General features: G+C 41.6%; 6 protein-coding genes and 2 long non-coding RNA genes across 14 annotated transcripts; 4 read left to right on the top strand and 4 right to left on the bottom strand.

Moving 5' to 3' along the window:
• Positions 1-533: 533 nt before the first annotated feature.
• Positions 534-7,258, bottom strand: sele (selectin E). 3 transcript variants are annotated; one of them, XM_038716035.1, is made up of 20 exons: positions 7,117-7,258; positions 6,883-6,961; positions 6,378-6,782; positions 6,122-6,226; positions 5,820-6,011; positions 5,490-5,681; positions 5,193-5,381; positions 4,884-5,069; positions 4,575-4,760; positions 4,101-4,292; positions 3,804-3,992; positions 3,495-3,680; positions 3,186-3,371; positions 2,877-3,062; positions 2,403-2,594; positions 2,106-2,294; positions 1,797-1,982; positions 1,471-1,647; positions 1,243-1,372; positions 534-1,144 (listed from the first exon to the last, which is right to left on the bottom strand). In XM_038716035.1, exons 1-20 carry the CDS (start codon positions 7,117-7,119, stop codon positions 1,084-1,086), a joined length of 3,411 nt encoding a protein of 1,136 aa, XP_038571963.1. In that variant the 5' UTR covers positions 7,120-7,258; the 3' UTR covers positions 534-1,083. The 3 variants fall into 3 exon arrangements, with proteins under 3 accessions (XP_038571963.1, XP_038571966.1, XP_038571964.1); XM_038716038.1 differs by having other exon boundaries at positions 4,575-4,652; positions 4,962-5,069; XM_038716036.1 differs by having other exon boundaries at positions 6,883-6,958; positions 7,117-7,151.
• Positions 7,259-9,697: 2,439 nt separating this feature from the next.
• Positions 9,698-10,713, top strand: si:dkey-51e6.1 (uncharacterized protein LOC558617 homolog). Its single transcript, XM_038716039.1, has 3 exons — positions 9,698-9,912; positions 10,223-10,347; positions 10,442-10,713. Exons 1-3 carry the CDS (start codon positions 9,771-9,773, stop codon positions 10,532-10,534), a joined length of 360 nt encoding a protein of 119 aa, XP_038571967.1. The 5' UTR covers positions 9,698-9,770; the 3' UTR covers positions 10,535-10,713.
• Positions 10,714-18,189: 7,476 nt separating this feature from the next.
• cunh1orf112 (chromosome unknown C1orf112 homolog) lies at positions 18,190-34,715 on the top strand. Its single transcript, XM_038716033.1, has 25 exons — positions 18,190-18,324; positions 18,563-18,691; positions 19,117-19,156; positions 19,259-19,347; positions 19,732-19,836; positions 20,619-20,759; positions 21,458-21,620; positions 21,756-21,840; positions 21,992-22,130; positions 22,508-22,597; positions 22,743-22,807; positions 22,925-23,073; positions 24,020-24,149; positions 26,327-26,513; positions 27,294-27,376; positions 27,564-27,615; positions 29,407-29,496; positions 29,849-30,034; positions 30,612-30,731; positions 30,823-30,918; positions 31,002-31,115; positions 33,165-33,269; positions 33,366-33,446; positions 33,529-33,669; positions 34,303-34,715. Exons 1-25 carry the CDS (start codon positions 18,289-18,291, stop codon positions 34,510-34,512), a joined length of 2,826 nt encoding a protein of 941 aa, XP_038571961.1. The 5' UTR covers positions 18,190-18,288; the 3' UTR covers positions 34,513-34,715.
• On the bottom strand, positions 34,581-42,172 carry scyl3 (SCY1-like, kinase-like 3). The gene is made up of 14 exons (XM_038716034.1): positions 41,856-42,172; positions 41,579-41,776; positions 40,911-41,096; positions 40,543-40,656; positions 40,333-40,389; positions 40,147-40,249; positions 39,947-40,058; positions 39,791-39,868; positions 39,422-39,561; positions 39,095-39,285; positions 38,582-38,753; positions 36,981-37,151; positions 36,065-36,858; positions 34,581-35,514 (listed from the first exon to the last, which is right to left on the bottom strand). Exons 2-14 carry the CDS (start codon positions 41,741-41,743, stop codon positions 35,452-35,454), a joined length of 2,346 nt encoding a protein of 781 aa, XP_038571962.1. The 5' UTR covers positions 41,744-41,776; positions 41,856-42,172; the 3' UTR covers positions 34,581-35,451.
• Positions 42,173-43,590: 1,418 nt separating this feature from the next.
• On the top strand, positions 43,591-52,696 carry lpxn (leupaxin). Its single transcript, XM_038716032.1, has 9 exons — positions 43,591-43,740; positions 44,769-44,854; positions 45,059-45,129; positions 45,556-45,652; positions 47,499-47,756; positions 47,860-48,033; positions 48,538-48,619; positions 48,740-48,888; positions 51,295-52,696. The coding sequence occupies exons 1-9, from the start codon at positions 43,644-43,646 to the stop codon at positions 51,559-51,561; spliced, it is 1,281 nt and encodes a 426-aa protein (XP_038571960.1). The 5' UTR covers positions 43,591-43,643; the 3' UTR covers positions 51,562-52,696.
• A 1,739-nt stretch (positions 52,697-54,435) lies between these two features.
• Positions 54,436-72,058, bottom strand: LOC119900788. The gene is made up of 2 exons (XR_005444104.1): positions 71,219-72,058; positions 54,436-55,858 (listed from the first exon to the last, which is right to left on the bottom strand). It is a non-coding gene; the product is annotated as an uncharacterized LOC119900788 (long non-coding RNA).
• On the top strand, positions 69,863-137,501 carry trabd2b (TraB domain containing 2B). 2 transcript variants are annotated; one of them, XM_038716029.1, is made up of 8 exons: positions 69,867-70,107; positions 70,223-70,341; positions 73,065-73,634; positions 110,085-110,231; positions 115,026-115,200; positions 133,584-133,680; positions 135,936-136,196; positions 136,619-137,501. In XM_038716029.1, the coding sequence occupies exons 2-8, from the start codon at positions 70,228-70,230 to the stop codon at positions 136,848-136,850; spliced, it is 1,596 nt and encodes a 531-aa protein (XP_038571957.1). In that variant the 5' UTR covers positions 69,867-70,107; positions 70,223-70,227; the 3' UTR covers positions 136,851-137,501. The 2 variants fall into 2 exon arrangements, with proteins under 2 accessions (XP_038571958.1, XP_038571957.1); XM_038716030.1 differs by lacking the exons at positions 135,936-136,196; positions 136,619-137,501 and adding an exon at positions 134,078-135,927 and having other exon boundaries at positions 69,863-70,341.
• On the bottom strand, positions 78,637-204,135 carry LOC119900787. 4 transcript variants are annotated; one of them, XR_005444101.1, is made up of 5 exons: positions 203,608-203,665; positions 182,197-182,317; positions 161,822-161,943; positions 92,937-93,068; positions 78,637-79,183 (listed from the first exon to the last, which is right to left on the bottom strand). It is a non-coding gene; the product is annotated as an uncharacterized LOC119900787 (long non-coding RNA). The 4 variants fall into 4 exon arrangements; XR_005444102.1 differs by lacking the exon at positions 182,197-182,317 and having other exon boundaries at positions 78,638-79,186; positions 203,608-204,135; XR_005444100.1 differs by lacking the exon at positions 182,197-182,317 and having other exon boundaries at positions 78,639-79,183; positions 203,608-204,135.
• Between the last annotated feature and the right edge of the window lie 12,818 nt (positions 204,136-216,953).

Here is a 216,953-nt window from a genome sequence, read left to right as displayed (position 1 = left end):
GACAGTTTTTACATGCTGCTTCTCTGCATCCTGATATCTTGTGAAATCAAGTTTTTAACTGCAACAGATTACAGAGACAGGGTGCCCATGCTGTCGCCTTCAGTCTGATGTAAAACCACATTTATTTCTGGTTACGCAGAAGTGCTGACATAGAATTTGGGGAAACAATGGTGATGATCTGTAAAACAGATTACCCCAGCAATACAGCCGTTTCCTCCTTTGTATACCTCTCACTGTTATTCAGCTATTCATCTCTGTCTTGACTATTGCAAGGAAGGTTGCAGAAACACCTAAGAGGTCTATATTGTACTTGGAAAATGGTTCTTCCTCCTAAAAAAACACAACAATGTCCTGCAGTGCCAGCATAAATGTCCCTGCTCAAAGTGTGGGAATAGGCTAGTGTTGTGTGTTGATGCCTGAACCTTTGTGGTAAAACATAAGTGTACTATCATGACTGACAATTTTTTTTTATTGTTTTAATAGTAGCTATAGGCCATAATAAAGGAGATGCATAAAAAATGTTCAAAAGCAAATGGTGGTTTGAAATTTTATTGTGAATAAAAATCAACACTGCTTTAAACATACAGAAATATGAATGAACATTGCCAATGCAATAAGCACCTTTTGAATAAATAGTACATAAATACTGAAATACATACATTGAAATTCTTCACAGTTCTGAAATGACTTGGCAATCCACTCACAATGTTATGTAACATTTAGAATAACATGAATAGAGCCACCTTTCCAGCATGTCCAGTAAGCTGTTGAACAATGTGTTCAATATAAAACTCCCCTTGGGAGGAAATAAATATCAGAGCAACGTTACAGAACAAATCATGAAATCCAGTCATGAAATTCAACAAAACATAATACAACCATCAAATGCAAAGGTCTAAAAAAACACATTTCCTTTCACCATTGATAGCTCTGACAGACTGGTTTTGGATATATTTCTGTTACCAAGTTGTATATCAATGTAAATTATTAATATTGTTTATGCTATGAAGGGTAATTCACATGCAGTTATGTTAAAGACATATACAGTTGCCCGTCGTTGCCTCGGAAGAATATGATGGTGTTTTATATGAGGCTGTCAATGCTGTTTTTGTAGACCTGTGGAGGGACCTCAATGTCAGAGTTGCTGTAAGAAAAGACAAAAGAAGAAGATGAGCACTGCAATTCAACAATTCGTCTTTTAAGAAAAATGTACAATTTAAGAGTGATGAATGCTCATCGAACCTGCTCAGCTCAAACTTGGTGGCTTTCTGCTTCAGTCGTTTCAGGATCCACATAGCCACAGACAGACCAGATAAGACAGTGCCCCCTGTTGCCACGCTAGAAGCAATGGCAATGACTGGAGATGGGGGAGCTGTGGAAACATTATCAAATGTGAATGATCAAAAATGCATTTTAACATTGTATTGTATTAGATTTCCTCTAACAGTTGATCTTTTTTGTTTGTTTTACCTTGGCAGGTGGGTTTCTCTCCAGTCCAATTGCCATGACGATCACAGGTCAGCAGGTCATGTCCATCAATTGAGTAATCTTGATTGCATGTGAAGGAGCACTGTGAGTTGTACACTGGCTCATTGCTTGAGCAGTTAACATGACCGTTTTCAGGAGCCTCAAGCAACGGGCATCTCACTGATGTGGCAGAAGACACCAAGAATTTACTTTAACCATCACATAGTGATAAAGGAGATAATTTTAGCGATGTAACACTTCCGCTGCCTCAAAACCTTTGAGCATGCAAATAAAGTGCAGGCAAAATGGGTAATTGTGTATAGGCCTACCTGTGCAGGTTGGTGGGGTGGAGGTCCACTGTCCGTCCTTAGAACAGAGAATAGTGTGCACTCCCACCAGGTGGTAGCCTGGGGCACAGCTGAAGCTGCAGGTGGAGTCTGGCCGCAGGTCATTCAAACGTTGGCTGCAGTTGGTGATCAGGTGATCTTCTCCCTCTGGGTTCTGGCAAGTGATGGCTAACAAGGGAAAACAAGTGTAATATATGTAAAACATATATAAAATGTGTGTAAAGGCACGGTATAAGAAGGCTCCTCTTATTGTACAAAGGTGGTTGGATTTGACTTAAAGTGCACCCTCACCTTCACAGTGAGGCATCTTCTCACTCCACTCAGCTGCTGACGTGCATGTCACCTTGCTCGGTCCCACCAGGTGGTAGCCTGGGGCACAGCTGAAGCTGCAGGTGCTTCCGTAGCTGAAACTCATATCTGCATCATCTCCACAGCTGACAATGCCATTCCCTAGCTTCTGGAGAGCAGGGCACTGAACAGCTGCAAACACGGGGAGGTACAGAAGAGGTCAACAGCAGCCTTTTAATAACAGGCCAGAATACAAAATAGCAGTAAAGTAATGGTGAAAACATAAAAATATGTGCGTACCAACACAATCCGGCTGAGACGAATTCCAATTTCTTGACGCTTCACATTGCAGAGTGTTAGACGGGGAACCTTTGAGAACATAGCCTTCATCACAGGTGAACACACAGGTGGACTGGTAGCTGGAGGGGCCCAGAGGATCGGAGCAGTTCATGGATCCTCTGGTTGGAGGAGTCAGCTCCTGACACCGAACCACTGTGGACGACAGGACCATCAAGAACACATTACAGCGGGCTCCACCATGGTGATGATAAAATGTTGTTGCTCTGAATGCGATCACTTGAAATCAAAGTTGTATTGGTCAATATCACATCACTTCATTTATGTACTTACATTCACATGCAGGAGGCTGCTCTGACCATCATCACATAGTGATAAAGGAGATCTAATTTTAGCGATGTAATACTTCTGCTGCCTCAAAACCTTTGAGCATGCAAATAAAGTGCAGGCAAAATGGGTAAGTGTGTATAGGCCTACCTGTGCAGGTTGGTGGGGTGGAGGTCCACTGTCCGTCCTTAGAACAGAGAATAGTGTGCACTCCCACCAGGTGGTAGCCTGGGGCACAGCTGAAGCTGCAGGTGGAGTCTGGCCGCAGGTCATTCAAACGTTGGCTGCAGTTGGTGATCAGGTGATCTTCTCCCTCTGGGTTCTGGCAAGTGATGGCTAACAAGGGAAAACAAGTGTAATATATGAAAAACATATATAAAATGTGTGTAAAGGCACGGTATAAGAAGGCTCCTCTTATTGTACAAAGGTGGTTGGATTTGACTTAAAGTGCACCCTCACCTTCACAGTGAGGCATCTTCTCACTCCACTCAGCTGCTGACGTGCATGTCACCCTGCTTGGTCCCACCAGGTGGTAGCCTGGGGCACAGCTGAAGCTGCAGGTGGAGTCTGGCCGCAGGTCATTCAAACGTTGGCTGCAGCTGGTGATCAGGTGATCTTCTCCCTCTGGGTTCTGGCAAGTGATGGCTAACAAGGGAAAACAAGTGTAATATATGTAAAACATATATAAAATGTGTGTAAAGGCACGGTATAAGAAGGCTCCTCTTATTGTACAAAGGTGGTTGGATTTGACTTAAAGTGCACCCTCACCTTCACAGTGAGGCATCTTCTCACTCCACTCAGCTGCTGACGTGCATGTCACCCTGCTTGGTCCCACCAGGTGGTAGCCTGGGGCACAGCTGAAGCTGCAGGTGGAGTCTGGCCGCAGGTCATTCAAACGTTGGCTGCAGTTGGTGATCAGGTGATCTTCTCCCTCTGGGTTCTGGCAAGTGATGGCTAACAAGGGAAAACAAGTGTAATATATGTAAAACATATATAAAATGTGTGTAAAGGCACGGTATAAGAAGGCTCCTCTTATTGTACAAAGGTGGTTGGATTTGACTTAAAGTGCACCCTCACCTTCACAGTGAGGCATCTTCTCACTCCACTCAGCTGCTGACGTGCATGTCACCTTGCTCGGTCCCACCAGGTGGTAGCCTGGGGCACAGCTGAAGCTGCAGGTGCTTCCGTAGCTGAAACTCATATCTGCATCATCTCCACAGCTGACAATGCCATTCCCTAGCTTCTGGAGAGCAGGGCACTGAACAGCTGCAAACACGGGGAGGTACAGAAGAGGTCAACAGCAGCCTTTTAATAACAGGCCAGAATACAAAATAGCAGTAAAGTAATGGTGAAAACATAAAAATTTGGGCGTACCAACACAATCCGGCTGAGAGGAATTCCAATTTCTTGACGCTTCACATTGCAGAGTGTTAGACGGGGAACCTTTGAGAACATAGCCTTCATCACAGGTGAACACACAGGTGGACTGGTAGCTGGAGGGGCCCAGAGGATCGGAGCAGTTCATGGATCCTCTGGTTGGAGGAGTCAGCTCCTGACACCGAACCACTGTGGACGACAGGACCATCAAGAACACATTACAGCGGGCTCCACCATGGTGATGATAAAATGTTGTTGCTCTGAATGCGATCACTTGAAATCAAAGTTGTATTGGTCAATATCACATCACTTCATTTATGTATTTACATTCACGTGCAGGAGGCTGCTCTGACCATCATCACATAGTGATAAAGGAGATCTAATTTTAGCGATGTAATACTTCTGCTGCCTCAAAACCTTTGAGCATGCAAATAAAGTGCAGGCAAAATGGGTAAGTGTGTATAGGCCTACCTGTGCAGGTTGGTGGGGTGGAGGTCCACTGTCCGTCCTTAGAACAGAGAATAGTGTGCACTCCCACCAGGTGGTAGCCTGGGGCACAGCTGAAGCTGCAGGTGGAGTCTGGCCGCAGGTCATTCAAACGTTGGCTGCAGTTGGTGATCAGGTGATCTTCTCCCTCTGGGTTCTGGCAAGTGATGGCTAACAAGGGAAAACAAGTGTAATATATGAAAAACATATCTAAAATGTGTGTAAAGGCACGGTATAAGAAGGCTCCTCTTATTGTACAAAGGTGGTTGGATTTGACTTAAAGTGCACCCTCACCTTCACAGTGAGGCATCTTCTCACTCCACTCAGCTGCTGACGTGCATGTCACCCTGCTTGGTCCCACCAGGTGGTAGCCTGGGGCACAGCTGAAGCTGCAGGTGGAGTCTGGCCGCAGGTCATTCAAACGTTGGCTGCAGTTGGTGATCAGGTGATCTTCTCCCTCTGGGTTCTGGCAAGTGATGGCTAACAAGGGAAAACAAGTGTAATATATGTAAAACATATATAAAATGTGTGTAAAGGCACGGTATAAGAAGGCTCCTCTTATTGTACAAAGGTGGTTGGATTTGACTTAAAGTGCACCCTCACCTTCACAGTGAGGCATCTTCTCACTCCACTCAGCTGCTGACGTGCATGTCACCTTGCTCGGTCCCACCAGGTGGTAGCCTGGGGCACAGCTGAAGCTGCAGGTGCTTCCGTAGCTGAAACTCATATCTGCATCATCTCCACAGCTGACAATGCCATTCCCTAGCTTCTGGAGAGCAGGGCACTGAACAGCTGCAAACACGGGGAGGTACAGAAGAGGTCAACAGCAGCCTTTTAATAACAGGCCAGAATACAAAATAGCAGTAAAGTAATGGTGAAAACATAAAAATATGTGCGTACCAACACAATCCGGCTGAGACGAATTCCAATTTCTTGACGCTTCACATTGCAGAGTGTTAGACGGGGAACCTTTGAGAACATAGCCTTCATCACAGGTGAACACACAGGTGGACTGGTAACTGGAGGGGCCCAGAGGATCAGAGCAGTTCATGGATCCTCTGGTTGGAGGAGTCAGCTCCTGACACCGAACCACTGTGGACGACAGGACCATCAAGAACACATTACAGCGGGCTCCACCATGGTGATGATAAAATGTTGTTGCTCTGAATGCGATCACTTGAAATCAAAGTTGTATTGGTCAATATCACATCACTTCATTTATGTACTTACATTCACATGCAGGAGGCTGCTCTGACCACTTTCCTGAGGCAGTACATGTCAGGGGTTTTTTCCTATTTAGCTGGTATCCTTCCTCGCAGGAATACTGGCACAAGGAGTCGTAGGAGAAGTCTTCATACTTATGAGTGCAGTTTACACTTCCCTTGTAAGGGGGGGTCACCTTCTCTTTGTTACACTTAACAACTGCCAACAAAGAAAACAAGACATAATTAAACATGAGGTCCTGGCCGTATGTGACTTCAATGTAAACTTAACGTTTAACTACAAAGTACAACATCAGTGTATTTTCTTACTTTTCTCACACTTCTCTCCGCTAAAACCTTCAAAGCAGACACACTTGTGGCTGTTGATGGTTTCTACACAGTCTCCAAAGTGGCATGAGTCGTTCCTACAGGCAGCTGGGGAAAGAAAAAGTACTTTCACATAGCTTGCAAAATTTGTTATAACTATTTCTCTGAGTTTTTCTTTAAAAAAAACTTGAACAAGGTTACAAAAACAGTGCAGCTAAAATGAGCACCTCTTGTATCCTAATCCCTAACTTTTGCTCACCTGTGTAGCACAGAGCGGTCTTCAGCTTCAAGCACCTCTCATCGTTCCATTTGCCTGACTGCTTCAGCCTTTTAATGTACATCTCCACACAATCCTCACTCATGCCCTTAGTTAGTCCGTTTTTGCCATTGTTTGGTTCGCCTCTTGCCCAGTTGGTTGCTTCTGCTGTCAGAGACTTGTTGGTCCCTACCCAGGTCCAGATGTTATTGATCTTGCGAATCCCAATCCAGTAGTAACCGACTTTCTGGGGCAGCCAGGTGTTGAGATACTTGATCTCCTCCTGGTTCTGGATAGCAACCATGTCTGTGTGGTGCTCCTGGCACCAGGCTCTAGCTTCATCCCAAGGCATGGTGGTGTTAGAGTAGAAGTAGGACCAGCACTCTACACTAGTCCACATGCACAGCACTGAGGATGGAGGACAGAGACATTTATTAGATTGTAATAAGGATTTTTTTAAAAAGTCATATCTAGAATAAAAGGTCCTGTTTGCATTCAATTTACATACTTGAACAAAGAAAGGTCAAGCGAATCCAGGAGGTAGAGGTCTTAGAAACAAGGGTGTCAAGTAATCCAAAGCAGAACTTCTGTAAAAAAAAAAAAATTTTTTTAAAAAGTAGAAAGGAAAAGATGAATTGACACCATAGAGGCATCACTGACTACAAGCACATAATAAAGGAATTTGCATTAAAGAGAACTTAATTGAAATTGAGAAGAAATGAATTGATACCTGTTCACTCACCATTTTTAGTTGTATGTGTGATAACCTACAGAAGACTCTTAGTATTTCTTTAGTCTCAGCGTATCTAAGGACGGGATGATACTGACTTTTATGTGCTGAGGGGCCTGTTTTTATACATTTCACCGGCCTGGTTCAGTTTTCCTGGAAGCTCTCATCACAATCGGGCTTTTCACTGGAATTCCCCAGCCCCCACCTCTACTGCCCCATCCCACCGGCGTACTTGGAAACTTTCCCTCTCTTTCTTGCTATGAAACAAAAAAGTCTGGTTTTTAGAGGACCTATCGTTTAATAATATTTATATCATTTTTTTATTATCACTGAAAAAAAAGTATATTTACGTAATGCATTAAGTACAGTTTTGAAGGAAGTTGTACTTTACTTGGTTATTTCCTTTTTATGCTTAACTTTATACTTCTGTTCCACTACCTTTCAGAGGGAAATATTGTACTCTTTACTTTTTACACTACAGTATATTCATCTGACTGCTATAGATACTAGTTACTTTTAAAAATTGAATGTTCATATGAAAAACATATGACAAACTTATAAAACATGATTTATTGTTTTAGATTAAAGTACTAATAAATAAAGGGGTAACGGTCGCTCCAGTTTAACCATCTACAACATTAAAATACTGTTTACATCAATGTATCACTAATAATAATTAAATACAATAAATTATACTATAACATTACAAATGAATGTGCAATTCTACTTTTACTTTTGATAATGAAGTACATTTTGCTGCTTTCACTTGGAGTATTTTAGATAGTTGTATTAGTACTTCTACTTAAGTAAAGGTTTAACCACTTGCCCAAACAAGTGCTAAATGTACTGTTAATGTAGTGTGTCTGAAAACCTGGCAAATTCACACACAGACAAAGATTGAATAGATAGCGCAACATAAGAAAGTGACAGCGCAACATAAGAAAGTGACAAATTTCCTGGGGAAGGCATGATAGCACATTAGAGGTGAAAGACAACTGAGAAGGAAACTGCCTCGGAAGCTGTGAAGTTCTGAGAGCTGATAAGGTCCGATAAGTGTCTGAGAGAGATTTAGAGTGCGAAAAGATAGTGCCGCTGCTTCCTCTTCTTTGGATTTGAACCGTTTAAATATTTTTCAGTAAATTAAAGAGCGTTATCTTTGGCTGCACTCATGATACCCTTTTGTGTCTGCAAAGCCATTTGGACCGGTCTAAGTCTAGGTTCCAAGAGTGTGTATGATGATTCATTCCAACTGATGCATATTACTAATTGTAATAAGTGTACCAACAGAAAAACCTCAGATTGGAACATGGTTTTCAAAGTTTAAAAATATTTATTGACATGTCCTGTCAAAGGATGTGCTTATCAAAAGAAAAAAAACAATGCAATGGCCACTAAAAAACACTTTACTGGCATTTGTTATGAGTGTCCAGGGATGGGAAGTGTGGGTTGCAGGAGCAGAGGCGCCTGCTAGCTGCCTGTGTTTCTAAAAATGACAGTTCATTTCCTTCCTTTCTGACACGAAGCATTGGATAGTAGCTGCTGTTGCGTGACACCTCTTAACCTCCACCCTTTCCCCTAAAATGCCTATATAAACTCCATAATTAACTCACACACAGTAGGAGGAAACTCAGTTTCAACATCCTAATCAGATGCTTATATAGATTTGTGCTCACATCACAGTGAGCTGGTTGGGGTCTCGCGATTCCTAGAAATCAAGCTATTCCAAGGGACAGGCTAAAATCTAAAGACAGGGACTTAACGGTCAGGGCCCGTACACTGGATCAGTCTACCAGAGGAGATGAGGCTTGCAGTTCATTCCTGGTTTAATCTCGCTTGTTTAGACACATTTCTATAAAAAAAAGCTTTGACTGTGTGATGTGTAAATTGTTTTATTTGTATTAGGACCCACCCCACAAATCTATTCTTGCAATTCACCATGCATTAAAAAGTGGGCATGGTCAAAGCTATTTGAATCACTTTATGTGGGTAATATTGGCACAACTATGACATTACTATTACCGCTATAGACTCATTTTTATTGCACTTTGCTTCTTCAATTACTAACTTCAGACAATATTTCAGGACAAAAAGTAACACATTTAGTCGCCATAAATCACAGAAAATAAAAACATACATTTATCGTCACTGTCTTGCTTGATAGATGATGATGATGATGATAAAGCAGTATCGTCTTTCCAAAAACTACATCCCCATCAGCTTCGACTGAGACCTCTGACCTTCCTGATAGACACGAAAGGAAAAATCCTGGCTCTGGCTGCAGGAAAATACATATCAAGTATAAATCTAAAAGAAAAAGTATCCTATTTGAAAAATAGGCTTGCCAACATTACATATTGTTGATTGATCTCTTCCCTTTGCTATGAACTGGGTTGTTTTTTAAAAGCTGCAGTGCATTGATACCAATCTACACTACAGCATGATTTCTGGGTTTTTTAGAGACAGTTCCTTGTTGATGCCATACGGGGTCACCAGCGTGCAATTGATTCTTTATCTTCCAGTAGCAGCTACAGGCTGCAAATGGCCTGTCTCTTTAAGACAGGAAATAGACGTCCGAATCTAAATAAAGGCATTTGAGAACGCACCGTGTTGTCTGTCCTCGGTAGACCTCTGATCAACCCGGTGCTTTGAGTAAACCTACAGTCGCAATGGCAGACGCTCTGGCTAAAATCCCCGACGTGGAGATTGATCCAGAGGGAACCTTTAAGTACATACTGGTCAGAGTTAAAGTGAAAGATGGCGATGTGCATAAAGACATAGTTCGAGGCACAAAAAGTGCAGAGTACCACAGTAAGTTAACGACGAGTTGCTGCAAGGGAGCGTCAAGTGCGTCAGTTCAGCTCGAGATAATGTGCAAACCAAACTACAGATGACCTGTACTGTTGCAGCAGCATGGGCAGATTTGTCCCATTTGCAAGGTTCTTTTAGTGCACCCTGCAAACTCGGAGAGATAGGCTACTGCACAGACAAGGCCGATGTTGGCCGGCAACAGCTTCAGATTAAATGTGAAACTACTAATAAATTGCTAAATTTGCTTATCTGACTGTCCTAGAATTAAACCAAACATTCTGATTGATGAAATGATTTGGATTATTTACAGATCATATATTTGAGAAGGTCAATCCAGCTATGGAGGCCTTGGGGATGGAGTGTAAATGCCTTGGAGGAGGGAAGATAGACCACAACAGCCAAGAGAAAAAACTAAGGGTGTTTGGAGAATCAACTGTAAGTTTAATTTGAGAGGCATTAAAAGCTGAATAAAATACCAAATACTCGTATTTTAAAGTGACAATGTGAATGCTTTCTCACTTATTTTCAGGCGTTTGGTAAAGCAGATCATTCTGTCTCTGTGGGGAAGCTGAAGAGTGCCTTCAGCGACTATGAGATCACCTGGTCTGATGACAAAAAATAAGAGTGTAAACCTGCATCTCATTTCAAATGTCTTCCTTTATTTATCTGATATGAAAAACTATTAAATAAAGTATTTTTTTGAATGCAGGATTCATCATGTGGTAACCTGAAATGTGAAGGTTGTGGTATAAACTCTGCAAACCTCATTTCATGTAAAAAATAAAGTGATTGTTTTATGCATTTTCTCGTGTTTAATTGACTTTGGCAGAATGGGCCAGAGAAGGCCGGGTGCCAAACGTGAAGTCCATACAGGAAGGGGTGAGCCAGTTGAAATCACTAACACATCCTGTTACTCTGAAGGGAAAGTTCCTTGTTTAAAAAAATTGAAAAAGATAAGGGGCTTTTGCATACCGTCATGGTTATACACTTTCATTTCTGAACGCAAAATAATCAAACTTCAATCAGAATCCCTCATCGCTTTGCAAACAAAAGCCAGGAAGAAAACAAATCTGAGACAAGAATAACAAAAACAAGGTTACAGACAGATAAAATAGCCCAAGCTGAGTCATATTTTATAAACAAATTTTCTCTCTTTTCTACCGCCTCTACTTTTAGCATTTAAGGTGTTCCTGTACTTTGATATGACAAATGTTTACTATCTTCTTTTTGCATCACTCAGAACTAACAATCAAAAAAAATTAAAAATAAATAAGCATTCAAAGCCCACGGGTCACCACCAACCTGTTCACGTTTCTAACAGATTTCCCCACTCAGCAACACACTCGCTTAGAAACCAACTCTGATCATTGGCAGCTCCATTTTGAGAAACGTGAAGTTAGCGAAGCCAGCGGCCATAGTTAAGTGCATCCCTGGGGCCAGAGCGAGCGACATTGAGTCTTATCTGAAACTGCTGGTTAAGGATAAAGAAATACAGTAAGATTAATACTGAGTCGGTGTGTACATATGCAAATAGAATGTCGGACACCGTAGTTTTCTCTGGACCCCTGCCAAATCTGACCAGTGATGACATGTATAGCCGTATGTTGTCATTTCGCCTCTGGTTGTTGAGGCGGTGTCCAGCAAATGATGTGGGCTTTGTAGATCATTGGCAGACTTTCTGGGAAAGACCTGATTCGGAGAGACGGCATCCATCCCACTTGAGAAAGAGCAGCTCTCATTTCTAGAAATCTGGCCAAGTTAGTGGACCAAATCCATGACAATCCAGAATTGAGACGAAAGCGGGATTAGTGAAAATTCTGAGTAGCGTATGTTAAACTTGCCTTAATGAGGGAAACTGCGTTTTCCGTTTCAGAGAGCGAGATCAGATAATCCCTAGATAAGTAACTCCGGCAACTGATGCTGTGAACATTTAGTCCTGATGGTAAGCTGTGAACCTAACCTCCTCGGGAGGTTTCTCGTCAGTTTCTCTCTCCTCCCCTCCTTCAGAGCCTGAGGCGGCTGTCTAACATACCATTTCATTTACTCATTCATTCTGTCGATATCAAAGCACATATCTTAACACATTTACATCTTTAAAAACTTTAAAATCCCGGTTAGAGAGGCTTAGTTTTTTACCCAAACATGATCTTGAACATGACCACTTTATTTCTCCGCACAACCGCGGTGAAGTTAGTTTTAAAGACGTGGTATTATGCTAATTTTCAGGTTCAAAATCTTAATTAGGGGTTGTACCAGAACAGGTTTACATGGTTTAATTTTGAAAAAACACCATATTTTTCTCATACTGCACATTGCTGCAGCTCCTCTTTTCACCCTATGTGTTGTACGCGCCGCTCTTGAGCTATAGAGTGATGCATCTTACTTGTACAAAATCTTTGTTGGGAGTTGTACTTGCGCAGTTCCCAGGTAAGGACTACTAGCCAATCAGAAGCAGAGAAGGGCGGGTCGTAAGAAATAAGTCAGTGTGATCCAAATCAAAGCCGCTTCAGACTGTGACCGTAACCTAGCAGATGGTATAAGTTACTCAAGTCCACAACTACACATCATCATTGTTCCACATCTTACCATCAGGACTAAACGTTGAACTGTTCGGTGTTCTGATGATCTATGCTGCCTTGCGGAAAAATGCTACCATAGCGCAAATCGATAGATTCGACTCTACTCTGCCCTGCTCCGTTTTCCATTGCAGATAGTACCCAGAGATAGAACGTAGCTTGTTGTCATAGCGACGCCACACACAATTGCCACGACGTAATGTTCAATGCGACACACACACCAGCGATCCACACAACTTTCTCTTTTTTAAGTTAAAACGATTCCTCAGAATGTAAAGACAGATAAGCGGTATGAAATCCTTCCAGCTGTGTTTTCCTCTGCCGTTGTTGCTGCAGCGGTCTGTGTGACGGTGGGAGCAGAGGGCTCTGTGAGCGAGCGGCTGGCCGGCCTCACATGCTCCTCCCACGAGTTGGCACAGGCTTTCCCCGCAGCCACTTGCGGAGCTCCTCAACTCCGAAAATATTCATGCACATTTTTGTTCCGCCATCACTTCTCATAAAACTGTCAATATTGGAAATCTACACAGCTGATTTCTCACCTCAAAACTTCTCAGAAGTGGATTTAGTGATGAAATTCCATATGAAAACTGTAAAATATAATACTTTGTTGCTGGCCTCTGTCTGGTGCAGCAATGATGATGCAGTGAATAGAGAATATTCTCTCTTACCAATCAGCAATCTGTGGTGTTTTCACGTTACATTTTAGTATCCCTCAGCTCGCTTGGAACCTCACGGAGGTGAGGTGATACGAAAAAAAGTACCTGGAAGCAGGTACAGGTACAACATTTCTGCAATGGAAAACCAGACAAAGGCGAGTCGAGCCAAAGGGCCTCCGCTCAGACTAGCTTGGTTTGAGGGCGTGCCTGACCCCCCGCTAGCCGCTTGGCAAGCTTTATGACGCGTTTTCATTGTGACGTCACAAGTAAAGGAAGTGAAGGGCTGGACTACAAACGAGCTGTTTTCAAGGGGTTCAGAGCAGAGCTTTCTGTGGGAGACGTGAACTCCCTTTGGGCTGGACTTTGGGCTTTTTCACTTTGCAAACCTGTTACATACACAAAAAAGAGATATAACTCGATAAAGGAGAGGGAAAAAGCCAAAAAGCATAATACCAACTCTTTAAGTTGGATATTCGACATATAACATCGACATTCACCCAGGATCCAGTGACGGCTTCTGAATGTGGACTGCAATTTAGACTTCTCCGTCAAATCAGCCCCCTACCCTAGCCTGACGTGCACCTCGTCAAAATTGTAACTACACGTCGAGGCGAAGTGGACCGTGGGCACTCATATAAATGTTCGTACACAAAGTGCTGTCCAACAGCTGTCTGTGGACGTGTTGCTACAGTGTTTAGTGTGAGTAAATACCGCACAATGCGTTTTTTTTAAATCAAATCGATTTCCGACTTGTTAACTGGAACGCAGTCAACTCGGATGTGACGTCATTCCCAGCTCCGACTTCCGAGGTAAATGGAACGCAGCAACAGTGTCTGCTGAGTAGCCTCCGGTAGCCTCGCAATCAATGCCTATCGGCCAAACCAGCGGCTGTAACACGGTGGATCAATATATTTGACCGTAAAAACCCGAGCGAAATGACTCGTTTCACTATCAGAATGTGATCCACTCGGATAACATTTGATAATGCTACACCAGCCGCACGTTTACAATTTTGCCCCCATTCACGTTGGCAGAGGGCTAAACCGGAAGTTAGCCTGCTCGCCCAGCAAAAGTCAACACAGTGGACGCTGTAGCCCTAACCCTGCCGACTGGCGTTTGGGGATGTGATTGCAGAATCACGGACACACCGACGCACCACCTAACCCAGTTAGCTCACCTCCGATAGATCGCTTTTAACCACCGTGGGTTAGCTTAGGGACCATCAATAAATTGCAATTGTTAAAACAGTGTTATGGGAAAATCATCATTTATTTCAATAGCTTCCATGTCATGTGATCCAAAGACACCAAACCAATGCCGAATTGTAGAACTAAACTGTGCAAATGAGACACACCTCCTCATATTATATTTGATTGCATATTTTATTTTTTATGAATATTTATTAATATGTTATGTAAAAAATTTTTACACACTTCTCTACCCTTCTATTTCAGTAGTTACCCACCCAAAACCCAGAGTCGCAGTCTAACACACTTCTCTGCTCCTCCATTTCAGGAGCTAGGCCTTCCTAGTGAAAACCCTATAGTGACGGTGTCTGCCCCGACCGTCGAAATGATTTAAATCAAAGGTAAACAGAAGAGGAGCTGTGCATAAAAACCTCATAAAAATTAAAACCACAAGAGCAATAGTGCAAAAGAATAGGATAATTAAATGTGGACTCTTAAACATCAGATCTCTAAAAGAAAATTAAATAATAAAACAAAGGCGGTTAGCTCCATGGTATAATACTGAAACTCGCAAATTAAAGCAAATGTCGCGGACACTTGCGAGAAATTGGCGTTCCACCATACTGGAAAATTCTCATTTAATTTGGCAAGATAGTCTTATATGAAGGCCCTCCATTATGCTAGAGCAGCGTACTACTCGTCATTAATAGAGGAAAATAGGAACAACCCCAGGTTTCTTTTCAACACTGTAGCCAGGCTGACAGAGAGCCACAGCTTTTCAGTTAAGGGGGAGCCAGTCTATGAACTGCTTTGTAGACAAATCATTTTAGTCTGGTCTAAGTGGTTTATTTACACTGGCCAATCCCATAGGTGTCATTTACACTGGGGATGCTGGGGACATGTCCCCACCACATTTCAACACAAAGTGATGCCTTTGGCTATTCCTAACATCTCAGATACTTTCATCATTGTTTGTGCTCTATCCTAAAGTAGAAATCCGAAAGCAAAAGTTCTAATCACTGTCGTCAGCAAGTGATAATGGGGTGTTTAGATCACTTCAAATGGGAAGATGGATTTCCTGTCTTGATTAAATATTAAATTTATTCCTATGAGATGAGATCAGTATTCAAAGAGTCTACGTCCTTTTCCTCTGGGTTTGTCCCACGACAGATGCAATCTTGTTGTATTACAACAGTGTACCATATTCTCCACTTTCTGTTTGTGCTTGTGACTCACCATATGCCTGGCGAGTCATAGGGATTAACATTAAAAGGAAGAGTGGCGTGTAACTCTGCAATACTCTATGAACAGAATTAGCTACAGTCAACGCACCAAAGAGAGCTCTCATCAGTGGACTTAACATAGACATTGATACTGACTGCATTCTGCCAGTTAGCCTGTGACCTTAAAAAAATGAAAAACAAAAGGTTACTTCTGTCTGGTTTCCATCCCAAATCCGGAGCCAGTTTCCTGTGAACTGATAACCTTTCCATTATCTACAAACAGGGAGGTCAGCACAGGAGGGAAGTCCTAAACTGTGTTAGACTTAACCCCCTTCTTGGAATATGTTACAGTAAGAGTTTAACGAGATTTCGCATGAAACATATGACCAAAACGTTATCAGTCTGTGTTGTCATGTAAAAGTTAAAAGGGAAAATTGGAGTTGGAGGCCTTCATTATAATGTTTATTATCCCACATAAGATAATCCTCAGAATAACCCCCCCCCCCATTTGTTCCAAATTACTCTTTTTAAATAATACTTTATGGATTGATTTTGAAGTACTTTTATTATGTTTACATAAGATTTGTCTCATTTAGAAGAGCTTTTGGGGTGATGAACTTCCCTTAGAATTAGATTACCTTCTCGCACAGAGCTGTTCCGACACTCAGAGGTTGATAGTTGCTTATAGTGATTGTAAGTGAAAAGACAGACACAGTCCACCATGACATCAAGCATCTGTGTTGAAGTGCACTTGGCCAAGATGCTGAAACACAAGATGTAGAGATGCTGCACACTGACCTCCATTGGGACAGGGCAAGTGAAGACAATTGTTTTGGGGGAAGGAATAGAAATCTGAAATACACTTTCCATCATCTTGCAATAGCCAAAGTACTGTATTCTACAGGAATTTTACCATTACCATATATATTGATATTTCCTTCCAAATGTAAGTACACTGCAAGCAGTACAGCAATACATTTTATGTGGAGAGATAAGCATCAGTGTGGAGTCTTGTTTCCTAAACAAGAAGTCAGTCCCTTCCGGCAGTGGCAGACACTAACACCTGAGACTGTCGGGAAACAAAAGTGCAACAAAAGCGTGCTGGTTTACTTCAATGCTCAAGATCTTATCAGTGAAACAATAGCCTGCCGACCAGACACTGATTTTATTAATCAGGTCACAGCCAACAGAAATTCCAGACGTCTAAAGGATAAATATCATCCTCCCCTTCCCTGACAATACAATCAAAAAGTCCTAAATGTCTCAAACATCGTCTGCCTGCCTACATGGTCTTGGTAGGTTAATTGGTAGGTTTAGTTATTAACCTACCAACTAGGTAGTTATAAATTAGAAATATATAAAAATAATATGTAGCCAACTGTATAAAGCAAGTAACATCAGGTCATAACCAGGAAATTGTGATTTCAAAATATTTGTCCTTGATATGCTTCATTTTATCACCCTGATGCACAGTTTGTCACCAGGTCACAATGGATAAGCAGCCTGGAGTGGAATTTCTCAAACAAAGATTTGTCTTGCTCAGTTTGAGAGGATAGAAACTGCTTGTGAAAGGGACAGAACCAAACCCCTTAGATGCAGGACTGTACATGTCCTAAGAACATTTACTTTCCTTAGGTGGCCATGTAAGCTTGATATGTCATTATGCAGTCATCTGATATCACTATCTGGATTTTAGCCACAATATCAGTAAGCCTATTCTTATTGCTTTTTTCCCCTTATGTAATCTTCATTAAAGCTTTATTGTTTATGTAACTTTATATGTTCATTAATTAAACAAAATTTTATTAATTATTAGTAAACTCTTCTTTAAATCCAAAACACAACAAACATTAAACAAAAAAAATGTAATTGTAGCCCCTCTAAATTTCTGAAATGTGTGGCATTTTTGAAGCCCAGAATAATATAGAATATATCACAAGTGTGCATAACATAGCTTCCATGTCATACAGTAGGTTGGATGTATTATGTTATTTCATAACGTATAGTGTTGTATGGCTATAACATCCATTTGGGTGTTTTATGGTTTGTGAAAGCTCATCACCTCACGTTTATTATAGGTCAACATTAGGAAAAATCAACTCTAAGATACATTTCTCATTGTTGATGAACGTGTCATGCTGGTGTTTAAGGCATGTTCTGACAGCAAAGTTTCATATTGTGACTCTGCCATGGAATTTTATTATTTCCATCATCATATTTCATTTAGCAGTGCCCTCCATTTTGAAAGGGATGTCTTGTTTACAGTTAATTGGTCACAACATTTAAAGTTCATTAAATGGGACACGTGTGTTGGGACAGAAAACATGTATCTTTTCACAGGAAAATAAAAAAATGTCTGAAAGACATGAATGACTCAACACCATGCATAGATGTAACGTTATAGTATTAATTTAGCACGCATTTAAGGCTTTACTTTACCTTTCATTTGATCCCGTGGGGTCATAGTGAGAGTTGTTATTTTCAGCGCATTGGAGTAATATCGTTTCGTTATTGGTTGAAAGTTTTGCTGTATAACATTTCAACCAATCACAGTGAGGGCAGATGAGCCACTTAGCTCAAAACGTCACATCCGACTCAAACAGCGGCGCGCGGTATGTTTAACGATCAGCTCTTTCCCACTTTATTGAGTTCTTCTACATTTTACTTAGTGGTTAACAAAAACATAATGGTGACGTTAAGAGAAACACACTCGTAGGAACGTTTGGGTGCTTTTATGTTTTTGACGAGAGTACACAGCGTAGTATTTATGGTAAGAAGCTATTATCCAAATGAACATTAACTAACCTAACTCACTATGCTAACGTTAAATGTTAGCAAAACATACCGTAGCAAGCACGCAAGCTAACGGTAACTTAGTTCTTGCTTGTCTAACGTTAAACAGTAAGCGAATAATCGATAACATCTTCTTTACGGATGAAAATACTGATAAAGCCGTCTTACGGGAGACTCACTCGGTGACGTTGTAAAACTTTATGTGGTTGGGACAGTTGTCCTCACCTTCCTCGGTGAATGCTGTCATCATGTCCCATACCAACACTTCTCTTCTGGACGAGGTGGTGCAGTGGAGTCAGGAAACCTGCCGCCAGAAGCTCAAGTCTGTCCTCCCAGAACTCACCATATCCTTTTTACATTCTTGTGATATGATTCATAGCTTCATATAAGGAGAGACCTGTGATATCCAGGTCTTGTAAAGTTTTGAAATACACAAAATACTGGAAAAGCATGGAAATAATGATGCAATCTTTGGTATTAATAGGTCTAATGTTACAGTTTAAAATAAATATTATCTGTTGAATTACGTTTTTGAATGAGGGGGAGGCCTATTGTTATGAATATAGAACACCAACATCTTCAGACCCTCTCAAAATGATAAAGTTATGTATTTTCTTGGTGAAGCTGGGCACAATTTTGTGTTTTCCTCGTACTAATCTATCTTCATTAAAAAAACAACTATTATTGCGATCCTGACATATTTAGACATATAGGTTAATAAAGAGAAAATTAATTTGCTGAAATGCAGTTATTCCTTGACTGTTTATACTCTTTGCATCATAAGTCTGAGAGTTGGGATGATCATATACGTAAGTACTTAACTGCACAACTGGTAGTTCTAAACTGCTTACTTTGGGCCTTGAGTTCTATTTGTGATCTCATTATGTCTTAAAAACACAACATCCCTACAGGTATACTGAAGATAATTACAGATATGTTCCTCCCTCACATTGGTTTGTCAGAGCTGGAAGATGAGTGCTTTTCCAAGATCTTACCAAAGGTAAACAACATGATCATATATGTAGTGAATACCTTCACTAGCTTCACTAAATTCAAGGACATTAAAGATCTTAAACAACATAATATTTAGTTACCTAATATAACATTGTAGATCTTAAGTTGAGTTTTCAGTGTCAATTGGCACTGTTGTCCGAAGGGGATGACATTGTTTTAAACTCTTTCTTTTGATGAGACCCTGAATCACCTTTTTAATTCAGAAAGTGTGTTTTCTATAAAGTTAGTCACACTAAATCTTTGCCTTGTGAAGGATTTGTTGATAGAACTATTGTTGTCTTGTGAGTTACTGGTTCGTTTACATCTTCCCATAAAAGTGTATGGATTTGTCTGTGTGAAGGTCCTCTCCTTATCTCACAAATGTCTGCAGGCAGTGACAATGTTTGACTGCATGATGAAAGAGATTTTCAACCAAGTTGGGGGGCTGTCCAGTCAAAACACTGAGCTGTGTTCCTCACTAAGGAACATTCTCCAGGTACTTACAATTTCGGATTTAGTTGTTACATTGCAAGGCTGTGTATTTCAAAATGGTGCAATAGTAACATACAAGTTTATGGTACTATATGATGTATATCTTCTGAGAAAAATTGAGCCTCATGCAAGAACATTTTTGTATTCTTAACTTTCTCTTATTATTTTTGTGCGCTCGAATATGTGCCACATCACATTCAGCAAATGCTCCTAACTTCAGATAACCGTAAATGACTCGCGTAAACATGACGAATGCTTTCTGTGGGTAATTGAGCACCAGTTCATGTAATTTTAATTACATTTTAATTAGATTCAAATTAGAATAATTAATGCAACAATAATATCATATAAGGCAACATGTCCTGCCCTATACGTCAGGAAGTGTTCTTTCATGAAAATGATCAACAGTGAAAAGAAGAACTTTATCAACAGTGGAATAAAGGGAATAGGGCGGGATTGGTGTGTCAGCAGAGTTTGCAGAAGCACAGCCTTTGGTAATCTAAACTGCAAATACAACCATTGTCTCTGCCAAAAAATATCAGCACATTGTCACTTTCTCCCAAGGGCCTAAGGCATCCAACAGATTACACTTACAGCTCACCTTATTATATCCAGAGACAAATTAACCTTTTAAGTAGTGCATCATTTACAAATACGGAATAAATGGCGAATGCAGCAAGTGGTTTTAAGCACAAATCTGTCCATATGAGTGATTCTTGCATGAGGCCTGTTGTTCTCACTTCACCCCTAACCAATGCTTTGACAAGATTCTGATGTTTATTTCAGGCAATGATGCAGATAGTTGATGCACTATCCACTTGTGTGCGTCATGTTGGCACATTTGAGGAAGCTCCTGATCTAGATGCTATCCGCTCCTTACCAACTTGTATCCTCAAAGTCCTCAGGAGAACTTTTCAGCACTGCAAGGTTGGTCTGTTTTGTTCACCAGCGGCTGAGTACATTTTAACACTGCGCAGAGAGAAGCGGTAATGCATATTTATGCATCTTAAATTATTAATTAGGGCAAAATCTTTTGATGGTATTTGTAACATTATGATTAATAAAATAATCATGTTATTATTACTCAGAATGAATTATAAAGCGATATAAGATTAATGCGTTATTACGTACAGGAAATGCATAAAATTAATAGTGTAAATTTAGCGAGTGATTACATGAGTTCTTGGACTAACTAAACATAAATGTTCAGAGCTAACCTTAAATGGTGCGAGTTTTGTTTATACCCTAGGGGTCATTCTTTTCAGATTTTATTTTAAACAAAAAATTAGGAAGTATCTGTGTTTATTTAAACTTTTTGAAAATTTGATTTAAAAAAATATAGTAATTCCAAAGTTAGGGTGATTTTAAAGGTACTATTTGCAGCACAAACGTACCTAGAGGGTACTGTCTTTGCGCTTCCTCCTCATTTTTCTCTTTGTTGTTATTACAGTCCTTTTATTACCAGAAGTATTATCTGAGGTGTCAACAGCTTAAGAGGACCTCTTAAACTGGAAATTGCTGTGATAAGCATCTTCTTGCTGCAGGAAACGGTGTGGGGGTGGTAGGATGAATATCTATAAAAATGAAACTGATGAGTTGACGCATACTCTTCATGTTGTCCTCAGGAGAGTGAGGTTTTTTATTGTGGCCGTCTGTCCCTGGTGGCTGACCTGCTGCAGGAACTCTTCAAGGAGGCCTACTCCCTCCAGAAGGGTCTGTTAGAGCTGCTGGACAGGATCACCCTTGACAGCACTGCCTCAGAGGAGCAGATCTCTGATATTGTAACAGGTGTGTGTGTGTGTGGATATTTCTGAGTGCATTGTTCTGTTGCCACACCCATCGTTATTAAGCCCTTCCACTGTTGTACTTGTACACCTTCATTGCAATCTTCAATTCAATGAAGTTATTTTTCATCGTCTTCAGTGATTCATGGCCTGCTGGATATCTGCTCTATTATCTCCAACCTGGACATAGCACTGCATGCAAATACATGGAAATTTCTCATCAAGTCAGTATAGCACACACTTCTATTTACACTTGTGTTTTTTATAATGTCATATCATCTGTCATACTAGAATGAATCACTTCGTTGTAAGAGTTGGATACATTTAGAAGTTCATCTGATTAGTGAGTGATTAAATGGTCATTACTCTGTTCAGACAGAGTCTGAAGTACCAGTCATTGGTGGAGGAACATCTACATCATGGCGACATCAGCAACAGCCTGTGTGACAACTTGTTGGCCTCCTTCCACCACTGTGTGGAGCTGGGTGAACAGATTAAACATGCTGGTCTGCAGGTAGGAAAGCTCTGATTGGCAATTTATTGAAAGAAATTATTTATAATGAACTTTTAAGCAGCTTTTTATAGCTTGACGAATACAGGACAACAAATTGAAAATAACATTTTAGTTTGGTAATTTAAAAGTATGAAATTATTTTTTAGCAGTTATTTTTGTTCATTAGAGAATTAATTTAAGCTCAAATACCCTGCCCTGATACCAAATAGAGTCTGCACAATGGTGGTTATTTGCTAGATAGATTTTCACTGTGTTATACCCCTTTTTATTTTTTTATTTTTTTTTAATAAGTGACACTTAAGTTTAGTAGCATACGTTAAAGGGTAGACTCAGTGTTTGTCGCGTTGTTGTGTTAATGCTCTTATGTCTTTTTAAAGGAGGCAGCACAAAGCCCAGAATACAAGCTGTTCCAGAAAATTGCAAAGATGTGTAGATTTTTTGCCAACACTTTGGTTCATTACATAAAGGTAAAAAACTTTTGGATCTTCTTGCACCCCCCTTGACTCTATAAAACATTGTGCCATCTTTGTGTCTGTTAAATTATTTTGTTCTCTACTTCAGAATACAAAGCAGCTGAACTTAACATCCCCTCATTCCTAATCCTTTGAACAGGAATTCAAATTTTTTCTGACAAAGTATTGTAGCTGCTTTCACCAACTCTACCTCCAGATCACCAGGTATGTGTGGTTTGGCTGTGGTTTTAAGAAGCAGATTCACATTACAATTTACCCTTTGAGTTGACAATTATTGAGAAGTGTGGAAACATACATTCTGATGTGCCTGATGTATTTCAGTAAGTTCCCTCCCAGCTTGTGTGCTCCAACGCTGCCCATGGCTCTGTCTGAGGAGCTGAATGCAGCTGCTCTGGTTCCCATGGATGCCCTCCTGCTCCAGCTGTTACCCTTACAACCCTTCGCTGAAGTTGTCCTGCAGCAGGACCTGCGTGAGTTTAAAGATGGTCCTCTGCTTGCTCCTTTTCCTGTATGCTGTGGCCAGGTTGATGGATGCTTTGCTTTGCTTTGCAGTCTCCCTTTGCAGTGCAAACATTGTTTTATAAACTCTTTAGTAATTACCTGTGTACCAGTTCCATACCCATTTCTAAAACAATGTATACTATTTTGGCAATGTCATACAGTAAATGATGTATTTAAGTATATTGTATATTTTAATTGTAACAGAAAATAATAGCGGTCTTGTGTTGGTGAAGCAAATTTGCTTTGAAAGAGTACTTAACAAACAGGGCAATGGTAGTTTAGGATATTCTGCCTGTTTTAGTTTTATTTACAAACTGTTGCTAGAAGTGTTGCACCCTCGACAATTCTTTTCTGTGACTAGCTTCTTCAGTTCTGTGAGACAATGTCGCTGTTAGGTGACACTGTAATATGTTTTCAGAGGCTTCAGATGAAGCACATTAACAGTAATGTTATATGGTTTACTAAACAATCAATAAAGCAACACCCAAAATAGGTCACACTTAAAAATGTAGAGATTTGCAGTCTACACTGTCAGCATTAAAAATACCAACATGCAATGTATACTTGCTCTTATTTTCCCAGTGTGAGCATACTACCTGTTACATAGTAGGAATACACCAGTCCCACAAATTCTATCTGATCTGCTGAGTTAGATCAGCAACGGCATTGAGATCAGTTCAGTATATAATGTATATTACTATACAGTGACTCTCCAGTCTTTTGCTTCCAAAACTCTGAGTCTACTGAAGACTGACAATTTGAGTGTTTAGGAAATTGTGTTGTCTTTGGAAAAATGTAGGCCGTGTGTTCTCACTCAAAAGAACGTTTCATCATGCATCATGTTTCTAGCTACTGACTGGCAATAGCATAATCAAAATACAATCCTAGAATGACCTTTGTTTTGTTTGTCTGTAGGGTTAAGTCCTGAACATGGGCTCCCTCAGTGTATTCTGCTGGTGAGCGTCCTGGGTCAGCTCACCTCCCAACCAGAGGAGGTGCTGCAGCTTTGGTACACTGGCAGCCAGTTCTCAGAAGAGATACCCAGGTAATAAACAGGGGTATAATTGTTGTCATCAACAGATTACTTTATTAACATTTATTTATTTATTTAACATTTGGTGCTTTAATACAGGGGCCAGCAATTAACTGGATGTCAGGCTGCCAACCACCATGGTTACTAAAGCAGCAGGGATTGGTTATTGATGTTGATGGATTATTGATTTTTTATTTATTTAGTTCAGTTCAGTTTTCCTATTTTACAGAGAGTAAACCCATTTCAGATCCAACATGACTGATTAAACAGTATTTTTATTCAGATTTCTTTATAGATTATTCTATAACACGGACCAGCTGTATATTAGTAAAGTGAGATGGAACAATAAAATAACCATCGTTTTACACTGCACAGCTGGAATATTGAGTGTGGGAAATAATTATGTTAAATTAAAGAAGCATCATAGATACTAGTGATTTAGGACTTTAATATTGTATATGCACTTAGTGAGACTTTGAAAAGTATGTACAGTGGGTACGGAAAGTATTCAGACCCCTTTAAATTCTTCACTCTTTGTTTCATTGCAGCCATTTTCCAAAAATCAAAAAAGTTCATTTTATTTCTCAGTAATGTACTCAGCACCCCATCTTGACAGAAAAAAACAGAAATGTAGAAATTTTTGCAAATTTATTAAAAAGAAAAACTGAAATACCACATGGTCATAAGTATTCAGACCCTTTGCGTGACACTCATATTTAACTCAGGTGCTGTCTATTTCTTCTGATCATCCTTGAGATGGTTCTACACCTTCATTTGAGTCCAGCTGTGTTTGATTATACTGATTGGACTTGATTAGGAAAGCCACACACCTGTCTATATAAGACCTTACAGCTCACAGTGCATGTCAGAGCAAATGAGAATCATGAGGTCAAAGGAGCTGCCTGAAGAGCTCAGAGACAGAATTGTGGCAAGGCACAGATCTGGCCAAGGTTACAAAAAAATTTCTGCTGCACTTAAGGTTCCTAAGAGCACAGTGGCCTCCATAATCCTCAAATGGAAGACGTTTGGGACGACCAGAACCCTTCCTAGAGCTGGCCGTCCGCCAAACTGAGCTATCGGGGGAGAAGAGCCTTGGTGAGAGAGGTAAAGAAGAACCCAAAGGTCACTGTGGCTGAGCTCCAGAGATGCAGTCGGGAGATGGGAGAAAGTTGTAGTAAGTCAACCATCACTGCAGCAATCCACCAGTCGGGGCTTTATGGCAGAGTGGCCCGACGGAAGCCTCTCCTCAGTGCAAGACACATGAAAGCCCGCATGGAGTTTGCTAAAAAACACCTGAAGGACTCCAAGATGGTGATAAATAAGATCCTCTGGTCTGATGAGACCAAGATAGAACTTTTTGGCCTTAATTCTAAGCGGTATGTGTGGAGAAAACCAGGCACTGCTCATCACCTGTCCAATACAGTCTCAACAGTGAAGCATGGTGGTGGCAGCATCATGCTGTGGGGGTGTCTTTCAGCTGCAGGGACAGGACAACTGGTTGCAATCGAGGGAAAGATGAATGCGGCCAAGTACAGGGATATCCTGGACGAAAACCTTTTCCAGAGTGCTCTGGACCTCAGACTGGGCCGAAGGTTTACCTTCCAACAAGACAATGACCCTAAGCACACCGCTAAAATAACGAAGGAGTGGCTTCACAACAACTCCGTGGCTGTTCTTGAATGGCCCAGCCAGAGCCCTGACTTAAACCCAATTGAGCATCTCTGGAGAGACCTGAAAATGGCTGTCCACCAACGTTTACCATCCAACCTGACAGAACTGGAGAGGATCTGCAAGGAGGAATGGCAGAGGATACCCAAATCCAGATGTGAAAAACTTGTTGCATCTTTCCCAAAACGACTCATGGCTGTATTAGATCAAAAGGGTGCTTCTACTAAATACTGAGCAAAGGGTCTGAATACTTATGACCATGTGGTATTTCAGTTTTTCTTTTTTAATAAATTTGCAAAAATTTCTACATTTCTGTTTTTTTCTGTCAAGATGGGGTGCTGAGTGTACATTACTGAGAAATAAAATGAACTTTTTTGATTTTTGGAAAATGGCTGCAATGAAACAAAGTGAAAAATTTAAAGGGGTCTGAATACTTTCCGTACCCACTGTAAATAGATGTATCAGTCATGTATTAAGATAATGTGTAAATATGTCTAAAAGGCCATCCCCTCTGTTTGCAGGCCTCCTCTCTACCAGGCCTTGTTTGCTAGTTTCAGACGATGCCATACTGAGCGTCATGTACCGGTGCTGTTGCCCGGGGTGATGATGAAGGGTCAGGCCCAGGCCAAGGTCACTCTGCACCAACACATCTGTGTGCAACTTTGTGCCAGTGTGGCTGCACTTCCCCCAGTGTACTTCCCCGTGCTGGTGAGGTCTACGCACCAAACCACAACACACAGTGATTGAGATAGCAAAGCAAAACAAAATCTGAAATGTTAACTTTGGTTGTTGGGTCGGAGGAGTGTAGTTTTCAATGTCTCTTATGTCTTTTATGCAGTAGTGGATAAAACCCAGCAATGTGTGCATACGTGACAGAAGCTGCTGAAACTAAATTGGCCAGAGGATTGGATTGGCAAGCCGTCTCGCAAATAATCCAGAATGTTTAATACAAACAGTTGCGGGTGTGGTGCTTGGGAACTGCGAGGGCTGACATTCACGATGAAACTTGCCAGAACGTGTCTTTATTCAATTAGACAAATACTGACCTGACCTCAAACCCATCAATAAAAGCGTGCTTGGCCATGATTTTGACTTTATCACTTTCTGAGTTACTTCACTCATGATAACTGGTGTTTTCTTGGTCAAAGGAGTTTTAAGTAGAGCCCCCCATTAGAATGATTCATTCTATATATTCAGTATAGTGATAACTTCCATTTAGCAACAAATACACATAGTGTTCACACATGTGTTGTGCATGAGACATGGATAGTCTCAAGTGGACTCAAGTGGAAGTAATTTGTTTATTTTTGAAATCTAATCACATTCTGGCTGGCTTTGTGTGTTTAGGTGCAGGATTTCCCATCATTCAGTGCAAGTTATTCTTTCACTTTCATTTTGACTTTTGTCTTAAATCTCTTGATACCCTGTTTATGTGTCCTGTATTTTTAGCAGTTCACTCTTCCCCTCTCCTGTATCTCTCTTCTTCAGGAGCGATGTTTAGTCGATGCCGTACTGCAGGCCGATAATCAGACAGCTCTACTGGCAACAGATGTGTGGTGCTTCACAGCACGGTATATATTGTTTGTTTGTGCAGCTGTGTTTTGATAGAGGCATACTTTTCTGCACTCTGTCATGCTATAGTATGTCACCAACCCCACTTTTCAGGCACCTTTAGACTGAAGTACTGTAAGCATTTTCTGCACATTTTTTAATGTTCAATATTGAATCTACTGTTGATTTGGTCTTCTCTGCTTACAGGTATGGGACAGCAGAACTTTGTCTACATCATGTCCTCCTCATTGCTCAGCTGGTGGGTATAGACCAGGAAAATACACAATACAGTTGAGAGAATATATTTCATGGCCTTTTGGCACCCATATTCAGCCCTGAATTCTAAAGATGTTCAGTACACCTTCATATTGTGGACTTTATATCTTTTGCTGATATAGTTTACACAATCTCATCCCAAATTCTGAAATTTTGTCTCTTACCATCTTTGATAGACACCACAAGCACTTTCTAAAATAACTCTAAAGCCCCTTAATCTCTCTCTCTGTAGGCTTATGGGTTAGTACGGAGTCCTTTCTGTTTTCTGTAGCACCCTAACAGGGATGACAGTTGGGAGTTGTTGGACCTTTGGGATACCTTTTCATAACCTGTTACATCATTAGGATATCAGTTTCCCTCTGTCAGTTCTTCACCTTTCTTCTACCCTGATGATTTAATTTCTCCTGAGCCTTTACACTACAGGCATGCAAACTCCTCACCTTTCGGGGAAAAAATTCCCCGTTTTGAAACCAAAATGGGTCACCTCCGTGATTTATGCAGTCAGGTCGGTTGTTAATAAGACAGCATTTACGTCTCTACAGAGTACCAAGTCCTCTCCTCTCTAGCATGAGCTTTGCAACTTTATAACTGGCTCTGCCTAACCAATCATCACTCCTAATGCCTCAACCCAACAGCCAATCAGAGGCAGATTAGGGCATTTTTCTAGTCCGCTGCACTGACAGCTAAACACGTGAGGACGGTTGTTAAGTTTAGAAATTTGACCACTGTTATTAATCAGTAATGTTAGCCAAGCTAATTGATCAGAGCAGTGGAAGCAACCTGGATGTAAAGTAGGCTAACGTCAGGCATCTATGTTATTTACACTGGGCACGCTGGGGACATGTTCCCATCACTTTTTGAAAGCGTTTGTTAAAAATGCTTTGAAAGATAGCTTGCAACATGATACGGCAAAGAACCAATGAAAGTGCTTTGGGAAAGGTTTATTTGCATTTTTAAGTAAGAATAAACAAGCTACTGATTATAAAATAACGCCAGAACATGCAGCACCAGTCAGTAACTTTAACAACTTCTTGTCACAGTTTCTATTTGGCCAAATTTTCCCGTTCTCTCCCTGTGAACATGACAAAAGAGAAGGGAAGACTACATCATGCCTGAATGTGTGCTAATTCAGCAGAGATGATATTCCATGAGAAAAGTTGAACTACAGGAGAAACATATGTGAAAGCAACACACACTGCCTGAGAGCTGAACTGCATTATATTCTGTAATACTTTTTTTTTTAAATGTCACCTGCCACCTGAATTTTGTATAAAATAAAAACATTTCAACCATAAATTGATGTAGGAAAGGCAGAACAGAAAATTCACCAGAATGCAGGAAATGAAGTGTTTTATGCTCAAAAATTTCTGGGGGAGGACCCCCCTGACCCCACAACTCATATATTTCAGCATTGATGATTTCTATAAATAGTGTTAAATTATCGTCACATCTTGTTCTCGTAACTGCAATAAAGTGCATCGCTACGTCTCGTCACACCCCTAATCTGAGCCCTTATGTCCCCACTACTTTTCAAAACAAAGTGACACCCTTGCGTGTCGGTGCCTTTCTCTTGTTGTAGTAGACAATTGCACGTTATCTATACAAACATGTAAGCTTAAAAACAGACACGTCTTACACTGTCTCTGTATGTTTCACTGCTTGCGTGTCCTTCTCACCTTATTCTTTTTATTTATTTTTTTTTACCCCTGACCAGTTTGCATGCCTGACACTGACACTCCTCACCTCCTCTATGCTTCCCCCTCTTCTCCTTCAGGTGAAAGCTTGCACTACTGAGTGTTACCAGTTGTTTCACCTGGGCCTGCTGCTCAAACGTATGGTTTTCCTCATGACGCCGAACCACCAGGTTAGAACTGAAATGAAAATTTTTATGAACTCACGGATTACTGAGTGTTACTTTACATCTACATAAACAGTTTTGTATTGAAATTCCCACAGCCACATAAGATAAATGGAGAAAACTTAAAACTGACTGGATGGAAATGAAAATTATATAGACTTTGTATTTCATGTATTTGATTTACATTTAACAGTCACAGTACTGACAAAAAAAATCTGTATATTTTGAATATCATTCTGGCTTTGGATGATGCTTGTTGATTGTGTCTGTATCATTAAAAAAACACATTGAACTATAAAAGGTTATAACCTTTATGTAAAGTGGTTTTTCATTAATCTGAAATGTTTTGTTTTTCTAGATGGAGCTGGTGACGCGTTTCCCACCCTCTGAGATGGAAAACCTTCCGTTGTGGCAACATGTCCTCCTCAGAGCTCTTTCACATGATGCCCGTCACCGTGTAGAGACGGACATCATTGGCCTTACTCAGAAAGCTCTGACCGACTGGCAGAATGGAGGGTATAAACTAGGACAAGTGAATAAAGTGGTGAGGTCTGAAAGTAATTTTAACCAGTCACTGTTTTTATTAATCTTACTGTAGAGGATGGTCTGTTTATATGTATCCCCACCTAGCATGAATAAGCAGAGGGTTACTGTCTGCTTTGTACTCAAGGGAAGACGCCATGATTGTGCAAAGACGAAACAGGCACATTCCTAAGTGAATAAGTGGAATCTAAAGTCTGCAGAGGTGCTATTTTGAGATCAGGGTAAATGGGGTGCATTACCCCATTATTTACCCTTTATTTAGCTCCTGAAGGCAACAAGGACAATGTAGTGACTGATATTGAATACATGGAGAGAAATGGTGCAGTACAAACATCAAGGGCAAGGCTGCCCCAGATTCTGTCCTTGTACACTTAAAAGGGAGTAAATAGATGACAAATGATTGCAACAAGCGATATCAAGAGTAAGATAAGCTTGCTTTTATTGTTGAAAACAGATGACAAAGATAAGATTGTTTAGTCAAATCCAGCCATGAAAACAATGCAAGGAAGCAGGACGGGGAAATATGAAAATGAAAAAATACACAAATGTAGTATTTACAAACTCCCCCCTATGTCCAGAATGTAGTGCTGTTATCCTTCCTAGCGGTGGTCCAGGGGCAACCATCTCCCGAGGAACAGTGTGGGTTGTCTGCAATGAAGATAATCACACAGCTCTGGTTACGAATGAGTCCAGACCAGGTGCGATTTAAACACACACATGCGCACACGCATCCACCCACACACAGATGTGGTGTACATGCATGACTCCCTGTCACTCGTCATACTCCAGGTGCAGACCCACCCTGTGCTCCAGTGCACTCTGCAGCGGCTCCTGTCAGTATCAGCCATTTTAGTGAAAAACCTTGAACATCAAGTCATTCTTCAGGTATGCCATTAGTTTCCATAGTTCACATAAATTAATACAATAGAGAATACACGTCAACACGTGTGTGTGTGTGTCTCTCCAAGGCTCTGTTGTGTGTGGATACTGTGGTGTCTCAGAAGTGTGAGGATCAGCTGCTGCTGGCTGCTCTGCAGTTCCTCTCCTCCCTGGGGAAGATCTTTGTCCCTCCTGACTGCCAGGTAATGAAACCAGACAACTGCAAATAATCTTCTCTTACTTAGTTCCTTGCACTCTTATATATATTCTATGGGTGCTTTGATCGATCAGTCACCAATCATAATTTGCCGATAATGGCTTTAACTAGTTTGATCGGTGGTCTCTAAGGCCAATCAATAAAGCCGATCAGACGATGCAATACTCACCATACAAATTTTCAACGGCAGCTAAAATTGTTCCACTATGCGGACTGAGCAGTTTTCAAAGCTAGCTAGCCCCAAAGTCCTTTTCACACAGGAAGCGATTGATGCGCCCAGTTAATTATTTACAATGAGAGTTGAGCAGCAATTAGATAAGTGGAGCAACAAGCAGGAGTGATCATGTGAAACTGTTGTGGTCCTGCTCATCTCACACGCCGCCCGCTACCAGAGTTTAATTGTCTTGACCCACAGCGCATCAGGCAGAGTTTCCTGATGCAAAGAGAGGCACCCCTCTATCAACTGACTGCCTCTCTCTCTCTCACCTTTTGCTATGTTTCCGCTTCCTGTCCAGATTAAAACGGCGAATCCAAAGATGTTTGTTTGAAAATGCTGCTGACCCCGTTGGCAAAAACAACACAGATACTCACATTTGGATTTCTGATTCGGTCTTATCAGTCATGCAAAGCAAAAACACAATGCTACTGACAGTTTTAGTTTCGTTATTTTTATGAAAATATTTTGTACTGTGTAAAAAGCACTTGTGCTGTACACGTCGCTGTATTTACTTTGTGACGACTCCCAGTCTGTTTTCCACCGCCACAGATTCTATGTACTCAGTAACAGTCCCAGCTTGTTGTTGGTCAATGCCAAAAAAAAACTGGTGTGGTTCTTCATCTGTATGACTTTATTCTTTTGCCAAATCTTCTGCAACTGCAGTGTAGACCATCCGCTTCATGTTTACACAGGCACGCACATGTTCAACGTACGTGAACGGCCACTAGATGTGCTTTTTCAGTCGTTTTAATATGGACTGAGATCAACTCTGATACCAACCACAACGCTGCTGTGAACGGAAAAGATCGTATTCGTTGTTTAAAATACTGTTTAAAAACCGTAGTAGTGTGGATGTAGCGTCACATTACCCCACTCCTCTCATGTCAACCCTCCTGTTTTCCCCTGGATTCTCCCGTTTAAATGTTTCCCCAGCCATATTTTTAACCTTTATAAAATCAAATAAAAAGCTCCTGGCCGTATTTAAAGTGTTTGCTACTCTCTCCTCTGGTAAAGCCGGTGGCAGTAGACTGTGCTTCTTGCACAAGGACTTAATAAATGAAAACAACCCACTGAAATAATATTAGGCTTATACTAGTGGTAAACCATACACAATTATAATGAATATAGTAACTATAAGTATATAGTTATATTATCAATATACTAACAGTATAATATGGAATTAACATTGTACTTTTATTTATTCAAATCTCAAGGACAGTTATGATTCCTCTGTGGCCCACTCTCCCCCTCTCTCTAAAGCCCACAGAACCTGCCTGAGCTTTCAGAACCAAAGCGGATATTTCAGTTTATCATTGACTCAGAATGCCAATGCTCCTTTATCTCCTACATATCTTGGCTACAGCCTTTTTTTGTCGCAGTTTTTATAGTTGCAAAGTAAATTTATTTGTTGTTTGTTTGTTTTTAGGACTAATTAAATCATTATACAGTATAGTGTTTACATGATATACATGATAAAGAAAAAGCTTCAAATGGAACGAGTGATCGGTATCGGCCAATATATCTTTCAGCAATCTGTGATTGGGCCAAAAAATCCTGATCGGAGCACCTCTAATACATTCATGACGTTAATGCTTTTGTGTTGCCAAGTATGCGGTTTGAAACATGACTTGCATCTTAATGTGTCATTATTCTTGACATTTTATAGACTAAATGAATAATTGATATCAGTAATATAATATATATTATTATATATAATAATCAGTAATAATCATTAGTTGAAACTGTAGGTAAGATATTTAAATTCTGGATTTGCTCAATTCTGAAGTTCACATTGTGGATATATTGTTTGTCCTATAGAGTCAAATTCTGCCGAGGCTCAGTAGCCTGTTTAGAGTCCTGTTGTCTGACAGATCCTGGCTGCTGCATCAGCACACCCTGGAGGCCTTTTCTCACTTTGCAGAGGTACGCAGAAACTCAATAGCTGTTCTAGATGTAATCCTAAAGAGTTCATGCCTTATCATAAATGTAACGTTTGTAATGTGTTTTTCGGTATTTAAGATTACAAACCATGAAGAGGTGATTTCCCAGAGTTTGTGTGAAGAAGATACCAAGACGAAGGTGGTGAACTATCTTAGCAAGGTAAGGGGATGCCAACATATTGCAATGAAGATCAACCTTGGATAAAACAGATGGATGTAAATAAGTCTCTGTTCTGTTGAAGACTGTGAATGCACAGGAAGATGCGGAGTCACGGCTACAGAGGCTCAAGCTGGAGATGGCAGTTATTGAGCAACATAACGAGAGGCTGGAGAACAATGAAGAAAATACTTCTAACAAAGTAGCTCCTGAAACAGATTCAGAGGTTAGTGGTTAAGTTAAATTAAACCTTTACTCACAGGCATCCTGAATATGCATGCAGTGTTACTTCACATTTATAATGCCCAAGTCACTCAGGTGGCAACTCGGTGACAGTACCTACCAGTGTACATCATATTTACCAGGCTGCTATTGATTATTTTATCATTGTTTATATTATTTTTAGTTGATAGTTGAAAACGCTAGAAAACACTTGAAGAGAGGCTGGGGGATGATATGTGATTGAAGTGCCTGGCTCAAAATTAACAAGGGACATTTTGGGTGGAAGCCCACTGGAAGTTTCCATTGCATGCATCTCTCTCGATAGATAGATAGATAGATAGATAGATAGATAGATAGATAGATATGAATGAGAGAGGTGTTTGCAATCCTGATATCTAATTTATCTAGTAGCTCAGTCCAAACTTCCCGTAGAAATAATGAGCACTGTAAAATAGTACATTTCTTTAGCAAAATAACTTTCAAAATAAACTATACATATTGGCCTGCTCTGCAAGTCAAAATATAATTTGAACAAGCAAGACCCGGAGCTGGTCTCGTCTGATGTAAAATTTGATCATTTGTGAGTGAAAATTTAATTCATGAAAAAAGATAAAGAAGTCATTATTCCTCCTCTCAGCCATGCCCAAAGAGAGCTCGGCAGGAGACCAGTGCAGAGGAGTACAGCCGCTACATGCAGACAGCTGAGAGTGCTTTGAAAGCCCTTCAGGCTCTTACTGAGGCAGATAAAGCCAACACTACTGCACCACCTCCACCTTGGCTGGAATCCAGACTACAGGAACTGCAGACCCTCATAGCCCACATCAGTACAGCCAGACACACAACTTAACTGCTCCCATTTGTTTTCCAGCTCCAGATTACTGACTTCATGTATAGAAGGTTTTTTTTTTTTTTTTTCCCCCCACCCCCTCAAGCCTGGGCCTGTGAAAGTCTGTACACTCTTTGCTGCTGCAGAAAGTTTTCTCCTCACTTTTTAAACCTGCCTACTCATTCTTTGTTTGATGTTATTGTTTATTAAACTTTGAGCACAAATCATTGTTCATTTGTTTTAATTTAGCAGTAAGTCAAGCCTCCACTAACTACCTGTTTTGATATTGATGGGTGTTTTCTGTCTGCTTGTCCAAGTAAGTAAGTAGTTGCTGCCGGCCCTAAACATTGCAATTACCTAATAATAAAAAAGGTAAATCTAATAAAACGTTTTATAAAACAGAACAGGGTCGTATTTTATACAGTAAAATCTTTACTTGACCACCAACCAAAAAGCTACTAATAAATTATGTAATTTCCATTTCACATTCATTCAGTGCAAGCCTGTAATTCAAACCTGACACATTTTGGACAAGTTGTGCGCCTTGCCAAAAAGTGCACCTTGATCTTCATGCCAGTGATGAAATTGGCACATAAAAGGAAAATTTAGAGAAGCAGATGAAACCAGGATGACATTCACCACTGATAAAGATCCTCATTCCCCTCGACGTGACTCGTATCAGTTGGCAAACAATTAAGAATGCCTTCATTTGTCCAAGTCCTGCACATTTCAAGTCTCCAGTTTAAAAGAATGTTATCTTAATGAACAGACTGATAAATGTCCAGGAACCAACATAAGACAATACAAAAAGTCTGAACAAGTCGTTATGATTCTTGATGACGCATCATGCTGTTAAATAAGAACTGGAGCAACTTTCAGCTTACAGGCGGTCTGAAATGGTGCTTCCAGAGGTGGTGCATCGTGAGGATTTGATTTTTGCAGCAGACCGATCAAACGTCATCACCAAGAATTCTCATCGTCCCAGTTCAGGTCACCTTCGTCTCCCCAACCATCGGTTTCAGTCTTGGAGAGGAAATGATATGCAAACAAAGAACAATCATCACAGATAGGTTAGTTTGTAAATGGAGAGAAAATTCTCTCATTGATGCCTCTGCAATCATTAACAAGACAATAGATTTGAAACATGGGAGCACACACTTATTTCAAACATCAGATTTTTGGCTCATAGTTTAATGCGTTGTTAATTATAATTTTATTTATTTTTGGTATATTGTACTACGCAAAATTAAGAATCTTTTTTAGATGTTTCATCCTGTGTTTGTCCTTGTGGCTCCTAAAAACCAGAAGAAAAACGTTGCAATTTCATTGTGCTTAAAGCACTGTGACAAAGGGTTGCAAGCAGACGCTGCCCCATATTGAGGGATCACATATGTGTTTAAGTGTGTTTTTGCAGTGGTTCTGGTTCTAACAATCCTTGTCTGTGTCCGTAAATCTGTATGAAAGCCTAGTACTGAGGAACACCTTAAAAGCTTGATCCAAACCAAATTCCAGGAAATCAAAGTTGGAAAACAAAAACAAAAAGGTAACCCTACACCCCACAACACACACTCACCTCAGTCAGATTGGCAGCTGCAAACTTGGCGGTGAGTGTTACAGTATCGATGGACGAGTCAACCTGCAGAGATGTGTTTTCTGGAGAGGCTGCAGACAGTCCAGCATCACCTACGCTACCCTCGTCCAGTAGCAGCAGAGCTGGAGAGGACAGTTTGATGTCCGGCACCATGTCTGCGAACAAATCCAGCTCCGGGTCTTGCTTTGCCTTTTTCTTCACCTTAATGGTGAACTCCTCCCCCAGACCTCCTATCCCACTGTTCTTTTGTAGCACTGTGGGCTTGGGGTTTAATGGGCTGTGTGAGTTCTCCAAGCCTCTCTCTTCTTGAGCCCAGCCATCGTCCCATGAGGAACTGGTCTTGCTCTGTGTGGATTGTCGCAGTGTTGATGTCAGTTTGAGGGGTTTGGAGGAACCCAGTCTTGGTGCTTCAGGAGCATGTTTTACAGGTGTAGTAGTGTCCCCTCTGGGCAGTGTGAGTATAACTGGGTCTGATAAAGGAGCCATAGGGGAGAGATCTGAGGTAGGATCAGTGTCCTCAAAGTCATCCCACGGTGCCTCTTCGATGTCGGGGTGGGAGAGGGGCACTCTGCTAGTGACTGGATGCCCTCTCTCTGAGGCCTGGATGTGGATCTGGACTGACTGTCCATCTGCGTTCTCACTCTCTTCAGGGTCGCTCCAGTCAGGCCAGTCTTCTGGTGGGCCTTCTCTTCTGTCAGCCTGCTCTGGGCTGTATGACTGCTGCTCCACCTCCTGACGAAAGCCGTTCAAAGGTAGAGACATTTGTCTACTCACATCTGAAACGTTTTTTTTTTTTTTTTTTTAAAAACAGACAGACAGTTTCAGTCACAACAATGTCAAACTGTGAATTAAAATATAGAGTAAAGAGTAAATAGAATGGGAAGGGGAGTCATCATACCTGATTTTGGTGCCAGAGGGTAACTTCTTGGAGTCTCCCTACTACCCGCCAAGCTACCCATGTGACCCAGGACCAGGCCTTCGGTCCCTGTTGGTCTGGGGAACAAATTCAAGACTTTCGAAGGCTGGGCCATCTGAGGTTGGGAGCCTCCAACTATATGGACAGGTGAAGCTAAGCAATAGAGTTAAAGTAAGATTAGTGTCCACCAAATGTTTTTTTTTGGGAACTTTATCATTAATAGTTTGCTGAGCAGCAGATCCTTTTAAGCAACGCTCGCTGTCACTGGAATTTTTACACTTGGCTGCTCAAGAGTACAACAGTAGGTAGGGGCATTGAATCTTCTAAATCCAGATTTTCTAGTTTGAACTGTCACGCTCAGAAAACCTGTTACTTGAATCTTGAGGCCAATCACAAGACATTATTTGACACAAACATGGAGACAGTATGACTATCCCAGTGCCCTGTAAAACATCACACCTTGAGCTTATCTGAAACACTGCTGCGAGGGTTCCTCCTGTCCAGTCATTTCAGTCTGACCCTCCCTGTACTGGTTACCTGATGATTTTCAAATTGAATTTAACATTTTACTCATACTATAATGCTGTATTTTTTTCATTCCTATAAGCTGGAGCTCAACATGGCCTCAGACTAGTAGGCTTCTGACTAACTGAATAGTTAATGAACTTGAAACTAAAGCACTATTTGTGCAATACACAGCTACAAAAAAAATAGTTAAAGAGATCATAATATGCTTTTTGGCTTTTCCCCCTCTCCTTTATTGAGTTATATATCTTTTTGTGCATGTAATCGGTTTGCAAAGTGAAAAAGCCCAAAGTCCACCCTAAAGGGAGTTACCATCTCCCACAGAAAACAATGCTCATGAACGCCCCCAAAACAGCTTGATAGTAGTCCAGCTTTTATTTCCATAACCCGTCTGCATCACTTTGTCACACGAGTCATAATGCTCTCCTTGCGGCTAGTGTGTCATGCCCTCAAAAACACTGGTGGACAAACACACTGAGCTGCAGCACACACAGTGACAAGACGTCCGCCCACTGCTTCCCCTACGAACTTTAGATACCTTCCAGGTAGTCAATGATCCGTGCACGGCTAAAACGTAATAAATTTGTTACAAATGAATAACGTACCACTCTGAAATGTTTTGCTCCAGCCTAGGTTGCGAACCTGACCTGAGTGACTGATCTGAAGCGCTGCGGAGGAAGCCGCTTTGTTTTGCATTATACTACCTTTCTTGTCAGGACCCGCCCTACTCTGATTGTGGTTGGCTAGTCGTCCTTAACTAGTTACTGCGCATGTGCAACCCCCAACAAAGATTGAATCCAAGTGAGATGCTTTACTCCATAGCTAAAACGGAGTGTTCAACACACAAGGAGAAATGTGGTCCTGCAGCAATGTGCAGTTTGACAAAAATATGGTGTTTTTTATTAGTTAAACCATATAAACCTATTCTGATACAGCCCCTAAATAAAATTATGAAACGTTTGCACTATACATAATTGAATCTACCTGTTTTACGCAAAACATTATTGATTCAGATCAGCTTTCATTGTTATTGTCATTAGTAGGTCAGTGTTGCTTACTTTCAGGGGTGACCTCTGTAGACTTGGTGAAGTTGGGTGTGGTGCGTTTAAAGACCTTGGTTCTCTCTCCACCAACCACCACTTGAGCCCCCAGCAAGGGCACCAACACCGCCAGACTCTGCAGCGTCACGGCAACCAGAGAATCACTGGTGTCTCTCATTCCTAACAAAACCTGACAAAACAAACAAACATATTATGTAACTAAGAGAGACTTGCTTAATGACATTTACGTCTACCTTCAAACTCTTTTACCCCCCCCCCCAAAATGTCATTTACAGATCAAACCACACACACACACACACACACACACACACACTCTGGTCCGGTTCTGGAAATTGCATGTATCATAAATCAATTTTTAGATATTGAGCCAGGGCAGCGGTTTCTTCATAAAATCTCTTCGTCTTTGCTAAGCGAATTTCCCAAAATGTTGGACTATGGCTTTAGACTTAACTCAGTGTTCATCATTAATTTCAACGGAAATAAAATACTGGCACTATGTCAACACTCCACCTGAGGTAGGATCTGGTTTTTGAGTTCATCATGGGAGAAGAACTCAGCGTAAATGTGGATGTGAGCCAGCAACACGATCCGGACGTGTTCCTCATTGACCTTGAAGAGTTTGAGAAGCTGAGGAATCACATGTTTCCGGTAAAGGGACACAGACAGCAGGCATTCTTCCCCACTAACACCACCACTGGAATCTGTCCACACAGACAAAATAAAGAAGGGGAGCATTAGCAACAGCCCCTTACAGTTTCACACCACAGTATGTTTCTTCCTTGTTGATAGGAGGGTTAAAGATCTGAGTTATTCTTAGCAGCAAGATATTCATCTTACCCCTCTTTGGCCTTAGAAGATGAGGCAGGAAGCTTTTGACAGCCATGGGTTCTGCAAAAACGAGAGAGTTGAGGAGTTTGGGGACAAGACGTACAGCGATCAGCTCTTCAGGGAGACTCTGGACCCGGTCTAGAAGAAACCTACACAAACATACACACAATGAGCATGTTAATAAAAAATAAGGTGTAGTTAAAATTATAAATTGAATTAAGAAAATGTATAACGACGCGATTTAAAATTCTGAGAGATTATATTTAAATAAAAGCATGAACATGTGGACTGCTTTGGAATACAACATATGAAACGGATATTTGCATGAGCACATTACAAATGAGCACACCGGATAGGAAAGACTACATCGTTTCTCACTTAAAGAATTCATTCTTTTCTTCTTCCGTCTTCAAGGTCAGGCTCTTTAGAAAATTCATCACTTCCAGGAAGTCATTCCTATGCATAGAAAAACTGTGTTTGAAAACAAGTCATTTATATCATGTTCCGATATCAGCAAAAGCTAACAACACCAACCTGAAAAACTCATGAGTCAATAGGGAGCTGAGTGGAGGTCGAGAAAAGGGGTCAGAGTTCAGAAGGCCTGCCTGCAGGGTCTTCTTCAGACTGTCAGACAGCTCCTGTGACACTGGACACAACACAGGCAACAGAAGGATGAACAAGTTTAAGATAATGCACCGCGGCTGTAAACATTACAAAGCCATCACTCTACTCACCATAGCCATTCAGGAGAGAGATGAGGGTCTCCATCATGATTCCAAAAGAGTAACAGTCCCGAGAGTGAGCATTTTTCTCCGGAAGCATTTTAAAGCCCTCAACCTGTCAACAACATGTTTCATGAGAACTTCTGAACAAATGGGGAAGTTCTTCCATTTTTCTGACGCAACCTTTAATCTGCTTACCAGCTCTTCTGGGGGAACGCAGGTGGCCTCTCTCAAGTTATCAATGCTTGTGAGAAACTGAGGAGTTGAAGGAGGAGATAATTGAAAATCAAAACATAAAACTGATCCCGACTCTTCAAATGTTGGGTTTTTAAAGAAATAAAACAAGAACAAAACACACACACAGAGACTGCATATTGGGAACATTCTACCTATTATCCAGTCACTAACCTCAGGTGTCGCTTCAGAGAATTTGCAGACAGTCTCCATCCCTCCCAGTTTCCAATGACCATCTTCACTGACAAATACAGATGAAATGCAGACATTGTTGTGGCTTGATTTGCCCTGGTGGTAAAGGAAGTCAGGTTATGAACTTAACTATGCCTGTTTAACACAGACAAAAGGACCGACAGACACTAAATGGCCTGTGACTACTCTGAAACATGAAACAGCACTTCAGTATTAATTATAATGATGACTTCAGGCCAACTAGTTTTCATTTATCTCATTCATTAATCTAATGCCTTAAAGAAATTGTGCATTGGGCCGCTTGCATCCAGAGAAACTCCTCCTTGCTTCTTTTTTTTGGGGGGGCTCACCCTGTCGTGCAGAAACACAAGCGCCTGCAGGAGGTCGTATATGCCTGCGCAGATTTCCTCCGGGGAGAGGCTGTCCAGTAGCAGCTCCAGGGGCTGCACGCACTCCGTCACCAGGTGGATGCCACCGTCCTGCACTGAGCAGGACAGGAAGCGCAGCAGACACGGGTGCCTTAAGGTCTTCAGGTGCTGGAGGAAGTTAAAGTATTTCATTATTTCCTATAAGGAGTGGAGGTCATGCAGCTGATGGGAAATCAATGAGTAGGGACTCATTATGCAGCCTGAGTGCCAACACTAATGAGCTATTTCAGTCACATCCAGACTGCTGTCAGTGGAAAGCATAAAGACTTACATTGGTGGCACTGGCTCTATAGAAGTGTAGAGATCTTTAACTGCATGCGAGAATAATCATTAATTTCATGGTGATTGGTGGTTGGTCTGGGCTTGCAGAATGACTGCACAGACGAGGCTGCAGTCAAATTGACCTTTTGTGGCAGATTAGAAGAGGTGATGAAGTTCTTTGTTTGCAGTGTAAATGTTCTTTTCTGACAGATGTTGCTTCACTACAGTAAAAGGTCTTATTATTATATACTTACATCTATGACACTTCACAACAACAACTAAATACTGCTGTAAGGAAGCCAGTGTGATGTGGCATCAGGACGAATTACCTTGGCAGCTTGGTTGACTTTGTCCTCATTCCCCCGCTTGTGAACGAACACGGAAGCAGGCTTTCCATCCTGGAGCATGGCCGAGTACATGGTGAGTCCGGAGGGCAGAGTCAGGAGTGGCTCCTCCAAGATGCAGCTCCGCACCGCGCTGTTCTCCGCACCCATGGCCGCGCTTGTGTCCTTTCGACCTGAATTCCCCTGTGGCAACGCGAGGCTGTCAGTCGTTAAACAAGCAAATATAAACGCTCGTCATAGAGTGAAGTTGACATACTGATACCTGTTTAACCGTAGTGGATGTCCCGATGCTCTGCGAGAAGTTAGCTAGTGTTGATAGTTAGTAGCTGGCTAACCTTGGCGCTACGTTAGCCAGCTTGTCATTGCTATGCTTGTCGGCAACACTTCCGCCTCCAAACAATCATGCTATTGACGACGTGGCGCAAAATTAAGAGCGTGATTTTACAAAAAGAAGTGTCGAAACTGTTTGTGACAAAAACACAAAGGTAAATTCCTAGTGACTTCTCCTCAATCAACGATGCTAACGTGGAGCGAAAGCTGCGCTGTAAACACGGACTCTTCCGGTAAAGGACGAAACCACAGGGCAGGGGGCAGGTCACTTTACTCTGATACAAAACTAACTAAGACCTACACACTTAGGGTTTGAAACTATACTGAAAACTATTTTAATCAGTCACGAGCTTCCCGTCATGTAAGCATGTGCTGCTGCATGAATGAGCTTTAGTTTATGTTTTATAATCTTACAAAACCACAAATACCCCTGCTCTGAAAGCTGATGGTTGCAACCAAAGTGGTGCGAGACAACGCAGGTAGAGAGGTGTCTACCATATGGCAACTATTTCAACCTAGAAATGAAATAAACTTTTAAAAGTCTGTGTCTGTGCTGCTTTGGGCTTGAGAAATAAGTCTGTAGTGCCTCTGTCTCTGTTGGGGCCACCTGTAGGCTATGACAAAGATAGGAAGCTATTTAGGAACCGTGAAGTCAGCTACACGGCAGGTGACAATTGTGGCACAGTATCAAGAAGCTCGTGTGTTGATTAAAGGGACAGTTCTTATAATTCTTCTGTATTATAATGCCGGTTGCAATACATGCTGTGGCCAAGAATCGTATCCCCACCCAATATGTGAACACCAGTGCAATATTACAAATGAAAGGACATCATCTGAAGCATGATTGTTTCTGGTTTCTTCAAGTAACAAAACTATCAGTTTCTGTCTTGATGTAGGCCTATCTGCTTTTGAAAATGGGGTTAGGTTACATGAAGCACCAGCATGGGCTGCTCTTTCTTACTAGACTTTAGATAATCTAAATGAGTTATTGTATACATATTCATATTACCTGGAAATGTTAAATCTCAACACATTGCTACATTCAATTGTTTTGTTTGGGTTGGATGTGTGTGTATTGAAGTTATCAATAAAATATTATATATAAACACTGACACAGTGACCATCTGTGCCAGGTGTGTGTGTGTGTGTGTGTGTGTGTGTGTGTGTGACAGAGTGGTGAAGAGACACTAAAAGCACTGAAATTGTATATCTTTTCTACTTTTCATCTATTTTTATACATTATATATATATATATATATATAATATTATTTATTTATTTTTATTTTATTTTTATTCTACTTTTCCACTTTCGTAAAGCACATTGAATTGCCACATAAAAGGTTGCTTTATCGGATGAGAAAATTGTCCTATTTCTTAAACTAAATTAACTATTTAACCCCCCCCATAAGATGTTACATAACATGGTTCTCACAGGACACTGCAAAGATATTATATAATATGATGCATTGGTGTAGATGAAACTACTCAACATTATATAAAGGAGTTACAGTTAACTCAACCTTCATCTACAGCAGAAAAACGCAACATAGGTTTTTTAGCAACCGGGCACAGTTGTTATCTTACCTTACACTGTTCAGAAACTGTTTATGGTTTCCTCTTTGCTAGGAAACGGCAACATCTCATACTAAACATGGATAGGTCTTGATTCAGTAACAAATGAAAACAAACCTTTGTCAGAGGAAATGACGGTTTTGACCAGATGAGAAATTGGGCTGTTACCTTAGTAACTAACCGGCTGCAAGAAACACACACTCACAATCAAGTAGTGAGAGCAGGAGACGGCATGGAAGAGCTCGGTAAGTAATAACTGTCATGTTATATGTTGCTGATTGTCCTCAGATTTATCAGTGGACAGATTGTTAGATATGGAATGATTGTTGTAATTCTAAAACATTCAGTGCAAGGTGCCATGATTTACAGTTGAAGTAGAATATAGAAGTGAAAGGAAGAGTTTACCACAGGAAAAGATGACAGGGCTTTACAGTATGGAGGCCTATTCTGTGAATTACAGTATGCCATAGACAATATAATATACTTTTAACAGCAGTTCATGGTGTAATTATTTGAATAACTCCTATTTAAAACATTATGTTGTTACTGTGTCTTTTGTTTTGCACTGTAATTTCAAGTGTGCTGTTTGTTGTTTGTAAACTACGCTGCTATTTTATGAAGTCAAAAAGAGATGTTACAATCTCAACAGAGTCAAATAAATACATAGAATCAAATAAAAGATTGGGTTTCACTCATCATCAAAACATACAATGTCTTGCAAAAATATAAGAATTTGATTTAATTTCACTCTTCTAAAAACTAAAAATAAAAAATAAATGAGGATGGTGAGAAAGACTGATCAATTGTCAAACAGTGCTAAAAGTTGAACATGGTCACAGCTATGTTGTCTACTTCCCCAAAAAGACTTTGTTCATACAAATATCTTCCCATTTTCTTAGATGCTAAGTCCAAGAATTCATTGTGTGGAGAAGAGAGTTGAATACTGTGTAATATTTGTCACCAGAGTCTTGCAACATTATTATGAGTTTCACTTCTGCAACATGTCAGCCGTCACTTCCTGAGGAAGCTGACTGATGCAACCTCAAACTGATCAGCCAGCACCTTGATCTGTAAATTGAGATGCACTGTATCTCACTTCACAATATTTCTCTAGTACCAACACATCCTCTGGTTTAACAGTAAATGCCCAGAAAATACACTCAATGTGTTTTAGTGCTCGTATTGCATGAATACTGTCTATGCATGCATGCCTGCATATGTATGCATGTTCATATGTGTGGGTAGAAGATCTATTTTGTGTCTCCTGCCACAGATTTGCTGTTGGAAGAGCTGGCCCTGAATTCAGCTGGTTCAGAAAGTGTTGATGAGAACAGGAGCAACGATCCAGCAGTTGGAGGGGTGAAGACAAAGCCATACACATATTGCAAACTTACACTGACTGTACCATGACTTTCTTAATTATCACCTACTTCAGTTGTAGTCAAACCTGAAATTTATTAAGTTAACATCTGTACCTAGAAACTTAACAAAATGTTTTTCCACAAATCATATGATCAGATTTATTTGTAATCTGACCAGTATATTTTGGTTACGTGTCCGCAGGTGCCAGGTGTGGTTTATGCTGGACTTGAAACCAAAAAAGAAAAAGGCACAGTCTGCTCAAATGTCTACAGGTGAAGCACAAGCTTGAGGATCCTGTTGACCCCTGATTCACATTATCATGTTGAGGAAACAGGAAATTGCTTGAAATTCACCGCACACTGTGTTATTAAGTATATATTTTTTGATGATATGATATAGTATGATAAAGATAATGTTTATTATCATAAAGTCTGCTGCTTTTAAAGCATCTGAATGTACACAACAATTTTACTGACTTAGGAATTTTTGACAGTGTTCACCCCAGAAATATTGCAAGTAACATCAGATCAGAAGTAGTCCTCATGTAGTTCCTAATTCCACGTTACATTACCCTGCAGTTTTCCCCCAATGTGAATTTGTACAGTAATCGTGGGGTAGTTAGTGTTTTTGGAGGTTTATTTGAAAAGTTGAGATGTCATGCTTTCTAAATTTCTAATTTGCTCCTCTTTGGGTTTTAGTGATCTGCCAGCTCCTGTGGCAGCTTCCCCGAACCCCAGCTCGCCCACTAGGGAGCTGGACTCCATCTTGCAGGATCTGATGGGTCTGGCAGAAGGGGTCAGTACAGTGTCTTTTACATCATGCTAAAGAATTGTTCACAGCACATACATACTCTATAGTTTTTTTTTTGGTAAGTGAGAACAGCGGATGTGCAGTAAACTTTCCAAACATGAGCGAAAGTAACCAGGTTTAACAACAGAGGGCAGCATTGTACTGATGTCAACACTGCACAGCCTCAAGTAGTAGAAATACAGGTGAAACTCAAAAAATCAGCATATCGTGCAAATGTTCATTTATTTGAGTAATTCAACTTAAAGGGTGAAACTAATATATTATATAGACTCATTACATGCAAAGTGAGATATTTCAAGCCTTTATTTGATATAATTTTGATGATTATTGCATATCAAAATCTCAGAAAATTAGAATATTGTGAAAAGGTTCAGTATTGTAGGCTCAAAGTGTCACACTCTAATCAGCTAATTAATCCAAAACACCTGCAAAGGGTTCCTGAGCCTTTAATTAGTCTCTCAGTCTGGTTCAGTGGAATTCACAATCATGGGGAAGACTGCTGACCTGACAGAAAACCATCATTGACACCCAAGGAGGGAAAGCCTCAAAAGGTAATTGCTAAAGAAGTTGGATGTTCTCAAAGTGCTGTATCAAGGCACATTAATAGAAAGTTAATTGGAAGGGAAAAGTGTGGGAGAAAAAATGTGCACAAGCAGCAGGGATGACGGTAGCCGGGAGAGGATTGTCAGGTAAAAGCCATTCAAATGTGTGGGGGAGCTTTACAAAGAGTGGACTGAGGTTGGAGTTACTGCATCAAGAGCCACCACACACAGACGGGTCCTGGACATGGGCTTCAAATGTTGTATTCCTCTTGTCAAGCCGCTCCTGAACAACAAACAACGTCAGAAGCATCTTACCTGGGCTAAAGAAAAAAAGAACTGATCTGTTTCTCAGTGGTCCAAAGTCCTCTTTTCTGATGAGAGCAAATTTTGCATCTCATTTGGAAACCAAGGTCCCAGAGTCTGGAGGAAGAATGGAGAGGCACAAAATCCAAGATGCTTGAAGTCCAGTGTGAAGTTTCTACAGTCTGTGTTGGGTTGGGGAGCCATGTCATCTGCTGGTGTTGGTCCACTGTGCTTTATTAAGTCCAGAGTCAGCGCAGCCGTCTACCAGGACATTTTAGAGCACTTTATGCTTCCTTCAGCAGACGAGCTTTATGGAGATGCTGACTTCATTTTCCAGCAGGACTTGGCACCTGCCCACACTGCCAAAAGTACCAAAACCTGGTTCAATGACCATGGGATTACTGTGCTTGATTGGCCAGCAAACTCTCCTGACCTGAACCCCATAGAGAATCTATGGGGCATTGCCAAGAGAAAGATGAAAGACATGAGACCGAACAATGCAGAAGAGCTGGAGGCCGCTATTGAAGCATCCTTGTCTTCCGTAACACCTCAGGAGTGCCACAGGCTGACAGCATCCATGCCATGCCGCACTGAGGCAGACATTCATGTAAAAGGGGCCCAAACCCAGTACTACGAGTACATATGCATGATTATTCTTTTCAGAGGGCTGACATTTCTGTATTTAAAATCCTTAAAAAATTAATTTCACGTAATATTCAAATTTTCTGAGATTTTGAATGTGGGGTTTTCATAAGCTGTACGCAATAATTATCAAAATTATATCAAATAAAGGCTTGAAATATCTCTCTTTGCATGTAATGAGTCTATATAATATATTAGTTTCACCTTTTCATTAGAATTACTGAAATAAATGAACTTTTGCGCAATATGCTAATTTTTCGAGTTTCACCTGTAGAAGCTTAAATGCATTTAACAAATCTATAGGTAAAAACAATACATATGTGCTTATTTGTATCATCACTCAGGATCCAGGGTCTTCAACGACCCCTCCACCACTTACACTTAAGAAGTCTGTGAAAAGGACAACAGAAGGTGGTCAACAGGAGAACATGGAGAGCAGCAGCAGCACAGCAGGTTCAGATGCAAAGGCCTCGACCACAAGTAGGAAAACAGATACTATAGATGCCCTGCTAGGAGGGCTGAGCTCTGACTTGGAGAAGATTGGCGTACACACCACGGCCAAGGGCCACTGTGCTTCTTGCAACAAATGCATTGTGGGAAAGGTACAATAAGTCACATAAACAATTAGGCAAGCATATTATATCTGAACCCACAGACAAAAAAGTTGTGGAAATTATACCACATAATTTTTTCTATATATTGTAGATGATCACAGCACTGGGTGAAGTGTGGCACCCTGAACACTTTGTGTGTGTGGCATGTAAGATGGAGCTGAGCACCACAGGCTTCTTTGAGAGAGACGGACAGCCGTACTGTGACAAAGACTACCAACAGCTCTTCTCTCCTCGTTGTGCCTATTGCAAGGGGCCCATTGTGCAGGTGAGAAAGCTAAGTCTTTGTTGTTCACCGTGTGATTGATTATTTATTATATATATATATATATATATATATAATCAATTTTTTTTTTTTTTTTTTTTAACAATTCAGAACTCCTACATACCCTTAATGCACACATTCATGATTCATACTGGATTGATATTGGTTCTGTCATATATTACAACCATGTATTTACACAATAATCTTTTGAAGATTGGATGCTGAAATACAGTAGTATGTAGTTCATTTTTCTAATCGTATCCCATATGTCATCTTAATAAATACAGCACAAAACCATATTGGGATTCTGCAGTCTGGGCTTATGCTGCAGACCAAAGTCATTTATCAGAAACTAATACAACTTCTCCCATGATTCATTTTGTGTGGTTCACAATCCTCATTTGTGTGCTTTCTGACATCTGAACATGTGAGATGAGACAGACCATACTAATCCTTCAGGGAAGTAAATGCATGATGTAATATTTCTCTGTGTGGCTGGTTTACCAGAACATCCTGACAGCTCTGGACCAGACCTGGCACCCCGAACACTTCTTCTGTACACACTGTGGAGGCCTGTTTGGACCTGAAGGTGACAGGCTTGTGCAGTAATTTTTCTTCACCAGAAACAGCAAACTTAACAAACAGTTTGAATTTTTTTTAATCTATAAATCACTCCAAATTAATCTTATGTGTCTTATACCTGTCCCAGGTTTCCTTGAAAAGGACGGGAAGCCATATTGTTGCAGGGACTTCTACCACCTCTTTGCTCCCAAGTGCTCAGGCTGTGGGGAGTCAGTGAGGGAGAACTACCTGACTGCGGCCAATGGCACCTGGCATCCAGAGTGCTTCGTCTGCGCAGTGAGCCTCTTACCTCAGACCACACACACTGCTCTGGCTCACACACAAGCCTGGGAATAAATATAAGATACCCACACATTTGCTTTATTTGCAACATTTTGACCACAAGGCTGATGAAAACCTTATGCCTGATGAATACGTTGCGGTTGAAATGATGCAAATAAATCAAGGAAACCATATTCGTCAGCGCGGGTATCTTTTACATTCTCTTCAAACCTACTTGTGTATGCAGCATCTGGTCAAAAACGGTTCAGTGTGCAGCTCTACTTCAGCTTTACTCAGCTATGAGCAATTGTTAAACATAAAATGCTAGAAGCTAAGTACAGATGCTCTGTCATAAGGTAGCAGCTTCAACTTTTCACATTTTACAGTCCCTCAAGAAAATTATTCTTGACTGAAAATATAAAGCTCATAAACTGGAACATGAAATACATAAATTACACTGCTCGTAAAACCTACCTCTCAAAATGACACAATTAAGATTGACAACATCACATAAAACACAGAATACATCCAGCTTTGACCATCTAACCTAATCATTACTGCAGTTATATCATCACCATCACAACTAGCAATTCACCATTACCACAGAACCTAAACATTGTTTTACACGGAGCTGCCATTATCAGCAAGGTCAGAATTTTTCCTGCCCTTGGGAACCTAAATCTAACTCCAGAGGGCAGGAGGCCAAACACTTCATTAAGGGGATGAAGTGGACACTCAAAAGTGACCGAGCCTTTTTAATCAACCTCCTGCTAAAAATAAATGACTAATTCATCAAATTTGGCACCTTTTGATCTTTCTGGCCACTCTCACCCTGCTGTGCTGCAGCCGGGTCTCGTCAGCAGGAGAGACATTTCCAAACCATGAAATTGTGCTACAAAATTACAAAACTCCCAAAAAGTTAAAGGGTTCCTCTGGAAGCATAGTCATTGCTCAGATTTTTTTGCAGACTGCAGTGGTATATTCAATTATTAGAGACTTTTGACTTCGATTTGATTGTAGTCTGCATGAGAATGTTCTAAAACCATCAAACCTTTCACTACATAATGTTTAAGAAACAGTTGTTACCAACACTGAGTAAAACAGACCTTTCCCACAGTGGAGATTTTTACTTGTTAAACACAGGTGTTACTAATGTCCTGTACCAAGGCCTTGGTGTTGTGCATTCTGGCACACTTAAATGGGAAGACTCATTGCTAATGTTAAGGTTTAAACCTGTGCTTTTACTGCTATGACAATTCAAAATGTCTGCCAGGAGAAATGTCTATACACAACAATTGGCAGTATCCCCCCTGTACAGAACCATTTAGTTAAGGTTCCACAGAAAGGGATAATACCCGACAAGTTGTACGTTTCATAATTGTAATCAATGACATCGAGACTACAAAGCATCTCATACAGAGGGGTGGCCTCTAATACCACAAGGTTGACGTTTCAGTTCTTTATTGAAATATCGTAACAATTATTACTTGGTTTGCTGTTTAATTTGGTGTACACATTCATCGTCCCCAGAGGATGATTTGGAATAACTCCGATCTCCTGACTTTTCATCTAGTGCCATCATCTGGCCATCATTTAAATTTGTCCAACACTTTGGTTAATGGCCAAATACCTGCAGAAGTCACAGCAATACCATCAACCTCGGATGTACTGTGAGTTTAGTGCTAAACCAACACCGTGAACATTAAACCATTAGAACATCACCATGCCTGTGAGCATGTCAGCAGGCTGATGTGAGCATTTGTCTCAAGTACTGCCTTACAGACCCGATAGCATGGCTGTAGACTTCTAATCTTGTTAATGGGTTGTTAACTGGAACACAGCTGTACCTGTTTTATCATTCTCTTCATAACATATCAAAGTTCTATGTCAGTGACTTTGCAGGTAATGTCGCTATACTTTACATTACAGTTGACCATTTTGCAGAGCATACCACAGGGTTATAGATACCTTCCATTTCTGCAGATTATCAAATTATAGACATTTGAAATTTAGGATGGAGTTAATCCATCAGTTATCATACATTATCATTGAATGGTAATACAATTATGAGCATGGTCTAATTTACATTCAAAGTTTCCCTTATTAGTAAAACAAAGAAACTCCGGCATCCAGTATTTCAGTCAGCTGCCAAACAGCAGCCACTGAATGCATGAAGCTATACATTTCACATTATCCCTTTTAATGAAAATTCATGTTCCCTTTTTGCTCATCTTATATATTTGATTTAGCAGCAAGATAGCTTGAGAATGCTTTTGCTTTTGCTGCTGATCAAATATCTAATGTAACCATGTCCTTGAACACACCATAAAGGGTTTTTTCTGTCTCTCTTTATCCTCCCTCCTCTCTTCCACCTTTTCCCATATCACTTTTTCTATGTTTCTGTTCTGTTCTTATATCCAGGACTGCCTGAAGCCCTTCACTGATGGCTGTTTCATGGAGTTGGATGGTCGACCCCTCTGCTCCATTCACTTCCACTCTCGGCAGGGCACCCTCTGTGGTGGCTGTGGTGAGCCCATCACGGGCCGCTGCATCTCTGCTCTCGATCGCAAGTTTCACCCTGAGCACTTTGTGTGTGCCTTCTGTCTGCGGCAGCTCAGCCAAGGCATTTTTAAGGAGCAGAAAGGGAAGCCATACTGCTCGTCTTGCTTTGACAAGCTCTTTGTGTGAGGCACATTGAACGTCACTTACAAATATGTGTTTGCATTGGTACAGATGAGCAATACTTCATGGGTACCTGAGGTACATTTTAAGTGATTTTGAAAATGAATATGATGGATTACAAATTAAGAGTGTGTAACATAAATTGTGACATAAATTATTAATAGACGATGTAAAAATATCAAGGGAAAAATGCTAATTTTGTAATATAATTAATAACATGGTTGTAAAACCAAAGGAAAACACCCGTTTCCCATGATAAAACTTATTACATATTTGAGCTTTGGAGGGCTCTAATAGGTGTGTTGCTGACACTTGAGCTAAATTATATGGGATTTCATATATCATGATCACATAAAATTTATAAATGGAGAAAGAAAAACACAGAGGTGCAGTTTTAATCCATGGTTTCCATTAAGCTATCCTCAGTTTGCCATAAGACTTGGCAGTCCGGAGATACTCTGGCAGTATGGAGCAGTTCATCAAGGGGCTTGTCTATGTGGCCTGATAGCTTGTATTGGCAGTGACTGGCATGGAATCGGCGTGCCAACCTGAGTTTCCTCTTACTCTGACTTACCATTTGGCCCCTGGCATGCATTGGATTCAAACAACCTCTTCATTCTCCACACAGGCTCCTTTATAAATGCCTATAGAAGATTAATGAAGGTGGTAAGGGGAACAAAGGTGGTTTCAGAAGGAGCTCACATCACTGCATCTCTTCAGCAACTCACTTTGACTGTTGAGGGATGAATCAGCCACAAAGTGTTTTAGAGTAAATTTATTTTTGGTGAAACAGGATCATGCCTGACGTACTTTTCTGTTCACTGATGGTGTGGATGATATGTCAATGTGAGATATTTACAGCACAGGGTGTAGAGGAAATGTTTTATCTACTTCAAATTTCAGCTTCTGTTATCAGTTGTGCAGATTCGTATCTACCCTTTCTCGGGTGAAAATGATTCTGTCATCTATCGTAGTAAATATTTTAACTTAAGCTATGCATGATTAATGATCACATTAACATTATCTTCATATGCATACTCCCTTTTTTGCTTGTCTTATGTGTGACTTTACAGCAAGATACACTGATACCAATGGACAGTAGGAAATTAATAATTAAAGCTAAGGTATTGGAAATCTCTAACTTGAGTAAACGTGTCTGATTGAGGAATAGTGGGTACATCAGAAAAGTAAATTAAACCACTTTATTAATATATATTTGTTAAAGACTGAACGCCACATTAATAACATTTGAAATAATAAAGGTAACCAAACTTCGTACATTTTCAAGTTCAGAATTCCAGCCAATGTCCAACTGTATCTTATCAAACATGGTCTTATCTTTAAATGAACACTGGCTACTTTTTATTGGCCCTGCAGGCAGCTTTCTTTAGCTTTTCTTCAAGCCACTTGCTGTGTGAAGTTAGTGTGTGAGTGGGAACGGAGGTGGGCATTAATCATGCTGTCATCACTTTCAGACCAGGCCTCTCTCAAAGCCTCCACCGAATAGGGGCCTTGCATCATGGAAGGAGTGTGAATGTATGTTCGGTCAAAAATCCAAAAACGTAAGTGCTAAATGATATCACAGACTTGTGCCCAGAATCATACTGAACACATACTGTAATGTTAAATATGAAATATGTTTACACTTGACAAATGAGCATTTTATGTTATACGATACACAAGGAAGTGCACTCTCCAGCATGAACCGTGCATAGAACAACATCAACTTGGCATATGACACAACTGTAAAATGTCACATGACTTGAGGAATGATTATGTTCACTCTAGTATTAAAAAGGTTTCTTTCTGCGCCATTCAGTGTCGCAACTGCATGCCATTATGAGTGGACTTGTCTAAACTGTCTTATAAGTGGCAAGACTTGTTTAATGCTTGCTTTGCTTCATCAAAGAGCTGTAAACTAGCGGTTAGCTTAAATTTAGATTTGCGGAAAACCTCAGACGCACATGTGAACACTCACCCTAGCTGTCGAGTTTATTTATATAGATACAGACAGCACCAAAGCTTTGAGTAGAAACATAGAAAACAAAAATATGATGCGGGGACAGAAATTCTGGTCTTCGCAGAAAAATTATGACTGTTATCGTATGGCTAAGTGAAACGGGAAGAAAAGGGTTCTCTGGCACGTAGTGAAAATGAGAAAACACAAAATGTGAGCGGGGGTCTTTTTTAAAAGGGTAGCAAATAAAGGGCCGTCTGTGGAAAGCAGAGCGAGTGTAACTCAAGTGACATTTACAGCAGTGAAACAGAGTACGAACGGTCTGTGAGCGCACTGGGCCATGATGGTAGCTAGACCTCAACAGGGGAGGGAAAGGGAGTGAGGCATATATTGGGACATAATGGATACTGGTGATGAGGGAAGCAGGGTGAGGAGGGCAGGGGTTGAAGAGTGTAGTTACAAGAGTTACCCCTGTGTGACACTGAAACCTAACACTTACCTCTTCTCCTGTAAAATGGCCGTGTCTGCTTGGCCACCCCTGATGGGGACAGTAGAACTGCCTGTCCAGACCTATTCAGCCCCAGTGTGGGTCACGCCCAGCTGGTGCTGCCCTATGCTGTAAACCCAGCAGTTCACATCAGCTTTGAACCCATAACTGTCAGATAGGTCTCAGGTACAGACATTAATCGGTTTGCCTGCAGACACACAACCATGGAAACACCATCTGGAGACAAATCCAGTTGCAAATCAGTTCTGACTTTATGAAATCACAGCTCTAGTAGGTGCAGTAAAACATGGATGGATTGGATTACTTTAACATCATTACATGCTCATGTATGAACTTACTCGCTGCATCTATTAGGAAAATAAGTGAATGCAGTACATCATTCTAAAATGCTCTAAGTGAAACAAATGGCACCTGGTTTGGAACCACATTATTTAATGCAGTGAATGTGTAAAAATTTTCAAATACAAATGTATAGGCACTCATCATTTTTACAGTTTTAAATGCATATGCAGTGCTGATTGCACTGGAGTCACAGAAATAAGCCACTGTTTTTGCCAAACAAAAATGAGTTGAAAACTTGAACAGTCTTGTCAGGTCATTTAACAAAGCTGTTTTTGAAGATATCCCGTGACCTTCAAAGACTCCTTTCTGCTGCCTGTATAACAATATTCCCTCAATTTACAACAAACAAGTGTTTCTAATCTGTTTCACAAGAACGATATAACATAATTCCTTGACCTAAACAAAGATGGCAACTGGATGAGTAATGCCATTCATGCATTGGGATACGAAAACCTTCAGGTTTTATTTTTCAGGAGCATTCATGCATTTTTCTAAGATGGTTACCCCCACTGCTTGCATTGTAGTCACATTAACAAGTGAATGCAGGTTCAAACAAATACTGTATACAAATACAGAATATATCATTTTAAATTAGCAGAATTAGATTTTATTTAGAAGAAGTTGCCAGCAATGGTGCCTTTCACAATGTTGACCTGTGTAGATCTTTTCGTCAAGTGGGAAATATTATTGCTATGAGTAATTCCCAATATCTTGGAATTACAACTAGGAGGCTGATGTGAACAGTTTTTCTGACTCAGCTGCCTGTAACTGTGGTCACCAAGCGGGTACAAGCACCTGTCATTTCCAGAAGCCATCTTTGTTTGTGTCATGATTCTTTGGGAATAATTAACCTCTTCAAAAACATGGTGAGTTCATTCTCATGACTGCATTTGGCTGCATTTAACAGCTGCGAGTGCTCCAATGCGGACTGGAAAATATGAGGAAAATTATTCATTTTAACTTGTTTGCTGAATGTTTTAGCTAATTCATTACATTTTGAGAAACTGTCATACCCTCTCATGAAGCTGAACAGCAGTCAGATGGCAGAAGTGAGACCAGAATATAACAACGAACAGAAAATCAAAACCTTATGCGGAGAAGTCGTCTGAACTGGAAAGAGTTGGTGTGATCATTATTGGCCAAACAAGTACATGCACATTTAAGTGCTTCACAAAGGTGAGCTGGTAAATCTACAGAGCCTGTTTAGAGGTCAACGTCTTCGGTGAAATAGTGTTTCTGTGCGAGCATTCAAATTAATGTGTTTTTAACAGCAAAGAAAAAGTGACAACTTCAACACCTCAGTAATTACTTCCACACAGAGAGAAGTTGAGCTGGAGCACAGCTCCACTTTTGCGTGTGTTTGGTTTGGCGTTCTGCTGATGCTGGGTGCAGGTATCACACCTGATTCATGACTGGCCCCTCTGTCCAAAAGGAACTTCTTGTTGTCCTTGGCCGAACACTGAGTGCTCGTTGCTATCTCACACTCACTCACAGACCTGCAGGCATATGAATATATGAAACAAACACACACACAAACCCCCCATTTCATCTTGGGTTTGGTCTACACAATCACGTGCAGAGAAATGCACAAAAACATGTTATTACAAATAGCTTAAACATACTCACACACATTCAAATACATGCACACAAATCAATTCAAATATATGCATGCTACCTATGGATTTAGTCAACAGTATCTCACACACACACACACACACACAGATGTAAAACACATAAACTCACTTAAACATATAAATGCTATTTATGAGTTTGGTCTCTCATTCCATCTCTCTCTCTCATACACACATACATGCACAGTCAAGAAAACTATGGTGTTCTTGGGTTTGGTTGACACAAAGCAAATCTGTGTAAGCATCACTGCCTTCTCTGTGTGCTGGCTGATCCTTAATCAAGTGAACTTGAGGTCTCCAGTTTTATAGGTTAAATGGAGTCTGCTCCCGAGTGGGATGCTTGGGAGGTTCTCAAGACAACTTCAAAACGCTTCATCTCCTTTTCCGCCACTGCATGTCTTTGTCTCATCTCCCTTACATCTCCTGCCAAGTCTCTCAGTTGGACCTCCATGCTCAACACGAAAAAACAAAGAGAAAGAGGGTGAGAAAGAGAGCATGGTGCATTTTATCTGGGTCCTAATAACGGCACAGACCAAACTGGCTGGGGTTATGAGAAAGATTTATAAGACAGTAAGCTCCTTCTGTATGCTAGCCTTGAGTGTCAAGAAGATGGATGGTTTCATTATGCTGCTTCATTGTGTCCATGTGTGGGTGCACAGTACAGTGTGCCAGAGCGGTACAGTCTGTAATACTTTCGGGTAAACCGTTCTTGCTATCAATGGACCTTCTTGAGAAAGTTAAACACTTCTAGTAATTGTTAGAACATGTTTTGAATGGTGAATGATTTGGCATAGTTCCTTGAGATCACAGGACACTGGTTTTGGGAAAGCTAAGGTTCAAACCAGGTTTTCACAAAGGTTAAAATTAGGTTATGGATGGGAATTTGACACTGGAGTGGAGGTTGATCAGACTTGCATCTCAGTATCTGCCCTACATTGTTTGTACAGTAGATAGTTTACAGCTAGGGCAGCAGCTCTTGGCTCAGCTTAGGTGGCAAGTCTGAGGCTTGGGCCAGGGGTCAGACACTGAGCAGAGTGGTTCTGGTACTGCAATGCGGCCAGTTGTAATATGGTTCTAATCCAAATCCACCGCCTCTGTAGCAGCCACAGCATGGATCATTATGATATTTGTTTTAAAGCGTGATGGTTAACCACAGTACGACCCTGTTGCCTGAGAGCTGAATGGCCTCGTGGGTTTAGGAGGTTTGTGGAGGGCGTGGAAGCCCCGCAAGGAGCAGATTGGGGCAGGCTGGTTGATAAATCACAGCCGCTGCAGGGGGGGGGCCTCTATTCAAACAGGCAACAGCCAACAGGCCGGCTCTGGAAAACACTGGGAAACTTTGTGTAGAACCACACACCCACAAACTGTAACATACACACACATGGGTAATTGCATCATAATGGGTTTAATAGCGCACACACACACACACATTTGACCATGGCAACTCCAATTGGGTTTTACAGTTATTTCATTAGCAGGTGTCCATTTTCCAGCACCTCAGCCCTGGCATGTTTGACAGAACATCCATTTAAATTGGACTGAGAGAATTCCGGTTCGCTCCTAAGAACACATTAGCAGCTCGCTCCAAACCTACGGGTCAGAGGAGACATTTTTCTAATCACTAATCTCCCAATACTTTCTGTGACACCCTATTCCCACTAAAACCATTAAGATGCAATCATAAGCCCTTGTCTGAGCCCAGGGCTCATCCACAGCTTTGTGATGATGGAGCTGGAGTTACTTCTTTGCATAAAAATGATTTAGTGTGCAGTAATTCAAAACCACCGCATTGCTTTCATTATAAAGATTACTTCTTCATTTTTACAATCCTGCAACTCCAGTCATTTGTGTTCCATTTAGGCAGCAGAGCCTTTTACAGAAAGTTCTCTCTGAGGATATACTGCAATCCAGAAGTTCTTAAAATGTAATATTTAATCTTAAAACCTCACTTCCTTTGAAATGGGTTTAACTGCCAGTGGACTGAATCATCTGTATTTGATCCAAATTTGGCTAAATTAGTTTTGAAAATTTCCTTTAGCCAACATTACTTCAAACATGAATGCAAAATAGAGCTGCCCCCTTAAATTATACATATTTTCTATTTCTTGAAATTTTTCAGACAAATGCAGTGATGCAATTCAATCATAAATCCTTTATTTCTGGTAGTCTCAATGAAGTTTTTGGATTTCACATTTCCTTTGTATAATTAGAAAAAGCATTCTAAAAGTATATTTTTCTATTTTTTATTTGCTTAACTTTATTTTTGATGGAAGTTAAAATATATGCTTTAACATTTTGATTACCCTCATCAACTATACTATGAAAAAAGAATACAATAGTTCACATGATTGTGTTTGACACCGCAGTGAGACAATACACCAGCTTGGCTCCCACTTGTTTACTGTATCTAAAAATGGTGCAGTCTTTTATGATAACCAACTATAGCAGATTCATGACAGGAACCTTTCATCAGTTTTTCCTTCCTTTACTACTTTGACAGCGCTACATAAGCAAAAACTCACACACTCAAGAGACAGAAACCTTTGATTGTGTGACTTTCAACGCCACATTTTCTTTCCCCTTTACACCAGAAACTCACTCTCTTCATCTATCTCTACAGCTCCTCTCTCTCTATTTATCTCCCGCTCACACACACACACCATTGTCATAGCAACCAACAAAGCCAAGGCAAACAGGAACTCTAGGATTATTCTGTCATTTTAATCGACATCTTCTTCACTTTCCTTCCCTCGAATGATGTCTGGCTTTGGAAATGTTTCCAGTAAACAGTTGAGTCTCCATCAGGGCTTACGGCGGGATTAGAGCTCAAATTACCGACTCTGTGGCTCATTTACTCTCTGAATCCACAGTCTTCCAAACAAAAGTTACATGTGGACATGTCCAGTGATATGATAATAGCATGAAATGAGAAACACATTTTAAAACTCTTTCCAGGGAAGCAGAGAGACTTTTATGTGTAACGTTTGATGTTACAACACATAGAGGATGTGAACGGCAAGAGCAGAGATGAGAAGTTAAGATGTATGGTACATTCGACTGAACGATCAGCGAGACCAAGAGAATTTGCATTTTTATGTGGTTGAATTGAGGACAGAATAATAAAACAAATGTCAAATGAATATAATTTTGGACTGTAAAGTGATTAATGATAGTGATTATAAATATTTTCCAGTGAGTGACGTACTTATTGTTAATCCAAATTCATTTTAACCATGTAAACAGTCTCTCGCTTTCAATATTATTTGTTCTTCGAACATTCGTGTGTGATCCAGATTTAGGAAATTGTTCCGTAATTATTGCTTTAATAAGTAAAAAATCATACAAAGCTTTGGAACGGAATCAGACAGTATTGGCACAAATTAGTCATGAGGTTCTAACCACTGACTCCACAACAGGAAGCTCATTTTGGTAACTGGTGTTGCAAAATATTTTGTTTTGTTTTGGGCTGTTTGCAGTGTGAGTGGTTTGCTGTAGCCTGCATCAACCAAATATTGTTATCTCCCTCTTCTGTCTGCAAAACCACATGGCTGACAACATGCCACTCACCATTTACAATCTTCTGAGACACAATCACTGTATGCTGCTAGATACCTGGCTAAGACACTGCTGGCTGCCTCCAGTTAAGACCGGCCCCCAACACAACCAAACACAATGTTTCACAAGCTCACTCAGGAGATGAGGGTGAGCATCAAGATATGTTCTGGGGATGGTGCTTTATGCTTTATTATTTAGGAGCAGTGGGATCCAGGATCTCATACCAGCAGCTTAACAGCGTCGCATTTATATGGTATAAAATGAAATGCTACCAGTTTCAGGAACAGTGTAAAAATGCTTAAGAGCCATATTAGCAGCTCTGTGAGGCTGTACTTATGCCATGTTCACATCATATGAAATAGATGGCAGAAATGGTAAACGAGAGCAAGAACACACTGTCCCCCACTACCGACTGACCCCTGACCTCTGGAAAACCCAGGGGACTGAAACGCCGACACAGAACACTGCACTGTAGAACCCTCTGTGTTCTACTAGTTGAAGGATGGAAATCCACCGACTCAATCAACACATGAGCCACAAGACCACATCAACACCTAATATTTACCTAATGATGGTGCTAGAGGACAAGTTTGGGGGTCACCAAAGTGATAAAATTCATCCTAAGGAGAATACGAATGTCCAAACCAAATTTTACCCAATAGTTGTCGACACATTTCACTCAAAACTACAAATGTGAACCTCATGGTGGCACTATGAAAAAAGTCAAAGGACCACCAAAGTCAGCATCTTTCATCCTCTGGGGACCATAAAAGTCTCTGTACCTAATGTCATAGCAATCTATACAGTGTTTGTTAAGATATTTCAGTCTGGACCAAAATAGTGAGCCAAACAACCAACTAACAGACCGACCTATAGGTTAACATTTCACATTTGCACATTAACAGTTAGCATGGCTAAAAATGTATGCATGTCTTACTGTTTACTGAACCGAGACTTACTGAACCGAGACTTGATCTTTCTGCTAAGTGTGCAAGGCCAGATGTAATCACTGCGTAATTTAGGAGGCTGAGTTGACAGAATTTCTCCAACTTACTGACTATATTAGCTTATTTGAAATTGATGTTAAAACAAAGTTGATGTTGGGAGAAACTTAGGAGAGAGATCAAAAATTCAAATGCCCCTTACAAGAACAGTAGACTCTGTATCCTGTGTACTCAAATTACTTTTTAAATACTACTCTGTCCGCTTCATTTGAGACCCTACAATATCAAAACAGAACACAGTTATCTCTGGGTATGTGCACTGTGGTGAGTGAGTGGCCGGTCCATAGGCTTGGATGAGACTTTCAATCATGGTGGCGTGCCTCGACCAGTAGACTGCACTAGGCTCAGCTCCGGCTCATAAATCAAACGACTGTCTCGCTGAGTCAGCTACAGAGTTCTGAACTCTCCAGAGTGCAATGTATGTTTTAACCCTCAACTGTCCAACCAGGCTGCGCTCACCAGGCCTCTGTATAGCCACAGTGGTCAGCACGGTCACTGCTAAAGTCTCCTTTTGTATTACCTCTCATGTCTGGTCTGAACTGTACATGTCTGTCAGCAGGTTCAGTTTGGAACACAGTAAGAGAACAGTGGTCTCATCACAAATGATGGTTCTGAAAAAGTATTCATTATGTTACACAAAAGATGTATCGAAAGTAGAGTAATATAAAAGTCACATCAATTTACTGATAACAGGTCCTTCAATTCAAATGAGGGAGAGCTTCATATATGGCAAACTAAACTAAATGACGTTGAAAGTGATGTAGTCTGAACTAGACATTAGGTGATCTCTTAACTTTGCATAAAGCACCATCATCAGGACCAAATCTTATATTGCCATTTGCCAATAGCCGCAAAACTACCAACATTCCCACCAGCTCAGTTGTACTTTGTGTTTTGCGCTACATTTACATTTAGCAAATGTTGGCATGCTAATATGCTAAACTAAGATGGTGAACATAGTAAACAATAATACCTGTCAGTGCCCAAGCCATACTGCCTGCCGGATCTGTTCTGCACATGCGCAAAAGAGGTTCTGTCACTCAAGGTTACCGCAAATCTGCATCAAAATGATCCAACTAAATCTTTCAAATCAAGATAACAAAATGTTTTGTAATTACTGGAGATGAAACTTTTTACTATGATGTAATAGGAATATTCTTTAGATATGAAAAACCTTATTCAACAGTACATTTTTAATTTCTAACAATGACAACAAGCTATCAATGTAGCAACACAAAGGAGGCTAACCCCAGCTGCTAGCACATCAGCGCAGCTGTTGGGTTAGAAGGTCGACATGCATACAATCGCTGACTTAGGTTTAGGCACACACCCCTGTGATTTGTCAGCGCCTTTTATACTAACATAGCTAGCTACCTAGCTTGCTACTAGCGCTTCCGGTCTAGACAGGGCATCTAATACACACGCACCCGGTGGTGTCTCATACTGACCCTGAAGGGTACCTTTAGCATCAAATAACGCTTTGTGAGCCTTTCTGAAAACGTTGGTATTTGATGCCCTAACAGACAACAACACACTAGTAATTGTGAACAGGCACATTTCCTTAACCTTCTTTGACTGACAGGACCACTTTTGTGCATGTGCATAAAGGGATCCGGCAGGCAGTATGGATCAGGTACCTACAATACCTGCCAAACAGGTACATCAGGATTGTCATTGTGAGCATATTAGCATACTGATATTAGCATTTAGCTCAAATACAGTCTCACAGAGCTTCTAGCGTAGCTGTTGACTTTTAGTCTTGTTGAAAATACTGGTAATTAAATGTAACCAGCACTTGTTCAAGCATCACTGCTATTGCTATATAGTACTTTACGTACAGAAGAAGTGCAAAAGCTGGTTACAGTACATATATATCTTTATATACAGCATGTGTCTACTGATACCATTTGTATGTGCATCTGTATTGCCGCTAACTAGCTTCTCTGGTGGGGCATTAAAGCTCTCAATATGCCCTCCACCTGGAACTGAACATCAGAGCTCTGTCAGATTCAGGCTGTAATTCATCTTCTACGCAGCCAGGCGGAGACTGGAGGCTGTCATCATGATGTTATTGATGGGTTGCACTTGAGCCACAAGAAACTGAACTTTGCTCTCCGTTTGGTTTGCTTAAGCACGTTTACACCGGGGAAATCCTCACATTATAAGAGAGTAATGTTGTGAGAGCCAATCTAAGACAATGTTTAATGATTATCTGCCTAATGCAGGGAAGTAGTTAATACTAAGGTAATGCATTGTCAGTGGCTAATGATATCATACACACACGGCAGCACAGTACACACGTCCTGTGGCAGACCAAACAGAGCTCCAGGCAAGACTGTAAATAAATAGACAGGAGAGGCAACGTTGGTGTATTTTCTTTTTTCAGTCTCTTACAGTAGATTACAGTATAAACCTTGACACATGTTCAGGATCAGTGGAAAATTACCTTTCTAGACCTTTCCTGGGCAGACTGTTTCTGCGTGTGTGTTTGTGTATTCAGTCATGAGGGTCATGCTGTTTAGTGTGTTTCTGTTCTGTGTGTGTGTGTGTGTTACAGTTCCTTCGGTTCAGTCATACAAGCCACACTGTTTAATGCGTGTCTCTTGACCTACTGTGCTTGTGTGTTTGTGTGTATTTTGTCATAGAAGCCGTGCTGTTTGACATGTTTCAACAGCCTGTGCATGTATGGCTGTGTTTATATCAGTGTGTGTGTGTGTGTGTGTGTGTGTGTAGCTGTATAGTGTGGTAGCGCAGCCTGATTCTTGACAGGCTGCAGGCCTGTTGACAGCTCCTCTGCTCCCTGTCAAGCACGAGAACAGCTCTATGTGTGAATGAAGAGTAGCTGTAGGAGCGATGCCCAGAGAGCAGAAAGAAGTCTGGAGTGTGTGTACATAATGTGTGTGCCTGTGTTGCTGTCTATGTGCCGACTGTGTGTTTATCAGACTCCACAGCCAGGTTATTATTACTGAGACAGATCTTGAAAGCTCCCATCTCCTCCTCCTCTGCCTTCTTTGTACAAACCATTAATTCTACACACTTGAAATATTGCCTTTAAAGCAATAAATTATGTCTGCGTTGTATCAATAAAGAGTCATCAATCAGACCTAATCATCTCCTTCTCTGGCATTCCTGTGTCTCTTTACATCAATTGCTTTCCATCACCACATTACTGTGTCTCTTCTCTTGTAATTTTCCTCTTCTCCCTCTCTCTCTCCTCCCCTACATGTCTCATATTTAGATGAATGTATATCCACACTGACACATGAACTTAAGTCTTCGGGTTTGAGAGAGCAGACCAGCCAAGTGTTACAGAACCGCGCATTGATCTTGAAAATAAACAGAGCCGAAAACCAAAGGAGATGTGGGGGGAGAAAGACACAGAGACGCACAAAAGAGCAGATGATGGAGAGGAAGCATGAAATGTCATATTGTCTTACCAAAACAACATTACATGTATAATGGAGGGAAAAAAGGGTCTTTCACATTATTCAGCCCCTCTCTCCCACAGCCTTACACTGGTTCTGACCTCACTGCTGAAGTCCAGTATTATTAATCACAGAGATCGAAGTGCTTGCAAAGGCATCATATGGTTCTCTTTGACATACCAAACAGTCAAGATGTTTGCCTTCCTCTGCCTATTTCTGTGATTTTTAACCACAGGCCTTTGCTACACTGACCCATAGGAAGCCAATATACAGGTCATGCATTTGAAGTGTTTTTATACTTCCAACAACATATTCAAGCCACATGTCCCTCCAAAACAGCCACAGATTTCAATCCAGAGACAGTGGCCATTTTTTGCTGCTTATTTGCCAAAATGCAGGCACACGCTGTGTGGTATTTTAGACACCTGGCTTCACAGATGTGGCTAAACAAAGCCTAAGACAGCCTATGACTAAGCCCACCCCCTCAAACACAGTCACATCCAACATAGGCCACAGCAGCCAGGAGACAATACCACCACAGACAAAGAAGTGCTAGACATACACCAAATAAACCTTGAATAAACGCAGGATAAACAGGTTTCACTGTCACCAAACTGAACTTTCTATATCCAAGCAGAGGCTGCACTGACTCAGCCACAGGGCCAGGCTTTGCTTTCTCTAAACTCACATTACACGAGCAAGGAAGAACACCGTGTACAAAAACAATGTGGTCAGACAGTGGTTAAAGCAATGCTTCCCCATCTCTGTTGATCGTTAAGCATGATATCTCTTTACCAAGGGGAGCTTTGATGCCATGAATTTACTATACATGTGGCATAAAAGCACCTTGGAGAATAAGATAATCTTCAAAGAACCTCATTAGAGCAGATGACCGTCTTCAAAAGAAGGTCAAGTCCAAATCCAGATTTTTGTCGACTTAAAGAAGAGCTCATCTGATCTTTCAGGCTGGAATTCATGTGTGGTTCCTGCACACCAGCGCAGACCAGAGGCTTTGATTTAATGGTATCATAACACATGCTGTTTATACTGTGCTCCCAAGTCAACGCATAAGGCCTTATTTGGCACTGGCAGCCTCTGTTGAACCCCTGCTTGGATAAACCACAAACAAGACATTGACAATGAACACCAAAAGCATTATACAGACTAACATTAGCGATATTGCATTTCCATAATATTATGATATGAATACACCTATTGTCCAGTGCTGAGATTTGCAGCAGTGTCACTATGGTTGTTGAAATGACAAGAGGGGATACATCATTGTTCCCCCATTTCTTATTCATTTACCATTCGAATAGCCAGAAGGTAGGTCTGCTGGACAGCAGCAGGGGTCTTTTCACTCTTCCACCTCCCCTGCTATGACTCTCTGGGGTAAATGGGACAGAATGACAGAGAAGACAGCATGGGGGTTCCCGATATGGATGATGCAATTACTCACAATGCCAATGATCAGCGGGACAGAACACAATACATCATGGGGTGACTTTACCAGCCAAACCTTTGATGTGAGAAAACAAATACAAGATTGGGACCTCTGTGAAGAGAGTCAGTAAGTATGTGTGTATTTGTGCTAAAAGAACAAAAATAAAACACAACGATATCAAACAAAATTGACTACAATATCAGACGCCATCTCAACGGAGCTGGTAGTAGCATGTTTGTGACTCACAAGACAGGCCTTTACCTTTAACTAGAAAGTCATCTACAGGTGGCTGACATATTAATGAAAATCTCAATATAAAGTGGTGTATATGTGAATGAGTAAGTGTGTTAGAGAGGTGTTTGGCCACCCCAAGCCTCCAGAACAATCTCAATGCTCCTTTATATAGATTCTCAAAGTCTCTGGATCCCTGCTTCCAAAAAGATATTCCCTCATTTGGTGTTTTGATGATGGTGGTGGAGAGTGCTGTCTAACATGTCGGTCCAAAATTTACCACAGGTCTTTCATTGGGTTGAGATGATGATTTTATTCCGTTTTTTCTTTGATGCAACATTTTGGGATGAACATTTGCAGTCTTGCCAAGTTAGATGAAATGGTGGATACTACTCATGTCTGGCCATTAAATACTAATACTGGAAACAGGCGGAAGTTCTGAAGTTCACTAACCAAAACGTTATGTCTTGTTTATTCAATGCATGCAAAATCTGAAGTGTAAGAATTAGCCAGAGTAGCTGTTACCCCATTTCCAGTCTTTGTGCTAATCTAAGCTAGCCATGTAAGCTGGCTGTATCCTTACAGACAGATTTGATATGTAGTATAATTTTTATCTAACTCTCTGCCAGAAAACGTATTTCTCAAAATGTTGAACTATTCCTTTCATTTATCATCTGTCGGTGTCTACAGCTCTGCAATACATATCATCTTTTATGTTCTGTTTGTAGGAACATGGCTGAGATACATACATCCATTCTTATGTCACGTGAAATTAAAATGTGTACACTTGGATACATGCACAGTAAGGAGCTCATAGGATGTCTGAATATAATGTAAGTAAAATACAAAAGAAAAGTTCAAATACAAGACCTGCTGCTGTTGGATTTGTTGTAAATGAAAGTCTTGCAGCTGCTGCTATGGAGATACATTTGTGCTCATTGGCTTGTTGTTAAAATTTCACATTCTAAAATGATAAAGTGCCCCGTTGCCCCCTCTTATCTGATTAAACTGAATTACTCTCATCACTTACTGCAAATAACTTTACCCCAAAACAATGGGTAAAATGAATAAAACATTTGAGACAGTGCTTCCAGGAAAACAACCCTGACCATGACCCCTGTCACTTTATCTCTTCCTCTCATCTTTCCCCTCCTGCTTTTGCTCATTCTGGATGATGACAATAGACAGATAGCCATCCACTGCATGTGTTGACACACCACAGGGGACGTCACTTCAGAGAATATGGAGACAACAACTTAATACAGACCTGTTGCCACTAAACACCATCTTAATCAGCGTGTACTTCTTCCACAAACATTGAGTGAAAGTCTCACACACAAACTGAACGTACGCTCAAGAGATTCAGACTTTGGCCACTTTAGTTTACTCCCACTTATCTCTACCTGTCTCAGATAGATTCATTTTGAACCCCCTTCTGACATTCTTTGACATTTTCCACCCCATAACATTACCCTCCTCATTCTCTACCACCTCTACCCCCCTTTTCCCCAGGATGTCCGGAAAGGGAAACCACAATAACATTTTACCAGAGACTCAGTCAATATTATTCCTTGACATCTTCAAAGCAGGACAGAGGATATTGGAGTCCGAGCAAGAGACGAGTGGAGATGGTGAGGGAGTGTGTGTCTATGTGTGTGTGTGTAGTCCAGCTGAGAGCAGAGACAACAGACAGAGAGAGAGAGCTCAGTGTGGCCTTCACAGTCAGTCTGACAGAGAGTCTGACAGTCTGAAGTATGGCTGCCTGAAGCTATGAGCCACTCATTCATATCCATCACACTCACATTTTCTTTGAACCACTATCTTTCTTCCCTCAGGTCAACCATCTCTCCCTGTCCTCAACTTTGTACACACTGTGTGTAATTTTAATTCTTCCTCAAACCACTAGGGGTCTCTGTGTACAAGATAAAAAAAACCGCTTGCACATACACATCCAGCCTGGGTTACGCTTCTCTGTAACAGTTCATATTTCCTTTTCATGTGGTGCAGCAGCAGTGGTAGTAGTTGTAATTGAAGTAGTACCTCTATCATTACATACTAATAGACGAAGTAAGGATGCTTAAGAAGAGACAGTGAATAAATGTTGGGGTTTTGTGGCAGGACTTCTGCACATCAGACAAACAGTCTGTATGATGGACACAAGAAAAATATGTAAAGTCAATAAAAGTGGCGGAAAGCATCAGTAATGGCAGGGTTTCAGATTGGAATGGGGTCTCTTTGACACAACCCCTCTCCTGCCTATACCTTTTCTTCTCTAACGCCTCCCCAGATGTGCGGCCTGTAAGTGAACGTTTCTGCGGTCTGCTAACAGAACATTAACTTTAAAGTCTTCTTTCGTCCCCGGCTATATGTGCACTATGCTGTAAGCGCTGGCCCCCGTCCAGGAATCTCCTGCACCCAGCCGCTCATAAGCCCTCTTCTAACCAGCCAAGAATGTGAAAAGCTCCTTCAAAGAGAAGCACTCTGCAAGGTGTGGTTAAAGCAAGTACCTGAGTCCACAGGTGGACATATTAGAGCAGATAAAACCGCTAACTGAAATCCCACACCTGTCTCAGAGCAAGAGCCACAAATAGGAGAAACCGAGTAGCAAGAATAAAAAGATTAGATTAGATCAACATCTATTGTGTTATTCCATTATTTGCTACCTTCATGAGTCTAAAAACTTCTGAGGCTGCGTTCAAGCAGCCCATTGTGCAGATATATAAGACAAAGAAATATTGACTTTTCAGCCTTTCATATTGTAAAAGCTTGATGAATGGTGCCCAATAAAATAAGTCACAGGGTCACAGGGCAGAGGGGTCACAGTTTTACAATGTGGAACTGTGTTAAATGACAAGCTGATCAAAGACGCTCAGCAGAAACGCCCAATCTGCCTCATCTGAATGGAAAATACAAGGAGCGTACGGGGACAGTCGGGCGCTAACAAAGCTGCCCAGTAACAGAAGTGAGCGCGGAGTGGTGAGAAGAGGAGTGGAAAGGAGGGGAGAACATGGCCGAGGACAAAGAGTTGCTTGTCCGAGGTCTGTCTGCCATTGCCCTGCAGGGAGGGGCCCGGTGCGACTTGTTTGAGGGGACTCCATGATAAATTTCCCACTACTTGACTCTGTCACACAGTCTGCCACTTGGACAATAACTGAGGTCATAGCAGAGTAGTGAAGCGCTGACATCGCGGCCAGCACAGAGAGGGGCCACTTTCTCTCAACACGAGCGTTTATTTCAGAACCGTCTGCTCCACATCGTGACTAATACATCTCAAGAAGAGCGCTGCACTAAAAATAAATAAAACACATCTCACAGTTATCTTTACTTGGACCTGTTTATTTGTGAGCATTAATCACGCACATAAGTTCTGAAGCTCTCTGCTGCGACAAGACCCTCAATGCACAAACGTATTGCTGCAGGGTTGTCAAACACAGAAGGACATAGATAAATGTAATCCTCCTGAAGAGGAAGCACATGACAACATATGAAATATTGTTCATTTACATCTTTGGAATGACTCTGTTGAAAAACCAAACCAAACAAAACTCTGTGTGTGCGCCACCTGATTTCCTGGCTCTGCATTTTTGGTGACACATGAGCTACAAAAACACACTTATACTGTACATTTTAGAAAAATATCACACAAATGTCACAGCACGATGGTGAGATTTATGCAAGAAAACACAAGATAGGGGTTAGACATCAGGCGTTCCGTCTGCAGAAGAAGACTGTGAGATGAAGCTGAAAGCCCTAGATAAAGAAGGTTTTTGTTTGTCTGAAAGACATCACTTTAAACATCCTGAGGTTACAAGAGTTTAACAAACAATATCACATAAAACCCTGCAGGAATGGAATATAAAATATATACCATCAAGATAAACATGTCTAGTATAAATGTATTGATTGCTTTATTAGTTTCATTAAAAAATAACTGTAAAATAAGATATGATACCTGGGAAGATCAAAAATAGTAAGCAACCATAAAAACTCACTATTGGGCGTTACTATGAAATACTGCATCATAGTGATGCCATAGGATAGGAAAATGACTAACCTGAATGAGGCAATGTCCAAACTCACACTACGGGACTTTTTTTTAGAACATTATAAAAACGTTCCCCACTCTCATTGGTTCTGTCTTGAGGACACGCAAAACATCCCTCTCTGAACCTGCGCTCTCTCCTCTTAAAAGAAGCAGGAGTGTGTGTATTTAGGGTGGGGTAGGGGGGGTACTCAAATCGTCCCACCTCCCTCTCTCCCAGTCAAGACGCTCCAAACTTTCGGAGCGCACCGCGGATATTCTCCATAGAGTTTTCAGCTCCTGCTTCGGAACTTCGCCGAGTTATAGGAGACAGAAAAAGTGTCAGACAGAAACGACTAAGCTGAGCCGCTGGAATGGCGAAGGGGCGGAATGGTCCTCCAGCCAAGCGGCACATGTGAGCCAAGAGGCCACCGGTACTTTTTTTTTAATATTTCAAAGCAGACGGAGACAGAGCAGTAAAAAGAAAGTATATAGGAGAGACATATAAAGTCTCGGAGAGCTGACTGTCAGAAGTGTCCTGTCACCTAGACACGATGGTCTGTCTGCCGGGATTCAGCTGGGTCTTCCTGAGCGCGCTCCTGCACACTGTGGCACCCTGGGGCGCACACCGACCGGACAGACCGAGGCAATGTGACGCACCAAAATCGGTGAGTCGTGTTGGGGCACTTTATCAAGTCAATGGCAACAAGATTTCTCCCGAAGCAGACGCGCATCCGAACCCGCATATGATAAGATTGTTCCCTGTCTGACAACTTTGTTATTCAGCCTATAGAAGTTAACATGGTGACACTTGTTGTCAAAACTGTTTTTTGTTGATGACTTAGTTGGAGAAATAAAAGAGAAACTTGACTTTATTATTTTATTGTAGGTTATTTATTTAATTTGGGGGTATAACTTTATGACAGGACGCCACAATCACACTCCATCTTGTAGGCAACCATTCATCAGCTCTACAGTAAGGTCAATGGTTACGGTCTTTTAAAAATTGGAATCATTTTTATTATTAACAAATAAACTTTGTGCAATGAGATGAACCAATGATTAAACAAAAAGCTGGGATGAATTTGGGAAGTTGTAGGCTAAGTGCATGATTAATATGGGCTGCCTGATAATTACCGTCTATAATATTATTAATAATAATCATAATAAAAACAATACTGCATTTTCTGTACTATTAGCATTAAATAGCATTACATTTCAGTGATTAAACATTGCGTTATTATTATCTTCACGCATGTGTAAATCCGCTAGACCTATTTCTGACCTGGCTCAAAAAATAACGAGGTTACAGAAGAGATCGGCCCTCAGAAATGAAAGCAGTTGCCAAGAGAACATTTTTACCGCTCGCCAACTTTATGGCTGTTTATGTGACAAACGCAAGTGGGGAACACCCAAGGGTGACTTCACTTTATCTGTAAAGAGTTTCCTTGACCTTTTCAGACACGCTCATGTTTCAGCGCAACACACGGCCCATTAAAACATCGGGCATATTGGTAAAATGATGAACGTGGCTTGAACTCTTACCGTGAGGAGGTGCAGCCGTGCAGAGCATCCAGCCTGTCTGTCTGCCTCCCGATGTGAATGCACCCACGACATGAAGAAAAAAAAGTTAATCAAAATCATGACTGCAGACATCACATCCAACACGCTTCCCTTCTGCAAAAAAACCCCTCAGTTTAAAATATGACACTTGGCGGTTTTGCGCGAATCTCATTAGGGAGTCGTTCAGAGATCACAGGCTTTTGTTTCATTAGTGCATTATGTCCTATATGCGGATAACGGATCTGTTGTCAGAGATCACTGAAGACTTCGTGCTCCTTCGCTTCATGTGATTTGTAATGCGTCAGTACAGTGGTCTCTGTTTTCTGTTAGGAGTAATTACCCTCATAAAACGGAGCCCTGCGCGTCAGGGCTCTCCAGAAAAAGTCCATGCAGCTTCAGCAGAGGGGATCTCGCCTCTCCTCAGAGCACGACCGCACTTTCCATGTCAAAAAGTCTTCGTTTATGAGGTAGGCCTAAAAAGCGTGCAGTTACTAGTTAACGAAAGATAAAATGCTGCACATGGAAATAAAAAAAGTTCCGCTCTTCAAGTTTCCGTGTCTCAAAAATATGCTGGAGAATGCACTAATGCATCTTATGCCGTCCAAACCTTTCCCGTTAGTCTACAGAGCGTCGGTTGCATCCTGCCAATGTGAAAATCAAGTTAGAAACCAAGAAACAAACTGTGTAAACATTTCAGTGTATCTGCGAAGAAGAAACCCTGCTCTGAAATTAAATATAGCACTTTCGATTTATTTTGTCAAGCAGGAGATTGTGCCAGAAATTACTGCACGTTCATTGCAGTTAATTGTGATGATAACAGAACATCCCGCAAGACCACTTCACTCGCCGACTGGCAGCCGATTGAAAAGTTTTATGTGACAAAGGCAGCGTTGGCAGCCTGCAATATAATTGGAACCCAGCTGAAGGAAATCTTGATTAAATTTTAGAAGTAAACATTTTCTAAGAATAACTTTATTTTACAGTAATAGGTTTCATCCCTCAAATGCTTGATTACACTGTGTCTCAGAAGCCAGAGGTTTGATATTGTTTATAGAAGCTAATTCTTTTTTTTTTTCATATTTGAATAATGCCAACATCAAAGTTATAGCACATGCACAGCACATTTGCAGAGCACTTAACAAGAAACATATTTTTAATGCAATACAGGCCTTATGCTCATTTAGTGTGGCTGTTATTATTTTATTTCCATTGTGACATTGTTTTGTATAAAGATAACCACAGTAGACAAACACTTCCTGTAATATAAACCTGGAGGACAAAAACCGTGCCATACTTAAGGCTGTCAGCACCCAGATCTCCCTGCCTGGTGTAAAAAATTTCACAAACAAAATTATCACAGTGGGGTCAGAACAGAAAGCAGGTTTCTTTCAGCTTTTGGCTTTTATGAGCTCCACTGCAGTATATTTGCACTGCAGCCTTCAAAATGCTTCCCAGGCTGAAAGAGGCTTTGGCAACTGAGGTATGCACCTCAACAATACACGGGGGTTTGTTAACAGCCCAGAAGGCCCCTCTGTAAACCCGCTGCCTGCACCAGAGCAGTGAGCCCTCGCAGCTCCACTGTGACCTGAATGGACTTCATACTTCCCCTGCAGTCATCTCAAAATGGTATTTCAATCTTTAACTTGTTGACCCGAGCCTATGAGCCAGTAAACCACAATAGAGGAAAAAAGTGTCAACTATAGTTTTCAGGCAAATTTTTATTGCTCTAACATGATGGTTCCTGTATTTTTGTTTCCTTTTGCTCTCCAAATCTTTCCCTCCCTCTCTTATTTTCTTTCCCTCCCTCCTTCCTATGCCTCTTCAACAGCAAAATGACATGAACTCTTTCCTGTGGAGAGTAAAGCGTGCTCCTCCTCACACCCCTTCTTACTTATTTGGTACCATCCACGTGCCCTACACTCGAGTATGGGACTTCATCCCCGACAGGTCCAAGCAGGCTTTCCACAACAGCCGCAATGTTTTCTTTGAGCTGGACCTGACCGACCCTCTGACCATCTCCAAGCTGACCAGCTGCCAGCTGCTCCCCCATGGGGAAAACCTGCAGACCCTGCTACCTCGAGACTTGTACCGCCGCCTCAAACGTCACCTGGACTATGTCAAACACATGATGCCTCACTGGATGACTGCTGACCAGCGTGGCCGAGGCCTGTATGCGGACTACTTGTTCAACGCCATTGCGGGAAACTGGGAGAGGAAACGGCCTGTGTGGGTGATGCTGATGGTCAACTCATTGACGGAGTGGGACGTTCGGTCAAGGGGGACGCCTGTGCTGGACCTGTTCTTGGCTCAAGAGGCTGAAAGGATGGGAAAGACGACAGGGGCAGTGGAGCGGGTGGAGGAGCAGTGTCACCCCCTCAACGGGCTAAACTTCTCTCAGGTAAGAGAGGAATGAACCCTTGTTTATTTTCTCCCTTTTGCATTTGATTCCCTGTGTGTACACAGCTGGAACAGCTGGAGAAACTGCAAGAACAAGCCAGGTCTATGAGTAGATGTAAGTTTGTGTATTCTGTATTATTCAGCTTGTAGTGAAGTAGCTCTGAAGACGAGCAGGTTGAGCTCGATAATCCACAGCCAAAGTTGAGTGTGTGCGCACAGATTTTGGGTGTTGCACCCTCTCTGAGTGAAATAGTCAGAGAATGTGGGAGAAGACATTATAAGGAGGGGGGAAAAATGTGATTAAAGCCTTTCTACTGAAGACAGCTTTATGGTTATGAATATCCCTCCACCTCACTAAACAAACACACTCAACAGCTGAATCTGCAGAGAGGGTGTCAGGCTGAGCAATGCACATGCAGAACAGATTAGAGAAGGTGAGAAGAGCGGAGAGCTCTCTCTTTCATTAATGCAGACTGTCTGTCTCTCTGCGGTATTGCAAGGCTCGCAGTGTAATCAGAGACTTGAAGATGAACGAATAACCTAATTACTCGTTGAGCAAAACATGGGGAGTATATCCACCTTTTATTTCTCATGATACAGAAATGAAGGGAACATGCATCTATTTAAAGAATTAGTTATTTGGAGGTCACCTAAGTTGGAGGCTGGAGACCATTTTTCCATGCCACTGTGGGAGGTCCCACAAAAACCTGTGATCAGCCTCGACAGCATGAGGGAGATGCTCTGTTTTAATTTATGCTCTAATACAACCTTTGGTCTACATTAAGGAGGAAAAACAACACAGTGTGTGTACCAATGCAGTACTCACAACCAAACACATGTGCTTTCCATGCACAGTGCACCACACACGAAGGCACACTGGAAACATGCAAAGCTCCATACATGCACATTGGTAGTGCGGTGCAACACAATCTGTGATGGCCTATGCACTTCCATGTGACAGGTCGGAGGGCTCTGGGGCTAATTTGAGAGGCAGTGGGCTCCCAGCCTCTCCTCTTTCATCAGCACCTCCTAACTACGCTGTCAAAGTTGCACTGCGTGCCCTGCACATGCCTGGGAGCTTTACTGCCCCTAGAAATAAGCTCAGCAAGGCACACTGTGCTTCTCAGTAAGGAAGAGGAGTGCTGTTGGGAGGCCTTTGCAATCTGTGTAGTCTGTTATGTCCTGTAGACGTGTTAATTTCTAGTTATCCATGTCTTTTTCAGCTGTAAAGTAGTGTCATTGTAACTGTCCCTACTGTACTTAATGTGGCAGGTGCGGCAGTTGCCCCTAAAAACAACACTGTTTTAAATTACATCCTAACAGGGTTGAGTAGCAGTACAGTGTCCAACTTTAGAAAGCAGTGTTTATGTTTTCTGAGAACTTCTAATCGACTTTAATAAGCAAATATGTTGTTCTTCAGAGAAAAGATTGGGCTGAATGCACCGAATTTACAGGGGATGGTAACATTTTTACTGGACCGGTGTTCAAATTCAGAGACGGGTTTTATTGCCACGGAAATTCAGTCAAAATGGGATCATGGATAACTTGAATTTCACTCCACCGGAGCACAAGCGCCGTTGGACTTCTGAGCTTCACACCCCCTCGTTTCCACATATGTATGAGAACAATTCAGAGTTGAACTAAGACTGACATGGAAACCATTATTCTCAATTATAATAATTTGTGATTTAATCTGAACACTATGGTTGATTGATTCCCTCTACGCTTGAATGTAACAAGGATGAGGTCAGAAGGATGGATAGAGAAATTGTCAAAGAGAAAATGCCTGGGTGGGAGTCAGAAGAAAGAGAAGTGAGACATAGAGAGAGACAGGCGGAGATAGAGACTGACTGGGGAATAGAAAAAAAAAGTGTAATGGCAGCGGTGAGGTTGAAAATTCGGGGAAACTGATGTGCATCGTCTCACCGCTAACGCTAATCTGAAACATGAGCAATTCTTATGGGGAGATCTGAGTTGGGAAAGGCTCCAAACCCCGAAGGCCCACATATTATTTGTTCCTAATAAAAGTAGTTGCTTACAATATCCTGTAACTTTGACTTCACCATGTGGCTCTTAGAAATGTGAACGCTAGTGACTCATCATCCGTCACGCTGTATTTTTCTCATAGGCACCTGGTCCCAGTGGTGCCAGTGCAGTGGGGCTAGCACCACGGGTAGAGGGGCGGTGTTGAGGCACTGGTCCAGGTCTACAGGTTAGCTGTTGCTGGGAGACCTGTCGTTTTTGTATGAAAAGAGGAAACAGAGCATCATCCTCTGTGGGATAGGAGGAGGTGGGGAGTTTTAATGCAGTGTTTGTCTGAGAGACGTTAAGTGTGCCAGAGCCCTCTTTACACCATTGTGATATAACAAGAGCTCTGTATGAGACCTCTCTATGGTCTCTTTAGATCACAGAGAGGTGCGGATGTCTCTGTGAGAGGCCGTACATAGGTTGTGGAAACAAAGGCGAATCGTGGTGCATGGTTCTTCTCCAGTTCTTTGGAGGCTGATGTAGGTTGACAGCTGGGCAGGCCAGCCAGTACCAAAGTCTTTGTGAATGTTTTGAGCACGGAGTGGGAACGGCTGGAGAAAGTTGGCTTTAAGTGTGCAAGCTGCACGATCACATCTCCAGGAGGCGACTGCTATACACCCACTTGCTTCAAGGGAGGTTCAATGATTTACCTTCATGACTTTTCAGGTATTATACCATCGCAAATGTAAGCACGCCATGTATATAAATCAGAAGACGCAAGGTGCTTTTGCATCTACAGTATTGAGAAAAGGCAATTATGTCAAAGTCTCAGCATCCCAGTGGTACAGTGTATTGTTGGTGCACACTACCAAGCCACTATGGCTTATATTCACCTAGGTATGTGTATGTTACTGGAGTTAAGATGTGGAACAAAAAAGCCAATGCAGCCTTTGGGAAATGTGAGGGCAGCTCTAGCCTGTGGGCCTCTCACACTCCCACCAAATAAACACCCATATTTATTTTCCCTGGGTCGCTTTGCAGCTGAGGCCACTGGCCCATGTCGGAGAGAAATTACATCATATCGGTGGCGCCTGTCTCCTGGCAGGGGTCAAGGGTCACGGCAGGAGGTGGTAGTGGAGTCACGGAGCAGCAGAGCGGTAAGGAGACTGGCAGTCTGCTGGGGTCAGTCTGGGCACTGCTGAGCAGGCAGGCAGCCCCCAAACTGATAGAGTGCCTGGACCAACCTCTGACCAGGCTGAGTTTCCATCAGCTCGGGCTATTTTGTGCTATAACTTGTGCAACTGTGTGTGTGTGAGTGAGTGAGAGTGAGAGATGGCTGACTGTCGGTACGTCCCAGTGTCATCTCAGAGCTGGAGAAGAGAGCGGGTAAGGGTTTTAAGGGACAGGGTAGGTGACAGAATCTGGTTTCTTCTCAGCAGGAGGGAGCCCTGTTTACAGCCTCAGTGACAATCTGAAATGTCTATTTCAATCAGTGAACCTCCTGTGCCATCCCTCTGCTAGAGCTGATACTGTAGCCTCACATGCTGTGGTCACTTTCAGGCCTGGAGATGTGGCTAAAACATCACAACAGTGTATTTCTTTATGGTAAAATAATATGAAATGTGATGACCAATAAATGTATGAAAATATATAATAAAAAGTGCATGGTGCTGGGATTGCAACCACTGAATTTACACTACAGTGATCATAAAGTGAAAACTTTGTCTGGGCCAGAGACATTCCCCTTAACTGCTTTGAGTCCCACACTGTCTGTGTTTCCCATAAGTCACTATTACTTTATAAAATATTCAATTTGATTTGTATTTGTGTTTGGTTTTCCAATTCAGATTGGACCTCATAAAGTATATGGCCTTAGGATACAATTCAGTGATTTGAAAATGATTTAAAAATAGTAAAACAGTAAAAGTAAAATATAGCACACATCCAGGAGGAATGTCTTTCTCCGTACAGATCCAGAGGTTTCTGGCTATGCATGGCAGTTATTTGATGAGCATTTATGGTGAGCGGTGAATATAATATTGTGAGCCCAGGGTAGTGAATGTCTACAAAGGCTGGGCAAGAGTTGCTAAGACTAACGGCAGTATTGAAATCAAAATAAGATTCTCATGCGTCGTATCAAATCATGCAGAATACTTTGCGTTGTGTTCTTTGGACCGCATTCACCTAAACAAGACATCTTTACAGGGAGGAATTAAGTAACATCCAACCTTACCCATATCCAAATATTTACATTCCGTGACGGGTGTGTAAGTTTGGGTTTGAAACGATGTGCTGGCTACAGAGGCGGACTGATGGAAAAAGCGATTATTTTCGCTGACCTCCGCACTCCTTTTGGATCTATGTTCTCTCCTTTACGCTCCCTATCTTTCTCTCTGACATGTCCCGAGGCTCTGGTTGGCCCGTTGCTAACCCATTGCTCATCGGCACACACACACACACATCAACACACACCCCGAGTGGAAAAAGAGGTGGTGGAGCAGGAGGAGGAGAAGGGGAGGAGGAGATTACCTTTAAAGTGTGCTGGAGACGTGTATCCCCTCTTTAAGTGTGACATCTGAGGGTGTTTCACATCTAAGCTATAATTACCTGCGCAAATATGTGGAAAACTGCGAGGCAACACGTATCAGGCCGATCATCTAGTCCCGTCGGCAGGGAGACGGCAGTCCCACTGTTGCACTAATGACTTAATAGGCCCCTTAATGACCAAATAGCCTGCTGCCATCCAGAAGCACTTAGACAATTATGTGCTGGCCAGAACACTGCAGGCTGACGGCGAGGTGGATGAAGGTAGAGAGGCTGGAAACGGACAGTGAGAAAACACGGGCACTGTGCACTTGATGACTGAAAAAAAATTAAAATCATTTTCCTTTTACTAGACACATTTTGTGAGGTAAAAAAGGAGAGGTAAAAGAAAAAATTGTTAAAGCTATGGTTGAGTTTAAGAGCAGGCAGCAGACAAGAGCTGACAGGAACCTGGTACGGCGCAGCTACAGGAAATGTTCCACTTAAACAAAGTGCCACAATTGTAGTGTTTTTTTTAACTGGAAAACTGGAGTCAACACAATCATGATAACTCTCACCACTAACTATTTAAGTAAAGTTGAAAGTGGCAAGACTAACAACTGAAAGTAGACGTAACACATGCAGAGAAAGTGGGAACACTGAAAATCTAGTCCAGCATCGATTTCTCTTTTCTTTATTCTGTGGAACTTTTATTTTACTAATCAAGAGTGAAATATTATCTTCACTGTAATCTCCATGCTCGGCTGCTTTGTGTCCATTCAGTGAGTCCACTGTACCTGAGAGACCTGAAGTAATGACTCCACCACATTGTCACTGAGCTGAGTGCCGCTGAGGTAGTGTGTTAAGCGTGGCAGGTCAGAGTGTTCTTCCATATTTCAGTGTGCAGTGTGCCAAATCCTTCCCTCCTCCCTTCGCCCACGTTCTCCTTTTTGGTGGAGAAAATGAGCATTGCTTTCTGCTTCAATTGAAGTGGCCTCTCATCACACGGTGGATCCATCTTCATTCTGTAGTCATCTTCCCTCCAAATGAGGACCAAAGCTGCTAAGCACACACACACACACACTTAATAATTATTTTGTCATCCTAACAGTGGAAATTGCAGTAACGTGAATGGTAGTTGAGCATGTTTTCCTCTCAAAAGACACTCACACATTGTATTTGTGTATTATTTGTGTATCTGATCATCACAACAAGAGAAACAGCAGTAAATTGTTCAGAGCTGGAGGTTATTTTCTATGGGATGGGCAGGTAGTTTCCAGGAAGGCTGAAGTTAATGTCAGGTTGTCTGGGCCAGGGGCTGATTGATCATGGACAGGAATGTGACTGACTGATTTCCTCAGAGACCCACTTGGCCCCTCTGGAATGTTGTTGTCTTTTGGGACATGGTTGTTTTATAACCTTTAACCAGGTTAACCCCGCTAAAAAAACAAGGATCACTGTATGTATCTGCGACGTGAAGTCTGTGCTGCTGAAGTTCGTGCTTTTCTGTAGATGCTATCACTCATAATTACACTCTTCCCTGATCCTGGCTTTGAGCCTTAAATGCGACACAAAAGTTTTGCATGTGGGAAGGCAGACTTTAACCTTTATCGATCTATTATTTTTATATTATGAAATGGATGAAGGAAGTCCTTCAATTGAAATGACAAAATACGCCATATGAAACTGAAAGACATGCAGATCTGACGCCCATACTGGCAGGATAACAAAATTTGTCAGCACCTTCCCATAATCACCACTGCAAAAATACATTTTTACTGTTTTCCTACTACAAGGAAGTGAATAGGGTACTCCCACCTCAAAGTCCAATATTTTGTTGACCCATCCAACTTCCCCGACTTCCTGCCTGTGCAGATTTTGTTTCTCTAGATTGTCAGTCACTATTTCCTCTTTTACTCCTGACAGACAACAGTCATAATTCCTAAGTCATTTAGAGGGTTTTGTAACTTGAATTTAAACATATGTTGCTTTCGGGCATTTGCTGAGACAACTGATGCTGTAATTTTTTTTTTGTGACGGGCTGTCTGAATAATTCTTAGTGTGCTTCCAAACATGTACTCCTTTGATGGTTTATGAGTATGTAATCATGAGTTCCTCTTCCTCAGGAGTGCAGTAACAAGATTTTTTTAGACCTTTTCGCGGGCCATTTTTGTGATTGTTGTGGCCTAAAATGGCAGCTTTTCAAAGAAATTGCTATGAAAGTTGTTATGTTTTGGGGCGTTTTTTGCTAAGCAATTGTAGGCGTAAGTGAGAACTGCAAAGGTAGATGTAGGGCTATCTCCGACTAAGGATTTACATAGTCGAATCAGAATTGTCAAGTCCTGCCTATAGTCGACTGATAGTCGAATCATGTGTTTTTGTACAGGGCAATTGCAAGCTTGGGGGGGGGGGGGGGGGGGAGACATGCACGTCGCGGTTCCTCGCGGGTCTATTTAATAACGATAAAATATTCTTTGTGTGGTTCATCAACAGTGATAAATTATCCGAAAGTCCCGTAAGGTGCGGACAACTCGGCCTAAACCTACACATGCGCAGGGTTAGGGTTACAATTTTGGATTTATTTACGCACTTTAAAAACATTTATTGAAAGTTTAAAAAAATTTGAAAGTTGTAAAACTAAACGTTGAGTACCCCCATATCGCCAAAATGGAATGATCCTTGTTTCGCTGTGAAGCTTCGACTGTGATTGACAATCGAATCAGGCTCCGCCCATCGAAGCATCGAATCTTCGACTATTTGGGGTCAGCCCTGAATTGCAAAATTGCAAGTCGCGCTGAATTTACGAGGACTTATTGAATTTGTCGCGATTGTGAAATCGTGAAATCCTGGAGGGACTGGTAACCAATGACAGAGAATTTGGTAGTAGTGAGTGCAAGTACCATGCACTGATTTCTATCCACACCGTGAGTCTTTAAGAAGCCAAATCTAAACACACAACATCCATAAACATTCTGTATATTAGTGTTAAAATAAAGAGTGAAAGAGCGGCATGGGACAAGTAACCAGACAATGTGGTGTATCAATATCACCTAGTGTGGGTGAACATGGAAAAAGATTGCGAGTACGCTATGGCATGCAACTTTCCATGCCGGACACTTGGTGGTCCGAGATGAACTCAGTGTCCCGGCCTGCCTGTGACATCAGCCACACATGATGCTGCCACACCTCTCACACACCACTGGCCAACAGTCATAAATAGGTGCCAGTAGAGAACAACTATGTGTATTTGTGTTGTGTGAGCCAGGCTTGTCAGGGATTAGGTAGCATTAGTGGAGGCCTCTGAGTGAACCTGGTTTTAATGTGACCCATGCGTATTCTCTGCCACCTCTGCCCTGTCCCCATTACACACATCCCAGTGGAGCACTTCAGCTCTGCTTACACCCTGGCCCCTGTACCTTTCACCTTTCTATACCCCCCTCTCCAAAGACCAACACTCATTTTCACTTTTACATGTTTCAGTTGATCTTTTTAGTTTTTAAGTTTTATTTATCCAGTCAAACTTGTGGGGAACATGTGCCTCATTTCTTTTTGGCAATAATGTGTGACACATTCACACAGTCGCGCCTATTCACTCATGGATCTGTCACTTTGATTCTACGACAGCATCATATACAAAGTGTAGATTTGGGTCAAATGTAGGTTGTTCATGGTTAAACCGGTCTGCCACCGTGTTGCACTACTTATGTTGAGTAAAGACTCTGCAAATGTTAAATGGGAGAGTTCAGAATGACAATTTTAAACCATGGGCTGCAATACTGTACTCCCATCAGTATTCGCAGCATCATAAAGGCTTTGACCATTAACATATTTGTCCCAAAGTAAAATTTCATAAACCTAAAGGCTCAAGGGTGGAGCAGGTGAGCAGGACTTAAATTACACTTTGTCTTTGTCAGGAAGCAGTTGATATTCCTGCATGGCCTTGAAAATGAATGATTTCATGCTTGTTCAAAAACATAGCTACCTTAACTTAGAAACATAACTCCGATGGCTGCTTTTTTTTTTGCTTCCGCTAATTTAGTGTGCATGACCGGGCCCTGAAGCTTGTCCCCAACTCCCTGACCAATGTGAAAACTGCCTGCTGGACCTCTTGATCCAAGGCTCCACTTGTCAACTTTATTAGGGAGCACATAAATCTTGTCATTCGTCCCCCCCCCCCCTCAGTTGAAAGAGGCAGACAGAGAAACCTGCAGAGAGACAGGCAGGTAAGAAGTGGAGCAGGAAGACATAGTGAGGCATAGCGCTAAAGATTACTGGGTAAATAGACAGGCAGGAGGGAAGGCCTGCAGTCAGACGGACAAGCGGCAGGAGACAGGCTCCAGTGCCATTAACAATACATCAGACACAGATGCTCTGGTACCAGCACAAACAGTTTTGCAGGGTAGATTACAGAGATAAGTGAAAGCACAAACACAGAACTTCACAGGTCAAACTGAGCTGAGTCACCCATTTGAAAAATGTTAGCGTCTGTACAAACTGTTCTCAGTCACAATCCTCTACAGTACACTGCAGTTTCCTTCCTCCCTGTTACCACACAACAGAAGGGTCGATTTCTTGACTGCATGTATGAGTCTGTCTTCATCAACCATGTGGATGCACATTTTTGTGATGCATTCACGTGTATTTATCTGCTTGGCAACACCATACCAGGATTAAAACACAAAATGTTGGGCCTGCATTTAAAAACTGCTCCCAAACTAGCAGCTGACCACCTTGATGGGCAATAGATCTCATGTTTCTGCAGCCGTGATCAAAATCCTTCATCCCCTTGGTCAATAAATCTGTTTCACGCCAGTGTGCCCTCAGTAGCTCAGGGGATTTTAGGCATTTGTGCAATCAGGCCTCTGTTTCACTTTCAACTTAAGAGTTCCCAGAACTTTCTCTGAGCCGGAGTGACTGAGGGAGCCGGTTGCCCTCATCCTTACCCTCTGTATGACCTCATCCCTCTGGCTAAAGCCCCAGTAGCACCCTCCCCAATCCCCCTCTGTACTGCTGTTGAACATGACTTTTTCAGTTCCTTGTCATGACACAGAGTCAATTAGTCTTTGCAGATTTGGTTTTAACAAGATAAGCGGTTTAGTGAAGTCATGGATGGATGGAGATTATTTCTTTACACAACAAGATAAGTTCATTATATCAAGACAGCAACGAAAATACACTAATATAATGTCCCAAAGTTTTTACAGGACTATTTGACATTCTTTCTATAGCCCTGTGTGAAATTTCTTTCCATCTGGCACATAAAAGGGATAAAAAAATAAAAAGATAAAAATTGGCTGCACTGCCACTGACGTGTGACCTGGTCAATCCTTACCACGAGAGAAAGGACAAAGAGAAAAAAAAAAAGAAAAGAAACATAAAAAGGGATTATGGGAAAGAAAAGTGGAGTAACAGGGACAGGCAGGGAGAAGCAGAATAACCCTTGTGCCACTCACACAAAATGGGAAAGAGAGGAGAGGAAAATGAATATGGTATAGTTCAATTTTTGTGGTGCTGGGAGAGAGCAAAAGCAACAATAACAGAGGAAACCTTTCACTTTATCCACTCGACAATTTCCTCTGTGCCAAAATAAAAAATACTACAATAAAGAAAAAAAAATAGAGGATGCTGCTGTGAAGTTTCTCTCTCTCCTTTTCTGTTGGTTTTGAGTTTTCCCCCCTCTTGCTCACTCACATCACGGCCAATTTCACCTGTCACTCACCAGGTCAGTGTTTCCAACACAGTTCTTCCTTTCCCAAGGCATTGAATCTCTTGGCATCCACCTTAACAGTTTAAATATAATATCAAACATATGGCAGAGCTTATGGAATGTAAATGAGATGAGAAATCAAATTTACTCAGAGTTGTAGCGGGACCGTGGTCTCTGACGGGTGCTGTTGTTTAGGGAGAGCCCAAATGATGGGCAGCGGTAATTACAGCCACAAGCTGAGTAGAGTGGGAGAGCTGGAGATGGAAGGGATGGGATAAGTGACTGGGCCAGGAGGAGAGGGAGAATGGGGGAGAGGGTCCATCGGCGAGAAATGAGGAGTAAGAGGGGGAGAAGTTAAAAAAGAGGGGCTCTCAGTGGGTGGCACTTTTCTCATTTTTCTTCCTCGTTCTCTCTTGTGGGCGTACATCATGTGACGACATGTAATTGGCCTGCGGTCACACCAGAGTTGTGCAAACAGATTAGCAGGGAAACATGTCAGCCTGAGGGGCTGCAGAGGTGAATGTGTGTGTTGTGTGAATCACAGATGTGGGATTGTGTGGGAAATGGTTTGATGGAGTAAAACCTGTATTAATGGTGAACAGGTGGGGCAGCTGACTTTGTCACAGACAAATTTGTTGTCGTGGGCACGGGGGGAACGTCTAGAGCTCAAGTCTTTCTGCACATACATATTAAATACAGACAAATTCATCCGTACACAGATTTTCAATGCTTCATTTGAATTCACTAAATTCAATTTGCACTCTTCTCATATCCATTTCCAGAGGCTCCGTGTGGTTTGAGGACACTTGAGGACACAAGTCTTAGTTTTTGCCATAAAGCCTGCCTACACTGCACACACTGAACAGAAGTTCATTGTGTGAACAGTCTGGTATTTCTAAAACTTCTCACAGCAAGTAGCTTATACACCAACTTATACTTTTTTTTACATCATAATGGAAGAAGCATTCTCATCACTGTGAGGTTGCCAGACAACCAGCAGAAGGGAAAAAAAGAGATATATTGGTAATTATTATACTGTATATAATTATTGAGCCTCAGAGATGCTGGTTGGCAGGTTTCCAGTCTTTAAGCTTTGCTCTGTTAAATGGCTGCTGGATGTAGCTGAATATTTAATATAATAGAGAGTGGTATCAAACTTCTCAGCTAACTCTTGGTAAGAAAGCTAATTAAGTAGCTAAGTATAATTCCTAATATATAGTAATATTATTCTTTCAAAGGTCCTATGGTTCCAATGAGAATTTTTAATGATCTTCAGAAAATAATAATATATAATGACACAAAAATAGCAATCCACAACTTTACTGTAAAAATGTAACTGTAATGTAAACTGTCCCATTAAGATGCAGTACAGTAGTACAGCAGTGTTCTCAGCTAAAGTTGACTCTGGGAACAGACAGATATGCGAGTTTATCTTGGCTGAAGAAAGTCGGTGTGTAAGCAGACCCAGTTATTGGTTTCTGATGCCCCTGCCAGCTCTGTGCCAGACCACCTGCCTTCGGGTAGTAACAGCATCCCATAATATACCACCCAGTGTGTATGGCAACCATATCTCTCCTGAAATACTTTTTTTAATAAATATTTGAATCAAGTAATTGTTGTTGGTTTTCTGGTACCACTGTCAAATAGTGTAGGGTATAACTAATGGGTTCATGAATGTTTAATAAATTATTAAATAATGCTTCATAGATCAGTTATAAACTATTAGTGAGCTCAATCATTGGGTTGGTTCTGTAAAATCTCTCTGACTGGTGTTAAGCTTCCTCCTAAGAGGACACTTGCTCTGGCTTTTATCTAGTTAATCAGGAAGGCTTCTCCAGTGAAGCTTTTGTAGATATAAAATCTATTATTTTTACTAGCATTTAAACCTGCAATATTGATGGATTTGAAAATGAGGAGTTTATGAACCTTGAAAGACTAAAATATGACCCAAAGTTATTGCTGGCTCGTAAGTGATTTAACTTACAAGCCTTTATTAAAGGTGCCTCATTAGAGTGTGGTAGTGTTTTTTCCAGCCTTTATCCTTATACAACAATTTAGAATTGTAGAAGGTGTACAAGTCTTTAAGTAGAGCTGTATTTATACTATAATTCCTGCTCTTGCTTTTTCTGTTACTGTTCCTGTTAATTTACATTTTTAGATTTGTATGTACAGTCTTATAATTATTATTTACAAAATAAAGTATCTGATAGTGATGACTGATGACGAAGATATAACAATTTTGAAGACTAGCCTAATTGTTGTTTGGCATTTAGAAGGTCTAGAATAGAAGCTGGTACTTAAATGTTGATTAAATATATATCTGACAAACTGAAATAACAGCTGTAGCCTTCTACAGCTTCGGCCCACGTTATTTTTCACGAGCTACTTGATCCAAATCCTGAAGGTCCTGAGTCAAAATTTTGTTGACAAGCTGACAAGCTTAAATTATTGAAAGTATAGCTGGAAGTATGCCACTCTTGAAAATTACATGAGATGAATAGCTTGAGAAAAAACATATTACTCTGTTGGAGTTGTGAGAACTACAGAAATGCTTTCAGTCATTAAGGAGAGCAACGCTGCAGCTCTAGCAGGCTAAGGTAGACAAGACAAAGTAGAGCACAGTAAAGAAAGGATTGGATTTTGATCTACTCTATTTCACCTGAACAATCCATTTAAATATGCCCAGATCAGCCCTCGCACCAATCTTTAGGAATGGCTCGGGACACCCCTAACAAATAGTTTTAGATTCAGGATGATGCACACTTTCACTGGTCATTAAGTCTGATGTCCATCAAATAAACATCAACAAATCTGCTTAAAAATCAGATAAAAAAGATGCCCCTTTTAACTCCAGAACTGCCCTGAGATTTATCATGTTTTTAAGTTCTCTTCAGTATAAAAAATTAATCCAGTGATAGTTGTCTGTACATCCATGGGTACACTGCAAACAGAAACTGCTAATAGCTAATTTGGCATACTTTTAATGGTGCCAATTTGCCAAAAATGGGATCTAATATAGACAGCAAAAAAACATGGCTCAAGGTATAGCCCACGGCTAGCAAACTGCTCTTGGCAACATTACAGATCACATTATAGAGAGCCCCATTGGAAAGCTATCAAATGATTTTTAAATTAATGATGTGTTGTCCCAAATTGTATAGTTTACAAATTACTTTTTAAGAGGGCACTTTTCCACTGGTTTTGTCTTGTGGAGTTTGGTTTTGCCATGCATGACATCTGTCCCTGTTGTTCCAGACTTTATTGTGATGGTGAGTGTTCGCCAGTGGTGAAAAGCTCCACAAAGATGTTTCCTTGCCACTGGTCTGTAACGGATGTGGCCCTCAGCCGTTATGTCACGCTGCAACTTTCCAGAATCTGATAATATGAAAAGTATGGACTGGACACAGGTGAGCCAAGCTGTGTTCTGGACCGGCATGAACAAATCCCATGTTTTTGACAGATTTTTCTGCTGTTGATTTTCTCAGGTAATAGTGTCAACGCCTCAGGCGTCTGACAGAAGCCTGACGGATAGACGGTGCAGGCATGCGTGCCATTGTTGACAGCCAAAAGCTAGATCTTTGTGAAAAGCGGAGAGCGAGTGAGTACTGGAATGGAAACACAAGTCTATTTTATCAGCTTGCCAAAATGCAAAGGGTGCATGAGAGACACAGAGAAGGAGAGAAGGAGAGACGGAGAGAGAGAGAGAGAGGCCAGGCCACCTCAAAGCCTCTGTAGTCAGCTCTAGTGACGGCCAACCCAAGCACTTGAGAGCAGTGTGAATGGCTTTTTAATGCCTGCTAACAGCCGGGGTATTTAGTGGGATGGGGGGATTGATGAAGGGATATGGTGAAGGATGGGAGGGACGGAGAAAGGATGAGTGTGACGACAGCGTTTGGATGTGAGGTCCCAGCTGACCACTACTGCAGCAAGGCCGCTCTCGCTACAGGATCTACGGCTGCCGGACTTAAGAACAGTCTGGGTTTCATGCTATTAGTGATTTTTAAAGCTGTGGTCTCTTCTCTGTCTCCAACCTCATTTATCTTGGTCGTGTCTCAGTATTTTTCTTGAGGTCTTGTTATTTTGCCTGAGACTGACACAAATGAATTCTCAATTATGTGGCAATCACAGGCATAATTGCCTTTATTGCTCTGTTATCTATAGATGAATGTCCAGCTGGCTACTGATTATACACTCACTCAAATTAGATTTATATGCTGTTGAGAAATTCTGTCCAATACAAGTATAATACAAAGTCCAATATACTACCAATAACAATCCTGACAAATTTGCACCCGATTGTGGCAATAATCAAAAGGAAGGCATTGGCTTGTCTTCGAACTGCCTTGGACTTGACTTTTGTTTTGTCTTGGCCTTGACAAAGTTGATCGTGACTTAGTGCTGATTTACATTTTCCTACAGCTGCCTCAAGACACAAAAACGTCCAGCACAATAGCTCTGCCTGAAACCTAATAAGCCTGTAAATATGTCTGGATGTTAAAGAAAGGCGTAGGAGTGAAACAAAATTACTTTCATTGTTTTGTCTTTTGACAGCTTCTGGAGGATTCAGTACATGTGATAAGACTCTAAACTGTGAACATCAGTGATTTGGAAGAGCAAATCTTTACATGAAACACTGTATGCGTTTGTCTGTTTCTCCACATTAGGCTATTTGTGTACAAATGTTGAGTCTCCCAGCAAGAAACATTTATTGCATTATAAAAAGACATGACCTCTGACCTTGACTAATAGGTTTTTGTAATAAAAAATGGCATGTTAGCTCTATAAATAGTACAGAACATAATTTGTGTGTTCTGTCACACGCTGCATGTAATGGATTCATTTTGCACTGCATTGCCAAAGAGGCAAGTTAAGCCAAATAAAAAGAATCTATTACTGCTGTTGAAGAAATCAAATTTGCGTGTCCAAAAGGTTTCAATACATAAGTACTCACTCCTTGACTATACAACAAAGAATTTTGTAAATCATTTCATTGGCCTTGGTGTCATAAAACTCAGCATATGTAATGAATATCTATGTACTGTATCAGTCCAAATAAAAAAGTCCTCAGAGAGCAAGAATCCATTTTTATCATGTTTATTTCAGAGGAGGAATACTGATGTAAGAAACTGGTCAGGTCATATATAAACCACATAAACTTCACTATCTTACTTCAGCCTGGCTGCTGTTTACACAAAACGGCCCCCGAATAAAACAAAAGCTGGAAGGCTCCCTGGAAAGCATGGGAAGGGAAGATGAGAATCATGAGGAGGGGAAAGAGAAAGGAAAAAAATACAGGAGGTGGTGAAAGAGGACATAGAAAAGCAAACCGAGAAATTAAAAAGTGCTCTTTCATTTTGATTTCATTTTTCAAAGAGAGTTAAACAAAGAGTCCTGTAGCTTCTCTTTGACTTTTTCCATCTGCAGTGTCGGACAGTATGAGGTAAACTGTAAAACTCACTCAGGAGGATTTATTTTTGTAATTTTACTTCTTCATGTATCTATAAAAGATCTATTGTCTATTTAATTATTTTTGAAGTATTGACTTTCTATACTTGTGTATGGTAGGGAGGACTCACTCTGGGCATTGATATAAACCATCCCCAAAGCCTGGCAAGAAAATTAGCTCTAATTTATCATGAAAAGTTTGCTAGGAATACACCACATCAAGTAATTCATTATGCATAAATAGAACTCTTAGATTTACTGAAAAAAGCAGAACCTATATGCAAGACAAACATTTCTGTCCTCATCCCTTCCCTATAAAAGCTGAACCCCCAATTCCAACAAACTGTTGAACCCTGTGGCACCAAATGTAGCATTTAAGCTGCTCCTCCTCACACCTCACCTACTCCCACACCCCAACCACACTACTCTGGGACAGACGGATTATTTGTCAAAAACATCAGCAGGTTCTATGAGGAGGGGGGGAAAGAATTCAGAAAGTTTGAAGTCTGGTTTAAGTCTGCAAGATGTTCCAGGAATTCCATCCGTCTTCACTTGGGCTAACCTGGGATGGACTGCAGAGAATGGAGGATTTTCTGGTTGGGAGGGCGCCAAAGTTTAGAGAAATTTTCAGGCATGTCTGTTGAAATGGTGGGCATTCCCCTCCACTTCAAGCAATTTTCTCACTCTTCAAAAAAAAAAATGCTTATCTTGGATTGGTTGCAGTCGTCAGCGCACAAATGATTATGGATGAAATCATTTTGAAGGATGTCTGGTTTGGGCTCAGCTTTTCTGGGGCAGCCCTGCCCACCCAGGAGGACCTGCTGGATCTGGCTCTTGTAAAAAGCAACTCTGTTCCACTTTCTCTCCCAGAGAAACACAAATAAATTCCTTTTAATCAGCCATGGGTTCTTCGGGGGCTCATTTGGAAGGAATGTAATTGAAACTTAAGGTAAAGTTATTCATAAGGTAAATGTGCTTTGGTAAGCTTGATTTCTCTCTCCCGCAGCTGGCCTTTGATATACCCGAGGGTGATTCTCGCAGCAGTATGACGAAGACACAATTATTTGAGGCGGCATGGAAGTGGGCTTTGAAACTGTTTAGGAATACTCTGTGAATTGTAAAACCTATGCAGCACAGGAGATATTTCAACAAATGATTAAATTCAAACTCTCCGATATCATGAGAGGGCCTTGGCTCTCACTTCCTGTCTGTCTTCTCTTCTTGTTCGCTGCTTTCTGGAATGTTGAGGGGAAAAGGTCCTGAGTTCAGCTCCTCTGAAAGGGGATCCAAACCGCGTGCTAACGAGAATGCCAAGCCTAACAGGGACTGACAGCTCATCGCACTGAGAACTGGCTGTGTGTATATACTGTATATGTGTGTGTGAGGGTTGGGGGTTGGTGTCGGAGCGTGCCAAATATCTGTGTGCATTTATTATGAGAAGGCAAACATCCCTGGTGAAGCTTAATAACTCACTTCTTTTTTCACACGCATGCATGCAGGAATGCACCCACATAAACACACGTGATGATGAGCGTTAAATTGCACACAAACATGCACAATCACACAAACACACAATCCACGTGCATCAATCAGTCTGCAATAATAATCTAGAGGGTGTGCGTCTCCCCCCATCTGCACCTAACTCGTTCATGGCCGTAACCACCAGCTTTCTCCGCTGTGTCTATCAGAGCCCAGATGAAAAGCAGATGGGTCAGAGGATAGTGAGAGAGATGGAAAGAAAGACACGAAGAGGAATAACATGGGTGTAAAGTCAGATGAAGGATAAGGGGCCAGAGTTAGACAGGAGAGACGGGAAAGTGCTCAAGAGAAATTGCCCAGGGAGAAAGAGAGGGAGGAGGCAAAGAGGTCACATAGGACAGAGAGAGAGAGCTAAAGGGAAAGTGAGAGAGACAGACAGAGAGCAAGAGGGAGATAAAGGCAGCCGAGGGGTCAGGCCGGGAGCGAGGGAACAGTCAGCCATTTTCAGATGAAAGGAATCCAACCAATCCCCTCAATGATAAACATGTGTCTGTGTCACCCATCCCAGGACTCTCTGCTCTGTGTGTGCATGTGTGTGTCTTAGTGTGTGTGTGTCTGCTTGTTCACTGTCACAGACACTCTTGACTCCCGACACTGACAATGCCGATGATTATATACACCTACACACACACGTCTTCCACCATTTTGGCAACAGCAGGGGAAACAACTGGCACGGGCCATCACACCCTCAACACAACATTATAGCCACATAACTAAGCAACGCATATCCTCTTCCTCTCTACTCCTCTTTTCTCCTTCAGTCCTGTCTTCACCTGTCGCCTAACTTGCTGCTCACTTACAACCCAAGGAAGTAGACAAAATAACTTCCTTGCCTCGTGAAATAGGAGACAGAAGTAACAAAATTTTGCAGCTTGAAGGACACTGCTTATACGATAAAAGCCTTCTTATTTGGACTTGGCGCTACCAAGATGGTTTGCAGTTGGTCCATTTTTTACAAGGCATCTGTGGCCTAGATGTATATACAATTACCACGTAACTACAACATCCATGTTTGGAATCTGAATAGGTTGCTTTGTTGCATGTCATCCCCATTTTCTTTCCCCACATTTCCTGTCTATCACTTTACATTATACTGCATTTCCAGTCCTATATTCTGTGACTCCTGTATGGCAGCTTTGCATGATTCAAAAGTTCAAAAAAATCATTTTCTATCTTACTGATTCTTCGTGTGGGCTTCATTTCAGCCTCTGTCTGAAACAAGCTGTACATACGCCTGTCTCTTTAAGTCGTCCCCCCAAAGCCCACTGTCTTCTGATTGGCTAAGACCTGAAGCATGTTACCAGACCGACTGCATAGCTGTGCGGAACAAATGACCATTTATAGAATACCGGCTCTGTGTAGCTCCATGTGTCATCAAACGGAGCCTTAGTAGAAAAAGCTGTTCAGAACAGGAGAAAATCTGAGGTTTTCGCTCACAGGGATTTCTTTTAAATACTTTAAGCTCATTACTTGAAGATTTGGCCATGTTTAACATCATCCAACATTGTAACATTGTAGATAAGTCATAGATTAATAGCATAATAGGTTTCTTTTAAATAAATATGCAGGGTTTTTTGGCAAATGTTAAACTTGTAGAGTATCTTTCTAGTATTCCACTCAAAGCACATTCTCTCCATTCACACACACACACACACACACACACAAACACAAACACACACACACCAATGGCACAGCCAGTAAATGGATGTGTAGATAGTAGACAGATTATTTTGCCTCTTTGGAGTTGTCTTACTTGGCCCACACTGCTTTAGAAACTCACAACATCACAACAACAGAACAGTTTGGATTTCTAGACTTCCTTAATAGAACAATTGCAACAGGTATTCAACCTAACATGACTCACTTTCGAATGAGTGTTTGATGTTGATATCAAGAAACTTTTAGTTTTACACTACATTATTTTGTCTCACTTATGGACTTTCCCTTCCATTTCCTCTACTCCTCTCCTCACCAGTCTTCTTCACTTCCCTCCCCTCCACTCCTCATCTGATTCAGGGATCTTTGCAGTAAAAGTTGAGGTCCCCTCACTGCACCCTCTCACCCCCAGAGACGGACGGTGGTTGAGAGAAGGCCTCTGTGGCTCTCTGTTGACTCACCCACCTTCTTGGAGTGTTGCCATGGCCACTGCCAGCCTGGCCTGAAATGAACCAGGTGGGGGTGTTGATGGGGGTGGGGGTACAGACACAGAAAGCAGGGGCTCAGCGAGAACTGGAAATGAGGAGAGATGGTGACCTGAGGTAAAGGGAAGAAAGAAGAGAAACAGGGAGAGGGAGAGTTTTGTTTTGGCGGGGTAAACATTCTCAAGCTTGTTCCTGTTGTTCATAATTAACGTCAGTTTGTTTCTGTTGGCTTTTTAGAAATCTTTTATGTGTTTGTATGTGTATGCATGCCAGTATGTGTGTGTGTCTGATTGTGTGTTACTTCCTTCATGGTATTTTCACAACAATGGCTGTGGTGGACAGGGTATTTATTTGTGAGAGCTGCAGAGTACAATCGTTCTTTTCCATTCTTGTGTTGTAACCATGAACTGTATAAGGCATCTGTCAGCAAGCTCCTCTGTGTGTGTGTGTGTGTGTGTGTGTGTGTGTGGAGCCATTGAAACCACGGCTACTCACCCGTAACCACACACTGACGATTGGGTCACTGGCACACACTCATGCATGCAGGAGAACACATAAATGCTCACTGTCACTCACACACACACACACACACACGGGGACTGTGGCACTGCTTGATGTGGCTCCAGTCGACGTTGACAGATATTGTTTTCAGTGACCCTCAAGTCGATAACATCATATCTCTGTGTGTCTGTTTGTTTATGACATGTAATATTTTATGTAACACACAGGAGCCTCAGCCTTGACTTTATCACTTAATTACTGTCAAAGAAGACGTGTAGCTGGTACTAAACCATCAATGATCTAGTAAAATCCCAGTGTTAATTAAGATAGGCTTTGGCCCTGCAGGGAGTGTGGTGAGATGGAAAAGTGAGAGCTTGATGTGGAAAAAAAAAAAAAGCCCACCAGTTATTCACATATAAATAGCCAAGGGCTTAGTGAAGCAATTTTTGTTTTCAGCCATGCACAAAGCTTAGGTTCAGACCAAAAGTTTGGTGAATCACTGGTCTATTTATTAGCTCAGAACATAGAAGGCATAACGTCTCTGTGTAATAACAACTAAATAAAAAGCTCTGGAAACTCACAGCAGCTTCGATATGAAACAGTTTCCTCTGTGGTGAGACTTTGGCCTATTAAGCTGAGGTGTTTGTTGTGTGTGTATGCACACATGTGGATGGGAGACTGTGTGAATGTGTTTGTGTGTCTGTGGCTCCAGGGCCAGTTCAGGCAGATAATTGGCTTGAACTGGCAGTGATCACAAGAGGGATAACACTAAGGTTAGGCCAGGGTTACAAAGAAGTTGTGGATGCGTTTCAGTGTGTGTGTGCATATGGAGGCTGTGTGTTATAGATGCACATGTTCAGTAACTTCCATCCAAACAGCTGTTCAGTGTAAAATTGGCTTTTGAACTGCACCTTCAGTTCTTAATCAATGTTTTCCTACAACACAAACCAAGCTTGAGTTTTCTGACTCAGTCCACATGTTGAGTAAACTTGTAAGCTTGCACTCTTGGTTTAACTGTAAAGTTAAAGTAAAAGTGAACTTTTTCCCATCAAAATAAGTAAACTTAGACTCTCAAATTTGCACTGTTGACAAACAGCAAGCCATCTTGACAGTGCTTACCTCTGAGGAGACAGAGAGGTGGAGGGTCCAAAATGGAGAAAGCTTATTCACTGGGTTGCACCATTTACATTGATTAAACCTCCTGTGTCGAAGTATAGGCTAAACTCTTCCACCAAAGAGGAATGGTTAGCAGACAGTTATTAGACAGGAGTCAATGGTACTGTAGTGGCAACTTTAACCATGTTTTCTAAATGCCTCTAACAGGTATAAATATGTCTTTTGAATGAACTGTGTAAACCTATCGTCCTATTAACAACAGAAGTTAACAGGTGAATGAGTTTGCTAACTAACTGCTGACTGTTAACAAGCTCCTTAGCTCACTGAGCTTTATTTTCCGTTCTAACTTTATATGTACCAAAATACTGTATAAGGGTGAACAAAATTCCAGGGGGACTAAACAAATAGACAGACTCTCCAGGACCTATTGTGATGGACTAACGCTAGCCTGTGTGGCTAGTGTTAGCAGTCGGTACAGCAGATCACCAATTATATTGCTGTTCAACTTTCTGGTGTGACCAGGCATTCAGACTGAGGTCAAACATAATTATAAAAGAAACACATAAAAGTGTTTTTTTAAAGTTAAAAACTATTTATAAACAAATTTAAAAAAAGATCTTTTAAACCAAAAGTCTCTAAATAAACCTTCTATCACAGAAATCTTCTAAAGGTTCTATTCTTTGCCTTCCAGTAAAGACAAACTGCATAAATTGTAATTTTGTTTATCCAGTAGGCTACTCCTCTCGTCTGCTTTGGCATCCCCCTCTATCCGTGTGGCCTGTTTGATGATTTGCGGCCCATTTAAAGCCACAATCCTGTGATCTGTGGGTCGGGTTGACCACAAACCCTCAGCATGGCTGACCAAGTCTGCCCATGAGCCGCTGTGGGCTGCCCAAACACACACCCACCAACACACACACTGTCTCACATACAAGACATACCTAGACAGATGTATGTGCCCACATACATACGCCACCAACTCACACCAACTGTATGCACACACATACACATGCACACACTCCCAAACACTGAATTATGGGTCTTTCCCGCAGGCTGATCCCCTATGTCAGAAGCCTGTGCTGAGTTGTGGTCCAAACCCAATGTTTTCCTTAATAGAGGGTATGGGTGCTAAAACTATTAGAAGCAGCAATCATAGTCTTAATCATATTGGATTTCTTCATACCAAGCACTTTCCCTGGGAGGCTACAGCACTGAAAGCTCTGGGTGGTTGGAGGTTGGATGAATATGGAAGTGTACGGGAATGTCTGTGCCTCACAAGCAAGAAAGAAAGGGCATATGTGTTTTCTTTTTAATGGCAAATTTCATTCCAAAGGAAATATGATGTAGTCCCCAGAGGAGAAAACAAGACAAGACAGATACACATTAACACATACATACATGCATGTATGTATAGTTATACTAGTAGTATAAATCTGCGTTGATGTATATGCACACTTTTGAGTATAGTAGATGGTGGCGTTTAGCAAACTGCCGTTCAGTTATGGGGTTTCAGACAGTGAGATGCCTCAGGTCAGACTTAAAGCACGCAGTATCAGGACTTAACAGAGTCCTGATAACAATGACAGAGGTAAAGGAACAGCCAAGAATGTGACACAGCAAAATAAAACTGTTAATACAAGATTACAAGTTTAATTTATTTGTCACTTTACAATACAGAGTTATGTCACAGCTAATGTCACTGATTCATGAAGGAATAAATTCATGTGTGCATCAGACACAAAATTGAATTACCCGTTGGCGCTTTGCTAGAATTATCCCATTAACGCACACACACACACACACACACTGCGCATGCAGCAGCCAAGCAAACAAAAAGCAAGCAGAGAATGAACTCAATCACTTTCGCCCAGATCTCTCTCCGTCCACTACCATCCTCGGACTTTCTCGACTTCTTTCTCCCTCCCACTCTCCCACACACACACATGCTTACACAGACACGAATGAATCAAGGTTGTAAATAAATTAGGGAGATTGTAAAAACATTCTCTAAGCCTTGGCGTAGGCTCAAATCAACAGAGCTGAGTGCCTGAACTGCAGATTTATGAAATAATGAGAGTCCTACGAGGGCAGTTAAATGCCTCGTCTCTGATGCGACAGCCAGCACCGCTCCTACTCAAGGCCAGCTAGAGGAAGAGCTACTAATCTATGGCCAGCGTTACTGTGACTCCTCCACCACATGCCGTCAAAACTCTGCCTTCCACCTCCATACCACTGGCAGCATAGAGGAGTTATTTCCCATATCCACATATCTCCCACTTGGTGTTCCTGTCTGTTTGTTTGTCTGTTTTTCGGTCTCTATGTTGGCTTTGCTGCCTCTTTTTATGCCCTCACTCTCACACTCTCTGTGCACACACAGACACACAACTACTGTTTTCCTCCGTCTCTATTTTTTTCTGTCTCTCACACACAAACACAAGCGAGCACTTATGCACTTCCAAAATTGATTAGTTGCTCTGATGATGCAGGCAGACTCATGCTTGGGCGGATTGTAAACATGATTGATTCCTTCTCGGTTAAATGGTCGGCACAGACCTGATGTCTGCTTTAGCTGTCAGTATGAACAGGTTACGTTAATTAATTGCAGTATGGTGAGGCCAAAACTTCTGAACCACAGTAATTAAGAGTAGCACTCTGGAAGTCTCCTGGCTAATGTCCTAACTTTATAAATCTTAGTTTTTTCCCCCAGAATCCTAAGTGCTAAACACGCAAACACATCCTTATACCAACAACAAAATAGGTTGACTTTCAATTGTTCCAAAACGACATATATGACCAGTGTTGGGCAAGTTACTCAGATCAATTGTAATATATTACTCGTTACTCATTATTCCTTAAAAAAGTAATAATATTACTTTACTTATTACTGGGTGATAAAAGTAACTGGTTAAATTACTCATTGCGTTACTATATTACTTTCCAGTGTTTCCCACAGAATGTAATGTTGGGGGGTAGATATATTCTAACTTTGTGCAGCGGTGTTCATGAGAAAGAGAGGGAGCGATTTTAAATAGGCGTATGCCCAGTAACAAAAAAAAGTAAATCAATATGTGGTGGTCAGCATTGTATATTTGTTAATTTGCATAACCTATTTAACTTACTTTTTCAAAAATTGTGAATTACTGCAACTGTTGAGCATACAGCTATAACTGCGCACCAAGAATATTAGGCTGATAGTATGCGAGATTAACTGCGGCTAGATACACACACACACACACACACACAAACCCATGATCATCCATAGATTGATTTATTTGTGGGCCACCACAAATAATTCAATGTATGGTAAACACTGCTTTCACTACCACCCCCAAACATATAACGTTTCTTTTCGCCACCGGCTGAAATAAAAAAAATAGCAAGTAAATCCCGACTTTTGAAATACTGTTTTTCAGCTTCTTTCTGTAAGTTTCACGTTGCTGTGCTGCTTCAGCAGATGCTTCAATAAATGAAATATAGAATTGTTCACAGTTGAAAGCTTTTTGCTGGTCGCACAGAGTTTACAAAAGACGACAATGTTCTTTGCATCTTTGACTGTGACACAATAATGGCAGTTGCTACTTACAGCTGTGGAAAGAACGCCTTTCTCCCTCATTCTCCATTCTTCCTTTAGTTTTTGGCTGTCAGCGGACATGAACAACAAAGTCCGGTGCCGCTGACCTGCTGCACAGTCGTGCTTTCACGTTAAGGATGGCGTGTTCAGTAACACAGTAACGCAGCGTTACTTGGATTAGTCACTGTAATAATGCTACTGTTTTAGAAAAGTAATCCATTACACTACTAGTTACTGGGAAAAGTAATCATATTACAGTAACGTGTCACTGAGTAACACGTTACTGCCCAACATTGTATATGACCATTGGAAAGTAAAACAACATATATGACCATTCCCCAAAATGACATGTATTAGCTGTACCAGTCCAGGGACAATACATTACATAAGTCACATGACGTTAAACACATGGTTAACATTGTGAAACGACCGTAGTTTGGTTAGGTTTAGGCAACAAAACTACTTTGTTAGGTTTAGGAAAAGATCGTGATTTATGTTAAAATGAGTAGGTATGTATGTCATGTGACGTCAACTGTATAATGTTATTTAACATGAAACGTTAAATAAGTCAACTTATGCAAACTGTGTTGCTCATTTTGCCAGGTCACCTGACCTCTTCCTTTGCTACATTCATGCGGCCACTAGAAGTCACAGCCTAACAATAAATGTAAATATGGATATACAATACAGCCGTTTTTCTGGTGCTGTAAACACAGTATGGTATTTATGCATGTGAATGTTTGTGGGACAAACAGTGGTTTGATAGGTTATTACATTACTTTACTATCTACTCAACAGCACTAGCGACTAATAGTAGTAATTACATTAGTTGTTATGTTACTTTCAGTTACACAGCCCAGCTCTGATAAGGTGCCTTCTAACAACTCACAAGCCATCCACACTTCACATTTTCTGTATTTCACGAGGAAAAAAAACAACCTATGATCCCCTCCAGAGGCAAAATTACACACACACACACACACACACACACATAATATTACAATGGACAGAATGTCCATGTGGCTTTGAGGGTTAATCTAATTATCTAATTAATCTAATTAAGCTAATTAAGCTAGTGTTAAGTGCTGGCAAACTCTGGTAGGCAATAGTGTGTGTTTGTGTGTCCATGTCCACGCTTCATCTAAGGCAGCTTGTTCTCATCGGGCAGATGAGATTTGGACTCTGATTCCCCACAGAACGTTTTAAACTAACAGAGTAGCGTGACCCACACTTGCAGTGTGAAAACTCTTATTTAACACTCACTCACACACACATACAGTCCTTGTTCACAGTCTGTCTCTCCTTTGGGCCTGAACGGTATACATTATAATCTTGCTCTGCCTCTCTCTGCTTTTCTGCAGGCTGAACACGCTTGCATGAAATTGAACATTTCTCCAGCTGATTTGCCGTGAAATGGTGTGCTTGTGTGGGATTACGCCGCGTTAGCTGCAGCATCGAGTCTAAAGCGAGATCTGTGACTGAGGAGAGGAGAGGAGAGGAAGTTTGGTCCACTTAATCCTCCTTCTGCTGCTCCAGTCTATTTGACAGTCAGAGCACTATGCAATTTGGACAAACTCTGTAGTGAAGACAGACACATATGGAAACACAAACACACAGTATCCACATGCACGTATGCACACGAGCATTGAGTTACAAGTGCATGCTCATACAGAGAGCACGAGTGTGTACGAAGTGGAGCACAGGAAGGAAGAAGGACATGAAAGCTAAATAAACAGAGATCAGTGACAGTGGTGGAAGGAGAGCCGCCATCAAATGAAAGAAACAACAGAACAAGAGCAAGAGGGATGGGTGGGAGAGGGATGAAGGGCTATTGCTGAACTGTATAATCTAGAGATCTTCAATTAAGAGTGCATTACCTGGGCGCGGAAAGGGAGGAGGGGTGGTGATTGAGGGTTTGAGAATTGATGGAAGATGAAGAGACAGGAGTTGTTTTTGGAGGGATGGGGATAGGACTTGAGGATGGAGGGGCTTTGGGAGGATGAAGAACGGAGATGGTGGAGGACAAAACTGCCCAGCTGTGCTCCAGACCTGTTAGACAGAGGAGGAGGAGGAGGTGAGGGGAAATAGGTCTCCTCCCTCCTTTCTTCTCTGTACATCTCCTAGTTAACTGTAAACATCTGGCATTTTTGTCTCTTTTTGACGTATTTTTACATTACACCCCCCCGTGTCTACTCCACTTTTTCCTCTATCTCCCTCCCTCTAAACAAAGGAATTTGTCTTACCGTTCCAATACTTTTGGAGGAGACTGTACTTTAACTTAAAATAAGTCAACGTTGATTTTAGGGGTGACCCCGAATAGTCGAAGATTTAATCTTACAGTTGAATCTTCGCTGAGTCGTTATGAAACAAGGATACAAGGTACAAAGTACAAGCTTGATTTATTTGTCAAAATATAACAGGTTACATTGTGAAACTGAGTTTGTAACTCCCTTCTGCTACATAGCAGACAATATACATAAAAAAGCAATCATAAAAATGGTAAACAGAAATAAACTATATTCAATGGAGCAGTGCTGAGTATAATGTTGAGTTTAAAAGTCTGATAGCTTGGGGGGGAAAAGCTGCTCTGCAGTCTGGTGTGGCAGCAGAAACTTCTATCTCTTCCCAGAAGGCAGCAGGGTGAACAGGCTGTGGCTGGGTGGGTACTGTCCTTTAGTATCCTTTGGGCTCTCTGTAGGCACCTCACCGATATTACTGACACTCGGGAGATGGGTAGCATTGATCTTTTGAGGAGTTTTCATCACTCGCTGCACAGCCCTCCGGTCCTGGGCCTTGCACATCCCATGCCAGTTTGTGATGTTTACAGTCAGGATGCTTTCTATTGCTCCTCAGTAAAAGCTGAAGCTAAACTTGGCAAAGGAATTTGGCCTTCTTAAGCTTCCTTAAGAAATATAGGCGTTTTTGAGCTTACTTCACCTGCGTGGAGATGTGAGATGACCGTGTCAGGTTTTCTGTGATGCTGATTCATCACCACTGATGCAGATAGGAGGATAATACCATTTTGGCTATAAGGGGTTGCTCAACATCTGATTTTATGTATAAGTTAATATACTGCCTAGTATGATATAAATATCAACATATAATGCTATATATAAATGTGTAAAAAGAAGGAAGCTTGAGTGCGTGAATAAATCCAAAATTGTAACCGTAACCCTTAAGGTAGGGTGCTTCAGTGCGTATGTGTGGCGTAGTGTTAGTGTGTGGTAGAAGAGGGAGAAAGACAGAGCACCAGCTGCGGCGGTGTTTTGCAGATTTGTGTGTAATCTTTGCAGGATGTTCGAGTCATTTATCACTATTAATAAACCACACATAAAGAATGGCGAGCCGGTGTAAATGCACAACTCTGCACAAGACTGGTGAATAGCAGTCGAGCAGAGAGAAAAGGGTCAACAGTAAGCCTCAAGTTAGCAGTTGAATAGAGTGCAGAGTGCGGAGTGCAGCTGTGCAGCATCTCAAGATTAAAGCGGAGCTACCGTGTGTAATCCCCCCTCCGGACACACACACACAGATTCAACTTTAAGTCGACTATAGGGAATCCTTGACGAATAGGTTTCGACTATGTAAATCCTACTTGTGAACAGCCCTTGTTGATTTTTGGTTTCACACGGGATGCAAACAGCAGCCTGCTGAGTTGAAGTCCTGTGTTTGTTTGACCCATCCTTCCACACCGACCTCGTCCCTATACAGACTTTGTCGCCCTTTATACCACATCACATTTTTTTTTCTATGACAAATGTGCATAAAATAATACACTGCCTCTGCACAATATAGGTCACTACAGCTTAAATGGCACAAAATGATATGGCAAAAGAAATAATGCATTGCGATGACTTGTTATTCATTTGGTGATATAAGTCCTTGCAGAGATCTGCACTCCACTGTCTGTACTCCTCTAGTTTAAGGAAAAATCAGTTTCACTCAACTTGGCAGCATTACATCATGTGAATATCATCAGAACGATGTGTGATGACTGAAGGCTGCATGCGAGCTCGATTTGCACGCACACACTGAAACCTCTGCAAGGATTCCTCTCTTTAAAAGGAATTTATTCAGTCACCTGGACTGTTTGAACACTTGCTGTTTCTCAATCTGGATCCGGTTTTCCCTCCATTACAAAATGTATGTTCATGCGGGAGATTACATGCTGCTCTCATGTTTCTGCTGGACCTCAGATGTGAACTTTGCAAAGGACAAATAATTCTTTGGGACTTATTCTGTCTAAAGCCATTAGGCCAACCAAAGCAGACTTGGGGAGATAAGAGAGAGTGGTCGGGCCCTGGTTTGGGTGCGGGGAGGCATGTTTTAAACAAATACGGCTGTTTCTGCCTGCTTCTTTCTCATACTGTGGAGAAGACACAGCTCATCTGGTTTGGATAGCATCACACATCATAATGGGAGCTAGATAAATCCTATGGAATTCAATGAGAGTTTTTCCCTTGGAAAAAAGAGCAGACTGTAAAATGTGTTAGGATTAGTGGAGGCCATGATGTTAGCTGTGGACTACGCGCTTTGAGGGAGATAAGGTCAGAGTGACCTGGTCTAGTGTGAATCTTAGCAAGTCCTTTAATCTTATTTCTCTTAAAACAACCAAAGAAATCTGGTCATGGGTAAGATAATTTCATTTGCTTGAAGAGTAGTTTATTTGACGGTTTCTTGAAATAAAGCAGATCACCCCATTAAAAATAATTGATGCTTGACTTATGAAGCCAACACATGGGCTGTTTCTCAATACCGAGTTCGCCAAGTTCGGACTTCTGTACTTTAAAGCTCGGACTTGGCAAGTTCGGCTTGGGAGTACAAACTTCCAGGAACGGGAGCACGCAGTCATTCAGCAATTGGAACAGCAGCAGACTTGATGACAGCTGGTGTTCTGTCGATTTATGCTACCTATCGAGATGTGCTACTTAGCGGTTTTGCGCATGCGTATGACTCCCAAGAGTGGTCTGTTTCCACGGCCATAAATCTGTGCAACCTTGCTGTTGGACATGCCGTCGAGACAGTGGCTGATCGTCAGCAATATCAAAACAAAAAATCATTATTAGTCAGAATCAGAATACGCTACCCCTGATATCTTAAATAAAGATGGTATAATATAGTATTTCAACATGCCCCCCATCTCCTTACAGTACACATTGAGTGAGTAGTGGTGCATTATAAAATGATTCTTTAGTGGGAGCATTATTTGATAGGGGATATTAGTCTATCAGAATACGCTGCCCCTGAAATGATGTTACAATGTATTGAAAAAAAATAGAAGATACTGCGAGAGTTATAACTTTATGAGATTGGAAAAGGGAACACATAAGGTTGCATTTTTCGACAAGGCAGCATATATCGTCAGAACACTGGACCCATTAGCTGCAATAATTATAGCAACCTTTTGAATGTTTTATGTGTTTAAAACTGAATCAATTGATTTTGGCAACTTTGGGGCAGTGCAACAGGCTGTAAACTTTGTTTAAACATAAGCATATTATCACCTCATAAAATAAACGATTAATTAACGCATGCTAATATCTAGTAGAAACAGAGCAACAATATTCACACTGTTAGCTCTGTTTTGGTCTCTATCAACTGCTGAGGGAAATATCTGGCTCTTTAGTTGCTGAATGCTCCACTACGCTCACCAACTAGTTGCAAACCTTGTCTGTCTGCTGTTTGGTGAGGTTTAGATTTTTTATTGAAAACTGCACACTGCTGTTTGAGACAAAGTTGATGAGAGTGAATCAAAATGTTTAAGTGTTGCCGTCTGTAAAACCAATGAGCTACAAGATTTTAAAATGCTCCGTAGAGCAAAAGTTGGTAGGTGACGATTCCCTGTGTGTTTGTCATGAGTGATGCCATTCAAATTTGGTCTATTGTGAAGTGTGGTGTTTTCATGTGTATTTACTTTAGTCATGGATCAGTAGAAGTAATCTTGACAGATTTCCCTCTTCTCCACCTGTCACCTACCTATATTTCTCCTCTAATGTTCCGCTGCGTTGTCCTCACGTTTACACGGACTTATTCCTGTTGAACAGCTCTTCGCCCTTGAAAAACAAAAATGAGCACAATTTCCCTTTATAATTTTCCACCACTCTTTCACACCCCACACCCTCTGCTTGTGGGCATTCATGGTGAGGGACCAGCTGTGCGCTTTTTCACTCCGGATCAAGTGATACTTTATTATTTTCTCTGTTTTCTGGGGAGGCAGGAAAGCTGGGATGACTGGCGCAGCAGCAGTGCTGCCAAGTCAAACAGCAGGGTTTATTTGTGGACGAGTGTAGGGGTGACACCCACCCCCCCATTCACCGGAGACTCTTATTAAGAGGAGAGGAGGCTCTGGGGACTAGAGGGATGTATACACTGTGAGTGTGTGTTTGTATGGGTGCCTATAGATCTGGTTTTATTGGAGAAAAGAAGATAAACAAGTGGATAAGAGTAAACAGAGAAAGGAGGACAGGAGTGGAGGTGGTGAGACCGAACTTTAGTCAGAGGAAGGAAGGATAAAAAAAAGACAAAGAGGGGGTGGATGTTACCATTCCAAGCTAATAGAGGAATATCTCCCATCATTAGACCCTCACCCCATGCCTCAGAAAGGAAATATGACAGGATGGAAGGAAGAAGAGGGGGAAGAATGGGAGTCTTTCTGCGGAAGCTGGGAGCAGCAGGCTTCTGCCACTGGGATTGTCCCTCTGGTAATCCCTGGATTTCCTAGGCCGAGACAGGAGGTAGACCAGGCAGGGTGAGAGACTTGGTGGGGCAGAGAAAGAAAGAGAATAAAAGAAGAGGGAAAGGAAGTGGGAAGAGAAAGACAGGCAGAGACAACAGAGAAAACAACATTCAAAATATTGGCGCTGTCCTGAGTGGAAAAGATGTGAAATGTCTTCTCTTTCATTTACTACAATATGTGGTTTGTATACAGGTATAGCTCTGAGAGGAATGTGGTGTGTATAATTATTAGCGTGTGTGCTTACGGGTGGTTGTATATGTGTTTGTGAGTGTGCATGCGTGCATCATGGGTATTAACAGGGATAAAGATCTGGAAGAAAGCAAGGCTCTGGCTTGCTGTAGCTCAGGCCAGATGTGATGAATTGAAAGTGCTGCTCACCTTCAAATAAGGAAACGTTACACGCAGAAAGGCGCCAAAGGGCTGTAAAACTATTTTGGCAATAGTCTGACGTTGGAGGTCGCGTTTGCGGCATTTTTATGCTTCAGTGTTGCCTTTAAAGCCCCTGACAGGTAACACGATTCGCTTGGAGAGATGAAAAAAAGAAGAAGAAAGAACAAGTCTTGAGAACCTTGTTGATAAAACTGGAGACAACAGTGAAGCTATCATGTGAGACTGTCCAGACAACTTTGATGTGGTCTTGTGTGACACCATCTTTCCACCCTAATGTATTCAAGGTGCTTCTGAGAGACTAAAAGATCAGATAACAGCAGGCTTTTAAATAACCCCGCCACTACTACATACAGATTTGAGCGTGAAGTCATACTGAGATAGGACAGGTTAAAAGAAAATGGACACAAGGGTGCTTTTTATGATTTCTTTTATAGTTCTCTACAGTGGCAATGAAGGAGAAAGTACACTCTCAAAAACTGGTATCCACGCTTTTTTTTGGGGCCTGCTCTGTGGGGAACAGGGATGAGCTATCACACTTCTCCTATTCTTGGGTTGCCCTGGATGTTATTTCAACTCCCTACCTCCTTCCCTTCAGTCACCCCAGGGTGCTGTGAACCCAATCCCCTCCTGTCGTCTGTAGCCGGAGCCCAGGGGGGAAGCCGGCTCGGCCCAGAGGAACTCAGCAGTGCGTGTCCTGGGTCAGGGGTCTAACTCTTCTCTTTCTCGGGCGATGAAACACAAGCGGGTCTTAGGGAGACGAGAGCAGTCGAGGGGAACGCACCACCCTGAAACTGTTTGTACTGTTTTCTTTATCAGGGGCTGATTAAATGACCAGAGATAAAAAAAATAAAAAAAAACAGAGAAAGAGCTGAATTCCCATTCTGTTTGTACGGTCTCTATTCAAAGCTACAAAGCTTTTAAGAATCAACTGACTGCAGATAAAATAATTAACATGTCTTGTGGTAGTCACCAAAAACACAGCATAGTGTTTCCAGTGATTGATAGCCTCTATTTCATTGTTTGTGTTGTTTAGAGGGACGAAATCACATTTTAGCGGAAGTGCTTACAAGTCACAGACATGAGACCAGGGGTCTCAAATAGACATTGCGTCATTGCATCAAAAGGTCACAAACCAAAAAAGCTGGCAGAAAATGTGACGATTAAAGAAGTGGTGATTTATTACTGTCATGATGTTACACATAACACCTGAGAGGACAAAAAACTGAGTGAGAAGAAGAAAAAAAAGATGAAGGATGTACTGAGAGAAATAGCTTGAGTAAAACTGGGAGAAAGAGGGAGATGTGTGAAGGATCAGATCCCCTGCCTGATGCTGGCACCGAGGTGCTTTCATGCACCTGACTGCCTGGTTATACCCAGTACCCATGCCTGGCCTGTACTCACCTAACCCAAACCACTCTCCACTGCGCAAATGGAGAAGAATCACCTCCATCTGTGCAACACATGCTCTTCTCACAGAGAACAAGGCTTTATTTGTCTTATACCATTCTTTCACACTTTCAACTCTCGCTCTACGCTCGGTGTTTTCCTTGTGCTATTACTCCTCCTTTGTTCTTTCTTTCTTTCTCTGTCATTCTGCAAGACTGTGGAATAGTGTCTTACCACAGCTTAGAGACAGGAAGTGAGTAATGGATAGAGAAATTAAAAGGGTGGCTTGGGGAAAGTGGACATGAGGGAGGAAAAAGACTGAAGCAGACAGGATTAGTAAGTGGCAGTGTTTTGTTTTTCTTGATCTGTGTATTAACTGCTGTTGTTGTTGATGTGTCCTTTTCATGAACGAATAACAAAGCATGCATGCTTTACCGACTCCTACAGCTATCAAGTAAAAAGGTAAAAAGTAAAAAATCCTGGGTATTATTATATTTTCACCTCTTTGCCAGAGTCCATGTTTGGCCTCCACAGTTTGACACTTCCTTCTGTTGTATCACAGCCCGGAGCCCTTTAGCTCTATCCATCACTCACGTTCTCCGATTCAGAATTAAGGAGGTTTAATAGGGGAGTGATGGAGTCGACAAGAGTGAGCTCTCTCAGTTCCAGCCCCTTGTCATCGACACCTACTCACGCTTCAGACCCGTAAAACCAACAAGCTAACACTATTGCTAGCATGCAGCTAGGATTTAATTCACTTCAAGGTCAATTGCTGCAATGCGCACATAGTATGTTGATAAATGACATTTTCTGAAACATGAAAGATCTCTCTAAATCCATTTTTTTTGTTGTTGCTCCCACTCCTGCCCTACCCATTTTTTTCTGTTTTCTTTCCAATGCTCGCTAATGACTTTTTGGAGGGCTGTGCTCAGATCGCAGGTTCCAAGACCGTCCATGTGCTCGGCTCCTTCCAGCTTTGTTCTAATAAATCTTTTATGTAATTACAATGGGAGTTTCTCACGCATGTATTAGATGAGACGGGGGAAGAAAAAAAGAGCGAGAGAAGCAAGACCTGCAGTAGTAAACTATGTGGTGAACAGTGTCAATGTTAGTTTCTCTGAAAAGGCCTAGCCGTAAAAGAGCCAGTCTGTCACAGTGAGTGGACCACTTCAGCATGAGAACACCCACTCGGTCAGTCAACACATGCACGCATGCATACACACACACACACACACATTTACACGTATGAATATACATGCAAGCACACACACACACACACACACACACACGGGAAATGTTTGCGTTTTTGTTCGCTCCCCCTCTCTCCCTCGCCGGCTCTCCTGCAGTGATTGACGTGCTCTTTCATTCAGCCCAGCACAAACTCAGGCGCCATGGTTACAGCTGCAGAGATGTTCTTTCCCCGGGAGACGGACAATATTGAAATAACAACTCCCTTAACAACACAACCAGCCACACTCCCCCCCCCCCCCCCCCCCACCTCCCTTCTCACCATGCATCCTGTCTGTCGTGTCTGGAGCAGTTTGCCATGCTAAGGGAAACTACTGGAGCTGGCAGCATTACAAACAGCCTGGCAGGTGTGTGTGCTGTGCCAGCTCCCGCCCCTGTCTCTGCCCTGCTCTGGTGTTTCTCTTAGAATAACCCTCGAGACGTGGCAGAGAGCCCTATGGGTCAAGGAATAAGGTCAGTGGCAACTTACTGGCACCGAATCAGCATCTGCAAACGCATAATTAGCTACTGTAGCTAGTTAGCCACCAGGCAGGTATTAGCCTCTCTGGGCCTGGCATCACACCTCAACATGACCTCAAGTTCAGCGCAATAAAAGAATCTCACATGAGATGGAAATAGAAACTGAAAAGAGGGATATTGTCATTACTCAAACAGCAGGGAGGCTACTGGGTTTGGGAAGTCTGGTTGCTGAGATATGAACTGAGAAAAGCACAAAAGTTATGTTTTTTTTCCAGGACTGAAATGGTTTGATCGAGACCCATTCCTGGATTATCCGCCTCTGGCAGGGCGACAGCGCGGCGCTGAGCATAACAGAAAATATGCTCGATGAAACATGTCAAAAAGAATAAATATGACCGGACTCGGTTCTTGGTTGTACAGTGGGAGGAAGGGCTCGGGATTCAGTGCTGGCAGACAGATGAGAAGAGGATGGACACTCCTCTGAAGTGAATGAGCAGGGAGTAAGAGAAAATTAAAGACATGAAAGGAAGATAATGAGAGAGTTACATATGCTGTTAGCTCCTCGCTTGTCTCTTTGCATTATGAAAAAAGCGCACTAAAGCCAAAATGAGCCCACAAGACAAGGTTAGCAAACACAATGACCTCAGAGAGAGGGGAGGAGTAAGTCACAAGGTTGAGCTTAGAGCTTGGTTGTGATTATCCCAGCGTAAGGGTTACCTGGAGTTGAAACATTCAATAAGCACAATATGGGCATTTATGATTGCGAAAACATAACTTAATTGCGTGAATTACAACCCAGACTTTTGACATCAGGCTCAATCAGTTGTGCAGCTGTATCGGCCTTAAGCTGCTCCACAAATCATCTGGGCCTGGATGCTGACGTTCTCCCTGCAGTATTTTCCTAAGCTCTAGTCAGGTTTCTTGGTAATTAGGATCCTAGACACAGATCAGTGTGGTGTGGTTTGAAGATATGATGAGCCGAGTCACTTGTCCTAATCAAGTCAACTGAAACTGTCTCACTGGATGCAATGTAGAACTGTGTGAAATCTGCTGTACACAGAAAGAAAAAAAATCTTCTTCTGTAATGCACCTCTGGTTCCTGTAAGAGAGCTTAACAGTGATTGACAACTCAGTCCCAGTTGCCAGGCCAGTCAGAGGTGGCGTGGGATTTTAGAGGGCGGGAGCAGGGAGGTTAACCCCTGCTGTCTAGGACAGCTGTGGAGTCATTGTGCCGGCTGGCGGCTGCACGCTATAAATTTTCTCTAAAGAGGGTTTACTTTTGATTTTAATGGGTGCTGTAAATTTACGGCACCGTGGCCTGGTGAAAGCGAAAGAAGGGTTATTTTTAAAGGGTCTCCCTCTCTCTCTCTTTCTCTCTTCAGCTCACCCTTTCTTCCCCTGTTTTCTCCCTACTTCAGAAGAAATTCAGTGGAGTTCTGCCATGTCTTTTGTGGTCTGCTTTTACCTGAAGTCAGCCTGTATGGAAAGCGTATGAAAATATCCTGAAAGAAATGACAACGCTGCAAAAGAGCTTTCGCCGACACTAAGGAATAACAGCTTCATTGTATATTAAAGGTCATATTATATTTTTTAAAGAGGAACACTTTTAATTTCTCCCCCTTCATGGAAAATTCCTCTTGAGTGCAGAGCAGAGAACGCCGAGTCTGAGGATGCAGAAAGTAACAGCACCCTTCCTGTCTTCCTGTCTCTCTCTCTCCCTGCAGGTGCTGTTTGCTTTGAACCAGACACTGCTGCAGCACGAGGGTGTCCGAGCAGGCAGCCTGCAGGGCTCCTACACCACCGAAGACCTCATTACCCACTACAACTGTGGTGATCTCAGCTCTATCATCTTCAACCATGACACCTCACAGGTTGGTCTCCTCCTTCAAGTGTTAGATTATCAAAAATAAATGTTTCCTTAAAGGATAGTTCATCCCAAAATAAAAATTAAATCACTCCCTATCCATTTTTCTTTCAGCAAAGACAGTGTTAACTTTTGTAGCTTAATGTCAGCTGAACAACTGAAGGCAATTAAAACAGCCATCTTGAAAAAGGGCAACATAAAGACCATAAAATGAGTGGAAACTGATTGCCCAGCATGATGCCATTATAGCACTTGGCCAAAAAAATCCCAAATTCTTCATATTTCCTTCCATATTTTTCTACTTACAAAATTCTACATGGTCCAACAACGGGCTGCTAGAAAGGTCTTACTGCCTTTTTGTTCTCAATAATCTGTTTCTTCAGATTATGTAAAGTCGTAAACCAAAAGATGTCACATATAAAATCAGATTCCATGATATGAGCCCAATTATAGCCAGACAGAACAAAACGGCAATCATCAATCATACTTACCATTTGTAGGTGCTGGGTAACAATAATCTCCACAAGACCACCGTCACCTCAAACTTTTAGGCTTGCACATCAGTTTCACAAAACTGCACATTGCCATCTTAATCCCTCTCAACCTCAAGTTACTTGATAGTCTGACTCTTTAATAGCTCTGGACTGGCCGTAAATACACATCTGACCTCCACATAACTATGCTTTTCCTAACATAGCCTCTGCTCCCTTCAATGACGGCCTCCTCATCAGTCCTCACACCCAGAGCTCAAAAGGCCATTCAATATATAGCGTGCACACATGCACAGTGCAGTAGCTCTCACTCCCTCTCCACCCTCGAATGCAGATGTACTCGCAAGCCCTCCTCATATGTCAATTATGCTGTGTCAACCTTCCTCACTGATCCTCAAGTCTCATTAAACCTAACACACCATGTAACCTCAACTCACCGCTCAGTTGCAGAGATTCCACATCATTTACACTAGAGACACACAAAGCACGGGAAAGTATGCACAACTCACTATTCAGACTCATCTCACCAAGCCTCTGTTGTTAAGCCCTGACAAAAGACACATATTTCCCTTTTTTCTTTTTTTCTCCCTCTGTCTCCCTCATTGTCGGTGTCTATCCATGTCTCTCTCTCCAATGCCCGTGGAGAGATTGTTAGCCACAGTTTCACCTGCAGTCGTGTTTACAGTCGTCTCCTCTGTGCACACTTTAAATCATACCAGTTCGCCCCTCCTCTTCATGTCATAATAACATGTATTAACGTTTCCTAGCACATGCTAGAGCAATCAGACGCCTGACTGTGGTGCCTGCCTCTGTAGTCTGGTGATCTACAGCAGGTTTGTGTGTGAACTTCCATGGCCGTAAAGAGCAGGTGTTTTTTGATAGATAGGACCTATTCCAGGGGCCTCCAACACCCCTGATAGGGTCCCAGTTCAATCTTCATCACATTAGAAAGAGGTCGATGATGGGCCTCAGAGCAGAACACCGCAGAACGGTGCAGGAGAGGATAATGCTTTTCAACAATCAGGTGATCCCAAATCCATCATGGACATTCAATTCAATTAAATTCAAATTAGCTTTATTGGCATGAATGTATTACAACAATATTGTCAAAGCATCATACAAACTACATAAGAACAACCTCAACCTCATACACTTAATTAAACAAGTAATTTAAAGCGTAAAGTAATTAAAGCGTATGTGTGTTTGTGTCCCGCGACCCTGTATGCAGGATAAGCGGTTGACGATGGATGGATGGATGTGTTTGTGTGTGTGTTAGAAAAATTTAAATATATTAAAAATTAAATAACGTTAAGAGAAAGAGACAGATAAGAAAGAACAGGGACATGAAAGAAATTTGGTAAAAGGTAGAAGGTTGATACATAGATTTTTATACGGCCTACTAACTTTGAAATTGCTGTAGATGTAGTACCATGATGAAAGTTCATATGATAAACGTAGTCATCCATTACTGTTATCTTTAGCTGTTTGACCTATCCCAAATTAAATCTAATTACTTGATTATTCTGATGTTTGTATAGGAATTGATTCTGTTACCCTCAACTATTTGTTCCGTGGCACAATACAATGTAAAAATGTGGTGTTTTTATGGTTTAATACTGAGAGAAAAGAAAGGAAAGGAAAGCGAGAATGAAAGGACAAGAAGAGAATGAAAAAAGGCAAAGGAAATGAAAAGAAATGGAAAAGAAAATAAAGAAAAGGAAAGTAAGTAAAAGAAGAGAATGGAGGAGAAATAAGACTTCAAAGAGCCAAATCTTAAATTAAGAATAGAAGAATGTAAATTGCTGGCAGACTGACTGAGCAAGTGAGTGCAGAGCGATACCAGTAGTAAGGAAGGGAGGAAATATCTCCCTGTCACTCCACATTTCCTGTGCAGTTTGGGATACAAAGCAGTTAATGGCCTTCGCTGTGATAACTTATCTGCATTTACCACTACACTCCCACCTTGACCCCTCTCTGACCGAACACTTTTTTTTTTCTCTCATCACGAAACACTAACGCGATCCTCACTCACCAGAGCGATGATGAAGCACTCCACTCTACCTCTCGCTCTCTCTTTAACTCATTCCCCCATGTTCAACCCCTGTCAGTCCGGATGAACCTGGGTGATTAACCCTGAAAAAACACAGACAGACGATGAAAGGCTTCAGCTTACAGTTATCTGTGTGAATGCAGCTTTCTTTCTTTCCCCACTGAGTAACTATATGTAGAGGTAAGAAAGATAAGTGAATAATGTGGTTTATGTCATACAAACCATTTGGATTTGATTTATCAAACACAGACCTGCCAAATGTGAGTAAAAATGAACTGTGACAGGCATCATTATTATATTACTAGCAAAGTCAGGGTTCTTTGTCTCCCAGGTTCACTCTAAGCATTATATATATTTTTTGTATTAAAAAAAGGTAAACTTAAGGTTTTTATTATGATCATAGAATTAAAGGATAATTTCAGCATTTTTAAACCTGGGCCCTATTTATATATATATATATTAGTCCCTAATTGATTAGTAGGTACTAAAGGTTTTGGAATCTGTGCAGTAGCTGGCTTCTGCTGCAACGTATTCCTCCGGGGCAAATGTGCTAGTCAAAATTACGTCCACAAAATAAGCTTATTTTTGTCACTGACAGACTCAAACTGTTATAAAAACATGGAAAGGATCCCTACAAGCGACTCCCGTAGACACCCTTTGTTTTTTAACAGTGAACTCGGCGTGAATTACAACCATTATGTGAAACAGCAGGAAGAGTGAAACAGCAGGAAGAGCAGTCGAGGGAGCGAGAGAAAATGTGCCAGATACAGATTTTGGATGGATACTGGAAAGAAGCACCTTGTTCACACGTGGTACAATAAATCCCCCCATGTATTCAGTATTCAGACACCACACATTGGCGCACACACATACACACGCAGAGTGATTTATGCACCATTTACTGCAGTGTCAACTTGTAACTCAGTTTTAGACAGCAACTGTATGTTTGCATGTGTGTGTTCTTGTCACACACAAATACAATTCCAGATTGTAAACACATCAGCATATGTGCACTCAAACACATATGGAGACACAAAAACATCCTGTAACACAAAAACTCAAATCTTTCTTCCTCCAGTCCCTCAATCATTTGATTATTTCCGACTTGGGTAGAAAAACCGAAGGCTGGGTAGCCTTAGAGGTAGATAAGGAGTACAGAAGTCATGACAGAAACAGAGACCCCACTGAAATATTAATGCTTAATATTGAGACTTTACAGATGCCTATACACACTCTACATTTGCGCAAAGATCACAAAAGTCCAAATTACATTTCCATCCAGATATCATGAATCATACTGACTAACATTGCCATCCTCAGGCCCTGTAAAAAAGGCTAATGGACCAAGTCAAAAATAGGACTTACAACACATGGAAAATAATTTCTGCACCATAGTAGTACAGTCGACCAGTAGTATAACAGTCCTAAGTTAAGAAAAGACATATTTATTTCTGGCAGCAAACAGCATGCCAGGAAGAGGGAACAGACCAAATGGATGTACTCTAGTCTAGTGTATTGGGATTTCACCTATCTGTAATATTATATAATATGTAAAATGTCAAACACAGGTACAGCGATACCCAGACAGGAAGTGAAAGAACTAAAGACAGAGAAAGTGAGACTGTGTGTGTTCAGGTGTGCCCGTGTGTTTCTGAGTTGTACAGCTACGACCCCGATACAAAATCCCGGCTTCCCCACCGCAGACCTCCACTCATCCTCACAGATTAACAGCCTGTTGAATCCAGTGATGCAGCCAAGAGTGGAACAGAGCCAGCATGGTCTGTCTCTGCCTGTCTGACTCTTAATATATCACACAGCAATTAAACACACATTCACACGCTCACACTGGAGTATGTACGGTACTTGAACGTGCACACAAGCACTTGCCTTCGTGCAGTGCACTCACACATATAAAAACACATTAATGTGCTACAACAGCCTGAACACACGTGTGCTGGTGACACTTTTCTCTCCTCCACCCGTCATTGATGCGGTCTCATTTAAAATATGATTAGCAGAGCAGTCATTTTGTCAAGCTATCACACCACAAATGCTCCTGGTTGCCAGGTCTCACACTCACATGGGCACATGCATTTGCCAGGTTGTCACCAACACCCCCATTCAGTCCTCTTCTTTCATCCATTCTCATTTTTTCCTTTCTCTTTGTGTTTGATGTATGCTTTAAATGTTTCATGAACATTTTATTGTGCTTTGGATTTTCACCATGTTTTTTTCAATTCTAGTTTTCTCTTTCTCTCAGCTGCCTCACTTCATCAACAGCTCCCTGCCTGCTCATGACCGTATGACAGCCCAGCAGATCGACAGCTACTTCCGGCAGGAGCTCATCTACAAGCGCAATGAGCGAATGGCTCGCCGTGTGGCCTCCTTGCTGCAGAGAAATCCCAACCAGACGTACTTTTTTGCTTTTGGTGCAGGTAAGGGAGTCTCAGATGCTGCATGAGGGATGTTCAGCGTGAGGTATAGGTTGAGTTTCTCACCCTCTGCCACGTCAAAAGGCCACCGTGGCAGACCTTTGTCCAGCTGGTAATGGGATTACTCTCTAAACTTCAAAGCCAAACAATATGAAAATTCATCATGGCAGCAGCTCCAACCAGAATCTCTATTTTGCATTAAATGAAGTCTTTCCAAATACACTGACTGGAGCTAAGAGTGTCTGTTTGCATGTAATTGTGAGGTGAAAGAGAAATCTGCTTTGGTCTGAAACACTGATTCTGTCAGCACTAATATGTGTTTATGGTGAACAATTTGCTCTCTTTCGTATTTGAAAGCAAAGTTGGAGAAAAGGCAGGACAATAATAGTGTACAATGGTTCCCAGATCTCTGGCATGAATAATTGTGTGTCTGTACATGTGTACATACACACACACACACACAAACACACACACACACACACACACACACACACACTCACACACACACACACAGTAGGTTCAATTACAGCCAGCTCCCACCTCAGAAATGAAGAAACCATGAGCTGTTTGTTTCAATTAGCATTCCTTGCTAATGCTGCTAATGTTTCCTGAATGGTGTAGGGTGTCCTGGGGGAAGTGTGTGTATGTGTGTGCACACGTATCAACATTCGCACACATGTTAGTCTGTTTGCCCACAAAAGCAGGTGGAGGGTGTGTTTCTGTGCATCTGTTTACTGTATGACTGTGTGTCTGTGCTTGTGCATCTGTAAATGGGTGGTACCGCCTCAAGGGTGTGTGTGCGTGTGTGAGTGAGAAAGAGAGAGAGAGTGCATGCACGCATGTGTGCCACAGTGTATGATTAATGCTGAATGCCTGGGTCCTTCCTCTGAGTATACTTGCTCCCTCTGCTCTTTGTGCTGTGTGGACAAGGCTGATTTTGCACTATCCAGCTATGTTTTATGCATGCCTGTGCACGTGTGTGTGTGTGTGTGTGTGTGCGTACGGACAACACTGTAACTTAGCATATGTATTATGACTGTAATGGAAGAATGAATTTGTGCAAAAGTACTTAAATAAGTGTTGTTTCTCTGAAGTGTCCGCAGATGAAGAATTAAGGGCTGATGATGTGTCCCTCTCGTGTTACACACTTTGTTTATGAAACAATGAAAGTCATGTGAACCACAGAAAGCCAACGAACCCAGTCCAACTCCTTAGGCTAAAAAAAGCACTGAGGAGTTGGAGTGGAGAGTAGCAAGGGAGTAAAAAAAGGCTTGTTTCCTATTACAAGTTGAAATTTTGCAGAGGGATGGGCAAGATATGACAACAGGCAATAAGACTGACAGCTGGGAGACAACTTTTTGGCTTTTATCAAAAACATTCTGAAAATACAGAGTATTTCTTTGACACTGTAAGATCAAGGAGGTGTTACACAATTGTTATATTGTGTTATATTTGATTATTTGCAGAATAGCATCTGTGTGACTTGAATACTAATAAGGCAAAGCAAAAGCTTTGATGCAGAACTGTACTGTTGTGTGAGATCTCAGTTCAAACTAAAGCACAGAGGGAAAAAAGTAACATTAAATTGGACTTGTGAGTGGGAGTTGCATGAATAAATGACTTAATCCTTTGGGATGAAAACAGAGAAAGAAACCGTTTTCCGCACAAGTCTGAATGTACTACTACTAAGGCACTTCTGTATGAATTCCCTTGCAAACATAGGTTGTTTTACTGCATGTAGATGGGCAATACTAAGACAAACGATGGTGTTCAGCCAGAAATCTTCTGTGGATAAATATGTCACTGTGTGGCTAAGTCTCAGACATTGCCAGCTTACATTAGGCAGACTACCGTGCAAAACCATCTACATAAAATTGACATGCATCAGTGTCATTAAGAAATTGCAATGAACCAACTTGGTTCTTGTTTTGCCTACAAAGAGGCATATTTAACCATTAAAATCTGTTCTAATGCAGCCTCATGTTTTCTAGCCCTTCAGTAAGGCAGCTATAGGTGAGCTTTCCAGTGTGTCCAACCTGGCCTGGATAGACTAGGGGTGAACATGTGTGTCGGGTCACCTACAGGTTGCAGTGTGTGTGAGAGAACTGACAGCTAGTGTGAAGTGATAAGAACCATCACAGGTATAGCCTACTAGGTGGACACACAGACATACTCACACAGATGCATACAATACTTGTGCACATTTATGTGCATACTGGGATACTTTATAACTTGCACAAAAAAGCACATTTACTCACGCACACACATAGAGTAAACACAGGGGTCTCAGTAAAGGCCTGTGTCCTAAAGGCCTGCAGAGCAGATAGCAGTCAATGAGGGCCAGATTTAAGAACATGAAAGAGCAGGGGAAATTTGTGCCGCACGTTCATTCAATTTTGCACAATCTGCATGTAATTAGTGTCCGATTTACTACGGCAGAAGCTAATTACACAACTAGTTACTTGGTCTGCCTTCTTGGTTCATTCAAGGAGAACTTCAAAGCTCAAGAAAGAAATCAAAAACTTGCGAGAAAAAAAGAAATGCATATCAATTACAATATGTTAAGGCATTTAAAACAATTTACAAAGACTGCAATTAACCTATTACTGAAAAAATGTACCGATCAAATCATAGTGAATTGTAGAGACGTTTGTAAAACTACAGCAGGGGAAGTCATTAAACATACTTCTAAAGGAATAAGAAAGAAATTACTTGAAACGCAAACAACTCAAAAAAGAAAAGACACCAGTGCCATAGTGTAGTATCAGCACAATGAACGTTTAATTCAAATTTTATGGCCACACAACTTAAAAATAATTCATTGCAGATCTGTGATCTGTGTAGAGTACAGGTTATTAAAACTAAATATTTTCCACCACAACACTTTATTAATATACCAGTACAAATGTCTCCAGCTGAACAGCTGTCTACCACACGTATCATGTCTCCTACAAGTAGTTTACTGATTGGACAAAAGTTGTGTCTCTTATGATAAACTGGGCCTCCAAGGTGTTGTCTGCTGACATGAATGTCTCTAGATGCATATTTACCAAAAATAAGACACAAAAGGCTGAACAAATCAGCCTAAATAAAGTCTCTCCCATGCTCTAATCACAAAGCTTCCTTTCTCTCATCTACGCTGACTCATGTCTTTACGGTCCTGTAACTGTCCCTGCTGGTCCCAGTTTCCCTTTGGCCGTAACCAGCCATGAAATTTTATCATCCAATGATGCCAGGATGTATTAAGTGACAGCCTGGACTCCCAGAAAATCTAACTGTGTTCACATTGCTCTTTAAGATAAAAGTAAAAGTAGTAGTGAAAGTGGTCAGGCTTGCTTTGTGAAAGTGAGTTCTGCTTGTAGTCTGATTACAATCTAACCGCAATGCATATATTGAGTAATGAAGAGAAATAGGCTAAAGACGATAGGAGGTGTGAGGGTTAAGACTGTCCAGACATATTTAAAAATAAATAGAGTCTGGGGAGATGTATAACAGCCATTTTCAGGCCAAATGTAGGCGTACAATAATGTGATCACATAGAATCCAGTCTTTATGGTCCGATCTCAAAAATCACATTAAAATGACATAACACGGGATCTCTCTGTCACTATAATCCTCTGTTTGTGTCTATTTATGTCTGTTTCAAGTGGCTGTTTTTGTGTTTATCAGGTTGCATTTCTGCCAAGAGCTAAATATTAATGGCCCTTCTAGCTGCCTTTCCCTTGGACCCCTCACTTCTAGCCTGAACCATGTCCAGAGCGCAAAAGGAAAACAGGACTGTCAGGAAAGAGCTGGGGCAGCGCTCAGGTCAAGGCCTTCTAGAGTTACCGATGTCGTAGTTACGTTCCAGGAGTTTTTTCACAGGGTAATTAAACTATACAGAGTGTGTATAAAGTGGTTCAGGCAGGAAATCCATCTCTGCTCAGCTCAGCACCTTACTTCCCAGCCTCCCCCTTTCCTCTCGCTGTACACCTACACCTTCCTGTGGCTGTGAGCACTTTTATGTGCAAAATGTATGCTTTTGTACTTGCTAAAGCAGTTTCTTTCTCTTTTTCTCTGCTCTTTTACCTCCATCCTGCAGACATCTGCGTTCACACACATGCTGTAACAGACATTCTTTATTTTCTTCACTTTCACCAACAGGTTATTAATACAAATTACAGAGGTAAAAGAGCTCCAGCAGGCATAACTGAATTACCCCAGGCAGTATAAAAGAGACTGACTGAGCAGTAATGCTCTCTCACTGGAGCCTGCTGTTGGGCCAAGAGTTTGTGAGATTGCCACAGAAGTAACTCAGTCAACTTGTTTCTCTGTTTCAGTCAGTAATCGAATTGAATTGAATTTACAGTTTACTGTAAGGCTACAATACACCAGACAAACTCCACTACTCGTTGCTTTTTATTGTCATTGTATCAGATGACTACATGTAAAGTTAAAGAGGTCGCTCGCAGCCATGAACCTTTTCACTTAACTCCACAGCTCAAGGTAGCTATTAAGCCTCATTTACAGTAGTTCTTTAATTTGGTTCATAGTCTGAAAAAGGTATTATATGGTTCAGTCTCCCTCCTTTCATCCCTATTTCAAGTAGTGAAAATTTTTGATAAACAACTTTATGCTACCAGCCTATAGCAACAAACAAAACACAGAAAGTTACCTAGTAAAGAAAGGTTAGCAGCTAAAACTATAATTTTTTTATTAGGAGTTAGCTTGTGGAAGCCAAGCCAGACCTAAAAGGAAGGACTGAATATTGGACTTTCATTGACATTTGTTAGGTTACCTGACACATGTTTCTCTGTGTCTGTTGGATGTGTAAGGCAACTATATTTGCTAACACGTTAGCCATAAGAACTTTATAAGGTGATAATACGTTAGGGCTGTGTGTCTGTTTGACATTTTGCCAAATAAATCAATTTGCTTTCTTTCTGAGAGTTAGATGAAAAGAGTGATACCAAGCTCATAGCTGCCAGTTAACTATGAGGGCTTCAGCAAGTGGCCAGTAAGCTAGCTTAGCGTAAAGACTGGGGGAATTGGGGTGAAATGTCAAACTATTTATTTATTTAAGTGAATAACATTGTGTCACTGACTGAATATTTATTTCAAATTTATATTCAGCTTTTCCATCTTCTTTCCCTCTGTCTCCTCACAGTCGCTCATCCTGTTCCTCTACACCACTGTGGTCACTGCTGTTCACTATTACTATCAGTATTATGTAATTGGGACCAATCATAAGCACCCACTGTAGCATGACGTTAGCAAGCTTTGTGAGGCCAAGAGAACGCATCACTGTTTCCCCTTGGACAGAATGACACAGCAACACCAGATGATAGCAGTAAAGGCAAAGCATCCTTGCAGACACGTTGTACACACATTGGACACTTGTTCTGTTGCTATCGTATCGTATATGCTAACAGATATAAGTCTGAATGCAAAGTGTTTTTTCCAACACCCACACAGCAAAATATGCATTCTTGGTCGCCCACTGTCTCAATCACATGCAATTATAAACATACATTGTCATTTTTATACACAAGTACACACAAAGCTATCACTGGTGCTGAGGAGTGGAGGAATGCTGCAAGGGTAGCCAGTGCGTTGTTGGAGCTCCGTGGTGTGCTTCAGCAGGTTTTCATTTGCCCGTTCTCTGGCTGCCGCTGCCGGCCTTATTGAAAACATCCCATGGAATTTCCTGACGCTGCCACGGCCTAGAGACCACTTCACGCACATACGCACTTACACGTGTGCCTGTGTACGCTTGCGACACAACGTCATATGATCTGCAGAGATGTTTATTGCCAAAAAGAGCAGTTACTGTCAAAATATACACATGTAGTATTGTTTGTTTTGAAGTCTGAGACACCTTGGATCTGTTTGCAGAAAGTTGATTTTTTTTTAGTATGTTCTGCTGTACAGGCCTATAATAGCCCATTGTGCAGGCAGACCGGGCCCATGTGTTTTGCAGTCGCTTGTGGTGTTGTGGTGTTGAAGTGATGACTGAGGGGAAGAGTCTGCTTGGCGTGCACGTCACTCTGTCTCCGTGGCTCTCCCTCTCGTAGCGCATATGTGCTTTTCTCAGCCCTTTTTATTCATCTGTCTGTCTTTGCTGCCCACACTCTAGTTTGTCTTTAGCTCCAATTCTATCTTTTTACCTCTGTCTCTGTCTTGCCTGCTAGTTTATCTGTCTTAAGCTGTTATCTTTCAGGTCTGTCCTATCTGTCCTTTCCCATCTTCTGCTGTTTCGACTTCATTACACTGACGCTATCCCTCACTGCTGTCTAGCTCTGTTTCTTCTGCTTCATGCTGTTCTCCCCTTTGCATAGTGCAGGAGCATTTTATGAAGTGACGGTGATACCAATATATGTGCATCATGTGTTGTTCTCGGCTCTGCAGAGGAGACATATAGAGAAGGAGAAACAGTGATAATATTAGTGCTCTCCTACTGACAGCTTGGCCTAGAAGCCAGAGTTCTTTGCTGCAGGGTGATAGCATATGTGAAATATATGCGTGATATATGCTGGTCACTGCTTAGGTCCAATACGGAAGATGTCCCCCAGCAGTAGTACCACACTCTTTTCATCTCACTCACTCTCTCACACACACACACACACACATAAACACATATGGTTGTCTTTACAGAGTTAAATTTTCAGTAATTTTATCTTGTCTGTTTCATACATAAATGAGATTGTCAAGTTTCAATCAAGTAACAGAAATAAAAAGGATCATTATGTCTGCTTCTACAGTGTGTTTACAGTGCATACAGCAAGGTACACTTTAAACTTTTGCACAGTAACTTTTATTTAAGTTATTTGTTGTATATACTTTTATACATTTACAGTAGGTCCACTGTCTTGGAATGACAAGACCTATGTTTCATTGTGCACAAGTATTTGAAATTTTATTGGGGAAAAAAGCAAGGCAATGTTATATTATTGATTCATTAAATGTCATGCAAAACATATTCACTTTACTACCTTTTGAATGCCTAAGTGCATCACCTGAAACATAGACATTGTGCTGTTTTAACAAATGTAAAAAGCACCAAAAAAACAGAAAAAGACTATGACTAGGGATTTTTTTCAATTAATTAAAGTGACAGTAGCGTTTTGACACAAATAATCTTACCCTATTACTTTATGCTTTTGTTGGACACGTGTATCGTGTGAGTCCTGATTTTTCCCACAGGTAATTTACTCTCACAATTTGTAAAATAAATAAATAAATAAATAATAATAAGCATACATACATTTTAACAACTGTAGCAACAGAATTAGCTCTACTGCAGTAGGTACCCATGTAAGGCTTCATCTTCTCTAAGGTTCAGGAATGTAATATAACTTTGTGAGTTTGCGTGAAAACATCTTATGGTAACTCTTAACTACACGGGTTGGATTCCTAGCTCTAATCTAATCAGTACAGCTCATTAGCTTGTTCAAAGATTATACACTTCATTAGCAACTGGATCCCTTTTTAAAGCCAATAAGCGCAATGCTACATTTCATAAACACATGGATGCTTCAGTCTTGCTGGCTTTGATCTTTTGAGCATTAACACTGTAGACCAAAGTATACAAGAATACAAAGGTTAATTTGGGACCTGTAGTACTGCTGGTTTTCCTACTTGGTAGTTAATTGCATTCACCTGGTGTCCCAGGTGAAAATCAGATCCTGATTACATGATAAAAATGAAAACCAGCTGGCCTCTGGTCCTGAGAAACAACTGATTTGAAAGACTGGTTTCTGCCAGCACAGACACGGAGGCATACTCAAAAACACACACTCACGTTTACGCACAAGCATGCACATATGTACATACCGTAGGGCTATACGTACACAATCACATACACACACATACTTTAATCTCTGAGCTCATGCCTGCTGGGTAGCATGTCTGTGTAATGTGTGCCAGCAATACACAAACACGCACACGCCACATTGACATGTGCACACAAATGTGCACACATAAACATGATGACTTGCACATAAGTGTTTGTGTTTTGTAACGAGAGGAAATCTGTGATTATTTTCTACCTTCTCACATGAAAACTCAACGTGCTTCCTTGTTAACTGCAACTTTAAACTGAAGGGTGGATGGGAGGACATGAACCGATAATGCAAGAATGAGATGAGAATGATAACGACCGCCATGAGAAAGAGCTCCGTGAGGATGCCAAGGCTTCTTCCATCACGTGTGTGTGTGTGTGTGTGTGTGTGTGTGTATCCATAAGAAAGGAGTCTTTCTCCACTATTGACCAGCTGCTCCCCATACTCCTCTTATCCCAGCAGAACAAAAACAAACAATGGGGGCAATATTCACTAAATTTTGTTAGCTCTACTGTAAGTTAAGGTAAGGTAAATCTTTATTATCCCCTAGGGGTAATTTGTTGCACAGCCAGCAGAACAATGAGCACACTAAACAACACATAAACCATTCATACACAAAATACATAGGAATTACTCACTGCTGTTCAGAAGGGTGATAGCAGCAGGGACAAATTAGTTTTTAAATCTATTGGTCCTGCAGCTTGGTATGTTCTATCTACGACTAGATGGGAGCAACCTGAAATCACCGAGCAAGGGGTGAGCGAGGACTGACTGTACCTTCTTCCTGGTTCTGACTATGTATATTTGAGAGAGGTCATTCAGATTTATGCTTGCAACATGTTTCTGTGTTTTAAGATCAGTGGCCAGCAGGTAAAAGAGAAGGTTAGAACAGACTCAATAAAACAAGAATAAAACATTTTCATTTAAGTTTTGTCAACATTAAAACCCCTTAGCTTCTCATAAAAATACATACACTGACACTGATGGGCATTTGCACAATTAAAGAGCATCAGCATTTGGTTCAAAGGTTAACTTATTATCAGTAATAGTTCCCAGATACTTACGTTGTTCAACATCCTGGCCATAAATAACAGCAGGAAGAATAGGGGAAGACTTCTTCCTAAAAAAGTCAATTTCTTTGTTTTAGACACATTTATGTCCAATAAGGAGCATTTACACCAGTCGCTGAGTTCATCACCCACCGGACCGTGGTCAGTTTCATCATTCTTGAGCAAGGACACAGTGAGATGAGATCATCTGTGAACCTGATGATATGTCTGCCTTAAAGATGACACTGACACTCATTTTTGTACAAAACCAATAGAAGTGGTGACACTCCTTTGGGGAAAGCCAGTGGAAGCCTCAGATAAAACATCATTGACTTTCATCTACTTGGGATCTGTTAGTTCAAAAATCAACCAGGCAACATACTAGTCCATGTTGAAAAATCAATAAAAAGCAACCTTACAAAGTTCTTTGTGCCCTCAAGGTGATCAAGGACCATAATGAGTAGAGTGCCTGTAGGCTCAGATCACCTCCCTTCCTCTGCCTATTTCTTTGTGCCTTTGTATTCCTCCTCCAAGACTACTTTCTCTCTGCACCCTTCTGTTCTTCCCTCATCTCACCCACTTTCTTCCCTTTCTCTCTGCCCACCATTAGAGCTTTGCAGATATTAAATATTTAAACATGGGGAATCACTTTAAAGCTTCTAACACTGAACAACTAAGCCCACCCTCCAGCCTTTCTGACATGGACCAGAGTCAGGCCCACCATATGCAGCAGTCGGCCTCTGGATCTAAACCCCTCGACTCTCTTGATCTCCGTATTTGACCAAAACGTCAACCAGAACTTGGATGCAGACATCCCCATTAACAGCTGTCACTCCTAACACCTCAGTATGGTGCAGGGAGACAGACAGACGTCGTGCCGCATGCATAGGAAGTGAGGTCATTGTGGAGATGAGGAATGAGTGAGAGATGTGGGAGGGTGACGGGAAATACTCCAGATTATTCCCCTTCTACAAACCCAGAGCCGAGCTGGGAGGTGGAATTTACCATCCTGCATTTCTAGATTTACACATCAAGTGAAAGCGGTGCTCTGTTTTCAAGGCAATGGTTCAACTATTAGTGCCGTGGGTAGTTGCTATTCCGGCTCCACCCTGTTAATCCAGAAGCTGCTGTGTGATTTATAGAGGGATCCTGGTACTATAAAACTGGAAATGGAAATGCACAGCAAGGCGCGGGGATGCTGGGCAAATTAAAATATTCTTGCATTACTCATATATGTTGTTGTTCAAGAAAAGATTGGTAGTGCTACACAAGATAAATCAGACAGAGACTTTCCCCACATGCAGGGACACAAATACATGTGTGCATTCACTGTTACAAGTAGACAACACACACTGGTTAGCACATCAACATGTGACAAAAATCTGAATTAATGGAACGGTAACAAATATAGATGCTTTCAAACATCACTGAACCATTTGATGAGCATGGAAATTATGTACCCAATTGACTTTTCACTAGTCTCACCTACCAGAAGTTGCTACACCTTTCTAAGGGTATACTGCATATGTGAACAATGATAATGGTGGAAGTACAAAAAAGCCGGTGTCTTATTTTTAGCTGATGACCATGGATTTTGTTGGCCAAAATGACAACTGCCAAATTTTATCTCACGTAAGCTAATGCTAATGCTGGAGCTGGTTGAAAACTCAATCTCCAGCTGATTGAGCTGATTCGTTTTAAAACAAGAACCTTACGCCAGGTACTTTGACGTAATCTGCAACCCTACAATGTAATTAGTTAATGATACGCACCTTGTCTTTAGAAATAATGCTAGGCTACTATAGGATATAAGCTAGTTAGCTCGGCATGCTGCCGACTTTTATTAGACCAGATAAACACGCTGTTTAATCCATTCCTTACACTTTTGCCCTTGTGGTATAGGTTTTGGAAAGGAAATAAAAAACGACACCACCCTCCAAAAGCTTAATATACCGGGTATCACTCTTATTAGATCCGCAAGCATACCCTTTCAGCATGTGGAGAATTTCAAAGCCGGCCTGCTGTAACTAGATACGGTTGCCAAGCCATGATTGGAGTGTCTCTGTTTGGGGTCAGGGCTTAGCAAGCGGTCAATTAAACAACTACGGGAAATTTCAGACTGAAGTGGAATGCAGCGTTCTTCACCACCAACATCAAAACACCAAATGAGGGAATATTTTATGAAGAATGATGTTCATTCCTCCTGTAGAGTTCAGAGAGGAAGAGCGTTAGAGCTGTTCTGGTGGCTTATGGTGGTCCAACACCTGACATATTAGTTTTTCCTGTAATTTGTCACCCATTTGACACCTACGCACACATTCACAAACACATGGAGATGACAGGAATTTTCCCCATTATCTCAGCCTGCGTACATACATACTCATACAGGAACACATTTTCCAAACAAACCTAAAGAGGAAAACACCCTTTTCAACTATAAAGTAGTGGGGTAGGTTCTCTCGTCACTGTATTCTCTCTCTCTCTCTTTCTCTGTTTCCCCTCATCTTCTCATCTCTCTTTCATCTGTTGTTTAAATGGCTCGGAGGCAACAGCTTGTGTTTGTTTGGACCATAATGTAGCAACAGTACCCAGCATGCATTCTGGCTGGGTGGAGGGCGTACGTCAATGCAATCCTTCTCGCCCTCTGATTACGCACTCAATCTGTCCTCCGTCACCTCTATTCACTCCATCAATCCATTCTTCATATCCATCTGTCCGTTCTACATCCTTCCTCTTTATAGTAACTCAGTCCACTACTAAATTGACTAAATCGCCAATTTCTTCTCTCCTCCCTCATGTTTTCTCTCTTCATTGTCTTACTGTTTGTGCTCTGATTGCAGTTTTCATATGAGGTGGTCTGCTTGCAAGCCATGTGGGATTTTTTTAAACCACTAGTGTGCATCAGTTGATCCACTGTTTACACAGTGTAATTGCAAACACATTTGTGTGCGCAAAACTGAAAAATAACATAATTCTCTTCCTTTGAGTTTTCTTCATTTTTGGGTCAATCTCTCTCGCTCTCAGTTTCCATTCTCCTGCACTACTACCAGCTGGTCTTTGTACTTTGGAAGTTGTCCAGAAGGACGTAGGAAGGAAAGGATGAATAGACGAGGAGACATAAAGGGAGGCATGGTGAGGCCTGTGATGGAGAGAGGGGAAAGGGGCTAGAGAGATAGGAGGCCGGGTGTGAGGAAAGAGGCGCTGACATGGCTGGAGTCAAGCCTGCATGGCAGCCAGAGACACATGTTGCAACACCTCTTTTTGCAACACACACTAATGCCTTTCTACACAAACTTGCACGAAGAGAGGAGAAACAAATAAACTAATAGAGGATGGAAGACAGAGCCAAAGTGACAACCAGACAAGCACAGATGATTTAAAAAGACATGATAGAGCATGGGAAGCCAGACAGATAAAGAGATAGGCCTGAGACAAGAGGTGGCTACAGTAAACACAGACAGACAGCGGGCGGAGTGGAGTGCATTAAGTTGCTACTGTAAGTGGAAATCAGGATGGAGAGGTTATTAAACAGAGGAGTAACTGGGTCATTAACTCTGCTCTCAGGAGCCACAGGAGGGGAAACACCCCTGTAAGGTAGTGTACACACTGCAAAAAGTCACGGTTGCTGTACTTAAAACTGAATCCTTTTTTTAGCAAAGAAAATACAGAAGGCATATCTGCTTTATGTGAGTGATGACAGCAGAGTGGCAAGAAAGACCGGAGGGGTTGGGTGCTATGTCAGAGTAGTTGTAAGTGGTTTGAAGCCACATTACCACAAGTTACGTTGCTTCTGTTTTAGCCTTAGCCTGAGCCACAGATCACTTGATGTAAATGATGATAAAGACTGATAAAGACTTAAATTTGCATTGCCAAACATATTCTGAGGAAAACGCAATCACTGCCTGAATTATGTTCACTGGCAAGTTGCATTTGTTTTTGAAAGAAGGAAGTGATGAAGGTATAAAGTGGTTCTTTGGGTGAATGGTGGGCATACAGAGTGCAGTCAAAAGTGTGGTTGGGTTTAGGCAACACACTCTCTTTGGTTAAGGTTACAGAAAGATTGTGGTTTTGATTAAATGTTAATAAGTAAGTAAACACATCCTGTCTCATGTTTCAAGTCACTTTTGACTTGCTCAATATTTAACCAAGACCGCGATATTTCCCTAACCTTAACCAAGTACTCTGAGTGAGTGCCTAAACATAACCATAAAAACATTAATCATGGAAACAGAGGAGCTGCTCACAGCTGCAACACATCAGACCAATGTGCTAATGGTAAAGCACACGGAAAAAATAAGTCTTTGGAATAACATTTTGCTTTCTCATTGTTAAGCTTAATTGGTCTTCCAAAGCCATACATTTTCAAATCAAGCCTGTTCATAGAAAATAGAACGAATTTAGCATTATAATACATACTGTATACACTTCGTATGTAATATGGCACAACATAGTTTTCTCTATATGTTGCATAGTTCACAGTAACTTAATGATATATTAATCACTTCCTGTGTGCCAGAGAATTTTGAAACACTTCTCAGACACCTAAAGTTTACACCAGAACTTATAAAAGCTTTAAAGAGAATTTTTTGTATACAAATACACACAGCAGCAGCGTGTTTTGCAGTGTAGGGGAACGTTTAGAAGTCAGCTGACCTCTCATTACAACATGGCTAATGGAGCTGTTTGTTTCGGCCTGCTCTTGGCTTCAGAAGCACCACACTGTTTACTGTGTAGATACTCCACAAACAAACACACTAGCCCAGCGTCCCACGCACACACACAGTCCTCTGTACGGAAAGGGCTATTATCTCTGTAACCAGTCAATCACCCACACACAGGGATGAACCACAAAAACACACGGAAATAAACAATACACATGCCACTGTTGTAAGATGAAAAGCATGTGAATAAACTTTTTGCAAAAGTCCAAATTATTGAGGAACTCAGAAAAACCTTTTTGTTTGTTTGACAAATTGTGTCAACTCATGGGGAACTGTGCAATCCCTCAATTTAACTTCAAACAAGGAAGTTACCAAACTTTGAGAAATGATGGTTTTCACAATGAGAATGACTGTTTGTTTGTGTGTGTGTGTGTGAAAGAGCGTGTGTGTATAAGTGTATGTTTGTAGCTGCTTACAGTTTTTTCATGTCTTCATCCCTGCGTTGCAGACAGAAGTGTTTGCATGGCTGGCCTGTTTGTTTGTGTGTACAGTAGGTTGTTTAAGGAGTGGGTGCATGTTTGCAGGATGCTGGACACAACAATTGGAGTTTACTGAAAGGTATACTCGGCAAATTAAACGTTTAAAGAATGTCAGATTTACAGCAGGTGTGTCTTGGAAATGAAAAACATGTGGTCGTCTGCCAGCGAGGAAAACTACAATTTCATCATACAAACAAACCAACACACACGCATACAAATCCAAGCTCTGTCTGTGTGTGTCATGCGTGACAGCACAGCAGAGGAAATCAAGTCAGCACATCAAACAGTCAGCTTGACCTCACACCCGGCAGAACACACAGGAGGTGTTCTTCTCTGCCCCCGGCCGGCAGAAATTAATGAAATAGCTGCTTGACACAGATATGAGGGTGGTTGAATCTGTCAGCATGTAGTCACTGAAAGAGCTGACTTTGGCCCTAGCGTCTTGTTAGGAGAAAGGGATGAAAGAAAAGAGAGAAGAATGTAAGAGAGGAGAGAAGAAGAATTATTCTTGGGAGAAATTTAACAGGTATTTGTGAAGTGGGAGTATATACATTTTAGCAGTCATTTTCTCATATATAATTATGTATAATAAAAAAATGTTTTTGTAAAACAAGACTAACGGCAATTTAATACTTACTGTTTAATACTGTTGGATGTACGCCATAGCCTGATGTGCACCTCCCCAAAAATGTTACTACATGCGACATAGACTGCAAGAACTGTAATTGGTTGGCTTGGTAGCATCGCATTTCCGGCTTGTCTTTCTGCCTCAACCGGTTCAAGGGTCATACATACCATCCCCTCCGACGCCTTCTCTCATTTCTGCATTTTAGTAATTTCACTAAAAGTAACCGCTGCTCAACATCTACACCAACAATGTAGAAGAAGAAACAACACAGTAGAACATAAAAACCCCACCACCACTAGCATTTTGGCGGTGTAATTGCAGAGCGACGCAGACACCAAAGCACAAGTATAAATGCTCACGACGGCACGTAGCCTGTTGACTCAATGCAGAAATATAAATTGGCATTAAGAGCAGACATGCTATTACAATTCATCCTGATAGGGGACATGAATGTCTGAACCGAATTTCATGGTAATCCATCCACCAGTTGTTGTGTGATTTTACTCTGAACCACAAATGTGAACCTCATGGTAGGACCAAAGTCATAAGATACATTGTCTGGAAACCATTAATGCCTGTACAAAATGTTGTGCCAATCCATCCGGTAGATGTTAAGTGAAAACTGTGACCTGCTTGTGGCGCTAGATAAAAAGTCAAGGGTTCAACACAGTTAATAGCATTCATCCTCTCGGTTCCATGACTATCCATCCAATAGTTGTTTTATATATATATACACCATATTTCAGTCTGAATCAGAACAGAATGATAGGCAGACATTGCCATCAATAGAGCCATGCTGCTAGTGTCCTGCTAATGAGTTTTTTTAACTTATCACTTGTAACTGTTGTTCTTCATAAAAACTTTCATTTCTTTTATGTTCTTACACTACCCTAACCCTGAAGAAGTTCTAAAAGAAACAATAATCCTCACCCTGCCATTGTGAGGACATTTAGTCTGCATAAGTATAGCACAAGAACACACATACACAAACACATACACCCACCTTCACCCAGACAAAAACTCACACTCTCCCCTCTGTGTAATCCCATCTGATCTCACCGACACTGTTGTTAGAAGCCTCTATTCACTCCGCAGCCTATCCCAGCACTGCCTTTGAACTCGGCTGCCAAGAAAGTGTAACACCGCGTGCCTCTTTCTCTGACTTTCAGGAATGATCAGGAACATTATAATGATAAAATTGGCAGGGGGTGAGGAGCTGAGTGGGAGCAGAGGGCCCTGACAAAAAGCGAGAAAGAGGCTTGAATATTGTCAACGTGTTGTTAATAAGCTGCAGTCGAGAGCTGAGGTGTGTGCAAATGTTTGCATGTACAGGTTAGTGTATATGTGTGAGCACAAATATGAGTTCTTCTGTTAGGGTGTCTGTGGGTGTGTAGCGGGAGTGATGTCAGGCCACATTACAGCTTATTGCTGGGTTGAGTGACACACAGGATTATCGACTGATGGGAGAAATAAAAAAAAGCTTTTATCAGCGTGGGGCTGGGGCCCGCATGTTTGATGTTAGTCTGAAGGAATCATATACAAGGTGAAGGAAAGAGGGAGAGGGGTGAAGAGAAGGCAAGACGTTGAGTGCCGACAATATGGGGTCATTACAGAGCAACAAGTGGGCCCAGTAGATGAGGAGCAAACTCCACACCGGATAAGTAGCCTATCCCTACAACCTTGGGAAAAAACATCGTCTTTGGTCAGAGAGGTCATGTACATCTGGGATTCCATCATGTCACTTTGGAAGAATATGTATCAATATGAAAATCCTAGATTTATGTGGTAGCATTGCAGAGGTTTTTTTATGCGAGAATGATACAAACAGAAAGGTCAGTATGATAAGCCAAAAGTTATTGTAATTTACCTTGCGGGGAATGTTGCACCAAATTTAATGGCAACCCATCAAATAGTTGTCGGGACATTTAAATCAAAAACACAAATGTGCACAGCATTTTAAGCAACCAACACTGCCATCCCAGAAAAAATGTTTTATGTTTATATACTACAAAACAGTTCAACTACTTGCGGACAGCGTTGCTTTAAGCTAAATGCTAACTTTAGCATGCAAACTTGCTCACAATGACAATAGCCATTTTTACATCCAATTGTCATGCAAATTTTAAGCGTACTTTTGAAATGTCACAAAAAAGAAACAAAAAACAAATAGAAAAATATATGTGTTTCCATTTTTATATACAGTCTATGGTTTCCATCAGCTGGTTTGGAGCGAATAAACAAAGCTATGGCAAGCGTCGTTACGTCAGTAGTTGACGTTACACATGGCTGTAATAAACAAGATGTATGGGTTCCAAACCAGAAACAAAACCAGTCGTCTATTGATCTTAGCGTAATGGAGAGATGTCCTCAGAAATGTGTTTCAAACGGGCAAACTGCTACCAGCCATGTCTCCGCACGTTATGGGAATCCGGTGTTATGCGAGTTTTGCATGCCTCCCGAGAATTGCATGCGCCTCCAAATAATGCTTTTAAACGCTGTAATATCCTTTGTGGGGTTCATCAATGGGGATAAATGATTCTGAATTTATACCTTCATCACTTCCTTCTTGAATGAATGAAGTATATAGCCTATTCTATGAACGTTTAGAGTCGTTAATATTTTATTACACTCAGTAGAAGTAGCATTCATTGAGATTAAGCAAAGATGTGTTTGATCAGTGTGCAGAGCAAAGTATCTGAAAAGGACCTTTAAGAGGTGAATGCATAATTCGGCAGAATAGATGATGAAGGCTACCTGCCGAGATTTGCATCCACCTCTTTTCTCAGCACAAATGAGCGTTACCAGCCACGAGGTGCATGAAATTCTTGCAGGTATGCAGAACTCTGCACAACTGGGCAAGACGCTGACAGCAGAAACAGCTGATCAGACGTGAGTTACAAGTTCGCTATGTTAGAACTTATTCGGAAAAAGGGTTTCCATTTCCCATTTAGCGCATTTACTCTTTTTCGAACAAAGGCAAAAAAACACCTTAAATTTTGCTGTTTCCATCACCCTCTTCTAATGCAATAATTCAAAATGCGCATTAAAAAACGTTGATGGAAACACGGTTAATGCTAACATGCTGATGTTTAACAGGTACAATGTTTACCATGTTCACCATCTTAGTTTAGCATGTTAGCATGCTAACATTTGCTAATTGTCGCTAAACACAAAGTGAAGCTGAGGCTGATGGGAATGGCATTAGATTCAAAGTCGGGGATCACCAAAGTTATTAGGATCCATTGTCTGGGAACCATGAATGTCTGTACAAATGTCATGCCAATCCATGCCGCCCACAAGTTGTTGAGGTATCTCCTAAAGCCACACCTCCAGCTCAGCTAAAAACCCTGGGAAATATTAAAGGATAGGTTCAAGTTTTTTCTATCTTAAAACAATCCTCACATGCCTGTTTGTACATTGAAAGAGTTATTGGTCACTGCAATTGTTCCTCCTGTCAATACTGGCTGACTTTCCTAAAGTGACTTAAATGTAAGCGATGGGGGCAAAATCCACATCACTCGTTATGTGCAAAAATGCATTCCAAACATCAAAATGTTTTTTTTATGAAACACCATCCAGGTTATGTTTAGTCATACAGACAAAATTCATGCTCTGAGTTTAACTCTGCCTAACTCTGCCTTGCTTCTCTTAGATCTGTAACAACTTTTTGGGGCTTTGTCTACTGTTAGGTCACTTCCTTGGGAACCACAGTGTGCTGGACATCCTGAGGCAGGAGGGCTATGAGATCGTCCACATGACCCCTGATCACCAAGAGCCAGTCACAGAGTGAGTAAGCAGCACAGAGTTAGAGTCATCAACAGATGACAGAGTATATAATTTGATTGAAGTGTCGTGGTTACAAAGAAACAAACAAAAAATCAGTGGAAAAAGTAGATGATTACTAATTGTATATATCTGATGACACAATTACAGTGATTGTTTGACATCACTGAATCTGAGAAGGCTGAAGAAGATAGAAGAACATATGCGTTGTTTTATTTTGGAGGCTAAATAATTCTAGTGTAATTAAATTATGAGCACTGGATGATTCCAGTTTTGCGAAGTCACAGGTAACACTTTGAAACCCTGAGATCCTGTTAACCTGACAAGATAATGAATGGAAAGAGACGAAGGATTATCACACCGATAATGTTATGGTAATATGGCACTCTTTTTTTGGCAGGTGTGCAGATACATGTGGACATCAACAGAGCCCATCAAACAGAGAAAGAAAGAAACAACTCAGCCAGTTCACATCTGTCTTATTCTCTCTAGAGTCGAGCTATTTAACCTCAGAAGATTTATTGAAGTGCAAAGTAGATACGGTCCAAATTGTGCTGTGTAACAAATAAAGCTCAACTATACATGAATCCTTTGATACCTCATCAACTCCCTCACCTTCCTCCCTTGCTCTTTCCCCCCTCCTATCCTTGCTCTCTCCCCTGGCTGCCAAAGGCGAGCTGCCAGTGGTGGTTCTGCCTGTTCTCAGCAGCCACCGGTACCATCGTCAACACAAACACACACAATGTGTATGCAGGCAGAGTGGAGTGGTGCACAGTGCCAAGGAGCAGGGTTGTACACACACTCAAACTCACACAGAGGCTTGGCGTCCGGCAACATTTTCTTCTACAATCCCTCTTAACATCTCAGTGTGTTTGTGTGCACCCCCTGTTCTTTGGCACAGAGCAACTCACCTCTTACCTAGGAGGTTGATCCATGGGCCCATAAAATTGTAACAAAAGCCACTTGAATCAGGGTGAAAATGGAAAAACGAGGCAAAACAAGGGGCATCTCTTTAAAAGCAGTAAATACATCCTCCATCCATCCACCCAGGGCTTTTACAAACTTCTAACTGCAAACTACAGCTGTTAATGTCCCTATCTCCCTCCGCCCTGTTTGCAGAGTTGTGGGCTTTAGCCAGTGGTTCTGGTTTAAAAAGCTGACAAGTGGACTGACTTGCTGTGGTCACAAAACACTTGCGCGTGCGGCACACACTAGGCAACCGCACGACCACACACTTACACGTGTGCATGCACGCAGACACTTTTAGCTCCCTGATACAAGGTGACATGACAGGCAAGGAAAAACACCGCAAGACTGCTCAAAGAGAGGTGTTTATGAAAGCTGTTAGCCTCAGACCAGAACCGATTGGCAAAAGGTCTTAAAGAGTGATTATACGACTGAATGACAGAGCAGAGCAGAGCAGGGTTTGGCTCTGCAGTAGCTTGACCGCGGGCCTGGAGCTATCATCATCTTGACCGGGGAGGGGGCAGTAAAAGTAGAAGTGCAGAACATTAAATTTATGATGACCAGAGAGACTAAACTAATTATGAGTGAGCAGTGGAAATAATGACCAAGATCCTTCCTACAATCTATAATATCATGTTTAGTAATATGATTTAAAAAAATCTGACATTAACGTAGAAAATCCTGTTACTGTATTTTTAGACTTTCTGCTGCTTGTTTCATTGCAACACCCTTAGTTGACGTTCACACTAGGTTCTTTTTGATATTCTACCTTGAGACACAAAGTCACATGCGAGCCATATTGACAGGGAAATAAAAACAGAGGAGAAAGTATGAGTAATGGGTGGAAGAAAGAGGAGCATGGTAAATGTTTTCGAGGAGAGGTCGGTGATTCTGGGTGGTCTGCTTTGGGTAACAGTACAGCCACAAGAGTTACAACTTCCCCTAATGTTGCCTGCTGAGTATTTCTGCCACTCAGTACAGTGTTTATAAGGCAAGGCGGCCTATGTGGTGCTCATGTCCTTGATTGAAGTCAAGAGCTGTAAGTGGAAAGCAATAGACTGTTCAGAAACCACAAACGATAACATTCACTGGCAGCCACTTTGAAATCTTAGAAAAGCTAAACAGTCCTATATTTTCAATTATGATCTACTCAAAGACACAAAAACATGCTTATTTTCCCTCTATCAAAGTCCAGGCCTTCGGCGAGACCTTTGAACACACCAAGGATGTAGCCTTTTAATATTTGTTTGAACTGACTCCATGTCCTCTCTATCTGGTTGTTCCTGCTCCAGGAGTAAGCCAGCTGAAGAGCCTGTAGCGGGCTCCAGCGAGGACAACTCTGACACAAGCTGGATAAGTAGTCCACCAGAGACAGAGCTGGAGGACCCAGAGAACGGGCCCGGCTTGGGAGACGAGGAGCTGCCCCACATGCTGCTGCCCGACAGCCTGAGCCAGCTGGAAGAATTTGGACGGCACAAACGGCCACGCAAAGCTCACCGCGGCCACGGGAGACCCCGCCTATTCAGTGACCTGTGGGTGCGCATTGGGGATAGGTGAGTTATCCGTTATGATCCGTTTGCTATAGAGATTTTCAGCTCTTTGAAAAAATATTCAGCAGCTCTATAAAGTAACTTAGGCTACGGTTAAATTTTTTGGAAGTAGTAGCTGTAGTGATATTCATGTCAATGAAGACTTGAATTTAGATATTTGAAGAAAAAAACTTGCTTTTCAGGCATTTTATTTAAAATGTGTATGTATATGTCAGAAGAAGTGAAAGGCCTTTGTTGGGTTGGTTAGATATACATATAAGTGTGCTTGTATTAAAAAAGTGACTCACATTTGAGAAGCTGGGACAAGCTTTTGTTTAAAATATATGTGATATTTAACATTTATCATAATTATTGCTGATTAATATTTTTTTGACTGACCACAGTTGCGAGGTAAACCCTGATTTCTTGTGTCCTCTTTACTCCAGCACTACTCCACCCAACGTGAGGATAATCAATGGCTACGTGACAGTGGAGCCTCCGCTGATCCATCAAGAGCAGCGCAGAAAGATGGAGATCTACGGCACAGAGCGACATCCCACTCCAGCTTCCTCCACTCCACCGAACCTCAGCTCAGCACAGCCAGCCTTAGTCCACAGCACACTCACGCTGCCTTGTATTTTAGCCTGGCTGTTATCACACACACTGTTCACCTCCTGACCACAAGGCAGCCTTATCTCACAGACAAACGCTCAAGACACTACTGCGGCCATACCAGAGCAGTGGAATGTACCTGATAAATGAGGAATGACCACCAGCACATGCAGAAGCGAGATGGAGGAGCGTCCTGAGGACACGACAAATCCTGCCGTCTGCCTCCACCTATAGGAAGGGATCAGCTCCAGCCAGTCGACATGCCAAGTCTTTACAAAACTTGTCAAGTCTCAAAATGTGTGGAATAAGCTCTCAGCCATGACACAAGCAACGCAGTGGACTGTGTCGGACTCTGAAGAGCAGAGTCCACCAGCCTCATGAAAGTATTAATGGTAGAATAACAAAACAAATAGCACAATGAAGACCTGTCATTTGGAAAAGTTTATATGGTGGCATATTCTACCTAATAAAAACTTTAATACTGTGTAGAAAAATATGACTGACATTAATAAAGAGAATAGAACATACTAATAACAGTTAAATGAGTTGAATGCATTCAGTCAAACAGTACTGTGTAGGAGGTGGAGCACTCAGTTGCCACTTTTGTAAATTGTGCATTTTGTTCATAAAGAAATATTGTATATTTATTGTTTCTGGAAGAAAAGAGTATATTTTCTTGCTTTTTGAAGATAAATAAAAAAAAAACTTTGAAATCTATTGAAGTGTGTCAAGACTTCTTTCTTTCCAGTGGACAGATCGTTTGGACTGGAAGTTCATGGAGGCAAAATAGAATCAAATAGAATAAGCCAAGTAAAAGCAGCCATTAATGAAGAAAGACAGATTCCCCCTGTATGTCTGCTTTCTATGTACATTCTTATTATTTCTATAAATACATTTTAATTTAATATTGATTAATTACAGTTCTCCTTGAATAAAGTATGTGGCATTAAAATATAATTATATATTTATATATTATTTGACTGGCACAGTGTTAACAATTATGCTAAATTTAGTGACGCATTACAAACTGGCAGATTATAAAGCTTAAAATGTTTTTAAAAACCGTGAAGGCGGGGGGGACATGCAACAGGTAATCTCAATCTGCCACCTGCTGGCTACAAATAAAAAAACACCAGTTTGCCTCGTGCCTCTGCTACTAGTACCGCAGCTGCATTAGACACCTCCCAGATAGGACTGTGAGTGCCACTCAGTGTAATCCACCAGTAAATCTAAATGATCAGACGTCAGGAAATTGAGGTTGAGCTTAGACAGCGCACGTGTGAAGCCTGAGAGTAGCAGCTTTTCCTGAGACAAGTGTACTGTGAGTTGAGGGAGTCAAGATGTGATGACAAAAACAACATACACGTTAGGATAAGCACAGTTCCTAACTAACGGCCGTAATGCTCTGGTCTTACGTGCACGCAAGTTTGTCTCGGCTGATATGAGTGACAACTTTCTGATGACATGGACATTGTTTCAGGCCATAATGACTTTAGGTTGGATTGTTCACTGAACATAAGACCAAACTAAAACTTAACTGTTTACTTACTAAAAACGATGTTATGGTCAAAATATCTGTGACAGGTAAAGCGTCTTTTTGGCTGTGATCTTGTTCAGTGGGTCTGATTATTCTGTTGTTGCAGCATAATCAGTCTGAAGACCGCTATGTGTGGTCAGCATGGAGGAGTTCTGATAATGAATTTCATTGCAAGCAATGTGATTTATAACCAAGTTTATACATTCTTCACATCTCATGGGAAGTTGAGTTAATAAGCCTACTAGAGAAGGTATTATTTAACCTTCCAGATTTGATTTCAGTTTACGAAAAAAGGGCAAAAGAAAAAATTTAACATTTCTGTTCAACTGACCTCAATGATAAAATTGTTTAAAACTAGGTTATTCATTTCTCATAAAATCTTTAATTATTACAGGTTTTTTTTGTCTGATGCTATAAAGCATGATCTGAAGCAACACATAGGTGGAGAAGCAGTCACAGTTTGAGAGTCTGCAGGAAAATACAGTTTGAACACGGGAAGCAAAAGATGAATGCTCTCCCTTTAAAAGTATCATCAAGCTGTCCTTGTGCGGGACACTTGACCCCAAGGTACTCCAGGATATTCTACTTTTATTGGCGCAAAAGTAGAATATTCTGGTTGTACGGAATGAATCCAACATGATGTCCTTCAGCACTCAGAGAATTTAAATATAAAAACTGCATGGTTATTTGAAGAAAAAAAGGAAAACACAAAATAAGTGTTGCACTGTTGCAGTTAGCACTTTGACCACCAAGTAGCGCTAGAGTCACAAGATAACTTCAGCAACAGCTCAAATTGCACAAAGTGCTGTCTAAGAAACTGTTCAGAGGCGTCATAACCAGTGACTGAGACTGAAGACATGCAGAAACAGAGGTAGGCATTGCATTTTTGGATAACGAATCTGAATACAGAATGTTTTATAAACACATTTTAACAAAAATTATAATATAAAATGTCACAGGATAATTAATACACTACAACAGTACTTCATTGTACAGTTTAGGTAATGAATACTGGACCTACTTACTGATATAGTTAGTACTCCACATAGTTGGAAACAGTTGGTTTTTATATTGAATTTTGAAATCACTTCAAAAAATGTTGACATTAGGACAAGACTCTATTATTTCTAAATGTATGTATAAAAGTTAACTATAAAATGAATTTAAGTAAACCACACAGTTTTTGCAATCACATTATCCTGATCTTGGTCACAAAATATCACAATAAACAATATAAGTACACAAAATGTTAATTTGATATTGTTTTAGGTTGTGCTTTTACAAGACAATTGTAATTATGTAAAACATATCCAAATACACAGTATATTGTATTTTATGCCAGTGCATTTCACACTTTTGTAATAACTCATAACAAAATGAAAGACACATTATGGCTCGTTTCACTCACTTTTATAATATTAGTTTTCATACTTTCTACTTCATGCTCAAGTCATTTTAATTTATCAGTTAAATGGTTTAAAAGTTTTAAATTAAAACAAATGTTACTGACTATAATGCGTGGCTGTTATATATATTAAGCAAACAGTTTCACAAAAAAAGTCAAAAAAAATTTTGGAAGGCCAATATCAATATTTCAAAAGAGCACAGCAAATACTTTCAGTCAAGTCCAGAAATAAAACATGTTTCCCAGATTGAACTAACTTGATGAGACACGTATTGATGTGAAAAAAGTAATCAATACAATTTAAGTGATATAAGAGGAATGTACAGGAACTTTAATTTTGATTTAGCTTTAAACTAGTAATGGTAATATGCTACCAAAATCTCAGAAGATGTTTAAATTAAATGCTTCTAATCAATATTAATTGAACAGTATAAATACATTTAGAGACAATTTTGTTGTAGTTTAACACTTATCTTTCAAGAGAGCCATCCCATCTTAAACAGTCTCCTCTTAAACGGTGAAAAAAAAAGTGAAGAGCAAGTTTTTTAAAGCAAATAGCTTTTTTTGCCCCTTAAGCCAAGACAGGACAATATTTGCCTTAGCTAGAATACCATTTTCCCTGGACTTTGGGGTGTTGTTTGAAGGAGTGGGGGCCTTGACAGGGCGCTCTGAGGGCTGACCCTCACTCTGCCGGGGCCACGCCGCCAGCCGCATATAAATAAAAGATTACAGTGGAAAATCAATTTCTGGGCAAACTCATTAAAAATGCCCCTCACCTTAAATGATTCCCATTTCCTTCCATTCAACCTGTTAACGCCTGGCTGTCCCTGAGACCCACCGCCCCCACTGCCTCGTCCCATCCCTCCCACCTCTCTTCCCTCCATCCTTCCTTTGCCCTGTTGCTCTCCCCCGGTGGTAATTACTTGCACAAGTCGTTTTTCGCCCTTTGATTTGCACCGTTTCACAAATGAAGGTTAAGTTTGTTTAACCGTGGTGGATTTGCCAGTCATGTTAAAGCATATAATGTGGCAGGTCCTTGGTTTCTCCACACACCTCCGCCACCCCCTGGCCTGCCCCCCTCCATCTTCTTCCCTGTTGGCCTGGGCCTCTTGGGGAGGGGAGGGGAGGGCAGGGGAGGGGAGCGGGGGCCTCCAAGGTTAAGGCTTACTGGGCCTGAGGAAGACTGCAGTGGATCAGGCTTCAGATCCATTGACTTGGCTGAAAGGGGACCAGGAAGTTGTTAAAAATCACCTCTGGTAAAAGGATTAAGAATCAAACTGCTGTGTTTGGATTGAGAGGACGTTAAGGTGCTTTGAGCATGTCACTGCAACGATGTGGAGGAAGACATAAGAGCAATATAAGGGATTATTTGTTAACTCCTCTCCAAGGTCTTGGACCAAGAAGCTATTTCTATTGACATATATACATATAGTCCTTTACATTGGATGTGACACATGTGGCGTAGTAAATTAGTGGGGGAAAAAAGAAATGCACAATAGTGAAAGAAACACAAGTGTTTTCACATTTCTGCGCCGTAGCCTCATCTTTGATCAATAACTCACAGAGACTGAAAGTCACCAGAGCCAAGGTGAACATCGATCTCAGGCAACAGGAGCTGTTAAGAGCATTTCAAATGTGTATGGCTTTGATTGTTGAGCTGCAACTTGCACACTGATCACAGCAATAACACATGGAGGAGTTTCTTATCACACAGTCAACCCACTGTTGTTTCTCACCTTATCAGATCTATTATGGCAACATATGTATGCACCGAAAGCCATGTGAGGAGCGGCAGCTTTGTCTGGTTGTTGCTGAAGGATGTTTACAAAATTTCTTTTTTTTTTAACACTGGCTCTGTAATTTTGAGTTACAGGGAACGTCTGTCTACCCTAACCATGTCCTGTGTGACGAATGTTACCACACATTTCACCGAAAGCTTTGATTCTCTGTCTAGCCGAGGGAAGCCATAAAGCTTTGGGAAAACAAAAGTGTGTTTAGCCCCGGGCAGATTGCGCTTCTCCCTTTAGATAATCCTGCTGATAGTGAGAGGCAAAGGGGTGCTGTTTCACTGAGCTCTGCTAACTCACAGTTCATCTGTGTTTGTGCTGGTTGAGACATTATTCCCTCCCATTGTCCCAGTCCCCTTGAAGATGTGTGGCTTTGAGCGGCAGGATAGAGTCCCGTGGCCTTGTAGTGCCTTAACACAGGTCAGGTGCAAGTCTCCAAGGCAAAACACCGTCTGCTGAAGGTATATCAAAGCTCTGTTCATATTATACTGTGTAGATTTTGCTTAATTACATTCTCTGAGTAAATGAGCCTCATTTTATTATAATGAAACTTAATTAAAATGAAACAATCAATGCCCGGAAGATCACTTATTACTCCATGCCATATAACTCTAATCTTATCCAGACACTATTAACACAAAGAAAAGGGTCATACTGACGTATTGGGTGACTTATTCTTTCATTACAATGACAATGGCCAGTGTGGCCAACTCCGATGCTACATTTGCGATCACTGGAAGACATCACTGAGCATGCTCACATGCAGCTCCATGTTTACACTGCCTTGGTTTGATGAGCTGAAAGAAATAAACTATACCGGTTATTGTCTTTGTGCTAAAGGAATATGTCACCCAGTGCAACAGTATGGCCCTTTTATGTGTGTTAATAGTTTATGGACAACAGCAGTGTTCTAAAACATAAACTACATCAGGCTGTGGATACATTACTTTTTACCAGAATACATTCATGGTAAGTCCATGGTATGCTTGATGGTTTCGTAACGGGATTTGTTTATACAGTAATAATAAAAAGATAAAGATAATCTCAGCCTTATCCCCTAAGGCTGTAAATGAGTATATTCAATTTATGTACTATAGCAAATAAAAATTGCATGCATATTGTGTTAGGGATTGAACTTGTAATTAAAATACGAGAATAGTAAATACAGATGTTGCACCACTGGTTCTGTATTTCAACATGCAGTAGGGCAAAATAGTTTGTTTTGAGTGCAGAGGTAGAAGGAGTGAATGTGTACCAAGGAGAGTAAAGTAGGTACAAAGGAGAGAGGAATACAATGTGTGCCCGTGTGTCCATGTGTATATGTGCATGTGTGTCCTTGTGTGTGCATTGAAGGATGGCGGTGAGAGTGTTGTGTTTCACAGTTTTTTGCCATGATGCACTGCTTTATTATTCTGCACAAGGGGCACTTCACATGCGGAATGGGTTCTCTTTGATATCGACAGCAGCTTGAGGGAGAGAGTGCACTCAAAAACAGGCGCGGGCGAATTTATTCTGGGAAAAAAACAGACAGTTGTGTACTTCCCTGGCAGTGGTTGCCGCACATGCGAAGAGCCAACCGCTTTGATGCTCCAGCGGTGACACTCCACACGCTAATGAAATATGGTAATTACAGCCACATGAAAGCCCTCCTAGATAGAGCTGGAGAAAGGGTATAAAAAACAACAAATATGACTTTATCCAAAGATACCCACTGTGATTAATTCTCCTTTTCATAAACATATATTTTATGCCGTTCACTTGCTACAAAGCATTGTGGGCCATCAGTTGACCCAGGAACTGGCGATTGGGGAAAGGGCCACTGATTAAGAACCCTATTGTTTCCTTTCAATAGAAGACCCTGTCTGGTGGAGAACACATGATGGAGGAGTGTGACAAAAAGACCTCCAAAATGAGTGCTCTATGCTCTAACTTAGGCCCTTTTCTTTGCAGCAGCAAATATTTTGTCCTGATTTGAAATTCACCCAATCTGGACTGCAAAACTAACTCCACCGCACAAACACTTGGCTCTGCCGAACGCCTCAGAAGTCCCAATCGGTGGAAAAACTGGTAACTTGATTATGTGGGGTAAGAGATTTAAAGGAAAGTATTATGTTTAAAGTTTACACAATGGACATTTGAGCAATGTGCCTGCATTTTTAAGTCAAGCTCCAACAGCGCCAGGTATTACAGAAAGAAACAAATCAAAGTTCACAAGGGAATGACAACAACATGATGTATGCCTGTTTCTCCTTTAAAAAGGGGAAACGGCTGTATGATTGTGCTGGTGAGTGGGGCAGATTTGGATGGATGGTAAATTTGGCAGTAGGTTTGTTGATGATGAATGAGGGAGAATTTGGAGCTTTGGAGTCCTAGAGGTCTCTCTGCAGATAAAGACATCTGATGAGAGTGACCTGGAGAGATACAGCACAGAGCAACAGGGAGAAGAAGCAGAGATGGCACAGGGGAAGGATGTGAAAAGCACAGCGTGACTGGGAGTATATCCTGTCAGTATTGACTATATGTCAGTGGGGGCTGGTGGGAGTTAGCATGGCCCGAGCAAGTGTCTTCATTCCTCCAAAATTTCAGTTGTTATCATAACACAATTCTTTTGGCAACCATGAATAATGGATAATAAAAGGTGGAATATTATAAAACACTTTCAGCAGACAGTATCTGATACTCATGTATCATGTCATATTTGTCAGCGTTCAGTTGCTAAAAATGTAAAATAATATATTCCTGGCAGAGGTTTTGATATGGATTTTACCTACAGTACAATAAAAACAAAACTTCCAGGCATGCAATGTCATGCATGTAGTACTTCAAAAATCTCTGAGGTCATATCAGAATGGTGTTGATTCTGGGGTAATTTTTTAAGCTGTATCCAAAGTCCCCTTAACATATTTTTAGGTACAATGAAAAAGAGATGTTGCTTGTATTCTTGACACATAAAAACAGGTGAAGTGACACGATGCACTGCTTCTCTGTGACGAGGACGGAGAGAGGGAGAGAGAATACAAGGGGTGGAGGAGGCAGAGTGTTTGACCACCAGTGTTTGCTCACAGTCAGACAGCAAAGCAGCCCCCCATCCTGTCACACACACACTTTCGCCTTGCTGACACGTTCTCCCGAGGGATGGAGACCTCCACCTTCTAGAGGTCAGGGAGAAGGTGGAGGTCAAATGTGTGTATGAGTGTGTGTGTGTGTGTGTGTGTGTGTGTGTGTGGTTGTCTGAATAAGGTTGTGGGGGTCTGACCGGCTAACTGGGGCTAAAAGCTAAGTGAACAAACACACAGCGATGCGCTGTGCTGATCCACAAGAGTGCAAAATACACACACACACACACACACACCCATGCACGCTGTATGTATGCATGCATGCACGCTCTTTAAGGTCAGAGCACAGGGTGAGAATGTTAAATGGCCAAGCAGAGGACATCAAATATTTTCCTATCCATCACTATCAGCAAACCACCTGCCTGAAATCTTCAACTGTGTGTGCATGCATGTGTGTGTGTGGAGGAGAGGGTGGCTGAGCAACATATATAGGCTTAGCTGATGAAACTACTGAGACAACTTGGCTTTATTAGAGCACACATAGAGTCAGACAGACAGACAGACAGACAGGCAGGGTGCGTGTGGGCGCCAGCAGTCGTAGCACAGCAGACAGACAGATGGAGTTTTGGGAGCAGACTGTGGCCGCTCATTCCCACCCTCGGCAACTTTTTATCGCTCTCCTACAGGTGTATCCAGGTAACTCCAAGGCCAGGCCGCTCTTAAAATCCCCCGACAGTTAAGGTAACAGGTAATTGCGGAATCGTACTCGTAAAACAGCCTGTTTGCCTATAGCTGAACTCCGCCCCGCTTGTTTCAGACGCCAAACTTGGGAGAAGCAGGAAGCGACAGCTCATAGGACGAGGGGACATGACATGGTATCGCTCTATTTCTTGCTTGTTCTCTTTCTGGCGCTTCCTCCCGCCTCCTTTTTTCCATGCTTTTGCCTTCATACCAGTCCTTACTCCTCCTCTTCTGTCTGCTTCCCCTCCTTGTTTTCACTTGACAGCCTTTGATATGAGTTATTCCAGTTTTTTTAATTCCCCTCTCTGCTTTCTCGCTGTCTTTATCTCTCCCTCTCCCCCTCCAGCGCCCATATTTCTCTGACTTTATGAGTAACTCTGGCTCCCTTCCCTCTTTTAATGTTTGATTCCAGGTGATAAGAGAAGAGTCTGACTGCATCGGTTAATGTGGTCAAAGGGCAGAGACTGTGCTGGGGAGTGAGGGGCCGGCTGCAGTCAGCCAGTCCAAGTCGAGACTGGACCGCACTAGGCTTTTTGACCATGAATTGTGGGTGGTGGCCCTTTGCCAAGTGGTCTGCGCACAAGCCAGGAAAACATACACATTGAAGCAATTGTCCATATCTGCGTGAAGAGTCATTATCTGACAATCTATCAAGATATTGATCAAGAGTTTGTATATATCTACTGTCACATGTACTTACCCTCTGAACAGTGATAAGATTACTACTTCTCTTTGCACACAGGCCAATAAACACATAAGTGCACACACCCGTATACGCAAATGCATGCATGTGAACTGCTGCACGTAGATTCTACTGTATGTATATTTGTATACACTCAAATACAAACATTGTACACAGGCGAGCTTTTACAGTTCACATGAATGGATGTAGCACCACACGCACATATACTGTACAGTTTACTGTCAAACATAGTCACAGTCCATCTCCTCACTTTCAACAATCACTTGTTTGTCTCAGACCACAAACAAACAACACACTCCCCCACATAGTGGTCATTGACACAGACCGCGACTGAACCCTGTGCTCTGGCTCCTCTCACTTGCTCTCCATCTTTTTCTCTCTTGTCCTCCTCCCAAGCCCTCTCCCTCTTTGTCCCTCTCTTTCTCTCCATCTCTCGGTTTTCATCTGATTTCATTCCTCACCCTGTGCCGGCCATTATAAATTCATTGTATGCTGTCGTGGCTGATTGAAGTGATGGGCTGATTCCTCAGAGCTTCCTGCCTGATGGAGGGTGCTATAGCAAATAGCCCAATGGGTCTGTTTAGATAACACTGACCTCTCGCAAACCACCGCCACGTCTGCTGTAACTGAGCTTTGTGGGACTCACTGTCATCCCTGAGTGGAAGGATGAACAAAAAAATGGACAAGGGAAAGAAAAAAGAAAAAGGGATAACTCACAATTTCAGAGATAGGGTTGGAGAAAGAGAGAATTTGTTATAAAGATTAAAAGGAAGAAAAGAGAAAGAAAGATAGAGATGGGGGTTAGCGAAGGAGAGTATAGAGGAGATCTCGGGTGGGCAATGATTTGAAGCGTATTGTAACTCCCACCTGCCCTCTCCATGAACAAAAGTGTTAGTCATCATCAGGGTGAATTGTGAGGGGAGACAAGGGGCCGCTTCGTTGGTCCCCCTGATCTGCATTCTGCCCATGGGGTTACCAGGGTAACGAGTACAGTACACCGAGAGGCAGGGAGGGTGAGGGGGGCATGGAGAGGGCACTCACCCTTTTCCTTGGAAATGGATATTCATGCCTTTGTTCTGCAGGGGTTACGATCGTGCTGATTAGGGGGGGAAAAAATTGTTTAAACGGCCCGCCCTCTCGGCTGGCCTCACACATCGTGGGGCCGACCGGGCTTCACCTGGCCAACAGATCAGCATTCAAAACAAGTGTTCAATGAAAACAGGAAGATAATGGAAAGCAAATTAATAAGTCTGTCTGTCTGTCTGTCCAGAAGCAACAGCATTCTCTGTTGTTCAAGTATGCCCCAAATCTTTCCTAAATAAGGTTCTCTCTCTTTTCTGCTGTATATCAAGTCTTTTGTTTCTGTGCACGTGTGTGTGTGTGTGTGTGTTTGTGCGCTGATAGTCATCCTGCTAGTGTGTCCAGGCCTATGTGTATGCAGCATGTATCTAAGTCTGTACCCACGGCCTTGTATTTAAGTACCCACTTTACGATACACGCCAGAACACACACACACACACACACACACACATACAATCTATGCTATGGAGAATAATGGCCCATGGCATTATGCAACTCTTTGCACACATTAAGCCTGTTTTTAAAAGTTAGGGAGGGCAATATTATGGCTCATGTTTGAAAGCTGGGGGCTGTAAAACATCACTGTAACTCCCTCATGTGACAAGATGTTTTACAATCACACCATTAAAAGCTATTGAGAGAACGCGGGCCATATAAGCTAGAGGAAGGCGAACAGCAGCAGCCAATGTAGGCAGCATGCTCTCTTTCTCTCCTGACGCAGCACTGAAAACAGGGCATTCCTCACTACAAGGAGTGCAGCTGACTTAAGATAATGTTGTTCTTTAATTAAACTATCTCTGCAGTGCAGTGTAAAGGAGCGGGGGTGAGGGTATGGTAACCTTGGGCAAATGGCTGAAACAATGCATTGTGAATTGTGAGTATTGTAGGTTCTTTGTGTGATAGCGGTGGTGTGTGTTTACACTTTCCAGACTGATCACCAATTAAACCAACCCTCCGCTTGGTCAAAACATGAAACAGGCCCTTGCAATTCAGTTATGAATCCACCATCAGAGCTCATTACAGGAATCAGGTGATCGGGCCTCTGAAACAGCTTTAATTTGCAAGATTAAAACCAGGAACAGAATATTGTCCGGATTAAACACTGTGCATGACTCAGCACATTGTAAAACAATAATATAGACATACTATTTGCAATATTCTGCATGTGTGCTATAGAGGCTGCATCACTTAATCAAATAGGCCTACACATGAGAGTTTTAGATATCTTTGTGTCTACTGTTTGTTTTGAATATCTACTGAATGTAAATGTAGATATTAGAGCACTGAACCCACAAATTGTCTGAATAATAATTAGTCTTATAATAGACTTTTTTTGTTGAGTGAGGTAATAAAGTTGCCTTTAGCTTTTATATTAATTGCTAATAATTAATAATTATTGATAAAACCTACATGTAAGCTAATCTGTCACTCCTGTAGAAATTAATATATGAAACAGGCTTACGTAGCCTAATTCCGGCGTCTTATAATAGTGTTTACAATGTCTTGCAATAGGCCTATGTGAAATACCGAAAATTAGCGGGGGTTCATTTTCCCAGCGGAATTCTTTACGACTTTTAGTAGGAGTTTAAGTCAGGATGATCGTTTTTTGTGCAGTCCAGTAACTTGATCCGGCAGCGTCTGCCGTCTGTAAATTCTTTCAGCTCAAGTAGCGGTGGGTCAAACCGACTACTGCTGAGATTTGAGAGGAATAATTCCGCCATCTCCGTGTTGATCCGTGTCCTGCGGTTTCGTCCACCCGGCCTCAGGCATCTGCGGCCTGACGGAAAGTTGGCGTACAGACCTCAGTCCGATTGAACCTGAGGGACACTGAGACAAAAACATTAAAATGAGGCTTTCAGCCTGGGCTCAAACAACTTCCTGCCAAGTGGCCTAGAGTCCGACGTTGTCTGTTCAAGGCAGCATATGGATAAGACTGTCGCTGAGAATAATCCTGCTACTGTTCATTCAAACGGGGGTCGACCTGCTGATACCCCTGATGGGCTCTAATTTAGGAGGCTGCTGTCCCTGCAGTTCATCCTGCAGTCGCTAGGAGGAGGTATGGATGAAGAGAGGCTCCTCTTTTCTGCAGAGAGGTCTGAGAACTGCAAACTCAGCTTCAGCGAAATCATTAGAAGGGTGTAGGCTACTGTGAAGCAAAGGTGGAAAATGAGCCCATAAATAGGCTAAGCATAGAAATAAATAAAACTAACAAAGTAACAAGGGATGAGGAATGTATATATCATAATTTATATTATTTGGCTATATTGGGCCTATACACAATTTTTTCCGATAATTTATCCAATTAGATATATTTATATATGTACAATTGAATCTCACCTTTGGCCTTTTCAGAGTTCAACCAGTGAGAAACTGTGTGCAGAAAATAATCATAATATGGAGAGTAGAAAAGGGGCCGAGAGAAATTAGGATTCAAGATTTCCATTTGGCCGCCTGAAAGAGACTTAACGCCAATTGTCCTGCTGGTCATCTCCCTCGGCAGAATGCAAATGCGGGGGTCTATAGGGCCTGGTGCGGGAAAGCCATTGATTTGAGATGAATACAGTGGCTACTCTCAGGCCCTTCACAGTTATTAGGACTAATAGAGAAACATAAAATAGTGAGAGAGAGAAGCACAGATCCGCACAAATGCTCTAAATAGCAGGCTACTCCACAGGCCTCTCGGAGAGTTTGGCTTGCAATTTGCATTCCTTTGTGTGACAACTTGTAATCCTCCCCTCAGCATGCCAAGAAACACACAACAGATTTATTGTCCCAGTCAACAAATCGTTTAAGTCATCCCAAACCTATTACTGCCTAATGCAGTGGGAGCCCCCCAGCCCCATGCAACGCCTCGCCTCAACCACCGGAGGCTTGCAAACGCAGACCCTGCGCGGCCGGGGCCCCGCAGCTCCACCGCTTTGTTGGCCCCCGGGTCCATTATACTCGTGGAGCTTTATACCTTCTCCGAGCAGCTTGGGAGGTTGAGAGAGGGATGGAGAGCACGGCTGAGGCTCAGACAGTGTGGTGTCGGGACAGCAGAGCTAAATGGACATGAGGTTTCCACCCGCCGCGGGCCCACACAGGCTGCGCTGAGATTTCACACATTAAAAAGTGTAAGTTTGTGAAAAACGCATGTTTATGGCTTCAGAATAACTTCAAAACACAGCGACCGTGTCCCACAGCTAACCCAGACTTTACCCCGAAACTACTCTAAAACACACGCTCAAATTTGAAGTTTAAATAAAAAAATAATTACACAAAGCAGAAATTGGCATTAAATCCAGCACAAGCGCTCAGTTTCTATTTCTATAAAAAAAACATTTGTGGGATATCAAATGTTGTCTAAAATTGCTGCTCTGGAAATTCTATCTTTGTCGCCGTTTTTTTTAATTTTATTTTTTATCTTTTATTCTTGCATTTCCAAACACGGTCACTATCTTAAGTAAATCATCACGCGTCATATTGTTTTTGGACAATATGACCTATAAGCATGACAGTTGTTTTGGTCCCGTTATTACATTTGATGGAGCACAACCACATCCTCACGTGTCTGCAGGAAAACCATAACACTGTATTTTTGCTGTCTGGGACAGGGCCTGACTGCTGTTTGTTTGTTGTGGGAGGGAGACAGACAGAGGGATGTTTTTAATGCACTTTAAAAATCTTTTGTTTTATTCTGTATAGATGGGTGTTTTTCTTTTTATTAAATTTTTTTATTCACACCATCGTTTGCTGCAGCAAACAGGCTTCTGAAGAGACCTAAATTGAGTTATGGAGTTGAATTAAGCTGAACTGAATTCATATGAACTGAACTGGGAGTAAAATGCAAATAATGAAAGAGTGAGCGGAGCGACAGAAAGAGAGACTGCAGCCCATCTGTGTATGTCGGCCTCGCACCGCAGGACTCAAACGCGGGGTCAGCCCAGAGAGAAAGAGAGAAGGGGGGAGATTTCTCTCTCCCACCAGTCATCGTCCTACAAACACAACGGCCCTTTGATTCGTTTGTTTGGACACACACATTCATGTCTAATTGTTGTATTTCTTTTTTAGTGTACCCCACAAGGCGCACACGCATCAAGCAGGACAGGCAGCGCATATGGCACCGGCACTCCTCTGAAACCACACTAAACAGCTCTGCACAGGGCCAGCGTCTCCCCTTCGCATGCAGAGCAGCAGGCTCGGGCTTGTGGCCCAGCAAGCGTCATTCTCTCTCTATGGAGATCAACACAGCTGTAATTATAACGGAAGTCAATGTCCGTTTTAACATCAATGAAGAAGAACCCTGGAAATATACACTGCATCATAACAAGCCCCGTGGTCACGCATTCAGTCTCAAAAATGCAATCTTATTTTTTAAACAAAACAAAAAAACAAGAAAATATGAAATTAAGCCTATATGGCAAAAGAAACTGGATCTCTTTATGAAATGCAAGTGAACTTGATTGGTTTCTTTTTTGTGTAAAATCAGGGCATGAGCTGATCTGCCATTATTTTAATAAGGATGTTAGTTTCTAAGGACCGAAAGTGGGAGTTTCACCACACTTACATTTTATTTGTCCCTAAAGAGAAGTTTAGGGCCAAATATTGAGCCACGTGATTGACAGTTACAGCCTCCCCTATCAGAGCCAGTCTATGTAACTGTACGTCGCAATGATACGGCCATTATTCCCTGAGTCACTAATGACACGCGGGGAGCTGTACAGTCATCAGGGTGCCTTTAATTGTCTGCTTGCTGCCAGGCTGCACACACCAGCGGCTCCCCTCATTTGTCATAACTTCACTCCCGCATTCAGTATTCTCGCTGCCAACAAAGGCTGATCTGACTATTTAACACCCATTTTCAAGGTCCAGCAGAGGCCGGATTCTATTTTTTATTTTTTTTTGTTCTTCCCTAATCTGTCTTTATCCTTATCTAAACATCATTCATTGTAATGCTTAACAACGACATTATGCAGGTGAATGAAGAGGTTAAGAAAACAATTCTCCATCATTGTACCAAGCGCACAACGGCATGAAACCTGCATCATGCAGCCAAAGCTGAAACACATGTGCTCCATTTCCATACACTGACGCTGCTGTGTGCTGTGATTCACAGACCAACTCCTGGGCCACCAAATAACATCATCCATTACAGAATTCTTAAAGACTTCTAAAAAAATCTATTCTTTATTAGCATCATTTTGCTTGAGATATTTGATTTACATAATACAATTCACATCTAAATGGTGCATTAATTGAGCAGACATGAGCAGATATTTTCTAAATAAATCTAAATAAATTTATTATTTAATGAAAAATAAATAACGTTAAAACACCTAATTAAAATGGTGGTAATAAGCCAAATAGTATACTAGCTCATAGTGGGCTAAAATACAATACTATTTAAAATAAATAATAATAAAAAAAAAAAAAAAATAACTTTTTGTTCTTTTTATTGTTACTGTCATTGTTTGTTTGTTTTTAAAACAGCACCCCAACACCAAAGAAGAAAAAAGTGCTTAATAACCAACACATTTAACAAATGTTTTACATCTGACAGAAGGAGCTGCATGACCTGGCCTGCTGAAGTGGCGCACTGGCATTCATTTATTTTGTCAAATTTAATTTTCTCTGGGAGTGCGTCAAGGCCAATGAAGCCTGGATTTGGAGGGATGTTTGTAGTTGTGCTTGGCAGAGAAAGCTGGCTTGTTTCAAGATTGCATGACCTCGTGTTTCAAAGACTACTTTTATGAGTTTATTTCATTTTCTAATATAATTTCTCAGCTCCTGAGTTTGGCAGGATTTCCACAATGTGGCAAAAGTTGCTATAAATACCCAAGTCTGTACAGGCCAATATCTATTACAATTAAATATCAAAATTCACAGCATTGTTGGTGTGTCTCCCTTGATTTCTGGTACATTTATTAGCAAAAAATATAAATAGTTATTTTTATGAAAAACGTTTGACAAATTAAAAAATAGTTTGAATTAATTTTAAACATAAATCGTAATCTTCAACTCAATATGACCAGGAAGCCCAAAGAAGCAAAATTAAATATAAGAAGTCAAAATCAAAGCGTCTTATTTGGAAGAACTGAGGGCTTAATACGTCTCCCTCAAGGCAAATGTAAAGCCAGAATGACCTAAGCGACATGAATTTCGTCTGAATACATTAGTCTGGCCACACGGCTCCTTGCACACATGCCCTTAGTTAGGTCGTCTCCTTTTGTGAGACTTCCCACAGATTCTCAGCGTAACTCAATCTGTCGACAATCAATTCGCTGCCCAGAGCCTATTGAATAAATTGAATTTTTTCATCTCATCAGAGGAGGAAATCTAATGCAGAAATGGAGTCAGATTTGGCGTCCTCTCAGAGGCGCTCCAAATGTTACAAAAGAAAATTAATTCAGAAAGAAAATTCACTTTTTAGACACTTCTGACACTATTTTGCAACACTAACATCCATGCACATGATAAGTTACAATTTTTCAGTACTGACAGAGGAGTGTATTCTAGTGTGGTGGAGGCAGGGAAGCAGGTGTTTTTTTCTTGCTTGTTGGAGGGTCCCACCATAGTCTCAAGGACACCGTCATCCGGGGTCCCCTATTCTGCAGCCCTGCTTCACCTCTTCTCTCTTCTGGATGGCCTGCTGCTCTCCCCATCCCTCCCCCTCTTCTTCTTGGGCCTTTGATCAAAGCTGGCCTCTCTGCCACAGTTGCCCATCAGGGGGCTCCTCACCCTCACCTACAACAACACTGCCTGCTGGGCGTCCCTCTCTGATGCACACACATGGGTGCAAACGCACAGGGGCAAATGCACGAACCCACACACACAAAGTCACACACAGATCAAGTCCAAGAAAAAAATTTATTCTAGGTTATTAATTTCCAAGGAAACAGCAAGCAGGATGAGACCTGAAGTAAGTTGCGAGTGAAACAACAAGCATATGTGAGAAAGAACAAGAGACGTGTATGTGTGTTTCTCCGCGTTTGTGTGGGTATGTCAGTGTTTTGAGGTTTGCACATGGGTTCACAAATTCACACAGGTTCATGTGTTTTTGCCAAGTGAAAGAGACAGGGAATGCTATCCAGAGTACATGCTATACTTCGACTGAGCAAACACATTATGCGCTGGGAGCTGCATTTTCCGCATACAAATAGACACCAGAACAAACAAGCGCCACAGCTTGCCTACATATGTAGGACTGTACTTAGTTCCACCTGTAAGCTTTTATCTGAAGGCCTGGTGCCCAAGTTACTTCCTCTTCTGTACTTGACCTCAAAACTCCTCTCATTTGGCATGTGTACCCCCAATTATAGACATGAGAAACACTTTGGTCTGCCTTCCAGAGGAACTGAGGGCATTCCAGTACAGAATATTTATAAACTTTTATGTTTTACTCATCGTGGCAGCAAATGTTTGTTGACTTCTTTCCTTTGTCTCACTTGATGGAGCGTTGTTGGTTTCTCTTTGAAAATCCACTGTTCTTTTCCAGAACTGGAAGTAATCCTGTCAAAACATCTGGTGATGACTCAGGCTGCATATCAGATACACATCACATGTGATTCATTATCCTGAGGTTGGTCTGTCCCGGGCAAATTGGACTTTGTATATTTTCAGACAGTCCCATACATATACATGGGACCCGGCTGTGATGACATCGGCCCGATGAAAGTGTTTCCAGTGTTTGTGTCCCAGTTCAAAGGGGTTGATGGGTACCTCCGCTGGTGATGTGACACAGGAAGCACCTTGGGCCAATCCTCTCCACCCTCACCTGCGCCCTCAAGCCCTCATCACCCTGTTACCCCCCTCCCCTCCCAACAACTCTGGGGTTAATTAACTAATTAAGTGCCAATTAAAGCATTAACTGCTTCCCGGAGGTTGTGAGGTAGCACTGGGGAGGGACGTAGAACAAGTGGCCATGGAGTTGAACCAGAACAAGTTCAAAAGGGTTTTATTTCCTAAAACACAATGATAAAAAGAAGGATGGCCACCAAGGAGAGTGGATGAATATATATATATATATAAAATTAATAATATATTAAACATACATTCATTCATCATTCATCAGGGTAAAAATCTTCTCCAGCCATTAAATGGTGCTTTGTGTTTGGTAAATTGCTTAGCTAATTGGGAGTTAAAATTACAAGCTCAATCTATAAATAAATAAATTAGGTATTATTGCAGTTTTGTTACAAAATTGTATTATAACTGATTAGACAATAGGACTGTGTTCTAACTATTAAACCAGCATTTTCTTGATTCACCTGTCACAGATGGATAAAAAGAAACACTGCTTGGTGTTCATATATCTGTCCAACCCGTTCTCATTCCAAGGTCGTCAAATACAGACGCTTTGTCAACGCCCCTCTGCGTCTCATACCCTTTAGCGTCTGTACGAGACGCCTTTTTAAGTCGTGGTTAACGTTTTGAAACGGTTTTATTTGGCTAGGTTTAGACACCAAAACTATTTGGTTAGATTTAGGAAAACCTGGTTTGGGTTAAAATAAGTATGTCACATGACGTGAGTCACATAGGTAATGTAACTTTATATTCTGTAAGTAAACTGTTGACTTTTGGTTTCACACGGGACACAAACTCCAGTCTCCTGGGTTAAAGTCCTGTGTTTGTCAGACCCCTCATACAGATGCTAAAGGATACTTAGCCCATCTGTTTTAGAGGTTGACATTTTTTTGGGAATCCTGCGGGTCACAGGATTCCTGTGGGACGAGACTCAATTTGAGAATCAGAATCAGCTTTAAGTCATTTTGACACTTACAAGGAATTTGCTATGGTGACTAGGTGCCAGACATAAACCTTTATAAATATAAAAATAATGAATAAAAAATAGGTACAAGCTATAAAATAACAAAAGAGACTATTATATATTATACACTGTATAATTTATATGTATAGTACATTTCATTAATTATCACAGGAATGGGAATAGGCAGAATTTTTTTTTACAGGACTGGGCGAGGTGGGCATCATAGATAATTTAAATATGCAGTTCTAATATGAATAAACACCATTTACTGATTTTGTATTATCGAGAACAGGATGGGACGATCCACTCTGTCATCCTCTAGTCTGTATGTAATGCCGAGGGGTGTGACAAAACATCGGGATTTTAAGACCTGGGTATGAGAACGGGCTGATCCACATGTATATACGGTTTAATCCTGCTGGTTCTGGGTGGGTGGAGGTTATCAGATAGTGCCAACAAGTTTAGACAAACACAGCTGAGTCTCTGAAAGTCAATTACTAGACTTATTGTCCTGATACCATCTGAGTTCCTCTGACTGGGTCAACGCAGCCCATCTGACACTTCATGCAGCTTAAAATATGCAATAAGAATTATTTCTGAATATTTGACCCCGAAGTCTACTAACACCTCTAGCTCTGAATGCAGTGTTCTGTGTGTGTGTGTGTGTGTGTGTGTGTGTGTGTGTGTGTGTGTGTGTGTGTGTGTGTGTGTGTGTGTGTGTGTTTTTCCCTACCATGAACCCCTGCTGCTTGCCTGGACTGTGCTTAAACCTTTCAGCGGTCAAAGTTGAAGGGGGAACAAAGAGTCAATGAGGTAAAAAGCATGAAGGGCGATATCCATTCCTCTTCAGAGGGGTGAATGTACAGGACGAAGGGTGGATACATAAGTAGCAGTGCATGTCCATGTAAAGCTCAAATGTTTCCCTTGTAGAGTTGAGGTCAATTTGCTCTCAGTTTACTCAGTTTAACATGTAATTTAAAACTGCACTTCATTTAACGATAACATCCACTCAATCGCAAATCACTTCCTTATAGGTTATTGCAGCAATTTTACGGTTATTTTCAACTTTTATTTTCAAACACAGCTTCTTGGTAGGTTGATTTAGAAGTGAATTAAACTTTGCAGCCTTGCAAAGGGGATACAGCTCCCTGGAAATTGATTTCCTGTTTGCAAGACCCAGGTCCAAATCCTGTCTGTTACCTATACGTCGGTCAGAGAAGCATGGATCCAACTTTACTCTTATGCATGCTCCCAGTGAGCCTATGTTAGGGTTAGCCTTGGCCCTGCTCGTTCCCCACAGGCCCAGTTACTGGACATTTTTCCTCCACATTTAGGACCAACAGGCTGTGTCCCCGGCTCCCCTTCACACTGTGTTTATCCAGGCCGGACGCCACCTCCCTTTCAGCAGGTTCACATGGAGTTCTGGGGTTTCAGCTGGCCCGAGTGACGCCTGTGTCAAGAAATCACATCATCATGACACGGCAGAGAGGGTAGCAAGAAGCAACATCACTGCTGCCGTAAAGAGCGAGGCAGCTCAATGCAGACCGCTCTTAACTTTCCATTCAGTGGGCAAACATGCAGCTTCATAGGAGACTGATGGGAGGAATGCAGGGAAGGAGGGCAGCCAGCGAGAAGAGGACAAATAAAAGAAAGTGTAAAAAAAAAAATCTGAGATTGCAGTGACTAAATGATGTAATTCTTGCTGAGTGAGTAGGTTAAGCTTTAATGTAATCTATGTCACTTTTTAGGCATTTTAGTAGGATGGAGGAAAATTAATGTGAGGCAAAAGTTTTCATAAGCTCTCTGGCTTCCAAGGCATCCACACAAATGTTATGCGAGACAGGGGGAGAGGGAAAAAGACACCATGGGAGTGAAGGCTGCGAGGAGGAGTGACTGACTAAGAAAGGAGGAAGACAAGGAGTCGGGTGGAATGTCCAAGAAAACACGAGACAACAAAACCCAACACAAGCGACTGCAACTGTTAGGCATTATCATCCTTTTGCATGGCCAGAACATTCCAGCAATGCCCATAAGCATGCACAGGCACATACATGCGCAGATTTATACACACACACACACACACACACACATAAATGGACAATCCAAGGAATGCTGACAGCAACTGCTCCGTATGTGTCTTCAGTGTTGAGAGGAAATCTAAGGAATGGAACCGTGAGGAATTTCAGATATCTAAAGCAATCTTTCACTTTCCTCCTAGTGAAGGAATCTAAGTTCTTACTGTTTAGTGAAAGCACTGAACATCTGAGACTCATTCATCAACTACCGCTGCTTGCCTGCTATCCTGAATCAACGCTCTGACTCAACTAAAAACGACGACAAATGCTTCCGTTCTATATGCAGGAATACAGCAGGGTGCAGGTTAACACTTAAACCAGCAGCCTTTTATGAAATATTACCCTCCTACCTCCAAACTCCATTCTCTCTCTGCTCTTTCTTTCTCTATCTCTCATCTCTCCTTTGCTGAATGTTTCTTCTGGCACTCAGCTCCCCTGTCTGTGTGCATCAACAAACACAAGGGGAGGAACCAGCAACTGTATTAACAGATGGCCAGAGTCAATAAAACACACACAAATCAAGTGCTGGACACATCTGTTGGACGCAGAGTCTGACTAATCTTTCTGTGTGGTTCGTCGGGGAGTGATGGAATCACAGCAGCTCAGCCAGATTAGAGGGGACATGGCAGATCACCCAGGGGACAGCAGGCAGCTTTGTAATGGATCGCGGAATGGAGATAAAGCCTGACAGAGGCCAGGGGGGACATGTTTTAGTCAGGCAAAGTCAGTAGCATGGATAAGAGCCAGAAATAAATGTCCCATCACATGTCCATTAGCTTAATGTTGAGAAACTTTTATTGAGCCAAGTTAAATTGTGTGTTTTAAACAAGACAACAATGAAAGTTAGATTCTTCAACCACGATATGTGTACCTTTATATTGCGATATCAACATGCATTGTGAAACAGAGGTTAATGTCTGTTTCTGGTTAATCCATCGAACTAAGTACTTGGCTAAATTAAAGCTGCAGTAGATAAAGTTGGAGAAACTAGCAAGAGACAGCTAGATTTTGGAAAGCAACTGAAAAATAAACCCCCACTCCCTTCAGCTTCCACAGGCAGGTAGGCTGGTAGGCCAGCCAATCAATTCAGTCAGACTGAATAAACATAAAAAAAACTTTCTAAAATAAATTGCCAACCACAGCTTCAGCTGTGTGATGCAACAGTCCAGTTAAACCAATATTGCCAAACGCAATCCTACAAATAGGTTTTCCCATTCTGCTCTATTACACCCACAGATATTACAAGGACAGCAACTGCGGTATAAATGGCAGAAGAATGTCTGACGTTTCCTCTCACGGGCCATATCTTCATATCACCCAACCCTACACAAATCACTAAATACAGGAAAATATGCAACCAGTTTGTTGCTAAACTCACAGAGTATAAGAGATTTCTACTCCAGCAATACTACGCTTAAAAACCCCAGTAAACTTGAAGTGGCAGAGCAATTAGGCTCAAACTGTCCTAATGGCTATATCAAGTTTGTCTGAGACAACCAACTCTGTGAGTGAAGCACTGTAGCTGCTGGTTGTAGCTAATAAAATATACATGAAAGGCAGTGATTAAGAGGGAGAAAAACATGAGGGAAGAATGGAAATGGGGAGGACAGAGAAATACTGTAGATTAAGCCATAAAAGTTTAAAACATTAACACAATCCTGATGAAAGTATAAAGAGTGACTAATAGATCCTTTATATGACAGTTGCTTGAAAGTCATTATGAGTCACCAGTTCTTTGCATTTCATTATATTACATAAGCTACTGTTTTATATAAATGTTATTAACAGCATCAGGTTCCAGATTATTCTTTGAGAAGGGTTCGATCAGTTAGTGTGTCCTCTTAATGCTATGCACAACCATAGCAGCAATGACATGTCCACTCCAGCAGTGTCTTTTGTCACTGGAAAGTCAAAAATTACAGTGAGATTTAATTTGGAATAAGCCATTATGGAGAGGCCAGCGCTGCTGTGACGGGAGAGCTGTGACAGTACACGGAGAGGCCTGCTGCTGCTGATGATTAGAGGCAAGGTTAATGCTGCACAATGTTAATCCCTCATTTGTCGGAAAACATATCAAACAAAAATGTACAGCAAAAACGGAATACCGGTGAGCCGGCTGAAAACTAATGAAAGCTAAAAAAAAGGCCCAAACATCAAACAGATGTAATCAGATGAGGTCGATAAGCATTCGGGCTGAGTTAATTCCAAACAAATTATCTAATCCAGATGTTGCACTCTTAGTGTAAACACAGTGCCCTGCAGAATCATAAAACAAATAAGCATGAAAAAGGTTTAAAGTTTCAAACAGAGCCTAACCCCGGACCGAGACCTTTCCACTGAAAAAAAAAAGAAAAGAAAAGAAAAATCCACACCACACACTTCCCCCGTCCCTCCACCCACCACCCACCTTTGCTGCCTTCTTGAAACAGGAAAATGTAAATATGGTAATATTTAGCACGTGTTTTAAAACAGATCAGTTTTCTCAAGCAGGGAGAAGCACAGAGAGCAAGAAGGAGAGCGAGAGGCAGACGGGGAGGAAAAGAAATTAAAAAAAAAAAAAAAAATGGCCCACACACGATAGAAGGCCTCCCCAGATTTGTGTGTGTGTTCCAGTCTGTGCGATGTGGACAGGCTGCGGCTTCCTCTGTTTGCACACAGTTCCACTAAGAGCTCTGGCCCAGTGCTGATGGCCTTGACACGCTCCAAAACACCAAACTGGATCTGTCCCACTGTGAGTCTAGAGAGTCAACAACAACTTAACAATAGGAAAACACCACTCCAACGGGTCACATCATCCATGTGTACGCCACAGCCATTTTTCATGGAGGAAAAATAGGAGGTGGAAGATACAGGAGGGGAGAGAGAGAGAGAGAGAGAGAGAGAGAGAGAGAGAGAGAGAGAGAGAGAGAGAGAGAGAGAGCAGAGGGAGGAGCAGAAATGGAAACATATGGATGTGTTTAAGGACCACCAGGGAAGGGAAACTTGTGCATTTTCGCATAAACCCCGATAAACTCCAAATATGTAATTACACGGGGTTTAGGGCTTGTCTGTTGCCGATTCATTCAGGAATTTCTGGTTACGTCTCTCTGAGAATTCGGGTGTAACAGGGCTCTTTATCGTTCTCAAGTGGCGGATCTGCTCAGCTTTAGTGCGGCCAAGCCACACACAAACACACACACACACACACACACACAGCCCTGGACCTGCTCAGTGTGAGAGTGCCATTGTCCCCCCCTCCCACCTATTTAACAAGGCGGTGTGTGAAAGAAGAAAGCGGTCAAAAGAAATACCTCCAACTACATAAAAAAGGCAAAGGAGTGGGGACCCTCGTAAAATACCTGCAGCACGTTTAAAGATTTCATCACATCGCAATATTTATAGTTCTTCAATTCCTTGTCAGTGTTTGTAGCCAATTTGTTGTGCTCCAATAAATAGACTGGCCTATTTATCAGCAGACCACATGGCAGCCATTTATGGCGTCTAACAAGAGGCAGATGTGTTTTGTATATGTTTTCACATGCAGGTTTGACGCGCTGACAGGCTCAGACAGATAGCCGAGATGCACAACCTCTGTTCCGACTGCAGTACCGGCTGTAAACATCAGCTCTGATTAGACCGTGCAAAACACAAACATGCCTCCCTGACCATCCCTGAGCCTTATTTGTCTTCTTATGACAAAAGGTATTTGTTTAATACACTGGCTATGTCACTTGCATGAAAGGCACCTTTTCTGCTGCCTGTGAGGCCTGTGCATGTGTGTCTATGTGTGTGTGTGTGTGTGTGTGAGATGTTTTTCCCTGAGTGTAAACGCACACTATGCCTTATGAGTGTACATTTAAAAAGTATCTATTTCTTTGTACTTCCTTGTGTGTGCGCGTTACGTGTGCGTCTGAGTGTTGCCAATTACCCCAGCTATAAATACAAGATCCCCATCCGTCACTGAGTTTCTGGGTGGCTGCAGCGCCGCCATAATTGGTTTCAGATGGTCACCCAGATCTTTCTCTCTCTGCTGCAGCGCCATCACACTGCCTGTGTGTGAGAGAAAGCCGCAGGGGAGAGCGAGGTGGAGAGAGGGGGGAGAAAAAAAAAGATGAGTGACAGGAGTGAATAAATACAGAGCGAGCACAGGAATAAACAAGCAGACACTAAATGTTTCTTTTGTCCTGAAATTCTCCTCAGCCTGTGAGCGGGTGAGCTGCGAGGGAAAGGAGAATTTAACTTGTTAACTCAATAAGTGCTCATGGTTTTGCAACCGGTGTTTTCATTTTGATGCGATTTATTAAAATCAGATGAGGTTTGGGAGACAAGATATTTGGGTCAGATGTGATATAAATGTTGACATATAAGTTATCTGTTATGAATGTGTGTGTACAAAATCACATTTTCTGCTCATTTCAGATTGACATTTAATAACAAAAACATTATAACAATTGATTATTATAAATATCTATTCATAGCTTTAGAAGAAATAAGCAATATATAGCAATTAAACAGTATATATGAAATTTAGTGGTAATAATAATATAGTTTCTCAATGAGGCTTTAATCTATTCATTCAGTTATAATGGCTTGGCTCATCATGGCGATTTCACTTGATGGTATTTGTTTGATGTGATGTTACTTAGGGATTTAGTTGAACTAGGCTTAAGGGGCTGTTTCTCTATCTGGTCCCAGAGGACACTTGATCAATAGACATATTAACAATAAATTAGCAGACTGGGCCTATCGATTCACAAAGCAGAGGACACTGTGACTCAGTGACAGCTGGTGAGTAGTTCAGTCTGAAAAGGTTGGATTAAAGCGGAATTACAAGCCACTAAAGCCACAAATTGTGCCTCTAAATTCAAAGCCTTATTGGCAGAAATATTCGCCAAGTTAGGATAACATTGTGGCTAATAACAAAAGAGAGTGTGAACTTCAGTTGGCAATTTAACAACATGCACTAACATGTCAATAAAATATATTTAATAAAAGCAAATCTTTAAAATTCTACGAGGCCGTCGTACTTCATTTCTTTCTTTATTTAAGGTTCCATGAACAATATAAAATACAAATACACACACTACTGACCCCATTACTGAACATTATCTGCACTTAAAAGATATGTAAACACAAGTATTTTACACCAAAAGCATCCACAAAAAGAAATACAATTTCAGCCTATTTATTAAGAAAAGGTTGTTGGTTTCTTTCTTCTTTATAATACACCTGTCCACCACATGTTAATGTTTATTGTACCATGTAAAATACTGGTGTCAGTTCATAGCAGGCTGGTTCCACCGTTAACAAACTTCACTCTGTATGCAACAGAACTTCTATGAAAAACCCTGTCCAAAAAGAAATGTGGGGAAATTACCTTCACGTCTACAAATGTTCACATGCAAATTTTCACACTACTCACACAATCCTCTTCTCACTGCGCACATCTGTGTTGGCCTAGGCTACCTGTTTTCATCATGGCCGTGGGAAAGCAGTCAAGAGGAGATGCAGTTTCTCTCTCTCTCTCTCTCTCTCTCTCTCTGGTTCGTGTTAATGTAGCGGCGGCTCACCAATTATTACAGACTTTTCTAGCCGGCGCAGCCAAGAGCATGCGGACACACAGGAATCCTCAACCGCTATAAATCCATTAAATCCCTCTCATTAAAGCACGAGCCTCCTTGCTGTGAGGCGGGGACGCAGGGCAGGGGCGCGTGCTGTTTCTCACACCGGGTGTCGCCCTGCCCTCGTGCGCTCCCTCAGCACCGCAGTCATTACCGGCTTGCTGTGGCTCTAATTGCCTCACTTTGTTGACAACAAAAACAACAACACCACGTCAGCACAACAACACACATGAGGCTCATTTCAATGCCAGTGTAACTACAGCAGAGGTTGTCATACACAGCGGCCGAGGAAGTATTCAGAGCCTTCACTTAGGTAAAAGTAGCAAAATCACACAGTAAAACTACTCAATTACAAAGTAACTCAGGAATGTCAATAAAGCAAAATGTACTAAAACAACAGTAAAAATGACCAATGTGAGTGAAAATAACTATTATTATATATCACATCATTAGGTTGTTGTGAGTAAGCAGCATTTTACTGTTGTAGTTTCAGGGTTGCTAATTTTTTATTATTTTTTCCACTATAGTTTATAAAACTTCATCGTGATTTACAAGCTTAACATATGTTTTCTATGTAAAAAAATATATAGTCCAACTTTTCCTTCTAGTGCTGTCAGCTAAAAGTATAAAGTGGAGTGAAATGGAAATACTCAAGTACAAGTACCTAAAATTTGTACACAAGTACTGGACAGTACTTATATGTACTTTGTTACATTCCACCACTAGTCACAAAAAGTGAAGCCGGGTTTAATAAAAACATTGAGTAAACTATGACCCTCCCTGTCAAACGTCCAACCATCCATTGCTGCGCTGCTACATCTCAGCATGCATTGGGGGAGTGGCAGCGAACACCCTGAATAGGTCACCAGTCTATGGCAGAGCTAACTTCTACTGATATAAACAAAAATCTACAATAAACACAGCAGTTAGTTATTATTATTAATTTGATAAATACTGTACCTATCCAACTGAGGGCTAGAAGACACATTCTGGGGACCTATAACTGAAGGTATTTCTTTACAAGCAGCAATCTTAGTAGGGGCCAATTCAGAGGAAAGCCATTTTACAATATTATTGTATTTCCTATAATATAGAATGACACGCTCTTATTTTTTATTGTTCAACTGGAAAGCAAGTGAAACAGGAAGCTAAAATAACAAACCCCATATTTTTGCCGGGGGAAATTTATTGCAATCCAAAACATCCAACAGGATCAGTGCTCCATTTTAAACAGGAAAAGTGAGTTGTTTCTACAATACAGTGCAGCCCAAAACTTGATTTATACACGGGTCCATAAATCACTGTGACATTTTCATCCGTGTCAGCCGAATCCTGTTTTTCACGGTGTACTCTGCACTGTCTGTCAGCAAGTGATACGTCTGCGTCAGAGCGGATTAAGACATCGGAGCCATGCAAGTTGATCACAAGAATGAATATTTGGATTTCTGTCTTTAACAACTGGAGGAGGTGGAGGAAAAGTGCAGACAGGAGACAGAGGGAGTTCGAGTGGAGGAGTGCGCGAGAGGAGAAATAGCACACGCGAGTGAGAAAGGCACTGCTGGAGGATGGAGAGGTGGCGAGGAAAGTGAAAGGAGGAAGACAGGGAGGTGAAGGAGAGGACAGCAGGCACTCATCAGAAGGAGAGCCGAGAGGGGCGCGGAGGCCACGGCACGGAGAGCGGGCTCTTGTGAAAATGGAGATGTACTAAACCTTTGCTAACCTGGATCACCCAAGATAAAATATTTATATATGCTATTGTGTGACGGAGCGCTGGGCTGAGTAGAGCCTTAATTTGTTTTTCTCCAGGGTAAATTAATTCCCTCCCCATCATCAGCGGAGTGAACCCGTAGTGATTACTGCCCGGTCTCCCGGTGGCCCCTCCTGCAACAAGCACTTGAGAGATTTTAATGGTCAAAGTCCACCTTATAATTATACTTCATCTGCACCATACATTTCCATAGATTAAAGGTGAAGCAGAAAACACTTGAAGATGCTGTTCCCTCACTGCCTTGTCTTCAATCATTCCCTTTTAGTCATTTTATTTCTTAACCCTCGTTCTCATCTTTGGTGTCGACTGTGAAAACAATTCTAAACAACACTCTAACCAATGAAACATAACTGATTTGACAAGTGCTGACAGTCAATTGTTTACCCTTTAGATGCAGGCTAGAATATTGTGCCAAGTGGGTATTTACATGGAAAAATCTTTATTAACTTTGTACACGGTCGCACTGTACAGCATTTTCTTCTCATGCACTGATAGATGTATAAACCGGATCAACAGTTTGAAGACACACATCTGTGTATGCTAACCATATGTAAAGCGCATAGTGAAAGGACACACAGTGTGAACAAAATTCGGAGACCCAGGACAGATTGACACTGATTGTCATGCTATTACAGGCAAATAGCAACACTTGGTCGGCAGTCGACAGGGCATAATCATGTGTGACTAACAGTGATGGAGAGAGCGCAACAAAGGGAAGGCGAGATGGTGGAGGTACAGGCTCTTTGTTTCCCCTGCCATCTCCCTCATCTCTGAGTAGCCTTGGAGGGGTGAATGGAATGGGAGATGATAAAAAGATGGAAGCCACTCAAAGTTCAAGGCAGCGGTGCCCTTTCATCTATTCCAAGACAATCACTTTGGGTTCTACATGTACATTACCGCAAACTACCAATCTTTGCTTCCTAAAGAATGAGCAAGAGGCAGGAAGGAGTGAAGAGGTGAACTTACTCCTGCATAATACTTTTGAGTGGTTTTGTCTGTGGAAAAAGAAGTCAAATATATGTCATATGTTGTAGCGTCTTGCTTACATTATGTTTATATAGTGCAACAGTAAATATGATTTTGACAGAAACCTAAAGCCACCTGTTATGTTTTTGATTAAGATAATGAGTTAACTTTTACATAAACTTATCCAGTCGCAGAAATGTTCTTACACAAGGTTATCTGAAAAACTTTACTGACAACATATTTCATTATTTTTTTCCGGCAATACCCGATCTTTGCATTACAATATTCCTAGCAGCTAAGGAGTTATTACACTTTTTTATGGTTATGTTTAGACACGCATTTGTTAAGGTAGAGGAGAGGTTGTGGATCTTGGTTAAATTCTGAAAAATTCAAAAGCAACATGAGGCATGAGACAGGATGTGTTTACTTTATTAACATTTAACTGAAGCCATGATCTTATCCTAACCTTAACCAAAGTGCTTTTGTTGCCTGAACCACACAGGGGACTCAGGGTGAAAACCCTTGGCTCTGGTATTGAAAAAGAAAACTCTGGAAGGAAATTAAAATTCACACATACACACACACACACACACACACACACACGCAGTGTAAGTGATTTTGTTGAACTTATATTAGTTCAACGATCATTTCACGTCTAAATTTGATTTGTAAATGTGAATTTGTTTGAAGTGCGGTTTGACAACATGGAGCATTGTCTACACAGTCCTTTAATTTAACAGAAATAGGTTTGCAGACTTCAGGGCCTACGGGGGCAGATTACACACAGTCTGTGTATTTTAGACAGGTATCACATGACATACCTCCAGCTGCACTTATGACTGGATTACACACCCCCTGTGTACCATTGTGAAGTAATGCTCACTCTCGCACCCATCTTACCCCACAAGCAGAGAGAACGCAGGCTGTGGTGATTCAGCAACATGGACTAGTCAAACTGCCCACCAGTCAGTCAGACGTCAGGTCAGTCAAGGAGCCAGTAAGTCCACCACAGCCTATGTAGTCATTGTCTTGTCCTTCAGCATTTCCTATGCATTTCCTCAGCAGTGGTGGGCAACCGCAGCAAGAAAATTACCAGCGCTAAGCCCAATTTCCTCTCATATGGCAAGTAAGTATAGGGCCAAAAAGCTGTTTTGATGCTCCTACATGCACCAGAGCCACAACTGGAACTGAAGGACAATTAACCTTAACTGTAATTAACCCCAGCCACCACTGCTGCCGAATTATCATTGGAAAAGCATTGTTATCATGTGTTACTCATTCTGTTCAAGGCCTAAGAGAGGCTATTTTAAAGCCCTGGAAAGACATTTTATTTTTTGCTCTGAGTAACGCTCATGTCCCGTCTTTTGATCTTTCAGTCAGCCACCCGGATCATCGCAAAATCAGTCAACCAGCGAGCGAGGAGTCAGCCGGTACGTCAGGCAGGCAGTCAGACAAGACACAGACTTAAGTGGAAAACTGTTCCTGCCACGCAGTCTGATAATGTATGCGTTACACCCTTACGGTGGAGCAGCAGCACGTGGTTTAATGAATGTAACTTGAGCTCCCTGTTAAACAAACAGGCCGAACCTGTGAAGAAAACCTCCACATCACCCTTTCTTCTCTCATCTCTCATTAAAATCGCCTGGACCTAAAGAACGAGCCAGACTCAATGGCCGCCTTCCATTTCTTTAATCTTTCAATTACAGTTACTGTTGCTACTCTGCATATTTTCGTAAGGGAACATTAGAAGTCGGGTTTTGCCCTTTGTGAGAATGAGGATGAATGACCAAACTGATTCATCATGACACCGTTACAGGAGGGGAAGACTGTCTGATATAAAGATTACAGATAAATGATATGCACTTTTTTCACTTTATGTCTGTCTGCCTCGACCTTTAACCCTTCTCTTTTCTCCCCCCTTCTGCTGGGCCATTACAGAAAGTTCCACCTCTTTCCTAGTAGAGGTCACTGCATTGTTTTGGGGCCTTTTATTTTAAGTTTTAGTTAATAAGTTATCGTGGCATCCTTTTGCTTCTCCTAGCTACACACGCTGCCTTTAAACCACAGTAAAAACGTCTGAATTACAGCTTCAGTATTACAGCTAAAATTGCGTCGTTCACTATTTGACAGTCAAGCTGGAAATCCAAAACACATCTCCAAAAGTTTATTTTTACCTTCCTAATACAATGACAGTTTACAGTTGACTTTAGTTAACAGGGAAGGGGGGGGGGGTTATATAGAGGGAAAGAAAATGATCCCTGCATACAGACCCCACAGAAAGATAATTCTGAATGTTTAAGGAACAGAGGGAAAGAGGAGTGACCGTCTGGCTATGTGGCCTGTAATGTGAAAAAGAAGGACTCACCATGTCCTCCGCACCCGCCCACCTTACTGTGTGCTTTGCCCCAGCTGCCTATCAAAAACTAATATCCTCAAATTTAACGCTGGTGTTGTCCTTTGAAATTAGAAAGAATCTGTGTCTAATGCAATAAGCCAAACCTGGCTGCTGTGAACTCTAACCTCCTTCCCCTGATTTCCATCTCCTCCCTTTATCCTCCCTGCTCCCCAGCAACCCCATCCAGTCTGTGCTGCTTGGACCGACAGGCAGACCCAGGATTTACAGACCTACGGTACCTTCTCCTCCCCTCCCTTTCCCGATGACCCCCCTCCCTCCAACCGCCCCATTTCGATCTCCAGCCATTTTTAAATACAGTAACACAATCTTAGGGAAAGCTGATATAATCTTTTCTAAACTATAAAAGTCAGTCACCCAGAGAAACATCTGCATGGTCAAATTTAAAACAAACTGTCAGGGAGTCCGGTGTCCCCATAAAGAGGGGGCAGAGAAGGCGGAGAGGAGGGAAGAGAGGAGAGGAGGGGTAAATGGTGGAAAATAGAGGGAGGGGGAATGATTTTTTAGGAGGGAGTTTTAGTGCTTTCCATTTGGCCTCAACTTAAACACAAACTCCCTCAGGCCATCAGGACGCTTGCAGGGCAAAGCTAACTCACCAGCAATGCTACCAGTCTTTTTTATGGCTGTTAGAATTACAAAGTGGTTGTCACTGTTTTACTGTCTGTTGACACCTGAGACAGCCAAATATGTGAAAGTCTTCATAGTTGATATCTTCACAGGCTGATATCAGTGCGAAACACATGTTTAGATTTGTCTGTGTAGTGGCCAGTGGTGAAAGAAGTATCCAGACGCATCACCTTGGTTAATGTACAGAGGCAAATAGTGTGATAAAGGTTTTCAAATAAAATTTAAAAGTTTTATCTAAGTACAACATAGAATAGAGTAGACGTAGCAGAAATACTCAAGTAAAGAAACTTCAGATTAACGTAAAGGTTCAAGGTGTACAGTTCAATCTATTCATCCATAAAATCATGGAAATTAATACTATACTTGGATCCATTTTTATAGATAGGTGCTGAATCCTCAAAAGCAAAAGCCACAAGTCACTCAATGAATGCAACTTCGCACACTGCATGTGGACATGCTGAAGCAATCTCTCTTTATTATCTATGTTTGGGACCGAGCAGGGCGACACAGGACGCAGGTTTTTGGATTGTTTTTATTTATTTATACGGTCCAAGGTAGATTTATTTATCATTTTACAACACAGCTTTGTGTGACAGGATTACGTTCTAGTTCCCTTTATGCTACTAGTACAAACTGCCTCACAGCCTGAGGGAAGAAGCTGCTCTGCAGTCTGGTGGTACGACAGAAGATACTTCTGTATCTCTTGCCAGAAGGCAGCAGGGTGAACAAGGGTGGGTGGGGTGGGTGCTGTCTTTTAGTATCCTTTGGGCCCGGCGCAGGCACCTCACCCATGTCGCTGTGCTTGGTAGATGGGTACCAATGATCTTCTGAGCGGTTTTAATCATCCACTGTAGAGCCCTCTCATTTACCCAGAAAATGAGAAACAACAAAGCAAGTGACCTCACTAAATGGCAAACACTCATTTAAGTGACAAAACAAATAAATACACTTGCTTTGGCAATGTAAACCTCAGTTTCCCACGCCAATAAAGCCCCATTACTACAAATAAACACTAGAGAGAGTATGATACTTACTCAATATTAAATGAAGCAACGCTGGAAAGCTAGTTCAAGTCAAGTCAAGGCAGTAACCTCGAGCCGCACTGAAAACACACGACATGCCTCACATTCCTCCTCATCCAACAATTACACCCTCTCAATTTGGTGGTCTGTAAGCTGCAAACGTTTTCCCAGCTCTCTCTCTGCTCTGTCATGCCACTGCTGACCACATTAGTACTGCTGCTGTTCTTTCAGCCCCACCACCACCCCGGCATTCACCTGCAGGCTGAGATGGGGAGGGGAGTTTAGTCTCTGACTGAACTATGCAAATAACTAACAAAATAAACTTGCACAATTAACTGCAATAAACTGTAAAACTTTAAGCAATAGTCTGGGCTTTAATTGCTTAAATCACTGAACTCACCCTGCCTATATTTGGGACAGTCGCCTATATGGGAACGGCCTTTAATTCCTTTACCATGCCGGTAAATCTGAATGAATTACTTTGGTGCTTCCGTAAAATTACCAAAACAACTGAATTGTGGAGAACCTTACCGATCTAATGATACGTAGCATGTCTATATTAACAAAAGTTTAAACATTTATATTGGTATGCAAGATCTAAGCAGCTTAGAATTAGCTCAAGCAGGTAACCCGGTGGGTTTTATACATCCAAAGTACTTCTATAAAAACCAGACCAGGCATCTAATTGATACCTGCATTTGTCAAAACGTGTAGCCACACCAGGCCAGTGAAAGGGACAGGCGTCTAAAGCCTTGTGCAGACTACACAACTTGTCGTCTTGTGACGGGATCTTGAAGTTGTTGTGGCGTTCACACTACTTAACTGATCGGTGACAGAGGGTCACACAATACACAAGCTGACAGCAGCTGTGTCACCCGACACTGGTCTCCAAACCACATTTTTTCCAGAAAATACGTGAAATGTGAAACGTGAAATGAAGCGAACCTACACATGAAACAGCTGTTGATTGTTATTATAAAGATACCAACTATAAAGACAAAAAATATGGGTGAAAGAATGGATTAGCACACGCAGGGATTGTCTGAGCTACAGAGAGAGCTGGAGGGGAGTAAAAAGTTTTGTTGTGAAAAGTAGCTGCCTGCTCTGACAGCATCGTCTGCGATGTGTCAGAAATGTGTCGGGGAGCCGATTTGATGCGTCGTTGTGTAGTTCACACATAACTACTGATGACCGCCGATCGACTGCTGATTTACCCCCGATCACAGCCTGACTGTCGCCAAGCTCGCAGAGCAGCAAATCGGGCTAAAACCTGGCTTTTAATTTAAGTGTTACAGTACACAAACAAAAGTGCTCTCCCTTTCTGTGGCAGGCATTTGGTACAGTCCAGGGCCCAGGTGGAGGCATCATTTTAGGCTCTCAGTATGCTCCCTGTTGTCATTGTTCTGACACTTTAGTGGCCGCTGTGGTCCAATCTCCAGTATACACAGGGAAGTTTCTATAGAAGAAGAAAACTGGCAAAGCAGAATGGTTTTTAGTTAAAACCTTTACAGTCGGTAAATATCGCCAGCATGCGTGCTGTTCTCTCTCGTTCTTCTCGCCTTTATAAATGGTTGGTTCTCTGGTAATTGATTTGTTTTGGAAGGCGATGGAGGAGGAAGTGATTGGGAGTGAGGGTTCCACAGACCAACGCGCCCATCACCAATAGGTAAATGCGCCGGACGCGATTACATTACTGCTCTATCCATTTCCCTCATAAAATCACCAATAATGCTATATTTTGTACAAGTTTCATCTAAGTCATTTCATCTTCAGTCTTATTTATATCACATGACATAGATTTTTAAAAATAAAAAAAAATCAGTAATGTCCAGCAGTATGCACAGTACAGCAGATTCATAGTTTAAACCAGATAGAAAGACTGTGTTCTGTCAGGCGATATGTCATTCAAGCTCCAAATAATCTGGATTGACCGAACAACTGTCAAAAAAAAGAAGAAAAAAAAATAGAAATCAGAACGGACATATTGTTATTCATCTCTAGGCCTCAAATGAAAACGGGCCTCTACAGAAGGCATTATCCTGGAGTGAGTATAGCTAAACAATCCAACACACTTCAGTCCAATTCCCATGGGTTTTAGGTTAGAATGCCACTGAAGTACACGTTGAACAGGGGGGCACAGTGCCTGCTCTACTCTGCCCCGTCTGTTCTGAGCTGAGTGTTGGATTGCTTTAATTGATTTAATGGGAGAGCATGGAGTCACAGTGGGGAGATGGGGAACACAGGATGCTTTGGGGAAGTCAAGTGTGTTGCACTACCTCAACTCGATCTTAGACAGCCCGTGTCAGCTGGCAGAAACAGGCATTGGTTATGATACATATAGGCAAACACAACAGGCAAGTACACACTAGCAGAAAGAGAAGCGTGCATGAATTTCTCTCTCGCATATAAACACACTCAAATTCACACACACTTGTTCCCAGCCTAGAACACCATGCTCCCTGCTAATGGTTTGAACAACACCCAGAGTGGCGTGATAAGGCCTTAGTGAGTTGCATTTCTGTGTGTGTGTATGTGTGTGTGTATATTCACACACAGCGCGAGGAACACAGTGGCAGCAGCCCGAGCTAATGCCACCCTGAATGGTGTGTCTAATTACTTGGCCTAGAGATAGCTTTTAGCTAAATCACCCCGCCTTCTGAAGAGCCTGTATCAACAGTGACAAGGGCCTGGACAATTACATTAGCCCTCTCCCCATCCACCAGGTCCAGCACTAACAATCAGTGTGATTTGCAGCCGCTTCATTGTTGTCATCCCTCTCTCCATGACAATGATGTTTTCCCTGCTGGAGAGACAGAGAGAGAGAAGGATGGGGAGAGTCAGAGAGAGAGAGACAGAGTATGAGGGAGAGACTGCAAAAGAAAAAAAATGCTAAGAGAAAATGTGGAGAAGAGGGCAATATGAGAAGAGAGAGAAATAGAGAGGGAGAGAGTTGTCAGTAGAGGGCTTACTTATGTTAATGTTTTCCCTGTGAGTGTGTTGGCTGCAGTAGAGAGCTGGGTAAACCTGGGTGACAGAAGCAAGTGGAGAGAGCTGGTGACTTTAATTGATACTGGAGAGGGGTCTTCTCGCTGGATTGCTCAAAAGCCCACAGTGCCAAACACACTCGATCACTCTCACACACACACTCACATAAAACCACATTACAACGAGTACAGTAGCCACCCACAGAATGCACATACAAGCCAAAGCTCCAAATCACATTACAGCCAGAGCAAAGTTTCATTCAGCTCTACTTAGTGGCTCTTACATTTGCCAACTATAATGTAAGTAAATGCAGTATAAGGCTCCCAAAGTGGCCCTTCACCTCAGATTGCTGAACATTCCTCCTTTTTATTTTCCCTTTTTCTCACCGCCGGCCTTTCTCACTTACACATGACTTCACGCACACGAGGTGCACACAAACACATAAAATGAAGTGAACATAATATTCGCAAGGGAGTAACTTCTGAAAAAGAGCTCTGATGGCGCACAGGAAGACACAAAGTCAGAGGATTCCAGGGTCACAGGATGACCTTTGAACTCCCAGCCATGTCTAAAGAAGCATGGGCTGAAAGGAGAGAGTTGTGGGGAATGCAGCAATACCTCTGAGAGACACTAAACATCAGCAGGAAGTTTAGTCCTTCTTGTTCCATTACTCCCTGCGATATTTCAAACTGATCCCCTGGCAAAAATTGCAAACAATTATCTACTATCTTGTTTCATTGACAAATGTTGTCACTGCTGAACCTGGTTCCAAATACATTTTGTGTCTTGTGAGCGCTTCACAAAAAAAGCGACCTTGCTTACTGTGAATTACCAGCACTAACAAATGTCCCGTTTGCATTAGTTCAAAACTTAACACAGCTCTGATACCACTGTGGGACAGTGAACAGTAAACAGCTGACATGAATGAGATAAAATTAGAAAAGTGCTTTTTCAATTTGAATCCAGGGGAGGAACGGCAGACTTTGCTACTAATAATGAAAACGTCTATATAGAGAGCAAATTACTGAATGTAAGTAAATTGGCTATTGCTGAAAATAAATGCAGACCTTAAATATGATCAAACATGGGATTTGATGTCATGAAGATCTTAGGAAGCACAGATATAACTGAGAACTAGGATCGAGAAGGAGAGACTGATAAGTGACACTTCACATTCACTGGATGAAAGACAGAGTTATGAAAGAAATGCGCGATATCAATAGCTGAAAGCTAGCTTTTTGTTTATTAAAAGTGATGTTTGCATTTTAGAATATAGTTCATAATAATGATTGGACAACAGTAAAATGGTCAGTAATCTATGCCTCCTTGCTCAAGTGATGGAAAAACAGAGGAACAAATGGGAGAGATGTTAAAATGATCCCATGCCGATAAAACTTCTTGAATAAAATAGAAAGTGAATTGGGAAGGAGCGTCAGAGGAATGACAAGAACCCTGAGTGGGATACGGACACTATGGGGAGCAGAGTGGTGCCAAGTGGGGTTGGATCACTCAACAACAGCCTGTCCCACCCTATTACCCTCTGAGCTCCCCCACCTCTACCCTCTCCAACCCCCCCACCACCACCACAGTGTCCCCCTGCTCTGTGGGGTCACACCACCAGTCGCACTACGATGTTACCATCCCTTGGCTCTTACTGGGTTAATGGAGAGAGAGAGAAAGAGAGACGGAGAGAGCGAGAGACAGAGAGAGAGGGGAACGTGGGGTACTCTTCACAAGGAGGGCTTTGCAATCACTGCGCATATTTTATGGATGCACAGTGTCATTGTAGCAGATGTCTGTGGGTGTGTGTCACTAATGTGATCCTTTAATTTTATGAAAAATCTACCATAGATAAAATAAGTTTATTAGACGTTGCATGGCACTTTTTTGCATTGCATCTCATTTTCTCCTTGCAGAGGATAACTGGCCAACTGCTAGAGAACATCATGCTCCAGCAGAGTGGAATTTGTAGCAGGAACATTTTCAGCTCTCTCAAAATCATGTGCAAACGTTAGGTTTCAGTGTCTGGCCATGAGGATCGAAAAGTGTCGGCCTCTTTGATAGAAAGTCTATTTTGTACTCGCATACTAGGAGAAAACTGTTGTAGAAGAGGCAGAAACACCAATTTCAGTGCCGGTAGTGGCTTCAATATACCAGAATGCAATGCATACTCTCAACCTTTATTGAGAGAAACGTGTCAGAAATGTAGGAAATCACAAACGGAAGTAAATGTAAAGGAGAGACACTGTCAGTGAGTGGGGACAAAATGAAAAACCAAAAAAGGCACCAAATGACCAAATTACTCCAGGAAGGCTATTAAAAAAATCACAAGTCATTGATATAGGTTGGGATCAGCGTGGGGTCAGGGTGGTGGTTGGGGGGCTAAGAGGACAGGAGAGAGGAGTGAAAAGTAGAGGGCTTTTGGAAGCACCCCATGCTCTCCTGATGTTAAGGAGGTGCTCCCAGAGGTCCGAGACAACCAGTCAACAACAGGAGCTGGCCTGCCTCCCCCCCCGCCTCTGTCTCTCTCTCGGCCTCAGTGCCTCTTCTCTGTGGCACACAAAAGGCTCGTTGGGGGGGATAGCAGGGTAGACGGGTCGAGAGAGCAGCATGGCATTTTAATGGTGGTGGAGAGAGTGAGAGAGGAGAGGAGGTGGTGGGGTTCACTCACACACACACAAACATGTACAGACGCAAACACACATGCAAGCACAGCAGCATCATTGTAGGGGGCTTTTTATCTGAATGATTGCCCTCAATTAGATCCATGCTCAGAGTAGGTGAGAACAGACAGCTATCTGGGGAGAGCAGGGTTGGGGGTTCAAACCAGTAGAAGGCACGAAGGGAGGGATGGGGAGTCGGACAGGAGGAAAACTCTTCCTCATCAAGCTTAGGGAAGAGAAACGGAGAGCCAGTTGGAGCACGGAGAGGGAACTTGCTTCAGCAATTGTAATAAGTCGATAGATACACAATGAAAAAATGTTTAAACCATTAGAGACCGTTTATCATGAAATGTAAGGAAGGTATGAAAAAATTGTTAGTTTGTATTAGCAAGTACTTTTTGCCAGAAAACTACCTGCACCATAGCTCCTGAAAAATCTAACTACACGTCAGGGCTACAAATATGCCATGTGGAGACCACAAGAACTGTGTTTTCTCCAACAGGTTGCAGACAATGTAACCACTGTCATAATCACTAGCATCAACTATAAATCCAGCTTAAACCAAACAGATCTCCTGATTATTGATGTATGAATATGCAATGTATTGTACAGTTTATTGATGTATACTTTTAGTGACTTGCCCAAAACGGCTTCTTCTATTTCAGCTTCAATTCCTGTGTTTCAAAAGCGTCAACTAATTGATGGTGTGAACTTGTTTTCAATCAAAACTATGGCAATTTACCCAAGGATAGCCAGCTTCCACTCACCCAACATTTGCCAGTGATCAAGACCATGAACCTTACAGCGTGCCTGCACAGGAGGCGTTTCAGCCATCATCTCTGTCTGTACAGATAGTCAGAACTGTGCCTAAACGCATCCCGTGTAAACACTGACGGACCACTGAAGCTGCTGCTCTGCTAACAGGTTGCTTTTGCTACACCTCCTGTGCAGACAGTATTCCATTGAGGCTAGAGTTAACTAAGATTATGTGAAGGATTTCTCCTTGTATGAGCAAGCATTGGAACGTAAGGCTAAGTATGGCAAGACGTCCTTCACCTTTAAATGTTCAGTTTACCCACTTAAAAAAACAACAAACAAAAGAGTACATATCTTGTCTCCTATCCCTGAGGGTTTCCCTGACATTGTTACATTTGGAGGTTTATGCATTTTTTTAAAAATGGTTTTAGCATTCCCACATCGCACTCAGAAAAGCAGATATGACAGCTAAATTATATCAATCATAGTGTAAATGATACAAATGCGTCAGTCTTAACAATATTAAAAGGTTTAAGGGTGGTCTTTCCTTTAAATCAGTGGCAAACTCAGTCTAACTACATGCTTTTTACATTAGTTTATCAGTCAGTGAATTTGGGGATTAATAATGTAGCTGAAAATAAAAAGCAGGTTAAAATAATAACCTGCTTAAAGTCCCATTGTAGTTGGAAACTTCAGTAAGTGTGTTGGCTGCCTGTGCGCAGGTTTTTTCATCACAGTCTGTAGACTGACAATAGCAGCACACATACATACACACACACACGCACACGCACGCACACACACACACACACGATGCAGAACATCCAGCCATTCCCACTGCTGCCCACTAAAGCCCAGTGTTTACTCTGTTTTGTTTTTAATCACAGCAAGCCTAAACTCTAGCTGTAATTTTCCACTCTGCATACACCTAAACACAAACACACAGAAAGATACGCATACACACTCACACATACAGTACGGTACACTCAGCTCTACAATTACCCCTCAATTAGAGATAATAACATGACCACTTCCTGACCAATCACCTGCAGCCTTGCTATGACTCATACAGTGTCGCTCTACAATCACACACACACATTTACGCACACAGGGTCATATGGTTTATAAAGTTAGTGGTGGCTGTAGAAATCAATGGTTATTTTGTCTGGCCGCTGTGCTTTTTGATTTTCACTGTATCAGGCAGGTGGAGCAAAACCTTTCCCTCATTTTATGGAGATAAATGTTAGCTTTCTGAGGTTTTGTGTATATGCTAACTGCTGTCAAGACACACACACACACACACACAGACACATTTCCTGGAAAAACTGAAATACTTTTTTTCTATCTCTCTCATGGATGAGTGAGATAATACAGTTTATTCCTACTCTGACTGCTGCAGCAGCAGGCATTGCTTACACTTAAGTCCTTCTTTTTTTATCCAGTTTGCCTATTTTCACCTGCCTTTTATTTTCCCAAGCAAATGCATCAGACTTTCAGTAGTTAGAACAGCCTTCCATAGACCACAGAATGTATAGGCTGCTACCTGGGAAAAAAAATTGGTATTTAATAACTGACCTTATTCCCACTGCAGCCATTTTCAACTTAAGTCATACTCAGACTAGGAAACCTGACCCAGAAGTAAAACCGACATTACAGCTGTAGAATTCACATAGTTATTAAATTATCTAGCAATGCTGGAAGCAGTAAACCATTTGTTTCCACAGTAATAATCCAATATTTTCAGTGGGGAATTTGTAAAAATGTTTTTTCCAGTTTATGGTGTAAAGCATAAATTGTGGTTCAAAGGTTGGACACAACTGGACGTTCTGGTGGCCTGGTGGTTGGTACGCGTGCCAAGTAACCACAATGTCCCTGGTTCAGTTCCGGCCAGGTACCTTTGTTGCATGTTGTGCCTCTCTCTCGCTTAAGAATGCCTTAAAATTTGCTTGGAGTTGGAAGTGACTATAGTCAACATGTTCTAAGTAACATTCATGTCAATATCTCAGGTTAAACATTTCTGAAGAGAACACTAATATGATGCTGTTACTAGACCAATATGCATAGAAATCATTCTGTTTTTTACATTCTATCCCATCCAACATTAACTGTCCCGCAGCATTGTGTACTTTAATTTAAATGGAAATGTTGTGAGAATAAAGTCTGCTAACTGTTTTTACAGTTAAGAAGAAACTCTTACTTGAATTGGACATGCAGGTCAATGGAACAAAGACGAAACATTGCATTGTACCTTATTCGTTTTCTTCTTTGAAAGTTACAAACCAGGAGTAAATTAAACTCCATTTAAAGAAACTCTACGTCATAGTAGGGCTGGGCGTTATGCCCAAAAATGTTATCACGCTATAAAAATGTCATACCATTCGATATCAATAATTATCACAATAAATGTCAAATCATTATTTCTTTGAAGTTTAAAGGCTGATTTCTGTTCCTGAGTGAAAATTGAATTGTATGGTTAAACTATTTTTTAATCAGTCAGATAAAAGATGACAAACACTTTATGCCAGAACAGTGGATCATGTCACAAATCTGATAATGATACAAATTATGATAAATTATTTTTTCAAAAAATATGATATGTAAATCTTTTTTGAGTGCCTTTTCCTCAACAAAATAAATATCTTAGTAGAGAAATTAAGTGTTAATTAGTTCATGATTCAAATGAATTAAATCAAACATTTACTGATGATATATTGAACATTTGTTATGTTGTTATTGTTGTATTTCCATATTTGAGGATTTTAAAATCCGATATATCAGCCGATATTCTTTCTTCCCTTCTTTTCAGAAACACATAATATAAACAAAGATTATACCTAATATTTGTTATGTTTTGAGACCTCACCAAATGCTGAACAAAAGTACAACCAAATATATTAAAGTTTTAATAAATAAAAGTAAAAACATTTAAAAATTTAGTACTACTACTAATTTAATAACATTAAATAGTGTATGTAGCCCATTGTGTGGGCCTGACAAACAGAAACTATTAATAAAAAATACTAATATACAACTAGTAGTACTAACAATAATAATAATAATAATACCATGTATATTACTCATGTCACAATTATTATATTACATTATAATGATAAACTCTCTCCTACATAGGCAATATATTTTTTGTCATGCAGTAGTTATTACCTTACTCATAATCTACAGTTGCCTAGACTTTATACAGTAAAAATTATTTATACGACTTTTTTAAGACTCATCTCACTTGGCCAATACCTGGCACAGCACATGTATGAAATCTTGACATGTCATTTAGTAAAAACTAAATCTCTGTCACACTTCCCAAATGTCACAGCAGTTACTGTCTGCCACTGCCAGCCCAGGTGATTCTCAGGCAGGTTATTAGCTCCAATCTTAGACAAAGGCCATGTACTGGCAATAAAGGAAAAAGGATAAGGAATAATACACACACAAAACCCCACAAACCAAACGCACATAAATGCCATGTGACACAATACTGAGACAAATCCTCAAACAGCTCTCCCCCTCGTGCTCATAGGATCATATAGTCCCCCATACAAAACATTAGCGGATTGACACTATCGCACCAGCTATCCGGCAGAGCCCCTTTCACACATAATTACAGGCTCTCGTTTCCCCCGCCGAGGGAACAGGTGCAAATGGAGAGGGAGAATAGTTCAGGCCCACTGTCTCCTTGGGCTTAGAGCCTTTTCCTGGCTCTGAGAGGTCTGTATTGACAGAGACAGGGGGGACGCCAGTGCCGATAAATCACTGCGAACGTGTAAATGCCACTGCACCGCATTCCGCTAAAGAACAGGAGGCCAAACGGCTACAAGTTCCTTTCTCTTTCTGTTTCTGTTATTTTAAGGCCTGCCCCCCCCCGCCACACACACACACACACACACACACACACACACACACACACACACACACACACACACACACACACACACTATCCTTCCCTTCCTCCATTTCTACTCCCCCTCTGTCTCTCTCTCTTCGCACCCCCAAGCAGCTAATAGCATAATTTGAGGAAGAATGTTCCCGGAGTTTCCTGTGAATTCTGCCATTAGTCATCCGAATGACCTCTCTGTTCCTCCCCTTTCCCGTCCGTGTCACTAGCACAGCGCTGCTATGGAGCAATGGCTGCCTGGGGAAGAGGGAGGTAAATGGGAACCAGAGCTGAACTGAGTGTGTGCGTGTGTGGGAAAAAGCATGTCTACGTACTGTAACTGCATTTAGTGTTTTCTGTGTTTATCTGAATGTGTTTATTATTGCATGTCTGCAGTCGTGCCTGTGCGTATGCATGAAAATCTGGAATATAAACGCATTTGTGTGTGCATGTTTGTGTGCATGTTTGTGTGTGTGTGGAAGCGCCCCCACTTAGCAGGGTGCAGAGGTAGGGCCCCAGTACTTACCCCCTGACATTGAGATGTTAACCGGGAAAGGTAGAAAAGGAGATGTGCAGGGTGGAGTGGTTGGATGGTGTATATGTGTGTGTGTGTGTGTGGAGGATGTGCAGCGGAGGGGAGGAAACAGAGAAAGAAAGAAAGTTTGTCACCACCAACATGATAGCTGAAATTACTTGTTTATGTTCCTTTCAGCTCTAATAACCAAAGCAATTATTTGCTTTCACAGCGCAGTTACTACTTTGTCTGTGTGTCTTTATAAGATTTATTTGGATTGATTAGACAAGACAGAGAGGGAATGGGGCCGCTATGCTGCGCAGTTACGACAATTACATATACATAAACATCATTGTCTGGGATAAGTTGGCCTTTGCTGTGGGGAGCGTGCAATTAGCTTTGGGGGGAGTGAAGGCAAGGGTTGTATTCAAAAAGAAAACAGACGTCGACAAATTTAACTCCAGATGATGCAACATTTGTTGGATCTGGAAATAGATTTGGGAATCTGAAACCAATTATATACAAAGGAGATTCTGAGAGATTGAGAGTTAGCTTTATAACAGATGTTTTTGTAACTCGTGATTGACTCTCGATAGGATTATTATTAGCAGCTCCACTCAGGTTTTTCCAGTATAATCCTCCGCGGAACAGGTAATTGGCAGACCTTGTTCCATTACTCCAAAACATTTATGTTAAAATCATCGGTTCATTGGATTCATCATGTACCAGACTGTAAAGGTGCCTAAATCATGTTGATATCGACCCAATACAGGGGAACAAACTGATGAAAATTAAAAAAATTTAATTAAATTAAAAAAAAGGCATGCAGACTAACCTTAACATGTAGCAAACATATACCGTACACCAGAACCACTGGGCCTTTCGGTGGTCCTAAACCGGGTCTTTACCTATACATACATTCCTCCTGTCCTCCATTCCAACACCCTGAGCCTCTGCACCCCCCCCCCCCCCACATCAAAGGCCATCAATCTCCCACAGTACAGGGGGAAAGGCAAATATTTAGAGAAGGACTGAGCCCCCATAAATCTGTAGTAGGGGAGAGAGAGAGAGAACATGATACCTACCCTGCTCCTCCAAGCCTCCACCCCCTCCACCAGCGTCCCAGTCCCTGAGCAGTCCTATGTCTTGACGGCTAGAGGAAGCCTTGGGAGGCCACAGGAACCGGAGAGGAAGAGAGAAGGAGGTCTGTGGCAACACCAGCGATGAAGATGATGGAGATTAAGGGGGGGGGGGGGACAAGAAAGAGAGAAAACCCTCCCACACTCAGTAAAGACATACACAGTCAGTCAGTCAAACAAAAACACACTCTCATACACAAAAAAACAGCTCACACACACACACACAGCATGGACACATGAACACAGTGGTGGAACTCCTCTTCTCGGCCTTTGATTTACTACAACTCTCAGTTCCACTCGAGTGAGACTCTAGAATATCAGCGAGTATTTATGTCCTTTTTCATTTGAAAACAATACGGCTTTCAGTAATAAAGAAAGGAACGCTGCACTGACAGGTCAGGGTTGGGAGGTCACTGGGAGAGTAAATTGGGGGCAGATGAGATCCTGAACAAAGCTAGGCTAGCTCCTACAAAAACTGCCCTTGCAGAGAATGGAGGCTGTCGCAGCTTCAAGGAAGGCTATGCATACATAGAGACAAAGCTATTAGTCTCCTGTCTGAGCTGTGAGGTTTTCATACAAAAATCCAGGACAAAGCCATATGTTTCTACTAGAGAATAAATAACAACAAACGAGTTGAAGCTTTTATTTCTTTTCTACATACCTGTGGTTCTAAGTTAGCCAAACTCTTGTTCTGTAAACCAATTTATGTTGATTGTAAAGACATCTGAAGTGGTGATAAACATTAGTTAGTACTAGGGCTGCTTGATTATGGCAAAAATCATAATAATTATTTTGGTCAATATTGAGATCACGATTACTTAACATAATTACTTACTGACTGAGGAAACATTATTTATTGAACTTTTAAAATAGATTTTTTTTATTATTATTATTACTATATATTAATAATATGTATTACCCCCAAATCTCCCATAAAAAAAAATTAGAAATAGTAATTCAACCTTATTAACTTTAAGTGGAGTGGAGCGGAGCACGTGAACTACTGGAGTTGACAACACCTTGTTACATTACATAACCAGATCCAGTTACATAAACCAACTGTAAGAGTAACTATAAATCAGTATGACGTTAGAAGACGCAGACAGATATTTTACAAGCACACCAGATTCAACTTAACACACCTGGTTAAGTAAAAGTATCAATAATATGTAATTTGTTAAGTTATGAGTAGAGGAAGTCCACTTGCTGCTAGGCTAATGTATGCAGTGTAAAATGCCATAGGCTTAGGCTAATAATGGTGACTAGCAAGTAATTGCAGTTATAGCCCCCCGTCATGTTAGCTTGAGCTCAACTAAACTTCACAGCCTGGCTGAGAGTGAGTTTGGGCTTTTAGGGAAGGATGAGAACCACCGCTGTAAAGGAAAGGGGTGCACTGGATTTGTAAGATAAAACAAGTGTCATTGCGAAACGGTATGCGGCACAATAATTGTTTTATCCAGAATAATTTGTTTTAATAATCATTGGAAGCCAAAATCATATTTGAGATTAAAATTTGATTAATTGCACAGCCTAAACAGATACACATACCCAATACATGTACATACACACATGCTAAAACATACAGTCAAACACACACCCAACGCACTGTATTTACTCACATACAATCAAGACTAGCCTAAATTAAATAGGAAAAAGCATTAATTAACAGTAACGCCTAAAGTATTTTGCTTCATCAGAAGTGCAAAAGGCCACCTGCACACACATGAAAGCTAAAGCACTCACACTCACATACACAAAGAGGTGTCCCCTGCAGTCAGCTGTCAGAGCAGTACGAGGAATTAAGGAGCTTTGCAGGGCTCTGAATGCCCCCACTGACTAAGCGAGAGTCCCAGGGGTGAAAGGCATTGATCCCTGGGCAGAGTGTGTGTCCTGCTCCCCTGACAGACTAGTTGATTGACTTTTTAGCACCAGTGGGAGCCGGCCACAGGCAGATAGAGACACGTAAATGCCTTAACACCAGTGGGTTAGATATAGCAATACATGCACATGTCAACGAGAGAGCAGACGTGGGAGGACATGCATAATTTGTGGTATAAATTATGTGGGCACATAAGCAAACACATGCAGTAAGATACAGTATATGCATGCATCACACACACCCGCTAACATCACCACCACAGCTGCCATATTCATGAGAGGGATCTGCACTGAGCTGCATTATCATGGCCCAGATCCTGCCTTTGTTCTGGCCTTTGTTGGCTTTCCTGCCTGCCTCTGCCTCCATCAAATGTCACGTCTCTGCAGACTCTGTATTTTGAGCGTCAATGTCAATAATTAGATATACCAGATTATGGAAGCCTTTGCTCAAGACACATGGATACATTTTTATTTGTGTTGTTTTGTGCTTTGTTTCTACCTTCTCCTCGGCATATCCCTAAACACAACTTCAAATTTGTCGGGGGGTGGTTTTGAATGGCTGCTTTTATTTTTGAGATTTTGTTTTTGTATATACACATATTTGTTATTTAAAAACACTTTTTATAAAACATTTCCCCATCCATCTTATCTTCCTTTGTTGACCATTTGCCTCCCTCTTCGTGTTCCTCCTCGGTAGTTTCTTTTTTCCCCCCCTCACTACTTTCTATATTCCACTTTCTACAACATGCACTCGTCATGTTAGCATGCATTTACTTTTTTCTATGTACAATTAAGTGATAAAAGTATTGATTATTTGACAGCCACAAAGCTGTCTGATATGTATTATCACAAAACTGAAACATTTATTTGACATTAAATTCCATTTTAAAGCAATCAAGTCTGGTCAAGTCACCTGTCTATTCATGATTTCATGTCTGTTCTGGTGGCCAACCCAACTGTAGAGTGTCACTGCCTTTCCCTTTTCTTTCCTATTCGTCCTTCAGACACACACACACACACACACACACACACACACACACACACACACACACACACACACACACACACTAGATGTCCCTGGGGGAGGATAAGGGTGTGGGATGTGCTGGGAATGGGCACCTAATTGCTTCTTACTGATCCAAATAGCACATCAGAGGCAACGGCACTTCAGTGGACCTCCGAAGAGATCCGCTAGGTTGGGCCTGTTCATTACCCTCCTGACCCCCCAGCTCGACCCCTCATACGCACACATATTACACACACACCTCCACCCCTTCACCTACCCCTGCTCATTGTCTCTGGGGTTTAATTGGAGCGATGCTCTCCATTGTGAGCAGGCTCAATGGCAGTGGAGGGCTCCATTGTGGGGCTGAATGAGGGCAGGAGTGTTCATTAGGTGAGTCTCTGAATAAGGTCTTCTGGAGGTAGGGTACTGAGAGCTGGGGGCTGCTGGAGACCTCCGGGGTGGGTGAAACTTCATGCTCTCCTCTCCTCTCCTCATCTTTCCTCTCTGTCCTCCCAGCCTCCCTGGTCCTCTCCTGTTGTCTCCTTTCCTCAACAGCCTGACGCTTGGCCCTGAAAGGCAGCGGCTGCGTTTGTTGGAAGGGCAGTCTTTGTCTGTGCCAGCAGGATGAATCGTAGGAAAAGAAGAGGGATGGGGATCAAAGACGGACTACAGAAAAAGCAAGGACCACCTCCTCTGATGGAGGGAGAAAGAGAACCGATGAGCCTTGGCCTGAGAGAAATTTTACCATTCCTCAGTTTGCATTTGGACCCCGTCCCTCACTGGTGGTCCCAACCAAAATACTTAATGAAACACTACAGTAAAAGTGATACTTCATTGATCCATGTTGGGAATATTCTTTACACTTGCCCTCACCCGTGGAGGTCAAGGCACTGGTTCAGCTGCAGAGCAACACCTCCTGGGCTGATACGGGTGCTTCCTCCTTGACATTAACTTCTGACTACTCGATCACCTTCCAAATGCTGTAAATGCTACATAAGCAGGCGGCTTGTGCGGTGGCTGAAATCCCAGTTTAAAAAAAATAAAACCGATGAGAAGTGAAGAGAAAAGATGACTGTCTGGGCTGTGATTTAAATTACAAGTCATAGAAAATGAGTAATTTGTATTCCCCAAAAACTGATACGCGTGCAAAATGAGCACTCATCACAGTAGCGTCTGGTATGAATGAATATAAAAACTGAAGGAAAGGAAACAGGTGGGCATATCTGCATGTCTCACAGCTGGAATTGGCAACATCACACTAGCCTGGCACACAGCCACATGGATGCTGCTGCTCTAGACGCAGGACTACGCTACAGATTACAGGGATTTACCATTAAACTATATTTCTGTTGTTCTTCTGTTTCCTTTAGGGAGAGGGGTTGTTTAAATTAAATTAAACTCATTTAAAATCTACTTCAAAAGAGAAAATTCTAATCAACTACCTTCTAATTGACCTTAAAATGTTCAATTTACCGTAGAAGAGTACACACCATTTACTTTCAATATGCCGACAAAGTTGAGATGGAAACCTTTTAATGTAGTAATCCAATGCCAACGTTTGCTGTGACTGTTACTTTTCTCTTTCCAGACTGCTGCACTGAAACATTTAAGCTGCCACGGAGCTGACAGACTTTGGCAGACCACCGTCAGCCAGTCCTCAAGCCTCTGCCAGCGGCTGAGTGCTCTGTTGTGAGCGTGGCGTGCAGTCGGACGACGTCTGTGTGACAGACTCGACTTTCACACTGACCAGAGCCCCTTCACCCGCTCCCTGCCCAGCCGCTGATGTCATCATCCCTCCGCCACACACACACACACACACACACAACCACACGCATGGAACGACTCCACTCTTCCACTCTTCCTTAGCCACTGCCTTCCGCTGTTTACATTTCTCTTACTGCCCAAAAAACAATACCAGACATCTTGTTCGCCACATTGAATACACTCACACACATATAAACACAGGCCCAACCTCACGCTTAATGCTAATCTGACATCATCAGAGAGGTGTGTAGGGTTACACAGGCTTATGTGTACACACAGAGCCAAGTCTTGGAACTGTGTTATTGCTGCCACACACAAACACACATTACTGGTTCTTAACAAGGGTGCGTTCAGGTTTCTGAAACAGGATGGGTTCATCTGTCTTTCAGCCCCTCTCTGCAGCTCTGTGACTTCAAACAGACTCGCTTTCCTCTCCTCTCCTCCTCTGGCAGTATTTATTTTTCTGTCTGAACGGCTCACATAAAGCCCTGCATGGACAGTGTAGTGTCTGCCATAGGCCTGGGCTGTCCCCAGTATGACTGGACTCCAGCTCCAGGCACACATCAACACTCAAAACACAACATAGATTCAAAACGTACACGTGCTGCTGGTGGGAACACATACTCATTCACAGCAGCGTACTTGATGCGCACATTTGCCACCCACAGTGCTCTGGCCTGTATGTGGTCACTTACAGGTGTTTGGCCTACGGTAATGTTTGTGATATTCACTCAAATGAGCAATGGCAAACTTGATCCACATTAAGGGCCTGCTGATGTGGGGCCTGCATTCTGCGTCCCCAGTGACGGTCTCCTGTCCCTTCCTGTTTAGCCTGGGCGTCTGCCGCGCATAAACACTCTGGGGCCACCTCTACTCCAGGATATGTGGATGTATGGAGTTGGGGGGGGGTGCAAAAGTCATGGTTTCAATCCCCCTGAAAGCCACCTCAGAGAAGGCCAGTGCAAAGACTGACTGGAAGGGGCATTGTAGAGGGATGATCCCTAACCTAACCTCGCCTTTTCCTCTGTGCTTAAAGATACCCTATGGAATTTCCTTTTAAGCAAACACAGTTACAGTGTGTTTCTCACCAAACACATTTCTTGCATCCTTGAGACACAAAGGATAAATCTGGTAATATTATATATTTTTAGTAATGTAAACAAAATGTCTGTGTAGCCTGACACAGCTTATTCCACTGCACCATAGAACCTGCGAAAATAAGCCACACCTCTGCATTACGTGACATGTTCTTTAATTATGATGAACATGGGCACTTTATGTTCAGTCACTCCCAAACACACTGTCCTTCTGCCATAAATACTCACAAGCTAACCAAATCCGCAGCCAAAAATAGTCCAAATACACAAATAACAAATACACAAATGACACCTGTTTGAGTAACATTTGCTAAAATCTCACTGGCTGTTTCAAGCAAATGATGTAGCCTTTTTATAATTTAAGTGTAAATCTGTGAGCAGTTTTTAAAGACTTATCTATTCGTTCCTATACTGAAGACATGGGGCTGAGGACCACAGACAGGGTAGGGAACATATTTAGAGATAGACAAACACACTGTTGATTATGGTATTTTCACAGGATTTGGTGACAATAAAAAAATATATAAATTAAAAAATCGCTAGAGTTATTGTTTAACAAATGTGTTGAATGCATTTATCTCCTCTTTTAACATTTTTTAAACCTGACAGGTAGCAATTTAGAATTTTGACAAAGTCTTATTGACAGATACATATAGTCGTTCCATTCACCACTTTTTGCTGAACCTTGGCTACAATTCTTGCTGCATTTCCCCAGCGGGGTGTTATACAGCTCCCCCTCTCATTTAATAGACAATTGCTTCGACTGCTGCTTCTCCTTTTCTCAATTGACACGGTGCACCTCTGCATCTTGTTTCACCTGTGCTTCTTCGTAAATTAGCGTATGCTAAATGTATATGTTTTAATAATAATGGTAGTTAGGTATAACACCAGGGAGGGAGAGCACTTTCCCACACAAATGCCAAGTGACACCAAAGAGGGCGTGTGGGTGCGCAAAGATGAAGAACAGGAAGAGCGACTTCCCTGTCCTGCTCCGCCACCATCCTGACTCTTGCTCTGATCACAGGGACGGATTTGGTCAGCGATAATGAATTCAAGAGCACAAACCCGGTGTCGCCGCACCCAGCTCCCTCTCATCTCTGACATGGAGGAGAACCACTATGACACCATCTGCAAGAGCCAGAGAGGGACCACACAGCAGGAGCTCAACCATTCATCAGTGTGAACATCTAGTTATGGTCTGAGAATGATAAGATGTTATGGTAAACTGCACACTATGGGCTGTCTGTCCCCAGTGAGGAAAAAGTCCCATTCGTCCTGCTAGTACTGCTGCGAAGAGGAAGTGTTTTAAAAGTGAACTGTTTGCCATACTGTCACTATTAAGTCCTAGTCATCACGGTTTCTTTTTGAAGTTTTAAATATTTACTGTCAAATAAAATCTAAAAAAACAAAAAAGGCTGCCATGGGCACTTTGGTACTACCATAGTGATTAAGTGATGCATGACAAGAGACTTCTATCATTAACTTCTGTGTATGGCAGTCATGTCACATGTGCTGCTTAGAACAGAGGTCGTGGTATGTGTGTGTGTGTGTGTGTGTGTGTTTGTGTGTGTGTACGAATTCATGCACATTTGCTTTCATGTCAGCATGCTTCCATGTGTACGTGCTTGAGTTACAGCTGAGGGGACTTGGCAACACTTGTCCCCTGTGGCACTGAGAGAATGTTTCACAGGCTGTTGCGTAAAATTCTCCAGTTTGTTTGTTTGCTCTGCTATGGTACCATAAAAACTTGGGGACGGGCAATTGGCACCGCCCTGTTTACTTGCAGAGGCTGCGACTCCAGCGAGATGAAGCAGAGTAGGTCTGGGGAACAAATGTTTCCCCACGCTACCTCACCGCAGAGGGGCAGTGACCAAAGCAGCCATGGGGGAGTCTGACGTGTGAATGACTGGCTGCGGTGGGACTGGGGGGGGGGGGTAATAGAGAGTCTAGAAATCCCAGGCATCACTGATCACTGCTGCATGACAAGACAGCTTCATAGCTCCTCTTTCAGTTCCATTGCTCCTCCTTGAGAAGCTGAATCCTGACTCTAGCCACATCACATGGCCGCCATACACTGTGACAAAAGATGAAGTGAGAAAGACAAGGAGAGAAAAAAGGTAAGGAAGAGGACACCAAAAAGAAAATGATACCAAACATATCCCCCAGCAGTGAATTTCCAGCCTGCAGGAGTGCCATCTGGGGCTGAACGTTGAAAAGGAGAAAGGAGAACAGAGAGAAGAGAGCTGTGGCTGGGGTCCGTAAGAGACAGAAGGTGGGAGCCCAGCTGGGTCCCATTAGGGCCGGACCACATGTGCCTGCAGGGGGGGGGGGGGGGGGTAGTGGCGGACCAAGGGGGCAGGAGGGAGCAGAGAGGGCAGCAGGGAGGAAGTGCTGAGAGCGATGGGCCTAGACCCTGTGAAGCTTTATTAGGCCTGTCGTCTGCTCTTCTCAACGGGGCCGATCACACCCCCCTGTAACACCCGCCACCCTACCGTACCCCCCCTCCTACCAACCCTCCCCTGCCCTCGGGCACCGCCAGGGCAGAACAGTATAAAACTATTAGAAGGAGGGAGACGGGACTAGACCACCCAGACACATACACAGACACACACACAAACACACCCATAATGGCTACCAGGAGGAGGCCCCAGCATGAGAGCTGCAGCTGGAAAGGGAGAGGGACACACACAAACACACAAATGGAATGACACAAACTACACACAGACTGAAGTGGGGCGCATGTGCAACAGAAACCCTTCAGTCTCTTATTCAAATGTCAGACACACATGTAGCAGGAAATTTCTTTAATTTTGTTTGTTTCATTAAGACAGTCTGGGATAAAGTCTGAGGGACATAACTGTGACATTTGCATCTGTATTAATGTTTGTGAGAAAATGTGTCTGTCATGACCACCTGTGGCGCTTTCTGTGGCCCCCTGTGTTTGAGATAGGTGCAGACGTACGAGGCTGCTGTGTGTGTGTGTGTGTGTGTGTGTGTGTGTGTGCGCGCACGTGAGTGCATGTGTGAGACAGTGAGTGACTGAGAGAGACAGAAAGAGAGACAAAGACAACCAGAGATTGTTCTCATACATACTCTCTGCCTGCCTTTATTTCTGTTTGTGCTTACACAAACAACCCTGGCATATAGGACATGCCTGCAGGCTCTTGTGCCTCCTTGCCTCCCTATCACCCATCCCTCCATCTTTCCAAGTCTATCTCCCCCGGGGGACACGTGAGAAATACCCGCCTGGAATCTGAGCCCTTCCTGAAATGTTGACCAGCACCGTGAATGGCTGTGTCAGCTCTGTTGGAGTAATGATGGTGATCATCCTGCAGACGGATAATGAGCCCTGTGACGGAGAGCTGTCGGTCTGGTATGTCAGCATTAGCATACGGAGTTCAAAGTGCTAGAGGAAATCTCAGGTTTGACTGTATGTGTATAGGATCAGAGAACCTGGTGGTGCCCCATAGTGGCTGTGTTTCAAAGCTCCTCTTATGTTAGCATTGCTATAAAGTAGAATTACTGTGATGACACATGAGAAGAGACTTTTAACAAACAGTCATAGGCTTATAATTGTTATAATGCAGGAAAAGAAATTCACAAAATCCCCAAAAGCTTATCTAGTGTGCGCTAAATATATTTCTTTTTTGAGTTCAGTCACGGTGTTGAAACCTGAATTTTTATATTAAAAGGTCTTTGAAAAGAACAAAACGAAAATAAATACCACAGCTTTTTTCACCTGAATATAGTTTGTTGTGTTTATAAGGAATTCAAGAGTTTTCATTTATAACTAATTATTAAACTGCAATATACACTCCAACATAAAGATTTACTGAGGCAATTCCTCTGCCAAGGTAAGGCCTGTGAGTCACTCTGTTTGCTTGTTGATGTGTGCGTGCGTCGGAACGTGTGTGTGTGTGTGTGTGTACACGCAGATTTTACCCTATCAAACTGCTCGGAGAGGACTCGTCTCTCTTCTGTCGCCTCCCCCTCATCCAGGTCAAGACCCCACAGCCAAAGTTACAAGGTTTAATACTTCAGCCATTCAATCATTAAGGCGTTTTATACAGCCTGTCCCCGGACTTCTCTCGCTCGTAAAAAAAATAATATTTGTCTTTCCAACTGCACTGTGGACCACAAAGTCCTCATGTTTTATTTTAGTCAGAGCAGTAAAACCCTGTTCCTCCCCCGCCAACCTACTTCCACCATAAGCTGTTGTTCTTGTTCTGTAACTGTATGAGTGTGTGTGTGTGTGTGTGTGAAGCCGCAAGTGGAAGCACAGAAATCCAAGGTGGAGGTCAAAGCTGCTTGAGATTTTAAGAGTAAAGTTCTTTACTTCCCAAAAAGGCAGGAGAGAAGAGGAAATCGCCCTTTAAACATCAAAATCAGAACTGATCGCATTACACATAATGCTGTCACTCAAAAATATTTATTTTCTTCCATTCTTATAGAATAATTCTTTTAAAATTTCTTCATGTGTTTATATTGTTTCTTATTTTGGATTTTGAAATCATCCAGATGGGAAACTTAAATCTGGGACATGATTGGGCTTCCACAATAGGGCTGTAGATAACGATTATTTTTCAAGTCGATTAATCTAACGATTATTTTTTCAACAAGTCGATCTAATCTAACGACTAATTTTGTGTATTCTAAAGAAAAAAAAGTTGGCTATTACTCGATTAACATACGAATTTATCCAAAATAAATATCAAAAACATGTCTAATAAATGATATTTTATTCAATCATCCTGATGAAGCACATTAGAATAATGACAATAGCAGCATATCTTAAATGAATCAAATTTCCTCTTCAATGATGTGTTGTGATAATAACAACAACAGACATTAATTATTGTACTGTACTTCAAACTTAAAATGTTTCTGACAGATTTATTTCAATATTGAGTAATATGCAGTATGATAACCAAATGTATTTTTGTATCAGTGTGGGGTAAAGAAAACAACTGAAACGATTCAGACTGTACTGCTATTGTTGTCTGTACTGTTAGTTTCAGCTGATTTCTCAATCATATGTGGCCCTTAACTAAATAGAAAATATGAAACGGCCAAATCTTAGATGACAGGGATAGGGATACTTAGTGATATTTCCGCTGCAGTAAAGCTATTTCCAATTCACAGAGCTTACGGAGCAGCACGTAGTTGAGTGTTTGTCTTAAATACTCCCAAACTTTAGACGGTCGAAGGCGCTGTCTTGTAGTTGGAGCTTGTCGAGGAATCCCACTAAATCCGGATGCAGTGACGCTTCAATGCACGTGATGTGAGTCGACATGTTTACATAAGCCCTAATCCATAATATACCTCCATAACACTCCAGAAATACAGTATTTAGTTTTCTTTTTCCTTTGCCTGTGTATTATTGGTGCATGTATGCTGTCTACTGTCAGCACACTCCTTTATACTTGTTCATGTTGTTTTCCTGTTGATGAAAGCGCAGAAAAACTGGTCTTGTCCTCTTTACAAAGGCTTTGAAAAGAGAACCAGGAGAGTTCTTTTGGTCTCCTTTTATGTTGGTCAGTTGCCTTGCAACAGTGCTTTCAAAAGTTAACCACAATGGCATACTTATTTTGTACTTCACGTCACAAACTAACAGGTTCCATTTGAAGTTCCATGAGATGTCTTGGTCATCTAAAATTGGATTGAAATGCATTATCTGCATCTTAAGTATGGAATAACAGATTCACAACAAAAGTGAAGATGTCAACAGTGAAAGCCTAGTTTCCAGTGCTGTATGACAACATTTATTTTATTACAGTTAGAAGTTATGTTATTCATCAGCTATGGTCACTGAGAGGAAAACTCTGACAACTACTGTCTGACAATGAATGCAAATTACATGATGAACCTTCTCTCCTCCAGGTCTCCTTTGCCACATCCTCCCCCTTGTTTCAAGTCAATTTTATATTCGTGTGAATGAAACCAAATTCCAGCTGGATGGTTATGGTTTCTCACTAGATCCTGATATCAGTGACTTCACAGGAGTAGCAGGATTATGTTCAATTATGTAGTTAAGTGAGTGATAGCACCTTTTTTGTCTGGTTATCCAGTGTGTATAATATCATTCCGTGCATTTGTCACTTAAACCAATAAAAGCCTCTAATGTGTGTCTTTTTGCTGCTCTGATGCAGCTATAGTGAAGATTGCAGCTGAACTAAACAGTCTACGATATATATACTGTATGTGGTATATGTTGTGAACAGCATGTTTGGATTGAACGCCTTTTGGAGTTTAAGGAGAATACCAGGGATAATGTAATTTAACCAGCAGTGAGGTGAGACTCCTGTAGTACAGAGACCTGCTCTCAGCTGAACCCACAGCTGAGATCAACACTGTGATAGAGAAAAAGGGGCCTCCTATTGCAGATAATCATTGCTTTGAGCAAGACACCGCTGAGTTGAATGACCCCCCTGCTAAAGCCTTGTTATTTCTTCGTCACTCACACCTGACTGTGTAAATACCATGTGTATTCTTTTCATTATGGTGCAGCCTAATATGACAAACTGGTTACAAGCAGTACAATAACGGCTACTCACCATTATGACATAAAGATTTCCCCAAGTTAAATGCTTTTAAACAATTGTATATCATATTAAATTTGGAAATTTAGATAATCTTGTTTTATGCCAAATGGTGAATGAATTTTATGGTTATTTGAAATCCCCTTCCTTGCTTCCTTACGCAGTTTCTTAACATACCATATAATCACTAAATAAACTGAATGCCCAAAAACCAAAGGACTAACTAGCTTTTCCTCAGTTGCCTCTGAGTGTTTATGCATGACACCAAATCATTAGCCACAAGTGCATGTGTAACGCCGCCTCATTAGCTAATCAAACCAGAGTCTCAGACATATGAGGAGAGAAGTCTCATTAAGCAGGAGAGGAGACGATAAGATGCGGGAAGAGCCATCTCTCTGCGATTATCTCGAGCTGTTGTGCAGTCACGTCTTTCTCTCCGTGCCATAACACAAACTCCAGCTCGATGACTGATCAGGATCCTCATTTATAAAAGTCTCTCGTGCGCAAATTTACTCAAGGTCAAAGTTCTGATTTGAGTGATTTACAGTACCACTAATGTCTAAATCAGCAGTTTGCATTAATTTTTTCCCCAACACTAATATACAGAAGGCTGTTGACTTGTTTTAAATTGATTTATTTTAAGGGAAACCAGCTCAAAATCACAGGCATTCATGCTACATCATTTTTGTGCGTTTTGATTTTTGTGTCAGTGATTTTGAATTACACTGAAGAATATAGGAAAAATTGCTTACATTTACACAAGTCTGGGGGAATGGAAAAGCAGGCTGATGGATTATATCAGGGGTCGGCTTTGTTATGGGTATGCATTTGAGAGGGCTGGTGCACATTAATGACCTATGTTTCACCCACTAAAGCATAAAAGTACAGTCACAAACTATAATGGAGGGGGCTCAAGTGTTTGTATCAGAGTTTTTAGATATTTCTGAGAGTAATTATCTGAGAGAAGCTGTACACTAGCAGGGTTGGGTTATTTTGGGGTGCAACAAATAGTATCAACTATGTCATCACTAAGACTGGGAGAGCAGAGTTACAGTTCATTGTGAGAAATGTTATGCATGTCTGTGCCATGTGTGGTACCATCATTGTCTCTGGGTGCTATAGTAATGGGAAAATGTAAAAAGTCTCCTGATATTTTCTATTAACTGATGTCCCCGGCGCTTTGTTTTTACCAGCCAGCTTTAAAAGCACTAAATACCTCTGTCATTTCCTCTGTCCTCCTCCATCTATCCTCCCTGCCTTCTGACCTCCTCTTGCGATCCTACTTTCTTTGCTTCTCCCTCAACACCTAATTTATTTCTCCCTTTCTGTTCCATCCCTGTTACTCTCCTCATCGGTCCCATTCTCCTACTTCCATCTCATCACTCACGCCTCAACTCAAATGATAAGGTCATGTACAATTCAGTGCACACACACACACAAACACATCTAACCCTGATATGAGGTGTTATATTTCAAACCTTATCAGATTTTGATACTGTGAACACTAATCTGCAGCTACTGCAGAATAGGATGTCAAGTCTGCTTGCCCCTTATCACCTGTTTACAATGCCAGTAAGCATGAATCCTTGCCACAAATTCCACCTTCATCTTCACCATCCTAACGCATCACTATGTCCACCAGGTGTCAAACAGGGAGGTCAAAGCTGAGTGTCAGTGACAGAATAGCAACCACTGCAGCCGGTTAGGATGCAGTGTCCTCTTAATTTTCTTCCATTTGACAGGAGTATCTTTTGGCGGCCTACTCTATCCTGTTGCCTTTAAACACACTAACGTCTCTGTGGGTGTCACATAAATGTGCCCACCTGTCTCCTTTCCTTCTGAGGGACAATAGCTCAGTGTGGACAGGAATGAAGAGCATCTGAAGTGATGGATGTGGAGTTATCTTTCCCTTTCCACACTGGAATGTGACTTTCATTTCTTTGTCTGTCTGACTGACTGTCTGTCTTTCTTTCCATCTATCTAATATAATGACCTAGACCCAATAGGCACGTTCAGCTTAAGGGATCCACAGAAATTTGTCCAATCGCAAATATGCTACGACTCTTGATGATTCAGTGATTCAAGGTTATACAGCATTTGTGGAATATTATGACGGCACAAACTACTGAGTGAAGTGACAGTTAACAGAAAGTGACATGTATAAGGGTAGTCAGATAAAAGAAAACACAAACAACACTTCTGCTTCATGCAAGTAAAACAGACCTTTACACCTGGGAAAGTGAATTTTGGCATTTCTTTTCCTCTAACTGAACACATCATTATCTATGAAAACGGGAAAACCGGAGCCAAGAATCAGGGGCAAATAAAAAGAAATCACTTGAGAGACAAAAAGACAGACAAACAGTGAGAGGGGAAGACAAACCGCAAACAGAAGGGGGTTGATGTTTGTGATGGGGAACATGAAGTGGCAGACTGAGTATTCAGTGTCAGGGTTGGGTTAGGTTTCCTGCTTCAGCGTTGTCAACACTTTCACTCCTTTCGGCTGGCTTTATGTCGCTCTGCAGCCCACCACGCATTGGGCAGGATGGGGTTCGCCCTCAGAACAGGAGCTGGCGTCGCTCCCCGTGCCAAAACCACTCTGACTTTACAACACATGGAACCTGCGAACATGACACCGACGCTCGGTGGAAAACAGCATGCAGGAACAATTCTGTCATGGCCCGAGCCATCTGAAATGAATGTTCTCGCCCCACATCGCTTGATCTTGTTGATCCATCCCCTTACTACTGCCAGGTTCAGATTCCCCCTCCCCTTACAAATATATTTTGTCACACATGAACCCCCTGGATCAAAGCCGTTTACAATGCTTCACTTTTGACTGTGTTTAACTTATGTAGGTCTACTTACCATGTGTGCGTTTGACAGAAGTATCTGCATGAGAGACAGTGCGAGAAGAATCAGAAGATCAAAGATGTTGGTTGTGGAGCATAAGAGAAAGAGCTGGGTGGGGAGATATGAAAAAATAAGGAGCAGGAGCAAGAACATGTGTGCGTGTTTAATGTTGGTGTGGGAAACCGATAGGAGTGCAGTAACGGGGTGAGAGGGAATAGGGTCTGTGGCTGCTAGTGTTTAGGTTTAGCTGCGTCTGATGACAGCTAGCTGTTCTTGAATGTGGCTACAAGCTGCCCACACTGCTGCTACAGCCTGAATAGGAATTACCAAAGACTCAAAAGACTGCAGGAACGCTGTATGTTACAGCATGACTGACAACTGACTGGATGGACATTTGATGAGTACAACTGGGTGAATATTATTGTATGTACAAATAAATAGGGAATTAAACTGAGCGTGTGTCGATAAGTCAATCAATCAGCTTTGAATGTGGAACAAATCAAATGCACATGAGTTCGGTGATTCTCTTGACTTGACTCGTTGGGAAAAAAGCTTTTGTTTCTTTCCTGCCAAGAGTTAAATTACAAAATACCACTCTCATGTCGGTATGGTAAATGTGAAACAGCCAGCAGCCAGTTCGCTGAGCTTAGCATACTGACAGGAAACTTTGTGCTTGTTGTTTTTTACACTTCTGTTGTTATACAGATTAAATAAGCAAGATATAATGTATTAATTAGGCTAACTGCTTGTTAACCCACAATGTCTCATTTTGTATTTCTACACGTTATATACAGAAAACATGACATGTGCGTTTAAAGGCACCTTTGACAGGCTGTGCAGAGCAACAAATGTAAACTTATTTTTGTGGTTAGCACATTTTTGTAGTTAGTAAAGTAATGAAACACTTTTTCAATGAGTATTATATAATGAGTAGAGTACTTAATTACATTGACTTGCCCAGCACCTTTAAATATCGAGCATTAGAGATGCTGGTAAGCACTTTTGAACAGAGCCAAGCTAGCTGCTATGCTAAGCTAACCATACTTATCGTACAGATATGGGAGTGGTATCGATCTTTTTCCCAAAATGTCCAACTATACTTTTAATAGCATCATCCCACATCCCTAAACTGAATTTAGCTCTCTGCTTGCTGTGTTTTTCTTAGCAAGAGTCTGTATGAAGTGAAACACTTAAGCTTTCAATACTTGATGCCTTTTTTATTAAGCCTGGATATTTTATGGTCACGAGGAATGAATTATATTGGCTAAATGCAGTCTGTTGTTTTAGGACCCGTGCGGCTACTCGATTAGAGTAGTCATTTTGGTCTACACCTCATTCTGCAGTCCATAAAGAGCAAAACCTCAGAGAATGTGCATGTGTAAGCTCTTTGTGGAATAACAATGACACAAGAATAGAAGCAGTCGTCTGAGGAAAAGAAAGCTGATTAAAAAACCAAGAACAGAAAAAAGGATCAAGCGGCCTTGAGGGAAATATGAGACGCCTTTGATTATTCCCACTGTTGGATACATACGGAACTCCTTTCTCTTTCTGACTTTCTGCACTCACAGCCATTAACACACAGCCATTAACAGACACATATAAACACACACACACACACACACACACACACAGGTTGCCGATCATGCTGACCACCCAGCCAGTGCCCCCTGGCCCCCACCTCTCACCTCGCTCAGGGGCGCTATAGCTGAGAAAAACTACACCATTCACTTCCTTCCCCTCCTTTCCTCCCTCCCTACCTTGCTCCTCCCTCCCTCTCTCAGTGCTCCCATTCATGTTGTAACAACTCGTAAAGGAAGGAGACTTTGACCCCCTCAGTAAAAAGTTCCCAATCTCTTTCGATCATCTGCTCTGTGTGGGAGGGTTAGGCAAATTCAGACCGACTCTCCTGGAAATGACGCCGGTGTACTGACTTCCTGTTCAAAGTTCCACTGTAAATGTCCGAACTGCTAAAAACGGTTTTAGTAAAATAAAATTAGAACCCTTAAAACTTAAGAGTTGTTTTAAATGCCACAAACTTTTTATTTATTTAACTGTAATCCTTGCCTGTACAATATTACAGATATTACTAATTCAACCTTTCTTGTTTTACCAGTCTGGTATTGTTATTATGCTAAAAGCTTCAGTAACAAATTATTCTTCTGATTAATTTTGTAATTTTTGTAAGGTAATTCTCAAATTTTAGAGTAACATATCAACTTTATCACTGACACTGATGGATACTGCATCATTTTGTATGTATTTATTTTACGATGTACACTTGCTCTTAAGTTAAAATACCGCTGCTTTGAGAAAAAGAAAAAAGGAGAGAAACAGTGACTGATAAATAGAGGGAGTGAAAAGGGTAGGTAGGAAACAATGAAGGAAGAAAGGATGTAAAGAAGAAATATTGGGGGAGACATGATCCCCGAACCTCCACAGCGATTACACGTTTGGTACAATATATCCCTCTAGGGGGAGCAAAGCAGTATAACCCACAAGGGACTGTCTCTCACACTGTCCAAACTGTTGTGACAGTAAACCTTAGACATTCTCTGTATGGAAACTATATATTATCATTGTATTATCTAACATCCAAGTAATTGTGCATGCTATGTATTATTGCTATGTATGCTATGATATTTACATGTACAGTATCTTCAGCAGTTATGGATGACATTACATTGTTTATACAATGCAGTGAATAGCTGATTTTTATGTAAGGGCTCTGCAGTAAAAAAAAAAAATTATACTTTTAACTCCAATTATAAATTAGTTGGGAGTCATTTGTTAAGAAATAATAATAAGTAATTCATTTTGTAATTACCTATCATTTATATGGTCCAACAAAGTGTCGATTTGGTCCTGTTCAACTTTGGAAGGTATTGTAAGTGAACAGGCTGACAGAGGCACTCACTCGTTCACAGCCTGGCAGGCCAACAGACATACAGAGCAGGCAGTCGTTCAGTCAGTAAGACAGACAGGCAGAGAGACAGAGATAAACAAAAACATGCACGAAAAGAGTCAACCAGACAAGACAAGTCAAGGAGTCATTTAGTAAAGGCAGCCAGGGCCATGTGTGGGAGCAGTAGCAGGGGAACCAAACAGAGGTCAGAGGTCGGATGGGATTTGGATTTCCGGCTTCTAGACCCCAGTGGAGCTCAAACATGTCTCCGTCGCCTCAAAGAACCATCATCTCTGCCTGGATCTGTTCTGCTCCGCATCCTCTACTACTAACACACCTGCGTTTCTCTGTTTTTATTTAATATCACTCAGAGCTGCTACGGCACCTGGAAGAATTTTACAGTGGTTATTTTTTGAGTAGAATAAGAAAAATAAAAGAAGAATCTTTTGACTATCTGCGGTTTAGGTTATTGTTCCTGTTGCTGTTATTTTCTTCTATCCCATTGTATTTGCATTGGTAATTATGTTATAAGGTAAAGTTCACACAAATTAAATGGTATTCTAGTTATATTTCTCACTCTTTCCACTACTGCGCAGCTTCACAAGAGCAAACGCGTATGAAAAGGATGTAAAATGTGATACTGTGATATTGTGTGCAGCTTGTAAAATGTGTGTTTCTCATGTATGTTCATGCATGTGTTTTTCATGCTTGCCATTGTTTGCATTACTTATGTCTAGACGTACACATGTGTGTTTTTGTATATCATATGTACTGTGCATGAGTGTGTGTGTTTATGTGGGGGCAGCTCCCACTGCAGCACTCTTTATAAACACATCAGTTGGGCTGACAGTGCACAGCAGGAGGGAGAGAGAGCCTTTAGACAGCCTGGGACAGAGGCCTCATAAAAAATCACTTCTAATTTATTTCCCTCCAAATTGGAAAGTGCACGCTCACACCTGACTAAATCATCACGTGTCAACTGGAGACGGCCCCCCACTGCATGCTGACGAAACCCGATCCCAGTTTTGCCGCGCAGGCCCAAGCCAGGACTGGCAGAGAAAACACAGCGTCACGCCGCATACATACACACTACGTAATGGCTTTTGCAGATGTGCTGCTCCCGATAGCCCCTCTAAGGCCCTATTCCCAACCCCTCCCTCCCACCCGCTCGATCTGGCCACTGCTAGCCAGCAGGGCTTTATCAAATTTTTCATTTCAACCCAGTTTTTGTGGTTCGCGTGGCCTCCACATGCCCTCTTGCTCTTTCCCACCAACTCATCCGCCTCTTTCCACCCCCTTCGCTCTTCATTCGTAGTCATTTCCCCATTTCATTTCCATTCCACTTCTTGATCTGTTTTTCCCTCCCGTGTCTCATCTGTCACTCCACTGCTAGGTCTGAGCTCAGCAAATCTTTGGAAAAACGTCCTGTCCTTACTTGTTCTATCTGTATCTCTTTCTATCTCTCTGTCCCTTTCTTTCTCATTATATACTCTCTCCCATTCTCCAAGGTGGTTTCTAATGTGAAACACACATGTTATTACAGTGCATTAGACATGGCAATCATAAACTTGACAAACACTAAACAAACATCAGGGATGGCCAGTTGGACTGGTAAAGGCCAACAAAACACGTGTGTGTATATGAGACATAAGATATGTTTCTGCAAGATGTGAGTACTACTGATGCCACCCCAACACAACAATGAAGCATGGGAGGTCTGAAGAGTAGAGGAAAAACCTTCCCAGATGCACACTCGCTAATATGAATTCATCCTCTTTGCAGCTCATAGAGGCACAGTATGTTTCCATCCACCAGTCTTTCTGCTCATTTTGAATCTGTTCATTTAAAAATACAAAACAACTTTTTACACTCTGAAAAGTTGGAAAAGTTGGCAAACCAAGAAAGAGAAGACGTGATGAAAGACTGATAGAAACAAAACTTGTGTAGACAAAGAATTTAATGTCATGCCACTTATCGTTAGATGCCTCCACTCAACCAAGTAACCTCAAAGCCCTATGCTATGTATAAAACACTGTTGACTGAGTTTGAAGAAGGTTAACCTCTATATATAAAGTGAAATTAATCCAACATGCTAACAGAAATAGCCTATTCAACTTCAAGTCAGGTTCATTCACTTATGACTATATCCTCTTTAAAATAACTGACAAAATGCCAGACAACATTATAAAACAGAAATTTTATTTATTATTTGTAGTTTTTGTCACACCATCAAACAGTTCAGGCTAGTTCTGATGAGGCTGTGAAAAGCTATATTCAAAATTTTTAATAAATAAATTATATAAATAAGCTAATAAACCTTTTTCAAAAGAACACGAGGAAATATATCAGTGAACAAAAGAAAATCTAGACTGGGCCTATGGCTACTGGGTAGCTAACAGCAAACTTCCAGCTAGATACAGCGTCGCAGGCGTGACTCCATTCATTCCAATGAAAGCTGCTCATTGGAACATGAGCCACAAAACATCAACTTCCAGGTACAGAATTACCCAGATCTTCCACATAATGTTACAGGTTGCTGTCTTTACTCACACACTGTGATCATACATTTTTCTTAGGTTTGTACATATCTATTTTTAGGTTAATATGCAAGTGAAATACTAGCACTGTAGAGCCCTGCCGTTGTATTGATACAGGAAGCTCCTTCTACATACAAGCCAAAGTTATAAGTTCACAACCAACTAAGACAATCAAATAACATTTCTATGTAAAAACAATGTCTAATCATTATTTTTACTGTCCTAAGATAGAAATATGAACAATATAGATTATTTCGAGTACTTTAAGTTCACACCTGAAGGTCTGGTTCCTGAATCGAACCAATGTCAGGATGATATATTTGTTCAATTTTCCAAATGGTCCAAGTGGACAAAACAGGGTCAGTGTGAAACACTAAACCCTAAAAAGACAATACCCTGAATCAAACCCATGCCCTCCTCTGACCTCTACTCAACATGGTACAGTTGCAGTTCCTCTAAAGCCCATTTAATGGGCTCACTTTCTGTTTGGACCTCTGACCAGCAGGTAATATGGATGGGAGCTCATGCAACAAATGTTTTGTCATCTGATCTTAAACATAACTGATTTGAAATGAACGGAAATTAATCTGAGTGGTTTCTTCATTACCAATGTGAATGATTACAGTAATGCATGACTTATGCATACTGAACACTGACACAAAATAAAAAACGTTGCAGATCTGTACATCTCTCAGATGCATGTGGCCCAGGGCCCTGGTCTATAGAGGAGTACACTGCTCTTCACTTAAACCAATGAAGATGAATGCAATGTTAAACTTACAGTTCTGTTTCAATCCTGGAGAGACGTCTGTCAGGAGAGTAACCTTATCAGGTGGCAGCGAAGGCTGAAATCTTCCTCAGAAGCACGGTGGTCTTTTCAGGTCACCAATGACTAGTTGACCTTGTAACTTAACGTTATCAACATCTCAACGGTCCAACAGGTCTTCATCAGACCCACACAGCTTTCCCGGTCATCATGGCGTGTGACTGAACCAACTGGAAACCAGCGTCAGGTCCATGCTCTCACACATTCATGGTTCACTTTATCTACCAGCGACAAACACTAACTTCAACAAACTACTGCTAGCCGATGCTACAAATAGACGTAAGTTAATTAGCAGCCTATAGCTATGCGGTTAGAAGCTTCACTCCGTTAGCTTAGCGGCTAGCATTTTCAGTAACTCAGATTTCTAATACAAATCCTGTACAGACACACAAGCACTAACATTCAGCCTAATTAAATGAAACGATGTAATTAGGTTAAGTGCGTGTTGGCATCGTAACCGAGTTGCCCCTTCTGTGTCCCTCCCTGCCCCTCTCCATTTGTCTTCCTCAACTACAGCCAATGACAAGAGGGATCAATGACTGACCAGTGTAAATTAACGCTTTAAACTTAAAGGGGTGATCTGTGTTATGATTTCATTTAACTCTAAATATTCGCCTATGAAATTATTTTGAACTGAATTAATATTTACTAAAATAGTATTTAGAGTATACTTATATTTACATCTTACTTTTTTCATAACTAAATCACTTTCAGTTTTAGTCCCTCACATTTTACATAACTTTATTTGGAGAATTGGCCTACTTAAATGTGTGCACAGGGTTACATGAAGGTGGATGTAATAGCAAAGGATGGGTGAAATCAACTTTTTTAATTTCGTTACAATTTTAAGGATACCCATACTGATCCTTTCTAAAATAGGTATGTGATTTTTCAAAATAATGGGTTTTTTTTTACCAAACAAAAGAGCCTTAAGCTGAAAGCAAATTCACATATACCAGCCATTAATAAGAAATGTATTAAAAGCAAATTCAAATTTGCAAGAGCAAATATAAATACAATTAGATAAAAATGATTGTGCTAATGCGTGTAAAATACTGTAAATAAAATATAATAAAATAATTAACTATAGCACTTGCACATTTGTAAAGATGTCTTCATCTTCTTAATCAGGTCATAATTTTTCCAGAGCAAATTTGTGACTCTTATCTAATTTTTAAAGGAATCGATATCAAATGAGTAGCTTGTGAGTATCAAAGTATCAATCACATCCGCTCCTCCCTAGCATGTAACCTCAATCACTGCAATGAGTTACTAGTGCTCTACTAGTGATATCCCCTTGCTTGTTCACATAAAGACAGTTGATAGGATCATTAAATCCCACTTTATTTGCTGAAAACCGATCAGAAATTCACTTAAAACTTGTTTAATTATTTTGGGAAACATAATCAAATCTTACACATCTTACACAAAAATACAGCAATTGATTTTGCTTTGACCAATAGCACAACATGGCTGACTAACCAGTCATGCATGTGTATTCCAAACACTGTGACCTTCACCTTCCCACCACAAATACTGTTTCCCTTCATTATCTAATGAATACTGTGGGTGAGGAGTTACAAACCAAACACAACAACAAATCTCAGCATGCCATATAAAAACAAAATGTGGTGAGAGAGACTGAGAGAGCAGGACAGAAAAAATGAACCGTGTCATGTGCACTCCCACAGAAGTAAATATGAGGCTAATAAATGGAGCGAGGAGTTGTCTATGTGCACCCACTTACATACGCCATGTTCGGACTTACACAAAGATTTCCGCACAACATAAATTGAACATAAAAATGAGGAAGTACAAACAGAGGCAGACAAACGAACAGCGTGATAATATACTCTTGTGTTTTGGTAAGGGTTTCTCTCTCTACTGAAGCAGACACTGTGAAGCCTGCTTGTTGGTCTTCCCTGATGTGGCTGGCTTGCGTTTGTAATGCCTGTGTCTATGTTTTATTGCAGGTAAAGGACAGGGTGGTCAGTTGTTGAGGTCACTGAGAAATGGTTTACAAACTTACCGCAAGTTCTTGAGGTCAGGAGCAGAGGGCAGCTAAGGGGTGGGAGGACAGGACAGAGACCCACTTTTGTTTTTACAATGTCGTCTTGCTGTCATTCTGTTTCCCTCCTTTATCTCTCTCCCTCTGTCTCATTTTCTTTTTTGGGATCTGTGTAATTTGGCTTGGCCATAGCTGGATTTGTCATGGACAGCAAAAGGAATTAAAAAGTATACTCTACCGCAAAAAATATAATTCTTTTATGTGTGTCTCTTTTGGCAATGTATAGGGTTAATTATTATGTCAACTGTTAGCCATGATATCCTTTGATCCAAAGACAAAAAGAAAGGTGCCATAGTTACTCAAAATCACAAATCCCAGCAATGTTACTGATAGAAGCACTACTATTACAACCTCGTAGTGCAGCCTTTCAAACTGCACGACTGGGTTTAAGCTTAGAATTAAGCATGAGCGTCAACAAGATTAAGCATAAAGTTGGAAATAGGCATGTTTAGGTTAAGATTTGCAATGGCTGGGGCAACGTAAATATTTTGTTAATTGCATATCTTACAATAAAGCTGCAGTTACCAATTTCCAACAGAACTTTAGCTCATTAGGTGCATAAGGCTAACATTCAGCAGACACAGCTAGAGCTACATGAACATCCCATTAAATTCCTCTTTCCTCACCAACTATCACGTTTAAGTGAAATATTTACTGCCATTTTAGTGCTGATTTGGTAGAACAGTTCCTAAGAGAAATATATGGCCCTTTGCCTCCAAGATGTTCTAATGTTGACTCTCAGTGAGATCGATGATACTAGAAGCCCCAAGCGTATTAGACATTGTTTTAAATACATAAATAATTTGAAAATCTTTGTCTGTCTACTCAGCTGTCTCTGTGTCTGTTTCTCTCTTGCTGTCAGGGATGAGTAACTCTAGCTCTGCTGTCTTTGTGACCAGATGTTAAACTCTGTATAACCCATGGCTGGATAATCCAGGCAGATCACTACCTGAGTCCCTCCTTGGCTGTCTTTACATTGGCACAGTCACATTCTCATTCAGGTAAAGTCAATACACTTTTAAATCAAATCAGTTCTCAGTAGTTCCAAATACAATTTCCATCCAATAGTTTCATCCAATGCAGGATGTTCAGTTTGTGATATAAATCACATTATGCACTTGTTATCAGCATACAAAATTGGACCCAACACCATTAAAGGCTTTCACACCCATGGTACACCCACACAGGTGTTGTCAATTATTTTGCCTGATTACACACTGGGGTGTTAACAGCAATAATTCATATTTAGGACAGATTTAGACCTGTTATTTTGTTATGTTGGGAATAGAGCAACACTGATACAAATAGGCCGTTTTCACTCGACATTTTGACATGTTAGTGAGAAAAGCAAAGGTGTAAGTATTCAAATTAATAATGGCTGAATTCCATTTAGCTGCTTTAGTTTCAGTGTCCTGGTATTGTGCATGCTGGCTCACTGTTAAACTGTCATGGCTTACTGGGATACTTGAATAGAACAGAGACATAGTTAATGTTATGGTACCACCAGTGCTGTTGCTCTTATGACAAGTCAAATGTCTGCTGTGAATAAGGGCAATTTACTGTGGTGTGACATTACAAATAAGAACAGTAATCAAATGCCTTTATTGTGTAGGCTAGACAGGTATTACAAGGAATGTGTAGTTTATGAGGACAGAGAAGCTTATTTGGATCAGTGTCTAACACGTACCTGCCCTTTCCATTTCAATCTCACCAATGCTGTGGTGTTGTGGCGCTTTGCTGTGGTGTTGTGACGATTTGCTGTGGTGTTGTGACGATTTGCTGTGGTGTTGTGGCGAATTGCTGTTGCAGTTTGCACTTCAGAGCCACCGTACACCTCACATCTCCGATATGCTCAGGAGATGGGTACAAATGATCTTCTGAACAGTTTTAATCCCCCGCTGCAGAGCCCTCCGGTCCAGTCAGGATGCTTTCTATTGCTCCTCTGTAAAAGCTGACAATTTACAACAAATATACTACTACTAATAAGAATATAAATAAGAATATTGAATATAATAACATCAATGATGGCTTTGTATCGGTTGGGGTGTTCCAATAATCAATCAATTCCAGTGAGCAAGCATGTACAACACTGGAACCTTGACTGTATATCTCTTGGGATTTTTCCAAAAATTCTAAAATTATGTTTCATTTTGCCAAAAAGAAATACTCGGCAAAAGTATTTTCATGGTGATCGTTAGCATACCTTATACTATAGAGGTCCCTCTCATTGAATAAAAGAAGCAAGGGAAGAAATGTTCATCTTAAAGGTTTTGCACATCAAGTGAAAATCTGTTTTTATGTACTGTACATGTGGACACCGCCAACCCCTGTCCCCTCCACACCCCCACTGGTATTGTTGTAGATCCCCAGAGTAGTGACCCAACAACCTATAGACCAATTCCCTGTCCTCTCATATCCTGGTGTGTGCACAGAGGCCACAGGCCTGACCGGGGCAGGTGAAGCCCTGAACTCCATTACATAATGACAGAGGAAGTCATCCGTCAGTGGAGCGGGGTGGCACTCAACTATGTCCCATTTTTTTCTCTGCGGGAGCTTGCAGCTTCCAGTGTGTGAGGGTGACAGTGCAGAGAGCCTGAAGTGTTTGTATAAGCCTAAATCAGTTTGAGAGGGATGGAAACAACCCAGGGGGCTCAAAGGTGTGTCCCTCCCTAATGATTTATTGTGACAAATGATCAGCCATAAACAAACAACAAGCAAGCCACCCGTCTATCCACGCAAACAAACTAACAAACAGAGAATACAGACAAACAGGCTGACAGGTAGAGTGACAGCTGAGTTTAAGATGATCAATCACAGTTAGGCAGAGATCAGTGTAGGCTTATTTAGTTGCATACTCGTGCTTGCATGCATGTCTGCACGTCCACCTGTGTGTGTGTGTGTGTGTGAACATATGTTTTTGGTATGAATCTGTGTGCATGTGGTTGCCAGTCTGCCCCGTCATATGTGTGTTTTTCTGAGCAAGCAAGTGTGTGGGATGTAACCCAAGCCAGAGCGGCACAACACAGCAGCCTGTTCAAAGGCCCGTTTGTATTATTACAGCTTGTCCAGCTGCTCAGGACAGACAAACAAGACTTAGAGCTCTGAGCTGCAAAACACAGACCTCCCACCCCATTGCAGAAACCCCTTTGGCCTGGCCCGGCCCAGCATTGTGGCTCAGAAATGGACAAACAAACGCCTACAAATAGACAAACTGCCAAGCATAAAGGGAAGTTTTGTCCTGAAAGGATGAAGGATGAATGCAAATTCAAATCATCATCAAAAGGAGTGTGTTTCATTGTTTTTTGTTCTTCCACTGACTAAAAAATTGGCCATCTGGGATGTTTCTACTGAATTTGTACTAAATCCTGCTCAGCCTCCCTGACTCACAATTCGTATTTGTTTTGGTTGAATGAATAAGGGGGTTTCCATGATGCAAAGCTTTGTTTCCAAATTGATAATGTTCATTTATTCAAAACTGATATGGTATACATATGTCAACATTTGTATAGTGAGCAGCAGTAGCCCACCCCCTGCCCCATGGAAAGCGCATATACATTTCTACACCGCACTGTAATGAGTAACGTTACCTCCTGTAAAAATATTGAGTCTCCATTCCACATTTGCTTTTCAAATCTCACATACTACATTGAGCAATGATCCTAAAAACTAAATATTGCTTTATATACACAGTCATCTGGAAAGCTGATGAAAATTAATGCCTGTATTTCTAGTGCAAAGTTTTTGCCAGCAATATTTCTTCTCTCTGTGTGCTCAGTGCGCACTCTGTTGCCCTCTGAACAGCTCTCTCTTCTGGAAATCTCCCCAAATGGATCTGATCGTGGTGATTAAGATCAGAGTAAGCTAACACTCTCGCTCCCTCACACCTCTTGCTCTCCCACCTTCTCTATATTCTCTCCTTTTCACCCCAACTTGTGCCATTCTTCCTCCCCTCCATGCTCTATCCTCGTCACTCGTCCTCCATCCTCCTCACGCCTCCACTCCTCGTCTATCCCACTCTCCTCCTCCTCCTCCTCCCTCCCTGTGCTCCCTCTCTGACTCAGGGTCCCTCTGTGCCTGTATGTAACATCAGTAAAGCTGTCAGGCAGCCAAGCCAAGGTAAACAGCCCAGCGCTGGGTTCAGGGGTGATTGGGGGCCAAGATGTTTTTCCTCAGGAACCCAGGGACTCCCAGAGGCTTCTGGCTGGGGCCAGGGAGGGGCAAAGGGGGGAAGACGATCCCCCCAGTTGCCCCCCACAAGAATACCCACCAGCCTTTTTTCTTTTTTTCTCTCTATCTCCATCTTCTGTCTTTTGTCTCCTTCCCCCTCATCACTCTCTTTCTTTCTCGTTCTGCATCTGTGTACACAACAGCATCTTCATGACTCATTTACATTCACCAGCACTCTCACACTTTATTGCCTATAACATTCCAGTGTTAGCATAAAACATATATATATATAATATGAACATGTCTCATATTGTATGCAGTGTATAAAAGATGTTGAAATACATGTCTCTCATAGTGAAATTACATTTTTAAAATTAGACTTGGAATGTTATTTTGGCTTGGGGTGCTTCTGGAGGTATTCTGCAAATCAATTATGTCATTTGAAGAGGAAAGGCAGGAAAATGAGGACAAAGAGAAAAAGAAGAAGGAGGGATATCTATACAGAGGAAAGCAAGAAGACAAAGGAGAGAAAGTGATACCAAGAAACAGGGATTTAAAGGGTGAATAAGGAAAGATAGGAGATAGGACAGAAGTGATATTCCTCACCCAGGCATGACCCTTCCTATTCCCAGTGAGCAGCTCACTCTGAGTGAGGCAGACGGCCCAGAGAGAGAGAGCAAGACAGGGTACATCCAGAGGTTGCAAATCAGAGGCAGCACTAAAATCACAGCAACTGGGAGCAAGAGAGTAAGAGTGCTCGGAGTTGGAAGAGTGGGAGACTAGAAATGAGGTTTAAAAAAAGAGTGAATAAGAATTTTATGGAGAAAGCAAGGAGGTCAGAGAAGAGGAGAAGAAAAATTGTTGAATGAAGACAGGAGCCGGGCAAGCCAAGAAAAGCATGTAGAATTGAATTAGGGGAGGGAGAGCCACCGAGTAAACCAACAGGAGAGGAAAGCAGGGGTGCAAGGAGGAAGAGGAGGACCATTACCCTTCGTACATCAGCCGTTACATCCTTTGGCGGCTGCCGAGGTAGTGGGGGTCGTGTGGGGTGGGGTGGGGTGGGGTGGAAGGATTAGGATAATTGGAGAGGAGTTAGAAAGGGAGAGCAGATTCAGCGGAAAGAGAGGTTAAGGCCAGTCTTTATTTGCAAATACTGTTTGTTTTAACCTTTTTTGAGTAGCAGGTGGGTGGATTCGGGAGCCATACTGGGGGATGGGGTGACAGGGATTTTAGGGGAGCCAGAGCCGGAATGTCCCTGGAACATGCCAGGAATTATAGATATTTATTGTGTCAGAACTGTTGTTGAGCTCTTGACGTTCTGTAATGGTGGTCCTGGGTGGCGTTTGTCATATAGAGTAATCAATGTCCGAAAGCATTCCCTTTATCTAAGATAATAACTCACATGGCATCATCACAGCTGTGGTATTGTGATCTAAATAGTCTTATATAATCTTAGTCAGACCAGAATGGAAGGAACAACTCTTCTGCCAGTTGTGTTTAATGGGAACTTGACTTAGAGGGAGCTGGAACTTGAGTTCTCTTCCTCCTCGTTTTCCTCTCCTCATATGCTCCTCTTCCTGTGCCTGTTTCCCTGCAGCCCTTAGTCATCCTGTTGCTGCTCCTCATCAATCCCACACTGCCACAATGGTCTGTCAGTGCACTGACAGGCCCATGACAGGCCTGCCACCCTGACAGCCTATCCCTCCCTGCCAGCCCGAGAAGACAGACGTGAACATGCGTAACACACTTCCCTCCTTCCCAAACCTTGTTGGCGTCTGGCTGAGTGGCCCAACCCTCTCCACTCTTAGATTGTCTCTCTTTGAGGCACAGCCACCGCCTGCTTACCTGCCTGCTAGCCTGGATCACAGACTCCCCATCATACTGTACAATCGCCACAGCATGGCTCAATGGATGGCGATGTTGGCCGGTCATTCAGTCTCCCACTTTGGTCCAGAATGAAACATCTCAACAAGCTATTGGAAAGATTCCCGTGAAATGTACAGATATTCATGGTCCCCATAGGATGAAGCCTAGGTACTTTGGGGATCCTCTGACTTTTCCTTTAGCGCCATCATCAGGTCAGATTGTAATTTTTCCAACTCTTTGGTTTCTTATAAAAACTTGCAAAATGAATGAATTTCCATCAGACTCAGCTGTAGGCTACTTTGTATTGATAAATAGCAAATGTTACACTACGATGCCAAATGTGGGAAACATACTTCCTAATCATCAACATTTTAGCATGGCCATTATGAACATGTTAGCACGCTGACATTAGCATTTAACTCAAACTACCACTGTGCAGGCTCAGAGCCAATAGCGTGGCTGTGGACTCTTTGTGCAGTTGTTGTAGCATTGTAGTTAGTGTTCCCATGAAACTGCATGTTTTTGACCAGAGTCCCATGTGGATGTTGCCTTTCATAATATTGCATTGTTTCAACAAGCTGTATGAACTATGAGCTAAGTGCTTATTAAGGCTGCGTTCTCTTGTGGCGTTGAATGATGTCTAACTTTTCACAGTTCTTGCCGAGAGGTTTTCTACTGTTGGTTAACCTTTATTTTTTAGTGAAGGTTTTCAGATATTTTGCCAAACCACATACCAACCATAAAGTTATCATTCTAAACATTACTTTAACCTTTAATCTGAGTTCATGGTTTCTTACTGAAGTTCAATTTTAGCATTAGAAAATAATACAATGATGTAGCAAAATTGTGGTATTGGTTCAAAAAAATGTCTGTGTGGATATACTGTATATGTGGTGGAATATAATGTTCCATGTACATTGTGTCCACTTTGAGATGTAATCATTTTTGGGCCTTAACTTAGTGGACTCAAATTTTATGAGACTGTTGGCAAACTATGTTCAATTTATTGAAAATTAATGGAACAAGCATGATTGGTAATGGGAAAGCTTTGAGTGATTATAGCCAATTTATCTTCCGTTCACTTGATGCCAGGTGGATTAACACCAATACATAATCCAGAGAGGGCAGGCAGGTCTTTTAATGGCCGATGAACAGGAAAAGTTTACACATGGCTAACAAGCTTGCTCATCATCCACACACATGGTCACTCACTTCCACTATAATAAATGATTTGACTTGTAGCGTCAGTCCTGTTGCTCACTGTACGAACACACCATTAGAGGAAATGAGAAGCTAAGATAGCAACACCACCATTCAAAGCTAATGTGGAATAAATAGATATAAAAAGTGTGAAATCTGTCAAAAATACAATATTCACACTACAATTATGTCTTGGTGGCACTCTCTGAAATACAGCATGAAATACAGCATGTCTGTATTGCTCTCCCTCTCTCTCACACACACACACACACACACACTTCCCTACTCTTGATCTGCTTAGATCTGCAACATATAACTGCCACTTAACCTCACTTTCTCTACTTACCCATCTGCTCGCCCCTTCAGCTTCCAATCCATCATCCAGCCGCGCCTCTAGCCCTTTGAAATGACTCTACTAGTCATGAACAACATTAACCCCCCCATCCAAACACACACACACACACACACACACACACACATACATACATGTGATCAGATGCCCCTTTACCTCTACTCAGAGTGCAATCTCAGGCTACTTCACCTCTCACTGTGGCGGCTGTTGTTTCTCTGCTTTCCTTTCTTATGTGTGACATTTCTCCTTCATAAGGAGCCTCCGAGTGGTCTTATCATCTTGGGCCTTTCTATTCACTTCGCCTTTGAACCTGGGTGTTTTGTGTACTCTCTTGCACTCACATACAGTCACACATAGATGTAAAAACACACTCCATTTATGATACATCTGTACTTATTGGGTTTCAGCCTAAGAACACATGCAGTCTTACAATGAAACACAATCATACAGCTATCTTTATCACATTATTATGTACAATTAGAAAAGAGAAAAATAATTGTAGTAAAAGCTAGCTTTTGGTGCTTTGGAGACCCAGTTTGATATCAGGAATTGCTGTTATGTGAGTCTGAGTCAGCATGTGTGTGGTATTTGAAGGGCAGCTCTTTGTAGAGGGAATATGTACACTCTGCCATTCATAAGACTTTTATTATGTTTTGTCTAGCTGCATGTTTCATGGTTACACTTAACCACATAAAAACTCAGCAAGTCCAACTTGACCTGATTTGAAGAAGGTTTATGAAATGAAACCTCCTGACACATGCTTACTTCAATACACCGTCCATGTTATGGAGGGGTTAGGGGTGTATGTGTGTATATACAATATAAGTGTGTATATGCTGAGACCATCAACATAGGACCTCCTTGCACATGAGACCAGATCTGCATTGTCTTTCCTTTGCAGATGGAGAGAATAAATTTCCCAAGAAATGTCTCTTCACCACATCAGTTATAAATATAAGAATATACCATCGCTTGTTTTAACCTGTTCTTGCTTTATTTGTCTCTCCCCGTTTTTCCATCTGTCCCTTGACTCTTCCTGTACACTCAGCCTCTCCAGTGAAGTGGCTGCTCGCAGGCTGTGATGCTGCCAACTCCATAACTGCTGTTGTGGCTCCTCAGGGCTCTTATGTGCTGAAGAATCATATGGGGCTATATTGTATGCAATCGTACAGGCACTTTTGGCCAATAACTCACATAGAAAAAGGTATCCATCTTTGGAGACTGGAGATCTTCATGCTTCAGCACCATCCAAGTTTGAGCAAAAGAACCATCATTAGCCTATACAGTGTCAAGCCAAATAATTGTTTTTGTTTCATACTGCACCTGGTGTTATAAGGGGATATTTTACAATTTTATGAGCCAACGTTTTTTTCGTCCTTAAGAAAGAATGTAATTGAATTGTTAACCCTAGCATGCTGAATTGGGGACACACAAATAACTGTGAATGAATGGCTGAGTGTTGATTTGCACATGCACTCATTCTGGGTGGAAAATAAATGTTTTCAGGCACCAAAAGTATAATGCTCCTCTCTAATCTCCAAAATGTCCACAAAGAAACAAAGTTGCCAAGTATGATTAGGGCTGTCACTTGACAGAGGGTCCTGGGCCTACGAAACTTCCTCTGTGTATACATGCGCTTTCCTCTTGGTACTGTGTGCAGAGTGCGCATGCCCGTGGTCTGCAGGGCTGCCTCTGCCTGAGGTCTTGTCCAGTCCGCATCTCAGATCAACGTCGGTGGCGGGGTGTGAGCTATACCCAGAGGAGGAGAGAGTGAGGTATTGGGAGGGGGGCGTAAGGGGGTTACAGAGAAGAGATTGTAAAGATAGAAATGGACGAAACGGACACAATGTCCAATGGCAGGTCCAGCTGAGAAAACAAAAATACCCAAGGAACACTAAAACCTGAGGGGTGAAAAATATGCGGGTATCCCCACCGTATCTAATTCAATTTTACATACTGTAGGAAAACACGCTGCTGCTCTCCAAGCACGAGGGACATGGCTGCAAATATGTCTGTTTTTATATTTCGTGATGAAACTTTTTTCGTCTTTAAATTTGTCAAAGCATCGGGTGAGATAATGCAACTTTCCCCCCAATGCAGACAGTAAAGGTTATTAGCCAAGTTTAACAAGAAATACTTTTAATATTGAGTCAACATTTTGAAATAAGGGAGATTAAGGAAGATTGGTATAGCCTTGAAATATCTGAAAAGTCTCAAAAGATTATCATTTTTATAAAGCAGCTTGGGAGTCAATGCGAATTTAATGATTTCTATTTCTATTTTCTAAAGATGATATTATTTCAGTAGCATACTTGCCTTTAAGGAATCCAAAGGTTTGATCTTGCAGCTGTTACCAAAGTCACAGGGAGATCACAGATCAAGCAGAGTAAAAAGAAAATCTAGAAGCTAAATGTCATATAAGAAATTAGTGAGTGACTCAAGGTTTGTAAGCTATATATTCTTTTTTTACCACAAGCAAAATAGGATCTCATATGGGTCGAAATGTTGCATTGGATGTTTAATTTAACAGGCAGCTCATCCAGAAGGAGGGGAAACTTTGTTTTATCCATATTCTGCCTGGTTTTAGTGTTTGTTTTGTGGGACACAGTATCTTGCACTGAATGCCACAACAAGGCTGCAGAGAGCTGCATGCTGTCTTGCTGGTGGTCTGCTCAGGCCTGGTAAAGACATTAGTGCAGCATTCTGGGAGAACGGGGAGTCCCATAGACAGCGCTCACTTCTCTAAATAAACATTAGTCTTAAAAAGTTTGGCCCCACGACCTCAACGTGATCGCATTTCACCCTGGATAGTAAACTTCAATTTTATCGCGAGGTTTTCCCCTACTTTTCGAAAACACACTTTCACGCTGAAAACGATTAGATCAACAAAGTTTCTTTTTCACATTTCAGAAGGGACACAGGAGGCTGCAGTGTCCTCGGTATTTCTTACATCACCCAGAGCTGACTTGTGTTTAACTTAACTGATTTACCTCCACGTTTGAAGTATAATCGTTACACTTAAAAACCATTAGGTGGATACCAATTCCTATGATAGTTAAGAAAGCAGACAAATTGAAATACTTAAATTGTCTTAATTGTACTCCATGTAAAGGCTTGCTTACTTGATGTGTGCAACCTGTGTGTTAACAAAGGGATTAAAAAGACAACATTTGTCCTTGGATTTTAATTAGGCATATAGCCTCTATTAATTATGGTTAGGCTCACTGTCTTAATTAGAAGAAACTACACGTATCCTACTGTTTATTTGAAACATTTTGAAGCTCTGAGTTTAACAATACAGAAAACTAAAAACAATGTAGCATATGTCAAAAATGAAATGAAAGGGCAGTGGTGTGGACATTCAGTACAAACAGTGAAACTCTGACTACTTTTGCCAACTCAGAGCCTTAATTAATAATTTAATATAATAATTTATATTTAATATCCGTAAAGGCATGTTAATGTCTTTTTTGGCCTCTATGGTGAGGAAATTAAACGATTTCTCTGGACGGTGTACATAAGGAACCGTCAAGGGGAAAAAACGTTTAAATCCTAAATCAATAATTATGGGGTGTAATAAATGGGTGTCATTAATCGCATTCTGGCTGTGAGTCTAATGCACTGCCATCAAAGGCCAAATGAAGGAAG

This window comes from Micropterus salmoides, unplaced genomic scaffold (assembly GCF_014851395.1).
Source record: "Micropterus salmoides isolate LMB-PRFRI ecotype aquatic unplaced genomic scaffold, ASM1485139v1 Ms_hic_scaffold_13, whole genome shotgun sequence".
Classification (NCBI taxonomy): domain Eukaryota; kingdom Metazoa; phylum Chordata; class Actinopteri; order Centrarchiformes; family Centrarchidae; genus Micropterus; species Micropterus salmoides.
The sequence above is the reverse complement of the archived record's forward strand: the minus strand, read 5'-3'. Positions and strand labels throughout refer to the sequence as shown.

Bases quoted from the DNA above. Each gene is read 5' to 3' on its own strand.
- sele (XM_038716035.1), bottom strand. The intron at 3,372-3,494 runs GTGAGGGTGCAC...TTCCCTTGTTAG, and splicing joins GAAGATGCCTCACTGTGAAG to CCATCACTTGCCAGAACCCA. The intron at 2,295-2,402 runs GTACGCACATAT...CCGTGTTTGCAG, and splicing joins GTCTCAGCCGGATTGTGTTG to CTGTTCAGTGCCCTGCTCTC.
- si:dkey-51e6.1 (XM_038716039.1), top strand. From the start codon at position 9,771: ATGGCAGACGCTCTGGCTAAAATCCCCGACGTGGAGATTGATCCAGAG. The intron at 9,913-10,222 runs GTAAGTTAACGA...GATTATTTACAG, and splicing joins AAAAAGTGCAGAGTACCACA to ATCATATATTTGAGAAGGTC. The intron at 10,348-10,441 runs GTAAGTTTAATT...ACTTATTTTCAG, and splicing joins GGGTGTTTGGAGAATCAACT to GCGTTTGGTAAAGCAGATCA.
- cunh1orf112 (XM_038716033.1), top strand. From the start codon at position 18,289: ATGTTTTTGACGAGAGTACACAGCGTAGTATTTATG. The intron at 27,377-27,563 runs GTATATATTGTT...CTCTGCTTACAG, and splicing joins GTGTGGTGCTTCACAGCACG to GTATGGGACAGCAGAACTTT. The intron at 27,616-29,406 runs GTGGGTATAGAC...CTTCTCCTTCAG, and splicing joins TCCTCCTCATTGCTCAGCTG to GTGAAAGCTTGCACTACTGA.
- scyl3 (XM_038716034.1), bottom strand. From the start codon at position 41,743: ATGGGTGCGGAGAACAGCGCGGTGCGGAGCTGCATCTTGGAGGAGCCA. The intron at 40,657-40,910 runs GTGAGCCCCCCC...CTTTACCACCAG, and splicing joins TTGTGTTTCTGCACGACAGG to GGCAAATCAAGCCACAACAA. The intron at 38,754-39,094 runs GTGGAGTGTTGA...TTGTTTTGTCAG, and splicing joins AAAACCAGATCCTACCTCAG to GTTTTGTTAGGAATGAGAGA.
- lpxn (XM_038716032.1), top strand. From the start codon at position 43,644: ATGAGAAATTGGGCTGTTACCTTAGTAACTAACCGGCTGCAAGAAACA. The intron at 47,757-47,859 runs GTACAATAAGTC...TATATATTGTAG, and splicing joins ACAAATGCATTGTGGGAAAG to ATGATCACAGCACTGGGTGA. The intron at 48,620-48,739 runs GTGACAGGCTTG...TACCTGTCCCAG, and splicing joins AGGCCTGTTTGGACCTGAAG to GTTTCCTTGAAAAGGACGGG.
- trabd2b (XM_038716029.1), top strand. From the start codon at position 70,228: ATGGTCTGTCTGCCGGGATTCAGCTGGGTCTTCCTGAGCGCGCTCCTG. The intron at 70,342-73,064 runs GTGAGTCGTGTT...CCTCTTCAACAG, and splicing joins AATGTGACGCACCAAAATCG to CAAAATGACATGAACTCTTT. The intron at 110,232-115,025 runs GTTGGTCTCCTC...TCTTTCTCTCAG, and splicing joins TCAACCATGACACCTCACAG to CTGCCTCACTTCATCAACAG.